The 288,358-nt window shown below is 42.0% G+C and overlaps 1 protein-coding gene and 1 long non-coding RNA gene across 2 annotated transcripts; one reads left to right on the top strand and one right to left on the bottom strand.

The window, feature by feature from the left end:
* Positions 1-182,501: 182,501 nt before the first annotated feature.
* LOC138797181 (uncharacterized) lies at positions 182,502-215,050 on the top strand. Its single transcript, XR_011363899.1, has 3 exons — positions 182,502-182,593; positions 207,844-207,956; positions 214,769-215,050. It is a non-coding gene; the product is annotated as an uncharacterized lncRNA (long non-coding RNA).
* Positions 214,442-280,971, bottom strand: CERK (ceramide kinase). The gene is made up of 14 exons (XM_069977010.1): positions 280,688-280,971; positions 255,119-255,190; positions 248,158-248,271; positions 246,410-246,532; positions 245,576-245,701; positions 239,912-239,975; positions 234,900-235,045; positions 230,996-231,070; positions 229,642-229,794; positions 226,933-227,038; positions 225,573-225,649; positions 217,196-217,401; positions 216,133-216,350; positions 214,442-214,614 (listed from the first exon to the last, which is right to left on the bottom strand). Exons 1-14 carry the CDS (start codon positions 280,914-280,916, stop codon positions 214,530-214,532), a joined length of 1,794 nt encoding a protein of 597 aa, XP_069833111.1. The 5' UTR covers positions 280,917-280,971; the 3' UTR covers positions 214,442-214,529.
* Between the last annotated feature and the right edge of the window lie 7,387 nt (positions 280,972-288,358).

The following is a 288,358-nucleotide window of genomic DNA, read 5'->3' as shown; positions in this document are numbered from 1 at the left end:
ATAGAAGCTACAAAACTGACCTTCCTTTGAGCAGATTGCGTTTCTGGAGCATCACATTTGTGGGGTCAATTAAATGCTCAAAATGGGCAGAAAAAGAGAACTTTCATCTGAAACTCGACAGTCTATTCTTGTTCTCAGAAATGAAGGCGAGAAATTGCTAATAAATTGAAGATTTCCTACAACGGTGTGTACTACTCCCTTCAGAGGACAGCACAAACAGGCTCTAACCAGAGTAGAAAAAGAAGTGGGAGGCCGCGTTGCACAACTAAGCAAGATGATAAGCACATTAGAGTCTCTAGTTTGAGAAACAGACGCCTCACAGGTCCCCAACTGGCATCTTCATTAAATAGTACCCGCAAAACACCAGTGTCAACAGTGAAGAGGCGGCTGCGGGATTTTGGGCTTCAGGGCAGAGTGGCAAAGAAAAAACCATATCTGAGACTGGCCAATAAAAGAAAAAGACTAATATGGGCAAAAGAACACAGACATCGGACAGAGGAAGACTGGAAAAAAGTGTTGTGGACGGATGAATCCAAGTTTGAGGTGTTTGGATCACAAAGAAGAACGTTTGTAAGACGCAGAACAAATGAAAAGATGCTGGAAGAATGCCTGACTCCATCTTTTAAGCATGGTGGAGGTAATGTGATGGTCTGGGGTTGCTTTGGTGCTGGTAAGGTGGGAGATTTTTTACAGGGTAAAAGGGATTCTGAATAAGAAAGGCTATCACTTAATTTTGCAACGCCATGCCATACCCAGTGGACAGCACTTGATTGGAGCCAATTTCATCCTACAACAGGGCAATGACCCTAAACACACCTCCAAATTGTGCAAGAACTATTTACAGCAGAAGCAGGCAGCTGGTATTCTTTCGGTAATGGAGTGGCCAGCGTAGTCACCAGATCTGAACCCCATTGAGCTGTTGTGGGAGCAGCTTGACCGTATGGTATGCCAGAAATGCCCATCCAACCAATTCAACTTGTGGGAGCTGCTTCTAGAAGCGTGGGGTGCAATTTCTCTAGCTTACCTCAACAGATTAATAGCTAGAATGCCAAAGGTGTGCAATGCTGTAATTGCTGCAAAAGGTGGATTCTTTGATGAAAGCAAAGTTTGATGTAAAAACAATGTTATTTCAAATACAAATCATTATTTCTAACCTTGTCAATGTCTTGACTCTATTTTCTATTCATTTCACAATGTATGGTGGTGAAGAAGGGTGACTTTTCATGGAAAACACAAAATTGTTTGGGGGACCAAAAACTTTTGAACGGTAGTGTACACACATCATATAAGCTCCAGCCGGGATCCCGTGCCATGCCGGAAAAAACTGACAGGTCAGTTTTCTGCGGCCGGAATTCAGTGAATTCCGGCCGCAGAAAGATCTGTCAGTTCACATAGTGAAGCAAGCGCACGCTGATGCTGACTTAAGTACCGGCCGAGATGATCCGGCCAGAGACTGGCCGGGGTCACGGAACGGCCGGTCTCATACCAAGTGTGCACATAGACTTACGCCGTGTGTTCTATGGAAAAACTGACATGTTATATATATCAAGTCGTTACGATTACAACAATATGTAACATGTATAACTTTTATTGTATCTGATGGCCTGTAAAAAATTCAAACCATTGTTAACAAATATATGTTCTTTAAAATCACTCTATTCCCATGCTTATAGAGTATTTATCTTTTGGTCTATGGAGCTGTGGGAGGTGTAATTTTTTGCGCCATGATGTGTTCTTTCTATCGGTACCTTGATCGCTCATATACGACTCTTTGATCACTTTTTATTACAATTTTTCTGGATTTGATGTTACCAAAAATGCGCAATTTTGCACTATGGGATTACGCGTTTAAAGCTGGATTCACACTATGTATATTTGAGGCTGTATTTGTGAGGCTGTATAGCAACCAAAACCAGGAGTGGATTGAAAACACAGAAAGGCTCTGTTCACATAATGTTGTAATTGAGTGGATGGCCATCATTTTATGGCAAATATTTGCTGTTATTTTAAAACAACGGCTGTGGTATAGAAATAATGGCCGTTATTTACTGTTATATGGCGGCCATCCACTCAATTTCAACATTGTGTGAATAGATCCTTTCTGTGTTTTCAATCCACTCCTGGTTTTGGTTGCTGTGAGGACCTGACATGAGGACCAAATACAGCCTCAAATATACATAGTGTGAACCCAGCCCCCCCGTGCGAGATCTGGAATGTGATAAATTAATATTTTGGGCGATTACGCGATTAATAATGACACTTTTTTTTTTTTACTTTTACACTTATACTAGAAGCCCCCCTGGGGGATTTCTAGTATAAACACTCTGATCTCTCATTGATCTATGCTGTATATAGTTATAAAGCATAGATCGATGAGATAGGCACTCGATTGCTTCCGGCTGCTGCAGCCGGAAGCAACCGAATGCCGAGCCGGGATCAGCACGATTACAGCACAGACCCCGGCCGGCACCACTCACGAAGATCCCTCCTCCGTGACAACGTCAGCAATCTCCTCACTAGACACCAGGGAAACGTTGCATTGAAGTCTTCAGATGCAGCTGTCAACTTTGACAGCTGCATCTGAAAACATAATAAGCGGGCACGGCAATCGGACTGTGCCCGCTAATAGCCACGGACCACGGCGGTTCACAGCGGGGTTGCCGTGCGGCCCTGCTCTGAACGCCCCCACCCGCGTGAGGACATACAGTTACGTCCTCTTGCGGGAAGGGGTTAAAGGACATAATGGCCATGTGCTGACAACAGGAATAGGATACGTACAATGTTCTGATGTCCTGTTGATATTTATAGTTTAACAAGAAGCGACTTCACTGCTGGTAAATGAGTTTGTAAGTCCCAGTAATACTTAATTAATTATGCTATCATATACCTAATTTCCTATCAGACTTACATTAACTGTAAAGAGGAAACATTGTGTTATATATTGTTTTTATCTTATGTAACCTACATAGTTTAATTTACAGGTTGTTTAACACTATTGTAGATCAGTATCTAGTTTTTATTGTAGAAGCTAAATATAGGATAGCAGGGAGAATATTTTATATATTGTAAATGGCATGCTCACCACTATTTCAGTTAATCAAATCATATAATTTGAAAAAGAATTTCAATTGAAAAGTTTAAAGCCAGGGACAATTTAATGCTTTTCAGCACTGGAATTTTTCTTTTATGCAGAATTAAAATAGTTATAGCAAAAGGTGTTTCACATATTTATTTATTGATAGATGAATAATAACTATTAGAGATGAGCGAATACGATTCGATCGAGATGGTGTTTGATCGAATATTGTGGTATTCGAAAGATTCAAATTTAATCAAGTAGTGTGACGAATACGCGGCAAGCATTCGAAAGCCCTCCCATCGCAGTTGGTGCTTTTTTTAATCCATTCACCATGCAGAGAGGGCGTGAGGGACCCTGGGAGTACACACGCAGCGCAAAAACGGCGTCTACCCTCATTGGATAGCTGAACCACATGACCTCGAATATTTAATACTTGACTTCCGCCTCTCGACCGCAGATGCTCTTTTAACCTAGTCAGGGAAAGATCTTGGAGCAGGGAGAGAGAGGTTTTAGTAGCGTTTTGGTTAGGCAGGATTACTACAGCACCCAAAAGTCCTTTTCAGGGCTAAGATCCAGCAAAAAGTCATCTCTGAATCCAAAGCACTTCTCAGTGCTAAAACATATATGATAGTAGCAGAAGCTGCAGCAGCAGGTGTGCCCTGTTTGTACAAGTGGCTTATAGTGTCTCTGGTTCAGGCCACTAAGGGCATGTTAAATATATTGTTCCAGTAGCCCATTAAGGGCACCTCATAGTTATTGTTCCAGTAGCCCAATAAAAGGCACCTGATGCATATTGTGCCAGTAGCCCAGTAATAGGCACCTCATGCATATTGTGCCAGTAGCCCAGTAAGAGCACCTCATAGTTATTGTTCCAGTGGCTCAGTAAAATGCACCTGATGCATATTGTGCCAGTAGCCCAGTAATAGGCTCCTGATGCATATTGTGCCAGTAGCCCAGTAAGGGCACCTGATCCCTATCACATTACCTCCTACTCCTTCTCAACCTCCTACTTCTTCCTTAACCCCTGACTGCACCTGTAGGGCCTACTAGACCCAATTTTTCTGAGGGCTCACTTTAAGATCCCCCAATTGATTTTCAAAAGGAAAAACCTTTTGGGCCTACTATGGGCAATGTTTTTGGGGGCACAACTCAAGCCCCCCCCTTCTAATTTTTCCAGGGCTCAACTGATGGGCCTCCATATAATTTTTTCCAGGGCTCACCTGATGGGCCTCAACCTAATTTTTCCCGTGCTCACCCAATGGGCTTCAACTTAATTTTTCCAGGGCATACCTGATGGGCCTCAACCTAATTTTTCCAGGGCTCACCCAATGGGCTTCAAGCTAATTTTTCCAGGGCTCATCTGATGGGCTTCAACCTCATTTTTCCACGACTTGCTTGATGTTCCTCAACCTAATTTTTGGAAAGCTGAGCTGAAGTGCCTGTCTGCTACCTTGTTCTTGGAAGGCTGAGGTGAAGTGCCTGCCTTTGAGCATAGTGTATTCAAAAACGAATGGAAGAAATCAATACAAACACTGCATAGAGAATTAAATGATAAATTTTAATTACAAAATTAGGAAAAACAAATAACGAAAAACAGAAATAGAAAAAGACATCAACGCCTTTGGCGCAACTTGTCAATCGGGCCCTTCAGATTTCTCAGCCCCAGCTGCACATCCCTTAGGCTGGGTTCACACACAGTATATTTCAGGCAGTATTTGGTCCTCATGTCAGGTCCTCATTGCAACCAAAACCAGGAGTGGATTGAAAACACAGAAAGGCTCTGTTCACACAATGTTGAAATTGAGTGGATGGCCGCCATATAACAGTAAATAGCTGCCATTATTTCAATACAACAACCGTTGTTTTAAAATAACAGCAAATATTTGCCATTAAATGACGGCCATCCACTCAATTTCAACATTATGGGGGAGATTTATCAAAGGGTGCAAAATTTAGACTAGTGCAAACTGCCCATAGTAACCAATCACAGAACAGCTTTAGGCTCTGCTAAAAGGAAAGAGGCGCTGTGATTGGTTGCTGTGGGCAGTTTGCACCAGTCTAAATTGTACACCCTTTGATAAATCTCCCCGCATGTGATCATAGCCTTTCTGTGTTTTCAATCCACTCCCCGAACAGTCCCCGAGGGTCGGAGCTAAAAAGATAAAAGCGCAAATTAGCCAATGTTTTTTAGAAAGAATTTCAATCTGTATCACATGTTATTTTACCTACCATTTGAAGACGAGCTCGATGCTGGAGGCGTCCTCTGGGGAGATGGGGTCCTTGCTGGCGATAGGGTCAGAGGGGCTGGGCTTCTCAGGGGTGGCGGTGTGGGAGGGTCTGTCCTCGGTGGTATTATCCAAAACAAATAAATAAATAAAAACAAAGACCTGCCACACCTCCCCCGTATCAGCGGCTCCTCCCTCCGAGCACATGTGGTGTGTAACGCACTCGGCCTGCGCAGCAATCAGGCTCAGACTGGCCCACAAAGGAGCATGTGAATCCTATGGTGGGCCGTACCTATTGGTGGGCCCCTGAGCAGGAGGTCTGTATCCCTGTTTAGCAGCTTCAGGATGACATATAATCCCCCAGTTAGTTTCATTGGACTTCACCTTTTAAGAAACTTAAGTGGACGGCTGTGCTTTTTGCATAGAGCAGGGATGGGGAACCTTCGACCCTACATCAATTGCAAAACTACAACTCCCATCATGCCTGGACAGTTCCTATACACTATAACAGGGATGGGGAACCTTCGGCCTTCCAGCTGTGGTAAAACTACAACTCCCATCATGTCTGGACAGCTCCTATACACTAGAACAGGGATGGGGAACTTTCGGCCTTCCAGCTGTGGCAAAACTACAACTCCCTTCATGCCTGTCGAGGTCCCCATCTCTGGAGTGTCTGACCAATTAGTAACAGTGAACGAGAATTGCCGGTCACATACACAGCACTGTGCAAAGTCACTATAGTAATGTGAAAGGTTTGGCGCTGGGTATATTTGGTGTATGTATAGTGGGCCCCTAGAATAAAATATTCTGTGGTGGGCCCAAGGTACCCCAGTACGACACTGGCTGCAAGTCCTGTTACATTGTGTGAACATAGCCTATATATACATGCAAATGTTTACACTTACTAGACGGTCCCAACTCTCGACTTTCATCTGCTGTGGGCCGAACAGCTGCCCTTCTGCGACGCTGCCGCCTTTGTTCTTCCGTTAGATCTTTTAAAAAAAAGAAAAAGGTATAGAAGTCATCAGCATCATCATCCTAAGCTGTTTTATTCCTAAAAAGCTCAATACTTATATTATGAGAGGAGGGCCATATGCTGATGGCTGCACATGACAGGTGGAGGGAACATATGATATATGTGGGCCTATGTGTTGGCAATCGGTTAGGGGTTCTGTGGGTACAAAGTAAAAGGGTTGTGAAAGACCCCAGTATATTACACACCCCAATAGCAGATCCCAGTATATTACATATTCCAGTCTCAGGAATCCAGTATATTACACATCCCAGTATCACAACTCCAGTATATTACACATCCCACGATCAGGCTCACAGCATATTACTCACCGTGCCGTATCTCTGTAAGTTTCCGGGGACTCTTATATTTCAGGTCCGACCATTTTTTTTGGATTTGGGCGGGGGCCCTTCTCTTGTTGAGATCCTGCTGGAGGGCACGGACAACCTTTCTTATTATTCGCCTTTTATGTGTGTTGGGGTTAGTAACAGGGACACGTTCTAGGCCATAATCTATTCGATCCGTGATTTGGACCATGAGCTTCGGCTCTTCATCGCCAAAAGGGGACGATCGCCTGGACATTTTTTTCTCTACTAATCTCTGCTCTGCTGCAGCCTAGCGTTCGTACAGCGCAATGCGTGATACGCGCAAATAACGTGATGCTCTACGGATGCACATTGTAATCATGTATGTAACGATGTGCACAAAATACGAAGGGAATGTGTGAACATTGCCGTAAACATTCGTAAAGCGTTCGCAAATATTTTTCCTTCGCAGCTGCAGAGAGTGGCATTATACTGCGATTTTGAAGTGTTGGGTGCACCCAGGCATGCTCCCTCTGATGTCACAGTGTCATTCTGGAGGTGTTGGCATCGTTTAGGGAGGTTTCATGGGGGACTTGGTGACCTCCAAGTGGTCGAATTTGGATTTCCAAGTGGCAAGCATTTTTTTACCATAGACTATAATGGGATCAAATATTTGTTCGAATAGTCGAATATCGGTGCCTATTCTATTCGAATTCTCGAAAGTCGAATATTTCACTACTCGCTCATCTCTAATAATAACTATGCTTTACTGAAGCCATAATGTGTATAAAAAGATATGGTAAGTTCTGTGTGAAATAGTGTGATTTTGAGGCATATTTTCTAAAACAGTTGCACGATATCTTACCCAAACAGAAATAAAAACCTGATGGAAAAGAACATATTGAAGTCTTAGCAAGGTTAAAAACAAATATTCTTTCAATGTATTGTTTTAACCCCTTAAGGCCTAAAATGGCCTTAAGGACTATGTCAATTTTTATTTTTGCATTTACATCTTTTCCTCCTTCCCTTCTAAGAGCTCTAACTCTTTTTTTTTTTTTATCTACAGGGCCATGCGAGGGCTTGTTTTTTTCAGGAACAAGTGTACTTTGTAACGGTTTCTTTCAATCCACCATAAAATCAATAACGTAACCCTCAAAATATCATTTATGGGGTAAATTTGGGACAAAAAATGCAATTCCGCAAATTTTGGGTGGTTTCCATGTTTACGTAATGCACTTTACGGTAAAACTGACATTTTATCTTTATTCTATAGGTCAGTCTGAACAACGATATACATATTTACAGCTTTTCCAATGTTTTACTATTGTTATGAACAGTAAACCTTTTTTGGCACAGATGCATGTTTGATATCATCATGTTTACAGGAAGGTTCAAGTTGGGCTGCAGTGCATAAAGGCAAGCAGTATGGTAAAAATAGGTAAAATGCACACATGGCAGGCAGTTTATGCAGCATCTTTGCCATGTAACCTCTGCACCAACAGGTTTTGTCGGCAAGGGGTGTGCGTCAAACTGGCTCAGCCCACTGCTGGTCAGAAATTTCGCCTGTTATAACACATTTAGAGTTTAGCGACAGCAACTGCTTCTCTGTCTGCTTTTCAACAATCTTCGGCAGCTCCGACAAGGTGTTTGGTTCATCCCCACAAAAAGATGAGTTTTGGAACAGCCTGCTGTTGCTCATCCCTTGCTGTGCTGAAGTTGGTGGTGCATCAGCTATGCTGACATGTGTGAGGAGGTGGCGGAGGAGGAAAATAGGTAGGAGATGATAACTGGAAGCAAGGACTAACGTCTGGCAATTCAGTATGCAGGTAGAACAAGTGCCAAAATGCATTATGCCTGAGCCCCAGCCCCAAGTACATGTGGACAATTAGGAAGATTTAATATTTCTGCTTGGACTTACTGGTGCATGTACTGTATTAGTGATTATGTGGAACTCTCCACTGATGTTGCACAGTGCACACCTTATTTTCTCTCCAGTCTGGGCAGGGATGGCACACCTAGAAAAGTACTGGTAGCTGAGAGTCCCATAGAATAGTAAATAGCTGTGAAATACATTGGCACTATATAAGTAAAAATAAGTACTCTTAGTACTAAGGGACATCACTCCCATTCAGAACCAGGGCTTGTGGTTGCGATTGGGTGTACTTCCGCTTTATTGACTGTGTGTTTTGGGGATGGAAAGCTCAAGGCTTCTTAGGACAGTTTGGAGATTCTTGTTGCTGATGGTGTTGCTGATACTGTCACAACAGGGCCACATTCCTTCTTTGCTGTTGTTTTCATTTTTGATATTCTAGTTTAGTTTTGGTGTTACTAATTTAACTACTTTCCCTAGCCAGTTATACCTATCTATATCTACTGGCCATTGGGCCTGGTTTTCCGCCACTTCTTCATCCATACTGTCATGGGCTTAAGTCCATGAGGGGTCTAGAACCTTGTTATCATTGTTTGGGACCAATTAACCCTTCAATGGATCTTAGAAAATCTGGTTTGTATTGTGTGTAAGCAGTGGTATTCACGCTCCCTCTGCAGAGGTTAGCAATTGTGTCTGGCAACCTTCCAAATATTGTTAATATGTGCTGCAGTTCCAGACACAAACATTGGTGGCAGCAGAGGGGGCCGTGTTGCCCCTTACTTGCTGCCAGTCAATTGAAGTGCATATATGAATATAAAAAAAAATACTTTTTGTTAATAAAGTTATCATGCAAAGTAAATAAATGCTAACAGATACCTTTACCCACAGCAAATACATTAAACTACATATTAAAAATATTTATAGGTCATCTTAGACAAAATTAGATCTATATGAGGCTTTCATCTTCTGCAAACATCAAGGAACTAAAATAAATTTCCCTAGCTAAAAATCAGTTACATGCTGTAAAATTATCTCTGAAGCAGAATGTCAGCACGTCAGAACATTGCTTTATGCTGGCATATTCCTATTGATTTTCACTTTAGAAAATGGACTTGTAAAATGCCTCAAATGTACTAGCAAATTAATTGCTTGTTGTAGTACCAACTGTGTAGATGAGGGTTTTAAGAGTAATAAATAATTCAATTAAAATGTGGAAAGTTACAACAGTTATAAAACAAATACATATTTTCAAGATCATAATTAGAGATGACCGAACCGGGTTCGGGTTTAAGTCGATCCGAACCCGAACGTTCGGTATTTGATTAGCTGGGGCTGCTGAAGTTGGATAAAGCTCTAAGGTTGTCTGAAAAACATGGATACAGCCAATAACTATATCCATGATTTCCACATAGCCTTAGGGCTTTATCCAACTTCAGTAGCCACCGCTAATCAAATGCCGAAAGTTCGGGTTTGGATGGACTCGAGCATGCTCCAGGTTCGCTCATCTCTAATCATAATACTTTTTGTTTGTACGGGGGGGATTTACGAAAACTTTGTCATTCTTAGGCTATGTCCACATCATGTTTACCTTTTGGCCACAGTATATAACGTCAACCTGCATGTAAGCTGCATCTGAGAAAATAGCTTGGAGCTTCAAAATGCCTTTCATGCTTATTTTACTTCATTTTAATAGTACATTTGGAAAAATTTACCCATATCCCCATGAATTTAAAATTGTGGCTGACTGTTTCTTTCTGCGTAACTTCTAAGGCCCCTTTCAGGCATGCTCTTATTCTATTTGTAGCTGCCGGTCCATGTCCACGGGCAGACTGTAGACCCATTAATTTCCATTGCCCCATACCAGATCGGTTCACCTTATCTTGAATGCAGGGCTCCATGCCTTTTCTCACTGGCTGCAAACAGCTGCGGATCTGTGGTCCCATAGTTGTGGGTCTGCGGCTACCTGCAGTTACCTGTGGGACATTAAGACCTTTCATGTTTTAAATTTCTTACTAGTTTTATTTTTTACCGGCCTTGATTTTACTATATAATGTATTATGAAGCCAAAAAAAAAACAGATGTGTTGCAAAATCAAAAAGAAAAATGCCACTGCACAATTTCTTGTGACATTTATTTTTTTATTTCTTATGAGTTCATTATGCAGTATGTCCCAAAACTTGCTAAATTAGTTTTATTTCACCTCACTGCTAATTTTTCTGCAGCTTTATAATTTTATGAAAAAATTAGGAATGTCATTGCATAGTACAATTGGTCCTGAAAAAAAATTCAGAAATAAAAAACAAAACCCCAAAAACATGAATTGGCATTGTGCTTAAAGGGGAAGGGTTATTCAGCTAGGGAAAACTATATATATATATATATATATATATATATATATATATATATATATATTGTGAGGGGATTAGCTCATGAGATCACCATCTCCTGGGTTAGATGGGCGCTTTTTGGCACAAAACACAGTCCACACCAGCAAGTAAGGTGCAACTGGCCGCAACCAGTTTTATTTTTCTTTGCAGCAGATAAAAGTAGCAATAATACAAAAGAAAACCTACGCCGTCTGCCGACTAACTAAACAGTTATCAACTCACTAACCAGAGCTGAGCCTACTGCACAGCTCTCAAACAAAACATGCAGCACAGTGTACTCACAATGAAGTTTTACCCAGGAGCAGAGAGAGCCATCATCTTGTGAGCTGTCTGCCCTGTTATAGCACACACAGGCTTGCACCTGAGTAACCAGAGTCACTCCCAATACCTGGAGTGGCCAAGTGGAGTAGGAGCTCACCCATCTCTCCCCTACTCCAAAGCAGCCAGGCCCTAATTTCTAGTCTTTGCCAAAACCTATAGCAAGGAAACATATTCTCCTTGCTATTCTAACTCCCTGGCTGCTTATTTAACACACATATGACAGGAACCTAGGTGAAACATACATTCCATCCACTACTTTGCCCCTGGTCCTGTCACAATATATGTGCACAAGTATATAGAAAACAATAAAGAAGCTATTGTTAACTTTAAGAGCTCCCCCGCTTTGCTTCTATCAGTCTCCAGTGTCCTCTGGTGCACAGTATCCAGTATCCACTTTCAAGACAAACTCGTCTTGGTGGTGACAGACCATTTAGTCCAGTTTCTGGACTGTCCCGTCAAAGTAAGTGATGGGCTGATTGGTGTTGTCACCATCAAGTCAATATACACAGAATTAGCTGCACATGAGTCTCTCACACACGTGTGTAACACAGAGGGCTTGTGAACCTCGAAAACAGTCCAATGAATGAAAAGTACACACAAGAATATATGCTCCAATTTTCTTTATCCAACATGCTTGACAAAGTGGAGTATATCCACGAAACGTTGCAGAATCCGGAGTCTGCCTCCGCAACGCCGATCACCTTCAAGAGGATGACAGAGCTCTGATTGAGCCCCCAAAAGACTTTATCTCTCACACAGCATCTGGACTTTGAGTACTAGTGTTGGGTGAATATACCTTTGTGCATTTGTATCCTCTAATATATTTTTTGGATAAAGAATATTGGAGCATATATTTTCTCGTTGTCACCACCAAGACCAGTCTGTCTCGGAAGTGGGATCCTCAGCAGTGGACATCGGAGACCCATGGGTAGACACTTATAGGCAAATGGTGGTAGTAACCAGATTTCATGGTTATACTAAGCTTTACACTTGTAACCAACCACAATATATCCCTCCTGCGTGTACATCATTCAAGCCCTACTTTCTTCAGGCTTGGAACAAAGAAACAATTATATGCATCAGAACATTTCTTAGATGTTAATTTACTTTTTTTAAAGCCTACATTATACAATGGAAATAACTTTCAGGCTTGTTGCAAAATGAGGATGGGAATGTATGTATTCAACAGTCGTACTCTAAACACGTTCATAATTTCACCTTTTTGCTGAATCAAAAGGAATAGTTTTTCTTATCACATAATCAGTAAATGTTCACAGTTTTCTCTATCTAAAAGTTTCCACAGATATTAATATTAATTGACCCTTTTCTACCTTATCTTCCTGCCAAACTTCTCTTGTTTTTATTTTAAGTTGTTCATTTGATTTACAACATTTACATAGTCTCATTATCTTATCATTAAGGTGAGAGGCAAAAGGTGGAAAATCAATCTTCCTTTAGAGTCCTTATTAGAAAGTAGAAGCTATGGAGGCATAGAAATAATGTGATGTTATCAGATTGCGTCCTCAATGTTTATTAGCCCAGTTCCTGAGTTGGTGCTATCATGTAAATTTATGATTACTTAGAAAATCGATCAGCTCTTACACCTCATAACATTTTTAGGCGAGTTTTACATTACATAAAACACTGGCCATTCTGTTTCCCGGCCAGGTCACAGAACGGCTGGTGTTACTAAAGATCATCCCGGCCGGTACTGCAGTACCAACCAGATGATGTTTATTTCTGCTGAATTCGGATTAAGGTGCACCTGTGTGCGCCCGCATCCGAATTCACTGCTGCACACAATGGAGCATGAGGTCGGAGCCATACGCTCCATTGTGTGAACTGACAGGTTCTCTGTGGCTGCTATTCAATGAATAGCGGCCGCTGAAAACTGACATGTCATACTATATGTATACGCTCTGGCTACTTTATTGCCATGAATTTGTTTTCATTTGAAATCTGTGGAGGTATGCATATTTTAGTTCATCTCTGACTTGAAAAATTGGGGCTGATTTACTAATGTGTTCCTGACAGCAAATTGTCTGTTTTTTGCCCATTTTTCCTTTTCGGTTTAGTGTTCTTACATGTTTACTAAAGGTGTGCAGTACATTTTTTTCCAAAAAAACACCAAATCCATCATTTTTGTCCAAAAACCTGCCGTGTCATGGGTGTGTCCCTTAAACCCCCACAACCAACAGATTTATTAAGCAAACCATCATTTTTTAATGGGTTTTCTGTTCATAAAACCAGCCACTTCTAGTATGGTAGGATGGTCAGGTTTTAGTTTTGTCCTGTAAAAAACCTTCCAGATTTACATAGGGCATGTGCCACATGTAAAAAAACACACAAATGACATCATAACGGCTTAAAATTGATACATTGTTAATAAATGTGGCCCAATGCCTCAAACATTATGTCTGACTTGGAACATGTTGATACTTTATTTTTCCTTATCTAAGTCAGTTTAAAGTATATCTTGATTTTATATGTCTTAAATTGAATCTGTACTCACTGACACACCCCCTCCCCCCCAACCCACCATTCGCTAGATGAACTGAACTCCTTTCCAGATCTGTTTTTCAAAAAGCCCTGGTGCCATCTTTGGGGTGAAAATCATCTTTTTTCTTTTCGGCAGCTGTGGTAACGAGTCCAAAGATAATTTTTCAATCCAAAGATGGCAAATGGGTGTTTTTTTGTGGCAGAAAAAAGAAAAACGCAACAAAACCATATTGCAATGCAGCATAATGTGGACTAAAACACAGAAGAAAAAAAAAATCACCAAATCTAAATGTTTCATGGTGCATTTTATGGATGACTATAGTCTTTAAAAAAACCTTTGCTCACAGATTTTTAGCCAAAAGAATAAAGGCAGCAAAACTTCTATGAAAACTCAGCCAAATGTATGAATTCAACTTCGAGGTATTAGCATAATAGAGATAGAATGACACTTCAGCATCTCATTACTCATTTCTTGTGATCATCTAAGTGTGAATTGTAATACCTTCAACCCCACTTAAACAATGGCTGTAGAAAAGATCTACCATAGCCCAAAGATGTTATTTTATTTTAAGCTCTCTTATTCTTGAACACGATATATAATTTGCTTTGTCATCATGCACTTGAGCATGTAATTGACAAGTGGATAATGATACATTCCTGGAACTTTGGTTTAATTTCATGAGAGACCCAAAAAAAAAATTGAGTCTTACACTAAAGATTTCACCACTAAAGAGTGTCATGTTGGGATTTTGTGTTTTCGAATAGATGTTCATAAGGTCATTAAGGGTCAGAAAAAGTTATATGGGCTCAGTGAACGTTTTGCATTAGACACCCTTCCCCCCCTTAAACCCTATAAAACCACTTTTTAAAACCGCATGTAAAAAGCATACATGTTTTACATTTCCGATCAATTGTTTGTCTCAGAAAGTTTTGCTGTATTCAGCCACTAGATTAATTTTTTAATCAATGGCTAATTTGGAAAAAACTATGCTATATGGCATGTTTTCTCTGTGGAGTAGTGTAAAGGTAGAGTAATTTCATCCAGCAGAAAAACACAAACTGTAAACAACCCAAACAACTGAGAGTGAGGAAGAGGGAGACAGAAACTCCTGGAGAAAACTGCCCAGTGGTGCCAGTAAAAGGAAGGGAACACTGATGATGTAGTCATGTTTGGAGAGAGGAACAGTGCAGCTACAGTCCAAGGAAAGCTGCCTGCTGTCACAGCTGCGGTGCTCCAGGTCACCACTGCACCCACTTCCCATTGTCTCCTGAAAATCAGGTTGCCACAGCCCCCATGCCAAGGCCTGGCGCCACCTCCATTTCGGCCCCACAGGACCCCTCACCTCTCCACGCTCCTGTTTATTCCTTCCATTGCCAGTGCACACGCCTCTGCCTCCTAGAGCACTCGCGCTCTGAAATTTAAAGGGGCAGTACGCCCTTAATTGGTTGTTGCACAAAAGCACTCCTCTATAAATGCCTGTCGCTGCCTTTACCCCCCCCCCCCCCATTGGAGCCTCTGCATTGCTACCCTAAGCATTGTGGTCCCAGCTCTCCTGCCCATGATTCCTGCCTGTGGTTCCTACCCGTTGTTTCTGCCCGTGGTTCCAGCCCTTGGTTCTGCGGCTTGAGTCCTGTGGTATTCCTGCCTGATGTCCTGCCTATGTGTCTCCAGCTGCACCTAACTCGCCACCACCAGGAGTAGCAACCTGTGGCCCGCCTGCCACAGCAAGTCCAACCCACCTTGTGATGGGCTTTGGTGAAGACCAGTGGCCCCTTAGACTGTTCTCACTGGTGTGGCCTATGCCCTCACTAGCGGAGGTTCAGTGGATCCATGACTTCAGTTCTTACACTTATGATGCCATGGGGAGAGCACATAGCACAGGTCATAATCAAAACTATAGAGTGGCACTCAACACTGCCACTTGCAGTGACAGCAGTAAAAACTAAGTTTTTTAAACATAATTCAGTAGAGCAGCTTAGGTTTAATCTTCTCCTATAAAATAACAGGAGAAGAGGGAAGGAGTGGAGGTCCAGGGGTCACAAACACTGTGATAAGTAATACATGTTATGGTTTGTATTAGGCTGCTTTCAAGTGCAATAAAAGCATTGTTTAAGGCAAAAATAAAAGCATTCACCACATTGCTGGGATAGCTTTTATTTCTACACTAAACCAAGGCTTCACATTTGATATGAGACCACCCGGGTCACGGAATGGCCAGTCTTAGAAAAGGTAATCACAGCCAGTACTGCAGTATCGGTCGGATGATCTTTAGCGCCACTGAGTTTTGATGCAGGCGCATCCATGCGCGCCTGCATCAGAACTCTTCAACAGCACACAGTGGAGCGTGCAGCCGGAGCCGTTTGCTCCATTGTGTGAATTCACAGGGTTTTCTGCGGACATGTCACTTTCCTACGGCGCTGCTAGGGATCCCGGCCAGAGTGTATACTATGTGTATACACTCTGGCCGGGATTTCCTCAGCCTGCAGCACTACGTAAGTAGCACAGAAATCACGACCATTGTAACAAAGGCTGCTATTTCTGCGAAACGTACGTAGTGTGAACATAGCTTAAAGGTGTATAAGATATAGGTCTGTTAACCTATGAGGTCCCCTTAACTAACAGTGATTCAGTTGCCTAAGCCTTCAGAACTACATGCCATACTTTTTAAATCAAATGTGTTAGCTTTGTACCAGGTATTGGGCTGATTTGGTTCCCTGGTGCACAGTATAAAGCTCCTGTACAGCCTGTGGCACGTATTGGCCATGGCTGCAGCAGAAGCTTTAGGCCCAGTTTACACTAAGCAAAAACAACGGAATTCCGCGGCAGAGCTCTCCGCTGTGCTCAGTGTCATGCGGTGAGTGAATGTGGGTTCTGCGCGTCCGCTCCTGCTGCTCTCCGTTCAAAGAATTCACAAGTCAATTCTTTGAGCAGAGAGGGGAGGAAGCGGACGTGCGCCCTTCCATTCACTCACTGCAGGACACTGGGCACAGCGAAATTCCACTTTTTTGCTTTGTGTGAACTGGACCTTATACGGAGAAAATGACGGTTTAACCAACCAGACAGAGGCGGGCAGGTAGTCATCTGGCCAGCTCCCCATCTTTGTCTAGTCACTGCTCTCTGCCTGTCAGCGTGCTTGGGGGGAATGATTGACAGGCCATTCCCTTTGAGCGAGCTGACAAACAGGACTAGACACAGACAGGACTAGGTGAGTAGATATAGGCAGAAAGCTGATCAGATGACTACCTGCCCGACCCTGCCTGCCACGCACTGGCGAATTAAAACTTCAGTTTCTCCAGTATAAAGCTTCTGCTGCAGCCGCGGCCAGTACGTGCCATGGGCTGCACAGTTAATACTGTGCACCAGTGAACCAAAACAGCCTAATTGTTCTGACGATCACTAACTCCTCAGCACAAATGATCCCACTGTTTTAGGCCTTTCTATCCCTGCCAACATCAGGTCTAAATCTGTGGACATTTTTCATCCCCCTCTCTTGTCTCATTGACGTTCTGACAGCCTATCTCTCCGTGCCAGGATGTGTGACTAGTGTTATTGTACAGCAGGGTCACATGTCCTGCCTGACCAATCAAAGCCATGCCCCCACAGGGCTATCAGCTCAGCAACCTTTCAACAAACTGTATTGCCGAGCATTAAATTGATTCACGAATAGACTCGTTAATGTTGATCGGTTAATGTGCATGAATACATGGCTTTGGGCACAAAACCAAACTTTGTGGTTCAAGTTCGCTTATCACTAACTGTAAGTCATTTTCCAAAAACATTTACATTTGCTTTAATTCCTTGTATTATAACTATATGTCAGGTTTAAAAATAAAGAGCTGCCATGAGACAAACCCTTTATCTAGACAGTTCCCTCTAGACACGAAGACAGCTCGTAATTCCCTTAGCTATTTCTCTTAGCAAGGAAGACATAAAGGGCTGCAGTAATTCAAGTGTCATCCTATTTTTCAAACTGATCCTTATTTTTTAATTCTAGATTACACACTGAAATGCATATGCTTGAAACATCTCTGTATCCTATCTATTTAATAATCTGCAACCCTACCCCCACCCCCCAATATCCAAAATTGTTTATTACTGTATGGTTATTAACAATATTATTGTAGTTAGCAATCTGATACTGAATTGTAAAGAAAATGCTGATTTAGAACCAGGCATATAAAAAATGGGTCAACTATTATATCTAAGGGAAAGAAAAGTTTCACCATCATATATATATGATGATATAATATGATATATATGTCACTAGATTATTGAAGATGGGTCAAGGGATCAAGGAGTTGATTCTAAATTACTTATTTATGTAATAAAATGATGGCATTGTTTTTTTTTACTCTGCATTAACACTTATAAAATGACGAAAGAAATGGGGGTTCATAGCACTCACCTATACAGTACCATTTATTGAAAAGTTGACAGATACAGTAAATCTTTATTAGTTTCATTGTTTTATTCTGATACTGGATTATATTCACAGTGGCCAATCTATATTTTTGCTGAACCTAAGGAATGAGTTGGGCATTGGTAGCTGATATTTTTGTGCCATTACAAGAATAGGTTGTCTTTTTTAAACTTAATGATTTTCTATTTAACTCAATTTCAAAAATCATTAAATAAAAAATAATCCATTTTTGTAAAAAAAGTATTCATAAGAGTGAATATTAGTTTTTCAGTAATAAAATTTATGCCATTATCCAGGGCTTTGACCTTCTAGAGCTTATGGCAAAGTGGCAAATATAAAGAAGGAGTTTTTAAAGGAAATCTGTTTCCTCTATATCATGCTGAGCTGAACACATGGGCAAATAGCTAATAGAGATAAAAAAAAAAAAAGAAGCGTGACAGCTGATGGCTGTTTGTAAAGTTATAAAATTATGTTTTTCTTCCAAGCTCAAGTGACATAGAGGGGTAGCTGAGGTCTATGTCACAAGATCTTGAAAAGAAAACATTATTTTATGTTCTACTATCAGATGAAAAGCTGTAATGGGACCAGCAATCCAATAGACCCAACTCTCAGAAATAGTCCCTCGACAATCCAAAGCTCATAGGCTTTAATCATCTTGAAGTGATTGTCTATTACATGTACATTCCTGTTGATTACATTCCTTCTCCTCATAATCATATTACACAGAAATCAAAACGGGTCAAAATGAACACCAATAAAAAAAAATATAGCGAGTCTTTTACGTTCAAGAACATACTGTAAATTTACATATTGCAATAATTGTATGGGTTTTTTTAGGGAGTATGGGTGCTTTTCAGATTACTGGCTTTATTCATAGAGCATTTATTTTAGACCCTCATAAAAAGAATCAGTCAGTGAGCGCAGGAATTTCCCAATGATCACTGGGATCACTGAACATGCTTGCAAACATGTTTGCAAAAGATTACTCGATGTTATTCTTTTTTACACACTTTCATATCTATTTGGAAATATTTATCAGTTTACTATATTACTCACTAATAATCTAATTTATAATACTGTGTATTTCATGGGTTGTCTCTACCCTTTGCACTGTTTGTTGTTGTTGTTGTTTCCTGGATAGATAACTTTCCTATCATTTAGCTGCTTTGTCAGCATTTCTGTTTCTTTCAGACACGCTGAACAGATTTGTTATGGCAGGCATGGAAACTTTCAGAAGGCCTCTGGCTGCCATGACAACAGACTGGCACATCAAGATTGCATGGTGAAAGAGCGTAGCTAATGTCTTATGGGCCCTGGGGCAAGAGGTCAACTTTGGCCCCCCGAAAAGTCCCTTCTACCCTAAAATAGTACCGATAAGTTCACAGATGAGTGCACAAGTGCGTACAGCTCAGTCCATAGAAACATACAATATTTACAGGGATCAGAGAATGGGGATGCAAGGTGATTTCTTCTTTCAAAATGTCTTTGTTTTAGACTGCTGTCACACACATTTCTGTTACAGACTGCAGTTTCAAGGGGGGGGGGGTGAGTATAATTTACCCCACAATAAAATGACTCCATAGAAGAAAAAATTGTAATGATAGACATAAATTACTTTGATGGGAAGGGATTACTGCAATGTGAATGACTGCTACACTGTGCAGTGTCAGTGTATACTGCTACCGTGTCCTTATATTCATCATTCAGGTTGAGAGGTCCCCTCCAAGACAGAGAAGTGTGTGCAGCAGGGAGGGGAATGGAGGGGACAGGGGAAAAGTGGATTCATTCTGTGAACTCACTCAGTAGTAGCAGCTGGATAGTAGTTGTAGCTACTACTGAGGAAACTCAATGTAAATGCCCCAAAAGAGCTCAGGAGCTGTGACCTCCTGCCCCTGTGTGTGTGTCTGCTCCAGTCAGTGGGAGGATAAGGACAAGTGTACAGGAGCCCCAATAGACCTGACAGTCTGACACTGCAGAAACACAGCCCCCCCCAACCAACGACCCACTCACTCTGATGATGCTTCCTCCATCCCGACAGCTGCTTGTGAGAAGGTGAGTCCGGCACATGACCAGACCCCTGCTTCAGGCTTCAGTAGAGGAGGGGAGATGTGCGATCTCTGACTTAGTCTGGTGAGGGACCTCAGCCCTGAAGACTGCCGCTGAGCATCAGACATAAAGGGGGCGGGGACCATAGTCCATATTTCCCCACCCAACCCATGATATACCTGTGCTTTATGCGTCACAAAGGTGTTGTTTGCAATTGTTTTAGTACATAGTCATAAATAATTAAGCATTTTCAGGCCTGGTTCACACTACATAAGTGTAATGTCAGGAGGGGTAGAGGGTGAGTGCAGCCCTGGAACTAAACCCCCCTGCTGTCCCTACCTACTTGACGACCACCCTAAACAGTGGCCCCCAACTGGGCGGCAGTCCCTTCCTAAGATATTGTGTGGCGATAGGGAAAAGGACAGAACTAACAAAGTCAGACTAGCCAGGTCAAACCAGGAGAACACGCCAGGAACAAAACCACAAAACAGAGACAAAGTCAGATATCAAGCCGAGGTCAGAGAATCCAGGAGAAGCACGTCAAAAACCAAATCACAGAGACAAAGGGAATTCCAAGATACAGGCAGAGGTCAGTAGAACAACAAGTATCAGCAGGTAGATAAATGCTAGTGAGGCTTTGAAACCAATTCACAGGCAACTCCCATAAGCAGCTGAAGCCTTATATAGAGCTTCTCAGGGAGACCAGATCAAGGAGATCTGGAAGTCTGGGACCGGAATTGACTGACCCGGGGCCTCAATCTCCTCACAGCATTCACACTCTGCACAGCATGTGGATAAATGGACCGGCGTTTCCCTATGCCCACTACCCTCGCAGCCCGGGGAAGCAGCGCTGATATGTCAGGCGAGGGTGGCACTGCCACGGGCGAAGGCAAGTTTGTTACAATAAGACACCGGACGTTCTTAGACACAGAACGGCTGGTGTCAGTGAAGTTCATCCAGTTCGGTACTGCAGTACCGACCAGAGGAACCTCATTACGTTTGATTTGGAATGTGGGCACGTTCCAGTGTGCCTGCATTTCAAATCACCATAGCTGACAATGAAAAGCCGGACTTCACATTGTCTGTTCTGTCAATCTTGTGTGGCCGCTATTCAATGAATATTGGCCGTATAAAACTGACATGTCAGTTTTTTGTGCGGCCGCTTGGAATCCTGGCCTCAGTGTATACAGAGTGTATACATTCCAGACAGGATTTAATTGAAATTAGTGTGATCGGCAATTTCATTAAATAACGTTCGTGGTTGAATAACTGTAACTGCGGCTGTTGTTTAATGAAATTATACAGAGGGTGAACTTAGCCTTAAATAACATTCCAATCGGGCACTAACAATTATATTTCTAATCTTTTGTATGTATACACATACATTCAGTTTCAATGGAGCTATTCGAATATACCTGACACAGAATGTGCACCGATTCACCAATGCACTTGTACATTGGCTGTCATTTAAAAATAAACCATGATGGACTACTGCCTTAGGTTACATTTATACCTTGTCTTCTAGCCTATTAAATTAAGATAAAAGGCAAAGGCAAACAGGTTAGTTTTACATATCAAAAAAAAAAAAAAAGAAAAGAAACTAACAGAAAAAAATGCATTCCTACTGCTGACAGACTGTTATGTTGTGATTTATCTGGAACGGAAAGCACTGAGCTTAAGCTTCCCCCAAAGGACTATATCACAGTAGTCATTGAATCATCGTCAGCCTCAGCTTATTAATCAAGCATGAGTTAAGGAAACCACTGGAGTGTTTAGAAAGTATACTGGACTGTGGAGATTAAAGGAGCATATCAAAGCAAAGTATTTGGACAGTGATGCAGGCTGATATCTTACTGGATGTGACCCCCACCAACTACAGCTGCAAAACTTATCATGTTCTCTCAATAACATGCTGCTACCTCATGCAATTTCTGCCATATAAAGCACAGTCTGCAGTGACAGAAAGGGGCTGTTTAGTGTGCCGCTTCTGTAACACATTGTTACACTTTGCATGTCTTGCTACATACTTGTGATGTTTCAACTGACAGGTGCATGTCCTAATAAGATCTACCGGGGAAGAAATTAGTCCACAAGAGAGCCTCAAGCAATTGAAGCATCTGGCAGGAGGAAAAAACAACTTCTTGTACTTTATATTCTGTCAAATGTAATTAGAGTTGCCAGAAGTCATTGCTATCAGCATTTAGTTAAATAAGTTTCTCTGATCCTCTCTATCTTAGGAAAGTCAAAACTAATACAGTGAATCATACGAAACATCATTACTAAACATATTAAAATTTTGATAAACTGCTTGCTGCCCAGTTTGTTAATATGTAATTTTAGAGATGTCACTATCAATTAGCAGTCTATTGGCTTTTAACACCATGGCATAAAATGTCGCATTTAGTACTTTAAATTCATGCATATTTTAGCACTCATGCATTTATATGTATTGTGTTGTAATGAAGACAGACCACTGAATGTATTTTTGTATTGTATTGTATATATTTTCATGGGGAAAAAAATCTAGTATATAGTAGTGATAGAACTTAGATTCATGATATCTATATATTTTTTTCTATATATTATACATAGTTACAATAAAATTGGAATGTTACTTTTAAAAAGGGCACACTAATGTGAATAAATAGCAATACCCCACCTCCCTGGCCACTGCTGCTGCTCCAGTGCCCACTCATCTCCACTTTCCAAAACCCTCTTAAAATGCTTTCTCAACCAATCACTGGCTGAGGTGGGTGACTACTGCTTTCTTTGATTTAAGTTTTTTTAACCAATCAGTCGATTTTTAAAATAAAATTATCTTTTTGGACAGACCCTTTAACTACATTCAGCAAGATTAGTAAGCACTGACTTAGAGATCTCAGTGACACTGAAAGTATAAGAGGAGATGTAAAGTACATGACAATTTTTGTAACTTTTTTAATTCTTTTATTGCTTTAAAAAAATAATTAATAAAAAATTAATCAAAAAATAATTCCTGTGATCTGTATGTACCATCTATGCAAACTTAGTGTGCCTTTACACCCTTAGGCCATCGGCAACAACGGCCGTACTTTTCTCGTTGTGGTACACTGCCTCTGCTTCTATGGGATCCCGGCCGGAGCATATACACATCATATACACTCCGGCCGGGATCCCGTGTGGTGCTGCAAATAACTGACATGTCAGTTTTCTGCGGCCAGAAAGGTCTCTCACAGCGTGTGAACATAGCCTTAGGGTGCTTTGGCATAGCATTCATCAGTATATGCAATTAGAGCATTGCATGTAAGTCACCTAAGGAACTTATATATGAAATACTAAATTTGTAAAAAAATAAATAAAGAAGTTATAAAACATTGAAAAAAACAACATAAGATGCCCCAATAGGCTATATTTACACAACGTCAAAAATATTGAAAAGGCGGGCGATTTTCATAATTAAAAAAAGGCTGTTTTTGACGAGATTTAACTGACTGCAATGACAATGCTTTAAAGTCAATGGGATGACAGATGTCCAATACACACAGTGTATTGAATAATGGACGTTTTTGCCGCGGGTGTCAAAATAATTAACATGATTAATTTTTCCGGACGTCTTTTGCAAACAGCAGACGTTTTTTATTAGTAGTTCACATACAGTTTTTCTTTTGTCACCGTTCTTTCTCCATTTTTACTATGAAATTTAATAGACTTTTAATTTAATAGACCCAAAGTCAAATTAGTAACCCAAACTAGAATAATGTACAAACACCAGTCATTGTACTAAGGGGAGGCCAGACAGCTAAATGACGTCTGTTATTTTAGACTCAAAATAACGAATGTCATTTTAGGGTGCCTTCACACGTACTGTATGGCTGCGTATTTATCACTGCGAGTTTCTTGCACATAAATCCATAGTGATACTGATTGCTATCAAGTCAATGTATGTTTATTCTCGCTGGGTGTTTGGTGCGAATTTGGTGCGTGTTTGGTGTGATTTTTACATGCGAGTTTTGATTTTCACATGATTTTCACAGGAGAGTTTAACACCACAAAAACGCAGCTACTTTCGTGCGAGTTTCATGCGAGTTTTGTGCGATAAATACGCAGCGATACGGTATTTGTGAAGGAAACCTTAAACAGAACTGAAAAACCGTTGTGTGAACATAGCCATAAAGATTTATATTACCCCCTTTCCTATTATACAAATAAAAATTACACAAAATGCTAGATGATTTTATATTTTATTAAAGACTATGCACATTTACTTATTTTATTTATTTTAAATTCTGTAAACACCTTTTAATAATCCTGTAAAACAACAGCTATATGAAATGCCATGGAATGAAACACACTAGTATGATGTGTTCAGATTTATTTGATGTACACTACATATCTGCTAAAAATCAGTCCTGATTTATTTATTTTTTTATAATGCAGCTATATTATATTTGCATGTTCTATGTTATAGTCTTAAAATAAAAGGAAAGAGAAAGGATGACAAAATCCATAAAATGCAATGATCCTGTGGAGATGTTCAGACAAATGAGTCTTGGTGCCCAAGTCCTCAGGGAACAGAGTTTGCAACAATTTTTACCACACTTATGAGCACCTTACGGAAATAACTTCTTGACCCTACAAGCTTTAATAGCCCAAACTGTCAGACATAACATAGAATATTATGACACTGTGAAGCAAATAAAGATGTATGTTGCTTCTAGACATATAGCAAAGCCAATTACAGTGACAAAACAAAACACTCTGTTAACACAATTGATCCATCCAAGTACAGATCTAAGTGAAAAGCCTTGATACATATATAGTACAAATTTCCTATTACATATATCCTAAGCATGAACAGATGACAAAGTTCAAGGGCTTATTACACCAAATGAGTGCTGGAGGCAAGTCGAAATGTCTGTATGGCATCAGTTGTATTACTATACTTCTATTAAAAATGTTGAACCAACATGCAGAAACGTCACAGATTTTACTTTTGTTGTAACATGGTGATCTGATTTATTACCATAAACTCCTGCGGCTTTCATTGCGGTCTGTAGTTAGACATATTGAGATATAAAATAAACATTATCATTAATATAAAAAAATGTCTGACAGAAAAAAAAAGAAATGTACTTCACATACAGTGGTTATCACTTTCCATAGAAAACGATGCGGCTAAAGCAACATAGTGTTAAAGGGGTAAATCTCAAGTCTTCCCATACTTATTAGCTACTAAATGTCCTGCAGGAAATGTTGTTTTATTTCCAGTCTGACACAGTGCTCTCTGCGGACATCTCTGGCCGAGATGTCACCAGAGAGGAGTGTCGGACTACAAAATAAAACATTTCCTGCAGGACATACAGCAGCTGATAAGTATGGGAAGACTTGAGATTTTTTAATAGATGTAAACTACAAATCTATATAAAACTTTCTGATATCAGTTGATTTGAAAGAAAAAGATTTCCGCTGGACAACCCCTTTTAATATGTGCACATACAAAACCAATATGCTCTCCTTTAACCCCTTGCCGCAAAATAACGTTTGGGAAACGTCATGTAAATCAGGTAGTTCCCGCAACATGACGTTTCCCAAACGTCATACTTTCCCTGCCTCCCCCCACTGTCCCTAAGTGAGATCGGGCAGCAGGAGGAGGCTGTGTCACACAGCATCCTCCTGCTGCCTCTGCCTGGAGGAAAGCTGTGCTCCCCCCGGGCAGTTAACCCCATAAACGCCGCGGTCAATGCGACCGCAGCGTCTATGGGGGGTTTTAAAAGAAGGCCGGCGATCGGGCGGCGGGGGGAGGCTGTGGCATGTTGCCTCCTCCCGCCGCCACTGCTGATCCTCCCCCTGGCCCTTCCGTGCCCCCTCCGGTGCCGGCGGATCGCCGCTATTACAGTTACAGCGGCGATCCGCCGGTACCGGCCACGGTGTATCCACGGTGGGGGGAGATGAAATAAGTGTAAATCAGACCCCAGATCAGCCCCCCCCCCTAGTGGCCGATCACTAACCCCCCTCCCCGGGCGGCCATCACATCCAAGATGGCCGCCCCCATCGCTGCGAACAAATGATGTTTGTTCACAGGGATGGAAATAAATAAATAATCAAAGCCCCATGCTCTCCGCCACCGGAGGTAGCGGAGAGCATGGGGCAGTGATCGGGGACAGCCATGGGGGGTCCCGGAGCAGGCAATCGGTGGTATATACTATATACCGCTGATCGCCTGTTCCCAGTGCTGCCCGGCACTTTTTATCCCCTGTCACCAGGGCCGGATTAAGGTTGGCGGCAAACCCCCCCCCCCCCCAATAAAAAAAAAAAACTATGCCACGATCTATGCAGATGGCAGCTTACTGTAGGCGACTTAGCACAGGCCCCTCCTCGCTCCTGGCTGTATTGCTTAGCATCCTCCTCTGTTGCGCACGGGATGGTCACTAGAGGCTGCAGTGCAGAGGAAGATGACAGACCCTAGAGAGAGGAGCGGGGAGGGCAAAGTATCAAAGTGTATTCCCACATTGTATTTGTGTTAATAAGGCAATGTGAGAACACAGCACTTTCTGTGCGCTGTTGCTCACTGTTCTTGGGTCCTATTACATAGCCTGATATCCTGGGTAAGCAGCACCGATCTACAAGGGTTCCTGCTGGTGGGGGCCCCTAAGTGGTGGAGGCCCCGGGGCACGTGCCCCTGGTGCCCTCCCTTTAATCCGGCCCTGCCTTTCACCATAAATCATTGGTGACAGGGGATAGAAAGTCTCAGTGTCCCCCCCCCCCAAGTCGCCCCCCACCCCCCCAGTCACCCCCGTCCCCCAGTCACCCCTCCTTCCCCATATACGTTACCTGATCCTGGAGCTCCGTCCTCCTCGACGTCCTGACTGCTTCTGATGTGTGCATGCGTGTCAGAAGCAGTTAGCTCTGAAAATTTAAAGTGACAGAGACCAATTTGGTATCTGTCACTAAACTATGATTACTGTGATAGAAAATATCACAGTAATCATAGAAATACAGTGAAAATGAATGTGTAAAAAGCACAAGTGAAAAAATGTAAATGTGAAAAAGTGAAAAACATACAAATAAAATAAAACACACTTTTTATTATAGTAATAATTGCGGTTTACACCCAGATTACAAGTAACCACCGCAGGTTGCCCGTATTCACCCTAGGTTGCACGTAACCACTGCACGTTGACCGTAACCACCCCAAATTTCCAGTGACCCCCTGCAAATTGTCCGAAATCACCCCAGTTTGCCAGTAACCGCCGCAGGTTGCCCGTAACTAATTTATGTGCTATGACTTCCTCTTTTAAAATCAGAGAATTTCAGAAGTTTATAAAATGCTAAATTTTCAAATTTTTCATGATATTTTGATGTTTTTCACAAAAAACACACAAAGTAGTGACCAAAAGTGCCATATGTGACGAAAAAACAATCTCAGAATTGCTTGCATACGTTAAAGCATCACTGAGCTATAAGAGCATAAAGTGAGACAGGTCAGATTTTGAAAAATGAGCCTGGTCATTAAGGCCAAAACAGGCTTTAGAGGCAAGGGGCTAACCCCTTCCTGACTATATATATTTGTTTATTTATTCTCCGTTTAAACGTTTCCTTTGTATTTTGGATATTTTGACACTTTTTATTGGTACCATTTTGGGATAGCTGTAATTTTTTAAAAATACTTTTGATATTTTTTTCTGGGAAGGGGATGTGAGCTCGTTTACTGACGAGGCAATGTTTTTTTTCTTAGTCTTCTATATACGTTATTCAATAAAAAGTGGCACATGGGGGCCGGGATTTAGGTTAGATTGCATATGTACATGTACATCAAAGGTAAGGAAGAGGTCATACTTTATTCTACTTCTCAATAACAGTCTTTCAAACAGCTCTGGAAATAAGGTTTCAAGGATTCAGGCACAAAAACATTAGAGAGATTAATTACTAAAGTTTGTCAATCATGCCTGGTTCAAAGGAGTTTACTGAGGTCAGGGCTCTGTCAAGTCCATGGGAAATTTTGCAGCATAGTTCTTAAGTGGTTGTTGCTTATAGTGGAACTCACAGTGAGTGCTATAGCTAAGGGCAAAAAAAAAAAAAAAAATTGCCCTTACTGCCCTAAGTGCCCTCTAGGCATTTGTGCGGTTATCCTATTTGTGCTGTTGTTCCCTACTAGGGATGATCCGAAACTGCCAAGGTTCGGGTTCGTATGAACCCGAACGCTCGTCATCAGATTCCCGCTGTCTGCCCACTCCGCGGAGCGGGTGGATACAGCGGGAGGACCGCCTGGAAAACTGGGATACAGCCTATGGCTATGGCTGTATCACAGTTTTCCAGGCAGTCCTTCCGCTGTATCCACCCTCTCCACGGAGCAGGCAGACAGCGGGAATCATTACCGAGAGTTTGGGTTCGTACGAACCCGAACCGAGCTCGGTTCGGACCATCCCTATTCCCTACCATTAGCTCTTCATAGATTTGCTTCACTATCTTTAGGGTGCCTTTACATGCACAGGATCAGATGGTGCGGAATTGATGCTTTGTTCATTTATTTAGTTACATTGATATCTGCAGCATCAAATCTGCTGCAGAGCCTGTACGTGTGAACGCACCCTTAGGAATTTTATTGGTATCTTGACACAGGAAAGAAAAAGAACAGAGCACAATTGAGATATTTAAAAGAAATTTTTTGTTAAATCTTTAGTTAAAAGAAAACATCTTTTCAACCGTAAAGCATTTACCTACAGTAACAAGTAAGATATTACAATGTATGGCATCTATACAGCCATACCCATTATTACTTAGTAGTAATAATACCTAGTACTTATTATACTTATAGTACTTTCTTTTAGCATGTGCAGTATACAAACACCTAGAAGCAAATTTTCTCTGAGATAATTATCAGAGAAGATGAGAAGTTATTTTTTTTTTCTGAAGAAATATATACTGTGTTTAATCCTACAAAAATACTTAAATATTTAACTTTAACTTTAGCCACTGAAGGCCAGTTGTTGTATTCTGCAGCTCACTTGTCAGCTTTCCTGTGTAGACTTGGTCAAGAAAAGAGAGGGTAAAGAATTTTTTTTTTTTTGACCTTTCAGTTCTGTTTATTAAGTTACAATGCTGGACAGTCTATGCAAATAATAGAAAGAGTAACCACAAACAAGATAAATAGCTACTTGAAGAACAAAACACATATTTTTTGCTTTATAACTGGGTTCACACTACGTATATTTCAGTCAGTATTGTGGTCCTCATATTGCAACCAAAACCAGGAGTGGATTAAAAACACAGAAAGGATCTGTTCACACAATGGTGAAATTGAGTGGATGGCCGCCATATAACAGTAAATAACGGCCATTATTTCAATATAACAGCCGTTGTTTTAAAATAACAGCAAATATTTGCCATTATATGGCAGCCATCCACTGAATTTCAACATTGTGTGAACAGATCCTTTCTGTGTTTTTAATCCACTCCTGGTTTTGGTTGCAATATGAGGACCACAATACTGACTGAAATATACGTAGTGTGAACCCAGCCTAAGACCTGATGATAAGACACAAGGTTTTGTAGGAGGGAAACAGGAAAAAAGCTGCTTGGTGCCATGCTACACAGTAAATGGGGTTTGTCTCTCTTCACTGTGTAGCAGTGGTGATGTGTAACTGCAGGTCAGCTCCTATTCAAGTGAAAAGAGTCAAAAACTATTCACTGTGTACTGCGGCACCCCAATAGCTGATGGTGCTCGATATTGGCACCCCACCAATCAGTGACTGATGAGCTATACTGTGGATAGCTCATCAGTCAGTTTTGTCTGGGAAAACCCCTTTAAGATGATACTGTCATGCTGGTTAAGGTATGGGCAAAATGCCCTACATTTAGTATAAGTAACCCTCTGTATCAGGTTGTTCTGGAAGCAGTAAGCACCAGCACCAGCAGTTGTCACTTGGTTAGTCCCATATGTACACAGTGTCTCTCTCTGACCTGAAGTGCCTAGTGTGGCGGCGGGGAAGGGGAACCTGGCAGGTTTTTGACAGCCTGGTGGAAAGGCTGGAAATCGCAAAAGTAAACTTTCAAAAAAGAGGGTGGGTGTGGTAGGGGAGTGGGAGACTCAACTACCCGGGAGGAGGCACATATTTCATGAAACTGAAATAAAATAGTGGATTCTTTCCTTTTAATATTCAATTTTTGTACTAATAATATCAGCCTCAGGAGGACATTTGTTATGGGATCATTAGCAATATTATAAATCATATCCCATTTGTTTGCTCTTTTGTATACACTGATGGAAGGAAACTAATTGTTCTGTCATTTCATTATTACACATAACACATTACATTTATACTATTTGGTGATCCATATTTGTCTGTTAATTGATGACATACCTAAACACTCTTCTGGGATTGCTAATGTTATCTTCAGTAACTTATTTTCAAAGCAAGCAGGGCATACATCTATAAAAGTATGCTGAGCGCAGCATTGCTAAATGCCCCCTCATATCTCTATACAGCTATATAGCTATATATATACCAGTCAGACCATTTTTAGAGCAGAGTGGTAGTCTGTAACCTAGACAATTAGCTGTAATCAATGGGAGGGAAAGAGCTACATAGAAGCAGGCAAGTTTGCAAAATGAATGTATTTGTATTAATATTTAAAGCAAATGGTATGCTGGGCTGTATAGCTAGAGGTATAACCAGTAGGAAGAGGGAAGGTTGTGATCCCACTGTATAGAGCTCTGGTGAGGCCACATCTGGAATACTGTGTCCAGTTCTGGAGAACTCACCTAAAAATGGATATTGATAAAATACAATGGGTCCAAAGATAGGCTACAAAAATGGTGGAGGGTGTCAGGCATTAAACATATCAGGAAAGACTTAAGGATTTGAATCTGTATAGTCTGGAGGAAAGAAGGGAAAGGGGGGACATGATTGAAACCTTTAGGTATGCTAAAAGACTAAATAAGGTTCAGGAGGGGGGTGTTTTTTTTTTAGTAAAAAAAAAAAATGGACATGGAGAGAAAGGATCTGCTGCACCTCCTATGGCTGTCACTAATTTACTTTTAGTAAAAAACTGAACTCAAGAACAAGAGGACACAGTGAGAGGTTAGTTGTGGGAAAGATCAGAAGCAACGTGAGAAAATATTACTTTATTGAAAAAGTAGTAGATGCTTGGAACAAACTTCCAGCAGATGTGGTTGGTAAACCTACAATACAAGAACTTAAACCTGCCTGGGATAAATATATATCTATCATAAGACAATAAGAATGGAAATACTAAAAGGGCAGACTAGATGGACCCAGTGGTCTTTTTCTGCAGACAATGTATGTTTCTAAAGGGAAACTCCAGCTAAGGAAACTCCAGATAGAAACTTGTTTTCTATTAAAAGTGCATTAAAAGTTTTATAGATATGTCTATATAATGCATTACCATACAGTTTATGTGCGGTTCTGCCACACTAATAGCTGATTGACATCCAAGAAGCGAACAAAACTGGCCTCTGTGCCAATTCACATTGTCTCCTGCTCCCACTGCTCGACCACCTTAGAAGACAAATATTTAATGCTTTTGTCTCATATTTTGTGTGTTTGCTGAGCACAGGCTGATGATGCAGACAGGGGGCAGGGTGTGATGTCCCAGGAGGCTTGGCTGGATCCCCCAATCCCCTGAGTGATTCACCATCTCCGACCGGCCAGAAGCAGGTACTGCAGCTTCACTGCTATGTTCACACATGCTGAAGCTTTATTGCAGTACTGCATCGTAAGTTTTTAATATATATACATACACAGTCCCCTCTGCTGCCACCAAGTTATATTTAACATCCATTTTTAGTCCCTGTACCGCTTTAACTATGTTAGTTGAGATGGCAATACCCCTTTAAAGTAAACAGATTTTTTTTATTCTCCAAAAATAACCTTTCATATGTCGTTGATTTCTCTCCTTTTTTTTCTAAAATGTTGATTACCTGAAGAGAGAGAGTGTAGCAAAGACCATGCACAAAATTCTTAGCTTATATTGATATGGATACCATAAAGCAGCACTTCTCAAACTTTTTCTGCTGGAGCCTCACATAAAATGTATAAGTATAAAATGAGTCAATATTAATGTTCCTAAACCAGAGATTGTTGCAGTCAGGGAAAGGACTGTGCAGTTTATAGTCACTTTTATTAAAACTACCTCACCAGTTGTGCCTCACCAACAACTAGGGGGTGCCTCACAGATTGAGAAGCACTGCTATAAAGTAATCAGATGCACCAAATTGGGTCTAACATTCACTTTATAGTTGTAATCCAACCCAATACAAAATAGCCGAGTGAATAACAAAATAACTTAACTCAAAGGAGTTAAAATGGTTTAAAAAAATTATAGCATCTCAGTACAACTCTCAACAACCCCCCCCCCCCCCCCATGTTTCAAGAAGCCATGGTGCTTGAGCCAAGAACTGCAGACTTTATAGAACTGCAGACTCTGTATTGTTGCATGTGCCCTTGCCAGCATATGCTATATTTTTCACAGGGCATCTGTTCATTAGTGTAGCTGTGTCTCATTGAGGCTCACAATCCATTTCCATTCTCTGAAACACACAGACTAGGGACAATTATGAAATAAAGATCATCAACCTGCATGGGAAATAACCAGAGTACCTCCCAGGACCAGTACCCAAGTTCTGAAAGACAACAGAATTAAAGGAGAAGTCCAGTGAAAATTTTTATTAAAGTATTGTATTGCCCCCCCAAAAGTTATACAAATTACCAATATTCACTTATTACGGAAAATGCTTAAAAAGTGCTTTTTCCCTGCACTTACTACTGCATCAAGGCTTCACTTCCTGGATAAAATGGTGATGTCACGACCCAACTCCCAGAGCTGTGCGGGCTGTGGCTGCTGGAGAGGATGATGGCAGGGGGACACTGAGGGACACAGGGCAATAGAGGGACACTGAGCATCCCTCTGCCATCATCCTCTCCAGCAGCCACAGCCCGCACAGCTCTGGGAGTCGGGTCGTAACATCACCATTTTATCCAGGAAGTGAAGCCTTGATGAAGTAGTAAGTGCAGGGAAAAATCACTTTATGTGCATTTCCCGTAATAAGTGTATATTGGTAATTTGTATAACGTTTGGGGGGTAATACAATACTTTAATAAAAAAATTTTACACAGCAAAACAATCCATATAGGGGCTGCTGAAGAGCTCACTCCATTTAAGAAATATTGCATATTCATTTGTTTTTGTTATAGAACAATCTACCTGGTGCCTAGTATATAGCAGAGCATAACACAAGTGCACAGAATTGCCTAAATTTATTGAAAACAAATTTTACATAAAAAATTATACTATATTTCTACAAAACAATGACATTTTAATATCTGCTAGGTTTCCTGTCCTGAGCAATCAGAAATAAAGAAATATTATTATACAACATTGTACTTTATCTGTAATGTTAATGAAGCTGCAATAGTCTAGAAACTCAGTGAAGACACTTATCTGAGCAGAACGATATAAAATAAATTGGCCTGTATTAGTAGATGGTGGTTGACATTTAGGAAGATGCAGCATGACCTGATTGAAGAGCATTCACAGTGTAAGTGGCAATCTCACATATTAATTGCAAATTTCAGTAATATCTTTTCAAACAGGAGAACAGAGTATGTATTAAAATGTACTGCACATTTATTCAAGATCCAGGATGTGAACTGTAGAATGCCCGAAAATAGGTCAGCATTTAGGAAAATCTAAAACTCTCATAAATAAGTTATACAGATAAAGACAGTGAAGGACTGTATCTCAGAAACTAAAAACTCTGTACTATTTGTGTGTTATAATCAACTGCAATACAATCAGTGATCAATCAGACAACATGATCAATGTGGCACTTTTATATTTAAAGGGGTTTTCCAAATCAACATATTGATGGACTATCATCAGGCTGTGGAACTTTTGAAATGTGGGATTGGCCTTTGCTTTCTCTTAGAACAACTCCAACTTCAATAAGCACAAACTATAAAATAAATGCACAAACATTCATAGGAATCAGGTGAAATGCTGGGCCACTGGATTCAGGAATGGTGTGAGATCTCCAGCTGTCTGACATATAGTCAGACTGCATTAAAGGGATGACATGTGTTAACTTGCCATTCTAGAAGAACCAGTATACTTAATGGTGCGTTTACACAGACAGATTTAACTGACAGATCTTAAAAGCCAAAGATAGGAATGGACTATAAACACGGAACAGGTCATAAAGGAAAACTGAAATCTCTCCTCTTTTCAAATCCATTCCTGGCTTTGGCTTCAAAAATCTGTCAGATAAATCTTTCTGTGTAAACGCACCATTAAGGACATCAGTAATGGTGCGTTTACACAGGCAGATTTATCTGTCAGATTTTTTAAGCCAAAGCCAGGAACAGACTATAAGCAGGGAAGGGGTCCTAAAGGAAAGGCTGAGATTTCTCCCTTTTTCAAATCCATTCCAGGGTTTGGCTTCCAAAATCTTTTAGATAAATCTGTCTGTGTAAACGCACCATAACCCTCCTGAATATTCTCACTCCTGTGCTTAACCACAGCGCAGCCCCTGGATGACATTACCATTACCTGTACTGTACATGTACCTGACTGCTAAACTGCCAAAACAAAGCTGTGATGTGTATAAAATAAGCCATTATTTCTATAAATTTTCTAGTAACACTTAACCCCTTTATTACCAAAGATCATTGATGCATGGATGTCCAGATACCCACCTTCTAAGAGCCACAACGCTTTAATTTTTCCACCCACGGGGCTGGTTGGGGTGTCATTTTTTGCACCATGATCTCTAGATTTAATTGCTATCGTATTGATGTAAAAGAAAATTTTCGATCTCTTTTTATTATTTTTTTCAGATATATGTTTTTTCCTCTTTTTGTTTACACTGTGCAGGAACAATATTATTATACTTAGATTATACTTATGTTTTTTTTTTTATTATTATTATTATTATTATTTCACATATTTTTATCTGTATAATAGGAAAGGGGTGATTTAAACTTACTGGGGGAGGGTTTTTTATATTTTTCAAAACTTTTTTAAAGACCCCCCCCCCCCAGTGTCTTATATATGCATTAATTAGATTGTATATATTGATCAATGCTATGCTAACGCATAGCATTGATCAGTATTATTGTCAATCTTCCTGATTTCAGACTCTATGAGAAGATTGTCGATCTTGCAGAAATTTGGAAAGCCATGCTGCAGGTGTCCCAATCAGTAAGTGACAGGTAATTATCTTGTTACTGTCTCCCTTTAGGGGGTTAATGACAGGCGGCTACACAATTGCAGCTGCCTGTCATTATGCCCAGCTCCTGGGACACTAATGTGTGTGGGGCTATACACACACATATATATGTCACTGGGCTTTCATAGAAATAAAGAAAGGCTGCCTAAAAAGAAAAAGAAAACCCTGAATATAATTTATAATAATTATATAATATTATATAAAATATAATTTATGTAATATTTAATGATGACACCAACATGTTGTATACAGATGTTTTACATATTGGTACATCATGTGATGATAGCACAGTGCACAATATATATGGGCTTCCATTCCTAAGCTGATTTTAATTTTTTTTTTTTTAAAGCCCTTTATTGTACAAAACTGTTTAAAAGAGGACAAGTATTTTGGCATCGGAAATCAATAAGTGTGTTGTTGCTTTTTCTTGGCTTTCTCCTTGGCATCTTGCCCACATTACCTCATTAAGCTTTTGTTAAGCAGGCTCCCTTTAGTCATTACATTTCCTGAAACAACATAATAAGGTTTATGTTATGGGATATTGTTTGCTCCAGTTGGAAGGAGAAGATATCATTATTGTGAGCTGTGCCCCACATTACAATTTGCTGGCTTAAGCTGGATATTGCTCAGGTGTTTTGAGCATTACACACTGTTCTAAACTCCTAAACAGATTAACTCTACAAGTAATGAATTTAGGACAGCTGATTTGTTCCCTTGCTTTGGATAGAAAATGATCTATCATTATTACAATATTGCAAAGTAGTGTAATGTGATATTAGTAAGCTGGCCTGGCTGTGTTTAATACTAATTAAAGCAAAAGTCAGAATCAAATCTGAACTTCCAGAAAGTATCATTATAGTGGAAGGAGATTGTTTTACATTAAAACTATGCTTACAAAAAAGAAAGGAAGCTATGCTTACAACACAACAATTAGTATTTTATAATGAGCTCCTTTCTGTACAAAGTTTACATCAAACAAGCCACAAACAAATTAAAGTTTAATTTGAGTTACAGCAAATTCAAATAAAGTAAATTCCAAATGCACACAGGTAACCAACCAAAGTACAATCGCTTTTAAATATGGTACTAGTCACTTAAAGGGAAACTGTATGTATGTGACCTGCTGATAGCTCCCTATAGGGCACAGGAGGATGAAATCTTTTTCTGAGGATGACATCTTTTTATGTTCATTCTTGGCGCTACTTTGGAGACATTCAAAGTTTAATCTTTCAGCAAATATGTTGTTTTGGTGCACTGGGGCTACCAACTCCAGTGCGCTGATCCACCACAGGAGGCCCGCTCCCAGTCAGCCTGCTCTGCTATTTAATAGCAGGGGCGGCCTGCTGGGGGCAGATCAGCGCATTGGGGGTCATAGCCCAGCCCCAGTGCACCAAAACAACCTATATATTTATAAGGATCAAACTCTGAATAACTCCAAAACTGTGCCAAGGATGTAAGAGGTAAGAAAGTAACCTTTATCCTTAGCGCCCTGTGCCCTATAGGGATCTATCATCAAGTTACATGCTTCTAACCTTTTGATAGTTTCCCTTGAATGAAAAATGTAACAAAAATACAGCAAATACAATAAATACATCAAATATAATAAAAATACAAATTAGGCCATGTTCACACAGAATGTTTGACCATTTTTTTGAACCATGAAAAAAAGTACATTTTACTCCTCAGAAGAATTGCAAAAATCTGCTTTTTTAAAAAAAAAATATTCAGTTCTTTTGAACTCAATAGTAAATCGGCTGCACACACATTAATTTTATGGCCATTGGCACAGACTTATCCATGTGTGTTAAACAAAAACTAGTAGAAGCTGCCCATAGCAACCACACAGCTCAGCTCAGTGTTTATTTTACCGGAGATGAAGGCTGGGCTGTGTCTGATGTCAGAAAAGATCATCCCGGGAGGATGATCTTTAGCGTCGCTAAGTTCTGATGCGGGCGCATCCATGCTCATATAATTCTATCTGACTGAGACCATGTAGAACTAAAAAAATTATTTATACATCCTAAGGCTATGTTCAGACACTGTAAGAGACCGGCTGTTCCATGTTCGGTGTCAGAAAAGATCATCCCAGGTGGATGTTCTTTAGCGCCACTAAGTTCTGATGCGGGCGCATCCGTGCTCGCCCCCTTTTCAGAACTCCCCACTGTACACAATGGAGCGTGCGGCTCAGACCCTGAACTGACAGGGTTTTCTGCAATGCTATTCAATGAATAGCGACCGCAGAAAACTGACATGCCAATTTTTTGCAGCGCTGCTAGGGATCCCGGTCATAGTGTTTGCTATGTGCATACATTCCGGCCGGGATATCCTCAGCCTTCAGCACAACGTAAGTTAGATACTAATCATGGCCGTTGCAACAACGGCCGTGATTACTGTGAAACATATGTTGTGTGAACATGGCCTAAGGCTGGATTTACACCCAATGGGGGAGATTTATCAAACATGGTGTAAAGTGAAACTGGCTCAGTTGCCCCTAGCAACCAATCAGATTCCACTTTTTTATTTTCCAAAGAGACTGTGAGGAATAAAAAGTGGAATCTGATTGGTTGCTAGGGGCAATTGAGCCAGTTTCACTTTACACCATGTTTGATAAATCTCCCTCAATATTTTTGTTCAGTATTTTGGTCCTCATATTGCAACCAAAACCAGAAGGGGATTGAAAACACATAAAAGCTATGTTCACACACTGTTGAGATTTAGTGGATGGCTACTATTTTTTGACAAACGGCCGAAGTTTTAAAATAACACCAATTTTTTGCCATTAAATGCCGGCCATCCACTAAATTTCAAAAGAGAGTGTGAGCATAGCCGTTCTGTGTTTTCAATCCACTCTTGGTTTTGAGTGCAATATGATGACCAAAATACTCAGCAAAAATACTGTGAACATAGCCTAAGGGTGCGTTCACACATAAAGGATCCACAGCAGATGTGCATCGGATATCCATCATCGAATCTGTACATGTACATGTTAACGCTCCCTACAGGCGTATTACAGTATGCAAAATTATATTTAAGTAAGTAAAACTATCACCCTATTACTAATATACTGTTCTCACTAATAGTACTGGCTTTTGTGTGTTTCAGCTCTGAATGTAAATCAAAAATAGAAAAACTACAAAATGTATATTGTTCAACTTCCTGCCTCCTCCCTCTCTGTCGAGGCAATGCATCATGCTCTGATGCCACAGAAGGCTTTTTTTTAGATCTTGTCTCTAAACTCTAGCCCCACTTAAAGGGGAACTACAGGTAGAGGTAAAAAATAAACTAGCTGCAGAAGCATATAGCATTGCTTACCTGTCTATCCCAGTTTTGAAACTACAAAAAAATCATTTGCTTTGGGGGTCTTAGTCTGTATTGTGTGGCTGTACTTCCTGGTTGAGCAGTTGTACATAGTACTACAGGTTCCAGAATGCAATGCTTTTCCTCAGCTGTTCATCACAGTTCTCCACCCTGCCCATTCTCCACCCAAATCTCTTGCAGAACATCTTGGCTGTGTTCACACATTGCAGTTTCATTGTATTACTGAATTAATTAGAATACTTTATCATTTAATTGTGTTCCCACCCACACAACACACTGTATTCTCTATCTGTAACACCACACCGCACGCTGTATTCTTTACCTGTAACACCACACAGCACGCTGTATTCTCTACCTGTAACACCACACAGCACGCTGTATTCTCTACCTGTAACACCACACAGCACGCTGTATTCTCTACCTGTAAGCCCACACAGCACGCTGTATTCTCTACCTGTAACACCACACAGCACACTGTTACTACTTGTAATGCTAACATTGGAATAAAGTAAAGAACTTTTTTAATTTAATTTTTTTTCTTTTCATCACCACGCACATATTATAATCAAGCATCTTTTATCTTTGAGGTTGAGCCCCACAATAAGGAGTTTATCCCATGTTATCTTACATGGGATATACTGTTTATGCCTCGTTTTTTGTCCAGGTGGGATCCTCTGATCCTCTTTGCCATTTAGCATCATTTACTTGTGTTACTGCATCATTTTTGTGAAGATGCTGCAGTACTGCAGTGAAGCTCCAGCATGTGTGAACATAGCCCTAATTTCACTGCAGACTTTCAGGCTTCTGGCTGGTCAGAGATGGTGAATCACTCAGGGGATTGGGGGATCCAGTTAAGTCTTCTTTGACATCACGCCCTGCCCCCTGTCTGCATCATCAGCCTGCGCTCAGCAAACACACACAATGTAAGACAGAAGCATGGAATATTTGTCTCCTAAGGTGAGAGAGCAGAAGGAACAGGAGACAATGTGAATTGGCTCAGAGGCCAGTTTTCTTAACTTCCTGGATGTCAATCAGCTACCAGTGTGGCAGAACCGCACAGATACGGTAATATATTGTATAGACACATCTAAATAACTTTTAATGTACTTTTACCTATGTGGAGTTCCTCTTTAAGCGAAAGAGCAGCCAGGTGCTGCAACCGAGATGTTCTGCAACAGCTTTGGGTAGGGAACTGGCAGGTGGGAGGGGAGTAGGTAGAGTTAGATGTCTGTGATGGAAAGCTGAGGGAAAGCAAGGCATTCTGGGAATTGTAGTACTGTTCAACCACAAAATACAGAAATAAGACCCTCAAAACAAAGCAATGCTATCTGCTTCTTCAGCATGTCTATTTACCTAATTAGCAGAGCGGTCAAATTCAAACAGATAACACCCGGAATCCATGTCAGAATACAACATACAGTAGTAATTATGAAGGCAATCCAACAATAGCCCATCTCACATAAATTACATGATTACAGGCTGTCTGACAGACAGAAAGGTTTCTATATCCCAGTGATGTAAAAGATTCTCTGTCTGTCAATTACCTCTGCAGAACTTGATTACAGGCAGAGAGCTGTGATTAGCTATAGCTTGGTCTCCGATTCCTGCAGTCTGGAGAAGATGGATGCAGCCCTATGGATGCCTAGAAAACATAGATACAGCCTTAGGCTATGTTCACACTACGTATATTTAAGTCAGTATATTTCAGTCAGTATTGCAACCAAAACCAGGAGTGGATTAAAAACACAGAAAGGATCAATTCACACAATGTTGAAATTGAGTGGATGGCCGCCATATAACAGTAAATAACGGCCATTATTTCAATATAACAGCCGTTGTTCTAAAATAACAGCAAATATTTGCCATTAAATGGCAGCCATCCACTCAATTTCAACATTGTGTGAACAGATCCTTTCTGTGTTTTTAATCCACTCCTGGTTTTGGTTGCAATACTGCCTGAAATATACTAACTAAAATAAACATATACTGACTGAAATATACATAGTGTGAACGCAGGTCAATGCCGCAATGATGCTGAGCCCAGCTCGGCACTAAATTACTATGGGTTCCAGCAGCCCATAGTAATCCAGGGCAGATAACATAGATCAATGCAGTGTATATGTACTGCATTAATTTATATTAACAATGAATATAGTGTATATAGAAGAGTGGGACCCATAGTGGGACTGCAAATTACTGTAAAAATAAAAATGTGTTTTAATGAATAAAATATCCCATCCCATAATAAAAGTTTAAAGCATCCCCCTTTTCCCATTGTATAAATAAAAATAAATAAATAAAATGATTTGGTATTGCCACATGCAGAATCACCTGAACTTTTAAATTATGGCATTCCTGATCTCATACGGTAAATGCTGTGAGTCCAAATAAAAATGCCAAAGTGCAGAGTTGCTGATTTTTGGTCACATAAACTCCAGAAAATTGTAATAATAAGTGATCAAAAAGTTGCACTGTACAGTATGCAAGCAACCTATAGATAGAAAGAACAGGTCATGGCAGAAAAATTAACACCTCACACAGCCCCATAGACCAAAAAAAAATAAAAGCGTTATAAGAATGGTAATAGAACAATTTTAAACACATTTAGTTTTTTTAAGAGCAGTCAGGTAAAATAAAATGTTTACAAATTGCATATCATTGTAATTGTACTGACTTGAGGAACATCGATAACATTTTAGTTTTACCATAGGGAAAATGGCGTAAACACGAACCCCCCCCCCCCCCCCCAAATAGAAAAAAAAAATGTTGTTTTTTTTTTCAATTTCACAGCACAAATAGTTTTTTGTTCTGGTTTTGAGTCATATTTTATGGAAAAATTAAGTCTGTCATTGCAAAGTACAATTAGTGCTGCAATAAATAGGGGATTGTGTGGGTCTGTAGGTGAATGGCCTTTGGCGTTTTATGTTCTTGACCAATTCACCACTTGGCTACTGCATTTCCTCTCTACAGACATTATCCATTGACACATCCCAAACAGCTGCCTCAAAACTCCTACACTAAGCTCCTCCTTTGGCCTCACGCAGTGGTCTTCTATGGTCACTTTCTAAAAGGGTCACACAATGGACCTTACTTTTACCCGCCTCTGTCCCATATCTGATCTCACTAGTACACCTCTTCACATCTCTGACCACAGCCTCCTAACAATCTCTCTTTTCCTCATCTGCCCCTCCCAATTCAGAACCTTTCCCACCCTTTCAGAAATCTTACACATTTTAACATTCAAACACTCTCTGACTCCCTCCTGACACAGCCACAACCTTTTACAATTTCACAATTACCTCAGCTCTTGCACAACAGAAAACAATGTATCAACAGACAGCCTGAACACACCAACCTAACCAAACAACTAAGGCAAGTGTCCTGGAAGAAATTCTACTTCAAGGAAGACTTCCAGACATACAGACAAGCACCACTTAACTTCAAATTTGCCCTTACCTTTGCTAAACCGGATTAATTTACATCCCTCATATCCTCTTTGTCTCACAACCCTAGGAAACTGTTTAACACCTTCAACTCTCTTCTCCGCCCCCAGCTCTCCTTCACATCTCTTATCTTGGCCAAGGACTTTGCCACATTCTCCAAACAGAAAATTGATGACATCTGAGAAAGTTTCACCTTACAGTCCCCTCAGCATACCCCTCATGCCTGTTCATTGCTTTTCCCCACTAACCTACCTATCCACCATCACTGAAGAATGCCTCTCCAAACTACTCTCCACATAATACCTGACCACTCGAGCACTGGGCCAAATCCCATCTGACCTTATGCTCAACCTTACCTTAGCATTTGTCCTAGTACTAATTTATCACCACTGACACAGCTCAGACTATTGTAACTCCCTACTAACTGGTCTTCCTTTCTCTAAACTCTTCCCTTTCCAGTCTATCCTGAACGCAGCAGCCAGACTAATCTTCCTCTCCAGCAGTTATACTGATGTCTCCGCTCTGTGTCAGTCACTGCACTGGCTACCCATTAAATCCCCAATACAGTTCAAACTCCTCACCCATAAAGCTCTCCACAACTCTGCCCCTCCATACATATCCTCCCTCATCTCCACTTACCATCCTTCCCATGCTCTGCGTTCAACTAATGATCTTACACTAACATCCTCTATAATCAAAACTTCTCGCTCCCGCCTCCTAGACTTCTCTCGTGCTGCACCAGTTCTCTGGAATGCTTTACCAAAAGACCTCAGACTTATTTACAACACTCACAGTTTCAAGCGTGCCCTGAAGACCCATCTCTTCAGGTGTGCTTATAACATTCCCTAATCTAGTCTCCCTCTCTGCTATCCCTTCTCCATCCTCTCCATAACCTCTTTGGTGCCATCTACTTTGTACTTGCTACCTGAACTCAGAAAATTGTTGTGTGACTGGCTCGCCCAATCAGCTATTGGCACTTTGAGACTTTACGTACAATGACTGAAACATCGGCAAATAAAGCACTTGTTGCCTCTCATGTCACCCCCAGTCATCCTAGTCTGTACAGTCTCGCGAGCAGGTCTCTAATTCTGTATCGTTGTTATTTAAATTTATTTATTGTACAATTTAATAGAAATATTACCTGTATTGTACTTAAACATAACAAAAAAAAAGAGATGCGGAATCTGTTGGCGTTATACTAATAAATATTATTATTATTGTTATTATCTCTTCAATCTATTTCAATCGTGTCTCTTTCACCACCTTCTTTCCTCATCCTCTGACTGTTGTTGTCCCCCAAGGCTCTGTCCTCAGGCCTCTTCTCTTCTCCATTTATACTTTTGGCCTGAGACACGTCATAGAATCCCACGGCTTCAAGTAACACCTCTATGCCAATGACACTCAGATTTACCTCTCCATTCCGAATGTCAACTCTGTGCTATCCAGAATTTCAGAGTGTCTATCGGCTATTTCTTTCCTTTTCTCTTCCCGTTTTCTTAAACTCTACATGGACAAAACAAAACTAATTATCTTTCCCTCATCTCGCTCCACCCCTCCATCGAATCTCTCAATCACAGCCAATGGCAGCACTCTCTCCCCTGTCCCCCAAGGCCGCTGCCTTGGGGTCACCTTTGACTCTGCCCTTTCTTTTAAACCACACATTCAAACCCTGACCACCTCCTGTCACCTTCACCTCAAAAACATTTCCAGAATCTGCTCTTTCCTTAAGCTCTAACAAAAGTGCTGGTACACACTCTCATTATCTCCCGCTTGGACTACTGTAACATCCTCCCCTCTGGCCTTCCATCTAACACCCTTGCTCTTCTTTAGTCTATACTGAACTCTGCTGCCTGGCTAATCCACCTTTTCTCTTATTTTGCCTCTGCCTCTCCCCTCTGTCAATGCCTTCACTGGCTCCCCATTGCCCAACGTATTCATTTTAAGTTGTTGACTATGACGTACAAGGCCATCCACAAACTTTCCCTTCCGTATATCTCTAACCTGATATCCAGCTACCATTTCACATGCAACCTTTGATCCTCCATCAACCTCCTTTTTTTCTCCCCCCCCCCCCCCCCCTTGTTCAGACCTCACACAACAGCCTCCAAGATTTTGCCCGAGCCTCCCCCATACTCTAAAACTCACTCCCCTGACACATCTGGCTTTCACCCAACATTAAGACCTTCCAGAGTAACCTGAAAACTCATCTCTTCAAACTAGGCTAGAACCTACAATAATTCTGCCCCACACAGACTGGCTGCACTTTACCTTCTGCCTCTCCCGCCTTACCTTATAAAGTGTAAGCCCTCGCGGACAGGGTCCTCTCTCCTCATGTACCAGTCTGCCATTTACCTTATTCGTGCTGTGTGTTTTTGATCTTGTAATGTTCCTGTTTGTTAACCCCTATCGCTTGTATAGTGCTTTGGACTCAACGGCGCTTTATAAATAAATAATAATAATTATGATAATTAAAAAGTCACAACCACAAGGCACAACCACAAGTGTGTTTCTTCCATATCAATCTTTGCCCACTGCGTACCCCTAGTCAACATAGGATGCAGCTAGGGCTAGTAAAACACACTTTGTACATGTCAGTAGCTTATAGGACGAATACTGGGAAATTGAGGCCCATGGGGAGATTAAATGTTTTTTTATTCAATATAATTCCACATTCTGCAACAGTTATTACAAAATCACTGAACAGAAACATTTGAGAGGAAAGAAAAGAAAAGCTGTGTCAGAGAAAAAAGAGTTTCCAGAGAAAGGCAATTCATGCTGAAACAATCTGTATGATGCCGGAGATCTTTGCAATTAACTACCATTATGGTAACATTCTTCCATCTCAATTAAATGTTATCAACAATAATGTTTGTTCTGACGACATATGCATCCTCAAATAAACTGTGGATTATAGTAAGGAAACAGTACTGTTGGTATATATTGTTGATGCTCATCATAACAAGCAGGAATATCTGGCATAACAATAAGTTAACTTGCTGATATACTACATTTTTGGTTGTCAGTATTTATAGATAGTTTGTGCTCAACCACAACTATTTTCCTTTTGGGGAAGATATATAAATATGAGAAAAGATATAGGGAGATAAATGTCTCCCCAATATGGTAATCTTTTCATGGCCAAACTGGAGGAGGAGTTCCTAATGACTTGTACCACCAAACCTCTATCATATTTTAGCTACATAGATGATCTGCTTATAATCTGGACAGGATCTGAAGAGGAGCTGCTTACTTTCTATAGAAACCTAAAAAAATTCCATCCCACCATTTAACCCACCCACAACCAGGAAATATAACAAATATACATATAAACATCTATTTACAAACCTACGGGCCACCAAGCATACCTAAAATGGAACATCTTTCATTGATCCTGTACAATCACTGATGCTTTTTCAGAATTTACACGATGCCCCACAGGAATTTACATTTGGTAAACAAAACAGAAATTGCAGACTAGAATGAATTTACATACACTATAAATGGTAGTCTCAACACCCCTGTGGGCAAACATTTTTTAGGACCGGACCATAAAATGACAGATTTAAACTTTGTGGTATTCAAAGGTCACTTCCAGAATGAAAGAAAATTTTTACTTTTATTAGAAATTTGTAGTCTCCTTTGGGGACTCCCATGAGCAACACCATGATCGCTCAAAGGGATCAATGCAGTACATATGTGTTGCATTGATCCTTAAAATCAGCACTCAATTGTTTCAGCCTGCTATAGACAGGCTGAAACAATCTCAAACAACCCGGGAGACTTCATAAAGGCCTCAGGCTTCCTAAAAAACAGATCGGTTGTCTGCAGTCTTTCATATATAAAATGGGAAAGGGGGTAATTAAAACTTTTATTGGGGGAGGGGCTATGTCATATTTTTTAAAACTTAAAAAAATATATATTTGTCCCCATGGGACTATTACATGCAATCATTACATTGCATATTTTGGTCAATGCTTACCATTGCATAGCATTGATCAGCGTTATCTGCTATCTTCATATAGAGTCTGCCTATGGCAGACTCTATTAAAAGTTTGCAGAGCTGACTGCAAGGAGGTACGTAAGAGACCTCTGGCAGTTGGGGGAAATTATTGGGACCCCTGCAGTCACACTGTATGGGGTCCCAACCAGAAAATGACAGAAGAGCAGAGCCAGCATTGAAGGGGCGAATGGCAGGCAGCAGCCAGTCCTCACCATCTATGAAGCGATCGCAGCTCCTGTGCTTGCTTTATAGAGCCCTCAGACTATCTGGCATACTGGTACGTCATAGGTCTTTAAATGACAGCCCCCCATGACGTACTGGTACATCTTTAAGGGGTTAATATATAAGATTTACATCAGATTTTTGCATTGTAGTAAAACTTATGTCTTTTTATTACGTAATTATGAGAAAAATAGGATTCCTATCCAGGACAAACTGTTACCCTAGAGTTGTTTTGCCCAGACAATAAAAGATCCCAATGGTTCATGTTGTTCAACAGGACAAACAAAAGGGATGGTCTTTGTTAGTCTGTCCTGTTGAATTTGATAGAAGCCAACGTGCACTTTTAACCATGATGCAAGCTTCAATGAAAACTTTTAGATTTATTTAAAAAAAAAAAAGTAGGTTTAGTCTGATCAGTGAAGTTTATCCCTGGCTCTGCCAGAGAACTCTACTTCCTCACTATTTTAACCATACTATGTCACTAATGGCAGTAATGTCTATGTCTTTATTATATCAAACTATAGGGAAACTGAGCACCCCCATAATGCTTTTCAACAGGGAAAAAATAATTGGTCCAATACTAATATTGTTTAATTCTTAATTAAACACTCAGGATAAGGAACCAGTTCAAATAATTTAGCAGGATTTCTAAAGCTGTATTCCCACGTTCCGTGTTCTTCCCTGAACACGGATGAGGCATGCCTGTAACAGAGTCTCCCCTGCCCAGACAGCATCTGTGATAAGATACTGGGACCGGGGGAACTGTACGCATCTTATCACAGATGCTGTCCAGGCGGGGGAGACTCCGTTACAGGCATTCCTCGTCCGTGTTCCGTGAAGAACACGAAACGTGGGAATACAGCCTAAGGGTCCATGTTAGTAGTTCCTACAGGTGCTCAGAGACAAAGGTTCCCATATTAAGGTTCAATTCAATGTAGAAAAATGTAGATGCAACACTTCAGTAAAAGTAAAAACATCTTTTTAATTTTATCTTAAAACCGCCATGTTAAAAAGCAACCACACTCCGGAGAATGTGCAAATAGGTTTTTACATTTCTAGCTAATTCTTTAGGGTGACACCTATGTTCAGAAGTCATGAGTAAGAGCTGAGGGGCATGGCTTTAAACCACCTTATTGTTACAATGCATACTTTTTTTAAGTGGAAATATATATAATACCCCAAGAGAACGATGACATCTGTAAGTGCATTTTCTGACTACAAAGGAAACAAAATATATGGCCGCTATAACTGTATAACATGGCTAGAAATGTATTGATTTTTATTTTTTTAAAATGAAGTCCAATAAGGAATGGTTACAATTCTATCTCAAGTAATCACTGAATAAAATTATTCAAACATTGTTTAATAGAACAATTAAATGGAGACAATAGAAGGCTGTTACATTCATTTCAAATGTCCCACTGAAGGTCACAAAAAACACAAGTGAATGCTGAGCCCCCTGGCTGATTTTGTGAAGAATACTTCCATTCAATGAGGAAAAGTGTGTGACTGATTAATTACATAGATCTGTTTATAAGACAAAGAACAGCTAAATAAAACAGCTGTTACATTGTTAGCGCATTGTGCTTCTTGTCCTGATAAGAAAAAGGCTAAGAGGAAAGTCATCTTGCAGGGAAAATAAGTGCAAAATACCTGTAATCGGTATCTTCATACATCAGTAAACTGAAACTGCTGTGGCCAAATGAAAATTGCTGAAGTGACCATGCATAGCCTGGACTCATGGATGACATTTAAGCTGAGCTAAAGTTTTAGTGAAATTTTAAGGAGGAAGATATTCGACCCATTTGGAAAAAAATTGACTACTCAAACTCTGACAATTTAAAAGTAAAAAACATAAATTCAGTTAAGTTAAACAGGTTGCATAGCTTAAAATAGGAGTCAGAAAACCTGTGTTCACTTTGCTCCATTGTAATGTAGATGGCTTTGCCTAATAATGCACAGATAGGATGTTGACACAACGTCAAAAATACAGAAAAGGCAGCCGATTTTGATATTTAAAAAAGCATTTGTTATTGCTGTGATTTAACTAACTGCAATGGCAATGCATTGAAATCAATGGAAAGACGGACATGCAGTGCACACAAAGAATAATGGACAATTTTCCCGCGGATGTCAAAATAATAAACATGATCATTATTTTCAGACGTATTTTGCAAACAGCGGGCATTTTTTATTAGCTGTTCACACAGTTAGTCTTTTCTCACCGTTCTTTCTCCATTTTTACTATTAAATTTATTGGACTTTTCAATTAAGCCGCACGCAAAGGGCAATTGGTAAACCCAAACTAGAATAATGTACCAACAGCTGTCATTGCACTAAGGGGAGGCCAGACAGCTAAATGATGTCCGTTATTTTAGACTCAAAATGACGGACATAATTTTAAACGGAGCAGAAAAAAATGTTTTGTGAACATACATTTGCGGTGTCTGCAAAACTGCTTTTTGAGTACAGAAAGCCAAAAACATGCAGTCTATTACATGTGGTTGACTTAGCTTAAATGTAAAAATTGTTGGTAAATTATGACTTAAAAATGCACACAATTCAGTAACTTACCTTTCCCCATGCCCACACTGAGCAGTGGTACCAGCCACAGAACTCCCGCCAGAATACATTTTCCCCCATCACAGTCCCAGCTGATGGACTGGCCACTCAGCCAATTAGTGACTGGAGCAGCATCCTGCCCCAGTTACTGACTGGCTAAGTGGCCAGTCCATCAGCCGGGTTGTGACCTGTCAGCTCCAGAGATCCCGGAGCCCAGTGGGGTCCCATGGCCTATCCGGCTTGCAATCAATTTCCCCCTGCTTTTATAATCCACCAGACATCTCCTAAATAAACCTTTTGACCTAAAGGACTATGACAGTTTTCATTTTTGCGGTTTTGTTTTTTCCTACTTGCCTTCTAAGAGTCATAGCACTTTTATTTTTCAACCTACAAGGTTGTTTCTAGTTTTTATTGGTACCATATTTGTGTAGATGGGAGGTTTAGATTTTTATTATTCTTTTTCTGATATGAAACAAAAAATCAGCAATCCTGGAGATTTTTTTGATGTTTTTCATTTAAGCCATTCACTTAAAGGGGAACTCCAGATTACGTAAAATTACATTAAAAGTTATATAGATGTGTCTATACAATGTGTTACTGTATGTGTGTGGTTCTGCCACACTGGTAGCTGATAAAAATCCAGGAAGTGAAAAAAAATGGCCTCTGTGCCAATTCACATTGTCTCCTGCTCCTTCTGCTCTCCCACCTTAGGAGACAAATCTTTCAGGCTTCTGTCTCACATTGTATGTGTCAGGCTGATGATGCAGACAGGAGGCTTGGCTGGATCCCCCAATCCCCTGAGTGATTCACCATCTCTCAATGGCCAGAAGCAGGTGCAGCACTAATTTTACTGATTGAGATGGGTGGGGGCTGTGATGGTCAGCTGAGGGAAAGCATTGCATTCTGGAACTGCTGAACCAGGAAGGACAGAAACACAATACAGAATAATCATTTTTAAAATGATTTAAGTGTAATGTGGAACACCTGACAACTATAGGAGCATGTTGAAAAACAGAGCTAGATCATCCTGGCCAGTACTGCAGTACCTCCTGGATGAACTTAATTTATGTTGAATTGCGCATCCGTGTGTGCCTGCATCCCAGTTTAACATAGCACACAATGTGTGAACTGACAGTTCTGTGCGGCCGCTATTCAATTCAATGTCAGTTTTCTCTGTGCCCGCTTGCAATCCCGGCTGGAGTGTATGCTGTGTGTATATTCAGTTAAAACACATACACATATATTTTCCTTATCCTAGTTCAAATTCCTGTTTCTATTGTCTGGGCAGTGTCACATGGAGTACTTCCTCTTCAAGAACCATCAACCACAATCCTCTTTCCATAGACACAAATATCTTAAAATATATTTCTTCTAAAATAAACTTTTGGAAAAACTACAAAATACACAATGGTGAATATAAGTTAGTAGCAAAAACTGTGTACACCTAAGGTAAAATATCTGTTATCACAATTCTGCTTCAACACACTCCAGCCGGGATTCCATTCATTTTCAATGCAAAGTATCTTTTGAATTAATCACAGCCATTGTTGCAAATTGCAACAACGCCCGTGATTAATTTAACAAATACGTGGTGTGAATGTGGCCTTAACAAAAATCAAAGAGAAGGGTAACATTTAGAGATGAGCGAACCTGGAGCATGCTCGAGTCCATCCGAACCCGAGCGTTCAGCATTTGATTAGCGGTGGCTGCTGAACTTGGATAAAGCCCTAAGGCTATGTGGAAATCATGGATATAGTCATTGGCTATATCCATGTTTTCCAGAAAACCTTAGAGCTTTATCCAACTTCAGCAGCCACCGCTAATCAAATGCCAAACGTTCGAGTTTGGATGGACTCGAGCATGCTCGAGGTTTGCTCATCTCTAGTAACATTCTAATAAGAAAAGATAAAAACATCCAATTGGCAGGCATAAGTAAACCTAAAGATTTTTGTAAGAAATACCACTAGTAAAAGAATTGCCCTAAATACATGCAGGTAAGGAAAGCATATATTCATTACAGTAAGACATAGTGTAAGATAAAGAAAGTCAGAGTGGAGATGTAAGGCATGACAATGATGAGGTAAGTCCTATAAATGAAATGGGGGAAAGGGCGGGAACTGACCATTCTGACAGTTTTCTATAGCCATAGATGGCTACTCATTGTACACAGACACATTGAAATTGCTACATTTGGGGTAAAACGGTGTATTCCATATAAGTATCTATGAATTGCCTTGCTGGCCATAATCCAATAATCCAAAGCCTGTGAGCAATTCTTGTTTGTGTACAGACATAAGCTTTCTGCTTAAACCACATAAAATACAAAATCAATACACATATTGATAAATTAGTTATAGTTAGTTGCTATCGTAGAAACATGTATGACACAGTTGATGAACAATAATGCTTGTTTATACAGTGTAAAATAGTCTGAGATCGCTACACATGATTTTTTCCCTTTGTACCTTTGTGTACACACATCCACATTCCCGTATACTGCGAATGAGTGCAGTGAGGAAAGCTGTGAACAACTCTTAGGTTGGTATAACAATTATACCTTGCAGTTTGCACTTAAGAGACAATGTTTTTTAAATGCCATTACACTGTGTATGTAAATCAGTTGTACTTTCTGCACATCATGGTCTGGAAGATTTTTCCTCCTTCTGCCAATTAGATAGTTATGCCTCCATCAATCCATCAAAAACAGTGCCTCTCTGTCATATGCTTAAACACAGTCAACAGAAAGACTGTTACTATGTACCGTAAATGTATTGCTGGGCCATGCTGAGAAATTCTGTACATTTTCACTACTGGTTCCCCCAATAAATATCAAACAGACATGGACAAATTACCCAATTACTTCCATCCCTCCAAGCTTGAATGAGACAAAATTTGAAAAATGCTTGGAAAATGTATGATTAATAGTGGTAATATTTATTGCAGATATATACTGCAGATGTTCTATACTTTTTAGTAATTAATGTTACTGTAAGAGACAATACTTCACAAGAGTTACAGTAGAATATAAAAAAGTTGTCTAGGTTATGACAGCTTCTTTCTTTCAAAATGCAAAATTAATAAAAATAGCCAACTGTGCATACCAATGTTCTATATAAGGCCGGGGCTACACAGCTATTCGCAGTCACATGGCCCAGAAACATTGCGGTGTGCAACTCTCATCAGTCATTCAAATGAATGGGGATTGCAACAGCTGTGACCCTGCAATCACAAAAACTTTATCCAAGATGGATTTTTTTTGCCACTATGAGGTCACAGTCGTGGACATTTAAGAGTTGCAAAGCAAACCCCATTCACGTGTATGTGTGATGGAGTTCAGCAACCAGGCAGTGTGTAGCCCTACTCTAAACTGATTTACTTACAGTATATACCAGTGAGGTACAAGATCATAATACAAGATCATAACACATTTGATAAGTTTACTTAAAGGGGTACTCCAGCCCGGGGGTATTTTTAAGCTATGGCCAGGTAGGGAGTGGTTATAGGCGGCGGTCACTTGCCTCCCGGGTTCCAGCACCGGGTCCCGGATCGCGCCACCCCATACAACCGTCCCTCGGGCTTCCTGGTGTGAGCTGTGGCATGAGACATGACGTCTCAAGGCAGCCATTCAACGGCCGAGACGGGACATCACGTCTCATGCCGCAGCTCACACCGGCCGTGGGACGGGTGTACGGGGCGGCGCGATCCGGGACCCGATGCTGGAACCGAGGAGGTAAGTGACCGCCGCTGTCTATAACCACCCCCTCCCCGGCCATAGCTTAAAAATACTCCCGGGCCGGAGTACCCCTTTAAATTTGACGTTCTCCTCATCTGAGAACTTTTGTGGATAAAAGAAAAACAATGAACTCTGAAGATTTTTCTGACTGTCTCTATTATTCGGTGCAGTCTGCATTTACTAATATTTATTCCTGAAAACAGTGAGTAAAATCTATGTCAGCTCCGATCTGGCATAGATTTCACTGTGTGTGCACAGAGAGGCTACAGTACACATGGGATTGATGTAGAGGCAAAGACAAAGTATTGTGTTCCCTCCATGGCTCATAAATGGCAATGAGTGGCAATATATACGCACCCACTTGATTGTCCCTATGGCTGGGGTTTAAAAAATTATTTAAAAAATACCTCTACACTATGGTAACATATTGCTACTGCAGTGACTTAATAATACCATACTGTTATTAAATAGATAGGTTTTCAGTCGATATGTAATCCCCCTATTAAGTACATGCCCCCAGTGGGTAGATGATCACCTCCATTAGGAGGAATTCTCCAGTAGGATGATAATTTTCCCTCATTTACGTAGATGCTTAGTAGGTGGAACCCCTCCCTCCAATTAGTTAGATGTCCCCAGTACATATTTAATCCCTTATTAGCTTATGCCCTTAGTACCTTCCATTAGGTAAATGCCCTACGTAACCCTTTATTAGCTTCCCACTCTTACATTCTCTCCACTCAACTACTGAGGCTGGGTCTTTTTCCTCCTGCTCTTTGATCAGTCAGCTGTTATGGAGCATACTTTTTCTGCAATTAAATGACATCATTGTGTGTGGCCACATCAGAAGCCTTGTGCTGCAGTACGGTACAGGAGCAGGGAGTCCAGACAGCACTAGAGTCCCTGCTTTTTTATGTACATTCCATTATGTGCTACGTTATTGGTGTAGGGCGCTACAGAATGCATGTACTGTATAGCAGTAGGATTTCCAGTTTACCACTGCATTCCCCGTTTCTGTGCAATAGTGAGTGGGGATGTGTGCATGTATGCATTTGTTAGTCACTCTACATACTTAGAGGTACAAAATGTAGCATCCTTAAGAATTTTACACCGAGGGCACCTCACCGCCTAGCTGCCACTATGCCACTAATTATGGATGAAGCAGTGAAAGTGAATAAATTACATTTTATATTTCAATCCTTAAAGTGTCACTGTCATTATAACTTTTGAAATCTAAATCAACAGTAGATGGGATATAAAGCAAGTTTGCAATTTACATTCATTATTTTTTAGTTATCATGAAAAACATGACATTTCCTTCTTTTCTGACTTTTTTTTTCTCAAAAAACAATGAACAGTCAGAAAACAGGAAGTCCAATGTATCCCAGGCCATCTAAGAGCTCACAGAGAAAAGGCAGTCATGTGATTGATGGACACATTGAGCTGTGACTCTCTGTAGTGGCTGGAATTCCTGTGTTTAGTAAGTTTTTTACAACCAGCACAAGTCAGAAAATCTGCCTTCAGGAGACTGGACCTGGATTTCTGGTAAGTACAGCTTTGTTTTACAACATAACAAAAAAAATGTAAATTTCAAACTTGCTTTATATCACATCTACTGTTAATTTAGATTTTGAAAGCTATAACGACAGGGACACTTTAAGGCATAATACAAATCATTCATGCATATTGGGGCCTTCTGACTCTCCCCAACCAGATGATGTTGGGGGAAAGTAAATGCAGATGTGATGAATTTCATATGCCTGAGTCTTTTGTTTTCAGGGAGATAACCTACTGCCAGAGGAATCTAACATGACCTACACCCCCACTCTTTATTCAGAGCACATGAACGTTCATGTATATTAGGAATCAGGAGTTAGCTCTCACCTCAGCTATCTTATATGTATGGCCACCTTAACTCATTCACTCACATTATCTTTAATTAATAATACATGGTTGTATGATCATGGTCCAAAGGCAAGAAGTAACACATGAGATGAGAGCTTTTGATTATTTTGTTTGGTGAAATTCAGTGACCTGTTATTAGAATTACATGGGTGTTATCTTTCTAGCCATGTTATTTGTATTTGCTAGTATAGGTCTTCCTGATTGTACAAAGAAGATTGATGAAATAGATAGTGCTTGAGGGGAATAGGTAAAAAAAACACACAATGAGATTATACCAAATATATATGCATTAATCCAGTTGATTTATGTGGTGGTGAGATAACCCAAAGGCTGTGGCTTGAAATAATCTGTAAATGCATAATATATGAACACAGATGAAAGAGGTGGGTCTTCCATACAAATCGCTTTTATCTATATTGTTGTTTTTCTATGCTCTATTGTGACTAGGGCCATTGTCAAACGAATGTGACTATTTGGAAACAGACATTAATATGCTAAGAATATTTTTCAGTAGAGACCTTGAAATCATCTTTTATGTCAGACTATCTTTATACTGTGCAATGAATAATGAAAAAACATTACAATTTATATATAACTATAGAAGATGCATTTTGTTGATGCCAAATTGGTCACATGAGATGTCTGCCAAGTAACAAAACATTTGCTGTAAATAATAACTAACTTGCTGGTCAATGGACTGCTTTTATAAACTACTGACATGGGGAATCACATTCATTTACATCTTCAGGCATCAATGCATCACAGTTTACTTTCAGAGGCTTAATTCATATTTAGAAACTGCTTAGAAGAGACTTAAATCTGTAAAGGCGGCATGTGTCTGTTTCATGGTATATCCAGAGTCATACACAAGAACCCAGTGATAGGAGTATGTCCAGCATTACATTCTGTAGGACATGTACTATTTCAAACGTTTTTACAACTGCTATGTACATTTCCAAGTTCTATGGGTCAGTACTTTAAAATAGTATAATTATTAGTATGTACGTGTGCTTTTTTTAATTATTCAGTCTGCTTCTTTTTAATAATTTAACTACAGAAATAAACTGAATTAAAAAGCTGAATTAAAAACCATTTGAGAACCAAGCCCAAACCCCAGTGGGCCGCGCAAATGTTCATTTTGTGTTTTAGTTTTTTCCTCCTCCCTTTCTAAGAGCTCTAGCACTTTCAGTTTTCTATCTACAAGCTATGTAAGGGCTTATTTGTTACAGGAATAGTTGTACTGTGTAATGGCATCTTTCATTTTACCATAACATGTATGATTGAACTCCAAAAATATTATTTATGAAGATAGAAATTGGTGAAATTGTAAAAAAAGAATGCAATATGGTAACTTTTGGGGGTTCCTGTGTCTACATAATGCACTATATGGTAAAAGCGACATGATACCATTATTCTATAGGTCAGCCCGAACACAACCATATGCAGGTTTATACAGATTCTGTAATGTTATACATATTTTTTCAATGAAATCCTTTTTTTTTCTTTTTTTTTTGCAGTTAATTATTAATAAAATGGGCCTATTGTGACGCTTATAACGGTTTTGTTATTTCACCTATGGGGCTGAATGGGGCGTCATTTTTTCTGCCATGAACTATAGTTTTTATTAATACCATATCGGACGTTTTGATCGCTTTTTATTTATTTTTTTATATATATAATGTAACAGAAAATCGGTAATCCTGAGTAAAGGGCCCAATTACTGTGAAGCCCCACCTGGATGACACTGTCCATATAAGAGAGGGGGCCTAATTGTCATAAAGCCCCGCCTAGGTGCCACTGTACACAAATAAAATGAAGCAGAAAGAAGACACAGACAAGTGTTACACAGGTATACTGTATGTTGAATGTGCAGCATCTAAGCTTGTGGATGGTGTGTAGAACCACACATTGAGTAAGAGGGGGTGACAATATCACTTTAAGGGTGCCTTCACCGTACCGTACCGTATCGCTGCGTTTTTATCGCTGCGTTTTGGTGCGTTTTTTACACGCGCATTTTGATTTTCACATGATTTTCATGTGAAAATCAAAACTCGCATGTAAAAATCGCACCAAAAACGCAGCGATAAAAACGCACCGTTAAAAACGCAGCGATACGGTACGTGTGAAGCTACCCTAAGCAAGAACATGTGAGTCTATTGTATCTTCCAAGAGGTGACCATAATGGGTTATTCTGACCAATAAACAACAAGTTTAATTTGTGAAAATTGTGCTGGATATAGGTAAATATTCTCCTTTTAGGGGTCATTAGACAATTTCTTTTCTTTGCAACATATTGCTGTTTGCAATTGTACTCTTCAACGGCAATCAGTTGGGAATTTCCTCTGTGAACTACTATGTTGTTATGCAGGAATGCTCTCTACTAAAAAAATCTAATTCTAATAACAAAAACTCTAGAAACAGTTGGATTAGATATCTATCGTTGTGTATTTGTGTAACTTTGTGCCTGTAGAATTTCTCGACATAAAAAATACCCTAATCTGTATGAGTAAGAATATTAGATGTGAAATGCTGCATTAAAGCAATGGATAGACATCTTGTTTTATTTTGGAAAGTAAAAGAAACAAAGTGGTTTGTGTGGTTGTAAATAATTGCACCTCAGCTTCTAGAGAAAAGAAAAAACACCATTGTTCTCCTGGGATGCGAACACTGCTCAGTCTAAGCCACAGGAAAATAAATGGCTTCTTTTTAAACAAAAATGTCATTCAGTGCACAGCAATCAGTCTTAAAAGGTGCCACTTGCTTGACATTGCTACAGTTGCTGTATTCTCCTCAGGATCTTGCACTATTATTTGCATAATTCTTGGAGCTCCAACAGTGTTACAGTCACAATGCAGATCAGCATTAATCATGCTTCCAGACAAAAGCAAGAGAAATATATGATAGAAATAAGAAGAATGCCAGCTAGGTTGATGCTGTGAGGAAAAATAACATTCAGGTGTTAGATATGCTGACAAAGTAAAGAAAGGAACCTGTATGCACATACATTGTATACAAACAGCAAAAGAGCAGAAATCTATGAGTCAATTGGCCTAGTTAATTGTTGCTTACAAAGCCTTCTAATGCTGTTTTTACACGGAACTATTATCATTCAAATTTTCGCATAAACGATCGGATTTGAGCGATAATCGTTCCATGTAAACACAGCAAACAATCAAACGGTGAGCGAGAAAGTGTTCATTTTGATCTTTCAACATGTTCTTAAATCGTCGTTTGCTGAAAATTCGCAGATCGCTTCGTGTAAACAGTCTTTCACCGATTTACCCTATGTAAAAGACGGGCTTAAGTGATCTTAAAAACGATCGTAATAACGATTTTTCTTACGAATTTTTAAACGATTTTTCAAACGATTTATTCGTCTAAAGGCTGATCGTTATAAAAACCAAATCATTGTTTCAAATTGTTAAACGATCGATTGGGTGAATTATCGCTCTGTGTAAATGTAGAATAAGTTGCAATGCTACAGGTGGGGCCATTACATACATAGATGTCCTTCTAAATTAGTAAAGAAGCTATAGTACCTAAATATTTCTGGGTATGAATTATTAAGATTGTTGTAGGTACAGATGTCTATACAGAGGGGTTGTGTTGGTAGCACCCGGAGCAAGGTAAAGTATTACACCCCACAAGCTCTGTGAGTGTAAATTGTTGTGTAAATCACCAATATACACTTATTACGGGAAATGCTTATAAAGTATTTTATTCCCTGTACTTACTACTGAATCAAGGCTTCACTTCCTGGATAAAATGGTGATGTCACAACCCGACTCCCAAAGCTGTGTGGGCTGTGGCTGCTGGAGAGGATGATGGCAGGGGGACACTGAGGGACACAGGGCACTGGAGGGACACTGAGCATCCCCCTGCCATCATCCCCTCCAGCAGCCACAGCCCGCACAGCTCTGGGAGTCGGGTCGTGACATCACCATGTTATCCAGGAAGTGAAGCCTTGATGGAGCAGTAAGTGAAAGGAATAAGGAACTTTATGTGCATTTCCCGTAATAAGTGTAAATTGGTGATTTGTATAACTTTTGGGGGACAATACAATACTTAAATAAAAATTTTCACCTGACTTCTCCTTTAACCTCTTAACCCCTAGACGACCCAGGGCGTATCGTTACGCCATGGAAGTCTGTCCCCAGACGACCTAGGGCGTAACTGTACGCCCTGGGTGTTTCTCCCGCTATGAAGCGTGCTCCGGAGCGGAGCGCGCTTCATAGCAGGTGGGGGCCGGCTGCAATCAGCAGCCGGGACCTCACCGGTAATGACACGCTGCAGCGACCGCGCTGCCGCGACCGCGGCGTTTAAGTGTAAGTGACAGGGGGAGTCCCCTGTCACTTACCGATCGGGACCCCCGCAGTGTGACTGCGGGGGTCCCGATCAGTAAAACGGGCTGCCGGAGGTCTCTTACCTGCCTCCGTGTGGTCCGATCGGCGATCTGCTACACTAAGCCTGCACAGGCAGGCTCAATGAGCAGATCGCCGATAACACTGATCAATGCTATGCCTATGGCATAGCATTCATCAGTGTAGAAATCAAACTAATCTATGTAAAAGTCCCCCAAAGTGACTTCAAATGTGTAAAAAAAAAAAGTTAAAAACACTAACACACTACCCCAAAACCCCTCCCCCAATAAAAGTTGAAATCACCCCCCTTTCCCATTATATAAATAAAACATATAAAAATAAATAAATAGATAAACATATAGTATACCGTAGCGTGCATAATTGTCCGATCTATTAAAATATAACAAGCGTCATTGCGAACGGTAAACGGCGTACACGAAAAGAGGGGAAAAAGTGCGCGGATTACCGATTTTATGTTACATTATATATAAAAAAAAAATTATAAAAAGTGATCAAAACGTCCGATCTTCACAAATATGGTATTAATAAAAACTAGAGATCATGGCGGAAAAAATGACACCCCAAACAGCCCCGTAGGTGAAAAAATAAAACCGTTATAAGCGTCACATTAGTCCCATTTTATTTATAATTAATTGCCAAAAAAAAGGATTTCATTTAAAAAAAATATATAACATTAGAGAATCTGCGTAAACCTGCATATGGTTGTGTTCGGGCTGACCTATAGAATAATAGTATCATGTCGCTGTTACCATATAGTGCATTACGTAGACACAGGAACCCCCCAAACGTTACCATATTGCATTCTTTTTTGCGATTTCACCAATTTATATCTTCATAAATAATATATTTGGGATTCCATCATACATGTTATGGTGAAATGAAAGACGCCATTACACAGTACAACTATTCCTGTAACAAATAAGCCCTTACATGGCTTGTAGATAAAAAACTGAAAGTGCTAGAGCTCTTAGAAGGGGAGGAGGGAAAAACGGAAACACTAAGATCAAAATTTGCGCGGTCCACTGGGTCATTTTGGGCCCGGTCCTCAAAGGGTTAAGGACAGAGCCAATTTTCGTCTTTGGGTTTTAGTTTTTTCCTTCTTGTGTTTAAAAGGCAATAGCACTTGTATTTTTTACCTAGAAACCCACATGAGCCCTTATTTTTTGCGCCACTAATTGTACTTTGCAATGGCAGACTTAATTTTTATATAAAATATCCTGCGAAACCAGAAAAAAATTATATGTGCTGTGAAATTGGAAAAAAAAAAAAACACAATTCTTTTTCTTTTTTTTTGGGTTTTACGCCGTTTGTCCTATGGAAAAACTGACATGTTATACATGTTCCTCAAGTAGGTACGATTAAAACGATAAGCAACTTGCTTAACTTTTATATTATTTGATGGCTTTTAAAAAGATAAAACCTTCTACAGAAAAAAAAAGTTCCTTAAAATTTCTCTATTCCCAGGCTTATAACGCTTTTATCCTTTGGTCTATGGGGCTGATAGAGGTGTAATTTTTTGCGCCATGATGTGTTCTTTCTATTGGTACCTTAATTGCTTATATGCAACTTTTTGATCGCTTTTCATTACAAAGTTTCTGGATTTGATGCAACCAAAAATGCACAATTTTTGCACTTTGGCGGGTCTTTGCGCTTACGCTGTTTACCGTGCGAGATCAGGATTGTGATGAATTAATAGTTCGCGCGATTACGCACGTGGCGATGCCAAACATGGTTGTTTATTTATTTATTTATTTATATTTATAAAATGGGAAAAGAGGGGTGATTCAGACTTTTATTATGGGAGGGTTATTTTTATTAATGAAAACACTTTTTTTTTTTTTGCTTATACATTAATTAGAAGTCCCCCGTGGGACTTCTAATACAACTACACTGATCTCCCATAGAGACCATTGCAATAGAATACTGATCAGATCGCGGGAGGGATTCCGCCACTAGACACCAGGAATGGGCTGCAAATAACACTGTTAGATGCAGCTGTCATGCTAGCTGTGGTCCCGTGCTGCAGATAGCAGTCGGGATCGCTGCAGTTCAGAGTGGGGACGCGGCGCGGCCCCCCTCTGAACACCTCTAGTGGACATATTCCGTACGGGTACAGCATATGTCCTTAAGAGGTTAAATAATAAAAATCCCCCTGCACTTCCAGAAGGTAGGCCAGTCTCTTTCCTCAGTTACCTGAAGAAGAGCAGGCTTTCTCCTGCAGGTAATGTGAGATGAAATGACATCATCATGGCTTCACTAGAAGCCCTGCACCACTGTACAGTAAAGCAATCCCTAACCCTTTATGTACATGTTCCGTAGCTACTTTATTGGTGTGCAGGAATGTACATACTATACAGAACCAGGGTTTGCAATTTTTTTTGCCAGATTCCATGCTTCTGTAGAGATGAGCGAACCGGGTTCAGGCTCGAGTCCATCCGAACCCGAACGTTCAGTATTTGATTAGCAGGGGCTGCTGAACTTGGATAAAGCTCTAAGGTTGTCTGGAAAACATGGATACAGCCAATGACTATATCCATGATTTCCACATAGCCTTAGGGCTTTATCCAACCTCAGCAGCCACCGCTAATCAAATGCCAAAAGTTCAGGTTCGGATGGACTCGTGTATGCTCAAGGTTCGCTCATTTCTACTTCTGTATAATACTGAGTGGTGATGCATAGGTGTGCACATTACCATATACTTTGCATACAAAATTGTGTACTCCTAAGAATCTTTTTACCTCGGGTAAATTTTTAATACAGGTAGTAATTTTTAACACAGGCAGGTGTTTGCATGCAACAAATTAGGTAGAAAAGGACCTTTGTAGAGCACAGCTTCCTTTCCTTTCAGAGTAATCATCTCCTAGCATCACTTCACCTTTGTGTTGTTAAGATTGATGTACTCCACCTGGTTCAGGAAAATAAGCATAGGAATTTACACAGCTTTTACATCATTGTGTCCCTCACCACCCTACACCATTCGTTTCCTATCGATTCTACACTTCATGAATTATTTCCCTATTTTTTAATCTCTCCTGGTTTACAAATGGAAATAACATTAAAGTAGAGCAGCAGGACTTCAATGCATAGCAAGCTTGGATATCGATTTGCAGCAGTCACTAAGAACCTTCATGAAATGTTTTGGGAAGTAAAATTTACCAATATTTTTACTTAATGGAGTCATTTTGTATTTATATTTATGATGAATCAATGTAAACAAAAGAAAAAGAAGGCAGTAAACATGTTCTTATGACACATTCACTGAACTTTAGCAGTAACATCTGTTCTTCATTATGTTATACAGTATTCTCTGTAACCTCTTACAGTAGGATGGATTTTCCCTGCTTCCAATGATTCTGTATGGGTACTCTCTCTCTCCAAAAATCAAAAATAATTTAGTATGTAAATTGCCTCATATGAAATTGGATTGATTCCTTGTCAAGGTGTTCTCCCATTTGCAGTTTTTTATGTAATTTTTGAAGCCAAAGCCAGGAATCGGTGATAACTGAATGACACATACTATATAAGGCTATGTTCACACTATGTATCTGTGCGGCTGTATTGCGGGCTGTAAATCATCGGCCGTATTTTTCAGGTTCATGCGTACGCTGGAAAGTATACGATATATGGCTGCACAGTGCACACTATGTATGAGCCTACGGCCCGATCGTAAACGGACCCGTAAAAAATGAACAAGACCATTGTTTGCGGCTGGAACTGTGCAAATTCACGGCCGTGGATTGACAGGCGGTCCGTACGGAGTACTTCAAAAATAGCCGGCAATAATGCCGAATGCCGATGCCTCTAAAAGTTAATATATTAAATTAATAAAACACATTTTCTTTGTAATAAAGTCCCTTTCGTTGTTCAATAATTTAATTCTAAGGAATCCATCATTGTGCAATTAAATATACTGTTAAAATAAATATATATATAAACAAATGTATATTTATATATATATTTATTTTTTGACAGTATATTTAATTGCACAATGATGGATTTGTGAGAAATAAATTATTGAACAACGAAACTGATTTTATTACAACGAAAATGTGTTTTATTAATTAAATATTAATTAGTACAGGAAGCTCCATTAAGCCGTTAATTCATATTCCCGGTAAATAGAGCATTCTGTACTAATCATCACTTTACTTTAATTAAAACATCAAATGTTTCTTCTAATTATGTTCTAATTATGTTATATGTCGGCTGAGCGCACATATAAAGAGCCGGTCCGCAGCAGAGTGACTTCATTGTGCTGCGGACCAGCGAAGAGGACACATCGGGGTCAGTATACAGATCTCCCCACCCCCTCCCCAGCACTGCACCCATCCCAGTAAGGAAGGGGGTCACTTAACCCCTTCCTTGTTGGGATGGGTGCAGTCTGACATCAGTCTGGCCCCCAAGGGGTTAAGGGGGATGCAATACATCCTCCCTTAACCCCTTGGGGGCCAGACTGTAAGCAGCGATCTGTAAAGATGCTGCATACTGTAAGGTGCACAACATCGCTCACAATGATGGGTGTTGTGCTCCTGTTTTTGTGTTTTTTGTGTGTTTCTCCTTTTTTGTTTTTCAGATATCGGTATCCTGCGGATTACGTCGGATTAGGTGGACTACGTTGATGACCAGCGGTTGTTTGGTGTTTTTTTTTTAATAAAATGGTCAATGAGGGGTGTGGGGGTGTTTTTATTTGAATAAAAAAAAAATTTCACTTGTGTCTTGTCTTTATTTCTTTACTTTATAGACTTAGTAGTGGAAGCCGTTTAATAGACGGAATCCATTACTAAGTCGGGGCCTAGTGTTAGCCAGTATAAAATGGCTAACACTCACCCCCCATTATTACCCCCATTTTTTTTAATTATTTATTTATTTTAAAAAAATGCATAGGGTCTCCCCTATTTTCATAACCAGCCGGGTTAAAAACCAAGCAACAGCAGCCTGGTAACACCAGGGTGGGAAGAGCCATTGGTTTAGGCCCTCCCCAGCCTAAATATTACCAGCCTGCTGCCGCCCCAGTCCAGGAGCGCCAATTTTGACGCTCCTGGACCACTGGCACCCGGCTATTCCCAGTACCCCTGGTGGCATTGGGTACTGAGGTAATAATGGGGGGTTAGTGTTAGCTGGCTAACACTAGGCCCCGACTTAGTAATGGATTCCGTCTATTAGACGGCTTCCACTACTACTTCTATAAAGTAAAGAAATAAAGACAACACACAAGTGGAAAAACATTTTTTATTCAAATAAAAACACCCCCACACCCCTCATTGACCATTTAATAAAAAAAAAAACACCAAACAACCGCTGGTCATCGACGTAGTCCACCGAATCCAACGTAATCCACAGGATACCGATATCTGAAAAACAAAAAGGGAGAAACACAAAAAAAACACACAAACAGGAGCACAACACCCATCATTGTGAGCGGTGTTGTGCACCTTACAGTATGCAGCATCTTTACAGATCGCTGCTTACAGTCTGGCCCCCAAGGGGTTAAGGGAGGATGTATTGCATCCCCCTTAACCCCTTGGGGGCCAGACTGATGTCAGACTGCACCCATCCCAGCAAGGAAAGGGTTAAGTGACCCCCCTTCCTTACTGGGATGGGTGCAGTGCTGGGGAGGGGGTGGGGAGAGCTTTATACTCACCCAGATGTGTCCTCTTCGCTGGTCCGCAGCACAATGAAGTCACTGTACTGCGGACCGGCTCTTTATATGTGCGCTGAGCCGATCAGCCAATCAGCTGAGCGCACATATAATTCAAAATGTTTCTTCTAAAAATGCTATTGTGATAACATAATTAGAAGAAACATTTGATGTTTTAATTAAAGTAAAGTGTTGATTAGTACAGAATGCTCTATTTACTGGAAATAAGAATTAACGGCTTAATGGAGCTTCCTGTACTAATTAATATTTAATTAATAAAACACATTTTTGTTGTAATAAAATCAGTTTCGTTGTTCAATAATTTAATTTAAACGAATTCATCTTTGTGCATTTAAATATACTGTCAAAAAATAAATATATATAAATATACATTTATATATATATTTATTTATTTAAACAGTATATTTAATTGCAAAATGATGGATTTGTTTAAATTTAATTATTGAACAACGAAAGGGACTTTATTACAACGAAAATGTGTTTTATTATTTAAATATATTAACCATGAGAGGCATTGGCATTACTGCAGAGGATCGCAAACCCCGGTAATAGCAATTCATGTAAACTGTGTTCCCTGCTTTCCCAGATGCATTCCAGAGGTGTTTGCATCACTTTCTAAAGATTTTATTTGTTATTTTTAGTTGAACCAGATTTCTAAGTAAATGACCGTATGTTTTTAGCCGCCAGTCTATTTTTTCCCACGGCCGTAGTTTCAGCCACACATTTCCAGCCGCGTAAAAAATACAGCCGCACAGATACATAGTGTGAACATAGCCTAAAGGAATACAATCTTCAGAGCTTGGATTTAGCTTAAAACCCTATATAAGAAAAGCATTAACAAGTCTCTTAACATTACTGATTAAATGGTCAATGTCTTTTCAACAAAACTTTGGATAAATCATTAGTGCAAGCAAATAAAAGAAACATTGTAATATATCTTGTCAGAGAAAAGTGTTTCTTTTTCCTTTTCACCAGACTCTTCTCTTGCTTCTCCTCCCTCCTCATTTTTAGATATTAAACTTTGTTTCCTGTCTGTGCTGTATGTAAATGAAGTACCTGGAGTCATTGGGGCACTGCACAGCCAAGGGGTTGTAATACATAAAACATAAATACATACATAATACATAAAATTGATAAAAAACAAAAAATATAACATGGAAAGAGACTGAGAAATCACAAAGCCAGAGGGGGAGGAAGATCTCAGTGTGGTAATTACGTAAATAAAAACTTGTGTAAACTGCCCATAGCAACCAATCACAGTTTAACTTTCATTTTACAAGAGCAGAAGGGTAAGCTATGATTGGTTGCTGTGGACAGTTTACACCAGTTTCTGTTTTATATAGTTTGATTAATCAGGTCAATAACGTCTTATTCACACATATTACACACATTTATAGAATGGATATTAAATGACCTACATCATACTGGTGTGGAGCACTATGGTTGACCGGTCACTTGCCAGATGGTACTGTGTGACGCCACTACTGAGGTGGTTGGAGTGTAGCTCAGCCGGATGGTAGGTTGTCGTGACGATGACGGTTGGGCACACAGGTATGGGGGCACACCTGCTTTTATTTTAGGAGGGCTGGCTATACCCTTTCACCTGTGGTCGGTGACCTGCTGGGCTGCTTGGATAAGTGTGCTCTGTCGGAACTTTAAAACAAGAAGAAATAGAATACTCAAGAATACTTGAAAGTAGAAGACTACTTGTGCCCGTGTTTCAAACTTTGTTGTCGCTGTACCACCTGTTGCCCTAGAGTGCTGGGTGACCCATCCTGTTAGGGTGACACAAGCCCCAGACCTTGTTACCTGAGTTGAGCAAGGTGACCAAGATTACCTGGTTACACCTGCACTGCGAGTACATAGGCTTGTAACTTTGCTCTATCCGGATCAGTTCCTCTTGTTTAAGGATACTGTCCTGCACTTTTAAAGACTTCAACGGTGTGGGTTGGGGTGATCTCTGTCTTGTCCTGTCCTGAATGGTTAAGCACTGCATAATAAGAATAAGTGTTGCTTTGAAGAAGAAAAGAGTCTCCATGTTTCCCATATATCTGTCCACTACAACACTGCCAACTAGACTACACTGGACAGGTGGGGGGACCTGGAAGAGCCAGTGCCCAGCTGAACTACAGCAGGGACTGTCTTGTTGTGCGTCCTCTTTCTACCAAGGCTTGGAAAAGACTCCCTAAGTGTGGGTGTGTACTTCCTCTCCCCATGTGACAACTTCCTACAGGGTGTTTAATACCTCCTGTGAATGGTGGAGAAGAAAGTGCAGAGAAAAGAAAGGAGAATAGAGATAGGTGGAGAACAGAAAAGAGCTCTTATTGGTGCGCAGATTACAAATAAACAATAACCCCTTGCTCACTACAGCTGTGCAATATACATGTGCATATACAAATAATAGCCACAAAACTTAGGCATAACTTCATTACCACTTTATTTGCAGTACATGCTTTTGTGAGGGGTGTATAGACTAACAACACCTGTGGTGGGACACCACACTGGCATCAGGTTCACTTTGTAATAGCTGCTGATCGCTTTAAGTGAATTTGAAATGTAATTTTAGTGTGGCCCCTTCCCCAGTTACAAAGACATTGTGTGCACTGATGCCCAACCTCTTCTGCTGGAGGATGAGGGCACATGGACAGCAGACCACTGCTGGACAGATCTGCAACAAATAACGGATCCCAGGTTCAAACTGCTGCAGCTTTCTGTAGCATAGAGAGGGACAAGTAGGGCAGTGGTAAGAAGGAAAATGATCGATGCAGGGGCGTAACTAACACTATATCAGCTATAGCGGTTGCTATGGGGCCCACCACATCAGGGGGGCCCCATTGTCTGCTCCTGCAATACACTGGGCCCCCTGAACTGTCATAATTTTCAGTACCAGGTTTACAGCTTAGGGTCAGTCGAGAAGGAAGGGGGGCCCAATCAAAGGTTTGCTATGCAGTTTAGAATTTTTTTATACCACAGAACAGATCTGCCACAAATAACAGATCCCAAATGCAAACTGCAGCAGCTTTCTTCAGCATGGATGGTTAGCAGCGAGGAGGAAGATGATGTGAGGAGTGATGACAGGGTTCTAGATCCTACATGGACTGAAGCCCATGAGAGTCCAGAGGAAGAGATGGTGGACACACAACCCCAGCTAGCCAGTGGCCCACAGCCCGTTAGTCGGCTGATACTGGCTACAGCAATCAGAGTCCAGACAAATCAAAGTCAGATTAGAGGACAGCCTGTTTCTCCACATAGGGAAGATCTGACAGTAATAGCAGCACCATCTTCAACAAGCATCTCCACACCGTCCGCAGGGAAGTGTTCTATCCCCAAAATACTGGAGATAAAGTGGAAGCATCCCCCCTTTACACCGACCAACCCTGATAAAATAAAAGATTGTTGGCCTTTGAACTGCTCCCATTCAGTCTTTTGGAAATTGCAATTGCCCAAGTCCTGGTTACCTGAGTTGAGCTAAGTGTCTGAGCATGTCCCGTTGTCACCTGCACTGCGAGATAAAGTACAGAGGCCTTGGATATGGATGCTTTGCTCTATCCGGGTCAGTTCCTCTGTCTAGGATACCGCCCTGCTTTGTATAGAGAGGTTCACCTCCTGGGTTGAGGTGTTCTCTGACTTGTCCTCCTTAAAAGTTTAGCACGGCATCTTGACTGTAAGTGTAGCTGGTAGGAAAAGAGTATCTGCGTTCTCCATACATGTGTCCACTACCACAGCTGGTCTGTCCCAGACAGGGAACTTGACAGAGCCAGGCTCCTGGCTAAGTTCAGCAGGGATGCCTGATCTGTGTGTGTCTTGCTCCACTTAGAATCAGAGAAGAACTAACTAGAAGTGATGCTACACTTCCTCTCCCCATGTGGCTACTTCATACAGGGTGTGTGTAACAGGCCCTGTGAGTGGTGGAGAAGAGAGTGTGCAGAAGAAAAGAGAATAGAGAAAGGTAGGAAGAAAAGAACCTCTCATTGGTGCACAGAATCACATAAGACATTAACCCTTGAATGACTACAAAACGATACATAGTGCCATCTAGTGGTGAAATTACATACAACTTCATCACCACTTTACTCTAAAGTACAGGGCTTTTGCGACAGGTGCCCAAACTAGAAACACCCGTAGTGGGACACCACACTTGCACCACATCTAACTCACAGATGTACTGGCCCCACAGCTTCTAACTCATAGACATACTGCTTTACAGCTCCTAACTCGCAGATATGTTGGCCACACAGCTTCTTATCCCTAAAATTAGGGATGGTCCGAACTGAGTTCGGTTCTGGTTCGTACGAACTTGAACCCTCGGACCGCCTGGAAAACTGGGATACAGCCATAGCTGTAGGCTGTATCCCAGTTTTCCAGGCGTTACTCCCGCTGGATCCGCCCGCTTCACGGAGCAGGCAGACAGTGGAAATCTGCTGCCGAGCGTTCCGGTTCATACGAACCCGAACTTCGGCAGGTTCGGACCATCCCTACCTAAAATAGCATGTTTTAGTACGTGTCTTTTGGTTGTTTTTGTTTTAGTTTTTTCTCATTATAAACCATGTGATTCCTTGATCATGTTTTATGTTTAGTTTTTTTAGGCAGGAAAAACCTAAAAAAGTCCATGGGAGAAAAACATCACAGACTAGTGAGAAAAAAATGCCACACGTAGAGCATACCGCATTTTTTTTAAATAATGCACACAAAGTAAGGCTGGTATTACACGGAGCAATTATCGTTCGAAAAATCGTCAAAATCGTTCAGATTTGAACGATAATTGCTTCATGTAATAGCAGGCAACGATTAAACGACCAACGAGAAATCGTTGATCGTTCAATAGGATCCGGACCTATTTTTATCGTTTGATCGTTCGCACATCGTTCACACATTGTTCGGTGGAATAAGAATTTGCAGTTGAAACGTACGCAATACCGACAACTAAACGACCGCAAGAACAACGATCGTTGTTCCATGTAATTGCGAACGATTTTGGGTCAATTGCCTTAGCGGTCATTTAAGATCGTTTATCGTTAATCGTTAGTCGTCGAAAAATTGCTTGGTGTAATAGTACCCTAAAATATCACAAACACTAAATCAAAAAAAGTATAGTGTTTTAAATTTCCCTTTTAGCCTATTAAAAATGTATGTTTGATTTTTGCCTTTGATGTTTGTATGTTTGATAAATATGGCTAATTGGGTTTGAAACCACCCTTATATGAAAGTAGTTGCCTTTTACTAAAAATAAAAAGTCAACAAACGTTGTTTTAACTTTATATAAACTTTTTTAAAAACTCCAGCAAAAACTTCTTTCTTTTCAATATTTCAGCTTTCTTAATGTTAAGACAGTTTTTGCTTTATCCACTCCAAAACAGTGATCTAGTTGAAAAGGAAGAAAATACTAATTATAAAAAAAAAAACAGCTCAAGAACTCAAAGGCCTAATTAAGACTGTGTGGATAATATCTCAAATGACCTCCAAGGATTTATAAGTCCAAGAAAGTTTTGCTGATGTTTCTTTGCCAATAACTTGTCCAGGCTCTCACAGATACAGACACGCATGAAAAAAATGGGAATCTTCACATCCCTAGCCAAGGGCACTGAAGAAAAATCATTTTGAAATTTAGAATTCACAGGCCACTGGCCAAACCTTTTCTGTACCTCTCAGAATACATAAAGTGTTGCTGTCTTGATTGTCAGCTTTTCCTATAATTTGTTTCTTTACTTTCTTGCCCATAGGGGCAGAGGGAAAGGTAATCTTTCATACCTTTTTTATTTCTTCTGTTCTTTCTGATCATTTTCACTATAAACCCCAGGGAGCTTTATAGTACTGAATTTAAAAATGTTTCTTGTTGAGCACAGAATACACAAATCCCTCAAAGCAGCTTAACATCTATTTTCATATTCACAGCTCATGTTCTCTGACACAATCCCGTTACAAATATTGGGATGCTCTTCAATCAAGTGTTGTGTGGTTGAGTGGCCCATTTGTAAACAAGCTTAGAGGCTGCAATAAGTGTTACCAGCATTCTTTACTGCAGCTCATTATAATCACATTTTATGCAAAATTTCCTACATGTAAAATTACACACACTACAGATATGGAATAATCCTCCTAATTCTCTGTGTGCAAGACTATAATCAATTTGTTCATGGACATTTGTTTATGGAGAGATAGCTATGCAGTATGTTATTTCCACAGGGAAAAATTAAACAATGGAGAGTAAAAAAAAAAGTCTTCACATTCAATGCAAATAAGACCATACAATGGTGCATAAAAGTTTGAGAACCCGATAGAATTTTCTATACTTGTGCATAAACTACATCAGATTTACATCAGTTTCTATATAAGTGGTTTAACCTTTGTCCGGGAAACCTTCATGGAGGTTAAGATGCACATTAGTAAGCACAAAACACTATTAGGAAGTCACTGTTGGATTTACCCATTCCAAAACATTTTCATGAGAAACATTATAACATCAGGCCAAATTAGGCCCTATTCACACAGGATAACTGTATTGCAATGGCCCCATTCACACATCAGTAGTTGTATACAGGGCTGTGATACATGGTCCTGTTACATTCAGGGGGTACAGTATACATGGTCCTGTTACATTCAGGGGGTACAGTATATATGGTCCTGTTAGAGTCAGGGGGTACAGTATACACGGTCCTGTTACATTCAGGGGGAACAGTATACATGGTCCTGTTACATTCAGGGGGTACAGTATATATGGTCCTGTTAGAGTCAGGGGGTACAGTATACACGGTCCTTTTACATTCAGGGGGTACAGTATACATGGTCCTGTTACATTCAGAGGGTACAGTATACATGGTCCTGTTACATTCAGGGGGTACAGTATACATGGTCCTGTTACATTCAGGGGGTACAGTATACATGGTCCTGTTACATTCAGAGGGTACAGTATACATGGTCCTGTTACATTCAGGGGGTACAGTATACATGGTCCTGTTACATTCAGGGGGTACAGTATACACGGTCCTGTAACATTCAGGGGGAACAGTATACATGGTCCTGTTACATTCAGAGGGTACAGTATACATGGTCCTGTTACATTCAGGGGGTACAGTACACATACTGGACTCTCCCATATCGTCCGCAGTGTAGTAATACTCTGCAGAGCCTGTGATGACCAAGTATCAGAACACACTATGGTCACTCTGTGGCAGTATTGATTATATTGGTGCTTGCTTAGCGGTAGCATACACTTGTCCCTTACTCTAAGGCTAGGTTCAAATTAAAAGCTATATACGTCCGTATACGAACATATTTCACCTCAAAAAATGTTGTGTACATGGCCTAGGAGTTTGTTTTACTTTCTTCCTTGAGTTGCAGGTGAGAGTTACATAGTGGGGTAGAGGGTAGTATTATATAGTGGCCTTCAGTGCAGTTCAGGAAAGGCTAGCTACACCTCTGAGAGGGTGTATAGAGACTGTACATTATGTGTGTGTGGGAGGGGGCAGCCAGGAGGCTATACTGTACAGTACACAGTATACCCTTCTGGCTGCCCCCGCATAGCGTACAGTCTCCACCCCCCACCCACCCACACACACACACATAGTATAGCCCCCACAGTGTATAGCCCCGGGATATACACTGAGGGGGCTATACTAAGGTAGTGGTGGAGTGGGGGGATGAAGACTACACACTATGTGAAAGCAGCCAGGAGGCTTCACTGTGGGGGCTACACTATGTGAGGGGGTGTATGGAGACTGTAAATTATGTGGGGGAAGTAAGGAGGCAATACTGTATGTGGGGGCTAATAGCCCCCACATACAGTATAGCCTCCTGGCTGCCCCGTATAGTGTATAGGGTACATTTGGGGGGGGGGGGAGGCTTCTCTGCCTAGGGCACCAAAACTCCTTGTCCCAGCCCTGGTGATCCGTACAACAAAAAAGGACAGGCACCAGTGCGGACTCAAAATCCTCCACAGACACAAGAATAGAACCCTATGGGATCCATATTCTTGCAGATGCAGTCTGCAAAAATACTGATCCGCAATTCACAAATAGTGACTAGATTATTATTAACCACAATTTTTAATTTTTGCGTATCAGCAACAAAATATAGATGCAGTATGGATGGAAATTTGTGGATTGCTAATGAAAAATAGCGGACTCAAATTTACGGAGTGAAAAATATACTGACGTGTGAATAGACTCTGAATCGGGTCACTGTGATCTTCCTCTAAAATGGGTTGGCGACGGAAACTTCCCTTAAACACCTGTGGGCTTCATATATTCACTATACCCCTATACCCCTAGATGGGAGTAGATTCATTCCTAGTGGGGTTCATATATTTACTATACTCCTTTGAGGGGATTAGATTCCAAACACACATGGGGTACTGCTGTACCCCATAAGAAATTGTGTAACAAATTTGGTTGCTTATTCCTCTGTGTTCTTTGTAAAAATCGGAAATTATAAATGAAAACAACATTATATAGGGAAAAAAAATTCCATTTCAAAGAACTAATAACACATGCTGTGAAACATTTGTTGGGGGTCGAAAGCATACTACCCAACCCCCAACCCCGATATAAATTCCTTGAGGGGTATGGTTTTCAAGATGTTGTCTCCTAGGGTGATTTGCTATGGTGTGATACTTCAACTTCTTTGCAAACACAATATGGTGCACTAAAAATACCCTAACAAAAAGAGGACAAAATCTAGAGGGTGTTTCTTTATCTCTAAGGCCTTATTCACATGTCAGTATATTGTTGCAGACTATATAATGTGTCCCCATTTTGGCATCAGTAATCTGCGAAAAAGCATTCATGGTGCATATCCATAGCATCCATGTTTTTTTGCGGATAACTAGAAATTGTACAGTGTAGTCAGTGCTTAGTTAACTCTAATAGACTCTAATAAATTTCTATGGGAGAAACGTGCTGCAATTGCAATCCGCAATACAACCTGGCTTTTTTTTTTTCTTTTTTGCATCATGCAAATGCAGAGCCAAAACATGCTGATGTGTTAAAAACAATGTGTTTTAAATTTGGCCACAATTGCAGATCCGTGGATTGCGGACACGTTTTGTGGGTGTACCTAAGGATTAAGGTCCCACAGGATATAAAAAAAAAAAGATTCGAGGTAATAAATATTATGTTTTATTATGTAAGAAAAGAATAAAAAAAATTGCAACAGTAGAAAATTTTACAATTCACTTTTCTTTAATTCTTATGAACCACCTCAATGGTTCTTTGAGGCATTCAGTTTTTAATATAGGGTACTTATTGGGGGTTTCTAACATACAGGGCCCTCAAATACACTTCAGAAATAAAGTAAAATGACATTTACCAAATGACTTTGACATAAAGTAGACATATTATAAATGTCAATTATTAGCTTGTTTATGTGTCATTATTATCTCAAAAGCTAAGAAAGTAAATTTTTTAAATGTTGGCAAATTCTTGAGGTTTTTAACAAATTTTAGCGAAATATCGACTAATATTTATCACTAACATAAAGTACAATGTGTCATGAAAGAATATTTTCAGATTCCCTTAAATAAGTTAAAGAATCATAAAGTTATTAGCGCAAAAGAGACAGGTCAGATTTGATCATTCATCTTTGAGGCCAAAATTAGCTTGGTGCTTAGAGGTTTAGGAATTATTTTACTGTTATATAAGCAAATGATTTAGTAGAAGCCAAGCTAAAATGAGATATACACAGTGTCAGACTGGCCCACTAGGAGACTGGAGAATCCTCGGGTGGGCCCCCAGCCTAAGAACCTGCACTAATACTGACTGACATTTCATTTTCCACTGGTTCTTCATTAGTGGGCCCCCAGGATCATTTCCTCTGGCGGGCCCCAGATACCCCAGCCCGACACTGGATATACAGTACATGTTCCTTTTGGGATTGAAACTGGAGAACACTAAACCAAATTTTATACATACCAATCTGATTAAAAATATATATATATCATGTCTCCTACTAAATTTGTCTCATTTTGAGCTGTTCTTAAAATGGAGACTACCCCCATTATGAGCAGATTTATATCTGAGCCTTTTTATAGTTTTAATTTGAGTAAATCTGCATAAAAAATTGCAGTGTTAATGCACGCAATTATTTGTAACAATTTTGCCCACAACTGGCACTAATACAGTAATTCTTCCCATATTGTTAGACATTTCTCAATGACTAACATGTCTAGACTGCCAAAAGCCTTTTATACAGTGACCTGCATAATAAAGATTGATATGATCTGCACTGCCAAAAGTATGTGGACATGCCTTTCAATAAGTTGCTTCAGAAATTTCAGCCCAGTGAAATTGAAGGGCAATGCATAAAATCACCCATTCATCCATAGAATCACCGTGGATAAACACTAGCGGTAAAATGGATTCATCTGAAGAGCTTGATTGATTTATATATGACACTGCTATAGAATGCTACATTTCCAATGAATTAGTCTGACAAATGTCTGTTACTCCAGGGCAGAAAGATCACACACAAAGCAATGGTTCAAACAACATTATGTGGGATATTACTGTATAGTAATAAAGCTTACAAGATGTCTGCATAGGATGTTTCATAGATTCCACGGTTGAAGAGGTATAAAGAACATTGCCACTGCATTCTTAGGGGATTCAAGTGCATTATCACAAAGTGATATGGAAGAAATGAGCGGGTCTTCACATGGTACTGGCTTCAACCAAATGGAACATCATAGGAAGAAATTGGAATTCTTATTTGTAGACAGGTTCTAACACGAATTATCAGTCCTCAACCTTGCTCAATAATGGGTTTAAATGGATGTAAATCTCTGCAATCATGAGATACTTAACAAACACATAAAGATATTATCATTTATCAATCCACAGAATATATGTTTAAAAGAACTGTGGCTGTTCTATTCTGAATATGTAATTTATCTACTTTAACCCCTTAAGGACCGGGCCAATTTCGATTTTTGACTTCCGTTTTTTTCTTCCTTGTGCTTAAAAGGCCATAGCACTTGCATTTTTTAACCTAGAAACCCACATGAGCCCTTATTTTTTGCGCCACTAATTGTACTTTGCAATGACAGGCTGAATTTTTTCATAAAGTACACTGCAAAACCAGAAAAAAAATTAATGTATGGTGAAATTAAAAAAAAAACAACATTCTGTTTATTTGGGGGGTATTTGTTTTTACGCCGTTCGCCCTGGGGTAAAACAGACTTCTGGTATATGTTCCTCAATTCATTATGATTACAACGATATGTAACATGTATAACTTTTCTTTTATCTGATGGCTTGTAAAAAAATTCAAACCATATTTAAGAAATATATGTTTCTTAAAATTGCTCCATTCCCAGGCTTATAACGCTTTTATCCTTTGGTCTATGGGGCTATGTGAGGTGGCATTTTTTGCGCCATGATGTGTTCTTGATTGTGCATATACGACTTTTTGATCGCTTTTTATTACAATTTTTCTGGATTTGATGCGACCAATTTGCGCAATTTTCCACTTTGGGATTTTTTTATGCTTATGCCATTTACCGTGTGAGATCAGGAATGTGATAAATTAATAGTTTGGGCGATTATGCACGCGGCGATACCAAACATGTTTATTTATTGATTTTTATTCATAACATGGGAAAAGGGGGGTGATTTAAACTTTTATTAGGGGAGGGGGCTTTTTATTAATATTAACCCTTTTTTTTTCTTTTACACTTATACTAGAAGCCCCCCTGGGGGACTTCTAGTATAAGTACACTGATCTCTCATTAAGATCTATACTATAGATATAGAGCATAGATCAATGAGATAGGCACTGGATTGCTTTCGGCTGCTGCAGCCGGAAGTAATTGAGTGCCGAGCCGGGATCAGCACCATTACGGCGCAGACCCCGTCCCGAGCCGTGTGTGGACCACTACTCCGGGACAACGTCCCAGAGGAGCGATCCACCCACTAGACAACAGGGAATCGGCTGCATAAAGGATTCAGATGCAGCTGCCAACTTTGAAAGTTGCACCTGAATCCTTAATTAGTGGGCACGGCGATAGGGCCGTGCCCGCTAATAGCCGCGGTCCCGGGCTACATGCGCCACCCGGGACCACGGCGGTTCAGAGCGCGGACGCCGCACGGCCCCGTTCCGAACTCCCTGAGGCGCCCGATGGGCATAAATATACGCCTGTGGTCATTAAGGAGTTAAAAGTCCGGTGAAAATTTTTATTAAAGTATTGTATTGCTCCTTAAAAGTTATACAAATCACTAATATACACTTATTACAGGAAATGCTTATAAAGTGCTTTTTTACCTGCACTTACTTCTGCATTAACACTTCACTTCCTAGATAAAATGGTGATATCACAACCAAACTCCCAGAGCTGTGCGGGCTGTGGCTGCTGGAGAGGATGATGGCAGAGGGACACTGAGGGACACAGGGCACTGGAGGGACACTTAGCATACCCCTGCCATCATCCTCTCCAGCAGCCACAGCCCGCACAGCTCTGGGAGTCGGGTCGTGACATCACCATTTTATCCAGGAAGTGAAGCCTTGATGCAGTAGTAAGTGCAGGGAAAAAAGCACTTTATAAACACTTCCCATAATACCTGTATATTAGTGATTTGTATAACTTTTGGAAGGCAATACAATACTTTCATCTGACTTCTCCTTTAATGTAAGAGGCGTTGTAATATTCCACTGAAATGGCACAGACACTTGTTGGAGCAAGTAGTGATGATCAAATCTTTTGAAATTCATTTCCGGTCTGATTCTATCAAACAGAAATGCCTTAATTGCCCCAAAAACTTGTGCATGACATCACCTAGGATAAGTTGTGTATGACATCTGAGGTCACCTAAGACTGCATCCAAACCTTTCAAATCCCCTTAACTCTGAGCTAACATTAATAAGGTCTGTGACAGTCGGCATTGCTAAGAAGTTTTACAGAATTTGCACTACCATTATCCTACGCCATCTACTGCCAGAAAATTCTTTGGTGATCAGCTTGATTTGAAGAATTGGGAGACCTAGCAGAACATAACAGCAGTGATACACCCTGACAATTTAATAACTGCTGAGCTCCATCAACCTCAATACATATTTAAAAGGAATACAACAGTTTTCAGTATTACCTAGCACCATATAACATCACAAAAAAACACTCGGCTGTCGGAAAGGGAGATTCAACTTTTCATTTTTCGAAGAATCTGCGAGGAATAAAAAGTTGAATATGAAGACAATTCTTCTTTACACCCTTTTGATAAATCTCCCCCCATGTGCCCAAAAATGGTTTCTATAAAAACTACAACTCGTCCTGCAAAATACAAGGCTTCTTACAGTGACGCATAAGAAAAAACAGAAAGGTTGTTATGACCGATGGAAAAATTATTTACCCTTTTTTCTAAACTAAATTTGGTCCTGTCACTAAAATGGGGGGCATCCACTAAATTTCAGCAGTGTGTGAACATAGCCTTTCTGTGTTTTCAATCCACTCCTGGTTTTAGTTGCAAAATACTGACCAAAATACTGGGCAAAAATACTGTGTGAACAATGCTGGAAATGCATGGGGGACAGTCGTAGCTGCAGTATCAATAGAGGCAGTAGTACAGTATTGAACATGGGTGGAAGTATGACTCTATAAAGGGTTAGTAGTAGGGGAATGCTCTAAGCGCTGCACACCAATCACTTAAAATTAATCTGTCACCCCCTGACCACCTACCAAGCTGGCGGCACTGCTGAATAGATATACTGTGTTTCCTGTGTCTATGTTTTTTATTTTTCATAAAATAAAATAAAAACTTTATTTGAGCTGGGAATAATGTAAGAGGTTCCCTTGTACCACTATGCCTCAGCATGCATTAAAATTGCACAACATACTCCCAACAACGATAGCTGCTATCATCCATATCCTCCTACCCTGCACATTTAGGATGAGCAGACTACAATTAATCAATAAGCAGTACACATTAGGTAAGACTGTTCTATACTTTATATACGTATGATACTTGCATGACAATATGTGATAGCTTATTATAATGTTTACCCTCGATTCACACGTTGTAAGAGTGCGGCTGTATTTGCGGCTGTAATTGTGCGGCGGTATTTTTGGTGGTTCGTGTGTATGCTGGGAAGTATAGGATATGCGGCTGCACAGTGCACACTATGTATGAATCTACGGCCCTATCGTAAACGGACCCGTAAAAAATGAACAAGACCATTATTTGCGGCTGGACATGCGGCCGAGGATTGACAGGCGGTCCGTACGGAGTACTTCAAAAATAGCCGGCAATGATGCCGAATGCCGATGCCTCTAATAGTTACTATATTAAATTAATCAAAGACATTTTATTTGTAATCAAGACACTTTCGTTGATCAATAATTTATTTCTAACGAATCCATCATTTTGCAATTAAATATACTGTTAAAAAAAATAGATATATAAATAAATGTATATTTATCTATATATTTATTTTTTGACAGTATATTTAATTGCACAATGATGGATTCGTTAGAATTAAATTATTGACAAACGAAACTGAATTTATTTCCAAGAAAATGTGTTTTATTCATTAAATATTAATTAGTACAGGAAGCTCTATAAGCCGGTAATTCATATGCCGGCAATAGAGCATTCTGTACTAATCATCACTTTACTTTAATGAAAACATCAAATGTTTCTTCTAATTATGTTATGACAATAACATTATTAGAAGAAACATTTAGAATTATATGTGCGCTCAGCTGATTGGCTGATCGGCTGAGCGCACATATAATGAGCCGGTCCGCAGCACAGTGACTTCATTGTGCTGCGGACCAGCGAAGAGACAACATCGGGGTGAGTATAGAGCTCTCCCCACCCCCTCCCCGGCACTGCACCCCTCCCAGCAAGGAAGGGGGGGTCACTTAACCCCTTCCTTGCTGGGATGGGTGCAGTCTGACATCAGTCTGGCCCCCAGGGGGTTAAGGGGGATGCAATACATCCTCCCTTAACCCCTTGGGGGTCAGACTGTAAGCAGCGATCTGTAAAGATGCTGCATACTGTAAGGTGCACAACACCGCTCACAATGATGGGTGTTGTGCTCCTGTTTGTGTGTTTTTTGTGTGTTTCTCCCTTTTTGTTTTTCAGATATCGGTATCCTGGGGATTACGTCGGATTCCGTGGACTACGTCGATGACCAGCGGTTGTTCTTTGAATTTTTTAAATAAAATGGTCAATGAGGGGTGTGGGGGTGTTTTTATTTGAATAAAAAAATTTGTAAACTTGTGTCTTGTCTTTATTTCTTTACTTTTTAGACTTAGTAGTGGAAGCCGTCTAATAGACGGAATCCATTACTAAGTTGGGGCCTAGTGTTAGCCGGTATAAAATGGCTAACACTAACCCCCTATTATTACCCCAGTACCCAATGCCACCAGGGGTACTGGGAAGAGCCGGGTGCCAGTGGTCCCGGAGCGTCAATATTGGCGCTCCTGGACCGGGCGGCAGCAGGCTGGTAAGATTTAGGCTGGGGAGGGCCTAAACCAATGGCTCTTCCCACCCTGGTGTTACCAGGCTGCTGTCGTTTGGTTTTTAACCCGGCTGGTTATAAAAATAGGGGGGACCCTATGCGTTTTTTTTTTAATTATTTATTTATTTAAAAAAAAATTCGCATAGGGTCCCCCCTATTTTTATAACCAGCCGGGTTAAAAACCAAACGACAGCAGCCTGGTAACACCAGGGTGGGAAGAGCCATTGGTTTAGGCCCTCCCCAGCCTAAATCTTACCAGCCTGCTGCCGCCCGGTCCAGGAGCGCCAATATTGACGCTCCGGGACCACTGGCACCCGGCTCTTCCCAGTACCCCTGGTGGCATTGGGTACTGGGGTAATAATAGGGGGTTAGTGTTAGCCATTTTATACCGGCTAACACTAGGCCCCAACTTAGTAATGGATTCCGTCTATTAGACGGCTTCCACTACTAAGTCTAAAAAGTAAAGAAATAAAGACAAGACACAAGTTTACAAATTTTTTTATTCAAATAAAAACACCCCCACACCCCTCATTGACCATTTTATTTAAAAAATTCAAAGAACAACCGCTGGTCATCGACGTAGTCCACGGAATCCGACGTAATCCCCAGGATACCGATATCTGAAAAACAAAAAGGGAGAAACACACAAAAAACACACAAACAGGAGCACAACACCCATCATTGTGAGCGGTGTTGTGCACCTTACAGTATGCAGCATCTTTACAGATCGCTGCTTACAGTCTGACCCCCAAGGGGTTAAGGGAGGATGTATTGCATCCCCCTTAACCCCCTGGGGGCCAGACTGATGTCAGACTGCACCCATCCCAGCAAGGAAGGGGTTAAGTGACCCCCCCTTCCTTGCTGGGTGGGGTGCAGTGCCGGGGAGGGGGTGGGGAGAGCTCTATACTCACCCCGATGTATCCTCTTCGCTGGTCCGCAGCACAATGAAGTCACTGTACTGCGGACCGGCTCTTTATATGTGCGCTGAGCCGATCAGCCAATCAGCTGAGCGCACATATAATTCTAAATGTTTCTTCTAATAATGTTATTGTCATAACATAATTAGAAGAAACATTTGATGTTTTCATTAAAGTAAAGTGATGATTAGTACAGAATGCTCTATTGCCGGCATATGAATTACCGGCTAATAGAGCTTTCTGTACTAATTAATATTTCATGAATAAAACACATTTTCGTTTAAATAAATACAGTTTCTTTGTTCAATAATTTAATTCTAACGAATCCATCATTGTGCAATTAAATATACTGTCAAAAAATAAATATATATATAAATATACATTTATTTATATATATATTTATTTTAACAGTATATTTAATTGCAAAATGATGGAATCGTTTACATTTAATTATTGAACAATAAAAGGGACTTTATTAGACAGAAAATGTGTTTTATTAATTCAATATATTAACCATGAGAGACATCGGCTATACTGCAGAGGATCGCAAACCCCGGTAATAGCGATTCATGTAAACTGTGTTCCCTGCTTTCCCAGATGCATCCAGAGGTGTTTCCATCACTTTCTTAACATTTTATTTGTTATTTTTAGTTGAACCAGATTTCCAAGTAAATGACCGTATGTTTTGAGCCGCATGTCTATTTTTTCCCACGGCCGGAGTTTCACCCGCACATTTACAGCCGCATAAAAAATACAGCCGCACAGTTACAGCGTGTGAATCCAGTTAATGTGGGGATACCTTTTCTGTAAGTTATTGGTAATTGTGATTACAGTCATATCATATATGTATGTTTTAACTATTTATAAAAAAAATAAAAAAAAGTCTGTTAAAAAAAAAATTTTATTTGTTTTTATAGGGGGTATTTTATTAAATTTTATTGACATCAATTTCACTTTTCTTTTTTGTCCCACTAACAGAAAAAAAGTTTGATGTTTTGAACTTGTGGACACAGTGGCAATGTTGTGACTGTGATACAGTAAGTGACTAAGACATATATCTATTACAGACCAATAACTAAGGAATTCAAGGACCCTATTGAGCGTGAAGCTGTAGGCCCTCATCAAGAACCTGTTCAAATGTCCCGCTACTGTACTGTGGTGTACCCCCGGAGGTTTAATATCGGAGGGACAGCCGGTCACTTGCTAGGTGTTGTAGTGTGACACCACTCCGGTGGTGGATGGCCGAGATACAGCCGGACCTTATTTTGTTGTCACGAGGCGCCAGTGCCTTGTGGGTACACAGGTGTGATGGCACTCCTGCTTTTAAGGTGTAAAGCCGGTTGTACCCTTTTTCCCTGTGGTCAGTGTCCTGCCGGGCTGCTACCAGGCCCCATGGGATAGTGTCACAGATAATGTAGTCACTGATGGCTAGAGCGGTGTAAAGACCCTCCCGGATAGTAGGACCCACCACCCACAGAAAGGGGAAGTGTCCCAAGGTTGCTGTATATATGCTGTGCAGGTGGTGATGAATGATCACAGACTCTTGAGATAGCATTGAGCTTGTTTACTACTTGTAAATCTGCAGCAGGTAATGCAGAAGATCTTTGATATACACTTGACAAAGTTCCAATAAAAGGCTTGAACATAGGACAACCAGATCTGTAGGATAAGTGCAGTGTAGGAGGTAGTTGTGTCGATAGAGTTGTGCTAAGGTAGAGGAGCAGAGAGGAGGATGCCATGAGAGTCTCAACCCATGTAGTAGTGTGCTCTGCCGGAATGTTGGAGGATACAATAGAATACTTGTAGAAGAAGAACACCTGTGCCTGTGTATTGACCTTTACTCTAGTCTTCACACCACCTTATCCCCACTAGCGTTGGCCGAACCGTACTAATGGGTGACACAGGTCTCAGACCTTGTTACCTGGGTTGAGGGGAAAGCTGAGGGTTCCCTGCTGACACCCGTGCTGCGAGATGGAGTTCATAGGCTTACTGCAACTTTGCTCAAACGAGACCAGTTCCTAGCTCTTTGGCTCTATAGTGGATACTGTCCTGCTCTGTGACTTCTCCTAATCCATGGCATGGGTTGAGGTTGTCTGTAGGCTAGTCCTCTCCTAAGAGATTTAACACTGCAAAGTGCTTTGTGTGGGTACTTGTAAGAAGGCTGGTAACAGTGTGCTGTCTTGTGTCCTACCCATGCAGGGCACTGGCTAAGACTAAACTTTGGGGACCTTGCAGAGGGCCAGGGCCCAGGCAAGACCGCTGTGGAGAGCTATCTAGCTTGCGTCCTTTCTCCACACCGTCCCAAACAGAAAGCTCTTGCTCCTCCCCCACCCATGGGACTAACTTCCTCTACAGCAGGGGTGGGGAACCCTTTTCCATGTCGAGGGCCAGTCAGGCATTAATAAAATCATTCGAGGGCCGCATACCGTTCGCGGCAGTTAGTAGCGTGGGTTTGCAGCACCCGGGGGAAGGCAAAGTATTGTTCCCCTAGTGCTCCTGCAATTTTAGTTAACCCCCAGTGATGTCCCTTGTAGTCTAGTTAACCCCCAATTCATGCCCCTTGTAGTCTAGTTAACCCCAACCCCCCCCCCCCCCCCGTGATGCCTCAGGAAGGCCTAGTTAACCTCCCCATTGACGCTTCTGGTAGGCCTCGTCAACCTCCCCAGTGATGTCCCTGGTAGCCTAATTAACCCCCCCAGTCATGTCCCTGGTAGCCTAGTTAACCCCCTCAGTCATGTCCCTGGTAGCCTAGTTAACCCGCCAGTCATGTCCCTGGTAGCCTAATTAACTCCCCCCAGTCATGTCCCTGGTAGCCTAGTTAACTCCTCCAGTCATGTCCCTGGTAGCCTAGTTAACCCCCCCCAGTCATGTCCCTGGTACCCTAATTGCCCCCCCCCCCATTCATGTGCCTGGTAGCCTAGATAACACACCAGTCATGTCCCTGGTAGCCTAGTAAAACCCCCCAGTCATGTCCCTGGTAGCCTAGTTACCCCCCCCCCCCCCAGTTATGTCCCTGGTAGCCTAGTTAACCCCAAGTGCCTGTCCCAAATAACAAAAATAAACATCTCACTCACCTTTCCTCCGCTCCCATGCTGCCCAGGTCCTCTTCTCTCCCCTCTAGTTTGTGCCAGTCTTCTACTGCAGGCGGCGCACAATGAAATTACGTCATGCGCAGCCCACAGGAGAAGGAGACCTCCGGCCCACAGGCCGCATCTGGCCCCTGAGACCTCCTGATGCGGCCTGCGGCTCCCCTGTGATGTGCGCACCGCTCTGGTGGGGAAGGGGCCGGCACTCACAGCATCCTCCTGTGTCACAGACACAGTAAGATGCTGTGAATGCCGGCTCCTGCCCCACCAGAGCAGCGCGCACATCACAGGGGAGCCGCAGGCCGCATCAGGAGGTCTCAGGGGCCGGATGCGGCCTGCGGGCCGGAGGTTTCCCACTGCTGCTCTACAGCATGTATGGGGTGCTGTGATTGGGTGAACAGAGTGCAATAGGAGAGGTGATAGGAAAGAAGAAAGCAGAAATCCTACTGGTCTACAGATTCTGGAACACAAATAACCCTTTGCGATCCTTTAGCTGTGCAGCTTCCATATACCAATATATAATACAATGACATCTAGTGGTCAACTTTTAGTACTACTTTCACCATAATAAGACCACAAAAAGTACAGACGTTTGTGAAGGGTGTATGCAATAGTAACACCCCTAATGGGACACCACAGTACTAACACAGCCATGCCCTGTAAACTGTGGTGTAAACAGCCACAAGCAAAGTGCTGGATGGCAGATACATGCCACTGAAACTCCCATCATGGTACTAGAGAGTTCTAGATGATTAAAGTTGTTTGAGCAGAGCCTGGATTACACTTCAGATTTTCCTTCCTCTCTGATTTGGAGTCCAGATGGAGCTCCTTGATGTTTAACCCCATCATGACTAAGGTTGTTGATGCCTACAGGGCCGGTTGGGGTGTAATTTTTTTGCACCATGACCTTTAGTTTTTATTAATATCATATTGGTGTAAAAGAAACATTTTGATTGCTTTTTATAAAAAAGAAATTCTGATATATAATTTTTAAAAATCAGCAATCCTGGTTTGTTTGTTTTGTTTTGTTTTGTTTGTTTACGCTGGTCACCGTGCAGGAACAATAATGTTATATTTTAAAAGACTAAACAATTCCACACACTAAGATATCTAGTAGTAGCGATCTGAGCAGGACCAGCACCAAGGATTCCCTTTAAAGGGAACCTGTCACCCCCCCGTGCCAGGGTGACAGGCTCCCGACCCCCCGCTACAGCCAACGCTCATAGAGAATGACGGAGAGTCCAGCGCTCTGTCATTCTCTATGAGCGTTGGACTCATCTCTCAGTGCGCGCGCCGGGCTGCAGCGGCTGAGATCTCTGTGACCCGACCGGATCCAGAAGCGGGACCCGGCGGGATCAGGTGAGTATAGGGGGCTGTAGCGGGGGGTCGGGAGCCTGTCACCCCGGCACGGGGGGTGACAGGTTCCCTTTAAGCACCGCTGCAGGTGTGATGATTGCAGTAGTATTCAGCGTGCATGTATCACATGTATCAGGTATCATGCTACAAGGATCTTTACAAAGTGGTGAGTTTATTTGCAACGCGTTTCGGCCAATCTGTATGTTAAGATGGCCTTTATCAAGCATAAACTCTAATGATAGTGAGGCTCCTTTTAAGTGTTACAGTTTCAGAAGACGGTTGATCACTTCCGGGTTACCTGATGCGAACTCGTTCGCAAAAAAATATAAAAAATCTAAGAGTTCAATAAAAAATATATGCAGGCCATCCCAGCAAATTCAGACCAATATAAAGTAGCTCAATGTGGAAGGCGTGACTGGGAAAAATGTTTACTATCCAAAAAAAAGAACAAAGTAAAATTCTAAATTAATGCAAGCAAATATTAACATCCTTGAAGAAACATTAACCTCTTTAGGACCTGTGATGTACCTGATACGTCATAAAATCCCACACAAATCCCGGCACAAATAGGAGAGACCCAGGAGTGTTATGGGGGCCAGACTCCGCGACCAGTGTCACCAGATCCGGTTGCAGGACAGACACCACCACCCCGGGTTTTAAAATCGTATCAAACTGATTCTCGGGGGTGTCTTCGACACCGAAACTGCGAAAGAGGGCGTCAGCTTTGATATTACGAGAACCAGGTCGATACGTAATTTCAAAGTCAAATCTAGTAAAAAAATAAGGCCCACTTGGCCTGACGTGGAGAAAGATGTTTGGCAGATTTGAGATAAACCAGATTCTTATGGTCTGTCAGTACAGTCACCTTATGCTTGGCCCCCTCCAAGAAGTGCCGCCACTCATCGAACGCCATCTTAATAGCCAACAGTTCTCTGTTCCCAATGTCATAATTGCGTTCAGCTTGAGAGAACTTTCTCGAGAAGTACGCAATAGGCCGAAGGTGGGTAAGAGTGTCTGACCCCTGGGATAGGACCGCTCACACCCCTACCTCGGATGTGTCAACCTCCACTACAAAGTGGCGCTCGAAGTCTGGTTGTGCCAGTACTGGAGCCTCTGAGAAACAGTGCCGAAGTGTGTCAAATGCCCTGATCGCGTCAGTGGACCAGTTTACCAGATCCGCCCCCCTCTTGGTCAAATCCGTGAGGGGTTTGGCTATGATTGAAAACCCTTTAATGAATTTTATATAATAATTAGCAAAGCCTAAAAACCTTTGTTAGGCCTTCAGGTTGTTGGGACGTTCACATTTTTCGATGGCTGCTACTTTGAGCGGATCCATACTAAAGGAATTGGGGGTAATGTTATAACCCAAAAATGATACCTCCTGTATACCCAACTGACATTTTGACAACTTGGCACAAAGACTGTTTTGTCTCAGAAGCTCAGGTGAGACGACCAATCTGGGGAAAAATCTAAATATCATCAAGATAGACAACAAGAAAATGTCCAAGATGTTCACGAAAGATGTCATTTACAAAGTGTTGGAAGACCGCCAATGCATTACACTACACAAAGGGCATTACAAGGTATTCGAAGTGTCCCTCTGGGGTATTGAAGGCGGTCTTCCACTCGTCACCTTCTCTAATTCTGACTAAATTATATGCCCCCCGCAAGTCAACCTTGGAAAACCATTTGGCTCCCACAATTTGGTTTAACAGGTCAGGAATTAAAGGCAACGGGTGCTGATTTTTAACAGTGATCTTGTTCAGTTCCCGATAATCAATGCAGGGCCGGAGACCCCCGCCTTTTTGCCCCCAAAAAAGAACCCCGCCCCCATAGGAGAAGAGGACGGACGAATGTGGCCCTTACGCAGACTGTCCTTTATATAGTCCCGCATGGCTTCCCTCTCAGGACAGGATAAATTAAATATACGACCTCGAGGGTATTTGGCACCAGGAACTAGATCAATGGCACAGTCATACGGCCTATGGGGTGGTAACCCGTCCACCACTCTTTCGTCGAATACATCAGCATAATCCAACAAAAACTCAGGAATCTCGTGATCCCTGGAAGAGCTTTCTACAAGAGACACGGAAATGCAATGGCGAACACATTCAGATCCCCATCTTACCAGTTCCCTGTTGGCCCAGTCGAAGACGGGATTATGTGTCTCCAACCAGGGAAGTCCCAAAATCACATTAGACGACAAATTATGCATAAGGAGAAATTATGCATAAGGAGAGATTTTCAACATGGACAGACCCCACCTTGACTTCCAGATGAGGGGTTATATATTGTACGTCCCCTTGAGCAGAATCGGCCCCAGTGACATTCTTTGGGCACCTGAGCCGAAGGGGACATACCTCCAGACCAGACAAAAACATAGGATTAATAAAGTTTGCGGATGACCCAGAATCTACCTAGGCATACCCATAAATACTTTTATCCCCCAAAACCAAAGAAATTGGCAACAACAGTTTATTTTTGAAGGTTACCTGTGCGCCTGAGAGACCCCCTCGACAATCTCTCAGGCACTGAAGTTTTCAGACGGTGATCCCGGTTTAGAAGGGCATTGCCGAACCTGATGTCTAGTCTTCACGCAGTAGAAACATAGATTACTTTGCAGGCGATGGGCTCGTCAGGCTTTGGCATCAGTGGCGCCTACCTGCATAGGCTCATCGGGTGTGGGTAAGACAGGAAGGGAAGGTTTAGGGAATAAGACAGATGAAATAGAGGTTCTAGGACGGTCTGGGGTACCCCTCTCCTGTTGTCTGTCCCTCAGTCGTCTGTCGACTCGGATGGCCAGTGTCATACTCTCCTCAAGAGAGTCAGGAGTAGGATACGCCACCAACATGTCCTTGAGTCTGTCAATAAGGCCCCCCCGAAACTGAAATCTGAGGGCAGAGTCGTTCCATTGAGAGAGACCACTCCACTGCCTAAACTCCGAGCAGTACTCCTCCACTGGACGTCTGCCTTGTCTCAACCCCGTCAGCTGGCGTTCAGCATTAGCCGCACTATCCGGATCATCATATAGCAACCCTAATGCTGTAAAAAATCGGTCAGTGGTCTGAAGGTCAGGGGAGTATGGTGACAGGGAGAATGCCCATTCCTGTGGTGGCCCTTAAAGAAGGGACATGATAATGCCCACTCTCTGAATCTCATCTCCTGAGGAGCGGGGACATAACCTAAAAAACAACTTGCATCCCTCTCGGAAGGCTTGGAATTTCCTCCTGTCTCCCGTGAACTTATCTGGAAGCTGAACGGGTGGTTCGGGGGGTGCTGAGGAGGTCACAGTGAGTTGTCGGGGTGACGTCTCCTGATCCTGGACCCTTACAGCGAGCTCTTGAACCCTGGTATTGAGTCGCTGCATCAGGTCCACAATATTAGACATGGCGGTTCGGTTGTCCATGAGATAAACGGCAGTTTTTGGGCTGGCTATTCTGTCAGAATGGGACACACACAACCAGAGAGTGGGCCCTGAACTGAAACCACCCACTGTCCCTGCCTAATTGCCTCAATCGACCCTAGGCGGTCGCGGACAACCACGGTGACGTTTCCTACACTAGGTACGTGTAACACAAAACAGACGGACAGATAAACACAATAAAGCGAAGTGAACAAGCCAGGTCAAACCACACGGACAACGCAGTACAAAATCAATAATACAAAGAGTATTCACAGGTCAGGCGGAAGGTCAGAATAACGAGTCGAGCAGTCAGAAGGGATTAGGACGGGGAAACGCGGGAATAAACAAGGGAGAGCTGGGACCAGGAAATGAATCTAATAGCCAGCAATCAGTAAATGACCGCTGGCTCTTTAAGTACTAGACCAGGAGCCCAGACCAGAACATCATTGGTCCGGACTCCTAAGTGTTCATTTAGTACACTTGTAGCACTGCAGAGCGAGTGGCAGCGGCGTCTGCCACTCACTCTGAGTGCTAAACACTGCTCAGCTGAACCAAATTAGCCATAATAATAGCACAAAAAGAATGAGAACTGTGCCCCTAAATTTTAGTCAAAAGTGGCCATTTGGACTTTGAAATGATTACCAATGAAAAACATACACTCTTGATAGAGCTTTGAGGCTGATTAAAAATATCAAGTGCGAACCCCGTAGCCTATCAGATCATGTTCCTGTGAGGGTAGACATTGATACAACAGTAGAGAGGGGTGGGCGTGTTCAATCATTTAGATGTAATTCTCACTGGCTGAATCTGATTGATATGAACAGGATTGTAGAAGAGATGGATAAATTTTTTGATGTTAATAAGGGCTCTGCAGACCTTCATGTTGTTTGGGATACCTCTAAAGCCTACTTAAGGGGACTTCTGATTGGGCAAGTTAGTGGGGTTAGGAAAAAACTCTCTTAGGCACGAGGTACTAAAAGCAGAAAAATTATATATAGAATCAGAGACGACAGAAGCTAAATCCAGATGGAAGGGTGCTACGCAAGAACTTACTCAGTTTATCAGGGAGAAAGTCCTGAATCAGCTTAGATTTAAGGGTGCGTATTGTTACTCGCAAGGGGGGAAACCGGGAAAACTACTGGCCTCCCTGGTAAAAGGGAAAGATTCCAAGAAAATAGTGGTAGAAATTAAAAACCAAGAAGGATCAGCGGTGAGAGATCTTGAAGGAATATTAGAGGTCTTTGCGGGATTTTATAAGGAGCTCTATAGATCTAGGTGGCAGGAAGGATTGGGCCTGGACGATTATTTTTCTACTTTAGAAATGCCCAAATTATTGGAAGAGCAGAAACAATGGTTAGATCGTCCCATTGAAATAGAGGAACTGCAAGAAACACTTAGAGGTATGCCATTAGGGAAAACTCCAGGACCAGATGGGCTCCCGACAGAAGTTTTAAAGGCAACGGATAAAGTTATGTTGGCTCAGTTTCAAGAGATGCTATGTAATGCGTATGTTAGAGGTTACCTCCCTGAGTCTATGTATGATTCAGATATTGTTTTAATCCCTAAACCGGATAAGGATTTGACTGAGCCAGAATCGTATAGACCCATAGCATTGATAAATGCAGATATGAAGTTATTGTCGAAAATCCTGGCTAATAGGTTGATGAGGGTTCTTACTTCTTTAGTTGGGAGGGATCAATCGGGATTTATTCCGGGAAGGTCCACCCACGATAATATCAGGAGAACATTTGTGAAAATACAGGTGGGTCGAGAGGGGGGGGGCCACTCCATACTGTCACTAGACGCCGCAAAAGCGTTTGACAGTGTGGAGTGGCCCTTCCTATGGAGGACACTAAAAGAATTCGGGTTTGGGGAAGTATTTCTCAGATGGTTGCAAATAATATATTGTAGACCAAGAGCTAGGGTTATGGTAAATGGGTGTTCGTCGGAGAGTTTTCATTTGGCCAGGGGGACTAGGTAGGGTTGTCCCCTTTCCCCCCTGCTCTTTGCACTGGTAATGGAGCCAATCGCTAGAAGTATAAACAACAATGGAAGGATAGAGGGCTTTGGGGCCGGGGGGAAGGGGGACAAAATAGCCCTATTTGCTGATGATCTTTTGTTGTTTTGGGGGAATACTGTTACAGGCTTGGAAGAGGCGATGGGTGAACTATGCAGATTTGGTCAACTATCTGGTTTAACTATTAACTGGGGGAAATCAGTTTTGCTCCCCTTGGATGCTAAATTAAGGGTGAAGTCTTACACAGATCTTAAAATACTGAGCTCAGATGGGGTGTTTAAATACCTTGGGGTGTGGATTGCGGCAGATCCAAGTAGATTTAAACATTTAAATGTGTTACCTAGGCTAAAAAAGATGAAACAGCAGATTGACATATGGAGTAAGCTATCCCTGTCCAGGGCAGATAAGGTGGGTTTAATAAAGATGATTTGGCTTCCACAGCTGAATTATGTATTAGGGGGGTCTCCCGTCTGGATAGATAGAAAAATTTTTAAGAAAATAGACGGGTTGTTAAACGAGCTCATATGGAACAGAAAAAGGGTGCGACTAAAACTGGAGTTTCTTGAACTGCCTGAGGAGAAGGGCGGGTTGGCAGTGCCGGACTTTTTTGTGTATTTTATTGCCTCCAACTTAGCCTGGTTGGTAAATTGGAGGGGGGTAGAATTTTTGGAAAGATGGGTAGCTGAGCAAAAAGGCTGTGCAGATGATATTTTTGAAGTTCTAGAGATGAAGATGATAGAAAGATATCCAAGGTACTCGACGTATAAATTGGCTATTAAAGTGTGGGAAGTGGTGAAAAAAGGTGATAAAAGAAGGGATATACTCATTTACCCCGATGTGGTGTAATAGCCAGTTTCCAGAATTCGCAAAAATACCAGATCCGGAATACTGGATTAAAAAAGGATTAAAATATGCTTATCAGTTTTTCACAAATGGGAGCTTTAAGTCATATGATGAGTTAAATGTCAATTTTTCGGCACCGTTATGTTACTTAAGGTTTTTGCAGGTGAAGCACGCAGCTAGAAACTCAGATCCAAGTGTGTGTTGGAATGTGATTATCTCTGAAGGTATAGCACAAATATTAGAAACAAGCAGTAGAGTTAAGGGTAAGATTACTAAGTTGTATAAGGTATATGGGAATTGTATCAAGATAAAGCGGGATATAGCTTCACAAAAGAAGTGGGCAAGGGTAATTGGGGATAGAGACCAGGTCTTCTGGTCAAAGGTATATGGTAATGCGCGAAATTATATCACTGATAAGAAAAATATGGTGCTGCAATTTTTTTGTATTCATAGACTGTATTATTCACCAAAAGATATTAATAAATGGAAAAAAGGAAGTTTGGTCAGTTGTTGTAAATGTGGAGCTGACAATGTATCACTAGAACACTGTTGGTGGGAATGTGAAGTTGTAAATAAATTTTGGTTAGAGGTTTTTTTAATACTATCACGTTTATTTGATTTGGTAATTAATGATGAGTATATTTGCGCAATCCTAGGAGTGTTTGAAGACCAGCATTTGTCTAAATGTACCAAAAAGATAATCTATAACTTCATCTTGGCAGCCCGAGTGATTATCCTCCGTAATTGGATCTCACCTAAGCCCTTAATGGTTACAGAATGGCAAGAACTGAGTAACACAATCTTAAAGAATGAGTTATGGCATAACAACTATATAACGAAAAAAGGAGATGGGAAGCTAAGGGAGATTGTTGAGCATTGGGAGAAATATTGGAGTGGTAGTAATATTTAGTAATATGTTTTTTTTTTTTGTTTTTTTTTTCTTTTCTTTTCTCTCCGGCCTGCTGAGGGGGTTTGGGGTGGGTATAGGGAGGGAGGTATATTGAGTTATGGTAAAGATAATTATATTCTGTTTTTTGTTCTGGTGGCCCAATTTAAGACTGAGGGAATTTAGGGGTTTAAGGATTAAGAATTGTAACCTGTGGGGTACTCTTGGGACGCCCATGTGGTAACTATAATAAAGTTGGGTTGAATGGTGATTGGATGAATGGGGCGGCGGCGTGGCCGCGTCCGCGCTTGTCCTCGGGGCCGGGTGGGGTGGGGGGGGATGGGTGGACCCCTTATACGGTTATCTTATAAAAAATCAGGTGATAGCTTGGCAGAAGTGGAGCTATAAGTGGATACCTTAATACCCGTTTAATGACTCAAGCGTGTAGTTTAGCTTAAGCCTCGTGTGTGGTTGTTTGTATGATAAAATCTGTCTGTCGGGAGGCTTCTGGCTGTCCATAATATATGGGCAGTGGGGGGGGCTCCGGGGATAGAGTGGAGGTTGAGACCAGAGGTACAGGTAATACCGGGTCCTGGTCTCTAATATGAAAGTGGTTATGCTCATCGGAGGCCTGGGGTGCCCAGCAATGGGTACGCCCGGCTCAAAGATGAGCAAGCATGAAAGTGAGAGGAGGCCTGCTATTTTTGTAATAAAGTGATAGTATAAGCTGTTGTGGGGTCTAGTTTTGTCCCCCGCCGTCCCGCTGGGGTCCTGGGGGTGGTGTGGGCGGGGCCGCGCTGATGCCCAAATGTATGTTGGATAGTTAATTCTATTACTCTAGGAGTGGTGGTGGAGGATAGATATTAAAGAATTAAATTTTAAAGTAAAGTTTAGGTTGGGCGTCCTTGGGGTTTAACCTCACAGGATAGTAATATTATTGTTTGTATTTGTATTTAAGGGTATTTGGGTAGCTAGAACAATAGGCATTTTTTGGGGGGAAGGGGTATTTGTGTTTAGGGATGGCTTGTAGTTAAGGTAAAGGATTTATTATGTGAATTATATATGGAAAATAAAAAATTTTTGGAATTAAAAAAAAAAACATACACTCACCACCATGGCTCTAGCAGTAAATGGAGCTGCATGGGCTCAGGTGCTTTCCAGACAGTTGAAAGGATAATGATCTATAACAAACAATAGATCAAAACTATTGACATCATGTCCGAGTAGTGAAGCCCTAACGCTGACACCCTCCCCGCTGTTGCTTACTTTTGGAGTGATCAGGGAAGACAGTGACAAGGCAAAACAAACACAATAGTAGCAGGGTCAGCTTGCCGGTTCATGATCTATCTGTCATCGCAGTACAAAATCAGAAATCAGAGGTATTAGTCCAAGTCACCGGCAGTGCTGGGAGACGAGCATAATGGGAGAATCCTGACACATCCATAGTATAATGGCATAAAAATTTCCATAGCGCAAAGCTCAGCCATAACACAAAACTCAGCCTCCACCACATGAAATATACAAATAGGGGAGGGGAAATCAAACTACATATAAAAGTTTCATAAACAATGTGTATACAAACTACGAGTTAATGAGTTACTATGTTAAAAACAGAATAGTGATACAAATATAAAATCAAGAGGAGAGCCATTTTAATAATGATACATTAGTTTCTTGCAAACACTAAGGGGGAGATTTATCAAACTGGTGTAAAGTAGAATTGTCTTAGCACCCAATCAGATTCCACTTTTTATTCCTCACAGATCCTTTGGAAAATAGAAGATGGAATCTGATTGGTTGCTAGGTGCAACTGAGCCAGTTTCACTTTACACCATGTTTGATAAATCTCCTCCTAAGTCCTACAGCAGCTCAAGTATCCAAGCTAAATTTCATGGTTAAATAGTTAGTACGGTTGAAAACAGACACATGTCCAAGTTACACCAAGGAGGGGATGGATGGATGGATGGAGGGAAGGGGGAGGGATGATGCGTAGATTGTATACATATGCATTTATCCTAGTTTGTTCTAAGAACTTGTTTAAACCTGTTTTGAAGCCCTCTACTGTTTTTGCTGTGACCAGATCCTGTGGTAGACTGTTCCACAGATTCACAGTTCTCATTGTAAAGAAGGCTTCTCGCCTCCGGAGATTGAACCTTCTTTTCTCGAGGCGGAGGCAGTGCCCCCTTGTCTTTTGAGGGGATTTTACCTGGAACATCTTTTCCTCATATTTCTTGTAGGGACCATTTATACATTTAAATAAATTAATCATATCCCACCCATAACATCTCTTCTCATGACTAAACAAATTTAATTTTTTTAATCTCTCCTCATAACTACTGTAAGATGCTCCATTCCCCTTATTAGTTTAGTTGCCCATCTTTGTATCTTTACAGCTCTAGAACATCCTTTCAATGAATCGGTGCCCAGAAATTAACAGCATACTCCAGATGAGGCCGCACCAAAGCTTTATAGAGCGGTAATATTATATCCCTGTCCTGACAGCCCATGCTGATTTTAATGCATGACAATATCCTGCTGGCCTTAGAAGCCGCTGACTGACATTGTGTGCTGTTCTGTAGTCTATTATCTACAAGTACACCCATATCCTTCTCCATCAGCAACTCTCCCAGAGTAACTCCCCCCAGGACATATGATGGATGCGGGTTATTAGTACCCAGGTGCATAACTTTACATTTATCCACATTGAACCTCATTTGCCAAGTGGACACCCAAACACTCAATGTGTATAAGTCAGCCCGTAACATCTGCACATCTTCCATAGACTGTACTGTACTACAAAGCTTGGTATCATCTGCAAAGATAGAAACATTGCTATTGATTCCATCTTTAATATAATTAATAAAGAGGTTAAACAAAAGGGGGCCCAGTACTGACCCTTAGGGTACACCACTTATTACCAGGGACCAATCAGAGTAGGAATCATTGACCACCACTCTCTGGGTACGATTATTAAGCCAGTTTTTTAAACTTGTTACAGACTAAACTTTCCAAACCGTGCTGGTAATCATTTATAATACTAATACCCCCTATATATTCCTGGATGTAGTCCCTTTTAAGCCTCTCAAATAGTTTCCCGGCAATGGATGTTAGGCTTACGGGTCTATACCTGGGGAAGACCTAGAGCCCTCGGCACAATACCAGTCACCAAAAAAATCACTAAATATTTCATGCAAATTTAGTATTTCACACATGTTAGCAGCCCTGGCCCTGCCTACCTCAGCACTGGCCCTACCTCAGCTCCATAATCTTCTTTTGCCACAACACCTCCCTATCCAGAAGCTTGCATCTTATATCTCACAATCTCTGTGGTTTGAGGATTTTCTCTATGGCATAAATACGCAGAGTGTGAACAGAGCCCAGATATTCTGACACAAAGTATCTGGAAGCACCAGGGGTACTTCTTGTACTTGGGTTAATTAGAACAGAGATGCAGTGCCCCAGAGCAGGTGTTCCACTGCTGAAAAGCCAGTGTGTATGTCTATACTACATATATGCTCTGGAATGAAGATCATAGTTTTCACTCCCACCACCAGATGTCACAATATACTTTAGCCACTATCTGGCATAGCTGAAGGGAAGCTTAAAGTGACACTGTCACCCCTTTTTGCATTATGACTTCTCTTTAAAGGTTTTGCAGTTTTCATACCTTATTTTCTATCATACTTCATGGTGCTTGTTTCAGTAAAAAAGTGATCTTTTATCATCTGCAGATTGTGCTACCTGGGCGGGGCTTCGAGGCCGATGTCATGACTATATAAGCCCCATCCCCTCAGGGGCCATTGGAAGGGCCGGCCTTAAGATCTATACACAGATGAAGTCACAGAGTGGGGGGTCAACGGTGGCAATGTGGGTGGGGCTAAGTGGTGCCATCTGTGTAGAGAAGTCATAATGCAAAAAGGGGGTGACAGTGTCACTTTAACTATGGGCCCCCAGCCAGTATAGTGCAGGGGGGGACACAAGATCAGGACACATAGTTTTGTAATGCTGCAGCTGTGAAAGCTGTTCCACGGACTAGAGCTAGAGATGAGTAAATCTACAGTAGAAACCAAGCAAAGTGCAGCGTTCCTATTGGGATTCTACTCATCAGGCTGCAGGGATGTGAAGTCTGCTTCGCTCCGTGCCACTTCTCCCAGTTTCCCAGGACTGGATCCAGCTTTTTTCCACAAGGATATGGACTCCCAAAATACACTTACGCTTAAAGCAAAGTCAAGAACATAACCAGGGGCCAAAAATGCAGGAGCAGTAGGAATAAAGCAAGCCAGAGGGTTACCTAAGCATTGTCGGGAGACAAGCCAGGCATTATTATCAGCATCAGATCTACAGAAACAAGATAGGCAAACAGAAGAATAATCCAAGAACAAGGCCAAGCTGAGGAGCCAATAATCAATAATACAGGAAGCCACCCAAGTGGCCTAACTGTTTGGATGAGTAGCTGGGGACCCTTTTAAATAGACTGCTAGAACAGATATCATGTGAGTTCACCAGTTACCCTGATACTGCCAGTAATATACGAAAGGAGAGCAATGAGCTGAATCAGCAAGGCTATGGCTGAAGTGAGGAACAGGATAGGAGATGTCCAGTTGCCTAGCAACTGAAAGTTGCCGACAGCCGGAGCAGCAACAGTTTAAGAGAACATGCCGCTCAACCAGGCAGGGTGAGAAACCTGCGATTAACTATTCACACATCCACATCCATTCATGGGGTACCTTTCATGTTTTCCCATTAATATAAATGACAATTAAAAAGTCATCTTCATTTGCAACTGGTGCTAGATAAAAAATTTCACTCAGACCATTGTCAGTACATGCTTTCTAAAGCAAAGAAAATTGGTTTGGTTTGGTTTGGTTATTTGTTGTTTTTAGGAAGCCTTAGGCTGAGTGTTCTATGGATAAATTGTTTTAAGATGACTCTATTCAGAAGACAGAGTTCCCACATCTGCTGCTGATGTATGCTGCTATATATACGCAGCTAAAGGCAGGTCAGCATAATGGCACAAGCCAGAAATGTGTGTACTTTACAGACTGTAAAGATGCAGAACACAACTTACCAGCACAACTGTAATTCCTTATTAGGATGACTGTCATTGCCTGACCTCAATAAGGTACAATGCTGATGTCAGTGATGTATCAGATAATGCTCTCATTTGTTACCTGTGATGTTATTAATGTTAGTTCTGTAAAATAACAGATTACTCTGTCTCTACAGTTGTTTATGTGATACTATTAATACTTCTCTTAACAGTGATGCTTGTAATATTCTAACTAATATGAATGAGCATTCAGCATCACAGATACATGTTCAGCATGATAGTGGTGATTTACTATGAGGCAATTATCCACCCATGAGACACTGTTCTTTCTTCTCCACAAATGGATCAATTACTCTTATTCAGATTAATGCACATGTATGCTTTAGTCAGCTGTCTTTTCCCTTTCAAAAAAGAATTGTACATGGAATATTTGCTTGATGTCACATTTTATTTTACGCTCATTACAGCTTAGACTACCATGAAGGATTAACGCCTCCCCTATTAAATTTCTAAAGAAAATTTCTAATGAAGGATTACAGTTACCATCTTCACATTTGACACGCTCTCATAGAAACATGGAAACGTAGAAGGTTGTCAACAGAAAAAGACCACTTGGTCCATCTAGTCTGCCCTTTAAGTAATTCCTTTCTTATTATCTTATATAAAAAAAAAAATTATTAAATGTATCTATCAGACACCAAAGATTCTATTCAATCAGGGTAATCACTCTTAGAGGGGAGTATAGACACACTCCCTCCCCTCGCCATGAATGCTTGTCCTAGATCCTCCTTAGACCCGCTAGCTACACTGTCCGTCTGGGGGCTAGTGATCTGCTGTCCTCCACTGTGGACCCTCATTCAAGGAGAGAAAACAGGTACTGGTGTGCATTGTCACAAAGTTTAACATGTATTGCACAGGCTTAGTTATCGGTACATGTTTCTGTTCTTGAGTGAGGGTCCACAGTGGAGGACAGCAGACCCCAGACAGATGGTGTAACTGGCGGATCTGAGGAGAGGGAGTGTGTCTGAACTGTCCTCCAAGATGTATTCTCACTAGAGCTTTAAACAGCGGGATCACAATCTCCCTCTTCCTACTGGTTATACCTCTATCCATACAGCCCAACATACAATTTCCTTTCCCTACCGCCTGGTTGCACTGGTGACTCATTTTAAGGATGTCAGAAATCACTACCCCTAAATACTTCTGTTCTAAAGTCTTTGCCAACACAGAACTGCCGATAAATTACTCGAATAAAATATTCCTTCTCCCGAAATGCATTATTTTAAAATTGGAAACATTGAACTGCTGATTCCATTGTTTGGACTGCATATTTAGTCATTCTAAATAATTTTCCATATTACTGATACCTCCAGGAATATCAACCCTATTGCACACTTTTGTGTCATCAGTAAACGGACAAACCTTGCCTATCAAACCTTATCCTAAGTCCCTGACAAACACATGAAAAAGAACAGGACCCAGAACAGACCTTTGTGGCAGGGGCGTAACTACCACTGTAGCAGTCATAGCAGGTGCTGATGGGCCCGCTGCATCAGGGGGCCCCATTACCCACTCCTGCAATACACTGGGCCCCCTGAGCGGTAATCATTTGCAGAATCGGGTGGCCAAACGAGCCTTCCGGGATCTGCAAATTTCTCTTTAATTGCAAGCACTCCGGGCCAACGCTTGCAGTTATGACTATACTTGACGCCTTAGTGTAAGTCGGGAAGTGGGGGGGGACCCAATCAAAAGTTTACTATGGGGCCCATATATTTCTAGTTACGCCCCTGCCTTGTGGCACACCACTTGTAACCAGTCTCTGCTTGGAATATACACCATTAACAACAACCCTCTGATATCTATCCTTCAGCCAACCACAAATCCACTGAACTATCAAGGGATTAAGTGCAATTTCCCCTAACTTCTCTTTCAGCTCTTTTTTTTTTTTTTTTTTTTTTTTAAACATATTTTTATTATTTTTCAATCAGAACAATAGACATGCAGTGGCAAATTAGCCACCAAAGAGGAACAATAAAAATGATACATGAATTACAGTAATTACTCCGCTCCAAGGCATAAAGCATTATCAACAACAGAATAGTAACAGAGCGAGAAGGTCATAAAATAACACCGTAACAAGAACCCAAAGCCCATCCCTCCCTACCCACCCAGGTCTACCCTGCTCACGGTCTCTCACAACTCACCAGATCAACCAGGTACTACTGCATTTTTGTTTTTAAACTCCAACACACTAAAGTCACCCGTCAGGGATTCTTAATTTCCCCAATGATCCCGCTACATCCTTCCTGAGGTACCAAAGGGTATCTTTGAAGGGGAGCATTATTTGTTTTATTTCCAAGTCCGACATAAAGGCACAAATAAAGGTCTTCCACTTCTTAAAGAAACCCTTGGTCGATTTCTCCTTTGTCCTAAGTACTTCCAGTTGGTCATAATGCATGTATCTCTTGACCTGTGACACAACCTCCTCCGGTGTTGGCATTTGCGCCACCAGCCATTTGTTCAAAAGACAGCGCTTTGCCACTAGAATAAAAACATGTGCAAGCTGAGGGAGTTTAACTTCAGCCTCTGATTGTGTGGCATGGAATAGGAGTAACATATTATCAAGCCGTATCGTAAGCTTTAGTCTAGCCGCCAGTAATTGTTTAAGCTTAACCCAGAATAAACGTGTCACAGGGCAAGAGACCAGCCCATGAACTAAATCCGTTCCCCTAGCTTGACAATTCGGACAAGCCTCGATGCGATCTGGATATTCCGGTGTTTTAGGGAGGGTAAATCCGTACGTAGCGTGATGTGCTATTCTAAATTGTGTCTCTCTCCAAACCTCACCTGAGACTGCTTTGCGGACCAGTAGCCAGCCATCTATAATGGATTTGGATATGCTATTATCGCGGAAATATCTTTCCCAGTATTTAAACACCGGAATAGGCGAGAGCCCCGAGACCCGTCTCCGGAGTGCCCATGACAAGTAGGAAAGTGAATGGACAGGTGAGGTAAGTGTGATCGTCTCATCAAGAAAGCTGGCCTGGTAAAGAGGAGAAAGGTTTCTCAGTCTAGGTTGTAAAAAGGCCATGATCTGTTTATATACTAATACATGTCCCGGGTCCAACCCATACTTTTCTCGCAGTTCCATGAATGAGAGATACCTGTGTTCAGTATCGTGTAACAAATGGCCTACATTTTCTATTCCCTTCTCCTTCCATCGTGAGTGCAAGCTACTCCTAGAGTCCCTAGGTAACTCCGGGTGTTGCCATATGGGCATATATTTCCCTATCGCGTAAGGCAATTTCAACTCCTTCAAGGTCGTTTTCCAAGCTATGATGGTATCTCTGAGAAGAAGACTACGCTTTATGTGGGATGGAATGGCTGGGAGTTTTGTGAAAAGAAGGGTCGACAACGGCCAAGGCCGTGCCATAGCTCCCTCCAATCTCACATTGGAAAACGCCCCCCCCCCCCCCTCATCCAGTCCACACCGTGCCTCAGTAAGCAGGCAAGGTTATACTTTCTGATATCAGGGAAATTAAGGCCCCCTTGATCTCTGAATAACATTAACTTTCTCAGCGCTATGCGCGGCCTCTTACCCCTCCATATAAATTTCACAAAGCTAGAATTCAATTGTCTCACGTCAGCGTGTTTTAATAGTACCGGCAATGTTTGCATAGGATAAAGGAGACGGGAAAAAGCCATCATTTTTAAGAGGTAGCATCTGGCCGTAAATGGTAAAGGTAAGGTTTTCCATCTCTCCAAATCTCTTAATATGGACTGAACGATAGGGGGGAAATTCATCCCGTATAAGGATCCCGGATCCCTTCCAACCATTATCCCTAAATAACGTATATGTTGTCGTGTGACCGTCACCGGAATTCCCAGTTTATCTTCATGTAACGTTTTCTTACCAGGAGCCAAGTCCAGTAAAATACTTTTGTCAATATTGACCTTAAAGCCCGATCTAATCCCAAAATCCGCCATACACTCGAATACCCGTTTTACGTCCCTTTCTGGATTGGCTAAAAAAATTAAGATATCGTCTGCGAATAATGTCACTTTGACAGGAATGCCCCCCACCCCTATCCCCTCCATTGGAAGGTGGCAATCAAGAACTCGAGAGAGAGGTTCGATGGCCAGGTTGAACAATAAGGGGGATAGGGGGCATCCCTGTCTTGTTCCCTTCTCAGGCTCAAAGGGGGCCGATAAAAACCCCGGGGTACCCACCCTCGCTCTTGGAGAAGAATATAGGCCCTGCAGGTACGTCAAAAAAGCCCCGTCAAAACCCATCCGGGTTAGTACCGCCCACACCCACTCCCACCGCACATTATCGAAAGCTTTCTCAGCATCTATGGATAAAATGGCGGGGGAGGGGTGTAGGTCGGGATGAAGATGAACATCATCTAGGACACTAAGAACTTTCCTGAGATTTGTCACCGCAGATCTACCCTGTACGAAGCCCACCTGGCTGTGTGAGATCAGTTTAGGCAACAGAGTCGCTAGGCGATCTGCCAAAATTTTAGATACAATTTTGAGATCAATATTTATTAGAGAGATCGGCCGATAACCGTCCGGTCTAGAAAGATCTTTACCCGGTTTCGGGAGTACTTTTATAATAGCTGTATTGATATCTGTGGAGGGGATAGAGCCAGTTAAGTAGGAATTGTACAGGGAGAGTAATGCAGGACTCACCTCCTCTGACAGAAGTTTAAAAAAATCCCCTGTGTAACCATCGGGACCCGGGGCTTTATTAGGCTTTAGTCCTTTGATTGTTTGCTTTATGACCTCTAGTGTGATAGGCGCATTGATCATTGCCCTATCCTCGTCCGTCACTTTGGGGAGGTCAACCCCGTCCAACCAATTCCTAGCAGGTGTAACTGTCAACGGCCTCTCTGCATACAAAGAGCAGAAAAACTGTTGCAGAATAGCGTTTACTTTCTCTGGATGAGTGTGGAAAGTCCCGTCTGCATCCCTCAGGCGCTGTATATGGTGTATTTTATACGGACCTTTTGCTAGATTAGCAAGGAGCTTACCCGGCTTATTCCCATGTTTAAACAAAGTGGCCTCAAAATTTGTCCTATAGATGTTATCTCTTTTCTCCAGCCACTGTTCGTATGACAACTTCACTGCCTGCCAGGTTTCTTTATTTAGCTGTGATGGAGACGTTACAAAATTGGTATAGGCCGCTCTCAACTGGGAACTAAGTGAGCTGAGATGCTGCGAAGCCTTCCTCTTAAAAGCTGCCACATAAGCCATAATCTTACCCCTGAGAACCGCCTTCGCAGCATCCCAAAACAGCTGTGGGCTGGAAGAATGAATATTATTATGTGAAACATATTCCATCCACCAACCTCTCAGCAGGTCCTTAAAATTATCATCTCGTGCCAGACCTGTTGGGAACCTCCACAAGAAATCTTTCCCTCTTGGCATGGCATCGTGCATGGTGATAGACACCGGTGCGTGATCTGAAATAACTAAATCTTCAATACGTATCTGCTGAATACGGGATAACAAAGAAGAAGAAATAAACATATAATCCAACCTTGACCATGAGTCATGCGGGAACGAATAATGGGTGAATTCCCTGGCGTCAGGGTTCGACCATCTCCAGGCATCAGTCAGGTTAAGTGTGGAAGCCCAGCCGGGAAGAGCCCTATCCCTAGCCCTAGGGGGTATAACAGTATGCTTGTTGGATTTTCTATCCTCCAAATGATCCATCACGGCATTGAAATCGCCACCGACAATTATGTTAGGGACCGAGAGCTTAAGGAGCCCTGCAGATAGGTCAGAGAAAAATTCCGCATTAGAATCACTTGGAGCATAGACATTCACCAGCACCAACTCCTCCGCCGGGGTCTTAACATGTACATAGCATGCCCTACCATCTTCATCGGCCCATGAATTCACCACTTCATGGCTAAAGGATTTATGGAGCAAGATAAGAACGCCGGCTTTGTGGTTCACCGCCGGTGAGCCATAAACCTCACCTACCCATTGTTTGCGCATCCTAAAGAAGTCGACCTGGGTAAGATGTGTTTCTTGGGCAAACACTATATCAGGAGCCAACTTCCTCAGGTGGCGCAACACCATGTTCCTTTTATGGGGTGACTTCAACCCCTTCACATTCCATGTTATACAACGTACCATTGTAATCTTATCAGGGGCTTAGTGGACATACTACCCCATGAGCTGGTGTATAGAGACCGTGAGCTTTCCACCCCCCCACCCCCCACCCCTAACCCAAACATTAACGTATTCCAAAACAACATAACATACAATAGCATCATACAACCTAACCATAAACCCCACCAGAGGCTACACCAAATGTTGCAGTCTCTGATTATAAAAGGGTTACGAACTTCTCTTTTTTCCATGCAAAAGAAGTGACAAATCTCAGTCGTAAAATATGACCACCTAACGTGGCCTCAGCACCAGTACCCCTCAGCATCCTCCTTTATATATACAGTGGGTGAAAGGGACCACCACTAAAATATTAAGCTGCCCTAAAGGCTGAGGACACAAGATCTTTTAGTGTATGACATCCAAGGGGGGAGCGGGAGGGGAGGGTGGAAGGAGGAGGGGAAAGAGTAGGAAAAGAGGAAGGGAAACTAGGTGAAGCAGATAGAGGGAGAGATTCAGGAAGGAGGGGCCCAGTAACAAAAACATGGAGGGGTGGAGAATGCAAATAAACGGACATAGCCACCCCATTATAATTCGGCTATCACCGGTCTGTGTAAAGCCTGCAGAATAAAGGCCCTAGAATCACACAAAAATGCAACCCACCACCGTATTCTCCAGACCGCTGAGTCCTATTTGCAGCAAGTGATTACCCACCACCCGGCATTCTCTCAATCCCCTGACACAGCAGTCTTAAGGAGAAAATCATCCTACTTCTCTTCCTCCAGGACCCTCACGAATACTCAGTCCTATCAGTTTTTCGCCACCACACTGCTCCATTGCCGCTGTTCCTTCGGGGATCCGGCTGCCGGAAGGAGCGCTTGAGACATCTGGGTAGGCGATCCTCTCACCTCCCGTGAGGAACTGCTACTGCCATTCTCCGCTCCAGGAGGTCTCCGACTGAGGAATCCCTCCGCCAACTGTCGTGGTGAGGCTGCAGGAAAGTACTCCTTGAGTGCCACTATCGCCTCCTCCGCCCTCAAAAAGGTGGAGAATGACCCATCTTCATGGAATACCTTAAGGATTGCCGGGTAAAGGAGAGCAAACCGAACTTGACGGTGGAATAGGGCCGTACAGATCGGGGAGAAAAGTTTGCGGCGCCTTGTCACCTCTGCCGAAAAGTCGCCAAAAATTAAGATCCGGCTGCCTTCCACCTCCAGCCCCTCTTTTCTATTTCGGAAAGCTCTCTGTAATGCCACCTTGTCGGTGAAGTCCAAGTATTTAACGATAACTTGTCGGGGTCGCTCTCTTTGTGCCAGTCCCTGAGGGATTCCTCTGTCACCTCCCTGCCGCAGGTCGGGACCCAGGCGATGCGCACGTTCCACCTTGCACTGTACGTTTATACCCAACAGCCGTGGTATAGTCGACTCGCACAACTGCAGCAAATCCCGTTGTCTAATGGATTCTGGCACCCCCACAATTCGGAGGTTGTTCCTCCTGGAACGATTCTCCAGGTCATCTACTTTGTCGCTCAAGCGCCGGCATTCATTCTCCACCTGGTCAAATCGCGAGGAGAGCGCATCCGACATGTCCTCTGTCACTCGCACCCTCTCCTCCACCGCCGTCAATCGAGTGCCCTGAGCCGATATCTCCTGCTGTACCTGTTTCAAGGCACCCACCACTGCTGCAGTCACCAAGTCTTGTAATCCCGGGTTGATGCGCTTTGCTACCTCCGTAGCTATCATAGCGTAGTCCATTACCAGGGATTCACTCTCTTCCTCCCCGCCAGACGATCCCCTCTCTGATCTGTCCTGCGATGCAGCTCTGGAGGAAGCAGGAGACGCCGCCATACCAAGGTCTCCCCCCTCTAGCCTTCGCGATTTCCGTGCCCTAGATTGGGTTTGTTTGCCCTTTTTTTGAACAAACCGGTCCATGGTGACTGCCAGGGGCTACTGAGACCCGGTGAGCCAGTTTATGCCACTGCGGGTGTGCGGACACTTGGTTTGGAGGAGCTGAGGTACGGAGCCGAGGCAACTCGCGACCCTCTCACATGGCGCCGGAACCGGAAGTGCCTCTTTCAGCTCTTTATGGGGAACTGTATTAAAGGCTTTGCTGAAGTCCAGATAGGTGATATCCATTCCGCTTCATCCAGCACTTTAGTAACATAATCAAAGAATTTAAATCTGCCCTCAGTAAAGCCATGCTGGCTTGGATCCATCAAATTGTTGATTCTTAAGTGATAGATAGATAGATAGATCGATAGATAGATAGATCTATCGATCTATCTATCCATTACAGGTGTCAAGGTAACTGGCCTGTAGTTACTGGGCTCTTCTCTACTCCCCTTCTTGTGCATGGGTATAACATTGACCATTCTCTAATCATCAGGAACATCATCTGTTGGCAGGGATTGGTTATACAGATCTATCAGGGGCAAAAATCACAGATTCGAGAACCCTGGGGTGAACACCATCTGGACCCATTGCCTTATTCAACTTTAAAGAGGCGAGTTCCTGTGAAACATCGGCTTCTGAAAACACTGGAGCTGAAGCCTTACATCTGGAGCCAATGCTGTATCCAACCATTCTGTGATTGTGAAAGCTTCCTTCTTAAAACATTGAGCAGAAGTAGCTATTCAAATGGTCAATGTCTGCCTGATCTCTATCAATAAATGGATTGTCCCCATAACCTATTTTAGTTACGCTGCAGTTTTTCTTCTCCTTTCTGTCACTAATATATCTGAAGAAAGTTTTATTTCCTGGGCAAGCTTACTGTGGACGGAACTCAGCCATTGGAAGTCTCACATCACAGCACGGCTGCGCTCCAGTGAGGCCATTCTGTGGCTTAACATCAACTGAAGAGGGTGTCTCTTGCTTTAGGCTGTGTCGCCCTCCTCTTTAGACACAGCGTTGTGCCGTAATTTGGCACAGCCTCAAGCAAGAGATGCTCTCTGCAAGTGGTGACAGGGAGAGAAGGGGAGGACGTTTGCTTTAGAAAAACAAACTATATGGGGACACAAGAGGGGGCCACCTATAATAGGGGAAGTACACAGGAGGAGCCATCTATAATCAGACTACACAGGAGGTGGCCATCTATAATTGGGGGAATACACAGGAGAGGCCCTTCTATAATAGGGAGAATACACAGGAGGGGGACACCTATTATAGTGGGGGCTACACAGGAGTGGGGGCATCTACATCAGGGGGGCTACACAGGAGGAGGTCATCTACAATAGGGAGGCCTACACAAGAGCGGGCCATCTATAATAGGGGAAGTACACAGGAGGAGCCATCTATAATAGGACTACACTGGAGGTGGCCATTAGAGATGAGCGAACCGGCCGAGGTTCGGGTTCGTATGAACCTAAACTCTTGGTTTCTGATTCCCGCTGTCTGCCCGCTCCGTGGAGAGGGTGGATACAACCTGATGACCACCTGGAAAACTGGGATACAGCCATAGCCATAGGCTGTGTCCCAGTTTTCCAGGCGGTCATCAGGTTGTATCCACCCTCTACATGGAGAGGGCAGACAGTGGGAATCAGAAGCTGAGAGTTTAGGTTCATACGAACCCGAACCTCGGCCGGTTTGCTCTAATGGCCATCTATAATTGGAAAATACAGAGGAGGGGCCCTCCTATAATAGGGGAAATACACAGGAGGGGGCCATCTATTATAGGGGGCTACACAGGAGGGGGGCATGTACTATAGGGGGCTACACAGAAGGAGGCTATCTAAAATAGGGAGGACTACAGGGGGGCATCTACTTGCCCTAGTAAGCCAGGTGTTTATACTAGCCCTGATCTTTGATTCTTCTTGTATTTTCACCTAATCCTGTGAGAGGAAGGAGGGAGCTGACTAGCTGAGAGCACACAGTTCTGAAATCATACTGGGATCATCCTGCCCGCTCAGCACATTTATAGACAGACTATGAATAGTTACAGAAATCATATATAGGAGAGAGAAAATAAACAAAATGTACAAACATTTCACATTTCTCTCTGCACTTCATCTAGCATACAGTACATCTACAACTTCTCATATTTTTGGGAATTAATATGTATTTTTTTTGTTTAGTTACCAGCCATTGTTTTATTAAAGTATATACTTTGGTGAGCTGAGTAGAGGGGTGTCACTGCTGGGAGCCACATAATTGGTTGTATGCAGCAGGGGGGGGGGGGGCACAATGTCTATGCGGTATTTGCAAAGAAAACAAGGTATGACAGATTGTCTAAATGTAATCCATTGACTATTTTGTCTCTAGGGTGAGGGATTGGGTAAACCTTCCCTAAAAAAGTACTTGATAAGAGACTGTTTGTAAGTAGACAAGAACAATAATGACGAAACACCTTATCAGTAACCTCAGTACTTTCATATACTCATTGCTTGGGAATATTATGAAAACCAACATAGGCATATAATTTCACTCTGTGATCCGTAAAAAATGGTCTGTAATTGCATCCGTAGGGCAATTGCATCCACAAAAATGTTGAACTGCTAAATATTTTTTTACTAGTTTGCTAGTTAGATTTGATCTGCATTTTTCACAGACATCACGGATGTGACATCCGTGACATCTGCAAAAAACATGGATCCTACCTCAATCACAATCCGCACTAGGAACTGTCCTATTTTTTTGCAGTATGGATTGCGGATCCACATTAGAATAGACTGTGTTAATAGTCCAACAAAACTCAATGGACAGTAAGTTGATTTACAATCAGACAACTTTGCAGTATGTGTGAATAAGGCTTAAAGTGACACTGTCACCCCCTTTTTGCATTTTGACTGCTCTCCACAGGCGTAAAGGGTAAATGTTACAGCTTTTATTACTTATTTTATATCACACCTCATGGTGCTTGTTCTGGTAAAAAGCCGTTTTATCACCTGTGGATTGGTATATGTGGGCGGGGCCTCGGGGCCTGTGCCCCACCCCCCTAGATTGTCCCACAACAATGGCTGCTGAGGGGGCGGGCCTATGTGTCAATAATGTCACAGGTGATATCCCAATATCCCACCCACATATACCAATCCACAGATGATCAAAACAACTTTTTACCAGAACAAGCGCCATGAGGTATAATATAAAATAAGTAATGAAAGCTGTAACATTTACCCTTTACACCTGTGGAGAGCCATCAAAATGCAAAAAGGGGGTGACAGTTTCACTTTAAATGTGAATATATTATTCACACCTGTTATTTATATAGCACCAGTATACACCTCTGAAATGTTTTCCTTGAAGTTTGTGGAGCTCATCCAATTTCCCTGTGTGAAGATAGTATACATTGAAGAGGGAGGATCCTATAGCAAAAAGGCATACCAGACTCCAAGCTGGCACTGGCTCATAGTACACTATTTTGACAGAGCAGCATTAATTTACCCTCCTTTTCACATGGCCCAGTCATTCAAACACTCTCTGTATCATTCTAAGGGTGCCTTTACACAGACAAAATTTTCTGACAAATTTTTGAATACAAAGCCAGGAATGGATTTGAAAAGAGAAGAAATCTCAGTCTTTTTTTATGACCTGTTCTCTGTTTATAGTCTGTTCCAGGCTTTGGCTTCAAAAATCTGTCACACAAATCTCTCTGTGTAAAGGCACCCTTATAGCCTACAAATTTCATCATAGTCAGCAGCACATTTCCTTTTACACAGAAAGACGTGTGACCAGTAGTGATGAGCGAATAGTGAGATATTCGAATATTCGATATTCGTACGAATATCCCGCAAATACTCGATCGAATATTCGATCCCATTATTCGATCCCAAGTCTATGGGAACAAGTATTCGATTAGTGAAAAATATCTATTTGACCATTTGGAGGGTGAAACCGGAAGCTGGGGGACTTGAACGCTTATCGAATATTTATCGAATATTCGAATATCTCACTATTCGATCGAATATCTATTCGATCGAACAGTATTCGCTCATCACTAGTGACCAGCTAAGGGCCCTATTACACCAACAGATATTTTACAGATTATCTGACAGATTTTTGCAGATAAGACAGGAACAGACTATAAACAGAGAACAGGTCATAAAAGACTGAGATTTCTCCTCTTTTCAAATCCATTCTGGGTTTTGGCTTCAAAAATCTGTCAGACAATCTTTCCAATATCTGTTGGTGTAATAGGGCCCTTACAGTTATTTAAATAGCCGCACAAAAGATGCAATCAACCAACTTTTCATTCATTGATCCCTGGCTCTTTTACACAGGTTAATTATCAGCAGAACGTTCCAACTAGATGACAATTGACCCGTGTAAGGTTCATTTTACACACAGAATTGCCCGTTTAGTGAACGACAAGTGATTATTTTCTCTTTCAATTCGCTGTTGTTAATGCGATTGTAATTGCGATCACAATTGCATTTGTGTATATTCTGTGAATGAACAATGAAAGACTTGAGAACGCTTATCAATGATTTTTAGGTCAGCTCAAAAGATGCGATCAACGACATACAAACAAATTTTTGGTCAGGAAAGATGAAGAAAGAGAGTGTTACCATAATTAAAAATAAATAAATAAACATTTTAAGGGTGTGTTGGTAAGTCATTTAGTATATCTTATTTGGTAACAGCAGGATTGTGATGGTATGAGGGGTGTGACTATAGGGGGGGCAGAGGTAACAGTCACACCAGACCCCCTGTGTGTAATGTCTCTGTGACATAAGAAGTGAACAGTTGGTGGAAGCTCTTTATAAATTTTGCGCTGAATATCATAAGATTCATGTTATGCCTTTGCACAATGTGGCCTTATTATCCAGTCACGATATACTGTATATCCAGTAATGCTGTATGTTGGTAATATTCAGTCACATTATTTATTACTATTTAGGGTGATGAGCTAATATAGTTACACGTTTACATTCCAGATTCTGGTACAGCATAGTGTTCTCTGTATGTTCCTTATTATTTGATATTTGGGGAGTGCAGTCGCTACTACTAATAACAGGATCAGAGCAGCCGGCAGGCATTTATCATTTACAACCATGCCACTGGTATTAATTATGTAATCACAGTTTATGATCATTGATCATAGAGTATCGTCTTTGTAAGGGTGTGTTCACGCAAAATAAACCATGGCCCCATTTAGTTACCAATAGGTTATCCAGGATCAGAAAAATCTACTTTCTGGCAAAAGGGGTTATTGATGTGTACTGATCTTGTCACCAATACCTTTACACATTGCAATTGCAAGTGGGCCTGTGTTCTTTGAAATGCCAGGGCTGATTTCCAGCCCCAGTCCGGCCCTGATCACAGATATACTAGAAACTTGTCCAAAATCAATAATTGCCCAAATCAACAATTTTATATATTCTTAAAAAGAAGCTCTGACAAGCTTACCGACTGTGAGAAAACCACACGGGACTTCCCTTCAGCGAGAGCAGTTTTCAAAGTACTAAAGAAGTAGTAAATGAACTAACACTAATGACCAAGGTTTCACTCTGCTTTCTGGTGACATATGCACCCTGAGACTATGGGGGAGATTTATCAAACATGGCCCCTAGCAACCAATCAGATTCCACCTTTATTTTCCAAAGAGTCTGTGAGGAATGAAAAGTGGAATCTGATTGGTTGCTAGGGGCAACTGAGCCAGTTTCACTTTACACCATGTTTGATAAATCTCTTCCTATGTTTTTATTGGACAGACATCATTTAACCACCAATAAGGGCTGTTATTTTACACGAGGCTGTATTTCCTAATAATGGCCGTTGATATAAAAAAAATCAGTCATTATTTAAACATAGCCTACCCGCTACTATGGGACAGGGTTCAAGTTACCATATAATTATGTTTTTAATAAAAAAATTTTTTATTAAGTATATTTATATACTATGTGTTCGGTTCTCTTTTTTAATGATTTATTAACCTCTTCCTGCATGAGGGTGTAACTGTACATCCTAATAAGGGTGGGGGAGTTCAGAGGGGGGGCCGCGCGGCAACCCTGCTCTGAACCGCCGCAATCCTGGGTGCTATCTGCAGCGGGACCCCGGCAATTAGCGGGCACGGTCCGATCTGTGCCCGCTAATTAGCATTTTAAATGCAGCTGTCAAAACTGACAAAAGCATTTAAAATGCTCCTTTGGCACTTCTCTGGTGTCTAGTGCAAAATTGTGCATTTTTGTTCGCATAAAATAAAAAAAATTATAATGTAATTGTTATGATCAAAAAGTCGCATATGCGCAATCAAGGTACTGATAGAAATTACAGATCATGGTGCAACAAATGACACCTCACACAGACCCATAGACTAAAGGATAAAAGCGCTGGTAATAGACCGATTTTAAAGGAACATTAATTTATTAAAGAGGGTTTTAATTTTTTAGAAGCCATCAAATAAAATCAAAGTTATACATATCGTTGTAATCATAATAACTTGAGGAACATGCATAACAAGTCATTTTTACCCTAGGGCAAACGGCGTAAATACAAATACTCCCCAAATTTAAAAGATGCGTTTTGTTTTTTTATTTCATCACACATTTAATTTTTTTCTGATTTTGCAGCGTACTTTATGCAAAAATTAAGCCTGCCATTGCAAAGTAAAATTAGTGGGGCAAAAAATAAGGGTTCATGTGGGTATGTAGGTGAAAATATGTAAGCGCTATGGCCTTTTAAACACAGGGAGGAAAAAACAAAAGGGCAAAAAAAAAAAATAGTCCAGTCCTAATATTGATATTTTGGCTGACACTGCATTTATAACTCACAGAAGACAACTAAAGTAGAAATATTTCCTGCTTCACAACATGTGGCCAAATGAAGAACATTCTTATGGCATGTTTAGACAGATTTATCTGACAGATTTTTGAAGCCAAAGCCAGGAAAAAAACTATGAACAGGGAATAGGTCATAAAGGAAAGACTGAGATTTCTCCTGGCTTTGGCTTCAAAAATCTGTCAGATAAATCTATGTCTAAACACACCATTAAGGATGTAGGCATATCTTTATCTAGGTCTGCAATCTAGGGAATTCTTCACGATTGTAAATACAGAGTCTACATCAAGATGCAAACTGATGGTAACATTTAAGAACAGAACAGCCAGAAAAATATTAGAAAATAGGGATTTTTCTGTTACTAGGCAGGGGAATGTACTTGCTTGGGGTGCCAACTAAAACAGGGGTAGAGTGCCAGGTACTTCCCCTTTTATGGGACACTATCCTCATCCTAGAACGGCAGAAGAAATTTTAAATTGTGCCCAATGAACAAAAACAGACCAATCTAGTGTCCATCGGAAGCATCTCCTCCTACTTTCCCACTTTGGTGGAGGTGTACTTGATAAGGTCACACATGTGTTCTCCACAAGTATGGGGAGAGGGGGAGAAGAGACAAAAGCATTGCACTGGAGCCACAAGGAGTTTAGATGATTATTGTATTTTTTCTGTTTGTTTTGTAAATGTTAGTGAGGGGGATCAAGGGGGACCAGGCTTCTGGAGAAGACTACCTACAGGGGACCTGACTACTGGGGAGGACTACCTACAGGGGACCTCGCTGCTGGAGAAGACTACCTTCAGGGCGATCTGGCTGCTGGGGAAATGACATACGGGGGCACCTGGCTACTGGGGAAATGGCTTAAAGGGGGTACTATTCATGACTATCTTTAGGGGAACATGGCTACTGGGGCAACCTGCCTAATGGGGTAAATTACATACTGGTGGGGCTTGTCTAGAGGGGGAAATAACATACTGGGAAGACTTGGCAATGAGATGAAATGACATACTGGGGGACCAAGGGGGGAAGTTACATATGAAGGGGGCCTACGTTTGAGGGTATCTCTCTACAGAAAGCAACATTGTCTGTCTACCTACTGCAATGATCTACCTAATAGGTGATAAAAGGTGAAGAGGGTACTGTAAGAACACAAAAATTAAGATGTTTGCCTAGTAGGTTCTGCAAAGATGAGTTTGGGCTGGAAGAAATCACCCTGGCAGCCTGGGCAGGATGAAGAAGAAAGGTGGATGTGAATGACTCAATTGAGTGCTGCCCCCTCTTCATTATATACAGTATGTAGGATTTCACCCCACTTTGTACTTGCACACTTTACTTTTCACAGTAGCTGTGCTTAGATTTTGTAACTTTGTACCACTAGGGCCCAGATGCAAATCCATGACTGCTGCTAAAAAAATTAAAGTGTGTGCACGTGTATATTATAGCAAATTTTTAAGAGGGCATTGTGTACAATGCTCAAAAAAAAGGGAATACCTAAACAACACAATGTAACTCCAAGTCAATTACACTTTTGTGAACTCAACCAGTTCAGTTATGAAGCAACACTAATTGTGAATCAATTTCTCCTGCTATTGTGCCAATGGAACAGAGAACAGGTAGAAATTATAGGCAGTTAGCAAGACAACCCCTATAAAGGAGTAGTATCTGTTCTCATCCTTTTGGGCTGTTTTGATAACTTTTACATTTTGTCATGGCCCTCAACTCTAGAGGTAGCATGAGGCGGTGTCTACAACCCACAGAAGTTACTCAGGTTCTGCATCTCATCCAGGATGGCATATTATTGCGAGCTGTGGCAAAATGATTAACAGTGTCTGAAGCACAGGGTCCAGAGTATGGAGCAGATACCAGGAGACATCATGTCTCCTTCCAGCCACTAACACCACGAGGCATGAAAAACTGTCCAGGAGTTGACTGATGCTTTAATCCTGGTCTGGGAAGAGATCCCTCAGGAGACCATCCGCTGCCTCATTAGGAGAATGCCTAGGCATACAGGTCATACAGGCATGAAGAGGCCACACATTCTCCTTGTCTTGAGGCATTTCCACCAAAGTTGGATCAGCCTGTAATTGGATTTTCCACTTTGATTTAAAGCATTATTCCAAATCCAGACCTCCATGGGATATTCATTTTGATTTACATTTACACTTTTATTTTAGCAGTCCACTATATAATCAATAAAAACTTGCAACTGGAACATTTCAATCATTGAGATGTAGGATGTGGTCTTTAAATGTTCCCTTTACTTTTTTAAGCATTGCACATTTTAATGATTTTCGGAAGCACAATGTATATACTAATCAATTTCAGGGGGTACAATGTGAAATATGAAGTTTGATATGTAATATAATGATTTGATGGTTTTTGTTTTTTTTTTTTAGATTTGACCTGGCTAAAAATTACCTAGAAACTGCCCTACTAAAAAATTTTTAAAAATTGTTCAATTGTAGAAATACATTCTTTAGACATATAAAACTAAGAGTAGCCTGTGTAAGAATGGTCAGAAGAGAACATTATGAAGAAGGAAAGGACAGACATATAATCTGAAGCATATCACATCATCTGTCAACCATGAATGGTTGCCAATGGAACTAGGTCACTGGTGTTTATTGATGATGTGACTGCAGATAGATGTAGCAGGATCATTCTGAAGTACGTGCAGCTATACCTTTTGCTCACATTCAATCAACTCAAATCAAAAAATTATATGACAGTGCTTCACAGTAGTCATGGATACCACAAAATCAAAGAGCTTTTTAAGGCAAAGAAAAAGAATATTTATTAATTGCTGTCTTAGTTAACTGACCAATATCTCATTGAGTATGCTTTTCGTTTGCTGAAGACAAAGCTAAAGGCAGAAGGATCCACAGAGATGAGTCCAATGTCCATAGGAAATCACTGCTCAATGATTTCCTTTGGACATCAGACTCATCTCGGCTCATTAGCATATTGAGCACAAAGAGGAGTGGTGGCGATTTCGCAGCAACGGGATAAGCAGGAGGAGGTAGGTATTGGGGGCTCTACTAAGGTGGAGGGTGGGTTCAGCCCTGCTCTCCCGGGTGACAGGTTCTCTTTAGGGCAGGGATGGGGAACCTTTTCCCGTCGAGGGCCATTTGAGCATTAATAAAATCATTCAAGGGCCACTGCACTCAAAGTTATACTGTGCGCAACAGTGGGGTAGCGTGGGTTTGCAGCACCCAGGACAAAGCAAAGTATTGTTCCCCCAATGCCCCTGCTATTGTATTTAATCCTCTGTGATGCCTGTGGTATCTGATGTGAATCCTTAATGATGCCGGGTAGCCAGAGTTAACCCCCAGTGATGCCCCTAATAGCTATAGTTAACCCCTTATCGATGTCTCTGGTAGTCTAGTTGTAACCCCCAGTGATTCCCCTTGTAGTCTAGTTAACCAGCCAGTGATGCCCCTTGTAGTCTAGTTAACCCCCAGTGATGCCCCTGGTAGTCCTAGTTAACCTTCCAGTGATGCCTCTGGTAGTCCTAGTTAACCCCCAGTGATGCCCCTGGTAGTCCTAGTTAAGCCCCTAGAGAGGCATCTGGAAGTCTAGTTAACCCCCAGTGATGTCCCCGGTAGTCTAGTTAACCCCCCCCCCCCCCCAGTGATTTCCTGGTAGTCTAGTTACCCCCCCCCCCCGTCATGTCCTTGGTAGGCCTAGTTAAACACCCCCCCCAGTCACGTCACTGGTAGGCCTAATTAACCCCCCAGTCATGTCCTTGGTAGGCCTAATTCATTCCCTCTGTCATGTCTCTGGTAGGCCTAATTCATCCCCCCATTCAAGTCCCTGGTAGGCCTAGTGAACGCCCCCCCATGTCTTTCAACAAAAAAACATCCCACTCACCTTTCCTCCACTACCACGCTGCCCAGGTCCTCTTCTCTCTTCTCTAGTTTGTGCCGGTGCTCTCCTGCAGGCGGCACACGATGAAATTACGTCATCGCGCGCGGCCCGTAGGAGAAAGAAGACGTACGTTGCTCTGGTGTGGAAGGGGACGGCACTCACAGCATCCTCTTGTATCTGGAAGCTGTCACAGACACAGGAGGATGCTGTGTATGCCGTCTCTTGCCCCACCAGATCGGCGCACGTCACAGGAGAGACGCAGGCCATGGGCCGCATCAGGAGGTCTCAGGGGCCAGATGTTTCCCACCCCTGCTTTAGAGCATGGAAAAGTATCTCAATGGAGAAAACTGCTGCATCTGGAAAAACACAGATGTCATGTACGTTAACTGGATGAATTAATGCACCAAGTCTGTTAATTGTGTTGCATTAGTATTCACATAGACTTCCATAGGAATGGAGAAAAGTCAACATTTCTAATAAGGCTGCTTCATGGGATCAGTAAGTGTATAGGTCTTGGTCATTGACAATAGAGGTTTTCTGCCTTTGTGGCTCAGTGGTTAGCACTGTAGCCTTGCAGCGCTGGGGTCCTGGGTTCAAATCCCACCAAGTGCAACATCTGCAAAGAGTTTGTATGTTCTCTCCGTGTTTGCGTGGGTTTCCTCCGGGTACTCCGGTTTCCTCCCACACCCAAAAACATACAGATATGTGAATTTAGATTGTGAGCCCTAATGGGGACAGGGAGCAATAATTGGCAAAACTATGTGAAGTGCTGCGGAATCTGTGTTCGCTATACAAACAAAAGCATTATTATTATTATTATTATTATTATAACCTCATGACAGAGTAGTTTTTTCTATGCCTCCACTCAGTACAGCAAATGTCCGCTCAGCATTATAGCTGTAATCAACATTATGGCTGCAAGTGTGTGGGAAGGCTGCAGCATGAGATTAAGTCTCCAGTAATGTAGCGTGCTGGAAAAGATGTCTAATTGTGCCCCAGCAGATGTGTGATATGGATTAATGTAGCTGTAATCACCAAATATAATTCTGCAGTGACGTCACTCTGGCACTCATCATTACAAAGTGCTGCATTAATATATATATTAGTAAGGGCAGGCAGGCCAGGACTAATTGGAGTACTGAGGGCAGTGGTCCCACCCCCCGTGCACTAAACTGAATAATTTACATATGGAATAAACTACAAAGTACACAAAAACAGCACTGAGGTCAAGGTAGGAAAATTACCTTCATCCTCAGCACCCTGTGTGTTATAGAGACATATCAGCATTTCCCTTTAGATAAGTTAGTACACTTAAAGAAAACCCATTTAAATGAAAATCACGTAGAAAGGAGGATGCAGATGAAGAGACTTTTGTAATAGAGACATGTAATGGATAGATCTTCATTTTATTTTTTTCTGCCACTCCACCAGTTATTCTTGTACTATTCTTGTACTACATTATACAGTATAATGATATAATAATTAGTTTGGCTGCAATTATAGTAGTAGGTAGTAATTATAGGACTATAAAGGTCCCCATACATTGTAAGACTTTAAAAGTCTGTAACAGCTAAAATATTTGCTGCTGAACTGACACAGCTGTAACAATACAGTAAAAGGGAGCTTTAACTGTTTCAGGGCTAACAGCATCATAACAAAGTATGATGCAGATATTTCCTTAAGGGTTCAGTCCATAATATAGAGTAAGCTTACGGACTGTATGTCACGAACATTTAAATGTTGCTTTACACTTTAGTAACCAAAACACCAATTATAATGAATATGGGCCTCAATCTAAGGTGTGTGGGCCTCTTCCGATCACCCACTGACAAATGATGTAGGGGGCAATAGGGATCGGCGTGATGAAAAATCACGCCTGACTCCTTTGTTTTGGGACAGAAAAGTCGCAGAGAGAGCGCTCTGGCTGCAGCTTACCCCTCCCCATAGAGAATACAGGAACACTCCCCGTATCAAACGTTCCTGTGTATGGGGAGGACAAGCTGCAGACATTAGAGATAACTGACAGACAAACGATCATTTGGCCATCAGTCACCTTAATACTGTTGCAGTTGATGCAAAGTGTCTGGCTGGGGTGTAACTGTGTAGGGAAACACATCTCCAGAGGATGATGTGCATTATCTTGTACTAGGAGAATCAGTGGAGGTCTCAATGAGAGGCTAGGTCACACTATTTAAAAATGACGGCCACCTTTAAAAAAAAATTACCATGATTGCACAAATAATATTTGTGGAATAGTATGGTGTAGAATGATGACAAGGTAACTTTTTGGCCCCTCCCTGCTGTTATTAAACACCTAACAGCTCCCTCCATATTGCACAGCCATTTCTCATTCTATCTTTTTTAGAGGCAGGACTGGTAGAAGTACTCAAACCTGGTCTTCCTTTCCCTTGTTTCTCTGGCTAATCACAGGACAGCACATACAGTCCGTACTTCCCTCTGCTATGCCATAACATAGTGCTAAAAAAAGCACACTGGGCTAAACGGGGAAATTAACACATCACAGCAAGGCAGGGATTAAATCATGTAAGCAGCTCTGCTTAAAGCGTAACTGTCATATTTTTTTTTATTGCAGAAATCAGTAGTATAAGCGATTTTAAGAAACTCTGTAATAGGTTTTATCAGCCAAAAAAGCCTTTCTCTGTACTCAAGAAGCAATCTCCCAGCCTCCCCCCCTGACTTCTTATCTGTGCATTATCAGGCAAACACGTCTTCATTACAGAGAAGCCAGTGAAGACGGGCTCTGCTCTCTCCATTCTATCCTTATGGAGGGGGGAAGGGCCGAGGGAGATAAGGGAGCAGGAAGAGGTGACATGAAGGTTAGCTGTTTGTAGACTGTCTGGGCACCTAAAACGCAGGATTATGGGGTCAGAAAGGTCAGTGCTTATCTATGAACTTACTGAGAGAAGATTGCAGGTTGTTGTGCTTTGCAAGACTGCTCCGTGCTCAGTCACTCCTAACAGACCCTCCCCTCTCCATAGCCACATAATGGAGACAGAAATCCTGCTTCTTCTGAAGTGAGGGGGGAGGCTGGGAGATTGCTTTTTCAGTCCAGAAGGAAACTCTTTTAGTACATAAAACCTATTATAGAGTTTCTTAAAATCGCTTGTACTGTTGATATTTAATGTTTTCAGAAAAATGACCCTGAAATGACACTTACGCTTTAAGCACTGCTGCTGGTTTAAGAACTGAAGATAATGATAAGGTAAATTAAGGGGAGCGAGGGGATAACAGCAAGGAAGACATTACAACATAAAAGCAGTCTTGGTCTAAGCAGTGAAATACTGCTGCAACTTCTGACCAGCTACACAAGAAACAGCTGCTTAAAACTCTCTAGATGGTCAGAGATAAGAAGTAAGCCATGATTTTATCTTTTGGGCACAGTGCCGACCCTCTTGAGGAGTCAGACAAATTAGCTTGTATTTACATACTTTGGACTTTCTCCTGCACATAGAACTAGCTAAACCTTGCCCTCACTTACTGTGTTCTATATTTTCAGAGTCTAATAACAGGCTATGGACTGCAAATACAGTTTAAGGGTGCCTTCACGCCTACCGGATCCGCAGCGGATTTTCATGCTGCGAGTTTGCAGCGAAATGAGCTGCAGATCCTGTACTGTGAAGCTCAATGGGTCTAATACACGCAGCGGATCTGCTGCCTGCATGGGACCCGGCCCCTTTAACCCCTGCGCCACCGCCGGCCACCCGCAGCTTACAGCCCCGGCCCCCTTAAACCCCCACATCGCCTGCACGCCCAATCGCCGCCCCGACCCCCCACACGCCCGATCGCAGCCCTGCAGCCCCATACATCACCTGCTCGGGCCGTAGCTGTGTGATGCTCCCGGCTCTCCTGCACGGCAGCACTGATGCTGATGGGCAGCGAGGGGAGTCGGGAGCATCACACAGCCATGGCCGAGCAGGTGATGTATGCTTCAGGCCGGGGCTGCAGGCGGTGGGGGTTAAAGAGGCAGGCTTACATATCCGCAGTGGAATGAAAATGCAAACTCGCAGCATGAAATCCGCTGCTGATCCGGTATGTGTGAAGATACCCTTAAAGTGGATGTCTGCGGCCAAGTCCTCCTCCTGCATAACATTCCGAGAGAAACAGTATAAACTATTGTTTCACTGGTACCATACACCGGATTTACTCCACCGTCTCTATCCGAGCGCATCCCCGATGTGTTGGCGCTGTTCTAAAATGACTGGCACTCTACCGCACATATTCTGGGACTGTGAGACACTTAGGCCTTACTGGGGGGGCATACAGGGCTTAGTGGCGACAGTGTTGGGGAAATTGATCCCCCTTGACCCATTGACGTATCTCCTGAACCTACCACCCAAAACATTACCGAAATATTCAGCCAGACTGTTCCTCCACATACTGACTGCTGCCAAGACCTTGTTAGCAAAATACTGGAGGCAGACTCTAATTCCCTCAGCGATGGAGCTGATCAATAGAGTTCAGGAGGTTCGAAGGATGGAGTCCTTGACGGCCTCGCAAGAGAACAGAATGGAACACTTTCGGAAAATTTGGGATCGGTGGGACCACTATTATGAGGTGACTGTGGCTAGTTCGACCTCTCCTCCGTAACTCTTCCCTTCTGCCTAACTCCCTCGTGTCCCTTTTGTTTCCAGTGTCTAGTCCTAATCTTTGTCTTGTCTCCCTGGTTTCTTTTTGTCGTTTCAATGGCTGAGACCATATTTCTGTTTTTGCTCATTACTGGTTTGATGTGTATGTACAGATATGGACATGTTTTCTTATGCTTCGGGTGTAATGATACCATGCTTTGTTTTTAGGCGCCACTTCTGGCGTGGATATAATCTTTTTGTTACCTGATTCATACATCCATGATTCTATGTTCATGTTTATTTGGAAAAACAAAAACTGATAAATAAACAATTGAATAAAAAAAAGTGGATGTCTGGGCATTTTAATAAAAAATGTGCTCCGGAAGGCTGTAAACATTAAAACGCTACCATTACCTTCCTCACTCCCTGCCTCTGCTATCACAGATCCCTGCTCCAAATGCACAACACTTCCTGTGTTTGAAGTCGGCACAAGGCATTGCCCACTGACGCAAGCAGTGTCTGCAGTCATGTCCCACCTTGACAATGACATGTGCTGACCTTGACCTTGGAAGTGCTATGCTTTGGGGTCATGGTTTTGTGGCAGCAGAGGTTGTAAGCATCATTGATATCACGAATGTATGTTTACTACCTGCCTGAGCACATTTTAGAAAATCCCTTAACTGATTATATCACTGCACTTAGTGCCAAACACAAAAAAACAAGTGCACAGAATTCATAATCCCACATAGCCCTGTTACTGTGGCCAAATAACAGATCATTTTACTAGCAGGTATGATTAACAGTGATTGACTTGTGACAGTGATTAAATATAACATGACATTTCCTAAGCCTTAAAAACTGATTCAGGGCAGCTTCAGACATACCAGATTTGCAGCGGATTTCACACTGCGAGTTTGCAGCGAAATCCGCTGCGGATCCTGGTAGTGTGAAGGTCTATGGGGTTTACATAACCCTGCAGGCCGCAGCCCCTGGCCCAGTGCATTCATTACCTGCTCAGCGCTGCGGCTGTGTGTGAATCTCCCGGCACACACAGCCACGGCGCTGAGCAGGTAATGTATGCATCAGACGGGGGGGGCGGGGGTTTAAAGGGGCCGGGTCACATACTGGCAGCGGAAAGCGGCAGCGTGAGCTGAGAAGAAGCGTTCTATACGTGAAACGGCCGTCGCTCTTTAATTTTTGTGGAAAGCACCTTTTGCTGATGCCTTTACTGTCTCAATAAAGCATCTTTTAACCGATACTGGTGAGTGCCGCCTTCGCTATATTCTCTATTGCCAAGATATTGTTGAACTTGTTTAAGCAGAGCACCACAGTGGTGGACTGTTATTACATATGGGAGTGTCGCGCTGAGGTCTTCGTGTGGCTTCCTGTGCCGAGACGGTGCAGACAGTTTGCCTTTTGTAACTATATGGAATGAAAATTCCGCTGCAGTTATGTGACCCATTCAATTTCACACTACCAGGATCCACAGCGGATTTCACTGCAAACTCGAAGGTACCCCAAAGAGCTGTGCATGCATCATTCAGACAATTAGTTATGTTTGATTCCACAGAGGCCATTGAGCTTTTATTGGGAATGTGGCTTAGTGGACAATACTGGCAATAACTAAGCTCTACAGCAAAAAATAAAATAAAAAATTATATAGAGAGAGAGAGAGAGAGAGAGAGAGAAAAGCCATTTTGAAATTCAATTCTGTTCCCCCCTCCTCTACTATAGTGCATCAACCACTCTAGAACTTGCTACCCAATACATATTAAATCAATTCTGTTGGATAATTCATTGTATACATATAAATACATACAGCAGCAACCTGTATTTCATGGCTTATTTAGAACTTATTTGCAGGGACCAAAGAGAACAGTAGGGGGAGCTGGAGCACTGCATCTAAATTGCAGATATGGAGGAGACTGCACCTATATTACCACAATGCTCTAGAATTACTGTCCTGTCTGTGTTATTTTCTTTTCAAATTTTGTGCTGTTTTTATGGACACCTAAAAATCAAGGGAACATTTCAAAATATGTAATTGAAAATAAAGAAATTGCTTTCAACAGACCGGCACATGTAAGTGTTAAGAGTCACTTTACAATCTTTGGTTTATTGCAGATATGTCATTTAGAAAGTATGCTCTTACTTATCTTTCCTTTGTGTACAACCTGAGCCTCATCTATGAACGTGTGTGCAAAGGATTTAAAGCCAAGCAAACCACAAACAGGCTACATCTGTGTTTGTAAAATATCCCAGTGGATTAGGGACGGTTAATAGGATGCAGCCAAAGTAAAATTCCTGTTGTTTCCCTAATATTGCAAGAACTATCTATAAATACACTTCTCAAGTTTTTCGTCTGCCTGCAATCTATTCCTACATACATTCCCAAATGGCTAACATGATCTGGTAATATTTCATTTTGCTAAGGCTAGGTTCACACTGCGTTTTCAGCATCCGTTTAACGGATCCGTTTTTTTTTTAACGTCCAGAAAAATAGGGTCAGCAACGTTTTTTGGTCCGTTTTGGTCCGCCAAAAAAAACGGATCCGTTTTTTTTATAATGGAATTCAATGGAAAAACGGATGCACACAAATGAATCCATTTTTTGCAATCCGTTTTTCATGCGTTTTTTGCAAAAAACGGATGCGTTAAACGGATGCTGAAAACGCAGTGTGAACCTAGCCTAAGCCTGCAAGTAGGGATGTGAGAACTTCCTATTCTTCCCTTGAGGTCATGTTAACCAATTATCGTACACCTGTATAAAGCCTACCAGTTTTTGCTGTGGATGTTTTGTGCTGTTGTGATGTAGCATGGCCAAATGGAAAAAAGAGCAGTATCAGACAGGGGCGTAACTAGGATTCATGGATGGGGCCCCATAGCAAAAAACTGCATGGGGCCCCCCACTCCCACCCCCTGCCAGACAAACACTCACCTGTCCTGCATATTACTGTGCCATTGCCGCCCCCCCATACTGAGTAATCCTCTAATCCTCTAATCTATTGCAGAATTACAACTCCCATTATGTACTGCCAATGGGGCTTGATGGGGGTTGTAGTTCTGCAACAGTGAGAGCAACAGGTTACAAAACTACAACTCCTACCATGCACTATTAGCAGGACATGGTGGGGGTTATAGTTCTCTGTGGGTAATCTTACCTTGACCTGGTTCCTGCTCTGGTCTCCTATTCTGTTCCTGTGCTGTCTGGTAGGGAGAGCTCTCGTCTAAGAGGAGGGGGAGAACGGGGGTCTCGAGCAGCCCTGAAACACCATGGGGGGGGGGGGGCTCCAGGAAACTGCTCCAGTATTGGGGGGTGGCAGAGGGACGGCAGGGACCGCGACCTGTGGCAGCATGCGAAAGGGGGGGGTTGTCAGAAGTGGGCCGCTCCTGCAGCCATGCCAGATGGGGCGGGGTGATGGCTGTGGGAAGGGAGCAGCACTGGGGCCGGTCCTATATACCGCCAGCTTGGCAATGGGCGAGAGAAAGCACCGGGAGCGTGAAACGATCGTAGCCTTTCTTGTTTGTATCCTCAACCATGTGATGGAATAAAAGCACCGATTTGCAGTTACTTTATGAGTGCCGCAACATTCTTTTTCTACACTTCATATATGTGAATACTGGTCTATGGCGTGCAGAGCACCACGACACGAGTAACCAGGTGTGTTGAATTTCAATTGCCTTCAGGTGTTGCTGAGATTAGTAGTGCAAGGACTGACTCTCTCATATGTGCTTACATAGACCTATGGGAGATTTATCAAACTGGTGTAAAGTGAAACTGGTTCAGTTGCCCCTAGCAACCAATCAGATCCCACTTTTCTTTCCTCACAGACTCTTTGGAAAATGAAAGGTGGAATCTGATTGGTTGCTAGGGGAAACTGAGCCAGTTTCACTTTACACCAGTATGATAAATCTCCCCCCTAGTTTTCATTGTGACTCAACCCCTTTAAGGAATGCTCAGTCTAATTAAAATTGGCCTCTACTAACGAGGTCCTGCACAGCTTGGCTTGCTGTGCATTGAGAGATCATACTCGCAGTGATCTCTGCTAATACTGTCACACAATAACTGGAAGGACCTATGCAGGAGCATGACTATCAACATGGAAGATGTTCTTTATAGTCAGTGACCAGAGGTCTGAAGCAAGAATGCAATTCTCTAAACCTGGACAAAAACATAAAGAGGCAATGTGATGTGGGACCTTAAAGCATGGGTTGACAAGCTTGGAGGTAGTCATTCTCTTAGTGTTTTGTGAAGGTGGCCATGAAGGGGTTAGGAGAGGAATGCTGGCAGCATGCCGATGAGAAAAGCACCATGAACCTACATCATAGCCATAACATAACATATAACATAAGAACAAGACTGTTAAATAAATATATATATATATATATATATATATATATATATATATATGGTAAACATCACGTTGTGCCAGCCTGACTGCGCAGGACAGGAAGCCACTGACCATCTATGGACAGACCAATCAGAGTGTGACATGTATGTGTCTTGTGACTTGAAACCCCGCCTGTGATGAAAGTTTATATATATTTCATGTGAAACTAAATAAAGTGTTGAGTGCGCACTCCTAACTCAAGCCGAGAGAGGAGGTTATACCGTCTTTTTGCCTGGTGTCATGTCCTCGTCGCTAGCGCTGAGCTTATTCAATTTGGGCAGGGATAGTCACTAGGGAATAAGGCAGATGAAAAGCAAATCTCACCTTGACAATTAGAGCTGCATAGCTCACAGGAACACAGGAGCTTTTCTGACTAGAACACGTACTGACATGAGCCCTGGCCAGGGGAAAGGCTCCCAGACCAAACATTACAGACCTGAGTCCATCTTTTATATGCTACAAGCAGGCTTCCCACTGGCGGAGAGAGGCCAGGTGATAGTTGGATTAGAAAAGAAAAAAAGGAATAGGGGAGTGCTTTATGGTGTAGTATATCAGAAGAAATTGAGGGTGAGCAGTAAATTGGAAACTACTCACTTGATTGTGTTGTGCAGGTATAGGCACAACACTATAAAAGCACTTGTAACTGTGGGCTAACAGCAACATATAGTCAGTGTGCCAAGGAATCCTCAGAAAATCCCCAGATACAAATTGGCATAGGACACAGATAGGACATAAATCACGCAACCATGTCGTATAGAAATGACTAGCGGCAATAATGCACATAAATTCTATAAAGAATTTATTTCTTTGCCTTAGGTGATACTTGGAACTAAGTTTTTGAAGCTTAGCTACTGGGGTGGTGACCAAACTGTCTCTTAGGCAAGTGACAGTGATCTAGCAGAAAACCTGGTTAACCCATGCATATGAGACTTTAGTACATGCTTGCTGTTCTTAATTAGAAATACAACATGAACACATGTTTACACATAGTTATGGGGACTAGGACAATGCAGGATAGTTTTCTAGGCATGATCTGTGACCTGTGCAGTGGTCAATGTGAAGGGGGACTGAACCCTGGGTATTATCAACTACTATAAATAGCCTGATCCTGTTTGTTGCTACCTTTTACTGTAATTCTGCAGTGATTATAGTGAGAAGACTGCTAAAAGGTTTCCTCTAAATAACAGAGGGTATTAGCTAGGCAGGTCAGCAGAAAAAGACAAGAGAGCTGAGCTCTGGTAACTAAGGAGTTATCAAGGGCCAAACTGCACAGTGCACTGGTCACGTTGGGCACACTGGTACCCCTCACAGAGAGTGAAAAAATACAGAGCGGCGGATTTGACACTGCGAGTTTGCAGCGAAATCCGCTGTGAATCCTGATACAGTGAAGTTGAGTGGGTCACATACCCGCAGCGGAATTTTCATTCCGCTGCCAGTATGTGACCCAGCCCCTTTAACACCCCGCAGCCCTGCTGCATGTGAGGCTCCTGTCGGTCCCCATCAGCCAATCAGTGCTGCCTGTGCACTGATTGGCTGATGGGGAGTGAGGTGAGCCGGGAGCCTCACACACAGCCACAGCGCCGAGCAGGTAATGTATGCTCCGGGCCGGGGCTGCGGGCAACGGGCTGCAGGGGGTTAAAGGGGCCAGGTCACATACTGGCAGCGGAATGAAAATACTGCTGCGGGTATGTAATCCATTCAACTTCACTGTACCAGGATTAGCAACGGATTTCGCTGCAAACTTGCAGCATGAAATCCGCTGTGAATTCGGTACATGTGAAGCTACCCTAAATTAGAGAAAATACCTGAACATAAACTATTGGATGTGCAGCTATTCAACAACTGTTTGTTTGCCCTTAAAATGGAATTAATATTTTGACAATTATCCCAACTCACCTATGTAGTAGCTACAGCAACAAATCAACAACCGACTGTGATCAATAATATACAAATGAGTCTATAAAATAGCATGCCCAGCATGTTTGCACTTTGTAACTAAGCTTCACAATCTCAAGAATTCTACCTGGGCATATGTCAAACACTTACGATATGATAAATAGATCAGTAAAGCTTTTTAGTGAGGTGTCCAATTAACAGAGAGAACAGAATGTGTTTAGAATCCTCTATGATATCCTTGATTCTGAAAGGAGACTGATTTGGTTTCAACATTAAGCTTTATGGGAAATTTGGACAAGTCACTTTATTTCTTTGTGTTCCAGGTGCCAGAGTAAGATTGAGATCATAGACTTAGTGCTTAGAAAGGCACACAATGTTAATAAAAACAGCTTCATTCAATCACCATGGCCTCAAGGCTGTGGTGCTGGAAGTAATGTTAAATAATAGCACTGCATAAGGTACTTAGAAAGCCTAATGACCTGAATGTTTTCAGACCATGGCACAAGAAAACTGACATTACTTAAATCCTTTACAACCAACTATAGGGCCAATTACAGTAGTAACCTTGTAATGTGAAGATGAGACTTTCATGCCCTTCACCCTATTTATATGACCCATGTTTAAACCATCAGGCACACTGAATAACTTCATACCTAAGGAAGCTACATAAAGAAAGACTTTCACATACATTCATGAAAATAACTCCTGCAGACTGCATAAAGAAGCATAAATGATCAGAATCAGGAAATATGTACTGTGCTTCATAATGTTAAGAAATGATTACAGACTTGCATTACATTAATAGATTATTATTATGTACTTTGTATGCTTCTTGCAGTGAGTAACAGTATATAGAACCTTAAAATTCAAAGCTCATATTTAGAGACATATATTTCCTGTAAATGCTCCAGATTAGATTTATCTTATTTCTTGCTTTTAGTTTTGTTATACTGCATATATTCTGCTGTACATGGATGCTAATATACATTTTCTTTTCAATCAAACCCATAAATGAATTTCATATTAGATATAACAGCTAATATCACTGTCATTATACAGTGCTTAGCTTACATATAGGTTGGCTGTACTATGGATGAATGTGGTACAATCTCATATTATGGCACCCAAAGCCTTCGACATGCAGAAACAAAAAATAACATAGAAGGACGTTTCTAATGATAAAATAAAATTATTCATTCAACTGAGAGTAAAAGAACTGGTGTGATGATGGGGTACCTTTCCTAGTAAGCGAGTTGCACTGTTCAGTACAAAATATAATGATAACTAGTGGATGTACATTCAGCACATTGCAGTAGTCCAATGGAAAAAAAAAGTAAGCATTGGTACATCTTCAATGAGAATAGGGTGTGTGATAGATTTTATGTTCCTTGGATGGAATAATGGAGATGTTAGAAGATTAGTGCTCTGTTTTCCTAATATTATGCTTCCATTCATCAGTACTCTCATTTTAGGGAGGTGTTCTCCTCTAGAACCATCGTGGAGGCATCATGTCTCAACAAAAGGATTTCCAAAGAGTTTATAATACAGACTTACAGTTTCACAATACAGCTTTGGTGAATGCATAATCATCTTAAGAAAATTCAGAACAATATGCTGGAATTTTACACATCCTATGACTTGTGAGAACTTCCGGCCAGTATGGTTTTCACACCACATAATGTGCATAAGAGCAGAATACAGTACAACTTTTCATGGAGGTAAGGCTCAATAAAGGCACTGCATGCATCAAAATAATATCTACACACAAGGATAACATTATGTTCTTCATGTCGTTACACCTCAAAGGAGTTTACTCAACTGACAATGGAGCATTTCTGTAAGGTAATCCATGATGTAAAGGTATGCCACATAAAGGTTTTGCTCACTAACAACTTGCCTATACGTCATGGAGCTTTTAGGTAAGACAAACCTTGATGTACAGTACAGGTATGCCACAGTGATTTAGAAGGGCTTTTCTCACTAACAACATCCTGCGGATAAGTAATAATGTGTGACTGCAGGGGGTTCAATTGCTGGGACTTCCACCGATCATGGGAACAGCAGTTTCTGAGTCCCCTGTGTGAATGGAATTTAAGTGTGCCAGAAAGTTCCGTTTATGTGCCTTGGATTGCAGTAACTGTAATTGTGAATTCAAACATATTTTTATTGTGCAGAAATACTAAAGCATAAAAAACATTGAACTTTGGTATAAAGTTTATTTTTGTATAACTAATTGTGGAAGACTTGCTGTTATTTTTTGGGCTTTTTGCATGCCCCCCCCCCCCCCTCAAAAAAAGTTATAAGACCCCTATTTGTGCTACCCTAAGCATATCTCTACAATGAGCCTTTGTTCTACTTCTCTTCAAGTATGGAACCCACTTTTTGGTGTCAACTTCCAATTGTTTGGAAAGCAAATCACCAAAAGACAATCAATAGTCCAGGCGATTTTAAGAAACTTTGTAACTGGGGGTATTAGGCAAATATGCCATTATCTGCATTTAAAAAGCATTTTCCCAGCCCCCCCTCTACTTTCTGTCATCCACTGTTTAGAATCAGGAAATCTCAATCAGACGCATCCTGTCTGTGCTATGGAGAGGGGAGGGGAGAAAAGAGACGGAGGAGAAGTGTCGGCAGCAGAGAGCAGAGAACAAAGGATTACTCAGCGGGGGAGCTATTCAGAGCGCTATTCAGAGGTTAGAGAGGTCAGTAGTGATACAGAGGAGAGAGGACAGAGGGTAATGTAGCTTTTAATTAACTCTTTGTTGTCCTGTTTTGGTTTCTCTTTTCCCTATTTCCATAGGAGAACAATGAAGACAGGGGGGAGAGCTTCAAACTGCTTTTTCATGATAAAAATAAATTTTTCGGCTAATAAGCCCAATTACAAAGTTTCTTAAAATCACCTGGACTATTGATTTCTGCAAAAAAAAAAAAAAATTCACGACAGTGACTCTTTAACCTCTTGAGGACCCATGACGTACGCGCACGTCATGGATCATCGTCACTTAAAGACCCATGACGTACGCGTACGCCGGTCCTTTAAGCGGCCGCCCCGGGCCGCCGGTTCGCGATCGCTGGAAGATGCCTGCTGTTTCCTACAGCAGGCATCTTACTGTGTCACGCAGGGGGCATCATCACGCCCCCCCGTGACGGCGATCGTTGTGATTGGCCGTTCAATTCTGAATGGCCATTCACAGCAATATTCCGGTATACGGGGCGGGTATACCGGAAATGAGCGGTGATTGGTGCTGTACGAGACAGCACCAATCACCGCAGTCCCTGGGCATCATGTGCCTAGGTATCATGTGCCCCGATCGCCCGTGATTGGCCGGTAACCACCGGCCGGACAATCACGGGCGAATCTTCTTCTCTGCTCGCCGAGAATCGGCGAGCAGAGAAGAATCGTGTGCTTTACCTGCCGCCGCTGCCAGCGTGTTCCCACGCTGCCCCTGCATCTTCTGTTATGCCGCCTCCTTCCCCTGTGTGTCTTCATGCTGCCTCCGCCTCCTACATGACCCGCTGCTGCCCGTTATGCCGGCCACCTGCGTCCCCGCCTCCCTGCTTCTGTTATTGCCGCCGCTGCTGCCTCCTTCCCTGTGTTCCCCCGCCTCCTCCATTACTGCCGCCTGCTCCCCCATGTGCCCCCCTGCTGCTTCTTCACCCCCCGTGCTGCTGCCCCCCCACACCCCGTGCTGCTGCCGCCTCCTCCTCCTCCCTCTCCCTCCTGCCACCCTCCTCCTCCTTCCATTCTCTCTGCTGGCACCCTGCCACCCTCTCCCTCTTGCCACCCTGTCTCCCTCCCCCTCCTGCTACCCTCCCTGCTGACACCCTCCCCCTCCTGGCACCTTCCCCTCCTGGCACCCTCCCCTGCTGGCATACTCCCCTGCTGGCACCCTCCCCCTCCTGCCACCCTTCTGCTGGCACCCTCCCCCTCCTGCCACCCTCCCTGCTGGCACCCTAACCCTCCTGCCACCCTCCCTGCTGGCACCCTCTATCTCCTGCCACCCTTTCCCCTGCCACCCTCAACGCTGCCACTCTCCCCTCTTCTGCCACCCTCTGTCCTGCCACCTTCTCTTCTCTTACCCTATATCCCCTCCTGCCACCCTTTCCCCTCTTCTCTTACCCTCTCCTGCCACCCTTTTCTTTTTCCTGCCACCCCTCTCCTCTTACCCTCTCCCGTCACCCTCCCTGCTGGCACCCTCCCCCTGCTTACACCCTCCCTTCTGGAACCCTCTCCCTCCTGCCACCCTTTCCCCTGCCACCCTCTCCTCTTACCACCCTCTTCTCTCTTCTTCCACCCTCTGCCCTCTCGTGTCACCCCCTCTCCTGACACCCTCCGTCTTGCCACCATCTCCCCTGCCAACCTCTCCTCTTACCCTCTCCTGCCACCCTTCCTTCCTTTTTTCTTTTTTAGTAAAAAAATCCTCCCCCCCCCCCCCCCGTGTGCCCCCCAAGTAAAAAAAAAAAAGTCAAAAACACACAAAATGTAAAAACAGTACATAAAACACACACTAACACTTACACGTGTAAAAGCATAACACTTACACTACACACCCCTCTAAGGCTTCACACACACCGGATCCGCAGCGGATTTGCAGCGAAATCTGCTGCAGATCCAGTGTCAGTGCATCCCTATGAGAATACATACAGCGGGAATGACATCCCACTGTATGTATGTAAGTTAACCCCCCGCTGGCCGGAACATACATCACTTGCTCCCCACTCCAGCTTGCTTCGTGGGTTCTCAGCAGGACGTCTCGCTCAGCCAATCAGTGGCTGCGGCGGGACAGCACACTGATTGGCTGTGCGCAATGAGCAGACACTGGGAGCTCCGAAGCAAGCCAGGGCAGGGAGGAGGTGTTGTATGCTCCGGCCAGCGGGCGTTAACTTACACGCAGCGAGATGTCAATCATAGGGATGCACTGACATTGGATCCGCAGTGTGCGGATCTGGTGTGTGTGAAGGCACCCTAAAGAAAAAAACAGAAATATGGCCACAGGTTGTTCTCGGCTGAGGAGGCATTCGCCTGGAATGCCTCCGATACTGAGACAACCAGTGAGGGAGAAGAGGAAGATCCCTTGTTCCTTCTTCCTTCCTCTTCTTCCTCATCGTTATCACCATTTAGTGATGACAAGCCCCCAAGGCCCTGCCCCAGGACTAGGCCCCTGGAAGCCCCACAAGCCCCCTCAAGTGACCCCACCCCGTATGAACCACAGATTCCTGAGTTCGTTGGGGTCACTTGTGGGGGGGTTCCTCTGTTTTGGCAGCACGGGGGCTCTGCGAACCCCTCGTCCTCCATTCTGGCCAAATCCAGCTTTCAAAATCCAAATTGCGCTCCTTCCCTTTGGAGGCTTTCCGTGCACCGGCTTTGCACTTTGTGTCCACATGTGGTACTCCTGTAATCGGGGGAAATTGCTCTACATGATTAGGGTTAATTTTTTCTTTTAACCCCTTGTGAATAAGAAAAATTCAAAGTTACACCAACGTTTTAGTGTAAAAAATTAAATTTTTCATTTTCACAGCACATTGTGCCTGTCACCAGTGGGGTCCATATGCCCACAATACTCTTGTTACATTCTTTTAAGGGTGTAGTTTCCATAATGGGGTCACTTTTGGGGGGTTTTAAATTTTTTGACATAACGGGGGCTCTGCGAACCCGGCATGGCCTCCATTCTGGCGAAATCCAGCTTCCAAAATCCAAATTGCGCTCCTTCCCTTTGGAGGCTTTCCGTGCACCAGCTTTGCACTTTGTGTCCACATGTGGGGTACTTCTGTTATCGGGGGAAATTGCTCTACATGATTAGTGGTTTATTTTTTCTTTTAACCCCTTGTGAACATGAAAAATTCAAAGTTACTCCAACGTTTTAGTGTAAAAAAATTTAATTTTTCATTTTCACGGCACATTGTTCCACATTTGTGTCTGTCATTAGTGGGATCCATATGCCCAATATACTTCTTATTACTTTCCTTGAGGGGTGTAGTTTCCATAATGGGGTCACTTGTGGGGGGTTTACAATGTTTTGGCAACACAGGGGCTTTGTAAACCCGACATGGCCTCTGTCCTCCTTTCTGGCCAAATTCAGCTTCCAAAAGCCAAATTGTGCTCCTTCCTTTTGGAGGTGTGTCCTGCGCCGCATGATACACTATGTCTCCATGTGGGGTATTTTTGTACTCGGGGGAAATTTCTCTACAAGTTTGATTTTTTTTTTCCTTTTAACCGTTGTCAACCTGAAAAATTTAAGGCTAGACCAAGTTTTAGTGTAAAAAAATAATTTTTTTTCAATTTCACGGCACATTGTGTCTGTCACCAGTGGGGTCCATGTGCTCACTATACCCCTTGTTACATTCCTTAAGGGGTCTAGTTTCCTAAATGGTGTCCCTTTAGGGGTGTTTGTTAGGTTTTGGCACCCCAGAACCTCTGCCAACCAGTAGTGGTACTTTGAAAATTGGCCAATTGTAAGGAGGCTTCAAAATTCACTAGGCGCTCCTTTACATCTGAGGCTTGTGGTTGCGTCAAATACCGCAATAGGGCCACATATCATATATTTCTATAAACTGCAGAAACGGGGCAATAAATTGGGGTGCACTTCTCTGGAAATAGGTTTTCTATTATGAGAGATATTGGATCACAATATAATTTCTACAAAGAAAATTAAATTTTCAATTTTCTCACACTCTTGGCTTTTATTTCTGTGACTCACCTAAAGGGTTAAAAAACTTTCTGGAATTGATTTTGAACAGTTTGGGGGGTGCAGTGTCTGAAATGGGGTGCTTTGTGGGGCTCCATAATATACAGCCCCCTCAAATACACTTCAAACGTGAACTGGTCCCTTGAAAAATCAGATTTTGAAATTCTTGTGAAAATTTGAAAAATGCTGCTAAACTTTGAAGCTTTCTATTGTCTTAAACAATTGAACGAAGGTTTAATAAAAGCTGCCAACATAAAGTAGACATATTGCTAATGCTATTTCATATATAATTTATGTGGCATAACCATTTTCCTTACAAAAACAAAATTTCAAAGTTAGAAAAATGCAATTTTTCTCAATTTTTCATATTATTTTGGGGTTTTTCATAAAGATAGGCTGTAAGTATCGACTCAATTTTCCAGAAATATAAAATATAACATGTCACGAGAAAACAATCTCAGAATCAGCAGGATAGGTAAAAGCATCCCGAAGTTATTAATGGATAAAGTGACACAGGTCATATTCCTGAAATTTGCTCCGGTCCTTAAGGCCATTTTGGGCTCCGTCCTTAAGGGGTTAAACATTAGAGTTGCGTTGTGTCTATCTTGGTATAACCCATACATTTGAACACTCAGACACCTTTGTAAGACATATTTTTTCTTTCCAGTGCATATCCATACTAACTTAGGCCGGGTTTAAATGCTGTAAAACACCGGACGTTCTGTGACCCAGCCAAGTCACAGAACTGCCCGTGTCAGTAAAGATCATCCCAGCCGGTACTGCAGTACCGGCTGGATGAACTTCATTTATGTTAAATTGGGATGCGGGTGCACCCATGTGCGCCCACATCCCAATTCACTATACCAGACAATGGGAAGTGTGGCTGGAGCCGCACTTTCCATTGTGTGAGCTGTTGGTTCTGTGCGTCCACTATTCAATGAATAGCGTCAGCAGAAAACTGACATGTCAGTTTTTCCTGCGGCAGCAAGGAGTCCCGGCTGGAGTGTATACTATGTGTATACACTCCGGCTGGGATTCCATTGACTGCAGTGCAACGTAAATTTTCTATTAATCGATTGATAAAAAATGTATGTTGTGTGTACTTAGCCTTAGAGCGTTCCCTCTTCTTTTCATCATTTTCTTACATAGCACATATTTAATATGTAATAACAGGGCTTTACAGTGGCACATTTGGTAGTTTCCCAGACATCAGCAACAGATACAATTGACATATGGTAACATACAGCAGCTCCATATGGAGTACCCCTTTAAATAGTAACTTCAATATGGCAGGCTGTGATAAGTATGTAATCTTGGAAGCAGTGTACAGTATTCACCTAGTGCCAATGTTTAACATATTTGTTTGTTACAAGGCTGATTAATTTACCTTAACCATAGCTACAGCAAGGGAATTCCTGGTAGGAATTTCTCAGTCACTGTATAAATAATTACCTAACTATAATTATTTTGAAGGATCTTTTAGAAAACAGCTCTAGCTTGTTTCAGCCTACAAAGTAACCTTCAAAATCAAATTGCGCAAACGCTACTAAATGTTCAGATACAGCGCACAGTATTTCTTTTTTTATTTTACCATCACTCTCCAAATTATGTGTCCCCTGGTTTGGGAAGATGAAGCAAAGTCTGTCACCACTTAAATGCCAAATGCATTACTTTCTTTTGTTTCAATAGACTTTGATCATTATTTTCCTTCCTATTATTCATCTCACATCATTCTTCTCCTTTTTCATGTTTAATAGAAAATCATTGCTATGAAGACATTATATATGTAGGACTTTTCCACTGAAATGTGTACTCTCAGATTCATACCCTTAAAGTCCTAATGATTCAAGTATTCATAGCGACCCTATTTAATTCCCTTGGATAATTAGTGTAGGAAGTGACAGGTAATCATAGTAGGACACCTCACTGAGCTGCACACAATTACTACACAAGCATTAAAACACTGGTCTGGACATTTCATTTGATAATACTGTGTTTCCAGACATTCACAATATAGATAACAAGTATGCTATAAGAATGTTATTGAACACCCTTAAAGTTTATGAAAAGTTTTCTTTATATATGTGAACTGTTCAGATAGAAAATTATTGAAATATTGCAAGTGCCACTATACTAAGATTTGTACTATATGGAAAGAACTATTTTACACTGGACTGATATCTATTGTAGATGTATATACAGTACATATATATATATATATATATATATATATATATATATATATATATACCAGCCAGCCCACTGCTTTTAGAGCAGAGTGGTGGTTGGTAACCTAGACAACGAGCTGTCAAGGATAGGAAAAAAACAGATATATCAGGAGAAGGAGGGGAGTTTGCTAAATAAATGTATTGACAAAAATATTTAAGTTGACGTGCCATTAAAGGGGTATTCCCCCAAAATCTTTTTGACACTATGTAAAAGCCCACCCACAGCTTCACATATTGGCTAATACAAGTTATTATGTGTTCCGTGTCCTTTTGCTGCTTTTCCTGTCTCCTCACCCCACGTGAATGCAGAGAATTAGCTCAGTCCAGTCCACCCCGACAAGCTCCCTCCTCCTGGCCCTCACCCTCGGAGTCGGCTGTCACGTGTCCTCTCTCTTGTCAATAGGCTGAAGTGAGGACTCCTGACAGCCCCTGCTGCCGAACTTGGATGGCCATCATTTAATGGCAAATATTTGCTGTTATTTTAAAACAACGGCTGTTATATTGAAATAATGGCAGTTATTAACTGTTATATGGCGGCCATCCACTCAATTTCAACATTGTGTGAACAGATCCTTTCTGTGTTTTTAATCCACTCCTGGTTTTGGTTGCAATATGAGGACCACAATACTGACTGAAATATACGTAGTGTGAACCCAGCCTTAAAGATTAACTATGTTAGGGGAGATGGGAATACCCCTTTAGCCTACGTTCACACATAGTAAAATAAAAGCCAAATATGACCATATTATTGAGTGGAAATAAAACAATGTACACGGGCAGATAAAAAAACAGATGTATTTTGAAAAGGCGTGTAGTAAATAATAAAGTGGCAATATTTTTGCTGAGTATTTCGGTCAGTATTTTGCGACCAAAACCAAGAGTGTATTAAACACAGAGAAAGGATATGTTCCCACACTGGTAAAATGGAAGGAAGCCGCCATTTAATGGCAAATAATTGCCATTATTTTAAAGTATTTGCCAGTTTTTTAAAATAATGGTAATTATTTGCCAGTGAATGATGGCCATTCACTCAATTTCAATAGTGTCCAAATAAAGTCTTTCTGTGTGTTCAATCCACTCCCAGTTTTGCTTGCAAAATACTGACCAAATTACTGAGCAAAAATACTCTGTGTGAACATAGCCCTATACTGAATTTGTATTTTATATTTATCTTATGGTGTGTGAACATAGCCGTGATGTCTATATAGTTATAGACTGCAAACAAACCTTTGTAGTCTCTGGCTATGTTTGCACACAGTATTTCGCTCAGTCTTTGGTCAATTTTTGTGTAACCATCCTTTAACCAACCAGCCTTACCAGTTTGTATTTTGTGTGCCTGGTCCAATTATGTGCTGGCCCGGGTCTCTGGTCTTCTATATTGTGTTTGGTTGTTCTTTAATCCATGCTTACTATTAAGTCTCACTTGAGCAATCTAAGCGTACCCTGTGTTTCATATCTCTGTGTCTCTTTATCTGGTTACTCTGATCTCGGCTTTTGTACCTCTGACTACTCTTTTGGACTCTGATTCTGTACTGCACTTTCTGTTAGGTTTGACCTGGGCCTGTAAGCCCATCCTTTGGTGTTTGTCTGTCTTATTCTCGTTTCATCTTTACACCTCAACCTTGGACAAGGGACCATTGCCAAGTTTCCCGCAGTCACCTAGGGCTGTCTTGAAGCAAGTAGGCAGGGACAACTGTGTGGGACTAGTCCAAGGCTTACTGTCTATATTCTTGCTATACCCTTAATCAGCCCAACACCCTCAGTAGATTCCAAGATAAAAAGTTCAATCCAGCACTTAACATTGCATAGCTTTTTTGATTCAAGTAAAAATAGTAACACAATCAAGATGCATTCGAAGCGCTTATGGGTCCTTTGTCACAGAAACTGTTCATGGTAAACAGCATGTGCCCTCCTAACACATGATGATTGTGAGTGAGAGCACATTAGTGTGGAGTTCATGTTACTATATTTACTTGGATTAAGTAACGCTACGCAGTTTTAAGTGCTAAATTAAATCTTTTGTCTGTGGGAAAACACGTGATTTTGGGATCAGAATATACTGTAGTCTGTAGTGGTGAAAAGGCGGCATCGTTCAGACAAATATTGACACGATATTGGCCATTACTAAAATCGGATCGCTCATCTAATCCCAGAATACCCACAAATTACGTACAGAAGGGGAAAAAATCTAAGAGACAGGCTTGTGCTTAGCCATCTGCCGATCAATAAGTCACCTGCAAAGGAGAAACCAAAAGGCACCTTTACTTGCGGATATTGCACAATGTGCAAGTATATCAAACATTCACATGTCTCAGTACAGAGAAACCTTTGAAACATGAACATTTTTGAACTGTTAAACTACAGGGATTGTTTATTTACTCATGTGTCCATGTCCAAAATGATATGTGGGAAAAACATTAAGAACTCTGCGGAAAAGATTGAGTGAGCATATTGGTGATATAAAAAAAAAGAGAGACACCGGTAGCACTGCACTTCACCGAGTAGCATGAAAGAAAAAGTGGCGGACTTAAATGTCAAGTACTAGAGGTGATTGAGCGATCGAAGCGCCAGGGCTATAACAACAGAATGTTGTTGCAAAAAGAAGCTCAATGGATGTTTAGACTTAAAGCGACATTGTACCCACAATCTGACCCCCCCAAACCACTTGTACCTTGGGATAGCTGCTTTCAATCCAAGATCTGTCCTAGGGTCTGTTCTGCAGGGGATGCAGTTATTGTCCTAAAGAACAAATTTTAAACTTGCAGCCCCGTGCCCAACGGCTGGGGCTTAGAGTATCTGTGCCCTAACTTTGCACCACCCCTCTGTCCCTCCTCCCCACCCTCTTCATCATTAGGAATGCCACTGGAACATTTTCTCTTGTCTGAACATTGCACAGGTGCATTAACGATCCAGCCCATGTGCTGTGCTGACACAGGTGAGGAAAAGAAGACAATCTGCCTGGAACATTCCTTATGATGAAGAGGGCGGGAGGAGGGACAGAGAAGGTGTGCAAGCCTAATGCACACACAATCTAGGCCACGCCTGTTGAGCACAGGGCTGCCAGTTTAAAAGTTGTTTTTAGGACAATAACTGCATCACCTGCCAAACAGATCCCAGGACAGATCTTGGATTAAAAGCAGCTATCGGAAGGTACAAGTGGTTTGGGGGGGCAGATTGTGGGTACAGAGTCACTTTAATACCATGAGACGGGTGTTAATATGTGCTTTAAATAAATCATATAAAAACACAGAAACATAGTACAAGAAGGGGACATACCACCATAGCTCTCTCCACCAATCATTTTATAAGAAACTTGAAGTAAGATGAGTCGAAAGCGAGACCTGGAACGCAAATGTGTTCCAGGTGACTAAGCAACATGACGTACTGGAGTCACGTGACTACGATCGCGGACAAAGAAACTGATTACCGCTCAGGTGCAACTGTGGGAAGTTGCTGAGTGGTGGAAGCAAGTGTCTATCAAAGGGAAAGGCACAGACTATATTTAAAGAAACCAGGTAGGAGAAATAAGTGTGCGGCCGTCATCAGTGCTGACCACATGGATATCCTGCATTGAAGTCCCAACACCACAAGCGGAACAGGCCCCTGAAGATTTATTGCACAAGAAACGCGTTTGGATACAAAAGTGTGTCTGAATTGACTCCTATGGAAACAAAGGGAAGTAATTTATGTTTATAATTTTCCTAAAAAACGCATATGTGGAATAAGACATTATGCATGATTGAAACAAGGGACTATGCAAAAAAATCATTATTAAAGGACATTGTTGCAATAAAAAGTTATGTAAAATAGAATAAACTAATGAGTGCAATAGTTACTGTATATTGATGCAATAGAGGAACATTGGTGCAATATTAGTGCAAAAAATAGCAACTATTTGCAATAACCATAATTAAGAATAATGCAAGCAGGAATATGAACTAATTACAAAAATGGACAGGTTACCTAATGATGGCCATGAAGAGTTATATGTGTTATATACTAATCTAATTGGCTTCTATTTTTTTTTTTTTTTTTTTTGTTTTTTTCAGTGAAAATAAAAGTTAAATTTTTAATTTTCTTATCAATGTGTTATCAATTTACATATATATATATATATATATATATATATATATATATAACCATATTACAGTCACTGGTGCTGTGCCATCAACATTTTGGCGCACATGTTTTTTATTTTATAAATATATTATTCATCCTCTTGAAATCTTTTTTTTTTACCTGTTTTTCCTTTAATGAACATCCAATCACTCACTAACACAGGCAATTCCTTCCTCCACACTGGATATTTACCTGCAGGATGTCTCACTGTTAGATTTGACACATGCCTTCCCTTTCAACTCCTGCTACAGCTCCGTCTAAGTCTCCACTTTCATGTCCATTCTTGGATCTTAAGCTTTTTCTACACAACTAATGGTAATGTATGCTGTCAATCCTTATTCCTCTTGACTCTTGCAGAATCCTTTTTAATTTGGCTCATTAAGACCATTCCTGGAAAATAGATTTTATCCGTTTTCTATATCCTCAGTTCACATTGCTACTACTTCATTAAATCTTCAATGAAGCCAAATTCTTTAGTAGAATAATCCATTGTGATGTAACTGTAACCACTAAGTACCATGCAGCTGGTCTGTTCTCTCACCCACAGGGGAAAGTTTGCTAGAATTAAAAAGGTTAAATACATTTGGCAGATTTATGGACATACGTACATAGGGCTTAAAAAAATCTTTTATATGCATAACGCATCTCAATCTTCATTTATTTTGCTGTATTTGCAAATGTATTTTGGTTTTGTAGTTGGCCATGATTGATGGGATTGGCTGTGATTAACCCCTAGACGACCCTGGACGTACAGTTACACCATGGAAGTCTGTCCCCAGACGACCCTGGATGTAACTGTACGTCCTGGGTGTTTCTCCTGCTATGAAGCGTGCGGCAGTGGCGTTTAAGTGTAAGTGACAGGGGGAGTCCCCTGTCACTTACCAATCAGGACCCCCGCAGTGTGACTGCAGGGGTCCCGATCGTTGTATAGGACCGCCTGAGGTCTCTTACCTTCCTCCGTGCGGTCCGATCGGCGATCTGCTCACTGAGCTTGCACAGGCAGGCTCAATGAGCAGATAGGCGATCTGCTCAATGGCCTATGGCATAGCAGTGATCAGTGTAATTAATCACACTAATGTATGTAAAAGTCCCCCAAAGGGACTTCAAATGTGTAAAAAAAAAAAGTTAAAAACACCAATACACTACCCCAAAGCCCCTCCCCCAATAAAAGCTTAAATCACTCCTCTTTACTATTATATAAATAAAACATATAAAAATAAATAAATAAATAAACATATATATAGTAGTTTCAGCCGCACATGTACGGCGGCGTACGATCTACGGACGGATTCATACGCAGTGTGAACGTAGCCTAAACCTGCATATGGTTGTGTTTGGACTGACCTATAGAATAATGGTATCATGACGCTTTTACCATATAGTGCATTACGTAGACACAGGAACCCCCCAAACTTTGATGTAATATCTAGCAATGTAGAATAATTCAGTGGCACTCACCAGAATAAGTTGCAAGATCAGTGAATAACTTTATTTCATTTTCTGGTCACTGGGATGGGTGCAGACGGGTGACGATCGTTTCGCGTGCTCAGCTGACGCACGCTTTGTCTCAGCCTACTACGTCACTCCGTTGCCCCTCCCTTTATAGTGCAAACAATTAAAATTGTGAAACAAGTAAATACATAAATTACATAAACATTACTTACACAAGTGACAACGAACACATTAAAATTCTCTACCTAAGTGTTATACAATAACATGAGCAAACAACCTATCTTGTCATGTTGTACATTTCCAAACGGTCATTTAGACCTAGGGGCCTAACGCTTGCATTCTTAGAATTAAATCCGTTTCTTTCTTCATTAATGCAGCCTGTCTATCACCCCCCATTGGGGAATTTGTTACTACGCATAAACCCAGAAAACGCATCTGTAACGCATCTCCATTATGAGCAGTGTGTATGTGCTCTATTAGCTTAGGACAACCTTTTTTCGCGCGTATGGATCTCACATGCTCAGCAAATCTTACTCGTAGCGGTCAGATTGTTTTACCTATGTAGTAATAACCGCAGCTGCACATCACCGCATACACCACATATTTAGTCTGGCACGTGATAAAATCTCTAATGTGCCAGTCATGGCCCCCCAACTTTACACTAGCCGTGTTCTGCAGCTGCGGGCACCATCTACAAGAGCCACATTTATGGTTACCCGATGGTAAGCCAATTGTTCTCTAATTTTTGTGTTACACTGTATCTACCATGTACCAGCTCGTCCCGTAAATTTTTACTTCTTTTGAAGGCTACAATAGGGCGTTGTGTTGCTACAACTTTGAGTCCTTCTTCATCTCCTAGAAAATGCCAATTATTATTCACCATAGATCTTATTACATCATTCATGGGTCCATTTTTAAAGGTAAGTACACACCTCCTCAGGTTCTCATCAGTCTCATTGCGTCTTTTTTTATTATTTTTATGTATCAGAGTAAACCGATCTAATTTACGTACCTTCTCTAATGATTTTTGTACCTCTTTTTAGGATACCCCCTTGTGTATAATCTTTGGGCTAAGTCATCTGCCTGTTGTTCAAAAATGTCATCATTATTGTTTATCCGACGTAAACGCACAAACTGTCCATATGGGACAGATTTCTTGATGTGAACAGGGTGGTAACTATCGTACCTTAATAGAGAGTTGGTGGCCGTGGGTTTGCGATATCCACTGGTCACCAGCTCCCCATCACTCACTCACTCACAAGTGCACATCCAAGAAATCCAGACTTTTCCCCCCAAAGACAAAAGTAAATGACATATTAAATTCATTGTTATTCATATATTCTGTGAATTGCCGAAATTCTTCCTCTGTCCCAGACCATATGATCAATATATCATTTATGTAACGTGAAAAAAGGGCAATCTTTGAAGCAAACAGATTTTCTAAATTAAACACCTTCTTGTCCTCCAATTCAGCTAAAAATAAATTTGCAAAAGTTGGGGCGACAGGGGTCCCCATCGCCGTTCCAGCTCGCTAACGATACCATTGGTCAGCGAACTGGAAGGCGTTATGCCGAGACCATTTCTAATTTCTAAACTTTACCATATTGCATTCTTTTTTACGATTTCACCTATTTATATCTTCATAAATAATATATTTGGGATTCCGTCATACATGTGATGGTAAAATGAAAGATGCCATTACAAAGTACAACTATTCCTGTAAAAAACAAGCCCTTACATGGCTTGTAGATAGAAAACTGAAAGTGCTAGAGCTCTTAGAAGGGGAGGAGGGGAAAACGAAAACACTAAGATCAAAATTTGTGCGGTCCACTGGGTCATTTTGGGCCTGGTCCTCAAAGGGTTAAAGGGATTTTCTGCTATATAAGGTGATTCTGGGAATTTTTATATGTGATAGACTTAATTCCTAATGTTCCTATAGTGATATCATACCAATGGTAAGAGAGCTAAAGTGCACACTTAACCCCTAGACGGCCTAGGACGTACATGTACGCCCTGACCGCCTGTCACCAGACGACACTGGGCGTACATGTACGTCCTGGGTGTCTAATGTGCAATGAAGCGCAAAAAGTGAGGCCCCATACAGCCCCATAGGTAAAAAGATAAAACTGTTATAAGAGTCACAGGAACCCCCCAAAATTTACAATATTGCATTCTTTTTTCCAATTTCACCAATTTATATTTTCATAAATAATATTTTTGGGGTTCTGTCATACATGTTATAGTAGAATGAAAGGCGCGATTAAAAAGTACACTTTTTTCTGAGAAAAAAAAAAACAAGCCCACACATGGCCCTTTAGATAGAATAGTGAAAGTGCTATAGCTCTTAGATGGGAAGGAGGAAAAACAAAAATGTAAAAATGAAAATTGGTGTGGTCCACTGGGTCATTTTGGGCTTGGTCCTCAAGTGGTTAAAGTGTAACTGTCATTTACTTTTTGATTTTTGCAGAAATCAATAGTTCAAACAATTTTAAGAAATTCTGTAAGGAGACAAACAGCTTGTGTATAGCAGAGAGCACAACACAACCTCCTGCAATTCTATCTTACCAACTTCCCAGAAAGGCAGTGCCCAGGCACACAATCTCCAAACTGCACAAACTGTTTCTCTCCTCTTGCTGCTCACTCATCCCCCTCACCCCTTCCCCTCTCCATAGGTTATATTGGACACTGCAGAACCCATCTTCACTCTGTAATGCGATGACATTAATATCAAGCAGAAAAGAAGTTAAGAATAAAGTTAAGAATAAAAGCATTTTTCTATGTTTTGGAAGCACAGATATATGTATGGAAGGTACCATGTGTTTCCTTGCTCTAACAGGTGTCCAACAGTGTCAGCAGTTTGAATTGTGAATTGAAGCCGACAAATTCACTTTAAGTCATTTGATAGTTCTTTTACTTCTAGACAGGGCTTTATTTGCCATTAGGCACTCATGGTCCTGTGCCTAGGACAGTTCTATTTCCTGTCAGTGGTGAAGCAAGCAAAAGGCATACTGAAGCCAGTACTATTAATGATTACACTATATTAGTAATATATATCTTGGAGTTTTATTTAAATACAAGATTCTGATACCAGGGCACTCCTTTAAGCTTTAGGCACATGAGACAGGACAAACACGTAACACTTGCATAAAAAATAAAATAACCTTGACTTTTTTGTAGCTTTTAAAGAGGATGTACTATCAGGTACACGCTCTTTAAAATTACACATGACCCGAATGGCGCCAGCCCAGGGAAGCCGGTGCCGCGGTCCTTTTTCTGAACCGCGGGCTGGTTCCCGCATACGGCGCAGATCTATTTATGGTTACTGGGCCTAAGTGAAGCACTGGAGACGGGCCGGCCCCAGTGGGAGGAAACCCCTGCCCCTCCATGACGCGGCTCCATTGATTCTAATGGCGGGCGGAGGGGTGGGGGTTTCCTCCCACTGGGGGCGAGACGGCCCACCTCCAGTGCTTCCCCACGGCCCGGTAACCATGAATAGAGCAGCGCCATATGCAGTAAACTGGCCGCGGTTCGAAAAAATGTGTAATTTTAAAGAGAGTGTACCTGATGGTACATCCTCTTTAAATATTTAGTATGTCTCAAGTAAATTTAGCTTGCCTGAAGTTTATTTGATCCCCTAACTGATTTAAGCTTTAAAGATGGGTAAAATATTAAATGTGTGGCAATATAAGGGCCCTTGCACACTGAGCAATTCTCGAGGAATTGTAGCTGAAAGTTTTCAGGCAGAATACAAGCAGAATTTAAGCCCCCCATTGACTTCTATAGGATTCCTCTAGCAGATCTACAGCAGAAAATTCTGCTCGGAAATTCTGCAGTGTGAACGACAGAGCAGAAAACCCATTGAACACAATGGGACTTTGCTCTGTACATTTTTTACGGGAGGAATTTCAAGCTGAATTTCAAGCTGAATTCCTCGCCTTTTCCTCAGTGTGCACATAGCCTAAGACCTTATATTTTGTGGGATGAGTGTGAAAAGATTGCAGATGATGAATTTTCCCCATCACATTTCTAAAAAAAAAAATATTTTTCTTCCTAGATGTGTGATGGGTTTTGTTGAAAGATGAGTTGTAGTTTTTATATGTACAATCTTAGGCTTCATTTTTGTAGTGTCCCACTAGGACACTTAGGGATGAGCGAAGCGGCTGAGGTTCGGGTTCGTATGAACCTGAACTATCGGTTTCTGATTCCCGCTGTCTGCCCGCTCCCTGGAGAGGGTGGATACAGCCTGAGGACTGCCTAGAAAACTGGGATACAGCCTATGGATATGGCTGTATCCCAGTTTTCCCGGCGGTCCTCAAGGTTGTATCCACCCTCTCCACGGAGCGGGCAGACAGCGGGAATCAGAAGCCGATAGTTCAGGTTCATACGTACCCGAACCTCAGCCAGTTCGCTCATCCCTACCCACTATATGTTTCTTTGTTTTTTTTGTTTGTTTTTTTTCTGTCAGGTGTCACAATTAGTACAGTTAGCTGCTGTGCTCTACTCCAACCACTAGCTGTCTCACTCCCCCTTGTGCACAGCTGCAGTTATGTAGGAAGGTTTAGCCAACTTTACACTCTCACACAACATACTTCCTAAAGTTAGAGAGTTAAAGCCTAGCTCTAGACCAGTGAGGAGGTGTTCTAGGCTAGCTTAAGGCCAGTCAAGTGTGTTCCTGTTTTCTATCGTCAGAGACTATGGCAGTAATACACTGCTGAACTTAGCAGTGGGGAACCAGAGTTAAAAGAGCAACCCCCTTGCAGTGGCGGAACTACCGCCGTAGCAGCCGTAGCCGCTGCTACGGGGCCCGCCACATCAAGGGGCCCGGCGAGCTAGTCAGGTGTGTTCTGGCTGGGCCCTTACCTACCCGCATGGGGCCGGCCCTGCCTCTCAAGTTCACCACCTCCTGGGTCCTGCTGGTGCTATAAGAAGCACTGTATGCTGCAGCAGCTGCCATATTGTCTCCTCCCCCCACGTAAGTGTACGCCCGAACGCATGCTCTGCCGCGCACTTACCGGGGGCGGAGTCATAGTCCCAGGAGGATGTTGGAGCACCTGAGCTGGGCCACATCCTCTGCTCATTCTGTGAGGGTGCCCCCAGTGTCAGAGTGTCCCTGAGTCGCCTGTGCTCCACCTCCTCTGCCCATCCGCCAAACAGTAGCCCTGGGCTGCTGCCCGCAACAGTGTCAGAGCAGCCGGAACGCAACTTCCCGCCCCCCCCCCCCCAGTAGCCCCGGCCGTCCCGCACGTAGTGTCAGAGCAGGTACCCCTCACTATAATCCAGGCCTCCCGCACACTCCTCCCTTTCCCTGCACGCAGTGCCAGAGCATGTACCCCTCCCCCATCCTCCGCAAAATGTGCCAGGACCGCCATACACCCCCTCTAGTGGCGATGCCCGCACCCCCCTCATCACCTTCACTTCCCTCCTGGACCAGAGAGAAGATCAAGAGAAGGAAGCCACAGCAACCAGCAAAGAACAGAGCTGGAACCAGGGCAGGTATGAGTACCCCCAGAGTACTACAGCCCCCACCATGTCCTGCTAATAGTTCATGGTGGGAGTTGTAGTTTTGCAGCTACAACTACAACCCCCATCAAGCCCTCTTAGCAGGTAATAATGAGAGTTGTAGTTCTGCAACAGGATGACACAGTATAGGACGGGGGAAGCTGTGGCAGTAGAACCACATCTCCCAGTAGGGTGTGTGGTAATATGCCGGACTACATCTCCCAGTAGGCTGTGTGGTAATATGCTGGACTACATCTCCCAGCATGGTGTGGGGGTAATATACAGGACTACATCTCCCAGCATGGTGTGTGTGGTAATATACAGGACTACATCTCCCAGCATGGTGTGTGGTAATATACAGGACTACATCTCCCAGCATGGTGTGTGATAATATACAGGACTACATCTCCCAGCATGGTGTGTGTGGTAATATACAGGACTACATCTCCCAGCATGGTGTGGGGGTAATATACAGGACTACATCTCCCAGCATGCTGTGTAGTAATATACAGGACTACACCTCCCAGCATGGTGTGTGTGGTAATATACAGGACTACATCTCCCAGCATGGTGTGGGGGTAATATACAGGACTACATCTCCCAGCATGGTGTGTGTGGTAATATACAGGACTACATCTCCCAGCATGGTGTGTGGGTATATACTGGACTACATCTCCCAGCATGGTGTGTGATAATATACAGGACTACATCTCCCAGCATGGTGTGTGTGGTAATATACAGGACTACATCTCCCAGCATGGTGTGGGGGTAATATACAGGACTACATCTCCCAGCATGCTGTGTACTAATATACAGGACTACACCTCCCAGCATGGTGTGTGTGGTAATATACAGGACTACACCTCCCAGCATGGTGTGTGTGGTAATATACAGGACTACATCTCCCAGCATGGTGTGGGGGTAATATACAGGACTACATCTCCCAGCATAGTGTGTGGGGTAATATACAGGACTACATCTCCCAGCATGGTGTGTGGGGTAATATACAGGACTACATCTCCCAGCATAGTGTGTGGTAATATACAGGACTACATCTCCCAGCATGGTGTGTGGTAATATACAGGACTACATCTCCCAGCATGGTGTGTGTGGTAATATACAGGACTACATCTCCCAGCATGGTGTGGGGGTAATATACAGGACTACATCTCCCAGCATGCTGTGTGTGGTAATATACAGGACTACATCTCCCAGCATGGTGTGTGGGGTAATATACAGGACTACATCACCCAGCATGCTGTGTGTGGTAATATACAGGACTACATCTCCCAGCATGGTGTGTGGTAATATACAGGACTACATCTCCCAGCATGGTGTGTGTGGGGTAATATACAGGACTACATCTCCCAGCATGGTGTGTGGGGTAATATACAGGACTACATCTCCCAGCATAGTGTGTGGTAATATACAGGACTACATCTCCCAGCATGGTGTGTGGTAATATACAGGACTACATCTCCCAGCATGGTGTGTGTGGTAATATACAGGACTACATCTCCCAGCATGGTGTGGGGGTAATATACAGGACTACATCTCCCAGCATGCTGTGTGTGGTAATATACAGGACTACATCTCCCAGCATGGTGTGTGGGGTAATATACAGGACTACATCACCCAGCATGCTGTGTGTGGTAATATACAGGACTACATCTCCCAGCATGGTGTGTGGTAATATACAGGACTACATCTCCCAGCATGGTGTGTGTGGGGTAATATACAGGACTACATCTCCCAGCATGGTGTGTGGGGTAATATACAGGACTACATCTCCCAGCATAGTGTGTGGTAATATACAGGACTACATCTCCCAGCATGGTGTGTGGTAATATACAGGACTACATCTCCCAGCATGGTGTGTGTGGTAATATACAGGACTACATCTCCCAGCATGGTGTGGGGGTAATATACAGGACTACATCTCCCAGCATGCTGTGTGTGGTAATATACAGGACTACATCTCCCAGCATGGTGTGTGGGGTAATATACAGGACTACATCACCCAGCATGCTGTGTGTGGTAATATACAGGACTACATCTCCCAGCATGGTGTGTGGTAATATACAGGACTACATCTCCCAGCATGGTGTGTGGTAATATACAGGACTACATCTCCCAGCATGGTGTGTGGTAATATACAGGACTACATTTTCCAGCATGGGGTACAGAGTAAGCTGTAGAACTACATCCCCCAGCATGTTGTGTGGGATAACATGCATGACTACATCATATAACAATGGGAGTTGTAGTTCTGCAACACATAAAACAATGACACAGTACATGAAGAGGAGATGGTAGCATGGTACACTAGTGCCATGTGGGTACTGGCTAGGAATTTATGTTGGGATACTAGACCATATTGAAAACATGTGTGAAGGGAGCCTTAACCTTTATTTTTGCACATTGTGTCATAGTGGCCAGCCACAGCGTTTTTGAGCTGCCCGCATCAGCAGGGGAACAGCACCACTGCGCCACTCCCCCTTGCCAGCACCATAGCATCTCAGAGCGAAGCGAAGTCCCCCCCCCCCCAACCACCCACCCGACCTTCCGGGGGACATTGTCTCACAGCAGAGGAGCTACATCAAATATCTACAGGTAAAGCTACCAGCTTGCACAAATACTATAGATTTAATATATATATAGCTGTGCACCTCCAGTCGCAAGAACCTTTCCCATACTTTCCCAAGGCCCATGCAGTTTTTTCGCTATGGGGCCCCATGGTTCCTAGTTACGCCCCTGCCCCCTTGCCTATTTATGTTCCAATACTCGCAAGGGGCTATGAATCAGGGTGGTTTGGTGATCTCCCCACTGGGAGTCACCCCCCTGGCAGCAGGTTTTCCTTCCCTGGAGGGATATCTGGCTATTCCCGTGCTTTAAGACTCGCAACTGAGGCTCCACGGACCCCTATTTTTTTGCATCTTTAAATTGAAAGGGAGCAATGTTTCAATGGAGACTCTTAAGTGAGTACTTCATTGGATTTTTTTTGCTGATTTCCATGAGCTCAGTGATTGCTGTATTTTGTTAATCTTTGCCTCTTTCATCCACACTCTGCACCTTACATCAGTTCTACCTAAGGTCCGGTGGGTGTTAACACTACTGGCCACTGTGACAAGAAGCCCCAAAACACCAAAGCCCACCAGCTGGCTCAATACCAGTACCCAGCGTCCTGGGCCACGGTATTTGCACATCAGTTTTTCTTTGGGACATCATAAATAAGGATCAGTGATGTCCTGGAAAACCATCAGTGTGGTATCTGTGATTTACCTGTTTTGTGGATCCACAAAAAGGGATATTAATTAATAAATAGCCACTAGGAGGAGACCCCTTGTTAGATTCCTTGAGGGGTGTAGTTTCCAGAATGGGGTCACTTGTGGGGGGTTTCCAGTGTTTTGGCAGCACGAGGGCTCTGTAAATGCGACATGGCGTTCATCATCCATTCTGGCCAAATCCAGCCTTCAAAATCCAAATGGCGCTCCTTCCCTTCGGAGGCTTGCCCTGCACCCACATGGCGCTTTATGTCCACATGTGGGGTATTTACGGACTCAGGGGGAATTGCTCTACACATTTTGTGTGTTTATTTCTCTTTTAACCCCTTGTGAAAACGAAAAATTTAAGGCTAAACCAACATTATAGTGTAAAAAATTTAATATTTCATTTTCACGCCATATTGTTCCACATTTGTGCCCGTCACCAGTGGGGTCCATATGCTCACTACACCCCTTGTTACATTCCCTGAGGGGTGTAGTTTCCATAATGGGGTCTCTTGTGGGGGGTTCAACTGTCTTGGCAACACAGGGGCCTTTTAAATGCAACATGGCCCCTCGAAATCCATTCCAGCCAAATCCAGCCTCAAAAAGCCAAATGGCGCTCCTTCCCTTTGGAGGCTTATCCTGCACCCGCATGGCGCTTTATGTCCACATGTGGGGTATTTCCGTACTCAGGGGAAATTGCTCTACACATTTAGTGTTTTTTTTATCTTTTAACCCCTTGTGAAAATGAAAAAATCAAGACAAGATCAATGATTTAGTGTAAAAATTAAACATTTTTTACACTAAATGTTGGTCTAGCCTTGATTTTTTTCTTTTCCACAAGGGGTTAAAAAAGAAAGTGAACACAAAACGTGTAGGGTAATTTCCCCTGAGTACGAAAATACCCCACATAAGGGCATAATGTGCCATATGGGCACAGGGCAAGCCACCAAAGGGACAGAGCGCCTTTTAGAGGCTGGAATGCAGGATGGAGGCCATGTCACAATTACAAAGCTCCTGTGCTGCCAGGACAGAAGAAACCCCCCACAAGTAACCCCCTTCTGGAAACTACACCCCATAAGGAATCCAACAAGGGGTGCAGTGAGCATATGGACCCCACTGGTGACGTGCACATAAGTGGAACATGTGCCATGAAAATAAAAAATACTATTTTTTCATTTTCACTGCCCAAATGTGGCCGTCACCAGGGGGCCATATCCCCACTGCCCCCCTCAATAGATTCCTTATGGGGTGTAGTTTCCAGAATGGGGTCACTTGTGGGGGGTTTCTACTGTCCTGGCCGCACAGAGGCTTTGTAATTGCATCATGGTATCCTCTAATGGGAATGGCGGCCATACCTATTTAGCTGGGGAAAAGGGACCATTCTAATTTATTTGTGGGTATTAGGCCAATTATTAGTTTATAAGGTTGAAAATGACAGGTGTCCATCAAATTCAACCTGTGTTGATCCAGAGGAAGGCAAAAAAAAACCCTCGTAAGGCAGACGACAGTAGCCTAATCACAGGGGAAAAATTCCTTCCCGACTCCATAATGGCGATCAGAATAATCCCTGGATCAACGTGACCCCTGAAATAGGAATAAGGGACAGAATTTAGACAATGTAGAACCCCAATGACGTGTGGTGCGCCTTGAAGCGATCCAGTATGCAGAGGCCGGGGGGATCAGGACAGGCGTCACACTGGAAAATGGCGTCCTTCCTGATCCCCCTGTTACACCACACTCTGCACTTCTTCTGGGGTCTCCCGTTCTCCAGTGTGGGGGACGTCACCTGGAAAATGTTGTCCTGGTGCGATCCGGGGTCCTTCCTATCCAGAAGCGCTGGGTCCACTCCATGGCTGCTAAATATTAGGGCTTTATTACTACTATTTACGGATCGTGCCGCAAGCTACAGTAGCTCAGGCAGCGAGGGACCGGAAGAGGAGGGTGCTGATATAAACGTTATCCCCGTACAGGTGGTAACCTTTATCCAGCAGTGAGAAGATCAGTTCCCGAACGATCTCCCCACTAACTCGGAGGATGGGGGTGGGCATCTGGGGGCTGGATTTGGGTGTCCCTTCCTTCATACACTCTAAGGGTACGTGCACACTGTGGAATGGCGAAGGATAACCCTTTGTGCATTCCGCAGCTGGCACCCACCGGCGGACTGATGGAGGCGCACGTCTCCGCTCGTGTCACACTCCATTCTATGCACGGGCGGATTCTGCCCTCTGTCCAATGTGTTCATTCTTTGGACGGACAACGGAATCCGCCCATGCATAGAATGGAGTCTATGACACGGGTGGAGACGCTCGCCTCCATCAGTCCGCCGGTGGGTGCCAGCTGCGGAATGCACAAAGGGTTATCCTTCGCCATTCCGCAGTGTGCACGTACCCTGGATCTGTAAGTGTACCCTGAGGTACTCTCACAGAGTGTGTAGAATTTCCCGCCATACCGTCATCTCTTATTGGGACGGTACTGGCGGAAAAGACGTGTCTGGGGGGCAGCATACGCTACGCTACCCCCAGACACGTCACTGGATGATGAGGATGAGGATGAATGGAGGAAAGAAGGATCCCCCCATTCATCCTCACTGGCTGTTTCGGTGTCGGAGGCAATGATAACGTATGCGTCCGACACCGAAAACACCTTTGGGGCCACTTTTATATAGGGATTGGTATATGGGGTATGTGTGTAGTGGTGTAGTGTAAAACTTTATTTCATGTAGTGTAGTGTAGTGTTTTTTACGTGTTTTTTTGACAGTAAGAAAAAATATCCCTTCGCCAAGAAAGGAGCTGCTGATAAATGCCGCACTTATGTGCGTCACTTATCAGCAGCCAGTGGCGGTAGGATATAGGGGGGAAAAACGCTCCTACGCCAAAAAGGAGGAGTTGCTGATCAGCGGCGCACTTACGTGCAATGCTGATCAGCACTAAGCGGCGTTAGGGCGCAAAAAAAAAAAAGAAAAAAAATTTAAAAAAAAAAAAAAATCTTTTTAACCCAAAGCAACTGATCAGTGAATAATATTCACTGATCAGCTGCTAGGGGGCGGTAGAGCGACGCTGCCGGAGATTGCGGAGACCCGCCGAACCCGAGCGTTTCCGAAGATTTCCGACGCTGGACGACCGAACCCGGAAGTGAAGCGAAGAAGACGCGAGGACGGCGCGGAAAGCAGATCGTCGCTCCGGACGCCCAGATCAGGTGAGTATGGTACACCTGCACCACACACACCTGTTCTGCACCCCTCAGCTACCTAGCTGAGGGGTGCAGAATGCGACAAAACTGTTTTTTTTACACGGCGATCGTGGGGGTGGCATCGGCGCCATCTTTGGTGGGGACACTAATGGCGATTGGTGCTGTCTCGGACAGCACCAATCACCATTGCTTTCCGGGTCACCGGGTCACGGATGACCCGGAAAGCTGTTTTCAGCTGCTATATGCTGATCTGTATAGATCAGCATATAGCAGCGATCGTCGGCACGGGAGGGGTTAATCACCCCTCGTGCTGATGAGCAGAGATGGCCTGCTATACATTATAGCAGGCCATCTTCCCCGACCGCTGTGTGTGAACACACAGCGATCGGGGAAACATCGGGCGTAAGTATACGCCCGTTTGCGTTGAAGCCCACCCTGCGGGGGCGTATACTTACGCCCGATGTCGTTAAGGGGTTAATTGAAAAGTCTGGTGAAAGAAAGGTAAAAAAAAGAAAAACTCTGTGTGAACAACTAATAAATAACATCTGTTGTTTGCAAAAGACGTCCGAAAATAATTGACATGATCATTATTTTTACATCCCTGCAGATAACATCCGTCGTTGTATACATTGTGTGCGTTTGACGTCCGTCATTCTATTGACTTCAATGCATTGCATTACAGTCAATTAAATTGCGGCAATAATGGACATCTTTTTTTTAACGTTGTGTGAACATAGCCTTACACTGACAGTCAATGTATTAGTGCCTTTAGTGTAGTGTAGTAGTGTATTTGTGCCATTAGAATGGCCTAATAGGTAAACAGTTGATATGAACATGCTCAAGTCAGATCATTAGGCATTTTTATACTGGTGGTTGAAGTTGTATGCAGCCCTATGGAGTCTGGGAAAACATCTGGTAAAAAAGCCTATTGTACCCATGTTTTCCCAGACTCCCTAGGGCTGTATCCAACTTCTTCAGCCACCGGTAAATTTACGCTCTGATGCCGGTAAGGGAGTTCAGAGCGGGGCCGCGCGGCGACCCCGCTCTGAACCGCGGCGGTCCCGGGTGCCACATGTAGCCCGGGACCGCTGGAATTAGCGGGCACGGTTTGATCGCCGTGCCCGCTAATACAGTAATCAGATGCAGCTGTCAAACATGACAGCTGCATCCGATTACCGGACGCAGCGTCATCCCTGGTGTCTAGTGGGGAGATCGCTCCTCCGGGATGTTATCACGGAGGAGCGATCTCCGTAACTGAAGCCGGACGGGGACCGCTCCAAGATGGCGCCGTCCCCGACTCGGCACTCGTGTGTTTCCGGCTGCAGCAGCCGAAAGCAAACGAGTGCCGATCTCATGGATCTCTGCAGCATATCTATGCTGCAGAGATCTCAATGAGAGATCAAAGCACTTATACTAGAAGTCCCCCAGGGGGGCTTCTAGTATAAGTGTAAAAGAAAAAAAAAGAGTGTCATTATTAGTAAAAAGCCCCCTCCCCTAATAAAAGTCTGAATCACCCCCCTTTTCCCAGGTTATAAATAAAAGTAAATAAATAAATAAACATGTTTGCTATCGCCGCATGCGTAATCACCCAAACTATTAATTAATCAGATTCCTGATCTCGCATGGTAAACAGCGTCAGCGCAAAAAAATCCCAAAGTGCAAAATTGCGCATTTTTGGTTGCATCAAATCCAGAAAAATTGTAATAAAAAGCGATCAAAAAGTCGTATATGCGCAATCAAGGTACCGATAGAAAGAACATATCATGGCGCAAAAAATTACACCTCACACAGCCCCATAGACCAAAGGATAAAAGCGCTATAAGCCTGGGAATGGAGCGGTTTTAAGTGACGTATATTTGTTGACAATGGTTTAAATTTTTTACAGGCCATCCGATACAATATAAGTTATACATGTTGCATATCGTTTTAATCGTCACGACTTGAGGAACATATATAACAAGTAAGTTTTACCCCAGGGCGAATGGCGTAAAAACACATTTCCCAAAATAAACAAAATGCGTTTTTTTTTTTTCAATTTCACCACACTTTGAATTTTTTTCTGTTTTCACAGTGTACTTTATGCAAAAATTCAGCCTGTCATTGCAAAGTACAATTAGTGACGCAAAAATAAGGGCTCATGTGGGTCTCTAGGTGGAAAAATGCAAGTGCTATGGCCTTTTAAGCACAAGGAGGAAAAACCGAAAACACAAAAATCGAAATTGGCTCTGTCCTTAAGGGGTTAATGACTAACGAGATTGTTTATCGTTAACCTGAAATCATACACCATATTACACAGAATGATAGTCATTAGTTACGATCATTACTACGATTGGTTACTCCATCTGATCCTATTCCCCATGACTATTTTCCGGAGCACAAAACTGTTAGGGAGTTACAGCACATGGCCATAAACAAACCCTGTTGCCTCCTACAAGTTTGATTGATGAAAGGATAATACCACTGTTGAATGAATGATTGAATGAAAGCATAATGAATGATTGATTGATTGAATGAAAGAATAATACCCACTGTACTACTTAGTGCTCTGTAATTAAGGCCACTTTAAAAATAAAAAATAACAATACAATACCGCTAACTTCGAAACAGTTCAACTGTATGTATTTTGCTTAGTCCCATTTGCAATTGATTTACATAAATTTTAAGTCAATATGTCATCTAAGTTATCTACATTGGATTGCTCGGCTGTTGTTATGTAAAACAGACAAGTGACAAAAATACTGCACGGCAGGTATTCTCTAGAGGTGTGAGACCTCATAATTCAAACATTTCGATTAAAGCCAAGATGTTCCTGATAAATATTCCAACAGAAACAGAGCATTGACCCACTATTAGACACTGAAACTCATGTGAATTCATGATGCACTTTACTTGCTGCAGAGGTGCGGGCAGCACATTCACTTTGATTGAAGGTGTTAGACTTGACAAGGCTATATTGGGATTAGTGGAGTGCATATGATCGCACCAACATAATTGTTATAGTCAAGGCCAGTGGCTGATGGGTACAATGGAACAAACTGTCAAGCCAATGCACAAGGTTGTTCAGACAGAATTCATTCAGGGAGAAGTCAGTCTTCTTTCCCTTAGTCTGGGTTAAGACATAGATCATCTTGGCAGTGATGTTCAAAAAAATCAAATATAGTATCTCCAGCTGTAGTGGCATATTTCTTTCAGACCTTGCGTGTAGTCTTGCAAGCTTTTATTGCACATAATTGTATTTTAAATGAATTAGCCAAATTTGTCCCATTGATAATTGAAAATGTAAGGAACATAATAAGCATATTAATCCCATTTATAGTCACAGGGGAGAGGAACAGCAGGGAGTGCCTTCTATCTTGGCCATTTATTTGCATGTTATTGTCACACTGTGCTTTCGACTCTGTACAGCACAATAACGCTGACATATTTAATTGCTTGTTTTCAGTTCTCATTCCCGTAGTATTATTCCTGCTCCATGAGAGGTATAGCTTATACCGAGATCTCAATAAACAGAGAGCTTTAATATGGATATGCCACTTTTCCATTTTTTAATTTATTAAAATGTCATGGTGTGTTGAACAGTTTTTTAAGAACTACGCCAAGGGTCAATTTCTCTAGAAAATAAAATGAAATAGGAAGGTAAAGGAGAGTAAAACTATTATAGCACAAAAGGAATATTTGGCTTCAAGCAAAGCTGAAGAGAATTTTTAGACTCGAGGAGAATAGACTAGAAGATTCAATTAACCCACTCTGAAGTGGAAAAGGTGAATCCACTAAAGAAATTCAGAAAATACCTGTGCAGCTTTTATATAAGCATAGTGTGAATATAACTGGTAACTCTTGTCATCAATCTAGACCAGGGGAAAAGTGATTACTTTGTTGCAGATTTTAATATTTACTACAGTGTATGCCTTTTTATGTTCTGATGAAAACTATGCTGTCATGTCTTAAAGGGGTTGTCTCATGTCCATATGTCCTATTAAGGCATATAGTCATCATAGTGAGGTTTGCCAATTGGCAATGCCTTTATTAGCCATAGAGATCAGCTCTTATTCTGGTTTACTAGGCACATCTGTAATGCTTTGGGGAGCACAGTGGGAGTTAGAGTTCAGGGACACCCATGGTTGTGGTTCTTACTTAGGTTACACGTGGCTAGAGTAGATACAGAGACCCCAGAGATATTTTCAAAAACTAAGAAAGTTGTCAAAGAAAAGTTTCACTAGTGTAGTGGTACAAGTCTGACATCACTCCAGTCTATAACAACTGTCCCCCCTGTTTTCCCCTATCTGTTGAAGAGTCTCCACCCGTTTGTTGTTCACTTGATATTGTGCTCCCTTACTGCTGCACCATTCACATTAGTTCCTAGTTTCCAATCTCTCGTCTTTCACCCTACCTCCCAGTGCTGGAGCTGAGCATACCCGAACAAGAAGTTGTAGTTCACCTATGGGTTGTAACACAAGGCAGTAAGCAATGCACATTGAGTCGAAAAGTGTTGAGTGACTATGTGTGAAATCACTTTAATGAATAAATATTGAGGGCACACTAGATGGACCCGGTGGTCTTCTTCTGCCAACAATCTTCTATGTTTCTATGAGGATTTTTTTTTTCTTGCAACACATATTTTCAAATTAAGCCAAGTTTTGTATACCCATTAGTCTACAGCATGTTCTTATTTGCAGGAGTATGGCCTATGTTAGGCGTATGGCCTATGTGTCAGGATTGTACCTGATAAAACCTTGGTGTCGAGCTCTGGCTGCCAGTTACAACCATTGCAGCAAAATGTACGTGCTTGCAAGTCATTCTCATGTCTGTATTTCACTAGTGTGAACATGGTTTGTTTCTACACCAGCCAAAAAGACAGAAATGGCTGCACATCGGTCAGCGAACACAATCCCCGCAAAGCGTGCGCAAGCAGAGAAGGGGGGCGATGGAATGGTCTGCAACCCCAATATCACAGGACCAAACCTCAAAGGTCCCCCCCAACCCCGCAGGCACCACCGGCGGAGAGAGTGGGCGCCAAACAACACAAGTTTGGACAAGCTCTTACCTCTTACCATTACTCCTGCAGGTACAGTAGAATGGGAGAATCAAAGAAGGTATTTACCATATGTACACAGGTGCTTCCTGCTAATTTGGATCACATGAGTCTTACAAAGGAGAAGTGCCAGCCAAAATGAAAAAAGGGACAGAATACATAAAATTTGCACAAGCCAAAAAGACAGAAATGGCTGCACATCACACCCATGGTTGACATGAAAGCTTGTTCAACTACATTAAAAACCAACATCAGAAGTTAGTATATAATTTGATCAAACCATATTGCCTCATGTACCAACGTGCAGGTCTCTGATACACGAGTCCCTAACCAAAAAACATCATTGTGCCCGTCAACGAACACAATCCCCGCAAAGTGTGCGCAAGCAGAGAAGTGGGGCGACGGAATGGAGTGCAACCCCAATGTCACAGGACCAAACCCCAAAGGGCCCCCGCGAACCCCGCAGGCACCGCCGGCGGAGAGAGTGGGCGCAAAACACCACAAGTGGGAACAAGCTCTTACCTCTCACCATTACTCCTGCAGGTAGAATGAGAGAATCAAAGGAGGTATTTACCATATGTACACAGGTGCTTCCTGCTAATTTGGATCACATGGGTCTTACAAAGGAGGAGTGCCAGCCAAAATGAAAAAAGGGACAGAATACATAAAATATGCACAAGCCAAAAAGACAGAAATGGCTGCACATCGCACCCATGGTTGACACGAAAGCTTGTTCAGCTACATTAAAAACCAACATCAGAAGTTAGTATATAATTTAATTAAACCATAGTGCCTCATGTACCAATGTGCAGGTCTCTGATACACATGAATCCCTAACCAAAAAACATCACTGTGCCTGTCAGCGAACTCAATCCTCGCAAAACATGCACAAGCAGAGAAGGGGGCCACGGAATGGCCTGCAACCCCAATGTCACAGGACCAAACCCCAAAGAGCCCCCCCGAACCCCGCAGGCACCACCGGCGGAGAGAGTGGCCTTGTGTTGCTTGGTGGCAGCTTTCTCCGCCGGCGGTGCCTGCTGGGTTTGTGACATTGGGGTTGCAGGACTGTTCTATGGCCTCCCTTCCCTGTTTGTGCTCGCTTTGCGGTGTTAGCGGTTGCTGACTGACAGTGGTGAGTTAGCGTAGGAACTCATGTGAACCAGGGGACCTGCACATGGTACATGGGGCAATATGGTTTAATGAAATTATAAACCAACATCCTGGCGTTGGTTTTTAAATGTAGCCGAAAGGCATTAGAGTCAGCCATAGGTGTGAGGTGCAGCGCTTCTTTCTCTCCTTGTTGGTATTTTACGTTTCTCTCTTTTCTGAGTGTTTGCACTCCTCCTGGTAAGACCCACGTGACCGCAATCAGCATGAGGCACCTGTGCACACATGACTAGTACCTCCTATCTTTCCCATTCTACCTGCAGGAGCAATGGTGAATTATTTGATCATGTTCACACTTGTGTTGCTTGTTGGCAGCTTTATCCGCCGGCGGTGCCTGCTGGGTTTTGGGGGGCCCTTGGGGATTGGTCCTATGACATTGGTGTAGGGACTCATGTGAACCAGGGGACCTGCATCTGGTGCATGGGGAAATATGGTTTGATCAAATTATATACCAACATCCTGGCGTTGGTTTTTAATTGTAGCCGAGAGGCATTAGTGTCAGCCATAGGTGTGAGGTGCAGCGCTCCTTTCTCTCCTTGTCCATATTATGGGTTGTTTCTGCTTTGCCATAATTGATTAAGGTTACTCCTCTTCATGCTCTGGGAAGAGGTCTTCCAGTATTTCGTTAACATGCTGCCCTACATAGTGACTGACAATCTGTTCCTCCTCCCTGGGTCCTTGTTTCTCTGCTCCAATCACCTCTGTGACCGGGACCTTTTATCATTTTAAATACTGCCATTTCCTATGCCTGACACCTGCTACAGGGTTTTACTTTCTGTCCCTATATCTCACTCCTTATTCCTGCTAGACCTGTACTCCTCTTTTTCTTGACCTCGGCTTGTTTCTGACTACTCTTTGGCCCTTTGATTTGGTCTGTATTTTGATTCTCCTGGGCTGACCTGTTTGTTGCCAACTATCCTCCAGTGTGTTTGTTCGTCTTTGTCCTGTCTTTTGTCTTGTCATCTGTGCCACCTTATTCCAGAGCAGGGAACATCTCCAAGTTGTCTGCCATCATTTAGGGTGGTCTTGAGACAAGTAGGCAGGGACACTGGGTGTGGAACAGTGTCAGGGCTTCACCTGTCTGTGTGCGCCCTGACCTGTCCTTTTATGTAAAAAAGTCAATCGCACTATATGCCTACAGGCAAAACACTCACTGTTGGAACTCCACAGATCCCTTAAGTCTCGGCGGACAAGCTCCTCCTTCCTCATTGGTGCATGAGGAAGAAGGAGCTTGTCCTCCGAAACATCCGCAGGACACCAGGTGGACGCTTGGGTGTGTGAACAGCCTGTGAGCTGAATTGTCCCGAATATCCTGGAATAAAGTATATTTTGGATAGCATCCAGAGTTCGTGGATTCCCTTCATCACGGGTATCCAGCTCAGAAAGAGGATTACAACCTTGGGATATGCAGGTACAGGTGTATTTAACACCAGTTTACCCTCCCTGACCTGTCCTGACACTATACCAGAAGTTTTATGGTATTTAAGATAAAGCAATGACCTTACTGGCCGTACAGTATGTATAGTGTCTGATGTGAGTCACTGATGACTTTAACATAAATTAAGCGCTTTAATGACCTCAGTTGATAATGTATGAATATTAGAATGACTTACTCTGTCTGGGAGATAGACAACCTGTATCTAATCCTCCTCCAAGAATGCCTGTCAACCAAGTTTCCCAAATCCAAGGCAGTTTTCCCATACCATAGTTAAGATCCATTCTGATGCATTCCATGGTGGAGGGCAAATGACATGGTGGAGTGAAATGCACGCTACATGAGCCCATTGTGGCGTGCGTTCCAAGGTGGAAAGCAGGCGCATCTTGCTTCCGGGAACGAATGGGTGCTACTCCAGTTGTTACTGATGATTTTAAAGGAATATAAACATCTGATATATTCCTTCTCTTTTTATATATTATAGTAAATGGAAACAAAATAAGATATATGTTAGTTTCCTGTTTTTGTTTTAATTCTGCTTACAACTTTTCTTTTACTTTGTTATTTTTCTGCAGAAACAGATCGCTTGATGCAAATTTTAAAGTAAAACAGGTAAGCAGAAAGTGTGTGACTATGAGTCCTACAGCAGCAGCAGCAAAGCCCAATTTGTAAGAAGAGTCTCTACATGGGATTAGCAATTTGGGGGCTTAATTAAGAACTGTGCAAATACCAATCAATCTTGTATTTACGTTAATTAAGTTTAATTGGTCTAACTTGAACGAAGTTGGTCAATGTTAATATTTGCCTGGTTCATCATTACAGCCCATTTGTTGTACCATATCATTAAATAAAACATTATGTAGCCAATTATCTTGTCAAGCAAAACTTTCCTTTTCTGTTACTTTTTGAAAGTTGTCGTTTGCCATTACCAATGTCTGTGAAATTATAGGGCCGGCATTTACATAAGGGACATAACCTACTGTGCTGGTGTGGGCTGAAGTTACCATTAAGTCTACTTTGTCACTATAACTAAAGCTTAGTGGTGAGTAAAAAGTTATGAATTGTACAATGTTTTCTGATTCTTAACAACTAATGTAATTGGCGGAACCATAGCGTACAATTGGGTAAACTGGATACAATCAATCATTCAGCTGGTAGCAACATTACATGACCTTTTGTCTCTAAATTGTGAACCTTCAGGAATCCACGTTGTGAGTGTCACTGCTGACACCTTTAAAAGGTAAAGTTGCTAAATCTACCTTTTTTTAAAAGGGCAACAGAATTATGTTAGACAATTACAACTTTCCAAAAAAGCAATTCACATCCACATGATTGGCATCAAGTAAAAAAGTAACTGATTTTAATGAATAGGCTGCCCAATACTGGCATGGACTGCATAAATGTATGCCACCAGAATATAAAAATATAAAATTGTGTTTATCACAGTATGATGGCACATTCCTAGTTTTTTACAAAGATGCTGATGTATATAACCAGGGGCTTAACTAATGTCTTATGGGCTTGGTGCCAGAGGTCAACTTAGGCCCCCCCCAAAAAGTCCCCTCTACACTAAAATAGTACTGATAAGTACAGATCAGCACACAACAAAGCGCCTCACACAGCTCAGTCCACAGAAACATACAATATTTACAAGGCAATGGGGATACAAGGTGATTTCTTCTTTCAAGTTGTCTTTGTTTTAGGCTGCTGTCACACAATGCAGTTTTAAGGGGGTGGATTATAATTTGCCCCACAATAAAGTGACCCCATAGAAGAAAAAATTGTAATGAAGGACACAAATTACTATGATAGGAAGGGATTACGGTCATGTGCAGTGTCAGTGTATACTGCTGCCGTGTCCTTATATTCATCATCCAGGTTGAGAAGTCCTCTCCAAGACAGAGAAGTGTGTGCAGCAGGGAGGAAAAAGGGGAAAAGTGGATTCATTCTTTGAACTCACTCAGTAGCAGCTGGATAGTAGTTGAGGAAACGTTCAATAAATCCCTTTAAGGGTATATTCACACGAACGGGCTCGCAGAGAGATTCTCGCTGCAAGCCCGGCAGGTCCTGGCAGTTCCCATACACTACATACTTGTTGCGGTCTAAACGACCGCAGCGAGTATGTAATTCTGCCGCCCTTAACCCCTTCTGCTCCCGGCCGGCTCCCCCGGCGTCCTGCTCTCCCGTCCGGCCAATCAGTGGCTGCAGCTGGGCAACACACTGATTGGCCGGACGGGAGAGCAGGACACTGGACCCGTGCAGCAAGGACAGGTAAAGTATGCTTACAGCGGGGGAGCCGGGAGGGAGCAGAAGGGGTTAAGGGCGGCAGAATTACATACTCGCTGCTGTCGTTTAGACCGCAGCAAGTATGTAGTGTATGGGAACTGCCAGGACCTGCCGGGCTCGCAGCGAGAATCTCGCTGCGAGCCTGTTCGTGTGAATATACCCTAAAGAGCTCCAAAGCTGTGACCTCCTGCCCCTGAGTGTGTCTGCTCCAGTCAGGGGGAGGAAGCCTGATAAGGACAGTGTGCAGGAGCCGGGACAGACCTAAAAGCCTGACACTGCAGAAACACAACCCCCCATCAAAGCCCCCCACCCACTTATTCTGATGATGCTTCCTCCGTCCCGACAGATGCTTGTTAGGAGGTGAGTCCTACATATGACCATTCCCCTGCTTCAGGCTTCAGTGGACGAGAGACGAGAGGAAGGGGGATGTGCGATCTCTGATTTAACTCCAGCGCTTCCTGTGTAACAGCAGCAGCCTGCATCGGTGGGTCTGTGGGCTGCAAGCAGTTGCACAAATCAAGCTGGAAAGATAGTGAAATGGCAAGGGGGCCAGGCAGGCCCCTCTGACTGGCGGGCCAGGTCGCAACTGCGACCCCTGTGACCACAGTAGCTACGCCACTGTGTACAACATACATATTAATCTAAGAATCTATTGTAGAGGGTAAGGGAAGAAGTGAGTTAGTTACAAGTAAGTCTGAAGCCAGAAGATAAATGCTAATGTTAAGTGTCCATAAGATTGGCACACAATAGAAATCGCAGGATCCTCAAGCTGTTACAAAATCTTGCATGTTCTTTAATAGAACACCAGCATTTTATAAAGAGGCGTGGGTTTACCAAAATACAATTGTATATGTTGGTTTAGAGTAAGTTTGACAGATGTCAGTTTTAGAAAAAAGAAAATGCTTCCCAACTCCAAATGGCAGCCAGAATAAATCCCTGGATGAATATCCCATCTCCAGAAATCTAGTACCCTTAGGCCATGTTCACACTATGTAGGAGACCGTCCGTTCCGTGACCCGGCCGGCTCACGGAACGGCCAGTCTCTGTAAAGATCATCCCGGATGGTACTGCAGTACCAGCCGGATGATCTTTATGATTGTTGTTCTGATGATAGTGTTCTGATGCGGGCGCATCATCGCGTGCCCGCATCAGATCTTTCCCCAGGACACAATGAAGCAAGCGGTCAGAGCCGCTCGCTTCATTGTGTGAACTGACAGGGTTTCCTACGGCCACAATTCACTGAACTGCGGCTGCAGAAAACTGACATGTCAGTTCTTTGCGGCGCCGCACGGGATCCCAGCTGGAGCGTATGCAATGTGTATACGCTCTGGCTGTGATCCCATTGAACTAGAGGCAATATTCCACACTGCATTAAGTACGGCCGTTGTTGTGAATGGCAACAACGGCTGTACTTTTACCTAGTGTGAACAAAGCCTAAGTTTGTATTATATATTTAAAGTAAGAAAAACAAGCCCTTCTTGACCTTGTTCAAGGAAATCATCATTACAATTTCTTGTAGCACAGAATTTCATAGTCTCATTGGGAGATATTTATAAGGACCAGCGTATTTGTGCACCGGTCTTAAATAATGCCCTGCCCCCATTTACCCTGCTTGATGTACTAAGAAAAGCATGCCATGTGGCAGGGGCAGATATCTACACCTGCTAGCAGGCGTAAGTCCTGGTAAATTAAGTGTGGGAGGGGGCCACACCTCCTCCCCGCCTTTCCATGCCACCCATCAGGCGAGCAGGCTGTACACCACAGAAAATCCACAGATCTTTGCACAAACTCAGTGGTTTGCACAAATGTGTGTCTGCTCCAGTCAGGGGGAGGAAGCCTGATAAGGACAGTGTGCAAGAGCCCGGACAGACATAAAAGCCTGACATTGTAATAACACAGTCCCCCACCAATGCCCCCAGCCCACTCATTCTGATGGTGCTTCCTCCATCCCGACAGCTGTTTCTGAGGAGGTGAGTCCTGCATATTACCAGCCAGCTGCTTCAGGCTTCAGTGGACGAGAGACGAGAGGAGGGGGTATGTGCGATCTCTCACTTGGCCTGGTAAAGGGTCCTTAGGACTGCAGACTGCTACTGGGGTGTCCTGGCAGAAAGTCAGACATACCAAGGGGCAGGGACCTCAGGCCCTCACTTGGCTCCAGCTCTTTCTGTGTAACAGCAGCATGGCAAATTAAATGTGGGAGAAGGCCACACCTCCTCTCCACGCCACCCATCAGGCGAGCGTACTGTATACCACAGAAAAGCCACAGACCTTTGCACAAACTCAGAATTCTGCAATGGTTTTTCAAGTTTGTTTTTTTTTTAGCATTTTTTAGCACCATTTCAATCATTATGGTCATTTTGTTGCCCAGATCATTATGATCACAATATCAGTGTGTGTTGGGGGGGGGGGTTGATTTTTTAACAATCCTACGTAATAAACTTTAAAGGGGTACTCCAGTGAAAAGCATATTACCAGAAATTGAAACACATTACAAAGTTATATAGCTTCATAATATGCTCCAATCACCTATCTGCCCCCTTATCCATCTCCCCCATCCCCCCAACCCCTCACCAGGAAGTAAAGTAAACTCATTCTTACCTAACGACTGTTGACCCCAGACTGTTCTGTGGCAGCCATTTTGTGACAATGACATAATCAAGAGAGAGGCGGATCTAAGCCCTGTTAGGCCAGCCTCTCTTTGTCAGATGACTCAGGTTGCAGCTCTGATTCATTGAGCAAGCTGTAAGCCAACAGTTCTACAGAGTCAGTAAGACATCACAGGTGACAAAGTGCATCATGGGAAAGCCCAAACCAGGAAGCACAGTAAAAATTAAGACACCAACTGGAGCTTCAGGGACCTGCAAACCGCAGGAAATTCAAACGAAGACAGACTCAGAAGGGATGGTAAGTGGAAAAACTATGGGGGACATTTATTAAGTCCGGTGATTTTAAGCCGGGCTTAAAAATGTCCCCGCAGCTCCAGAGCTCTGAGGATTTATGTAGAGGCACACTGCCTCTACATAAATCCTGTGTGCACGGAGCCCGTCCATGCGAATTGAAACCTAGGCCAGCTCCAAGCGGGGGTAGGTTTCACTATCATTTTTCCCTGGAAAATGGTAAAGTCTGGGCCAATATGTTTTAAGATGTAAAGATCCTTTAACAAATGTTCATAATTTGTATAACAAGTGTTTGTCACTGTCGTATGTGTTGTAGGAGACTGAGTGTTAAAGACGACTGCATCAAGAGAAAGATTTTGAAAATGTAAAGATTCTAAGTCTAGGGTCCATCTGGCTGTCACATATATAGGAAGTCTTATATGAAATATGTCACAAATGGTAGTTTTCCTCTCTGAAGACATATTTTCCTTAAGCTGATGTCAGAGTATCTATATTGCTTGCTCCAGAGGGAGAAAATGACAGTGAAATATGGCCTAGCACAGACATACATCAATGTTAGCACCAATATATAATAGTCATATGCCTGAGATCACATAAGGGAAGGCTATAATTTATTGCTTCTAGATATCACACAGAGATAGGACCCTGATATGCATTTAAATATTAGCTGCTTATGCTTACTGTCTTTTTCAATATAGATTACAAGTAGAAAGGTTACACAAATAAGAAACCTTACTGGGTCATAATAAAAGTCATAATAAAACTACACAGTGTGCAGGGCTGGCCTCAGTTGGGCTAAATGGCAGGCTATCCCACTCCTAAGCCCCCATCTCCAAGAGCAAGCAAGCACAACCTGTTAGGTAAGTGCTCTCTGGCTTCTTGTTCCCAGCTCACTGCTGGCGCTATTATATGCACCGACAGCAAGTGAGTAAGAGTGGGGGGGGGGGGACACGGGACGGGCGGGGGGCAGGGGGCGGGATCTTTAGATCATCCAGGGAGCCCATAGGAGACAGTGGTCTGCTGCCGCTGCTCCTGTTGTGCAGAGAGATGGCAGCAGATCATTGCTCTTCACGTCATTTGTGCTTCAACATGTTAAAAGACAATAAAAGACAACAATCAGCCGCTATTGTTCATGTCAGCTGATTGTTGCCTTTTATTACACTAAGCTATTATTAGCCATAAAGGCCGATAATCAGCCAAATACTGCCGACAATCGATTCATGTAATAGGGCCTTTAGGGTCCTATTAGACGCCCTGAACTCAAAGTTGTAAACGAGTGCCAATCTGCTAGATGGGCGCTCATTTACTGAGCTATTACACAGGCCATCAGGCAGCAAGGGCTGCACGGAAATTGTTAGCGATGTCTGTGCAACCTTTGCCTTTAGTGTAAAATAATAAAGTATTGACTCACCTTACCACATTCCCTGGGGTCTTTGGAGGCCTTCCCTGGTGTCTGCAGCTCTGCCTTCTGTTCTGGTCTCTACACTGACAGGCTGCGGCTGCTGAGCCAATCACTGGCCGAGGCAGGCCTGTAAGTGCAAAGACTGGACCAGAAAGCAGAGCTGCAGACGGGCAGGGAAGGCCTCCTAGGACACCCGGGAATATGGCAAGGTTAGGTAATATTTTATTATTTTATACTACAATCATTAGCCGTTGGCCGCGCTTTCCTATTACAAGTAATGATGCACGTCTGATGATTTTAGGTCTGGACTAGGGATGAGCGAACTTTTGAAAAGTTCTCTTCTGGCAAACTTTCGTAAGTTCGGATTCGTACGAACCGAACCTAAAACGAACCTTGCTATAACGGCTGAATAATTGCAGCTACAATAGTGGGAGTGTGATAGGGTATAGTTTCGTTTAGTTGCAGTTGCTATTACAATGAAAAAATCAAAGTGCAAAAATAGTGAAAAACAATTAGCCAAGGTGTAAGTCATTACACGGGACATAGGACACAAAGTTCCTTGGACCCAGTAGGGTGGAAAACAGACATTTGACAGTGGAACCAGCAGCAATAATAGTACTGTATTGGACCCAGTGTGGTGGAGAACAGACAATTGACAGAGGAGGAGGAGGCAGCAGCACTTGACTGCACCCAGCCCAGTATGGTTGAGAAGAGACTATTGGAGGAGGCGGCACCACTTGATTGCACCCAGCCCAGTATGATTGAGAACAGACTATTTGAGAAGGAGGAGGAGGAGGCAGTACCTGATTGCACCCAGGCCAGCCTTGGAGTGGTGGCCTGGAAATCCTCGCTTATGATGTTGCTTACCGCACTTTCAAGAACGACGAGTGGGATGATGTCAATGATTCCATAGTCATGCCTGCTCACAAACAGTCGCGTCCTCAAAAGGGATCAACAATTGGCAGGACATGTTCGTAGAAACCTGTGCACTATGAGGTTTATCACATGTGCCATACAAGGTGTATGACTCCCTGCTGCACTGCAGAGACAATGTTCCTCCCTTTGTGTGCTACAACACTTCCCACCATTAGTTGACCTTCGGTCAGCAATTCATATATCTCCTTCTCCTCCCTGATGGTCCGGAGGAGCTCCTGCCCACCGTGGCTTCGTTCACTCAGGCTCACAAAATGGAGGAAAGCCTGAGAGCGCCGGGCCTGACATTGTTGGTAAGACACTGGGGCAGGTTGGACTGCAGTCAAAGCGGTGGATGATTGCAAGCTGGTGGAGGCAGAACTGGCCCGCTAAAGCACCAGGGAGGTGACAGTGGCAAGAATGGTTCTGATGTTGCTAGATGAACACAGTACTTAGTAACTGCGGTTCTCTGTTATCAGCCATTATCACAACCTGTCATGTATAGGCATAAAAAACCCTTAACCATTTGGGCACATTGGTCCTATAATAATAATAATGTCTTTGTTGCCTATAGCAAGAGCAAGAGCAATGTGAGAAATAAAAGCTGAGCTCTGACTGGTTGCTATAGGCATTAAAGAGAATCTTACTATAAGAAAGCTTAATACATTTCCCCTATTGGTCCCAAATTTGGCATTTAAGTGCATCAGGTGTCCGTGAAAGTTTAAGTAAAAGTTTCAACCTTTCCACTCATTCAACATTATTCTCTGTTATCAGCCATTATCATTGTTTGTCCTCTATATAAATTCAGGAAATCCATCCAGTTCCACTATATCTGCAGTTAACCTGCTAACTGCTCTGGAAAAGTCACAATAAGGGTCTGTCCACATGTACAGACTCGCAGCGTAAATCTCGCTGCGAGTCTGTCAGGTCCTGGCAGGTCCCTGTCATTACATACTCGCAGCGGTCTGAACGACCGCTGCGTGTATGTAATTCTGCCGGCCCCTTAACCCCTTCGGCTCCCGCCCCGCTGTGTCTGTATATACATTACCTGTCCTCGCTGCACGGGGTCCCGCTGTCCTGCTCTCCCGTCCAGCCAATCAGTGGCTGTGGCTGGGCAACTGCCAGGACCTGCCAGACTCACAGCGAGATTTATGCTGCGAGTCTGTACGTGTGGACAGACCCTAAATATGGGGACGTTTGTTCTTAGGCATTATAGCAACTGTATGTTGAGCAAAGCATAAGTTTTGGGACAGGATTATATAGCATTTTGTTTTTAAGTTAAAAGGGTTATCTAGGATTAGAAAAACATGTCCATGCAAACTAGAAATAATACAATACCTTATCAGTTAGCATAACCAGTCCCGCAGATATTATCCAAAACTCTGCTGCTTATCACTTTTTCAGAAATTATATTCACGGTACTTTTTCTTAAAGGGGTATTCTAATCTTCAATAGTTAACTCCTATCCTAAGGGTAGGGAATAACATGCTGATCATGGGGATCCAACCATTGGGACACCAACTGGTGTCTATAATTTAAAATTTTGATCATAGGAGGAGAAGAAAGATCATTTTTGGACACCTTCTATCATGGCTTGTATGTGTGCGTTTTTGTTTTTTTTTTAATTACCAGTCTCATCGTTATTTCTTTGTCCTGTTATTAAAAAAGTTTACACTCTAATTTATATCGGGCCTTCCAAATTGTCTACGTACAGCATAAGTTGGAAAAATAAGATGAGATATGTTGAACTTTGACAGGTCTAGTACATTCCAGTCAAGGAAGTTTATGATCGTGTTGTTAAAAATAGCTGTCAGTGGAATGAGCGTTCATATGATGTGACACCTGTTGCAGCGTCAGATAATAGTCACAGTCTCTGATTGCTGCTCCTGCTATCTGTCCTGCTGTACAATATATCCCAATATATATATATATATATATATATATATATATATACATACATACACCTACTGATGTGCCCTGATCAGCAGCCCCAAGTGGTCGAGGGTCCCTACTGTCACTAGAATGGGACACTGGCACCATTTCTGATTGGCCTGACATTCTCACTCTCCAGGGGAACCTGGTTTCATTCCTGTCGACTGCGGACCTGCGTGGTGTACATTGAGGAAGCGTGTAATGTAGATATATAACAATATATATCTTGGTGCTTGTAAATATACAGAACTGGAAAAAGTACAAAAATGTAAACTTAGTTTGTGTTACATTGCTCAAACAAGGAAGAAAGTGCACCTCAAAGCCATGGCTATAAGTATACACTATTTTCTGAAATCATGCTTTTAGTTTTCAAGTAAACCTTGTTATTCAGTATATACCCATAGATTTACTAGATTTATTTGTCCATAGCTTTCTAGCTTAAGAGCATGACCTCCTGTCCATGCACTTTATTTTGTGTATATGTCTATCCTTCAGTTTTGTGCCTTTCATCTGTCTGAACAGCTCTTCCATATCATTACTCTCTACTCACTCTTTTAAGTTAATATATATGACTTATGAAAATTAGGTTCATACTTGTGTTTGTTCCACCACGGATCCCCAAGGGATGCAGTAACATTGATTGTTTTGTCAGATCATTTTGGTCTACATTTAAAGTATATTGAAATCAATTACATACAATGTATGCAGCTTACACTTGGGGAGGTAGTGGTACATTGGTTTTATAAATCTTCAATGGCTGTTTGTACCCTGTTACTTACATTTTGCCATGAATCTGGAATAGTGTTTATTGCAATTTATTCCATTTTATTTTATATGTTTAACTGAATGTTGTAGAATAGAAAATATGGGATACCTATCAATTTAAATGTATTTACACCTTAATGTACCATTTTGAAGCTTTTTAGTCGGAAAACAAACAAGGCAAAAGAAATTAGGATTTTTTGGTGTGTAATTGCAGTCATTTCTAGTGGAAGGAAGCCCTGACTCCATTGTACGGTTTGTACATGTGGAGTATGGATTTTAATTCTACAAACCTCACTTCCAAAAATATTGATAAGATAAAGCAGATTCAAAGCCAAGCATGAACAAGGTCTAAACCATAAAACATCACAGTAACTTGACATAATAAAAATATATACTTTTGAGTATAGACAGGTAAGGGTGACACGACTGACAGTTTATATGTTAGTGAGTGAATAACATTCAATATTATAATATTCCAAATGAAAAAAGAACATGGTGTTGAAAAGTAACACAAAGTTGTATATAAAGGCCCCCTTAAGGCTACAATACAAACCTGCGTTGGAGCTCTGTTTAGGGCCTCTATTACATATTATATTAAGAAGAAATAAATGGAGTGAGATGATCTACAACATGAGAAACATCAATGGATTCAAAGAGATACATAGATTTTAATGGGTTTCCGTCTTGTGTCCATCATTTTGCAGGATCCTAGCAGGACCAGAAAATGTTATTTGACCAGCATCAGCAATAGAGGTCCTGAATGTAGCTTTGACGGAGATGTGAACCAAAGTTGGATAAATCCGTCTATGTGAGCAGGATCAGACAACTTTTTTTGTGTATGGAAGCTACACGACCCCTGACCGATGATAGTGTAGAAGATAATGATCAATATTAAGATTCCATGCCGAAACCTTTTCTTCTGCCAAGACATAAACCCTAGCCAGAGGTGTTTGAGAGAGGCTTTCTCTCCTCACTAACAGCATGTGTAGGAAGGAAGCAGGAGGAATAACTTTCAGCTGAACAAGCATTTGGCTGACAGGTATTAAAGGAAAATGGGTACTCTTAGATGTACATCCATCTTAGGCTGGATGGCTTTGGATAGCTCTTTCTATCATCACAAATCTATGTGAATTTCTAGGTAGGTGTGGAAAAATTCTGCAAGTAAGATGCCTCCTATTAGGGAAGTGTCTGCTTGGCTCCAAACTTTTATTCTGCAACAGGACAACACTCCAAATATACAGCCATTGTACAGTACTGTATGAATACCTCCCAACTTTTACTGGCAGCAAAGAGGGACATTCAACAAAATATGCCGCGCACCCATAGCCACGTGCCATAGCACACCACGCCTTATAGCTATGCCCAAACACTATTCCCATTGCTGTTCACACAATCATAGAATAGGACCATACACTCCTCAAGCAGAAAATGTGGCAAAAGCCAGAAATGGATGCATAACGTCATGATAACGTCATGATAGATGATAACGTTACACTGTTACTGACCAAATTCAGTAAACCAAAATCATTAATACCAATAAACAGTATAAAAACATATATTATACCTATACACACCCCTTTACCACATACTGACTAATACCACCATACCATTACTAAATTCCAGTATACCAAAACCAATAATACCAGTATATAAGAATCACATTTTTGCCCCACCATGACCACCACAATTACCACTATGTAATGATGTACCATTATACTATTACTATATAACATGCATTATACAAAGCCAAACATCTCTTCACACATACAAACTCCCTATTGTTATATTGCTCCGCACTGAAACATTGTCCATTTTGTGCCCTTTAGTAGATATCATTGCCAGTTTAGGTACCACCATATAGGTAACAACACTGGTGGTTAATGCCCCCAGTATGTAGTAGTATAACCCAATACAGGTGGCATCCCACTATAGGTAATTTCCCCCTGTTAGTTACCCTCTCCACCCCCATGTAGCCATCCCTGTTACTTAGCCCCTCTTCCCCCCTATGCAGCTACCCCCCTAATTACTTAGCCCATCTCTCCCTATGTAGTTACCTTCTCTAGTATTTAGCTCCCTTCCCCCCTCCTCCATGTAAGCTTCTCCCCTGGTAGATTGCCCACCCCACCACTACTAATCTCCTTCATTCCACTGATGTAGCTGAGATAGGAATCCCCCTTTATCTTTTTGTCTACAAACATATTTTGCCCAAGCAAATTAATTCAATGTTATTTTGGATTGAATCTGCTACATTAGCAGATTCAATCCAATGCTATCTGGACTGTTTGCAATATACCACATGGTGCTGAATGTTTACAGGAAACATGATCTTTTTCCACGAATACTTTTATTGTAGAAAAACACTGAATGCACATTTATGTGAGAAATGAAAACTGACAGCATTGGATCCCTGTATGATTTGTTTAGCAATATACAAATAGGCAGGCTGGGGCTTACTTATAAAAATGAGTGCAAATAAGGGAAGTGTTGGCAAGCTGTCATATTTCTGGTATGGTTATTAATGAACGCATGATGGACAACACTCTGTCTAGCATTGTTAGACACGGAAGAATGTACATTGTTTTGAATCTCATGATATGCTATAGAACACCTACAGTAAAATTCCAAGTCTCTTTCTTATTATTACAATTGTGACTGTCTCCATAATAATAATAATAATAATAATAATAATAATAACTTATTTGTAGATCACCAACAGATTTCACAGTCCTTATATACTGGCATTGGGTTCCTTCATATGACATGCTTTTCTACATGACTATGCATAATTGTATATGATTTTGACCTGCATTGCCTGTCCAATACCTCACATTCATGTTTTTATTCCTTGCCAAGGCTCCTGCTGCTGAGATATATATATATATATATATATATATATATATATATATATATATATATATATATATATTTCTATCCATTGGCCTTCAGTCCATTTTGACTTTAGATTGCACCACTCTTCTGTGGTGCGTAAAGGAAGAATGGGTGGTGTAGCTGAGGGTACTGGGTCCCTGTGTAGATCCTCCAGTAGAACCATGCAACCTTTATAAATGGAGGGTCCACAGAAATGTAGGTCCTTTACCCTGGGTACGCTAGAGTAAGGTGTCTGGGGATGTACCCATAGTGATGTGTGGGCAATTGAGTCCAAACACACTAGCAACTTGCGAGCAGTGGTAAAATTTATTTAATGCCACTGTAGAGAATTCAGACAATGAATTCATTTACTGCACAAGGTTACAAAGTAACAGTACTTTAAAATGGATAAATAGAATTTAGTCAGAGTTCCCTTGATAGCTGCTCTCTAAGCAGCTGTATTTACTGAAAGTCTTATTATGGTTTAAACACTTTGGGGGACCTTCACGAAGGCCGGCATACTTGTATGTCGGTCTTGAATTACTAAGAGTGGCACACCTCTTAGTAATCCTGGCCAACCCTGCATCTGGCACGGGCTCTGCACAGCAAATCTACACCTAAATTAGGAAAAATAATTTGGTAGAACGGCACTGTGCTGACTTAAAGTCAATGGCTTCCAGACGGTGGGTGCCCGTCCTTGGCAGTCAACCCCCGATTCCACAGAATGCAAAATAAAGCAGGTAGACGGCACTCCAGTAAAGTAAATAGGTGCAGGTTTATTCACCCGTATACATAAAGCGACGTTTCGACTCAAAACTGAGTCTTTTAAAAAAAAAAAGACTCAGTTTTGAGTCGAAACGTCGCTATACGTATACGGGTGAATAAACCTGAACCTATTTACTTTACTGGAGTGCCATCTACCTGCTTTATTTTACACCTAAATTAGGTGCAGGATGAGGCGCAGCCTTGCCACATCCCCACTTACCCATACGGCTGGTGTATGACATGGAAAAGGGGTGAAACTGCCCCTTTTCCGGGGCTACGCCAGGGGCGCACATAAATAAATGTGCCATAGCGGCCGCACAAGACTGACAGAGCAGACAATGTAAAGTGTGGCTAACAATGCAACAGGACACTAGGGGAGTATGGACAGGTAAGTATAATGTTTATTTTCTATTTAAAGGGCTACACAGACATCACTAACAACATCTATGCAGCACTTGGTGCATGATTCTCAAGCCGTGTTATAGGCTAAATAAGTGAGCGCCAATCTAGTAGATCGGCGCTTGCTTAAAATCATTAAACTGTGTAATATCACTCAGTGTCCATGGTCTTATGGGTCTTGGAATAAAGAAATTCTGATTCACTTGCAAACACTGGTTCCATGTATCTTGTTGTAATAGCACCCTAAGTCTGCAGCATTTAATTGTCTTTTAACCCCGGATCATTTAGACATCAATCTATTTATCTTCTTACAGGAAAAAACTATGTACCATAATTCAAAGAAATTTATATGATCATTTACCTACATACTTTTGCCTTCCAACAATGTCAACAACATTTTTAGACTAGCATTAGCTTTCCTAAGATTGGACATGCAGCCTTCCTTTGAGAATTTGCAAGGCATGAGACCTGTGGGATGCAAAATATGAATCTGAAGGCTGCAGTGTAAGGCAGATTATTCTCTGCATAACCATGCTCAGTACTGTGAACAGATGAGCTGGCATGCATTTGCCTATTGGCATGTGATCATTGAGGCAGTCTGTCACATCGTCTTATTTAGGATGTTGGAACTGCCATGACATGTTTGTCGTACATGCCAAGGAACAGCTGGCACAAAAAATTAATAATCCCTGTTTATCCCTTTCTTAATGTAGTACTTTACAGCCTAATTAACCCTCTCTACACAGTGTTCAGCAGATCTAAAATGCCAGTCTTCTCCCAAACTATAACATTTCAGCACAATATTACATGTATATGTCCATTACAATATTACACATAAATATACAGCATCCGGCTATTTTTTGAGTTTGTCACTGTACATTGTCCTGCATCCTTTGTTTTATCGCCAAACCATTCTTTAAGTGATTTCAATTATGAAGAACTGTCCACACTCCATTGTAATAATTATCACAGGATACAAAACAAAAGAAATTTAAGGTGATGCAGATTCTTTGTTCTATCTCCTTAATTAGGAAATGTAACAATGCGTACAAAGTACCATTTTAACATCACAATGGCCACCTTGTCAGTCAAATGACGAATTCAGTATAACAATGAAACAGATGGTCTTGATGGGAATACTCTTTTTACCTCCGCTTAAAAATATGCTTAGATACAGAAGACAAAAAAAGGCATTGTTATGCCACCATTCCCAAGTAAGTGCGGAGAATTGGGAATTGTAACCATGGTAACTGTGACTTGCTTAGATTACTGAATTTAGGCAAATGAAGTTTAGACTACTGGGTAGCAGTTTGCCCTAGGAAAGAAATAAAACAAAGACACTTGAATATCTTCAAAAACAAAATAAAAAAAAAGCACAAAAAAAAAAAATCACAATCTTTCTGCGGCAGACAAACAGACTCTGATACGTTTTCTGGAGTGGAACGCAGACATTTCATTTTGGTTAAAACGTGTGTTTACCTATTTTATAAGCAATAAAAAAGAGTGAATTATACTTTCATGCATAATTAAATTATAATTACCCACTGGTGGTTTGAGCGAACATACAGAACCTTGAATAGAAGCTGTAAAATAAACACTGCAGTATACAAAAACAGGGTGATAATGATATGATAAATGAAATACTGTACATGAGCAAATGTCCACAATGTGCATTTCACAGTTAGGTAAATGCGTAAAACAGCATATGTAATCGTTACTGAGGACACAGAGAACATATACAGCCAAAACAGATTTGGAAAGAGATTTACATGACTAGTTTAGCTCATTGGGCTGAAAACACACTTAGACATCAAACAGAAAACTGAACAATATTCACAGCAGTGTGCAGTGCTATACTTTATCTACTAGACAGTGACGTTCAGTCATAAGCAATATGTCATGGTAAAATTGCAACATTTTAAGTCCTAGCCATATCAATTCATAAATGTAAATCATGTAGAGACCTGCTTGCAAGTTTATACTGTAAAAATATATTTTGTCTGGAACCTGAAATCCAGATTGTCCATCATGCATCCAAAATATTCCAGCGCAAGGTTGGAAAAGCAATCGCCTTTGTCTTTGAAACACATCAGAATTTTATTGCAGCACTGTTGAGGTACAGCAGTATTATTAATTGATAGAGTACCACAATTATACCAATCCGTAAGAGATGACCTAGTAATCTACAGGGTCTAGAATGCAATACGTATATTCTTTATATTCCGGTAGATTTATACTAATGTAATTATACAAATTTCCTTATACATTCTTTGCATTAAAACTAATAATTTTATTTCAGAATTACATATGTTTGAAGGCCTGGCAACACTTTTGCCAGCATATTCAATTTGTGTTGATATATTGGGTGCCACTTTTTTTTTTCTTTTAAAGAATCGTGCAGTATTCTTCAACAAGCCTGTGCCTTTTTCAATATTACAATGAACAACTCTAGATGGTATCTAGACAGTAAATATGAAAGTATTAGGAAACCTTCAGTATTGTTTCACACACATTCATTAGATACCTTGGTACTGAAATTGGGAACGGAGGTGCTTAAAGCATAACTCTATTATTGGGCATCTAAAATATACCAAATATTAGTATTACTAATAGGCTATTTGTACACGTAGTGGAGCAGATTTACTAACGTGTTCCCAGCTGCAAATTGTCAAGCTTTTGTCCATTTTTCCTGTCGATTCTAACATATTTGCTAAAGGTGGGCAACAATTTTTTTTCCACAAACCTGATAAACCCTTAATTTTTGTTTAAAAACCCGGCAAGTGGGCGTGTCCTTTAAAACCAGCCACAACAACATATTTACTAAGCAAATAGTCATTTTTTTTTATTATGGGTTTTTATAATTCTAAAAACCATTTACTTCTAGAGTGGCGGGATGGTCAAGTTTTAGTTTTGTCCTATGAAAAAACTTACAAATTTACTAAGGGCATGCGCCACATTAATGAATTTGATGCGAAAAAAAACAGACACAATCGACAACATAATGGTTTAAAATTGATGCATTGTAATAAATAAATGAGGCCCAGTATTTCCGTCAGTCTTTTGGTTAGTTGGAGGAGTAGGTTGAAAAAAAACAGAAACTGTGCAAATCTTTTCATTATAATTTTGCCCTGTCAGTACCACTCCTGGTTAGGGTTGAAAAAAGACAGACAGAAATACTATGTGTGAACATAGCAATAATTTGGTGTATCTACAGGCACAATAATAAAAGCTATGTTTTAAGCACCCCCCACTTTTCCCAACTTCAGTATCTTATGCTGGGGACTTTGGTCTACTGTTCAGTATACTATAGAAACACTAATTCCCAACAATTTAAAGTGACTCTGTACCCACAATTTGACCCCCCCCAAACCACTTGTACCTTTAGATAGCTGCTTTTAATCCAAGATCTGTCCTGCAGTCCGTTCGGCAGATGATGCAGTTATTGACCTAAAAACAACTTTTAATCTTGCAGCCCTGTGCCCAACGGGAGTATATGTGCCCTAACTTTGCACCACCCCTCTGTCCCTCCTCCCCACCCTCCTGATCATTAGGAATGCTCCAGGTAGATTGTCTCCTATTCCCCACCTGTGGTAGCCCGGAACATGGGCTGGATAGTTAATTAGCTGTGCAATGTTCAGCATGAAGGAAATGTTCCAGTGGCATTCCTAATGATGAAGAGGGTAGGGAGGAGGGACGGAGGGGTGGTGCAAAGTTAGGGCACAGATACTCACATTTGGCACGGGGCTTCAAGTTTAAAAGTTGTTTTTTTGGACAATAACTGCATCACCTGCCGAACGGACCACAGGACAGATCTTGGATTAAAAGCAGCTATCCTTGTACATATACAGCAATACTTTACCTTTTATGATTATCCATATCACTGTTTACTCCTTATTAGGAAAACCACTCCAAGTAAACCTGGTGCCATTTAGTAGGTGTACAGTTTTGGAAACTATGAGTTAAAATAAAGGATTTTAAATAAACACAGAGAAGCATGTAGAATCTGTGAACATTTGCTTCTTCCAGTTGCAGGCTTGAATATTTTCCCAATAGTATTAGTCTGCAATACTATTAAAATCCAAAATATTCAGCCATCCATAAATTATGATATAATACATATTACAAATTGAGTTGAATCCAAAACAAAATGAGTCTCACCACACTCAAATAGAAAATATGTCAAGATGATCAATGTGTGTTTAAAATTTCAATAATAGCGAAAAGAAGCAATTATGGAAGCTGGTTACCTTCCTGATAGGGAGAGATTTGATTGCTTGTCCTGGCTAAGAGGTGCAGACCTCAAGACGTCAACATATTATTTTATATTATTGCATTTATTTTGCTTTAGATGTTTGTTTTGCACTGGAAGCTGTAGCTAAAGCACATAATGCAATGTTTTTCTTTACTAATGTTTTCTAATGTTGTTAGAAACTAATGAAAAATGTAAAGAAAAAAAAAAAAAAACACCAAACCACTTTATGAAACTCAGCCTCAGAACTATTTACAAGTAACACCTGGTTTATTATACAGGTACTGAAGGCTAACAGTTTAATACAAATTAACAGGAAACTTAACTATTAGCTGAAATCAAGTAGAGCACAAACTATTACACAGACCAACAAATAAATAAAAAATTGCTCACTGTATAGTATTAGGCTATGTTCCCACAACATAAGTTTTATATTTATCACGGCCGTTGTTGCCGATTTGCAACAACGGCCGTGATTAATACAAAACTTATGTTGCATTGCAGTCAATGGGATCCTGGCCAGAATGTATACACATAATATACGCTCTTGCTGGGATCCCTAGCGGCCACAGTGAAAACTGACATGTCAGTTTTGTGCGGCCGCTATTCATTGACTAGCGGCCACGCAACCCTGCCAGGTCACACAATGGAGAGTGCAGCTCTGGCTGCACTCTCCATTGTGTTCAATGGTAATTTGGGAATGCAGGCACACACTGATGCGCCCACATCCAAATTCAACAGAAATGAAGATCATCGGCCGATGATCTTCACTGACACCGGCCGTTCTGTGACATGGCCGGGTCACAGAATGGCCGGTGTCTTACATAGTGTGAACCCAGCCTTAGTAAGTGTACTCACAGCAATTAAAAGGATACATGCAGCACCCTAAAGGCTTGCTCAGCCACCGGGTGCTACAAATGATGACGGCACAGGCTGCCCAATGAATTGCAGGAGTGGGCCACTGGTTACTTGATGCAGCGGTCCCCATAGCAGTCGCTATGGCTGCTATGGTGTTAGTTACACCCCTGATAGAAAGGCTTTAATTGAAATTTTTACATTCATAAAAAATAATTAAGAAATTTACAAAAGTTATACCAGATGTTACAGCTTCTGCCTGGTTCAGGAATATTTTAGTTGTCAAGAACCAGACTATTATGAAGAACTGGCACAAAATATGCTCCTAACCTTTTGGTGCTAGTATAACAGGTTTCCTTACCTGGAGGGATATCTGGCTATTTACATGACTCGCAACTGAGGCTCCACTGACCCCTTTTTTTGCATAATCAAATTTATAGGGAGGCAATTTATCAATGGAGATTCTAACATGAGTACTCCATTGGATTTTTTTGTCGCTGGTCTCCCTGAGCTCAGTGATTGTGGTTTTGTTAATCTATTTTTCATTGCCCTCGTTAGCCAGAATCCACACTGACTGAAATACCCCAAAACAGCTGTCTGTGGATGGATGTCTGGATTTGTTAATCCCTTGTCATGTTGCAATACTCGGAACGGAGTTAGACTTTGATGCAAAAGGGGCCACCCCAGTATTTCTTTAAAGGGGCATCTAACATGCTGATAAGTCCCTATTGCAAAGATGAAGGCGAGGAGGAAGGTATGTCTCTTACCTTCCTGCTCTTTACCGTTTAGTTAGTTATGTGCTTCACAGTATGGTGAGACCATTAGGAGCACTAGGGTACCTGTAAGGAGTACTGCCCTCCCCCATAGTGCCAATCCAGCCTGTCTCCGGCCAGCCCACTTTATTCATTATCATTAGAAAGGAGCAGGCCATCCGGGGGCGGATTGGCGCTATGGGGACAGGCAGTGCTCCTAACTGGTGTCCCAATGCTCTTAATGGACTGTGGAGCACACGACTAACTGCACTGGAATGGTTCAGAGGAAGAAGGTAAGAGACATGCCTTCTTTCTTGGCATCTCCTGTGCAATAGGGGGCTATCAGCAGGTTAGATTTGTCTAACATGCTGATACTTCCCCTATAATGGTATATAGAGCTGCATTCTGTAATTGTGCAGCTTAGCATAACCACAGGGTCAGCCACTATGGTTCTATACTGTATTTGTATTTCCATGTACCATTCATATTGTATTAAAAACTGGTATCTTTCCTATTACTTTACAGCCTGACTTTGTACATGTTATTTTTCCATAAATTATTCATACTTGTACTTTATCACATATATATTGCGCCTCTGTTCTGTAATGCTGCAGTATAATAGCATGCATCGTCCTATTTGTTCCTCGGCTTCACCATAATCCTACGCCTAGTTAATAAAGCAACAAACTTCTACCCAGTTTCTTATATTGGCTAGCAGGAATTTGTTTAACTGCCTGTCAAGCTCCACATAGACCCAAGTGGTACGTGAAATTGAGGTAAGACAACAGATAATACAGAAAGAGACAACATTTTATGTTCTCTCACTATTAAGGCCACTGATAGTGACAAGTAAGAAAATGAGCACATGGCAACACTTTAAAGTGATATTGTCACACACCCGTATGTGTGGTTTCCCGCACCATCTACAAGCTTAGATGCTGCACATTTAAAGGACAACTCCAGCGCTGATTAAAAAATAAATAAATAAATAAATTGTAAACATAGTTTTCACATTTGCCATCCCTCCTAAATCTGTCTCTGTTTCAATTTCCAGCTGTTTGCAGGTCCCTGAAGCTCTAGTCGGTGTCTTCATTTTTTCTTCACTTCCTGATTTGGGCTTTCCCATGATGCACTTTGTCTCCTGTGATGTCTAACTGACTCTGTAGAACTGTTAGACCAGCTTCCCTATTGATGATGTCATTGTCCCAAAAATGGCTGCCACAGAAAAGCCTGGGGTTAACAGTCATTAGGTAAGAATGAGTTTACTTTACTTTCTGGTGGGGGGTTGAGGGGGGGGGGAAAGATGGGGAAGAGGGGCAGATAGGTGATTGAAGCATATTACAAAGTTATATAACTTTTTAATGTGTTTCGATTACTGGAGAAAAGATTTTCACTGGAGTTGTCCTTTAATATATACCTGTATAACACTCGTCTGTGTCTTCTTTCTGTTCTAAAATCACTTCATTTTTTGATGGACAGTGGCACCTAGACAGGGCTTCATGGCAGTTGGGCCCCCTCTCCTATATGAACAGTGTCATCCAGACGAGGCTTCATGGCAGTTAGACTCCATCACCTGGTTTTATAGAGTGCCCAGTTGCCATGAAGCCCCACCTAGGTGCCACTGTCCATGAAAAAATTAAGCAATTTTAAAGCAGAAAGAGGACACAGCAGGGGCGTAGCTAGGGGTTCAGCCTAGGGGGGGCGAGTGAGCCTCAGTGGGCCCCCAACCAATTACAGTATGTTACCCATAAGGAACCTCAGCAGATGACAATGCTTTCCGAATAATATAGGGTATTTTCTACAACATTATTCGTAGTGAACAGAGACTGAGAACAGTGGAAAAGACTTTCTACATCTCATATATGTAACCATGTAAAAAATAAAGGGGTTATCCAGCATTGCTAAAACATAGCTGCTTTTTTTCCAGAAACAGCGCCACTCTCCTCCAAAGCTTCGATGTGGTAGTGCAGCTCAGTTCCACTAAAAGAGATTACAACAAGTTGTAATACCACAAACAACATAGAGGAAGCTGTGGTGCTGTTTCTGTTTTCTATCTAGCCGTCCATCCATTCTTCTATCTCTTTTTTTCATATCTACCTGTCTAATATCTATTGGGCAGCATGAGGACTACACCATAGCTGATGGTCAATGACCAAATTAGCAACATCCGCAGGGTATACCCGCAGTATTAATAGAGTAAATGTATAGTATAAATGCTGGGTAATAATAAATAGTCCCATGCAGTTCAAGGCAACTATTTTAAATAACCTGTATACAAAAAAGCCAGACTGCAACATAACTAAAAGGAATAATTAATATAAATCCATAGAAACAATACATGAAAAATGTAGGAGAAATCAGCCCAGATAATCATGGTGTACAGGGTATATGAGAGCAGCCAATTTATGCCTCCATGTAGTATTTAGACCCAATTTTAGCCCTCATATAGTTTGCAGGGTCCCTCTATGCTCTCAAATTGTAAAAAGCCCACCATCTATATCCTAACATAGTAGATTATCCCCCCTTGTTCATCCATATAAAAGATAGACCCTTCCTGTGCTTCCCCATATAGTATTGAGGTCCCTCTGTAGTTAGGCCTTCTGTGCCCCAATATAGTTATTATTTTCCTCTGTTTCCATGTAGTACTAGTTAGGGCCCTCTGTGCCCTCATATAGAAGTTAGCTACCCCTTTGCGCATCTATCTAGTATTTAGACCTCCATGTAGTATCCTCCATGTAGGCATTCCCTCCAGCACTATCTCATCTAGGTAATCCCCCTGGTATGTATTCCCCATGTGGCCACCCCCTTTCCCAGCAGTAATCTACCTGGTAATGCTCCTGGTGGTTAGACACCCCCACCACCACCACTGTAAGTAGACTGTACTGTACCTCCAAATTAGGTATCTCCTTTTAAGTTAGCCAGGACATCCCATACCCCAACCCCCATATATGAAATCCTTCCTAGGAGTTAGCCCCACCCACCCACATAGGTCTCCTCCTCTATAACTAAGGGGAAAAAAGCCATACTTACCTGCTGTGCGGTTGCAGTACTGTAGTCTTCTGATGTCAACTCTCTCCCTGCTCTGTGAGCACACAAGTGACATCATCTATGTCCCACAGCTGTAAGAGAGGGAACGGCCTCTTGTGGCCACAACAGTGATTGGCAGGGTGGAGAGCCAATGCTCTCCTCTCCTTGTCAATCACCCTGCTGTATTCAACTGTATCTTCTCCTCGCATACAAGCGCATACAGCTAAATAGTCAGACAAAACATTCGGTAGCCGTGTGGGCCTCCCTGGAGCACTAAATGATGGCCAGGGGCCACCTACAGCCAATAAACATTTGTTAAGTCTGTCTGCAAAAGCAATAGCTTTTGCGGTCAGCATTAACTGGCGAAATCTTCAGTGGGCCCCCTGCCTGTGTGGGCCCAGGAGCATCCGCCCCCTCTGCCCCCACCAAATTACGCTACTGGGACACAGACAAGTGTTATACATGTATATGCTGTGGCCAACCGCACATAGAGTAAGAGGGGTGACAATATCACTTTAAGGCATACAGTGGGAGACAGAGAAAATCATCTTCTAGGAGAATTGCCACTGAAAATGGCTAGTGATAGCATGGATACAGCTGTTATTTTTTTTTTAGAGTGTGTCTGCTCTGCAATTCTTTTCCACTAGATAAGTCAGGAGAAAGCAAATCAGGAGAGATGTGCCCATCATGCTTGTTTCTATATTCTTATGTTCTATATTCTCATGATGGTGAAATTCTTTTCATACGTGAAGTTGGTCACAAGATATATGACACTCTCAAACTCATCTCATCATTCCTATAAGGTATGCTTCCACACCAGGTTTTGGCCATATTTTTGGATCCCAGTCATTTTAAGGCAGTGTATGCAGTGTATTCACACAACTACCACTATAAAGAAAAATATTGACCAAAATACAGATGGTAGTATCACATGCCGTGGCGAGCACAAGACACATCTGTGGTGTCCTACCACAGGTGTTGCTATTGGTTACACCCTTCGTAAAAGCCTGTACTTATTGTTAATCAGTGGTGATGAAGGTAGTGATAAAGTTTTGCCACTAGATGTCGCTATTGTGAGTATGTGTACTTAGATTCTGCATGGCTGAAGTATGTAAAGGGTTATTGTTTATTTGTGTGTCACATGGTTCTATGAACCTATAGGAGTCTTTTCTTCTACTATCCTATCACCTCTCACTTTACTTCTTCTAATGCACTCTTTACCCACTCAAAGCGCTCTTTAGATATGCTGGGGAAGGAAGTCACATGGGTAAAGGAAGTGTATGAGTCTTTTGTGTTGGACGTTGTAGAGGAAGGATGCAAGCTAGCAAGCTCTCTACAGTGGTCCTTCTGGGCCCTGGCCCTCTGCCAGGTCCCCTGCCTTTAGTGTAGTCTTAGTCAGATCCCCATATGGCTCGGAAGCAAGACAAGACACAGCTAACAGTTTCTCCTCAGCTTATGCTACAAAACACTATGCAGTGTTAAACTCCTACAGGAGAGAACAAGTTAGAGATCATCTGAACCCATGTTGTGGACTAGGAGAGTCACAGTGCAGGACAGTATCCACAGACAGCAGTAAGCTAGGAACTGATCCAGATAGAGTTCCTAGGCTCTTAGCAACTTTGCTCTATCTCGCAGCACAGTTGTCAGCAGGGAACCCTCAGCATTCTGCTTATCCAAGGTAACAAGGTCTGGGGCCTTGTGTCACCCTCAGAGGACGGTACAGCTGACACTGGTGGGCATTAGATGGTACGAAAACCCAAAGGACAAAACACGGGCACAAGGTATTCTCTTCTTCTTCTAAGTATTCTTCTAACTCATCCTCCAACATCCTGGCAGAGCACAGTACTTCTTGGGTCGGGACTCTCACAACATCCTCCTCTCTGCTCCTCTGATTCTCTGTATGTTTTCTACAAACTACTCAATCAGCACGACTGTACTCTCCACTATACTCCCCTATAATCACAGAACTGGATCCTGTATTATCAAGTGTTCTACCGTGCGTACTATCAAGTGTCTTATCAAGTGCTTTCTCAAGAGAAACGTACCCTATCAAGGGAAAGCTGTATATTTTGTTGTACACCAGAACTTTTCAAGTAAACAACAGATTATTTATGGTAAAGAGACTCTGTGATTCGTCTCCCCACACCGACATATTATACACTACAGCCTTTCTGTGGGTGGCGATACCGATAGTCCAGGAGGGTCACTACACCACTCTGGCCCACTGTGATAACATCCCAAGGAACCCCGAAGCAACCCAGCAGGTCACTGTCCACAGGGGAACAAGGTGTAACCGGCCCTTTAAAACAAAAGCAGGTGTGCCACCATACCTGTGTGCCCAATCGGCACTGGCGTCACAACACAACATCTCAGGGACCAGCTACATCTCAGCCAACCATCACAGGAATGGCGTCACACTCTACCACCTAGCAAGTGTCCGGCCGTTCCTCCAACATAACTCCTCGGGGGCACACCACACATCACTTGGTGCAAAACATTACAGACAAATGTGAAACCCCCCTGCACAAACCCATTCCTGATCGTGAGTAAAAGCAGGCTTTGGGAGGTTACACTGCAATGGCTTCCCCAGCATCCGTGTGTTGTAATGCGCAAGCGCCAATTACGCCACTTACGTGTCACACACATCATGCAATGTGTCAAAGAGTAATCCATATCACCAGCTAAAAGTAAGCGCACAAGCACTACAACCCATACGTTATTTAAAGGGCCATACTAATTATCTAATCAAGATCCCAAAAAATTTTTAGAAACAGTGATTGGTACTATTGTCTTGCTTATGACTGCAGAGTCTTATTTCATATTGTGCTGATTTCATGCCATTAGTCTTATAACAGGTGCTCACTCATAGAATGGTGCTGGCTCACGTCCGTTATATTGTAATGGATTTTTAATGAAGTTAAATAAAATTCAAGTTTTACTGTGAGTGCCCTACCAAATATCTCTTGTTGTTAACTTGTATACTAGTCAAGATCAAAGTAGACATCTAAAAGCCAGCACTATAAAACGATCGCATAGTATAGAAGGATCCACAATGTACAACAGCCTGTGCATTCGCATTATTAATTATTATTAAAAACATACACAATGATCAAACCCATTATTATGCACATGTGCAGTTCAGACACATCAAAACGCGATATGAAGCAATGTATAGATGGACCAAAAAGCTTAACCCTAAAGGTTGTTTGACAGTAGGAGTTGCAGTGCTGGCATATATATAAAACATACAACAATACCTAGACATTGCATATCAAACAGCCTATTTAGGCACAGCCAGCATGAGGATTATCACATCTCCCATACAGAGGTTGCCACATCACCCCATACAACACATAGTACAATGCCACCGGAAAAAAAATTGCATGGCAAAAACCTACAGCATGTGAACATGTACTTGCTATATTATGCTGAAACGATACAAAAAGTATAATGAGAAATAAGGAGGTAGATGCAACTAGTGCATAGGTAAATAAGATCAAGTAAATAGGTTAAAGGTTCCTATACAAAAACCAGGGACACAGTGCCAAATGCCTCTCCTCCGGCCAGAAATATCAGGGAGAGACAGCATAGACAGGCAGGGCCGAAAATTCAAAATCTATATATACCATAAAATTATTTACACATTTTTTTAATTATATATAGTTGTAACCATCCAGTCCATATATGTGAACTGGAGTCAAAAGTAGGGAGATATTAATTCAACAAGTTCTTTTTAAAGACATATGAGGCAAAAAGTCAAAGAGAAATCCAATTCTTCCACTTCTCATTTTCTAGAGTGTTCAAGGGAAAAAAAACCTAGTTCTTCTAGTCTTATTAAAGCAATGAGGAGAGGGACCAAGGTAGCAGGGGGACACTTTGAACATGTAACCAGATGCAATATTCCGCTGCTTGCTTTTACTCCTGATCGGGAACAGGCCAGGGCGGCATCCTGAGGATACAGTAGGACAGGAGAGCCAGAGAGTACAATGTTGGATAACTGATCTGAAAACTGACAGCACTGATATATGCATGTCTGTGCTGCCAGTTTTTATGGAAGCACAAAGGAAACAAGGATCATTGTGTTGTGTAAACGAGTGCTGATCTCGCTTATCGTCACTCATTTTCATCCTTGCATGGCCCTATGATGGGCCATCTAAAAAGACTACAGACAAGGCACCTGTCATTTCACCATTTTAATTTTTGGACTGCTATCGATCACAACTATTAAAGGATTACATGACCAACACCAGCGTGAACACTGATGTCAGTTATTAGCAGTGAGTGTTAGCTGCTAATAGCAGCTGGACCTCACTAGGTATGCTATGTGCTTCTTTCCTGACCACATGTCATCCCTGAGGAAGCCGCTGGGCGGCGGAACGCGCGGGGTGACTCTTGCCTATCTGACCTACTTTCCATATCTTTTAGGACTGTATATGGTGATCGTTTTCATTTTCTCATTTCATGTATACACCATTATGGTGATGTTATATGTCACAGGGATCCTGCTTAGGCAGTTTTGTTAGACTTAAACATAGTTCATACAGTCCAGGGTCAGTGTGGTTGATTAGACCTTGCTGGAACACCGGCAGGTCTCATGTTGACATTTTAAGTGTTTTTAATGTAGGGTAGTGTTTGGGGTTTGTCTCCCTTATTCCTTTACTCCTGCATAATTGATTGGATGGCATCTTTTGTATATTTTGTATTCTCGATAATGTTATAATAAAGTATTTTTGTGATGTGCTACCTTTTTGTGCATATGCTTTTGTCTCTTTGGGGGGTTACGTGTTATTTATATGCATCGGTTTAGCACTCCTTAATTATAGCGGTGCCCACTAATTTTGTATATATACCATTGGACAGAGGAAGACTGGAAAAAAGTGTTGTGGACGGATGAATCCAAGTTTGAGGTGTTTGGATCACAAAGAAGAACGTTTGTGAGACGCAGAACAAATGAAAAGATGCTGGAAGAATGCCTGACGCCATCTGTTAAGCATGGTGGAGGTAATGTGATGGTCTGAGGTTGCTTTGGTGCTGGTAAGGTGGGACATTTGTACAGGGTTAGGCTGGGTTCACACTACGTATATTTCAGTCAGTATTGTGGTCCTCATATTGCAACCAAAACCAGGAGTGGATTAAAAACACAGAAAGGATCTGTCCACACAATGTTGAAATTGAGTAGATGGCCGCCATATAACTGTAAATAACTGCCATTATTTCAATATAACAGCCGTTGTTTTAAAATAACAGCATATGTTTGCCATTAAATGGCGGCCATCCACTCAATTTCAACATTGTGCGAACAGATACTTTCTGTGTTTTCAATCCACTCCTGGTTTTGGTTGCAATATGAGGACCACAATACTGACTGAAATATACGTAGTGTGAACCCAGCCTAAAAGGGATTCTGAATAAGGCTATCACTCAATTTTGCAACGCCATGCCATACCCAGTGGACAGCGCTTGATTGGAGCCAATTTCATCCTACAACAGGACAATGACCCTAAACACACCTCCAAATTGTGCAAGAACTATTTACAGCAGAAGCAGCAGCTGGTATTCTATCGGTAATGGAGTGGCCAGAGCAGTCACCAGATCTGAACCCCATTGAGCTGTTGAGGGAGCAGCATGACCGTATGGTACGCCAGAAGTGCCCATCCAACCAATCCAACCAATCCAACTTGTGGGAGCTGCTTCTAGAAGCGTGGGGTGCAATTTCTCCAGCTTACCTCAACAGATTAATAGCTAGAATGCCAAAGGTGTGCAATGCTGTAATTACTGCAAAAGGTGGATTCTTTGACGAAAGAAAAGTTTGATGTAAAAACAATGTTATTTCAAATACAAATCATTATTTCCAACCTTGTCAATGTCTTGACTCTATTTTCTATTCATTTCACAACGTATGGTGGTGAATAAGTGTGACTTTTCATGGAAAACACAAAATTGGGTGACCCCAAACTTTTGAACGGTAGTGTGCATGTGTGTATATATATATATATATATATATATATATATATATATATATATATATATATATATGAGATATATATATGAATGTTAGAATCATGAAAAGTAAGTGAGTGGCTTCTTTCAAAACTTGTATTTAACAATACTCAGACTGGATAATGACTAAACTCAAAAGAGCCAATAAAAGTGCCATAAAAAGTTTAAACCATTTCAAGTAGTTAAACAATATTTTACTGTTCACACACCAATAATGCCCACAACTCATCTCCATATGCAGCAAACTTTAATTTAAAAAATTTAAAATCACATCTATCAAATTCTGTTTCATGCCATCTTTCTAGCATTCATTTGTATATCAGTGGCAGGCAAATGATAATACCAAAGCCTCGTAATAAACAAAAGAGAGCCAAACGCAACTCAGTAAAATATAGGAATAAAACACAAAATCTTCCCAAATAAGACAATGTATGGAGATTAAAGTGTACCTACAGTGATTTTTGATAAATGGCTATCATGCAGCACTGTGCACGGAAGTCATTTTTGTATTCCCTAGACGACCCCTGACTTAAATGTACGTTCTTGCCGCCTGTCACCAGACAACCCTGGACATACATTTATGTCCTGGGTGTCTAAGGTGCTTCGAAGCGTGCTCCGGAGCGTAGCACGCTTCATAGCAGGTAGCAATCAGTAGGCAGGCCCTCACCATTAATTAAAGGCTGCACCAATCGGGCTGCATCCTGTCATTAACCCCTTAAACACCGCAATGACTTACAGATCGGAACCCCTGCAGTGCCACAGGCAGGCTCAATGAGCAGAGCGCCTATTACACTGATCAATGCTATGCCTATGTCATAGCAATGATCAGTGTATGCAATCTAAATAAAAGTTAAAAGCACCTCCCTATCCCATTATACAAATAAAACCTATAAAAATAAATAAATAAACATATTATATACTGTGGCGTGCATAATTGTCCGATCTATTAAAATATAATAATCGTCATCCCGTATGGCGAACGGCGTAAACGAAAAGAGCGGGAAAAAAGCGCCAGAATTAACATTTTTTTGTTACATTATATATAAAAAAAATTATTAAAAGTGATCAAAATGTCCGATCTACACAAATATGGTATTAATGAAAAGTAGAGATCACAATAGGGCCAATTTCTTAATAATAGCAAAAAAAAAAAAAAAACATTAGAAAATCTGTGTAAACCTGCATATGGTTTTGTTCGGATTGACCTATAGAATAATGGTATCATGTCGCTTTTACTGCATTACATAGACACAGGAACCCCCCAAAAGTTACCATATTGCATTTAAATTACCTATTTATATTTTCTTAAATAATATTTTGGGGGTTCTGTCATATATGTTATGGTAGAATGAAGTACACCTGTTCCTGAAAAAACAAGCCCTTGCATGACCCTGTAGATGGAAAAATAAAAGTGCTGAAGCTCTTAGAAGGGGAGGAGGAAAAAATGCAAAAATGAAAATTGGCACAGTCCTTTTTGTCATTTTGGGCTTGGTCCTCAAAGGGTTAATATACATCTATTTGAATTTGGCAACAGAATAGGTTTCCAATTAGCCAATCTCCCTGCTCCCTGCCACATCCAACCAGATGAAACAAGCACCACACTGTCTTCATAACTCCAGTTTCTAGCACAACATGGATTAAAGGTGCTGGGTCTCAGGCTTGACACAAAAGCTATGGGGACACATCAGGAACCTCATTTTGTGAGGTATAGCTGGCTGCACCAGAGAGAAAAGATGCTTAGAAACCTATTCCAGTGCCTAATTTTTCACAAAACTACCCATTATTTAAGATGAAAGTACATTACATCAAACAGTTCAGTTGTATAATGTTTGCAGAGTTCCTCATGTTAGTCACTATCCATTAAAACCAACAAAATATTACAATACATTACATTTGAGATTTTTATACCTTTCATTACTATGGCACATTCTCCTTCAGTACACTGTAAGGCTATGTTCACACTTTGTTCACACGGCCGTAGTTTTGAGGGGTGCAACATAGCCTTATTTTCAATGGGATCCCGGCCGGAGCGTACACACATCGTATACGCTCCGGCCGGGATCACATGCGGCGGCGGAAAAAACTGACATGTCAGTTTTCTGCGGCCGGAATTCAGTGAATTCCGGCCGCAGAAAGACCTGTCAGTTCACACAGTGAAGCGAGCGGCTCCGGTCGCTTGCTTTACTGTGTGCTATGGGAAGCTCTGATACTATCAGAGCTCCGCAGCCGGAAAGATCACCCGGTCGGTACTTAAGTACTGGCCGGGATGATCCGGGCTGAGACCGGCCATTCTGTGACCCGGCCGGCGTCACGGAACGGCCAGGTGTTCACGTTGTGTGAACATAGCCTAATAGTGGACAATAGACAGATTAGGGTACAGATAACGTAGTTAGGACAAGTTAGTCAGAACAAATCGATGCAATTAAATGAACAAAGAACATCGCCATAATTAACCAGAAGGAGAATGAAGTTAAAAGTCGCCTTAAACATGCACAAAGGCTCAGCTACAGGGTGACTACTATTTCACTAACACCTATATCCCCACCAAAATTAATCCATATAGACTATTTTAATTAATCTAATATACTTTATTGAAAACCTATCCACATAAAAACATTTAAAATATACACCCCTAAAAACAACAGATGCCAGGCCATTCTTATCCACATATAAATAGTCAATACATGGGGTAAAACAGCAAGCAAGTATATAACATTAACGAAAAACAATCACTACTATGATATAAATAAAGTACATATAGTGCCAGACAGAAAAGTCACCAAAGATTTTTTCACTATACAGTGTGTGCAGAATTATTAGGCAAGTTGTATTTGAGAGGATTCTTTTTATTACTGAACAACAACTATGTTATTAATCAACCCAAAAGACTTATAAATATCAATGCTTAATATTTTGGGAAGTTGGAGTGTTTTTTTTAAAGATTTGGATCTTAAGGCCGAAACGATATCGGTCGTATTGAGCCGTTACGGACGATAATTGTCTTGTGTAATAGAAGGCAACGATCAGCCGACATGAATGATGTCGGCTGATCGTTGCAGTCATTCGTCTTTCAACATGTTGAAAGACAAACAATTAATATAGCAACAATCTGCTGCCATTGCTGCATGAAATAGGAGCGGCAGCAGCAGTCCGCTGCTATCGCCTATAGGCTGCCCTGGAGATCAAGCAATCACTCAGGCAGCCCCCTCTGTACTCACCCGCTCGCTGCCATCGCGTGTAATAGCGCCGGCAGCAAGCGGGTAACGAGGAGCAAGTGCTATTTGCTACTCTCCGTCCCCCTGTGTAATAGGGGCTTTACACACTGCAGTACATAAGGGGTTAAGCAAAAGGTAGTCTGCTCCTGCACCCATGTATTTAACCTTAAGGGCTCCTAATGGCCCCTTATAGGTAAAAACAGTGGACTGTGATAGCAAGCATAGCAAGGGGAATTGCTTTGCCAGTCACTCTTGTGGCTGTAGCCAGGATATATACGCGCAGTGCTTTGTGTTGTGCGTAGGGGAGGGGGGCCTCTTACAGTTTTTTTGCTATGGGTCCCCATGAATCCTAGCTACACGCCTGCCCAGGTGCATAGAAACTTAGTGGCACACCTGTGCTGGGACACTACATTTGGATTTGCACATTCATGTCTCTATAGCTCTAGCTGAGGCTAATTCCCTCACCTGTGCATTGCTGGGGAGACTTCCCTTTCCTCTCCTGTAAATCTGGCAAGGACGGGACCTTCGCTCTAACCTTCCTGGGCACCTAATGTATCTGCAAGCCAAATTTGGGGTCAAACAGTTTAGGCATTCGGAAGTCTATAGAGGACAGACGGACATTCATTTTTATTATATAGATGATAAGAAAATTCATGTCTCTATAGCTCTAGCTGAGGCTAATTCCCTCACCTGTGCATTGCTGGGGAGACTTCCCTTTCCTCTCCTGTAAATCTGGCAAGGACAGGACCTTCGCTCTAACCTTCCTGGGCACCTAATGTATCTGCAAGCCAAATTTGGGGTCAAACAGTTTAGGCATTCGGAAGTCTATAGAGGACAGACGGACATTCATTTTTATTATATAGATGATAAGAAAATTGCCCTAACTCAAGGAGTATTCCCAATGCACAAACAATATACAGTCCAAAACTAATTAAGCTCGGCTACATTTATCTACTTTTGTGTGATATTTAGCATTTCACCAGATCTTGCAGTTTGCAATAAATTATGCATACATATTATAAACATTGATGTTACATTTGCAGTTGTGCAAATGTTTCCTCTTTCCAAATGTTATATGAAATGTCAGAGTTTTTTTTCCTTCTGAACATAGCTGCGTAGGTTGACGCTTCTATTTCTGAATCTTCTTGTAAAGGGCCCTGACCTCTAATTAGCAAGCATCCCACTACCAACACAAATGAGTCTCACTTTGGCTTCTGAACAAAGGACACTGGGAAGTAAATGTAGCTCTATGCTACATCTGGTGTATAAATGTATATGGATTATTATGAATTACATTTCTGCTATATTTACTTCACATGTAAAATTGAGGATCAAGGGTACCTTCTGTACCCCAATGTAGGGTCCATGCATATGGAATTGCTGCATTAATGGACCCCAAATTAATAAAAATTCAAAAATTCAACTGTCACAGTAAGGCTATGTTCACACAATGACAAAAAAGAGAACGAGCGTCTGCCTTTTCTACTTAAAAAGTACGTTGTCCAGTATTGTCCCAATTTAATGCATTAAAGTTAACGGAATGACGGACATCCAAAATACACAGTGTAAAAAATGACAGACATTGTCTGTGCAGACGTCAAAATAATGATCATAATTATTTTTGGACGTCTTTTGCAAACAGTGCACGTTATTTTTTAGTTGTTCCCACACAGTTTTTTTATTCACCGTCCTTTAACCATTTTTACTATTAAATTCAATGGACTTTTCAATTAAAGTCACACCCAAAGTCCAAACTAGAATAATGTGCCAACAGCCATCATTACACTGACAGGCGGTCAAACAGCAAAATGATGTCTGTTATTTCAACCTCAAAATGACAGATGCCATTTCAAACAGACAGGAATAACCAGTGTCTGAACATAGCCTAATGCAGATCTGAAGTCAAACAAAAAACATCAAAGCAGCAATATAAATATATTTGACCCACAAGGTTCGAGTTATGTAGTCCATGGGGAAGTCAAAGGCAGAAATAGGCCATCATCACATATGTAAAATATTTATAGAGACCGTCACCAGCATTGTCTTGAGGACCTATTATTTCACAGGGCAAAAGGAATCATATGATAACCCAATTTTCTAGAAAAAAAAAATGTCCTGACAAGTTGTGCCAGCCATAACTCAGTACACTAAAAACTGTACATGAGGACCTTCCCAAATAATACTAAAAGAAGAAAGCCTACTCTATAAAACTCTAACTGCACAAGGAACCCAATATCTTTATCAGGGCCATATACAGCCCTAAGCACTTGGACTCAATATAATCCATTAGGGCATTTCCACAAATGTTTTTTTTTTTTTTTTGCATGCAGATTTGTCACACATACACAGTATCACAAGTTAAGTGCAGATTTTGATTTTAGATTCACCTTGGATCTCATCACTATACACAGAAACAGTAAAACAAATTACAAATCTATAACACAATCAAGGGCTGTGGCTGCAAATCTGCAGGTAAATTTTCCATTAGTTCTGATTCATGTGGATTAAAAATGAGTAAGCATGTTTATCCGAGCTTACAACTCGCTCGAGCTTTGGGCTAATCAAGAGGGGTCTATCTTTGAGTGAGTACCGCGTAGTGCTTGAGTAATATGCTAAGTCTCCTCCCTGCAAGTTTCACAACTTAAAGCGACTCTGTACCCACAATCTGACCCCCCCAAACCGCTTGTACCTTCGGATAGCTGCTTTTAATCCAAGATCTGTCCTGGGGTCCGTTTGGCAGGTGATGCAGTTATTGTCCTAAAAAACAACTTTTAAACTTGTGGCCCCATGCCCAACGAGCGTGGCCTAGATTGTGTATGCATTAGGCTGGCACACCCTCTCCGCCCCTCCTCCCCACCCTCTTCCTCATTAGAAATGCTACAGGCAGATTGTCTCCTGTGTAAACACTGCACAGGTGCCTTAACGATCCAGCCCATGTTCAGTATTCACACAGCTGACGAATAGTAGGCAAACTGCCTGGAGCATTCCTAATGATGAGGAGGGCAGGGAGGAGGGACAGAGAGGTTGTGCCAGCCTAATGCATACACAATCTAGGCCCCAGCCATAGGGCACGAAGCTGCAAGTTTAAAAGTTGTTTTTTATGACATTAACTGCATCACCTGCCAAACGGACCACAATCTTGGATTAAAAGTAGCTATCTGAAGGTACAAGCAGTTTGGGGGGTCAGATTGTGGGTACAGAGTTGGTTTAAGGGTAGCTTCACACATACAGGATTTGCAGCAGATTTGATGGTGCAAATTTGATGCTGTGTTCAGTTATTTAGATCAAATCTGCTGCGGATCCGCACCATCAAATCCGCTGCGATACGGTATGTGTGAAGCTACCCTAATAAAAAAACAAATACATATACAGGGAAGGGGCAGGAAAACCATGCTAGGCTGCAGAGATGTTGGCTGGTGGAAAGGCAGTGATTGGCTGGCCACATCAGGTGACCTGGATGCATTTTTTTAGCTGACAGGAAGAGATTGTGGAGTAGGGAGAGAGCTAGTGTAGGGGGTTGGGGTGCCTTTACACAGAGAAATTTATCTGACAGATTTTTGAAGCCAAAGCCAGGAACAGACTATAACCAGAGAAGAGGTCATAAAGGAAAGACAGAGATTTCTCCTCTTTTCAAATCTATTTCTGGCTTTGGCTTTAAAAATCTGTCAAATAAATCTCTCTGTGTAAAGGCAGCCTTAGTTGTACTAATTAGTTAGGTGAGTAGCTTATAAAGACCCAAAAGTTCTTTTCAGGACTACTACTCTCAAAGTGGGACCCCCGGAAAACAATTTGTCATACAGTAAACCAGTGTGATACAGTATACTATTAGTGGTATAATAATAATCATACACACTTCTAAAAGCCAGTTCCCTAGTGCTGGTGTTAAGACAACATATATCCGTTTTATATACTACCTTGATTTGGACTTTATTATAGTATGTTTTTTATCAGTTCCCTTATTCCGTGGCAAAACCAGCGTGTATATGGTGTATATACTACACTAAATTGTGCTTTAATGTAGTGCGCTTTTCTAAGCAAGCCAGTTCCCTTTTTCCAGTTTAAAAACTGCAATATATATATATATATATATATATATATATATATATATATATATTGCTAATTTGGGCTTTATTATAGTATTTTTTTGTAAACAGGCCAGTTCCCTTGTTCCAGTTTGTATATATCATGCTGAGTTGTGCTTTATTATATTACACTTTTACAAACAAGGCAGTTCCTTGTTCTGGTGTAAAACCAGCAATATATACAGTGCATATACTAAGCTGAATTGTGCTTTATTATACACTAAACAAGCCAGTGCCCTTGTTCCGGTTAGAAAAAACTATGTGTATGCAGTGGATATACTATGCTGAACTGTGCTTTAATATAGTATGCTTTTACAAATAAACCAGTCCCCATGCACTCCCGATGCAGGCACGCGTCGGAAAACGGGTTTCTTCCAGCAGCGCAGTTGATTGCATTTGCAATCAACTGCACTGCTGGAAGAAATCTCGCATGTGCCTGTCAGCGTTTTTTAAGGGTGCCTTCACACCTACCGGATCTGCGGCGGATTTTCTGCTGCGGATCCGCAGCGGATCCGCAGCAAATTTGACGAAATGAATGAACACAGCATTAAATCCGCACTGTAAAATCCGCTGCGGATACGGTGTGTGTGAAAGCACCCTTACAGCGTATCCTGCCTCCCACTAAAGATTATAGTTACCCTTTAAACAGTCTGGTCATACCATGCAACATGGGCAAGAATAGCGGTAAGAGACAATGACATGGATGGCGGATAACGCATTAAGTAATTTTTAACCGCCCAGTCTTCTGCACTGTCCAGTCTCCTTAGCCAAGGGGCTGGAAGTGTCAATCCTCCATCTGATTATCCCAACTGGCCCACTCAGGTCTCTTGTCTGATTCAAAAGCAATGCTTTAGTTGCACCAGAGGAGTTTGTATGCACTGATGCCCAAAGCTATCAGCTTCCTCTGTCTTAGGGTGAGGAGGAGTATGATGACAATAAGACACAGTTGTCAATCAGTAAGGCAGGTGGCATTAAGCAAGGTGGACAAGCAGAGTAAGGAATTGGAAGAGGAGAGGATGGATGACAAAAAGACTGCCCCGACCAGGGTAGCTGGCTAGCCAACCCGACACAGTCGTTCAGAGGGAGAGGGATCTGCAGCACCGCTACAGGCTGGCAGTGATGTGGCCAGAGGGAGAAGGTGGGCTAAACCAAGTGGCCCTGCAATTGCTCCCTGTAGCAGCCCTTGTCAGAAAGCTTCCATGTAGAGGGGTCAGTCATTCTTGGTCTGGAGTTTTTTAAAAGAAAGTGCCGAGGACAGATGCATTGTGTTTTAATGTGTGCCTTTGCAAGATCAGCAGGGGAACCACCACTAGCACTCTGACCACCACCAGAATGATCCAGCACATGTAAGTTAAGCATGTGACTAGGTGAAACGATAGGGCACAGATACTCCAGTTTGGCACAGGTTGCAAGTTTAAAAGTAGTTTTTTAGGACAATAACTGCATCCCCTGCCAAACAGACCCCAGGACAGATCTTGGATTAAAAGCAGCTATCCGATGGTACAAGTGGTTTGGGGGGTCAGATTGTGGGTACAGACTCGCTTTAATTGCCTTCTAGAACCAGTTACCAGTGATATACCAGGATGTGAATCATTGTTGAAGTTATTTAAAAATAAGTGACATTTTACCGCAAAACTCAATATAGATTTAAAATCAGTGCCTTTGATTTAATAAAGATAACCATAATTGGCCACTGTTTTTTTCCAAAGTTAAAATTCGCTTTACAGTGTAAAAGTGACAGCAATCGGCTGAGAATCGGGAAAATGCCTGATCCTCGGCTAATCGTCTGTTTAGAGCAGTCTTTAAAAACTTAATGTTGTTGGCCACACGTTGTCCAGTTTAAACAGGGTAATGTGTGGCCGATAATGATGAAGGGAAACGGACGGGTATCAGTGTGCTGTAAAATGCCAGCTATTCCTGAATCTTATAGTTCCCAGAGTGTTTTGTGCGCTGCTGTATTACACAGGGAATACCTTTGAGAATCGCCTATACCACTGGAGCTCTGGGGAGCTCAGCACAACCACAATAGTCAACACACAGAAATTTTAAAGAAGCATTTTCTGTCAATTGTTCATGGACTATTAAAAGGGTTATTCAGGCTTAGAAAAATTGTCAAAAACAGCATCACTCTTGTCTTCAGTTTGGGTGTGGTTTTGCAGTTCAGTTCCATTGACGTGAAAGTTGCTGAATTGTAACACCACAATGCAACCCAAGGACAGGGATGGTGCTGTTTTTCTAATAAAGTAGCTGTGTTTTTCTAATCCTGGACACCCCCTTTAAGGAATTTAACAAGAATTAAAAAATAAACAACATATGACCTTACTTCTAATCCAAGGGTCTTCCTTAGACAGTGTTCACATCTTTGTTGGAGGCTCTGTTTGGAGCATCCATAACATATTCTGTCAAATTCTTCCCAACAAAACAAAAGGCACTAAAATGTAACCCAAAAAACCTCATTATTAGTCAATGGGATTTATCAGGTGCAGTTGGTGACCGTGATGGGACCGATCCGTCACAGGTCTAATAACAGTTTTGTAATCCTATACTAAACCAGAAAAAAACTAAATACACAATGCAGATGTGTACAAAGTTGTCACAGTACTAGGCCATAATAACAAACCGAGAAGCACATATGCAAATGATATGGACATAAGGTTAGCCGCTATTCCTCTTTCACTAAGGCTCTATACTGAACGTAATTATTAGCAAATTGATATAAATTGCATATAATGAGCTGTGAGCTCCGGTAACGTGCAAAAAATATTACTCTACAAATAATAAAATTGTTAATCTATATCAGCTACAGTGATTATCCAGCCCTCATTAGTATAACCTAATGAACAAGATTATACAAGAAAGCAGATGGTTCCTCCAAGGGAGAATTTCAAGACTTGTGCTCTCAGTATGTTTTCTACTCCATGGAATTAAACTATTGGACAAAAAGTTTTTAGCTTTCAATGTTGCAGAACCCAGCACTCATACAATGGTAAAGCAAAGTTTTTTTATTGTTCTATAAACCAAAAGTAATTCATAAGAATATGTTTTTCTGTGTTATGAGTTATATTCAGTCCTCTTTAAGGTTACTTAAAAAGAATGTTAGTGCTGATCAAGAATAAAACTGGGTCGAACAACTGTCTGTTAATTTCTGTCTGTTATTGGCAAAACATACATCTTAACAGGGACTGCATATAAAATATATATCCAGGGCATCTGTTTTTAGTGGCCAATTGAGAACTTTGCGTGTTCCTTTCTTCAATGTATATTTTTATTTGTTCTTAACCCCTTCAAGACCAAGCCTATTTGCACCTAAAAGACCAGCCTCATTTTTCAAAATCTGACCTGTCTAACTTTATGCGCTTATAGCTCAGTGATGCTTTAACATATGCTAGCGATTCTGAGACTGTTTTTTCATCACATATTGCACTTTAAATAAGCGGCCAAATTTGGTCACTACTTTGTGTGTTTTTTGTGAAAAACATCAAAATATCATGAAAAATTAAAAAAATTAGCATTTTATGAACTTTGAAATTCTCTGCTTCTAAAAAGAAAGTCGTATCACATAAATTAGTTACTAAGTCACATTACCGATATGTCCTTTATTCTGGCTTCATTTCATAAACATATTTTACTTTTTTAGGGTGTTACAGGACTTAGAAAATTTTTTTAGGGACCAGTTCTTTTTTTAAGATGATTTAGGAGGTTTGTATACTGAAGACCCGCATAAGTGACCCCATTTTGGAAACTACACACCTTAAGAATTAATCTAGGGGTATAATGAACATTTTAACCCTACAGGGGCTAGAGGAAAGTATTCACAATTAGGCCGTAAAAAATTGAAAAATTAAAATTTTCCAATAATATATACATTTAGATTAAAGTTTCTCATTTTTAAAAGGAACATAAGAGAAAAAGCACCCCAAAATTTGTAATGCTGGTTCTCTTGAGTACAACGGTACCCCATATGTGGGTGTAAACCACTGTATGGGCACACAGCAGGGCTCAGAAGGAAGGGAGCGCCAATTAGCTTTTCCATTGCAGATTTTGCTGAAGAAGTTTCCGAGCGCCAGGTGCATTTGCAGAGCCCCTGTAGTGTCAGCAGAGAGAAAAAACCCCCATGAGTCACCCCATTTTGGAAAGTACACCCCTCAAAGAATTCATCTTGGGGTAGGATGAGCATTTTGACCGCACAGGTGTTAGAGGAAAGTATTCAAAATTAGACAGTAAAAATGAAAAACTCGAATTTTTCCAATAATATGTTTGTTTAGTTTGAAATTTCTCAATTTCACGAGGAACAAGAGAAAAAAAGTACCCCAAAATTTGTAACGCAGGTTCTCCTGAGTAAAAAGGTACCTCATATGTGGGCATAAACCACTGCATGGGCACACAGCGGGGCTCAGAAGGAAAGGAGCGCCAATTAGCTTTTTCAATGCAGATTTTGCTTAAGAAGTTTCTGAGCGCCAGGTGCGTTTGCAGTGCCCCTGTAGTGCCAGCAGAGTAAAATCTCGCTATAAGTCACCCCATTTTGGAAAGTGCACCCCTCAAGGAATTCATTTTGGGGTGTGGTGAGCATTTTGACCCCACAGGTATTAGAGGAAAGTATTCAAAAGTAGACAGTAAAAATGAAAACTCTAATTTTTCCAATAATATGTTCCTTTAGTTTTAAATTTCTCAATTTCACAAGGAAAAGGAGAGAAAATTCACCCCAAAATCTGTAACGCATGTTCTCCTGAGTAGAACGGTACTCCATATGTGGGCATAAACCACTGTATGGGCACACAGCTGGGCTCAGAAGGGAAGAAGCGCCAATTAACATTTTCCGTGCAGATTTTTCTGAAGAAGTTTCTGAGCTCCAAGTGCATTTGCAGTGCCCCTGTAGTGTCTACAGAATAAAACCCCCCAAAAGTCACCCCATTTTGGAAAGTACACCCCTCAAAGAATTCATCTTGGGGTAGGATGAGCATTTTGACCCCACAGGTATTAGAGAAAAGTATTCAAAATTGGCCAGTAATAATGAAAAACTCGATTTTTTTTTTCCAATAATATGTTGGTTTAGTTTGAAATTTCTAAATTTCACAAGGTTAGAGGCAACCTGGGGTGGTTACAAGAAACTTGGGTTAGTTACAGGCAACCTGGGGTGGTTAGAGGCAACCTGGGCTGGTTACGGGCAACGTGGGGTGGATACGGACAACCTGCTGTGGTTACAGACAATCAAGGGTGGTTACAGGCAACCTGCTGTGGTTATGGGAAGCATGGGGTGGTTACGGGCAACATGGGGTGGATACAGACAACCTGCTGTGGTTAGAGACAATCTGGGGTGGTTACGGATAAACTGAAGTCCTTATAGGTAATCTGCGGTGGGTACCTGTAATCTGGCGTGGTTTCGGGCAATTTGGGGTGGTTAGAGGCAAGGTGCGGTGGTCAGAGGCGACGTGCGGTGGTCAGAGGCAAGGTGCTTTGGTCAGAGGCGACGTGCGGTGGTTAGAGGCAACCTGCGGTGGTCAGAGGCAACCTGCGGTGGTTGCGTGCAATCTGGGGGGTTACATGTAATCTGGCATGATTACGGTCAAGCTGGGGTGGTTATGCGCAACCTGCGGTGGTTACAGGCAACCTGGGGGGGGGGGGTTACAGACAATCTAGGATTGTTACGGATAAACTGAAGTGCTTATAGGTAATCTGGGGTGGGTACATGTAATTTGGGGTGGTTACAGGCGATCTGGAAGGGGTCACTGGAAACGTGCGGTGGTTGCGGTCAACGTGCGGTGGTTACGGGTAATCTGGGGAGGGGTTAGGGGTAATTTGGGAGTAAAATGCAATTATTACTATAATAAAAAGTGTGTGTTTAATTTTTTTGTATGTTTGTCACTTTTTGTACTTTGCACATTCATTTTCACTGTATTACTATGATTACTGTGATATTTTCTATCACATTAATCATAGTTCAGTGACAGAGACCAAATTGGTCTCTGTCACTTAAAATTTTCAGAGTTGGCTGGTTGTGGAGCGCATGCGCACTTCATAACCAGCCAGGACGCCGAGGAGGAAGGACCTACCAGGATCAGGTGAGTATATGGGGTAGGGGGGGGGGTGACTAGGGGGGTGGGGGGCAACTTGGGGGACGGACACATCACTTTTTATCCCCTGTCACCAATCATTTATGATCATTTAGGTCTGTTCACAGTGATGGCGGTGGCCATCTTGGATCAGATGGCCGCCGCGGGGAGGGGGGTTAGTGACTGGGGCACTAGGGGGGCTGATCTGGGGTCTGATTTTACTTATTTAATCTCCCCCCACCATGGATTCACCGTGGGGGGAGATGAAATACAGCGGCGGCACCGGCCCATTAGTGACCGCCGTATCGGCGGTCACTAAGGGGTTAATGAGGGTCGGCTGCGGGATCGCAGCTGATTCTCATTACCTCCAGTGCTGCAGTCAGATGAGAGCGGGATCGCTATTCTTGCAGCGATCCTGCTCTCATCATTAACCCAGTCAGAGCAGGAACGTATATATACATTCCTACTGCACGGGGTATGTGCAATAGGAACGTATATATACATGTTACTGACGTGAAGGGGTTAAGAATACACAATGGGGGAGATTTATCAAACATGGTGTAAAGTGAAACTGGCTCAGTTGCCCCTAGCAACCAGATTCCACCTTTCATTCCTCACAGACTCTTTGGAAAATGAAAGGAGGAATCTGATTGGTTGCTAGGGGCAACTGAGCCAGTTTCACTTTACACCATATTTGATACATCTCCCTCAATGCCTTTATTGGTAACTAGAGATGATCGAGTAGGTATTTGATCAAATACTACGCTATTCGAAATACTCGTTTTTGATTGAGCATCGGTCCGAATACTCAGTAAAAATTACATTTCCCTCCCAGCTTTTTCCGACCAATAACTATGCAGGGGGGATGTTAAAGGCCCTAGGAGCACGCTGACATCGCAAGAACAGCGTCTACATTCATTGGCTGGCTTACTCATGTGACCTCCGAAGTAAAAACACTTGGGACTTCCTGCTCTTTGTCAGATGCCATGTTGGACCTAAACAGAGAGAGAGGCTGCTGCAGGGAAAGGGAGGTTTTGGCTGATTTTAGTCAGGAAAGACCCCACAAGCCCTTGTTAGGGCTACTAGAAGACACAGCACAGTATATTCCGTTTGGGAATCGTCCGGCATCCTGCACAGCAGCTGCTGCATTCAGACAGACAGGCAGCTGGTGTGTATTCTGAATGAGCTGCAATGGGTTTAGTTTCTCCTACAGTCTAACTGTTACAGGACAATCTAAGGGATAATTTTTTTGGAGTAGGTAGAGTGTGAATTTAACTGATTGTAACAAGGCAAGACCCCACAAGCCTTTAAAGCGGTACTAAAATACACAGCATAGTGTTACATCTGGATATACAGTGAATAGGCTACCTGTACAACATATATCTATATTCATACAAAAGGGAAAAAAGGCTACTGTATACGCCAGTGTTTGCTTAGCTGCTGTTAGCTACAAATTTTCCCAGTGCAGTACATAGCGCTCTGCGAACAATAAAAAACAAAAAAAAAAAGAAAGAAAAGAAAGAAAGAAAGGGCTACGTATCTGCCGGCATTATACGTCCACTTTTCTACCTATACTGTATACGCCAGTTTTTGCTTAGCTGCTGTTAGCTACAAATTGTCCCAGTGCAGTACATAGCGCTCTGTGAACAATAAAAAAACAAAACCGCAATCAATATTGTTACACCGTGTACACTACAGAACTCTTAAAGTTGCAATACATAAAACTTCAGTCAAATCTGTAATAAAAGTGCCATAAAAAAGTGATATGGTGTATGACAGGGCTGAGCTAGTGATATGGTGTGTGACGGGGCTGGGCTAAGGAGGAATTCACATGGGGCAGATTACATGCAAAAATTTCAAGGGAAGGGGAAAAAATTACTGTGGATACTGTATCCAAGTTAATCAGAACAAACCGCACAAGGAGTAATTTGTGGAGAAGCAGTGAGAGTCACATGATGCTGGGATTGTTACCCTCAAATTCAAAAAGTAGACAGAGGCCACAAAGTATCTGGCATACAATACTCCAAACAGTACAGAGACAGGCCTTAAAACTTCCAGAACAAGGTAATTTGGAGAGATGAGACCAAAATCTAACTTTTTGGCCACAACTATAAATGTTACATTTAGAAAGGTGTCAACAAGGACTATGATGAAAGGAACCCCATTCTTACTGTAAAGCACGGAGGTGGATCACTGGTGTTTTGGGGATGTGTGAGCTACAAAGGCACAGGAAAGTTTAAGGAAAGATGACTGCAGCATGTTATCAGCAAATTCTGGAGGTAAATTTGCACTCATCAGCCCAGAAGCTGAGCATGGGACGTACTTGGACGTTCCAACATCATAACAATCCAAAACACAAGGCCAAGTCAACTTGTCACTACAGAAGAACAAAGTGACAGTTCTAGAGAGGCTCTCAGTATCCTGACCTCAATATCAGTGTGCAGTTCATGCAGCCCAGGAATCTACAGTTACTAGAAGCTTTTTGCTAAGAACAATGGGCAGCTTTACCATATGAGAAAATGCAGAGCCTCACCCACAACTACCACAAGAGACATCAAGCTATCATTGACATTAAAGGGGGCAATAAACGGTATTAAGAACTGGGCTATGTAAACTTTTGATCAGGGTCATTGGGATGTTTTTGGTTGTCTTTATGATTTAAAAAAGAATACATAGCAGTTTGACAATAAATGGCTTCACCCTACCACTAACCATGAGTGGAAAAAAAAATAAGATCATTCATGTTCTATGAACAAAGGACAAGAAAGTAAAAATTCTACCAGGGTATGTAAACTTTTGAGCACAACTGTATATATACATACATATATAATCTTTACATGTAATAGGGCCCCTAAGGAGTATTACAGAGGACCTGTGGTCAGTCCAAAAATTGAGGTTTTTATGACTATGTAGCCTCAGGTTCCACAATTTCATTTTCTTGCTAGCCTCCCCAGCCCCAACCCCTCCCACTCTTGCTACACTAGATTTAAAACAGGACTTTGCATACAAAAAAAAAATTACAATTCAACTACTATTTATACCTACCAGTTAGTGACAAGCCTTTATTCCCTGATGGAGATGTAACTTCCTACCAATTGTCAGACAGATCTTTTATAATGGTTGTGGAATTGTGAAGAAAAAGAAAAAAAAAAAAAAGAGAAAACCTTTTCCTGCCTGCTGTTCCATTTTATTTAGCCTGTCATTCACATAGGTTTCCCAATTTAGACATCAAGTTGTGAAATTGCAGAACCTTCTAAAACAAATGGCACAACAAAAGATACAGTATATACTATATAATCTAAGTGGATAAGATCTGCTGCTCTAAACATAGCAGCAGAGGTCCTGAAAAATATTTCTGAAAATCAAAGTACCTGGTAAAAGAAAAAGAAAGAAAAAATGACTATTACTTCACTTCTATTTTAAAGTAAACAATAGAAAATAATGCCCCTCCCCCATGTTTGTTTTAACTTCCCTTAAAAATGTCATTTTGAAAGCAATTTTGAGTTTTTTAGTTCTCCCACCAATGTGAAGATTCTAAGAATATCAACTAGGACAATACCTTTTTAAAGCGGTGTTGTCAGCCATCTGTACAACTATCTTGAGACCTTAGCAAAGGAGAATTCAAATATTCGTCAGTTACATTTGAACCATTCAGCATGTTAAATGGCATGCTGAGTGGCATCTTTGAATTGACAGTGAAGGCCACAGAAGACATTTTCTCAGATCACTGAAGAATAACATTTATATACAGCTAAAGTGAACAAACTGGGTTCTTCACAAGGGTATATCTTCAATGTTCTGAGAATAGAACAATACACATCTCCTGCCTAAACTAAAAGAGTAAAATCAGACCCACAATCTGTTACTTTATTTCCATGAACCATGCTGTTTAGGTCATCCTTCCATGATCTTTAAAACTACATATTGTCATTTCATAAATGTATTGCCATTGTGCCTTGGCTATTTATTTGAATGCTCACTACAACTCATTAGAATCTATCATTTTAGTACCTTGTTCACACTTAATTTTGCCATAAATAGTTTGAACAAATAGTCTGTTGGCTGATCAATTTGTTTGTTTGGAGTCTGTTGTGATTTAATGTCATCCAATTTCTTTCTTTCACAGAGAACAAAGGTTAACGGATTGCTATAAGGTCAACATAAAACAAATGATCTTAATGGATCCAAACTACTGATAAGAACAAGTGAAAACGGATGAAATAGATGGCACTTTAGTAGGTAATGGCCATAGAATCTGTAATAAATATATATGGTGCTTAAGATTATAAAAGACTCTTAAACAAAAGCAAGACTGTCCATAAGAAATAATTGAAATGAAGATAATTGGTTCCACCCCAAAAATATTTTTTCTTCTGAATAACATGTAAAACAAATTAAACAAACATTTATAGCTGAATATGTGAAATTATATGTTACTGTACAGTATAGCAATCAGCATGTGGTGTGTGATGTATAGTAAGTGCATGTACCTGAAAAAACAGCAGCAGTTTGTAGATACAGGATGGAACTGCAGATCCCCATAATGCAGGAGCGTAGTACAACAGGCTATAACAGAGAAGCAGGGCTGCTGTCAGAGGTCTGTGTGGTCACATGACAGCAATGGGAAAGGGGAGAGTGTTCAGCATGGACCAATCAGGAAGTTAAAATCACAGAGCTGTGCAGTAGGACAGTGACAAAAACGGTTCTATACGGCAGTGTGAATGGTGAGTGTAGGTGCAGGCACATTAAAGCAGCAGTGTGTTTAGCTGAGTGTAGGTGCAGGCACATTATAGCAGCAGTGTGCATAGCTGAGTGTAAGTGCAGGCCTATTATAACAAGAATGGAGAGGATGGGAAACACAAGGGCTGACAGACTGCAGGGAGCATAAAGGAATGAGCAGGGCAGATGTGGGGACATAAATGCAGCACTCTCTACAGACAAAAAAGTATAAAATGACTCACAGACTGTAATCACAGACTGTATTACTCAGCAAGTAATATTAATAAATGCAATAGGGGGGAACTGGCTAGATGTTGTAAATGTGGGGTTGATAATGCTAAGTTAGAACACCATTGGTGGATATGTGAGGGCGTGAAAAATTTTGGATAGATATTTTTATAGTAATTACACATTTATGTAATTTGGGATTAAAAGATGAATATATATGTGCAATATTGGGTGTTTTTGTGGACCAACATCTAGTGGGAAGTACAAAAAAGGTAGTTTACCAGTTATTTTTAGTAGCGTGGGTGATTATTCAGCAGAACTGGATTATGCCCAAAGCACCTACGATTAAGGAATGGAGAGAACTAGGTTTTATAATGTTAAGAAATGAACTCTGGCATAACACTCATATAAAGAAGAATAAGGACAAGAAATTAATAGAACATGTCGCTCGGTGGGAAGAGTATTGGAGTGATAAGTTAAATTAAGAGTATAGTTATAGATATGGTTTTTTTTTGTTTGTTTTTGTCCCTGCCAGTAGAGGGGTGGGGTGGGGTGGGGGACGGGTATATGTTGGAGTAATTAAGATGAGGATCTCTGGCGGTTAAATGTAACTATAAAAGATAAGTAAAGAAATTGTAACCTGTGGGGTGCTTGTGGGAAGCCCGTAGAATTATACTTATATGGCATTAATGTTGCTGACTGGGGTAGGGGTGGCGGTGGGGTCGGGTCCCGGGTGTGCTGAGGGGAGGGGGGGTGGCGGGGGTTGGCCCATATCACCATGTATAATCAACAGATAAGTTAATAGTCTTATGGTGCGTTTACACAGAAAGATTTATCTGACAGATTTTGGAAGCCAAAGCCAGGAATGGATTTGAAAAGAGGATAGATCCCAGTCTTTCCTTTATGACCTGATCCCTCTTTATAGTCTGTACTTGGTTTTGGCTTCCAAGATCTGTCAGATAAATCTGTCTGTGTAAACGCACCATAAAGGTGGATAATGGAGATTGTGGTTAAATTGGCAGATAAATAAGACTGGAAAACTAGAGGGATATGGAAGAATGTATGTTAAGGATGTTAACCGGCCTGCCCGGAGAGATGTGACTGCCCTTGATATTTGGGTGGCGGAAACCTTTGGACAAGGCTGGGTCGGGGAGCATGGGCGCTGTGAAGCGGCGTCCTGCTCACTGATAAGAGTGAGCATGAACTAGTCTCCTATCAGGGTTGCCCATGGTTGGGTATGTCTGGTATGGGGGGGGGGGGAGATTGGGTGTTGGATGGGACCATGTACCCTCGAATAGACTATATTGGTAGTTTGTAATATTTTGATTTAAGAACTAATAAGATCCTAGTGATGGTGGGTTGGTCCTGGTCCTGTTTCGCCCTTCCCCCTCTCTGCGGTGGGGCTCCACCGCTGCCTGAATGACTAATGGAAGGATTTTAGGGTAGTGGAATATGGAGGAAACTTGAGTTGGAATATGGACGGGTAGTTTATATATAGACTATATAAGTTTATATATATAGGGCGCCCTTAAAGTTTTACCCCACAGGGAAATATTTATGATAGGTAATGATTGTATTTTGAATCAGAATGAATGCCAAGATGATTCTGCGCTATTCTAGGAGGATGGGGGATAAATTGTGCAGCATCCCCTCCCCTGGGAGCTAAGGCAAAGGTATCCTTCTAACTAGTAAACTGTCACTTTATGCACAGTGTCAGCACCTGGGGTTGGGTTCAGGTGTTAACAGATTCCCTTTAAGGAAGCCTAAGGGCAGTTTTTCTTGTTTATAACCATATTCTCCTTACATTTTAAGAACACATTCGGTATAAACTGCATTGTTTTTATTGTTCTTAGATGATGTAATGGAAATTGATCCATATTCACCATCTATGTTTCCCTGTGGGGACTATTGCTGATGAGTCATTTAGCGGGAAGTATCAGAGCTGAACTGTTTACATCTTCCCACTACTGTTCGGACACAGTTCTAGAGACCCCACCTACAAGACAAAACTAATAAAATAGCACAAGTCCAAAACAGATTCTAAACAAAAAATTATTAATTGAGGCAGCACTCTGCAGTGATGTCACTCCAGCATTCATCCCTGTAGAGCGTCAGATAATTATTCATGAGGGGAAGATTGGTGCACTGAAGGTAGTAGGCCTGTCCCCAGAAAAAGAACAGTAGAGATACAGTATTAAGCGGTTTAACCTATTTAAAAAAAAAAAAGAAGCACATTTTGTACTCCTTTACTTTATCAGATTTATCAACTTTACCACTGTGTAATGCAAAACAACGGGTCAGGAAAAATTTTTAAGAAGAAGTGTGTGTCAGTGTAGAACTGTAAGATGGCCTCTTAGCCATTCCAAATTCTTCTTATTACTCAGTTGTTCGGGATGAAAGGGAAGCGCTATATAAAGCACTCTAAGGGTATAAACCCACACACCGTATATGCAGCAGATATGCAACAAATACGCAGCAGATTTGTTGGTACAGATTTGATGCTGTGTTCAGTTATTTAGATCTAATCTGCTGCGATTTTGCTGCGAGTTTGCTGCGAGTTTGCTGTGTATCGCAGCAGTAAATACGCTGCATATACGGTGTGTGGGTTTATACCCTAATGGTGTGTTTACAGAGATTTATCTGACAGATTTTTGAAGCCATAGCCAGGAATGGATGTGAGAAGAGGAGTCTTTCCTTAATGACCTGTTCCCTGTGTATAGTCTGTTCCTGGCTTTGGCTTCAAAAAACTGTCCAGTAAATATCTCTCTGTGTAAACACACCAGTAGTCCTGCCAGCAGCGCGATGCTCCTCCTGCTGTGTCAAGCAAGGTTCTGCAGCAGCTCCAGGCAGGGAAATGGTAAAAGTACTCTGGGAGGGGAGTGACGAACAGCTGGGAGAAAACAAAGCATTTTAGGATCTGTAATACTTCACATAAACAGACCCACAAATGCACGAATCGATTTCATAACTGGGACAGACGGGTAAGCAATGTTTTAGACTTTTAGGCTTTTGAAAAAAAAAAAAAAATAAGTAAATATATATATGTGTGTGTATATAAATAAATTTTATTGCATATGTAGAAATATAGATTCACATCCCCTCACCTTTATACACCCATACACTTTCCCTTCCTTTCTCGCCTTCACGAGTGAACTTTGACTATATATATTATTTATTTTTTTATTATTTTTTATTTTATTTATTTTTTATTTATATTTATTTATTTTTTACTATGCAAGTTACAAATACCCAATGTAAAAGATAAATAAACTTTGATAATGGGCTGAATCATTTAGTTACACTAACACAACTTATGCGTCTAGAATATTTTTAGGCAGATATTTACTTTTACATACATAGTTACAAGGTCAATAAGGTTTGGGGATATAAATAATAAAAAAAAGACCATCAAGTTCAACTCTTCTGTGTTGATCAGGAGAAAAAACCCTTATGAAGTAGAGGCCAGTTGCCCTATTAAAGCAAGAAATATATGACATGACAAATAATTGTAAAACCAATTAATTTTTTGCATACTAAAATATTTATTTTATGATTCAAAAATAGCAGGAATGTTCTTGTTTGCATTGCTGAGTTGCACAGTAAAACTGAAATGCCAAGGAACATGCATTTACACATCACCAAATACATTCTTACATTACATCATGTGTATGTACTTTGGAAATATTCACAATACAAACCAATGATCAAGGCAGCCTTAGCCAGCTGTTTATATGGTCAATCATAATGGATAATAGGCAAACATCCTCTGAAAATGAGTACATTGGGGTAGAGCATGATATTTGCTGCTCTTAAATGAGTCTTCATAAAAATTAGCAATAAACTACTATTTACTGTAACCCATACTGTGCAAATCACATAAGGTTCAATATACACAGCTACCTCACTCTCTAACATAGTACCTCTTAAATGTACTCTGCATAACCAGGCAATCGCATCTAACTAAAGAACACTATGATCAACATAGTGTGAAAAACAAATCTTTAGTTGGTCTCCAGCACCAAACTAGTATGACCTTAATTCAGGGTCATCACCATAAAGAAAAAATTCTTATTTTTATATATGGCTGCATTCAAGAGTATACCTGGGGGAAATTATACTTCTTACAGTCTGAAAATGTAGACCTAATCTTTTGGAACAGTTTGCAGAAAAAACACATTGACATTTGTGGAAAAGAAAGCCCCTTTACATGGAAAGAGATTTAAAAAACAAAAGTTTTGGTTTGAAATTCTTTTTTAATGAACTGGACATTTCCATTGTAATGTTCCTGACAGTCTACTAAAGGAATTTGTTCCCAGCAGGTCAATTGTTGCCTAGTGCCAATTCTTACAACGGCCATCAATAGGCAGCAATGTTATATGTATATATTTCTTGAGTAGTATTTACATATACAGACAGTGGCAGTGCTAACATTAGTTCTAACTGCAGCATGATTGATCACAATAAATGATAGATTTATTTTCCTGCTTATGCTAGTGCATCCTTTGACCCATATGAATTGCTAAAGCATGTGATCATTTCAAAAAGTTACTAAGCACACCAATATATTAAAGGAAACTGTTTTCGTGGACAAATACCGCAATATTTTTTTTGTGTCAAAATGTCAAGTTGAAAGCATGCACTTTGAAATGCCTATATAATATGCCACATACTTTTACTTCATTTGATATTTTATTGCATTTACCTTCACATTTTTGATAATTCTTCTGATGTAACCAGCATTAGCAATCAGATTATCACTTTCAATCACTTAAATCAATGTACTGACCAACCTTGAAAAGCCTCATAATAAAAAAAGACACCCAAACTATATTTTAGGTGAAAAGTAGCTTGGTTTGCTGGTAAGCTTGGACTGGTAGACAACTATTTAATAATTAAAAAAATTATATTATAATTATATATATATATATATATATTACACACACACACACACATTTTTTTTTCCTTCCCTTTCTTCATATAATATATATATAAATATATATATATATATATGTATATATATATATATATAGATATATATAGATATATATTATATATATATATATATATATATATATATATATATATATATATATATATATTATATATAAGAAAGGGAGGAAAAATATATTTATTTTTTTTTCTCCATAAAATTATTCCATAATTTTTCCATAAAAAGCTCTTGATGTCTTTCGTCAGAGCTGCTAATGTCATTATATATTAGCAGCTCTGACAAAAGACATCAAGAGCTTTCTATGGAACATAACAAAAGCCAGGATCACTTCCTATGGTTTTGTTGAATTTATGTGGAAAGTCCCATTGTAAATCACTTTATTAACTACTAAAAGGGTCCATAACAGTAAAGATGATAATTCATGTTTTCAGGTTCTAGACCTAATGAATCGATAGAAAATGTACTTTTTGACAAAATGTTGCAAAAACTTTTAAATGATCCATCATAATGAAAATGTTTCACTGCAACGCATTCTAAGTAGATCATATCAAATTATATCTACTACTATTAAATTCAGAATTTCTATATAGCAGTCATGAAAACAGTCTATGCTTATACATAAACATAAGCAATCTGAAACAAACCTAGAAGATAAGCAAAAAGTTAGGAAACACATTTCAATGCCTCAGAGCAAACTAAGAGCAATATTAAGGCTACAAAATGTGTGCTGTAACTGTGTCACAAAATGAGAATGTGTTAATAAATCACTATAAATTACATCAACTATAAACTTAAAATACATTATAGATTTTTTTCTTTTTTTAAATTACTTTCCACAATATTCTTTCAAAGTGGATTACATCCAAATGTAAAATAAATAAACACCGTTGCTGGCAAAAACACCTAATGTCCAACTAAACCCTGCTTGGGTTTTTATCATCTTCTTTTTGGGATTCTTCAATGCCGCGTGCAAATAATTTAATCAATTGACAGTGAACCCTGAAAGAAATTACAAAATTAGTCAATTACAGAGAAGAAATTAATATATATGCAAATTTTCTTGCAACATGAAAATAACAGGCCATAACCTAATGTGAAGTAATATCATTTCAATTTAATGCCTTCCAATAAGACTTTTTTTATCCTTATTTAGGAATATCCATATGACAAACCTGCAAGTAATGTTATACAGCATGAACATATTCTACAGTACAGAGAATGTCATCACTCACATTGGTTTATGCCCCCAATGGGGCTAACAATCGAAGTTCTGTTTTTGAGTGTGGGAGGAAAACCACAGAACACAAAGTCTGGATGATGCTAGATAGGTAACTTGGAGCCATGGTAGATCAGCTTGAGAATAAAAGGTCCCAAAACACCTCGTAAATTTTGTCTGCCATACATGTCAGGGTCAGGCATGAAGGAAAATCACTGCCTGACTGCTTTGATTTTTTTTATTTTGACAAGATAAAAACCACAGAGCTCTGACTGCACCCCTCCCCCCAGGTACATGAACACTCCACCATGCTGAACATTCCTGTGTATGGGGAGGAAGGGAGGGATAACTGATGGTCAAACGATCAGCTGTCAGTTGTTGAAGGTGTATGGCCACCTTTAGCCTTCCCTTACTGTCTTTCAGCAAGACTAATCTTTATTGTTAGACAATTTAGACAAAACATTTACATGGGGGGGTTGTTTCACCTCATGTAAAATTAGGTTTTCACCTTAAACTTCTTTACCTGCTACCGTGTAATCGTGGAAACAACAAGCAACTGGAAATTAAAAGTGGCGCACAGCTGCCAATGCACCAAAATGTTGTGTGGGTGTATTGTGGAAGTACTTGCAATGCCTCAAAATTTCACACATTCCATTCGCCTTAAAGTGCCAAAATGGTAATGTGTATTTGGTTATGCCTCAGATTAGAGCGTTATTATTTAGAGTAACTTCTGAAATGTTACCAGACATGTCAAAATCTAGTGAGAGCCACTGCAATCCTAGGATACACCCAGGAAAGTGTGCAGCAGTGCCAGTCTCTCCCTGGTTGTCAATCATATCTGACTCAGTTGGATGTTTGGCCGGCTGCGTACTCCCCCTGCCGGCTGCATTTCGGGATAGCAGTGGGTCTTACTCCAGATGTCTGATGACATGTCAAACATTACATCAAATAACAGTAAAATTAAGTTTATGCAAAAAAACATGCCCCTTTTGCCTACAAGTTGAGTCTGTCATGAAAAATATTATTATACTGGTGAAAGCTTCTCACTTGTATGCTAGAAGTGAAACTCATTGATTTTGTAGGGGATTTTCACCTGTTTTCATGAGGGAAGCTTCTTTACTTCTCCCACACAGACAGTGTTATACGCGGTGTAGACTCTTTGTGGAGTCACTGTAGTGGGAGTAGTAGTATCAGGAGTGGGAGAAGCTGCCAACTAAGGCTCAGATTTATCAGTTGTTCATAGCAACCAATCACAGCTCAGCTTTTTTTTCTTAGGGAGATTATTGATCTATAAAACGTACCTCATTTCAATGGCAGTTTGCTCCAGAGTTTCCCCATCGCAGTTCCACACACTGTTCAGCTGGTTGCACCCACATGAGGGGTGGTCTGTGCAAATCTGAGCAAAGTTCTTTTTGCCAACATTCCCTAGATCAGCACTTTCTGCATCTTCCTCCTCAAAATGTTTTGGAGTAAACTGAAAACTCTTTATCCGATAAACATCAACAAACGGGAAATCAAACTATAAAAACACCACAGAAAAAGAGGTTGTCAGCAATTTTTAGTTAGGAGATATTAACTACAGAATCCACATTTACAAAACATTTACTAGGGCTATATGCAGGTACATTTACAGAGTATGTCATAAGTGCTTTGTCTCCTTTTAACTAAAGATTTTTCTGATCAGGAAATAATTTTTCCCATGCGACTATACATCCTTTACATGTGACACAAATAATTCCCTAGGCTGGAAGGTAAAACCAGACCAAATTCTTGTCTGTTGTATGAAGTACCAGAAAATGTGGCAGGTATAGGCTTTGGACCTCTTCCCTCACCACTTAACTAACTACAGGACTATATGATTTAGCAAGAATTCTATCCAATCTGGCCATAAATAAGAATGTCCGTCAGCATATAAATATTTACATTTGAACAATAGGTATAGGGGATGATTGTGGAGTCTGATTCCCTTTAAGGTGTCATTTTCATGCACAAGACTGACTTGGGCATTATAGCACTTAGTACTTATGGTAAATAATAATCCTAAACAAAAATAAGTGCCAAATCATAAACACCGTTCTCTCTATGGGATATTGATGGGCTCTATAATGGAAGTATATGATGGAATTTCTGTTTTAGCAGTTCTCCAATTACTACTGAAGAGAGTAGCTCCAAGGCTACACTGTTAGTAGGCCATATAATAAATTAAATGACATTTTCTATTTGGCATCCTGACAACATAAGAATTATTATGGCAACATTTGTTAGAGCACAGAAGGAAGCAGATGGTCTTCAGCCACTGGCTGGTTTCAATGGCCTAGCCTAAAGTGTGAAAGTACAAAAGGATTTCCCTTTATCAATGAATACCTGATCACTGTTGCTGGTTGTATGTCTGATAAGGTGCCGAAGAAAATCCAATCTGGAACATTTACGAACTAAAATAAGATCAGCTGTTCCGTCTGCCAAGTGAGCTGCTGGTGACAGGCCTCTTGGACTGCGTGGACAGGCACAGCTCATGTTGGCAGCGTTAATCGCCATGAATTTTCCTTTAATTGTTGTCCAGTCTTCTTGTTCTAAAAGAACATCAATCCATGTTATTTATGAACAGAAAATAAATTTTAGAGAAAAAAAATCATTGCCAGGTTGCCGATTCATCCATGGCAACATTAGTAACATAAAAGTTATATTCACGTGTTCTCAATCACCTATAAAATATTTTACTCAGCGCACCAATGTTGCAATATCTTACGATATGTTATAGATATAGTTGAGGGTCCCATTCGAATTCTAAAAGGAGTATAAAAGAAGAAGGTGACAACCTATGTGCTCCTTTAAATTCTATGTATCTCCTTTAAATTCTATTTAAAGGGAACCTATAGTTATGCACTGCGCAAATGTGGCATGGATCAGGGAAAAGATCCTTTAGGCTATGTTCATACATGGTGGTTTGTTAATATTTTTGCAAAAATTTTGGCAAAATTGCTGAAAAAATGGCATGATATTAAGGCAACTGCACAATCCGCAGTAAAATAGTGCATTAAAAATGCCATGTGCAAACAAAGCCTCACTACAAATGGCTATGGTTCACTCTAAAAGGCTACTGCAGTGTAGAACAACTGATCCCTCAGTAAGCTATTGACCCATGTTGCAACCAAAGATGGATTTTAACTGTAAATTGAGAAAAAAAACAATCAATGCAGAATTAAGATATTTTACAATGTATACAGTACAAGATTTATTAAAAATTATTATAACAAAACATTGAAATGGCACTGACCACTTAGCCCAACCAGTAGTCTGTGATTTGCTTTACATGAAGGTCAGATTGGTTCATTAAAAAAAAACTTTTTTAGTTCTGATATTTTTTGTATTCCTTTATTTGTAAGGCATAATGTGTACTGTAGGACCCACTGTGGTCAAGCTTATTTTGGATAAAGTCTCTAAAGTGTGAGGTGGGAGTGAATTCCAGGAGCAGCACACATTTCATTGCTATCTACACCGCAGATGAGCTAATTAACTCCCTTACTGAAGCACTGACTCAGAGTAATCACTACAGTGCAAAAATAGGTTTCTGCTTGTTTTCTGCTTACCTAAAACAAAAAGATAATGACAAGGAAAAAAATAGTCAGTCAGGCAAAAGAATGACATTCACAGCTGATTGAATCCTGTTCACAGCTGATTTGGTTGGCTGAAAGAGTACAGAACCATGTCCAGTCAAAGGTACTACATTCATGTCCACCCGGAGGTCACTGGAAACTTGTCATTGTGCAACATGTGTTTACAGAATATGTTGCTGCAAATCACTGGAAAGTACAACTGCTAGAATAAACCCAACCAACTAACGGGCAAAACTTCTGATTTACTACAACAGCAGAAAGTTACAAATAAAATAAAACATTTTTATGCACACCTACACTGGAGCTGGTATTGACTAATTCTGTAGGCTTTTATTTGGAATTTTTTTCAGATGTTTTTATTCTCTCAAAGAGGACTTGTCATCTGTAATTCACTTCCAAACTGCTGACACTGTTTGAAGGCTGTTAGGTCAAGGAGACACATTGTACTTTTCATATATCCAGCTCCGCTTCCAGGACTTAGAGAAATGTTTTTATTCTCTGGTACAAGGACTCAAAGAGGCTTTTCCAAGCTCTTGAGTAGCTGCAAGCTGTAATACCTCCTTAACTACCCCTCACTGCTTGACTGTCGCCTGTAAGCTAAATCCCAAGCAAGGTCGGAATGGGAGAGGGAGTAAAGAGGGTTTACAGCTTGGTGCACTTCAGGAGCCCAGGAAAGCCTCAGAGTGTTTTTACTATATAATAAAAGCATTTTTCTACATTTTATAGACCCCCAGCAGTTTGGAATATGGATTCCCTTTAACCCCTTTCAGCACTAGAATGTATATTTTTTGGTGCCGGTAACAGGGTATAGGAGGGGGCGGGTGGGGGGGGGGGGTCACAACATGACCCCTTCTCTATACCGGGCACCTTCCTGTTGCTATCGGTAGCTGGGGGCAGCCTTTAATAGTTGTCACAGAGCAACCCACCATGCCTGCTACCTAACCATTTAATGCCGCTGTCAAAACTGACAGAACTTTTATGGCCTGAATTATCTTCCTCTGGTGGAAGGAGATTGTGAGGATCTGATCTATCCTTCAGGCAGCCTAGGTCTCCTCTTTTATGCCTCCCAAGCTGCCTGCATTCCCAAGCTGCCTTCAGCGGCCCCTAACAATTGAGTGCAGATTAAATGGATCATGGTTTTGCTCATAGCAGTCCCCTAGAGGGGCTACAAAACTATGTAAAAAAAATTAAATGAATAAAAGTTTTTTGTAAATATATAAATCCATCCCATTATAAAAGTTTAAAGTTTCACTGTCGTTATAACTTTCAAAATCTAAATTAACAGTAGATGTGAAATAAAGCAAGTTTGCAACATGCATTCATTATTATTTTTTTTTTTGTTATCATGCTTTATCCAGGCCCAGTCTCCTGAAGGCAGATTTTCTGACTTGTGCTGGTTGTAAAAAAACAGACTAAACACAGGAATTCCGGCTAGTACAGAGAGTCACAGCTCAGTGTGTCATCAATCACATGACTGCCTTCTCTCTGTGAGCGCTCAGATGGCCTGAGACACACAGGACTTCCTGTTTTCTGACTGTTTCCTGTTTTTTTGAGGAGAAAAAAAAAAAAAAGACAAAACAGGAAGTGCTGTGTTTTCCATGATAACTAAAAAATAATAATAATAATGAATGTAAATTGCAAACTTGCTTTAATATCACATCTACTGTTGATTTAGATTTTGAAAGTTCATTAGCAACTTGACCTCAGAATAACTCTCCCAGCATTACAAAGAAGCTACAGTGTTGCAGTAAAACTAGTCAGGGACTTGCTTACATCAGCCATCTCAGAAGGGACAGCGGAGGTAGGCGAGACAGAGAAAAAAAGCTCACACTTAGCTTTTTGTGTGTTCAGCAGCTCAGAACTGGGAGAAAGACACTAAATAGGTGATAACAGATTATGGAATGAATTGTTAGCCTCGCCATGAGCAGCAACATATCAAAAGTTATGTTTGAGTGGAATACTCCTTTAAGTATTACTAAGTATTATTAAGTATTCGTAAAATAAAATCATTTTATGTGTTACCATATTCTAAGAGCCAGAACTGTGTAAGGGTTGTGTGACATCTATTCTGGCATTATTTCTTTTTATTTTTAGTGTTCTCTAAGTAAGATAAATGGTGTATTAATTGTATAGTTTGGGTCAATATACATGCAATGAAATCGGTTTAGTGTAAACTTTCTATACTTTCTTTCTTGATTTTCGTTAAGAGACTTTATCCATTTAAACTGCCTTTACATGGCTTTATCACGATGGGCGAGTTTGGCTGACTGTGGCACATAAGGACTTAATCGTTAATGTCTGGAGCTAGCCAATCTGTATATTACTGCCAGCTCCAGATGCAAATGGTGCGGGTTAAGTTGCAGAGCCATGTGGATGCTGTACACAACACACTGTGCTAATGACCTGAAAAATAAAAAATATAAAATTGCATGGACATAAAAAGCTTTAATTTTACATCAAAAGGTAAAGAAGGGATAAATATACTGTATGTATAATACAGTAGTATGGTGATATTACTTGGTACTGTAGTAAAAACCTACCAGTTCCCACCCTCTATAAGCCCTCATTTAACAGCTCTTTTCTCCTCCATAAAAACACCATATATTTCAAAAAATTCTCATTATAGTGCTTGAAAAGCACTATATTGTAATCCGTATTCTTCTTCTTCTTCTTCCGTTTCTTCTTATTCTTCTTTCAGCTATTTTTCTGCACGTAATACAGCCCGAACCGCTTTGCGCACACACTCCGTTCAAACTGCGTTTCGAAGGCCTCGGCGGTGTGTGGTGTGCTATTTTTCGTTTCGATCGGATTTGTCGTTTTTAAGAAATTTACGTTTAAAGACCCCGAATTTCCCATAGAAAATAGTGGCCCATTGCAAATAATGGCCACACTCTAACCGCTAACCGCCAATCACAGCACATATGCAAATAGCTGAAATATAGCAGCCAATAGGAATTCTAAGGTCTCGTAAGGCAATGTATCACACCATCCACAGTCACATGTCCACTATTGGCCAATAGAAGATGTAATACATGGAAGGTCCTTAAAGGGAACCTGTCACCCCCCGTGCCGGGGTGACAGGCTCCCGACCCCCGTTAGAGCTCCCTATACTCACCTAATCCAGCCGGGTCCCGCTTCTGGAGGTGGTCGGGTGATGAAGATCTCAGCCGCTGCAGTCCGGCGCGCGCGCTGAGAGATGAGTCCAACACCCATAGAGAATGACAGGAGAGTCCAGCGCTCCGTCATTCTCTATGAGTGTTGGACTCATCTCTCACCTCGCGCGCCGGGCTGCAGCGGCTGAGATCTTCATCTCCCGACCACCTCCAGAAGCGGTACCCGGTGGGATTAGGTGAGTATAGGGGGCTCTAACGGGGGGTCGGGAGCCTGTCACCCCGGCACGGGGGGTGACAGGTTCCCTTTAACGATTTTGTCTCACTGACATGAGTAAGATTGTCATGGTAACCGAGCAATGATCTTTACCATTATAAGTACCCAGATCGCTCTTAAAGGGACCCAAGTCGCTCTTAAAGGGGCGGGACCCAAGTCGCTCTTAAATGGTCCCATGTAGCTCTTTAAGAGATCCAAGTCGCTCTTAAAGGGACGGGACCCAAGTTGCTCTTAAACGGACGGGACGCATGTTGCTCTTAAAGGGACCCAAGTCCCTCCAAAAGGTATGGGACCCATGTCGCTAGAGCGACCTGGGTCCCTTTAAGAGCGACCTGGGTCCCTTTAAGAGCGACCTGGGTCCCTTTAAGAGCGACCTGGGTCCCTTTAAGAGCGACCTGGGTCCCTTTAAGAGCGACCTGGGTCCCTTTAAGAGCGACCTGGGTCCCTTTAAGAGCGACCTGGGTCCCTTTAAGAGCGACCTGGGTCCCTTTAAGAGCGACCTGGGTCCCTTTAAGAGCGACCTGGGTCCCTTTAAGAGCGAAGGGACCCAGGTCGCTCTTAAAGCGACCCAGGTCGCTCCTAAAGGGACCTATGTCGCTCTTAAAGGAACAGGAGCCAAGTTGCTCTTAAAGGGATGCGACCCAAGTCGCTCTTAAAGAGACGTCTCCCAGGATTAAAGTTTCTCTTAAAAGGAAGTCACTGGTAAAGGGGCGCTCTGGAAGTCACTGGTAAAGGGGTGCTCTTTTCAAGCACTATGTATTTCCCTGGAAATGCAAATCTAGTTATATTTTATTATTTGGGTGTTTTTTTTTCCATCTTTTTGTTTTAATAAATTAAAAACATGCACTTTTTTCCCCTAACAAGTTTTAGGTGCTATACATGCAGAACAGGTTGATTCTCTCTGGAATTGTAAATACAGTGGTGCCTTGGTTTACGAGCATTATTCGTTCCTGGACCGTGCTTGTAATCCAATCCAAAGCACATTTTCCCATAGGAAATAATTGAAATGCTGACAATTCCAAACCCCCAAAATAATCATTTTTTTTATTCAGGACAGTACTAGTGCTGGCTTTCTGGAGTTGCCATAGTTGCATGGGTTATATTATCAGTGCAACAACAGGCAAATGGCACAAATGAGAGGATGCAGAGTAAAGAGAAAGTCACTATGTACAGTAACTGGGTAGTTTGTGCTTTGTGTGGACTGTAACCGCAAACAGTACAGTATTGCAAGGGTTAACCTAGGTTACTGTATAGGCAGGTGAAACTGGCCAGAGGATGCAGGACAGATAATCACTGCATTTGAGCCTCTCAAAGCACTTTCAGTATTGTCCTGGGGCAGAGAAGGGGAACTACAGTTACTGTATGGAGTGGAGGGGGCGGAACTCCTGTAACCTCTACAGTCCGACCCCCCCATACAAACATACAGCAGCAGGATTCCCCAGCTGCTATTGAGGTGAGGATTGTGGCCTCCAGAATAGCTTATTGTACTAGGGCAGAAAAGGCACAGTACTACAGCACTGTATGGAGTGGAGGGGCGGAGCTCTGGTTACCTTAACAGTTGGGTCCCACTACAAGCAGAGCAGAGCCCCCCGGCACAGCTGATTGTGGCCAGGCTGACAGGGATCTGTCTCCTCCTCTGTGCAGTCCGGTCTACGAATGACGCAGCAGCTGTGCACACATCTCCTGCACAGCTAATATGGATCCGGTCCCCCGATGCATGATGTGTACGTCACCCGATTCCTGTCCTGAAGTGGATGCACTGTGATTCGGAAGGTGAGGCTTCCAGGATCACACAATCCACAATAAGGACATAGCCTATAGAAAGCTTTTCCACATGCTGATTCTGGCTATTAGTTCAGATTTAAGTTGCTGTGGGCAAAAGCCCTAAATGTCATCCATGCCAAACACTGAACAACAAGACTATCTGCCAATCCCATAATAGTTTTTTGCTTTCTAAGACATCTGGATAAATTACCTGAACAAATGGGCCAAATATGATAAACCTATTAGTCTTTGTTCCTATTAACCTTGTCAGCGGCAGTAGAAAATGGGGTTGATAATCAGCTCAGCATTTCCCAATAAATGGTCACACAGTACACCAACAGTTGATAACATGACATCACAGAGGTGAATAAACAAGCAGAAAACCAATATTTTGTCCTTGCTTCCAGATGAGCCAATTATGTGACTTCCACCTGAGCTATAATAGGAGAATTCAGACAATAATACAAGTCATTTACTGTCCATCTGTTATACAGAAGGGCTAACACTCTGCTGTTACCAATAACACAGCGGCTATTAAAACTTTTCTTCCAGCACCTAATTCACAAGAACATATGGATGGGGTTTGGCTTTATTAGAGACAAAAATTTTATTGCAAAAATTAAAAAGTAGTCTGTATGGGCCTTCAAACGGCAAAAAAAAAAAACAAAAAAAAAAAAAAACACCCCAAAGACTAAGCATTATCCTAGCTCAATATACAATAGGCGAGCCTACTCTTTGATGACATGAGTTATTACAACACAAGATGTAACTGTTGTGTTCCCAGTGACAAACTGCTGCTAACAAAAGGTCACAGACTAAATGACTTTGCTCTTACTTGCCAACATGTGTATGAAAGCCACGTACATGGAGACCATGTGGTGGCACACAGTGCCCATATTACAGACATGGAGACCTTGAATATTAGAAGAAATTACCTCAGTAATAGGCAATGAAGCATGCCACAGGTTATTTTTCCCCCTCTCATCTCACGCCTGTTAAGCCATTTTTCTGCGACATTGTTTGGATCCAAACATTCCAGAGATGCATTTTAGACACATTAACCCTTTCACGTCCACAATCGGTGTATATATAGATATATATATATATATATATATATATATTCCTATTGCACGTGCCCGTGCAGTGGGAACGTGTATAGAGATTATAATAATATATATATATATATATATATATATATATATATATATATATATTATACATATGTGTGTGCTTTTAATGTGTGCGAGGCGGCTCCAATGCTAGCGGTCGCGCACACATCAGTGTCGCCAGCAGCAGAGGTACCCCTTAAACGCTGCGATCGTGATCATGGCGTTTAAGGAAGTCAGTGACAAGATAAGCACCTGTCACTGACTGATTGGGATCCATCACTTTCCCTGACAAGTAGAGGAGAAACACCTCTGTCTTGTCAATTCGGCGATCTTCTGATCAATACTATGCTATGATTGCATACAATTTAATGATTGCATATGTAAATGTAAAATAAAATAAATAAATTAAAATATTTAAAAATATTTAAAAATTTAAAAATACTTAAAACAAACCTTTATAAACCCTTAAAAGTTTAAATTACCTCCTTTCCCATTATAAAAATATGTTAAAAAAATAAAATGAAAATAAACATATTACATATCGTAGTGTGCGCATTGTCCGATATATTAAACTATAATATTGCTATATTTTATGGTCACAGAGAATTACATAGTCAAACCTTTCATAATTTTCTTGCATGCCAAGTAGGCATGTGTATTGGGTAGAATAACTTTAGGTCAAACTAGTGCTTCACTATCACAAGTCTCAAAAAAGCAGCACCACATGTGCTTGACTATCATTCCATTTAAACAGACCATTTTCTTGGGATCAGTGGGAGCCCCAAGTGACCACTTTTTATTGATCCTGTGGTAACTTAACTGATGAGTGTTAATAAAGGAAAACCTTTTTTCATTAACATGCCTCACCATTATTTTCTAACCCACGGGTCTTCATTCTCTGCTGCTCCTCCAGCTGCTTGCTACTTTGCCTGCAAATGTAGCACCTGGAACATAAAAATCTCTTATTAGGAAGAAATAAAAACGAAAAACACATAACTTATTCTGACAGTTTTTTTTTTCCACCATTGGCAGAAGTTGATCCAGCAGGATTCTAAAGGAATGGAGAATTTATAATGGAAAGATATGTACCGTAGCCAAAAAATAAACCAAATGTCACATAAAGCCCATTTGCAATGTTTTCTGTGTAATAAGCCTAAAAAAAAAAACCTAAAAACTTGAAGAAAAAAAAAGTCACTGCTAAGACCCCACTAATCAGGAGATCTGGGAGGAAAGTAGAATATTGCTCAGTGTAATAGAGACAACGATAAAACGATCATCAGCTGATCGATTCTTTAGGCCCAGACCTAAAATCATTGGGCGCCAACCACGCGTCACTACGTGTAATACCTGTGTGTGGCCATCAGGTGATTAGTCTAAAAATCCAGGGCTTTTCCTGTGCTCTGCTTCCTCCCCGATCCCGTGCACTGCAGCTTCTGAGCTGACAGCCAATCACTGGCCAGGACAGCTGTGGTGGGGCTGCATAATTGGCCCAGTAGCAGATTGGTGGTGGTTTACAGTATTCATCAGGCCCCCATCGGCCCAAATAACAGGACCCTAACTGATGAAAACTTTCCACATGTCCCTGTATTGTGTCAAAGGTTTTTCTTGCTTATGTCCCTGTGGTATGTCATAAGTTTTACTTGCTCTAGGGCTAGAAACTGGGAAAAACCTTCCATAAATCATTACATACAAAGTAAAAATAATTGTCACAGCACAGCAATAAGTAAGCAGTGTTCTTCATTGCATTCACCAGTTTGTTGCCTTTATCAAGCATATGGTACTCCATATGATCGCTTCCTTTAGTGATGGTCTCCAGTGCTAACACTCACTCCTTCTCTAACTATATGTATTGCAGTTAGATTTTACAGTGGATTTCAACTCTCACAACAGAGATGGAAAAAAGTGTAACAAATCTAAAACAATTCTGCGGATTAAAATAACTGCACCCCTCTGCTTTTTTTTCAGAAAGAAAACTAATTTTAAACACTTGGGACAATATTTGGTGTGCCATTTGGCAAGCAGTAGAAGCGAATGGTCTCTGGAATATGCTGTCCTAAATAGAGTAGCATATTTAGGTGAACAATCCACTAAAAGTGATTATTGGTAAACTACCCTTTTAGCAAGCCACAAAACCAACAACTGTAGAACTGTTTCAGTAAACTATATTAGCACCATCAATACTGTACTGTGGATGTAAAATATGAGCTAATTTAATAAAGCAACTTGCCCAGATGTGCAACAGGTTTTGTCCCTTGGAGAACCCACAGCCCACTCTGCTGGTTGAAAGGAGACCGTTCCTTCATAGTAATGATGCGACAAAAAGGTCTTGAATCCTAACATAACAGAAAAGATTATTAGCATCACTTTTTCCGTACTTCAATGCTGATGATAAAGAGCAGAACTGCACAATTGTGGAAATGTTTATTGGACTGTAAATGCCAGCAGCAATAAAAATGTGAACCAGATACATTGTAAATGTTCAGCCATATGCACCGTTTGGAGGAAATGACTATTTACCAATGAAGTGAATCTGTCAGCTGCAATTCATGATCCAAACTGCTAGAAACATTGTACCATTCATATATCCATCTGTGCTTGCATAGCATAGGAAAAACAAGCTCCTCATCTTCTGAGGGCTGTAACACATCATGCCCTGCCATCCCTTACCCTGCTTGGAACTCAGCTTGCAAGTGACTGTCAATCAAACAGGGTCAGGGAGGGGTGAGGTGGTGTTATTTCATTTGTTTTGGGTGTCTTTGTTCCCTGCTTCCCAGTTCAGCAGTTTCTAAGTAGTACTATTACCAGGATGCATTACTTTCCCTCAGCTCTTTTTCACAATTCTCCCGCCCTGCCTACTCTTCTCCCACAGCACTCCTGACAGTTCCCTGCCCAAAGCAGACCGCTACAACAGGGATGGAGAACCTCCGGCCCTCCAGCTGTTGCACAACTTTCAGCTTTGGCTGTCCAGGCATGATGGGAATTGTAGTTTTGCAACAGCTGGTGGGCAGAAGGTTCCCCATCCCTGCACTACAAAGTCAGTGAGGTCGCAATCACTTGCTGTCTGCTCCTTCTAAAGCATAATACAGCACAAGGCAGCATGCTGTAAATATAAATATATTGTGGACATGTGATTAGAAGTATACTGGAGTTGGTATACATCTCAGCCAGGCTGCAAGCCTGGATGAGATGGTAAATTCCAGGAAAGCTATGAGGTTCAGCAGAGCTATGCTGCAGAACTGTTTAATATTTCTGGGCCTGGACTTTATTGGAATGGCAGATAGGTTTGGTAGTGGACCCTGCCATTCCCTTCCCACTCCTTGTGTTCAGGTGTAATCCTGAGGTAATTACTACTATATATAAGGCAGCTCAGAAGGCTGGATGTTGCTGAGAGCCTGGAAGCCACAGACCTGTTCAGACACTGTTGACACTGGCGCTGATACCAGAGTACCCATTTAACTTAAAGAGGATGTACCATCAGGTACATCCTCTTTAATTTGACCCACCGATATAACGGCGCAGTCACGGGGAAGCCGGTGCCACAGTCCGTTTTTCAATCTGCGGCCCGATTCCCGTGTACGGCGCCGTTGTATCCATGGGTACCGGGCAGCTGCTGAAGCACTGGAGGCCGGCCGGCCAGCCCCCAGTGGGAGGGAATTCCCTCCCATCTATGACGCGGCTCCATGCTTGAGCACCGGCCCGGTACCAGTGCATAGAACAGCACCGTACACGGGAAACGGGCCGTGGATCGAAAAACAGACTGCGGCACCGGCTTCCCCGTGACGGCGCCGTTCTATCGGTGGGTTAAATGAAAAAGGATGTACCTGATGGTACATCCTCTTTAACATGAATCTGTCAGTCCATCTGCATTCCATGAGCCGCAAACATAGACTGATAGATCATGATGCAACACAAAGGCAGATGGCCTTTGAAGAAGTTATAAAATATGGTTTTTGTTCTTGGCTAAAGTGTTAGAGCTGCCAAAGTGCCTTGAGTATCTCAGAGACTTACACTTCAGTCTACAATATAACCCTTAATCTATAGCTTCTCCAAAGGCCATCAGCTTCATAAAAACAAAAATGTTATGTTTTTGCATCATTATTTGCCTGCCCTAAGTGTGCAAATGGGTTAACAGATTCACTTTCCTATGGCCCTGACATTTTGCATGACCAGTCCTTGCCATCATAACTATATGCAGGTTTCTGAAACAAAAAAAAGCTTTTTTTTAACATACAAATGTTTGTATTTTTACCGTAACTGTATAGTTGCAACAACAAGTGTGGGCTGAGCTGGAAGTGAAGCAAGTGTAGTCATTTAAATATAAAAAAAACAGCACCATTCAATGACTGCAGGCTATAATTTGCTTTGAGTCTAATTTTGATATAAGAGTAAAGGGAATTTTACTGAAGTAAATTGATGAGATTTATAGCATTTGGAAGCACAGAGACATAAAAAAAAAACAACAATAAATACAATTTCCATAATTCTATTTCAGGATGCTGGAGTTTCAGAGACATTTAGCAGAGTGAAATGATAGATCGCTGTTGCTCAGCAAAAGAACTTTTAAACTCACAAATTACATTTAAATTTTTAATTGCATATCACAGCTTCGATGACTTTTGTGCAAATTTATTTTTAATTTTCCTACTGGGACATCACATTCTAAACATTACTCTTTAGGAAGAGAGAGATTTGATGGATGGCAACTGGATAGAGATCTGAATTACTGCTCATGATGAATGATTAAACTTTTATCAGTAGATATGACAAAATCTTTACAGAGATTAAAAGATGTAAGAAAGAAGAGACTTGTGTTCAGGCTTTATTATACTGTCATGGCTCAGAGAACCCAACTGTCCAGAATTTACTAATTGTTCTGAGGAAAATGCTAAAGCAAGCGGCAAATCTATTATAGAAAACACACGTTATGTTATTTTACCTGAAAAGTTGTATCTAGCCGGACCCAGCCAGCAATTCTTTTCACTGCCTTTCAACACATCACCATAGAAACCGTAGCCCAATAATGACACAGAGTATTTAAGAAACATTTTTTTGTGGTGAACAGCGCTCACATCTAGCGGCTGACAATCACCTGCAGAAAAAGCACAAAAAAATGTTATGTTCTGATGGAGATGAATGCCCAGAACCTATATAAACTATACAAACCTCTTAACATATACGGATAATAAAAATTATAATATATTATATATATATATATATATATATATTTTTTTTTATTTTTTTTTTAAAGAGAGATAATTGCCCATATGCCCCCTTGCTTTGTGGTAGTCACTAGAATTTGACTATGCAGCAATCCCAGATACAGTTCATGGACCAGATGTATGGAGAGATATGGAGTGCTTCTGATACCCTACAGCACTGAATATCATACACAGAGATGTAAGGTCTCTTAGAAAATAACTCCATTTATGACTTTGGAGAGAATCATTGCCCACTATAGGGCCAAGGGCAGTTCTGAGAAACTGTGTCTTATCACAGTCCCCCATGATTGGAAAATATCATTAAGTATGATAACGATTTTTAACACTTCTACTTTTGCTGTATATTTCTTTCATTATCACCAACATATCAGAATAAACCAGGTGGCTGTATACATCAGCCAAGAAATATTTGTCACCAATCTTTGTTCCTAATTAAAACCAATAATGATATCATCATATTGTGTGTTGCTATGCTTTTCTTTTATTCTATTTTCAGCACCTGATTATGGGTTACTTTTAGTGGCATTTAGAGAAATGCTTTACAAAAAACCACATAGACCACAGGAAACAATAATCTGGGCTTTGACTTGTTTAGAGGCTAGTGTGAAAAATGTAGGATTTAATTTTTTTAAATATTTTTTTTTGTACATAGGTAATGTGGAAACTTAAAATGTGCTTAACAAAAACCATAGGTTAAACCATAGGTTCTTCCCTGAAAATCTAATTAATACTACAGATTTGGGGACAGCATATCATGACTGGTACTAGCACTGTTCAGATTAGGCTTTGATCTGTAAAGCTGAACTACGGCAGACAGGCTGACTGCTACAAGATGCCTTGCCTAAGGGCTTAAACGCACAGCCATATTCAGGATCCCAGTGACACAATCCTGGATATGGTGTCACTACAAAGATATGTATTCTGCATAGGCTATCCATGCTGCACAATAATGTACTATTCAAAGTTCTGTAGATTTTTCTTTTTACATATCGTATAGTTCAGACTTGTGGAGCAGAGAAAACAGGCAGAATCAATTCTAAAGTGCATACCTAACCAATTCTAAGTACATACCTAAAATGATGTGAAGCGCTGAAGTAACTGGATCACTAATGCCTACAGTAGCATAGCAAACACAGTCGGTAGAACCTGAGGAAACATATGATTATTTTATACATAAAAGAATCCAATATAACAAAAACTATAACACTATCAAGATTTAAAAACCAGATACATGTTTGTCTTATAAGGTACAGTATATTACAATGTTTCTTATGTTACAAAGCAGTAGAAAACAAAACAGCAGTGGAGTTAACAGTCCCAAAATACTGGAGGAGACATCTGACAAATAAACCACAAGCAGCGATGATATCCCTTAATGTAGCCAGTGACAGCTGGGTGGTGCAACACTGAAACACTAAGTATTAATTCACATGAAGAAAGAGAAGCATGCGCTTACCCCAGAGCTGCTGTCTGTGTATTAAGGCCCTATTCCACGGAACGATTATCGTTTGTATGCGGCCGATATCGGCCGCTACGGACGATAATCGTCCCGTGGAATAGAGTGCAACGATCAGCCGACAACGTTCATGTCGGCTGATCGTTGCAGTCGCTTGTTTTTCAACATGTTGAAAAACAAGCGACTGATATAGCAGCGATCTGCTGCCGTCGCTCCGTTGAATAGGAGCGTCGGCAGCAGATGCTGCTATATCCTATGGGCTGCCCGGACGATCTAGCGATCCCCCGGGCAGCCCCCCCCCCCCCCCCGCAGCTCCCCGCCGCCCCTCCCGCACTCACCCGCTTGCTGCAGCCGCGCTGAATAGCGGTGGCAGCGAGCGGGGAACGAGGAGCAAACGAGCGCTGAGAGCGCTCGTTTGCTCCTCTGACGACCAGTGGAATAGGGGCATTAGGCTTTACTTGCTTCCAATGGTAATCATGGGAAGGGAGGGATGGAAGGAGCAGGCATACACCTGGATGCAACAGTTGTTTCAGACAGCTAGTCCAAGCTAGCTGTCCGAAACGGCTGTTGCATCCAGGTGTATGCCTGCACCTTCCATCCCTCCCTTCCCATGATTACCATTGGAAGCAAGTAAAGCCTAATACACAGACAGCAGCTCAGGGGTGAGTGGATGCTTCTCTTTCTTCATGTGAATCAAGTTTCTTATATTAGTTTGTCCCATTCATCTATGCACAGTTTGTTAAAATGACAGTACCAATTTAAAAACCCCTAAGGTAGCATTAACCCCACTGTGCTCTACTTTGATGGTGGCTGACTGATGCTTGTGTGATGTGCAGCAAGGCAATTTAATTAGAAGACTCCTATTACCTCTTATATACACTAGTAACATTATGGGAAATAATATTCTTCAATCGTTCTTGAATCTACAGTAAGTCGCAAGGAGTTAAATGGAGTCTTCCCCTCTTTCCAATATGTGATGTAACCAGTAACATGTAAAGGTGGTCTGTCAAAATCATTAACCAAGTTAAATAGAAAACACAGGAAAAAGATGGCAAATAGAAATGACTGGAATAAAATATGCCTTCTGAAAATCAAAACGAAAACGTGATAGTTCAGTTGGTTATAAGATTAGCTTTTACATCCCTGAAATGGACAGAAAATTGGTGAGTTTCATTTATTTCTTCTTTCCGTGGCGAAGAGCTGGAACCTTGCCCAGCTCCAGCTACTGTACTGTATGTTAAATCCAGTTTTACTAAGCTTGTAGTAAAAGCCGCAATGGATCAAACCGCTGTGCAGAAGCGGCCCTATTTCTATCACTGCCCACATAAAAAGTTTAATGTAATTCCAAGGGCATATGCTTCTCAAGAAAGGATTAGTCTTTGCAGCTCTTAGGGAAAAAAATGGTGCTTCAATAGAACTATACGCTCAAGTCAACACATCAGATAAATCTCAGTCTTTGACATATTACTAATAAAACCTCTGCCTTACAGAGCAGTAGGATTTCAGAGGTATTTATTATATTTGGAGTTTGTTGCAATAAGTCAAGACCTCAGGAAAGAAATTGCGCTGTGTATGAAAGTAAAAGGGGGTGGGGAAGCTGACTAATAAGGGATAGCTGTGTAACCAGTCCAAAGAACATTCATAAGAGTGAGGCAATGCACAAGAGAGTACACTTCATCATTACAAGGATGAGCACAGCGCTGCTAAAGGCTCTCATTTATTACCAAGCCTTGGGCTACATTTAAACACTTATTGTCAAGACACTACAAAAAGGCAGCACAATAGCCACAAAAAATATACAGACAACATACAAAAGAGAAAAGAAACTCTTAAAGGATCTATGATAGCAATTTGTTCACCCTCTAAAAATGTCAAGTAGGTTAAAATTGCTGTAGCTTCTATCATATGACGCTAGGCTTAAAACGAACACCATTTTATAGCTGTAAAGTAAACTTCACAGCTACATGCTATACATTTTACTCTTCTGTGTACATCTAATGCTCCTATTCCACTGGTCGTCAGAGGAGCAAACGAGCGCTCTCAGCGCTCGTTTGCTCCTCGTTCCCCGCTCACTGCCGCCGCTATTCAGCGCGGCTGCAGCGAGTGGGTGAGTGTAGGAGGGGCGGCGGGGAGCTGCGGGGGGGATGCGCAGGGGATCGCTAGATCGTCCGGGCAGCCCATAGGATATAGCAGCATCTGCTGCCGACGCTCCTATTCAACGGAGCGACGGCAGCAGATCACTGCTATATCAGTCGCTTGTTTTTCAACATGTTGAAAAACAAGCGACTGCAACAATCAGCCGACATGAACGATGTCGGCTGATCGTTGCACTCTATTCCACGGGACGATTATCGTCCATAGCGGCCGATATCGGCCGAATACGAACGATAATCGTTCCGTGGAATAGGGCCTTAAGAGGCTGATCATACAGAGATTAGACAATCTGCTGATAATCCATCATGAAATGTGCATAATCCCAGGGTAATGCTCTAAGTGACTGGAGCCCTTGTTGTGGGAATTCCCTTTTTAGCCAGCCGCAAAGCCTTGTACTTCATAATGAGGACTTTACAGGGTCACAGACGACGTTGCCAGCTGGATCGTTCCCATTAGTAGTCGTTGAGTTCTAGTTACTGATATTTGTAGAGAGGAAACATTACAAATGAGAACATTTGGCTCGCTGTCATTTATTGAAGGACCACAGATGTACTTCACTATATAATGGCTCAGAACATACTATTATTATAGAAGCTACTGTCCTTCATACTGAAATAAGGATTGTTATTGGGTAGACAGCACCTAAATAGGTTGTGACTGATGCACAGCAACAGATGCAGGTGGTAGTCTCAGCAGTTAGGAAACTGGGAGTAGTTTTCCAGGACTGGATCTATCTTTTTCCAGCACATGGGGAGGAGCGCCAGGAGGCAGAGTACACTACAAAGCCCTGCAGACTGATGAGCAGAACGCTGGTAGGAACAAAGCGCTTTGCTTCGTTCCTACTGTAAATCCGCTTATCACTAGTTTCTACTGAAGGCTATTTAGAATTTTGTTTATTTTTGCATTCAGAAAACTAATAAAAAAAGATGATTGTAAAAGGTATCCATAGCCTTCTACATTTTAAATCAGTTGTTTAGTTAGTACAATGCATTTCATGTATAAAACGCTAAATCTGATGCACTGCTTAAAGTAAATGTCTTTAAGCAATGAAAAAGCGTCATAAGTGTATAAAATGATTGACTGAAGTATGAAAGATGATGACATAAGTGACCCTGCCCAGAAGCAGAGAAGCCTAACGAGTATATGCACTCGGTTTCATCCTCACTGACGCTAGCATGAACCAGAATGTATAATCAGTTTGATATGCTCACTCTGTACCATACTTAAAATAGCTTTGAGAGCAGTGCAAGGTCACATATGGAATATTAAAATGAGCTGCATCACTGAGCAGAAAAGTCAATGTCACAAAATCACAAACCAAGCAGAACAATGTGAGGTCAGCATGAACATAATGAGCGCCCTTACCAGCAGGAATAATGCCAATCCTCAGATTGCAACGAGATAATGGTACGTTGGGATTGTTATGATCAACATCAGAATCCTTTTGTACCCGGCCTATGAGGCCATGAAGCACTTCACTGAACATTCCATCGCCACCAACACAAACAATGCTGCAAGTGATGAGAGATAACAGTAAGAAGACATAGAGCTCCTGTCATAGTCCAGTAAATACATAGCATGAGGTGTTGACTCTGCTTGTGCTCCAATATGTTACTGTAAACATGAAATACGTACCCATTTACTATCATCATATCTTTCTGCCCTACAGCAATCAGAGCTCATATTTTTAGATATTAAGGCCATGACTCCAATACAGCTTAAGCCTTTTCCTGCTTACCACTGAGTAAGTCTATCAATGGTCATCTGCACTGACTGACAGAAAAAACATCAGGCTCTATGCAACCCAAGCTTTTTCCAGTCTTAGACTGCGTTCACACTACGTATATTTCAGTCAGTATATGTATATTTCAGTCAGTATTGCAACCAAAACCACGAGTGGATTAAAAACACAGAAAGGCTCTGTTCACACAATGTTGAAATTGAGTGGATAGCCGTCATTTAATGGCAAATATTTGCTGTTATTTTAGAACAACGGCTGTTATATTGAAATAATGGCAGTTATTTACTGTTATATGGCAGCCATCCACTCAATTTCAACATTGTGTGAACAGATCCTTTCTGTGTTTTCAATCCACTCCTGGTTTTGGTTGCAATATGAGGACCACAATACTGACTGAAATATACTGACTGAAATATACGTAGTGTGAACGCAGCCTCAGGCTGGGTTCACACTACGTATATTTCAGTCAGTATTGTGGTCCTCATATTGCAACCAAAACCAGGAGTGGATTAAAAACACAGAAAGGATCTGTTCACACAATGGTGAAATTGAGTGGATGGCCGCCATATAACAGTAAATAACTGCCATTATTTCAATATAACAGCCGTTGTTTTAAAATAACAGCAAATATTTGCCATTAAATGGTGGCCATCCACTCAATTTCAACATTGTGTGAACAGAGGCTTTCTGTGTTTTCAATCCACTCCTGGTTTTGGTAGCAATATGAGGACCACAATACTGACTTAAATATACGTAGTGTGAACCCAGCCTTAAACTGCTTAAGTAAGATTAAAAACACTGTATTGAACAGATAAAGAAAAAAAAATTATATATATATATTTCAGCCTCTAGTCTAGACTAGCAGCTCTCTACTCAGAACACAGTGGACTGACAGCAATTTGTTGCACCAGCTGCTTTTAAAAAGGGAGGCCTTTCAGTGTCAATAATAAAAAAAGAAGTTTAAGGCCTGGTTCAAATCATGACCATGCTTGTATACGTTGGCAACCTGTAAAAATGGGAAGCCAAGAAATACGAGCATGGACAGACAAGTCTACAATGACTTATTGGCAATACTCATTTCATTTCTCAAAGTGTTTTGCACTAGGACACAAATGCATGGGGTGCTGCAGTAAAGTCCAAATAGTGTACATGTTCAGGAGATGATCCAAACAAGTTAAGAAGGTTCATGCCTGTCTGTGCATTTATCTGTTGGGAGCACATTTTGACAGGTTGCCATGTATAGTGTGTTGTAAACCCATCCTTATTACCCAACAGCAAGTTCTGATTGAAGGAAATGCTGGGCATTTTTCGCACTGAATTTGTGCGAGAAATTATGCAGTCTTTTCACAGGTAATTCCACAGTGGCATATCTTACAGATTTTGACGAGAATTTGTAGCAGTTGATCTGCGTTAGGTAATTAAGTTCTCTCAACACACACAGAAAGCAGAACCTACCGAGTGCAAAAAGAGCTTTTACTCATATGAGTGCATGCCTTACAGTGATACAAACTGGCAGCAATTCTTACGGATTTAACAAAAAAAGTTTTACTGTCCCCAAATAATCCCTTCATATTTTCTTTTAAATACCTTAAAAAGGAATATTCCCATCTTGTGTATTCAGTTTCCCAGGATCTCCAGCAGTCAATTTTACGGCCACTTTAGGAACCCAAAAAGCAATTTGCATGGCTATCCTTGACTTCAATGGGGACTTTGGTTAAAAATAAATAAATAAATGTTTTTGAATCAACGGGAGCCATAAAGCTATACAGATAAAATGACTTCTATTTAAAAATCTCAATACCTCCAGTATTTATTAGCTGCTGTATGTCCTGCAGTAATAGTGTATTCTTTCCAATCTGACTGGGTGCTCTCTATTGCTACCTCTGTCCATGACACGAACTGTCCAGAGCAAGTTTTCTATGGGGATCTGCTACTGCTGTGCAGTTTCTGTCAGTACTGGAGGGCTTTAGATTTTCAAAATGAAATACTTTATGTCTGTATACCTTTTCTGGAACCAGCTGATTTGAAAACAATTTTTTTTCACCAAAGTACCCCTTTAATAGGAGTTTGCGCACATAGCATAGCACCACAAGCTACACTGTAAGTATCTCCCAGAGTCATAGAGCAGACTGTGGTGGCTACACATTTTCATAACACCCATAAAGCAAATGCATATGGGAATTGTCTAACTCCCCCACCTGGGTTGCTTTTGTCTTTCCAATTATTTAACAGTGGCTGGAAACAGGCTGGAGTGGGCCAGGCAGCCCAAAACACGAGATAGGAATACCCCTTTACATAAACGTGCATTTGTACAAAGCAGTAGCGAAATTTAGTAGGGGGCAAGGGGGGCGGTCGCCCCCGGGCCCACTCAGGCAGGGGCCCACTGAGGTCTCAGACCATGACAGGACTGATAATCTGGCACAGCAGGCAAATGCCGGCCGGCCAGATTATCAGTCCGAGGGCCGCCTGCCATGCTGCCAGGGCCCCCTGAAACATTCCCCAAGTCCGCGACCCCGGCCGCCACGGCCTCACAGACTCCGCCCCCCACTTCCCTGCGGCCGCCGGCGCTTTCTGCGGCCTCTCTGCCTCTTTGAAAGCACGGCTGACAGGCAGCGTGATGCACTCTGCCATGGAGGCTTACAGCTCCACTCCGGCAGCGCCAGTGCTTCTCTCCTCTCTTGTTCGGCTGCAGCCCTGTTCGTTGTGAGCCCTGTTCGTCGTGAGCCGTTACCCGTCTCATCCGAGCAGTAGAGGAGAGAAGTGCTGGCGCTGCCGGAGTGGAGCTGTAAGCCTCCGTGGCAGAGTGCATCACGCTGCCTGTCTCTTACAAGCCCTGTCCCGGAACGTGTAAGAGCAGCTGATGGACCAGAGAGAAGCAGCGACCAGAGGGGAACAGAGAGACGCTGCTGGATCCACCAGAGGTGAGTATACTTTTTTTTTTCTTCACAGTGCGAGCTACACATGGGGCCTAAACTATGTTGGGGTTACAGAGGGAGTGGGGCAAAGGGGGACAATACTATGTGGGGGCTGCACAGGGCCATTTTCTGTGTGGACTACACTGGGGCTATACAGGGGGCCTATATTATGTGGACTACAGAGGGCAGGCTATACTATGTGGGGCTATATTAAGTTGAGCTACAGAGGGGGGCTTTTAATATGTAGGGGCTGCTATTCTATTTGGGAGCTACACAGAGGGGGGCCTAAAATATGTGGGGCTACACTATGGGGGACTGCACAGGAAATCTATATTATGCAGGGCTGCTTGGGGGGCTATAGTATTTGCAGGCTGCTCAGGCACTGCTGCACAGTGGGACCTATAGTAAACGGGACTTCTGCACAGGGGAGCCTACTATAGGGGAGCATGGAAGAGTGGCCTAATACTACATGGTGACCCAGCATAGAGTGGGTCTAATTCTATATTGGCACACTACTTTTTCTACTATTTGGTGGCACATATTGGGTCCTTACTGCTCATATGGGGGCACAGAGGGGACACTATTACTGTGTGAAGCAGTACACATGGGGAATATAAGGTTATGATGACGAATAAGTTTAAGATGATTGTAGAGCAAGGAGCCTAACATGTTTGTCTGGCAGATCCTGTGGAGACAGAAGTCATGGCTGAAGAAATCTGCATGATGGGCTGAGCCAGATGGAAAGGAAAGAAGAAAAGGGAAAACAGACAGCTTCGGACACCAAAAACATCACTTATGATTTATGTAGAGAAGACACCCGCGGTGAGTTACTGGATGTAACTGCACTATAATCACTTATAAGGTTTGTAGATCCTTTGTATAGCTGGATCTCTACCTTTATTTGGTCACTGCTAAAGGTGAGCAAACTTACAGTAAGTTCAGGTTCACATGAACCCAAACACTCTATATTTGAATCCCAGTGGCTGGAGAAAATGGATGTAACCTATGCATCCATTTCATCCAACCATCAGGGTTTAAATATGTGTGAACCACAACTTACTGTACGTTAAATCATCACTGTAGTTCGCTTAGTTCTAGATCAGTCAATGCTAGATAGATAGATAGATAGCTCATCACATATCTTGAATTGTACATACATGGATGATTACAACCAGTTGACCCCTTTTAATGTCTAAAAGCTCATTACTTCTACCGCTATTATTTATAGGCAAAGATAATCTGGTTAAAAGGGTTCTCCAGAATAAATAAAAATAAAAAAAGCACAGTTGCTTTCTTCCAAAATCATTGCTACCCCTGCCCTTAGGTTGTGTGTGGTATTACAACTTGGCTTCATTCACTTCAGTGGAACTGAGTGGCAATACCACACCCAAACTGAGGACAAAAGTACTGTTTCTGAAAGAAGGCAGCTATATTTTCCTAATCTTTGATAAGCCCTTTAATTGTTTTGTGGTTCTATATGTGAAATTTGAGAAGCCTTTTACACTGCTCTTTATCCTTATTCACTATAAGTAATGTAAAAGAATATACCCTTTATTCAGAAAGCCTTGTCACCTGCTGAGGTTCCCTATGGGTAAGGTTGGTTGGGGGCCCACTCAGACTCACTCGCCCCCCCTAGGCTGAACCCCTAGCTACGCCCCTGGTACAAAGGATAGTAGCACGCTGAAATGTGCAGCACAATAGGTGTAAGGTGGAACACTTACCCATCATACTTATCTAAATTTACTTCATAGAGGTTTTCTCTAGCGTGGTTTGCATATTCTGTCACTGTCAAATGTAAAAGTTGAAAGAAAATGATGAATCTAAAAGTAAATTACATTACTTAGACATACTTCAATTCATTTAGCCCCCTGCATTACTATGTAATCGCTGACACTACTCAAAATTGACACTTTTAGTTGTATGAAAGCGGAAATGCATGAGAAGAGTCCCTGGACTCACTAGTTATTTTCTTCCAGGCTTGCTGCTTAGCTACACCTTAGCTCTGTTTCATCAGGACAGAAGCTCTTTAGAATGGTCAAGTACTGGCAGCGTTTCTCCAGAATAATATAGGGAAGGCAGATTTACAGCAGAGATAGAATAAATGAAAGCTATAGGCAACTAAACATCCAGGGAAAAATGATGTAGCATGCATCCATATGATTGCTATGTTTGGGTCTGTTGCAAAATACAGGACTACTGCATATGCTGTGAAACAATCTTACGTATCACAGTACTTGCAACTAAAGGAGTCGATTATAGTAGTAACAAACTATGGCATCCACTATTAACGGAGACCACTAGAGCCTCTTATTTCTCTGTGTTAACAACTAAATGTATCCCCCCACGAGATGACAATTCTACAACATCTTTTCCTATTGCTCTTTGTTATGACATTCACATTTTCTTACTAGAAATGGATGCCTAAATAGACATCTGGGCGTTACCAGAAAAAGGGTGTGTCCCTGCACTTTTTGGTAGGGTCATCTTTTATTGCATAGTCTCAGAGTGTGTAGGGACATTCCCACAACTGGTAACCCCAGCTGGTTATTTATTCATTTATTTCTAGCAAGGATTACAGATAATTGGCACAACACAGGCACACACAGTGAGAAATCAAAACCATACGCCTCTGTTCACATGAGCACTCTGGCTTCAGTAACTTTATACATCTGCTTAACTTTATGAGCACCAGGCCCAAAATGACCCAGTGGACCACGCAAATTTTCATTTTTTCCTCCTCCCCTTCTAAGAGCTCTAGCACTTTCAGTTTCCTATCTACAGGGCCATGTAAGTGCTTGTTTTTTACAAGAATAGTTGTACTTTGTAATGGCATCTTTCATTTTACCATAACATGTATGATGGAATCCCAAATATATCATTTTTGAAGATATAAATTGGAGAAATTGTAAAAAAGAATGCAATATGGTAACGTTTGTGTGGTTCCTGTGTCTACGTAATACGTATATGGTAAAAGCGACATGATGGTAAAAGCGACATGATACCATTATTCTTTATGTCAGCCCAAACACAACCATATGAAGGTTTACAGAGATTCTCTAATATATATATATATATATATATATATATATATATATATATATATATATACACACACACACACATATATATATATATATATATACACACACATATAAATACATACACACACACATATTATATATATATATATATATATATATACACACACACACATATAAATACATACACACACACATATTATATATATATATATATATATATATATACACACACACATATAAATACATACACACACACATATTATATATATATATATATATATATATATATATACATACACACACATATATATACACACACACAAATATAAAATATATATATATATATATTTCTTTTTTCTTTTCTTATGAAATCCTTTTTTTTGCAATTAATTAATAAATATATTAATATATATATATATATATGTATATATATATATATATATATATATATATATATAAATAATGTAACAAAAAAAAAAAAACTGTAATCCTCGAACTTTTTTCGCTCTTTTCGTTTACACCGTCTGCTGTTAGTGATGACGCTTGTAATATTTTAATAGATCAGACAATTACGCACGCTACGGTATATTATATGTTTATTTATTTTATGTTTTATTTATATAATGGGAAAGGGGGGTGATTTCAACTTTTATTGGGGGAGGGGCTTTGGGGTAGTGTAATAATGATTTTTAGTTTTTTTTTTTTTTTACACATTTTAAGCCCCTTTGGGGACCTTTACATACAATTATTACATTACTCACACTGATCATTGCTATGCCATAGGCATAACATTGATCAGTGTGATAGGCGATCTGCTCATTGAGCCTGCCTGTGCAGACTCAGTGAGCAGATCGACGATCACTCCGCACGAAGGCAGGTGAGAGACCTCCGGCGGTCCGTTACAACGATCGGGACCCCCGCAGTCGTTTAAGTGGTTAATGACACACTGCAGTACGATCGCTGCAGCCTGTCATTAACAGTGAGGGCCGGGGCGTACAGGTACGCCCAGGGTTGCCTGGGCACAGACTTCCAGGGTGTACCGGTACGCACTTGGTCGTCTAGGGGTTAAACCAACATGCTCCCAAAGCACAAACTGTGTGGTCAACCTAACCTGAGGCATGCATAGGTTCCAAAAATCTCAAAATAGGGTTAGTAATCACATAACTACAGGCCCCATTCAATATTCTACAAGCATTAAAGGGATTATCCAGTGAAAAACTTTTTCTTTCAAATCAGCTATCAGAAAGTTATATAGATTTGTAATTTACTTTTAAATTACTATTAAAAAATCTCAAGTCTTCCCATACTTATCAGCTGCTGTATGTCCTGCAGGAAATGTTTTCTTTTCAATCTGACACTGCTCTCTGCTGACATCTCTGGCCGAGACAGGAACTCTCGGTTTTCTCTGAATTCCCATAGAAAACCTCTCCTGCTCTGGACAGTTCCTGTCTCGGCCAGAGATGTCAGCAGAGAGCACTGTGTCAGACTGAAAATAAATCATTTCCTGCGGGACATACAGCAGCTGATGGGAAGACTTGAGATTTTTTAAAGGGGTTGTCCGGCGAAAAAAATTATTCACAGAATAACACACATTAAAAAGTTATACAACTTTGTAATGTATGTTATGTCTGTGAATGGCCCCCTTCCCCGTGTTTCCCCCCACCCACGCTAGACCCGGAAGTGTGGTGCATTATACTCACCGCATGTCGTGTCGTCCACGGTCTCCGATCGTCAGCAGTGACGTCTTCTTCGTAAGTTCGGCGGATCTTCCCGAGTGCCGGCCGCCCTCTGCAGCGTCATCCGAAGCTCAGCCGCGATTGGCTGAGCATAACTGTGCTCAGCCAATCGCGGCTGAGCAGCTGATGACGTGGCCGCGTCATCAGCCGCTCAGCCGCGATTGGCTGAGCACAGTGATGCTCAGCCAATCGCGGCTGAGCGGCTGATGACGCGGCCACGTCATCAGCTGCTCAGCCGCGATTGGCTGAGCACAGTTATGCTCAGCCAATCGCGGCTGAGCTTCGGATGACGCTGCAGAGGGCGGCCAGCACTCGGGAAGATCCGCTGGCCTCCCGAAGAAGACGTCACTACTGAAGATCGGAGACCGTGGTCGGCACGTGACAGGTAATGTATAGCGCACCACACTTCCGGGTACACGGGTGGGGGTGGTGGGACACGGGGAAGGGGGCCATTCACAGACATAACATACATTACAAAGTTGTATAACTTTGTAATGTGTGTTATTCTGTGAATAATTTTTTTCGCCGGACAACCCCTTTAATAGAAGTAAATTACAAATCTGTATGACTTTCTGATTTTCGCTGGACAACCCCTTTAAGCTAATAACTGCGTTAAGATAATCTGGAGTCTATAGATGTTTTGGCTAGGATTAAAACCAAAGCCCATATATGCTCTGAAAATTAACCAAATATTGTTGCTAAATGACTATATTTGGACCATTGAAATGAATGGAGTCTGTTGCTATACAAGCACAGGTATATCCATATCAGGAAATATCCAGAGAAGAAGAGGTTTTCTAGTCTGGACATTTACTGGACAGAGATGGCAGCAGACAGCTCCATGTCTGACTGGAAAGAATACCCACTTCCTGCAGAACATGCAGCATCTGATAAGTATTGGAAGAACATTTTTTCCCTACGGAGGAGTACCCCTTTAGTATAAAAGGTAAAAAAAAAAAAAGTGAAGAAAACCTAGAAATGTAGCTCACAGAGGCTGCTGCTTTTATGTACTTTTATTGGTATTTTGCACACTTACCACTAAAGATCAACCAACATATTACTTTACACTATAATGTAAGCATTTTCCTCAAAAGAAGAATTCTAATCATGAACTAAGTAATATAATCAAGGAAACTATCACGTAGTGCTGGAGTAAATAAACCAAGTAGCACTGACCTGAAAGGCATCAATTTATATATTCTCTCAATTAACGCAGCTATGGTAATTACCCTGAAATCCCTGGTGCCAGCTGAGCAGGCTGAGGAAGCTAAAAAAAATCCCTTTAAATTAAAGTGAATTGAAAGAAAGCAGATGAAATATGGGAATACTGACAGACCTGATAATTACTACAGTTCCAGATTTCTAAGAAGTAGCTGCAATTATAAAGATAAAAATAAAACAGCAATGCACAATTTATTTGACACTGTACCATTAGTGGTGACAACTGCAGAATGTGCCTGGGCTGTGAATGGCATTTCGTCATCATGTTCCAATAGCAACTTCACTAATGATTCGCCGATGAGCAATAACCTTCTACCAATGCCCCCAGAAGTACAATAGGAAATTAAGTAGCATATTCCCTACAATAAAATACTGTGCTACTTTCATATAAACATAGAACAATAACTTACCAAAACACAAACATATAATATCACATATACCAAATTACCCACCCTATCAAGAGAGGAAAGAAAAACTAGAAATTCAATACAGCCATGAGTATTCTATTCCACATTTAACACATGCACTGCAATGCTTAATGACTACCTAAGTAGATGCTTCCTTGTATCATGACCAACACCAGTGCACAACAGTGGGACAATAGAGGGTAAGTGCAAGTTAGCTTTTGTTTCTCCACAAGCTGGAGTATATACACTTTTTTTTTTAAATATACTCCCTGGACTACCTCTTTAATCCTTTTTCCTGCCAAGGACATTTGTGATACATCATGGATACTAGGGATTAAATATCTGGCTTTAAAACAAGACCAGGACTGTGTAACCACAATCTTACTACTGTCCCAGCGATAACTTTATCTTCTAGAGGAATTAAGGAATATAGGTGCCTTTTCTCACCAGTACTATGGCCATAACAACCGGACCTCTCATGGTCCATCAGAACTGAAGTTATTGTACGGGTGCAATAAAGAACCCATAATAACTTTCAGGAAATATATGGGTGTGGAGGTTAGTAGGACATAGGCTGTCATTTTTGTTTTATTGGTGCATGTCAGAAGTGTGAAAATTGTCCTGGCTATTAGCGATACAACATTTTAAAAAATGGTCGGCAAAAGGGTTAAACTTCAGCTGGTGAAGACTACAAGCATTCTAGGACTGTAATACTAGGGGGGACATTTATTAAGTCGGGCGTTTTTTACGCCGGACTAAAAAATGTCCCCGCATCTCCAGCGCTACGGGGATTTATGTAGAGGCAGACAAAGATTTGGGCACAAACTAAGATTTCCATACATTTCATCCAAACATTGGTGAATTGAAAACATCTATCTGGAAGAAATACAATACTTAGATGTTGAAACAATGGTGAAGGAACCCTTTGTATTACAGTGTCCCTTACAAACGCATATGAGAATCCAGATTTTACTTCTTACCTATGACTTCTGTAGATATAGAGGCCAGGCTGAACAATGGAGCTACTTTCTTCTCATATATTTGTTTTCCTTTCTTCTTCCCACCATATGGGTTTATATAGACTAGTAAGTGCTTTGGTCTCCACACTATGAAGAAGAAAATAAAACATTCTCTTAAGACTGACAGCGAAGTGAGAACCGACAGTCAAAATGTATGTTATCTTGTCTCCCTCTTGCTTTACATTTTTAGCCTCTTTGGGCATTCAGGATCCGGAGAGTAATACAGCAGCAATAGATCATGCAGGAAAAGGGACAGAATGTTTTATTGATGGGAATCAGCAAAACAGGAAAACTGCCGTAAGGTAGAAGTACCCTTGTCTTCAATGACGCTACCTTGCAGCATAATTAAGACTTATAAAAAGTATTCTTAAAACCTAATGACTTTACAGTCATTAGACACTTTTCTGACATTTATTAATGCTGACACAATCATAAATCTTTACTCAATGTGTTCTCATTTTCTCGAATAGGCACTGACAACAGAATTTTTTGGAGAGAAAGGTTGATGGCTTCCTGATGAAGAAGTTGAAAAGCAGCATTGGCTTTCTTGCACAAATATATTCTATGTTAGGTTTTGGTCTCTAAAAATGATCCCCTACTGTCTCCAAGACCCTGGAGGTTTTATTTCTGATTTTTTTCTAATTTACACTAGATGAGACAGGTGTGTCTTGCCAAGGTCAAAGTCAACCAGTCTTGTCATGTACGCATCATAGCAAGCTAACTTTTTAGAGTAGGATTTGCTAGTTAACTGCAATGAAGGTGTAAATGATAAAATAATAATAACAAATTACTTACTTTGTTGTTCAAGTAGATCATTAAGCGCTTGTAACCAGTGGCAACACAGAAGTTCGTCACTGCACCAGAACGTCACTGCTTTGCACCGCCAGCGGTGTGTCTTCATTCTCTGTACATAGTGCACTAAAGGGAAGTTAAAAGCACAACTAAATAAACTGGTTTACATATTGTCACTATATACACACCAACTCTGCTACATTATGCCCCTTGGCTATGACATTCTAGAGATACTCATTTGACATCCTAGCCATCCATCATATAGCCATTAGTAGTTCTCTTTCTGCATTAGCATGCAATACATGCCTGATTTGTGGGCTCACAACTGAGTAATGGAAATAATAGAAATACAAGCTACGGATTCAGAATCAGTATTAATATTTAAGGCAGTATGTGGAGGTGACAGAATCTACTGGCACATAAATATTTTAGTGTAAAACTCTACACTGATACACTGGCATTGTGCAGTGGTGAAGATGTGTTTGTAATCTGTACATGTCTACATACAGCTGGGGGGCACCAGTCACATTTGGCTCTGGTGTCACTTACTAGCGACCACTGCCATAAGGGGGTTCCACACACAGCTTTTAAAGTTTTAAAGCAGTATCTTAAATTAGAGCCAGAAGTGGCTAATAACAAAAAAAAAAACTGAATTAAAAACTGCCACAAGCTGTGTGCGTTAAAAAGTGCGGCTTTTGAGGCTGCTATCTTCTTTTAAAGCTCCTACATAAAAGTCTAGGTGTAGCCCCAGACAAAGGAAGAGACACTAGTAATAGATATTAGAAAACGGACAAAAGAAAACTTGTGAACACATAAATCAATAATATAAAATATAACATTGCCCTCTCTTAACAAATCCCTTTTATGGGTGCGTTCACACCTACAGGATCTGCAGCAGATCTGCAGCAGATTTGATGCTGTGTTCAGTTATTTAAATGAAATCTGCTGCAGATCCTGTAGGTGTGAACGCACCATAAAACTGGAACTGCACAGAAAAACATGATTTGCCAACAATATTATAACAATCTGACGAGCCTGGTAATACTGATCACATAACAACCCAGGCATATAATACAGGTTCTGATCATGTACTCAAAGAAAGGGAACACAGCCGCACATGTGGAGACCCAAGCACCAGTCCTTATGGTCCTTTAACACGGAGTGATTATTGTTCAAATTTTTGCTATCACAATCGCATTTGCGTGATAATCGTCTTGTGTAAACACAGATCAAACAAGATTCAGCAACGAGCGAGAAATCGTTCATCATGGTCTTTCACCTTGTTTTCAAATCATCGTTGGTCGTTTGCTGAAAATTCGCGGATCGCTTCGTCTAAACAGTCTTTCAAAGATTCATCCTAGTGTGTGAGATGGCCTTAGGCGATCTTAAAACAATTGCAAAAACTATTTTTTTTTTTTAACCATTTATCACTTTGTCTAAATGCTGACCGGCAAAAAAACAAAATAGTTGCTTCAAAATCGTCGAACGATCGCTTGGGCGATTGATCTCGCCGTCTAAACGGACCATTACATTTACCTCATGATCTAAGATTTAAAGTTACAATTACTATGTTTTTAACTAGACAACTAAGTAATAAGTAAGGCTTCAATATAGTGAAGCATCCGTATAAATAAACACTGCCAACTGTTGGTCACGGAAGAGGAGAACAATAAATCCTTTGCCAACTATAGCATGAACATAAAGTATTTTCTAGTCTGTGCATTTTTGCGATGCTGAGAACATACATCTACCTGTAAATGCATGAGGTTTGCACATGTGTTTCCACTGCATGCCTTGATAGTATTTCTCATCAATCTCAGCTTCTCCAACTGAAACAATCTCAGATACAGGGACAATGTGACCACCTGCAAAATAGAAAATGGAAATGGGAAAAACCTAGATGTTAGAAGTCATGACAATGACGAAGTACAAGCCTCTTGTATGGCAAGTAGCCTAGTAAAGCATGAAGGGAAGATGTGTTCTGCTCGAGGTGACAAGCAGTTTTGTTCAATGAAAACATTTGGCTTAGAATACTCAGAAAATGATTTGTGCAAGTTCATACTAAGTAATACAGGATTCCTTAACATGTCTGGAGCTATATAATGGGCATATATGATATCTAAAAAAAATGTTTCCTTTAACTGGCTCACAGAGATAGCTAGCATATATTGCTCTCATTGCTTTGTACTTATATTCCATACATCTCAAATATACAAGGTGGCAGAAGGACAGAGATTGGGGTCAGCATTATCCATAAAAATTCCCAATTTAGGAAACTTTAATAATTCATATGTGTTAAAATAATAATAAAGTAGATTATTAAAGGAGAAGTCCGGCCAAAATTAATTTTTGATATGTTGTTACTTATGAAAAGTTATACAAATTTCTAATGTACATTAATTATGGGAAATGCTCATATACTGCTATTTCCCTTAATTTAGTAGATCAGGAAGTGTTAGAAATATCTCTGAAGAAGTGACGTCACGACCCAGGGTGTAATTCCTATGGAGTGTCCAGCAGGGGGCGCTCTCTATATAGAAGTCTATGGGACTTTATTGTTTCTATGGGTTTCTATGTAATGTAATGTAATGTAATGTAGTGTACAGTGCTTTATTGAATGAATACATCTATGGAATACTTTGGGGAGCAAGTGTCCTTGCTCCCCAAAGTATTGCATAAATGTATTCATTCAATACATTCAATACACAGTAAGCCCGCCGATCCGCCGCATTTCCGCCGATCCGCCACACGCTGATCCGCCGCATTCCCGCCGATCCGGACCATATACATTGAACTACAGCTCCCATCATCTGCTTCTAGTATGAACAGGTGATGGGAGCTGTAGCTGGGTAAGGGATATGACATGCCGCTGGGCGCAGGGGGGAGCCGCTCAGTACACAGGAGCGCTCCCCCCTCCTCCTCCTCCTTCCGGGATAACTTCCGCCTATACCAATGCTGACTCCCTGCCTGGCCGCCGCTCTCCGCTCTCCCCCCCATACATACCGGCTCCCGATGCATCCTGGTGTCCGCGCTGATGCCGGGAGCCGGTATATGTGAGCGGAGAGCGGCGGCCAGGCAGGGACTCAGCATTGGTATAGGCGGAAGTTATCCCGGAAGGAGGAGGGGGGAGCGCTCCTGTGTACTGAGCGGCTCCCCCCTGCGCCCGGCGGCATGTCATATCCCTTACCCAGCTACAGCTCCCATCACCTGTTCATACTAGAAGCAGATGATGGGAGCTGTAGTTCAATGTATATGGTCCGGATCGGCGGGAATGCGGCGGATCAGCGTGTGGCGGATCGGCGGAAATTCGGCGGAAATGCGGCGGATCGGCGGGCTTACTGTGTATTGAATGTATTGAATGAATACATTTATGCAATACTTTGGGGAGCAAGGACACTTGCTCCCCAAAGTATTCCATAGATGTATTCATTCAATAAAGCACTGTACACTACATTACATTACATTACATAGAAACCCATAGAAACAATAAAGTCCCATAGACTTCTATATAGAGAGCGCCCCCTGCTGGACACTCCATAGGAATTACACCCTGGGTCGTGACGTCACTTCTTCAGAGATATTTCTAACACTTCCTGATCTACTAAATTAAGGGAAATAGCAGTATATGTGCATTTCCCATAATTAATGTACATTAGAAATTTGTATAACTTTTCATAAGTAACAACATATCAAAAATTAATTTTGGCCGGACTTCTCCTTTAATTTTACTGGAAATGCAATAGGAGTTTCTACTGAGCAATGGCAAGAAAAATCTTTGTACTACACTATATATTCTGATTAGAAGTCTGTCTGCAGGCCAAATGGTGTTGTGCCCAGACACGGCACCAGTAGGTGAGCACATCACCAAAATATATTTGTGCGTTAATATTAGTATATGATGGGTATATGGGTTAATGTAAGTACTGTATATGATGACCTGCTGTATGTGGTGTCCCATCTTTTTCCTTCTGAAGTACATTACACAGGTCTAAGGGCTTGTGCACACAGAGCGGTGCGGACACCGCTTAAAATTCTGCCTGTTCCATTAATTCAATAGGATTTCTCGTGCGCCTCCACTCATAAAATTGACATGTTAATTCTTTGAGTGAAGATCAGAGGCACACAAGAAATCCTACTGAATCAACAGGCAGAATTTCATGTGGCGTCCACGGCACAGCCTTCGCTTGAAATTTCCGACTCTCTTGCTCTGTGTTCAATAACTGAAAGCCAAATGATCGTCTGACCATCAGTTAAGGGCCCTATTACACCAAATGATTATAGGACATATTTGGCCGCCTACCAATCATTCCAGCCGATAATCGTTTGATGTAATACAGCCTTAAGTCTCCTGTCTGCCATCCGTCCTCCCCACACACAGGAATGTTCAGCACAACTGAACGTTCCTATATTTTCAATGGGAAGAATTAAGCTGCAGCAAGAGTGCTTTCACTGTGGCTTATGTCTTTTTAAACATTGGCTGTTCAGAACGTCCACTTACAACTTAGATCGATGGGGAAATCCACTGCAAATGGCAGGTTTGGCCCTCTAAAGTCTAAAGCATATGGTGGCCTTTAAGGTAGCCATACACTTTCAAAAACCAAAAATGATCATTTGGCCAACAGTTCTCTCTCCTGTCCTCTCTCTCTCCTCTTTATACTCAGCCAAGTATTCCTGTGTTCTCTATAAAGAGCAGGGCATTAAGCTGCAGGCAGGCAGCTCTGGCAGCGGCTTATATCTCTGAGAAGAAAGGGTTTGGGCAATTATTTTCCATTCTCCCCAACCTCTATCTCTACCATGAGTGAAGGTATGGCTGAACAAAGTATAAAATAAGGGGAACTTTAAAGTGAACCTGCGTGTCTGGATGTGGTTGCATCCCCTTCTCAGTGAATACATACCCCTACTTAGCATACAAGCATTTTTTAATTAAAAAAAATTGGGCATTTGTTTGTACATACATAGCCTCTCCAAGTTACTAAGGGGCTAAGCCAAGTTGTCAGTTTAAATAACACATTGTTAGGAACACTGAAAAACATTAAGAATCCTCTATACACGTTCCAAAAAAATCAGCCATTATATCCTCTCTAGAAGTTTCAAATTGCTCAAAAAATACATTTACATAAAAAGTCCCCAGGATCGGAGCTTGCAGAATAAATATAGATCCTAATAATCAGGAGGGCAGAGATCCTTTAAAGACAGCCTGGCTTCACCCGGTGTCCTGAATATAATCCCATAGTTCTTTTAATAAGTGTTTTCTAATAGTTTAAACGCTAAAAATAATTAATTAACTGTGATTTTTCTAATTCAATTATCTTTACTGAGGATGACAAAAGTCTACCCGTTGTGAGAACAAAATCAAATAAGCATCCATAATTAAATCATACAATGTGATTACGTTTGTTAAGTAAATCTAAATTTACAAGCTCTGGGCAGAAAAAGTCCAAGGAGTTATTATAAACCTAAAGAACAAATTATGGGGGGAAAAAAATCAAAGCTTTTAAGTAAACAGTCGAAGCCAACTATAGGAACTGCACAAAAATCTATTAGGTCTGAGAAGCCTTACAATGAATGCTACAGCACAGATAGCAGGTCGTCACTATGGATTGGAAAGGCCTGGTCTGCCAGAACAGTGACAAGACACAACAGGGGGATTAGCCTAGAATTGCCCACAGCCTAAACGTTCTCTGAACCATAAGTAGAATTGATAGCTTAAATGTTAAAAATTATTTTTAAAAAGTTACCTTTTCCTATATTATTGTACACAGGCTTTTTTTTTTTTTTTTTTTTAAACACTATTGTCAAACTGCAGTACACGGCACAGAATCTCCTATAAAATGGTAATAGTATGATAAGCCAGAAGGGTAAAAGGGTAAACTCATACAGGGCTGTGGAGTCGGTAAGCCGCAGCTCCGACTCCTGAATTTTATCAGGACCGACTCCTTCAAAAATGACCAGTCAAATACCAGGGGAGTTATTTATCACACTGGCTCAGCAGCTTCTCCCTAATAACCTACATGATCCTGGGGCAATTTCTGAGGGAATGAGGAAAGATATAAAGCAGCTTCTCCTGTGTGCGCAGTGGATGCAGCCAGCCTCCATGTCCTGAACTACTCACAACTAGACTAGATGGAGCAGGAGGTCTTTTCCTTCTGACAATCTTCTATGCTTCTAACTAACTAAATATTCACCATACACACAGAAACACTGCTAACAATGCCAGATAACTGTAATATAGATGTCAGCCATAGTGATATAGAGGGGTCACACATAGTGATATAGAGGGGGTCACACATAGTGATATAGAGGGGTCACTGTGGGTGTGGGGGCACGCCATAGCAAACACAGCCTGCTGCAGCCATAGCGCAAACACACAGCCTGCTGCAGCCATAGCGCACACACACAGCCTGCTGCAGCCATAGCGCACACACACAGCCTGCTGCAGCCATAGCGCACACACACAGCCTGCTGCAGCCATAGCGCACACACACAGCCTGCTGCAGCCATAGCGCACACACACAGCCTGCTGCAGCCATAGCGCACACACACAGCCTGCTGCAGCCATAGCACACACACAGACTGCTGCAGCCATAGCACACACACACACAGCCTGCTGCAGTCATAGCACACACACACAGCCTGCTGCAGCCATAGCACACACACACAGCCTGCTGCAGCCATAGCACACACACACAGCCTGCTGCAGCCATAGCACACACACACACAGCCTGCTGCAGCCATAGCACACACACACACAGCCTGCTGCAGCCATAGCGCACACACAGCCTGCTGCAGCCATAGCGCACACACAGCCTGCTGCAGCCATAGCGCACACACAGCCTGCTGCAGCCATAGCGCACACACAGCCTGCTGCAGCCATAGCGCACACACAGCCTGCTGCAGCCATAGCGCACACACAGCCTGCTGCAGCCATAGCGCACACACAGCCTGCTGCAGCCATAGCGCACACACAGCCTGCTGCAGCCATAGCGCACACACAGCCTGCTGCAGCCATAGCGCACACACAGCCTGCTGCAGCCATAGCGTACACACAGCCTGCTGCAGCCATAGCACGCACACACAGCCTACTGCAGCCATAGCGCACACACAGCCTGCTGCAGCCATAGAATACTGAAGAAAAACACCACATTGAGGACAGAGGTTACTGCTTCCCTACTTATGTCTTCTCCTCCTCCTCTATATTACACAGGATATCTTCATATTACACTGCTGCTCATATACAGTCATCCAGCATCCAGGAAGAGAACAGCACAGATCTCCCCCCACACAATGGACTCTTCCAGCTCAGAAACAAACTGCCAAATAGTGACCAACAACTTTCCCCCGACCACCCTTATCTAATAGGGCCAGTGTTCTATTAGAATGTCGCTCATAATATATATTGATGAGCAAAACTTATAAAATTCATATCAAAACTCAATTGTAAATTGTTCTAAGATTTTTTTTAAAGCTCCAGGTGTGTCCACAGCCCTGGTCTCATAGACACACGTCCCCACTGTAAACCAATACAGAGAGACCCTAACAAGCAGGGCTGCCAGCAGAGGAACGAGAATCTGAATGCAACAACATCAGTTGTTGTTTTGAGAACTGGACCCGCAAAAAGACAAAGTATTTCAACCAATATCTAGTAAAAGGCACTGCACCAGGTCCCAACATACATCTGATAGAAACACTGATTGAACTACAGAAAGCTCAGTTCCATATAACTTCCATAAAAAAAGACTTGCAATATGGCTAGATTTCAGTATGACTTCAAATCACACAGGTTAAGGTCAAACTGGCTCTGACCCGAGGGCAGGGAAGGGGAGTCTTCACAGCACTTAACTCTGACTTTTTACTTCATCATCATAATAACCAGATAATAAAAAAGGGAAATACTTAAAGGGAATCTGTCACTAGGTTTATGCTGCCAGTGTATTACTTGTATAATTCTGTTCAGCCATTCTTCTAATATGCAGGAGAATGTGATTCTGGACACACCCCTACCCCCCTGCTGCTGATGGACAGGTGACTGCCTATAGACAGCATGGATAGATAACAGCCAACCAGCAGCTGGTGGGCGGAGTTTCTGACTTCTCATGAATAATGAGGACTACTGGGCTCATGCACATAATGGAGAGGATTAATTACTGTCCATGTTATTCAGTAGGATATCTGCGAATCAGCTGCACAGGGGCAAAGTGATACTTCATTCTGTTCAGCTTCTCTGTCAATAGTTTATGCTACCCTGAGATATGACAGCAAAAACCTACTGACAGTCTCTTAAATAACGTAAAAGAGAACTTTCTAATTTGCATAGATCTATGTTGAAAATGGGAAGGACCCTTAAACTAAGGGCAATGGTCTCTAAATAGGGACAATATAAAACTGGGAACACCAAAGGACATCCGCACTTCTATATTAACCCTTCACAGAGAGTGGACAGCTGAATCGGATGGCAGTGTTGTTTACCAAACAGCCCATTTCTGTTATAGGGTTTACTAGTTTTTAGCCTACGTTTGTGTAAGTCTTAGCTTCTTGTCAAGTTCAAGATGTCAGTAGGCATCCCCCCCACCTCAATGTGTGCAATAGCATACAATGAGCACAAAACTGTAAATGGATCAGAGTGTTTCCACTCATGATTTTCACGAATTATATTTTAAATACTTTTTAGGGTTGGAAATATTTACTTTCTAATATATAAAATCAGCTCCTTACCTGCATACAAGCGATGAGTAAAAGTGCCTGTTAGACCTTGTGCTCTGTGGAGGACTCGTGTGAAGCATGCACCTATTAAAAGAAACAAAAAACGAACAATAAATCAACCACATATATAACTCATATGGTACCCAATTCAAGGCTATGCTCACACTTGCATTGGGGCTCAGTCAAAGTTCTGTTTAATATGCAAGATCTGTGTGGACAAGAAAAAAAAAAAAAAAAAAAAAGCAGTAATTTTTTTTGTCTGCTCTAATCCTGAAAAATAAATGGACACCAGACAGAAACCTTGATGTACACCATTGGTGTAAATGGGATCTCTCAGGTATTTGTCTGCATTAGTTAATGTGACTCTGTACCCACAATCTGCCCCCCCCCCCCCCCAAATCCACTTGTACCTTCGGGTAGCTGCTTTTAATCCAAGATCTGCCGTGGGGTCCGTTCGGCAGGTGATGCAGTTATTATCCTAAAATAATACTTTTAAACTTGCAGCCCCATGCCCAACGGCCGGGGCTTACAGTATCTGTGCCCTAACTTTGCACGACCTCTCTGTCCCTCCTCCCCAACCTCTTCATCATTAAGAATGCCACTGGAACATTTTCTCCCTGTCTGAACACCGCACAAGTGCCTTAACGATCGAGCTCGAGCCCATGTTCAGCATTTACATAGGTGATGAATAGAAGACAATCTGCAGGTAGCATTCCTAATGATGAAGAGGGCGGAGAGGAGGGACGGAGCCTAATGCATAGACAATCTAGGCCACGCCAGTTTGACATAGGGCTGCAAGTTTAAAAGTTGCTTTTTAGGACAATAACTGCCTCACCTGCCGAATGGAACCCAGGACTGATCTTGGATTAAAAGCAGCTATCTGATGGTACAAGTGGTTTAGGGGGGGTCAGATTGTGGTTACAGAGTCGCTTTAAAGTCCATTATTGAATGGCAGAAATGTGAACTTAACCTTACTGATGAGACATATGACAAAGACAGTAAGTAAAAGGGAGAATGCAAAACCGCAAAAGAAAAGCACGGTACCAAGTACAATCATACCGATCGATCAACTCATTCTCAGGAAAGTCTGGCTTACTGTATGGCACCCTACAAACTGAAGGGATAGAGAACACATTGAATAGATGCAGAGTTGTTGTTTTTTTTGTTTTGTTTTTTTCATTATGTTAAAATCAATGAGAAATTCCGTAAATGTCATTAAATGTATATAAACCAAGAAAATGTGCATTTCAAGGGAAAAAAACATAGTGCTTGAAAAGAGTGAGGCTGAGGGGCGCTCGGACAGCATCTGTAATTAGACTCTGGGAGAGGGGGAATTGTACAGATATGTGCCGCGCTGTAATGAATCAGTCGCGCGGCTGCTTCATTCCAGCGTGGCGCATATTAGTGCAGTTACCCCGCTCCCAGCATCTTATCACAGATGCTGCCCGGGCAGGGAAGACTCCGTTACAGGCATTCCACGTCAGTGTTCAGTGAGGAACAGGGAAAGTGAGAATGCAGCCTAAGCGTCTTCCAGATGAGAAAGCAACACTCACCTGGTAGAATTGTGCTACAGTATAGGCACAACACTATGACACACTTTATGGCAAAGGCACAGCAGCCCGTGGAGGATCACCGGAGACTTTCAAGGCATAGTCAGAGAAGCAGAGTTAACTCAGACCAGGTGAAGAAGTGCAGGTGATCATATAGCACAGCTCATTTGGGATCGCACAATTATAGGCATGATGCCTGAGGAAGGGTCAGTTTTATCTATTTATTCACCTGCGCTCGACCTAAGGAGTGCGTCTTAACCTTGTCTAGGTTATCATTTGAGTTTCTAAACATTTCGCCATTCATTTCTATGGGGGATTTTTGTTCTTTTAAGGGAATGTACCATCAGACCCAGGCTGAAGCACTGGAGGTAGGCCTACCCACCCCCAGTGGGTGGAAACCCCCACTCCTCTATGATGTGGCTCCATTGATTCTAAAGGAGCTGCATCATAGAGGAGCAGGGGTTTCCTCCCACTGGGGGTGAGTCGGCCTGCCTCCAGTGCTTCAGCCCGGGCCTGATGGTACATTCCCTTTAAACGTAAATTTCTTAATAAAAGACAAATATGATGAAATCCAAAAATAGTACACCTGTCATTACAAAGGGCCTAAAAACGCAGTTTGAATGGCATCTGTATGCAAAGTGGTTTTCGCTGTATTAATTGCAGAAACTCAGAAGAACAAGAATAAAGAAAAGGGATTGCAGTATTTTGCTTTTCCAAGCACAATAATAAATAAAATCAGAACTCTATTATACAAGCTCAGCTGTGTTCATTGAGAAAATCTCCTGAAAAGTAGTTGACTACCCTTATTAGGACAGTTAACCCCTTAATGACCAAGCAATTTTCTTTTACATTGTCGCCCATGATTAAGCGTGCTTACGCGCAAAATGTGTAGATCATTTGCAGCAACATAAGCTTTTTTTAATTGTTATTTTTAAAAGTAATTACCTTTTATGAATTTTTGGAGTGCTGGGACCATCACCTTTCTTTACTCTATAACAAAGGACTGGCTTTTGTTGAACTCTGCACCCTCTTTGATGAACTATGGTTATCTAATCAACAGGAGGTGAAATATCCTGCTTAAATTTTTATTTTTATAGTAGCTATACTGATTAATTTATGGTAAACTTAGCCATATCGCCAAGTCATATCGCTATTTCTCCGTTACCAATAAATGTGTCCAAGAAGTGTTCCCAATCTCCTTAGATTTCCTCTTTCATATAGTTCCCATGCACATATTTCACTAGCCTTAGCAACTATGTCTTCCAACAGCAAGTAGCACCATTCTGTAGAAAGTGTATTGCCGACAGTCAGATGCCATCCCTAAATACACTCAGGTCAATTCTCATACAAAGTTTGTTTACTGCTATACATCTTGCTCATCTTTCCTTCCAATCTGTCAACCTTCCAACAAATCTTGATCAACCCACTGCCAAACTACGATAACCCCTCTGTCAAAACCCATAAATCTTAGGTGGCTCGGTTGCTTTCTGTTGTATATGTCAAATGCTTCAAACAAACAGAATATTGGCAACAATTGGACACGTGGCTCTCCTAGATTAATCTCATCACTACTTGGAGAGTATTTGTATTAGTCTATTAAATATGACAAGTCACAAAATATGCTACAGGCATTAAGGGGGGAATGGAAAACATCTAAAAGTGGAGAGAAAAAATCTATAAACTAAACTGTTAAAGGGAATTTGCTATGTAAATCTTGTTATGTTAAAAAGAGTTTAGCAGACAAGACTAGGGGGGAAATTTATCAAGAGTTTTGTGCCAATTTAGGTAAATAATTTATTAGGTAAATAAGGCAAACTAGCTTTATTTCTTCCATAGCTTTCAGTTTTTGTGCCAGGAGGGGGCGTGATTTCAGATTAGCTACCTCTCCCCCCTGACTTTGAAATTTTTTACACAAGAAATTGTGCAGCAGTACTACCCTACCGTACTTTAGCCAGTCTATTTTAGGGTGCGTTCACACGTACAGGATCTGTAGCAGATCTGCAGGTGGTTTGAAGCTGAAGATTTGCTTTGAATCTGCAACTACCAATCTGTGCCATCAAATCTGCTGCAGATTCTGTACGTGTGAACGGACCCTGAGGCTATGTTCACACTACGTAAAAAAACAACGGCCATTATTTGTGAAATTACGGCTGTTGTTATGAAATACGGCCGTGTTTTTTAAGTAGTGTAAACCCGGCCATTCACATGTTCCGTGTTCTGCACGGAACACGAACGTGGAATGCCTGTAACGGACTCTCCCCTACCCGGACAGCATCTGTAAATAGACCCTGGGAGAGGGGGAACTGTACAGATATGCACCGCGCTGTGATTGATCAGTCGTGTAGCTGCTTCATTACAGCGTGCATCCTGTATGTGCAAGTGGCCCTAAAGGGGTTAAGATAAAACAATTGATTACCTATCCTGTAGTTCATTGGTGGGGTGCTGACACCAGACTCCACTGCCGATCAGCTGTTTGGTGCCCGCACTACAGTGAAAGCCCTTATACAAAGGCCGATTGACAACAAGCCTTCCTAAAAAATGCTCATTCAGTCAATAGTCAGCTCCATGTCAGTGATCAGTCGACAAATGGAGGGGGGCACCTGCTCACCAGCTGATTGGATCTTTTGACTGTCAAAAAAATCTACTAAAATCAGCCACCGATGATGTGTGGCCGCTAACAATGAATGTTAATGGCCGCACTAATGATACATGGATTGGTTGTGTGGCCTGGCCACGCGATTCATCATGCCTTGTAAAAGGCACTGCGAATGAGTGCCGATCCTGTCAATCAGTCCGTTTGCAGCAGCAGGCAGCTGAAAATCTTGTAACGTAAAACAACCCTAAGAGCGGACCTGGAAGCAGCAGGCTTAATTCCCTGTGTAGCGGCGGTGCCAGAGTACTAAGACAAGCCAGGGCTACAGTATACAGGTGCTACCGCTACACAGGTGTCAGAGCTAACTCCACCTACTAACTAGACTGAAAAATTACAATTACAATACATACAATGGCCAGAAACAGAGCTACTCTTTATGTAAACATGACCGTTTTACCTAAAATGACAGGTATGCCTTAAAAGGGGTATCCCCATCTGACCGCTGGAACCTCACCGTTCCTGAGAAATTGGAAACAATGGTCCATGCAATGAATGAACATGTATTGGAATTAGAGATGAGCGAACCTCGAGCATGCTCGAGTCCATCCGAACCTGAACTTTCGGCATTTGATTAGCGGTGGCTGCTAAACTTGGGTAAAGCCCTAGGGCTATGTGGAAATCATGGATATAGTCATTGGCTGTATCCATGTTTGCCAGACAACCTTAGAGCTTTTTCCAGGTTCAGCAGCCCCAGCTAATCAAATACCGAACGTTCGGGTTCGGATAGACTCGAACCCGAACCTGGTTCACTTATCTCTACTAAACATCTCTTTTCTTGTCAATCACTCCAGCAGAGCGCGCTGACAGGCAAAGTCTTGACTAGTCACAGCCCAGTCTCCACCCCAGTGCCTAGTTAACATACCCCGCACGCCAGAATAATAGTCTGCTTTCCTGCACCTAATGTTACCATAGCAGTTGACAAAGATATGGTATGGTCAGTACAAGTATCGGCCACTGCATGTACCTTTATCTGTAATATCATTGTAATCCTTTCCCTTTAATACAGCCTTCTACCCCACCATTTTAGAAAGACGGCACAAACATTAGCAGTGTTCAGTATTTGCTTGTGTGTCTCCACCCAGAGACTTCTGTATCCCATTTTGTTCTTTGTAAATAAGATGCCAGTAATACGAGGGTCCCAAAACTGCCAAGCAAGTTCCATAAAGAGTGTAAAGAGAAAGCAAACTGCACAATACTCTTTGCAGACTGAAAGAGCACAGCAAAAAAACAAGAGACGTTTGAAAAGGTCACAACTCATTTTTATAAAGAAGCTGCTTCCCGATTGAGGATGTCATTTTAAATCGGAAAGACAAAATCACCCAATAACCAGGGAATGTGCAAATGTGAGGAATATAAATACCACGTAAACTAAAATGTGGACTCTTCCTTTCGGGAAATGTTGGATATGTCACCCAGAGCGCGGCACATTTCTGCTACATTGCTCAATTACTGCTCATTATTGGTCTCACTCTAATTACCGGGCTGTCAAATTAATGGATGAAACACTAATTATGCTTCATTTTTCCGGACTATTCATCTGCACTAGGGTATACACATCTACTGAGCATTTCTGTTTCTTCCAGGCAACTCAAGTGCTAGTCAAGGATAAAAGATCAAGTAATTTTGGTCGTGATAAAGGGATGACCTGATTTAAAAAAAAAAAAAAAAAGTTTAGAAAAAAGAATTTACAAGAAAAACACATTTTCTTTTAAACAGAACAGGAAATAATTGTATGAAGAATTGTGCAAAAGCCAGAACCCCAGTCAAAGTCAAAACACCATGTCTGTCCAAAGGCTGTGCCTGGTATTGCAGATCATTCTCATTCCTCAGTCAGGTGAAAGGTGAAATACCAAGCACCTGACTAATGACTCTTTCTGGAAAAAGCCAGATCATTTTATCTCTTTCTGTTCCATACTTTTAAAAGATACTGCAATAGTTTCTTTTCCTAATCTGTTCCTATTTTTCTGATTGTAAATTTTTAAATTCATTTTGTAGAAATGAGCAATTCTTAAAAGAATTTAGAGATATTCTTAACAGCAAGTTTCATGGACACAGACAATATATGTAAGCTGGCTTTATACTACTGCATTGGAGGCTTTCCTAGGCATGCCCTGTGACCCATGCAAAGGTGAATGAGCGCTGACCATCATTTATTGTGAATGGTTTGATTCTGTTATATCTGGCATCACTTTAATCCTGCCTTAGATAATTAAAAGGACACTGCTTATCTTTAAGCTTAGTGACTAGAATAAAAGCTTCAATATTGTAGGATTTTATGGCAAAAAAAAGAAAAAATAAATAAACTAAAATTTACAAAAATTGTAACCTAACATAAACATAAAAACTTGATTTAAATTACATGTAATTTTCTGATAACACATTCCCTTTAAATACATTTAAGGGAAAACCCTAATCATTTACATAGGAAACATTAAAAACTGTTCTATGATATTCTGTGTCTACCCTTCACTTTTATTACAGATTTAATTCTTTTCTGAAGACTTGCATTAAAATGGGTTATCCAGAAAAAGAAAGCTCATGTTAATTCTTTGGGTGGATGGCAGAATGAGCTTCAGAATATCATTGAGTCTATAGGACAGGCAGAACCGCTGTGCTGACTGCTAAAAATTTCCACCCAAATTCCGTACTGTGCACATATTTGTCTCCTAAGGTGGAAGAGCAGAGGGAGTAGGAGACAATGTGAATTAGCACAGAGGCGATTTTTTTCACTTCCTGGATTTCTATCAGCTACCAGTGTGGCAGAACCGCATACTGTAATACATTGTATAGACTCATCTATATAACTTTTAATGTACTTTTAGGGTGCCTTCACACCTACCGTATCGCAGTAGAAAATGCGCTGCGGATCCGCAGCAGATTTAACTAACATGTTCATTCTTCAGCGCGGACAGGGCAGGAGCGCGCGCCTCCCATAGACTCCCATTATGAGCGGGAGACTAACGGCATTCCGCGGCGGACAATTCCGTCGCGGAATTCCGCTACCTTTCCTCAGTGGGAACGGAGCCTTAATGTGGAATTCCCCTTTAAGCATAGAAAAATCTGAGATTACAAATAATAAAATGACAAGGTATACATTATCTTTCCCCACAAAGATATATATACATTCTGCAACCTCCTGCCGTATAACATGATGCCAATAGATTATATAGGGTTGTCGCGACAACAGGTTTCCTTTAAGTATTGTAAAAGCCACCAAAATTCAGTCTTGGGCTTCAAGCACACAGAACGGAGCTGTTATGAAGAAACATAGAGCTCCTTACTATGGGTCTGTAGGGCACTCCATATGGTTCTCCAAACAGATATTAATACCTGGGAAGAAATACCTAAACATCCTATGGAGCTTGCCACACACAAATGTCTTCATATTAAACTGAGGTATACTTTAGCACCATGTTGTCATCTATGTGTACACTACGGGGGAAATTTATCAAGGGCCTCATGGCAGTCTATGGGGGGCTCGCGAGTCTTCCCTCTCAGATTGGTAGAATTGACACATGTCCATTCTTCTGCGCGAAGAGAGGAGGTGCGCGAGCTTCTCATAGACTGCCAGTATGACACAGAGGCAGGTGGGATTCAGCGGATGAGAATTCCACCGCGGAATTTCACCAGTTTTATTCCGTGTGAACTGGCCCTAAGTGTCAAGACTGACAGCAGTACCTACTGAATAGGAGGAACCATAAATAAGAAAAATGCCCAAATCTGTGGACAGCTATAACATAGAAGATGACGACTTTTGGAAGAACCCTTTAAGTCCTCTTTAAAAGGGTTATCCAGGACTAGAAAGAACACAGCTGCTTTTTTGCAAAAACTGCACCACCCCTGTCCTCAGGTTTTGTGTAGTATTACAATTCAGCTCCACTCATTTCAATGGAACTGAGCTTTAAAACTGAACCCACACAGGACAAAAGTGGTTCTGTTTCTGGAAGAAAGCAGGCATGTCTTTGTAAGCCTGGATAACCTCTTTAACATTCAGGTCTTTCGATATAAATGTGATTCATGAGAACCCATTTACCCATTAGGAAATAGTGCACTGCAAGTATTTTACAATACACCAGCTGTGAGATTTCTTAGCCTTAGCAGGTGAATATACAACCCATGTACTAAACCAGAAACATTTACAGCCTTCTTTTTTTTATTTTTTCTTTACAGACATAATATACCCAGAGGATATTAAAAACTACTACTGTACAGTAATATTTGACACACAGTAAAAGCTGAAGTTTTAATTGCTATGCAACGTAAGATTTATCACTGTCTCTGCTGTAAATTATTCATTAATCATTACCATAATGTATGAATACTGCATAACAATACCGTCCTCCAGAGACAGATAGAGTTAATGAGGCCGCTCCTCCTCCTCCAATCTAGCTTCAAAATGAAAGGAAAAACCGTACACACAGAAATAACCCAGACAGTGGTTTCAGTGAACATGTGAATCACCTTCTAACCCTTCTACATTACACAGAACTTAAATAGTAACTCAACCCTGTGAGCTAAAATGCTAAATATAATAGGGAATTTCTCATTAACGATTAACTTCTCTACAGAGAAGACCAATACAGCAAGGTAGGTGGGGAATTTACATCCTGCACAGCTGCCCAGAGAATATGCTACACTGTATACCAGCGGTTCCCTACCAGGGTGCTCCGGGATTCCAGTGGGAATGACACTGCGACTTTAAGCATGTTTAGCCCGCTCACCCTGCATTACAGCACATCAAAGTGAGCTAAGCATCCCCAGAAGGCGCGCAGCCGCAGTTTCTAGGGATTAGCGGCCCACTTTGATGTTCACTGTAACACGGAATTAATACACATTGGGATCCTATAGGAGGGGAAAACGGAAGGAAGTTGCTGGAAAGTGCAGAGCCTAAGATGTCTGTATGGCAGGTTCTGAAAGAGCTGCAAGAAACCATTGTGGTGACATGGAGGCCTGGGCCAGATGGAGAGGAAAAGTCAAAGTGGAAGCTTCAGATCAAAGGAGATGTCAGTGAATCAACGAATTATGTGTTTTTTTTTTAGTTGGAAGTGGAAAACTCCCCTATGGTATATAGACTAGTATAAGGGCTAATGCACACATCTGCACGAAATGTGTCCTGCGGAGTGGTCCTCGGAGCTTTTAGCATCGCCATTAATTATGATGTCACGAGGTCCGATACTATTAAAAAGTTTGCCATGCTATACACAAAAAAAAAAAAAAAAAAAACTGTTTTCTGGTGGATCTGCATTCATGGTGTCCACTGTATCCTTTTTCTGCAGTATCAGACACTGGCAGATGCAGTGGTTTGCTACGTGCTTAGCTAACAGGCTGGCTGGTGGAGAGTCTCTAGGCCTCCAGGAGCTAAGGAAGGCTACTAGAAGCATACTCACGGTTCCCCTCAGGCTTTTGAAACTCCTGGGCAAAAATCCAAAAGTGAAGAAGCCCGGCATCGCGCACAGGTGCCTGCATGACGTCACAACGTGCGTGCGCGCATGCCCATAGGTAATCTGAGCCAGAGAGAGGCAGGACATGTCTCCCCTGCTCCACCATGCCCCCTCAACACGCTGCCGCAAGCAGAACGCAGCAGCAAGGGAGAACCACAGTAGGCCCGACCGCCACCAGGCTACAGGATGCTGTCTGTGGACAGGCTTATTCCTTTAGGGAGCCCCACTTGGCTGAGCCATCTAAAAAAACTTTCATCCACACTACAAAGGCTCCTATCCGCAGGACAGGAAACCAGAACTGAGGTGTGTAGAGGTGTGTCAAGCTTGGACTCAATGACTGCACCCCTGGGTCCTCTCTAGGGGTGCAGTCATTGGGCGCTAAAGGTCAAAATCTTTCCTGGTGTCTCACACTGTAGTAGAGGAAAAGGGGCACGGAAAGTGTGTCCTTTCTGCTAGGTGCAGACTACCGTTGCCTTTTGGGGTACCACCAAAGTGGCGGTCCCTTGGTGAACTACGAGATCAACCACCATTACTTCCTGGAGACTGCAGTTGTGCTGAACATGCCCGCCCCACATTAGCAGGTCGTAACCAAGGGCAATAGGTTATCAAAGCAACGCAGGCCTGTGGGGGAAAAATTAGTATCTATTGCTGTTCACATTTGTTTCGGATGTTCTGTTAGGAGCTTCCATTGCATATTCCCTTAAAGATGGCAGACAAAACAGCACAGCTGCCCGCATTATATTGTGCAGTAAAATGGACACCATGACAGAAACTGCAATGGTGCCTAGCCCAAGATGAATTCTGTTCTATTACCACTATTCTGCTCGAAGTTATGAACATAGTCTTACTTCTATAAGCTGCTGACCTCTGTCTTAATGGTCCTTTCGGCTGGAATCACGTGTAGTTGTTGGGACAGTTTTCTGAGCTAAAGCCAGCAAGTGGAATGAATAGGAATGAGAAATATAAAAAGGAAGGCTTTATTTCTTCCTTCTGCCACTTCTGTCTTGGGGCATGTATGTTTCTAGCAGTCACATCACACAGTGAGATCCTATAGATTTCTGCTCAGTGTTTACAGGTAGACAAAAATTAAAAAAAAGAATGCGTCCACATGAGCCTGGCTAGACGAGCGGTATTACAAAAGCTGCATTGTTCTTCCGATGTTTATTTGATTTAACATGTGCAGGATATTGTTTGTTTTTGGCAGGGGATTAGTTCATGGAACAGCCCTTTAAATGGCTCAATGAATGTCAGTGCGGTAGCACCTGAGTTTCTAGCATGAAGATACAAATTAACAACACAAAGCCACTCATAGCTGGAACTGTGTGCACTGCATGTGACCAGATGGCTTTCTTATTACTTTGCAGAATTATCCAGCATAGGGCTTTCATTCTTGATCCCAGCAGATAGGAACTGGGTAAATGTGTTTGTTTTTTGCCTTTTTGTAGTTTTTTTAAACAGATTTCAACAAAAAAAGAATGCAAGCAAGTATGTGAATGCTAATTTAGAAACATTTAGCCTCCCTAGGAGGCCCAAGCCGAGCTCATGTGAAGAACGCTACGGTACTTCCTAAGCATCTCCAGAGACCTGTTGCTATGGGAACACGCAATACTGATGGGAAGAATTAAAAATATAGACATGCAGTATGTACATAGTACCAGGGACCTCTCTGTACAGACCGCTGATCTGTTCCCCAACCAATGCACTGAAGGAACAAACTCACAACATCTGCAAGGCCTTCCAGGCTGTGCATGCACCACAGTAACCCCTTCCATCCAGGAAAATGATACCATACAGATAGAGAATTTTACATTTTGTTGTATTTTTACTGGGATCATAAAATGGAAATGAAATGCTAATGTGTTTGTCATTAATAGAGCTATGTTCAACCTCTGGGATATTGATTTCCAAGGACCTCCAAGACCCTTTATACTCATCTGACACTAGGGACATTTTACTGGGATTTCTCTAGACAGTCAGTTGATTTAACAGAATACTTGTAAGAAAATTATACATCCGACCGGCTATCAATCAGCCTAATCGATATGAGTTCAAGCTAAGTTCAGAGTTTACAGGAGAGAGAAATCATCCCGCTATATGCACGGCAGTGGAGAACAGACGGCTTATAAAGATGGCTAGTGCTGTTATTCTCAGCAAACAGACCTCAAAGGAAAGACAGGAAGACGTATACATAATTTAGGAAAACATTACCTTGCAAAGTCCTGTCACAGTCCTGCCAGGGTTGCTCTGGGAAATACATGTATTTTTAAATCGCTGTATACACATTACATTTTTTGTCATATTTTCTTTAATATTTTCTTGTTATTAAATGTTTTAACCAAGTAAGGACATATGCCATTGTATACATTATATGGGAAAAAAGGTTATATATGTTTCAAAAGGTTATTCCATAATGACACCCTGTGCGATAGGGTGGGGTGGGTCCAGAGCACTTAGCTACCTCTGCCATACCCAAAGAGATGAACAGGGAGGGTCAGCATGCAAGTGTGACTGCCACTCCAGTCATGGAAAAGCAAGAGGTGGTGGTCCTTGCTATTGAACCCCCACCAACCAGACACCCATCATTTAGCTAGCTGGCATGGAAAACTAATCTGTAGATTTCTGCCACAGATGTAATTCAGTGAGAATTTGTGTTTTTCCCTAAGGACCCTATTACAGAAGACGATTATCGTGTGAATGCAGGCAATGATAGAGAAACCGTTCGTGTGTTGTTGATCTCATTTTTTTGAGCTGAACCTAAAACCATTGTTAATCGTATAGTGTAATGCCACATCGTTCATTCATTTGCCGAGATATGATGGCATAAACAATCGTAGTAATGATCGTAACTAATGACTATCGTTCTGCGTAATATGGTGTACGATATGGGGTAGCTCTCATTCACTATTTGTTTATTGTTCATCAGTAAAAATTGTTTCATCTAATAGAACCCTAAGCAATTTCCCATGTTTATTATGCAGATCTTTTCCTGGAGTGTGGAAATGCAGTTTAAAATCCCCCTTTTATTTGTATTACTGACGGAATATCAGCAGATTCTTCGGACCCAGGTGGTATATCGGTGCCTAAATTTTCATAGAATCCATGATGTGTGAACATGGCCTCATTGGTTTAAAAATCTGTATTCTTCTTACAAACAAGAGAACATCCAAAAGTCTTTATCAGCACTGTTCTACTTATCATATAAATACAGAAGGTCTTTTGAAAGAGACCATAACAAATAAAGATGAAGGCTAGCATAACGTATTACCACTGTACCTTAAGTATATCCTTCCAAGGGTGGCAAAATGAACCAAATGCACCTAAAAATGGACGGTTTCATGATGGACTGTGCCTCCCATTAGATTTAGTAATTATAATTGTCTTGCTTCCCAGAATTCAAGAGAAAAATGTTGCTTCCTTCTCGATCTTAAAGAAAACCCAAGCATTTTCTCAAGGTTACAACTCTGTACACTGAATACAGATCCTCAATATGTCCATAATTACGGATCATAGAGCACTCTTATTATGTCATAAGTGTTGTATCTATTACAGATCCATAATACTGAAGGGCTGTCTAGAGGGAGGAAGAAACACATAAAACAGCCTCTTACAGATGCAATACTGATGACACAGAGATGAATTTGTATTCTCAACGCTCTCCATAGACTTCGATAAGCATATTGTACCACAAAAACTGGATACAAGTAACACACTTTTATGCTCATAAGAAAAACCCAAAGATTAACATTTTCTCTATGATAAAGACTGTCTTTTGACAATGCAGAGCAACATCCATAATGTACACAGCTTAATGGAGGCCTAAATAGGGCCCACTTGACACCAAGTTTCTGGAGCCTGTTCAAAAGGTACTGCTTTTTCTATAACTGTAACTATTATATAAATTCAAGGGAGGCCTGGATGCTTTTCTTGAAAAATATGATATTACAAGTTATAAACATTAGATCTCTGATGATACATTGATCCGGGGATCCGGGGATTCTGATTGCCATTGGAGTCGGGAAGGAATTTTCTCCCTGTTATGGGGCAATTGTTATCTGCCTCATGGTGGTTTTTGCCTTTCTCTAGATCAACACAGTCTAGGCTGAACCTGATGGACTCGTCTTCTTTCATCTTATTAAGTATGTTACTATTAGCCATATTACACCAAGCGATTATCGTCCGTATTTGGCCGATTATCAGCTATTAGTGTCGATAATCGTTTGGCGGAATAGGTAATGTTAAAAGACAATATGCATGGTCAGCTGGCTGTCGCTTTGAGCATTAGGAGCAGCAGCAGACCGCTGCTGTCTTCTATGGGCCACTTCTATGGAGGCGTGTGTAAGCTCAGTGAGGCAGAGTTGGTTCAGGGCTGCTGAACTGAATTTAGGGGACATGGGAAAACCCATTAAAGTCTAAAGATTTCTGTATACAGTAACATCTGCTATTTTAGCTGTGTTAATCATTTCTAAACTACATGCATCACAAATATCTTTCTGTCTCTTTTCCCTTTGGTTCAGCGGTAGTTGGACACCTTAAGGGTGCGTTCACACGTACAGGATCTACAGCAGATTTGAATCTGCAGCAGATCTGCAGCAGATTTGATGGCCTAGAGTTACTTTGCATTGAAACTGCAACTTCAAATCTGCGCTGTCAAATCTGCTGCAGATCTTGTACGTGTGAACACACCCCAACTGTACCAATCCTTAGAAGCACTAACATATGAACCATTTATAACAGATGCTGGTGCAAAACTGACCAAATAAGCCCTAAGGGTGCGTTCACACCTACAGGATCCGCAGCAGATTTGATGCTGTGTTCAGTTATTCAAATGAAATCTGCTGTGGAGGGGGGTGATTCACACTTATTAGGGGAGGGGGCTTTGTGTTATTAAAAATAAATTTTTCTTTGACTTTACACATATACTAGAAGCCCCCCTGGGGGACTTCTAGTATATGCACTCTGATTTCTAATAGAGATCCATGCAGTTTAGTTATACTGCATGAATCCATGAGATCAGTGTTCTATTGCTTTCGGCTGCTGCAGCCGAAGGCAATAGAATGCAGAGCCGGGATCAGTGCCATTACGGCGCAGACCCCGGCCCGGGCTGGATGCGGGGATCCCCCCGCTAGACCACCAGGTATGGAGATGAGCAAGTATTTAGAAGCAGCTGTCAACTTTGACAGCTGCTTCTAAGTACTTAATTAGCTGCGGTCCCGGGCTACATGCGGCACCCGGGATCGCGGCAGTGAACTCCCATAGCGGCACCAAGACGTTCAGTAACGTCCTGGTGCAGCTATGGGTTAAACCTGTAACCTAATTTCACAATTTAACTGTGGCATGTAAGGGATCTGTGAGGCTCTCACATGCTGCGTTTACACGGAACGATTATCGTTCGAATTATCGCATAATCGATTGCATTTGGGCGATAATCGTACCGTGTAAACACAGCAAAAGATCAAACGACGAGTGAGAAATCGTTCATTTTGATCTTTCAACATGTTCTTAAATCGTCGTTCGCTGAAAATTTGTAGATCGCTTCGCGTAAACAGTCTTTCACTGATTTACCCTATGTAAAAGAAGGGCTTAAAAAGAAGGATCTTAAAAAGGATCGCAATAACGATTTTCTTACGAATTTTCAAACGGTTATTTTAACGATTTATTCATCTAAACACTGATCGTCATAAAAACAAAATTGTTGCTTCAAAATCGTTAAACGATCGATTGGGCGAAATATCACTCTGTGTAAACGTAGCATTACCCTATCAGCAGTCTGGCAACATGATCTCCAGGTTCAGATGGGTGCCGACACTAGAGCAGATGAATTGACTATTGTTAGACCTTATTTACACGTTCCCTGCAGGGGGGGGGGGGGGGTATATTATATATATATATACATACATACATATACACAAAAATGGTGTGCAACAGAACAGAGTTTGAGGTTTCCGGCATCATGCATCATTGTGATGCTGGGAGCTGTGTACCTGTTTGGTAAATCTCCGTGGAACTGTACTGACAAATGCGTGCGACTGTCAGTACTGTACCGCAGAACTCAGAATTCTTAACATCATAAGGATACATGATGTCGACAGGACAGGGATTCCGGTCCACAGCACCTGCTTATTGCACGGACCATGTAAATAAAGCCTTACTCAAATAAAAGGAGGTAAGTGGGCACATATGTGTTTGCTCTCGAACAGCAGAACTAAGGGCCATGTCTTAAATTTAGGGGCATTTAACCTTGAGTAAGGTGGCTGTGAATAATTACATCTTTGTATGTGTGTATTGTGTATATGTAGGTCTGTATGTGAGCACTATGTATTCGTAGGTCTGTATGTGTAAACTCTTAAGTGAATTATAGAAATGCTGTGGAGACAGGAATAATTCATCTCTACTGATATTCAAGCATTTATAATACGGTCTTCTAAATCTCTTGCGAAGTCTCCTCTTTAATGGGTAATGTAAGGTATAATTTAAGATTTTACTTTTACTATGCAAGCAATTTTGTCCCAAGTGACAGGAATGGAGCAGAGTGTCTGGCTTTTCTCTAAGCCTAATCTCTGAGAGCCACAATAAGCAACATATTAATATTATACAAAATACATTACAAGCCTGTATATTACAGTTCTGTCCTAATTCAGAGAGACCTATTTTTCGGGAGAAAAAAAAACAATTAAATCCTTCTATAATCCAGTTAGCAGGCTATTTACAGGAGGTACTTACTTGATAAATATGGAGAGCCTTATGGCAGTGAGTCATGTGTTTTATACAATCTGTTTGTGGGTATACATATGCATATCTATTAGGTCTGCTTTGTCTCGCCATTTTACTTAAAAATTTAGAAAGAAAATACACAAACTGATACACAGCGAGTCATTCATAACCAGTTATAGGCTCGGTTCACACGTTGTAAGAGTGCGGCTGTATTTGCGGCTGTAATTGTGCGGCGGTATTTTTGGTGGTTCGTGTGTATGCTTGGAAGTATAGGATATACGGCTGCACAGTGCACACTATGTATGAATCTACGGCCCTATCGTAAACGGACCCGTAAAAAATGAACAAGACCATTGTTTGCGGCTGAATATGCGGCCGTGGATTGACAGGCGGTCCGTACGGAGTACTTCAAAAATAGCCGGCAATGATGCCGAATGCCGATGCCTCTAATAGTTAATATATTAAATTAATCAAACACATTTTCTTTGTAATCAAGACACTTTCCTTGATCAATAATTTATTTCTAACGAATCCATCATTTTGCAATTAAATATACTGGTAAAAAAAATAGATATATAAATAAATGTATATTTATCTATATATTTATTTTTTGACAGTATATTGAATTGCACAATGATGGATTCGTTAGAAATAAATTATTGACCAACGAAACTGTATTTATTTCAACGAAAATGTGTTTTTTTAATTAAATATTAATTAGTACAGGAAGCTCTATAAGCCGTTAATTCATATGCCGGCAATAGAGCATTCTGTACTAATCATCACTTTACTTTAATGAAAACATCAAATGTTTCTTCTAATTATGTTGTGACAATAACATTATTAGAAGAAACATTTAGAATTATATGTGCGCTCAGCTGATTGGCTGATCGGCTGAGCGCACATATAATAAGCCGGTCCGCAGTACAGTGACTTCATTGTGCTGCGGACCAGCGAAGAGGACGCATCGGGGTGAGTATAGAGCTCTCCCCACCCCCTCCCCAGCACTGCACCCCTCCCAGCAAGGAAGGGGGGTCACTTAACCCCTTCCTTGCTGGGATGGGTGCAGTCTGACATCAGTCTGGCCCCCAGGGGGTTAAGGGGGATGCAATACATCCTCCCTTAACCCCTTGGGGGCCAGACTGTAAGCAGCGATCTGTAAAGATGCTGCATACTGTAAGGAGCACAACACCGCTCACAATGATGGGTGTTGTGCTCCTGTTTGTGTGTTTCTCCCTTTTTGTTTTTCAGATATCGGTATCCTGGGGATTACGTCGGATTCCGTGGACTACGTCGATGACCAGCGTTTTTTTAATGTTTTTTTTAATAAAATGGTCAATGAGGGGTGTGGGGGTGTTTTTATTTGAATAAAAAAATTTGTAAACTTGTGTCTTGTCTTTATTTCTTTACTTTATAGACTTAGTAGTGGAAGCAGTCTAATAGAAGGAATCCATTACTAAGTCGGGGCCTAGTGTTAGCCGGTATAAAATGGCTAACACTAACCCCCCATTATTACCCCAGTACCCAATGCCACCAGGGGTACTGGGAAGAGCCGGGTGCCAGTGGTCCCGGAGCGTCAAAATTGGCGCTCCTGGACCGGGCGGCAGCAGGCTGGTAAGATTTAGGCTGGGAAGGGCCTAAACCAATGGCTCTTCCCACCCTGGTGTTACCAGGCTGCTGTCGCTTGGTTTTTAACCCGGCTGGTTATAAAAATAGGGGGGACCCTATGCGTTTTTTTTTAAATAAATAAATAATTAAAAAAAAACGCATAGGGTCCCCCCTATTTTTATAACCAGCCGGGTTAAAAACCAAACGACAGCAGCCTGGTAACACCAGGGTGGGAAGAGCCATTGGTTTAGGCCCTCCCCAGCCTAAATCTTACCAGCCTGCTGCCGCCCGGTCCAGGAGCGCCAATTTTGACGCTCCGGGACCACTGGCACCCGGCTCTTCCCAGTACCCCTGGTGGCATTGGGTACTGGGGTAATAATAGGGGGTTAGTGTTAGCCATTTTATACCGGCTAACACTAGGCCCCGACTTAGTAATGGATTCCGTCTATTAGACGGCTTCCACTACTAAGTCTATAAAGTAAAGAAATAAAGACAAGACACAAGTTTACAAATTTTTTTATTCAAATAAAAACACCCCCACACCCCTCATTGACCATTTTATTAAAAAAAAACATTAAAAAAACGCTGGTCATCGACGTAGTCCACGGAATCCGACGTAATCCCCAGGATACCGATATCTGAAAAACAAAAAGGGAGAAACACACAAAAAACACACAAACAGGAGCACAACACCCATCATTGTGAGCGGTGTTGTGCTCCTTACAGTATGCAGCATCTTTACAGATCGCTGCTTACAGTCTGACCCCCAAGGGGTTAAGGGAGGATGTATTGCATCCCCCTTAACCCCCTGGGGGCCAGACTGATGTCAGACTGCACCCATCCCAGCAAGGAAGGGGTTAAGTGACCCCCCCTTCCTTGCTGGGAGGGGTGCAGTGCTGGGGAGGGGGTGGGGAGAGCTCTATACTCACCCCGATGTGTCCTCTTCGCTGGTCCGCAGCACAATGAAGTCACTGTGCTGCGGACCGGCTCATTATATGTGCGCTCAGCCGAACAGCCAATCAGCTGAGCGCACATATAATTCTAAATGTTTCTTCTAATAATGCTATTGTCATAACATAATTAGAAGAAACATTTGATGTTTTCATTAAAGTTAAGTGATGATTAGTACAGAATGCTCTATTGCCGGCATATGAATTACCGGCTTATGGAGTTTCCTGTACTAATTAATATTTAATTAAGAAAACAAATTTTCGTTTAAATAAATTCAGTTTCGTTGGTCAATAATTTAATTCTAACGAATCCATCATTGTGCAATTAAATATACTGTCAAAAAATATATATATAAATATACATTTATTTATATATATATTTATTTTAACAGTATATTTAATTGCAAAATGATGGAATCGTTTACATTTAATTATTGAACAATAAAAGGGACTTTATTAGACAGAAAATGTGTTTTATTAATTCAATATATTAACCATGAGACACATCGGCTATAGTGCAGAGGATCGCAAACCCCGGTAATAGCGATTCATGTAAACTGTGTTCCCTGCTTTCCCAGATGCATCCAGAGGTGTTTCCATCACTTTCTTAACATTTTATTTGTTATTTTTAGTTGAACCAGATTTCCAAGTAAATGACCGTATGTTTTGAGCCGCATGTCTATTTTTTCCCACGGCCGGAGTTTCACCCGCACATTTACAGCCGCATAAAAAATACAGCCGCACAGTTACAGCGTGTGAATCCAGCCATAATTTGGATACTACTGACCTGAACTAACAGCATCAGCAGACTCTACAGTATGGTACTGTTAGGTCACTAGACCCACCAAGGCCCTTACTTGGGTGCAATAATGTGACAATGTTAGTTAAGTACCTTATTGGAGTGTAATATGACTTTATAAATATTTAGCCACACCATATACGAAGAGGAAATGGCTCCTCCAAAGCAACTAAAAGACAGCTCATACTTTGTGAATGTGTCAGCAGATATCAGGTATTGCATCTACAGAAGGTGGTGTTCCCACATACCTGTTTTTGCTGCGTTTTTTCCTTTACTAGAACCTAGACTGTCTGTGTAGGCTGTACATGTGATTGGCATTGCCAGGCTTAATCAGATCATTGATGACAAGAAGGACTGGTGTAACATCATGTTTTGCCAGCTGCTGCCCATAAGCGCACATCTAAACAAATGCATCTGTTTTTTCAGTGCGTTTTACCTGCTGTTCTAAAACATAAATATGAGAACATAGCGTCTCGGCAGGCAGAAGTGGGTCAGGTAAAAGGGCCTGTGATCAAGCTGATCACATCTTTTGTGAAGGTATTCAAATCATTGATAGTCGGCAGCACATCTTCCCACTGTTAATGGGAATGTACAACGGACTATAAAGAAGTTAACACACCGCAGAATGATCCGGCCTTGCATACAACGGCTCTGCATACAATCTCACTGATCTGCACTCAGTTACAGCACTGCCTCAGGTTGTGATTATTAACAGTTTTAAAAGTACCTCCATGTATAGTCCCAGAGTCTGCCTGTCTCTTGGGGCCGGTATTCAGGGTAAACAGTTATTTCGGCGACGTAAAAAGTTTTGTTCCAGTGTGTATAGTTAAAGTGCCATTGCTCACATAGGGTTATATGGGCATCTGTGCCAGAATTCAGGACAATTATAGGACATGTTCTATAATTTCTGGACCTATTTTCCGGCATGGACACCCTTCAAAAAATCCTGAAGGATACCTGTGCCCAAAAGAACCCCATGGGTCAGATAAGAAATTTAGATAGATTATTGAGACGTGTGAAAAGGGCCCGAGTATGCAGTTTTTCCCGACTGGCCACCAGAAGATCGGGTAACCATAAATACATCCATTTTGATTCAATATTCAAATGGTGTAAATGTATCCATGGTTACCCCATCTTCTGGAAAAGATGTATAAAGACAGGTACAAATTTACAACTGGGGAGTAAATTTGGAAAAAGTGTACGTCTGGTTGTTTAAAGAAGGCATACTTACCCTGATGCCCTAAATTATTGCCTAACAAGTACCACACAGCTAGCCACTGAACCATGAACTAGCTGAAAGGTCCAGATACCAGGAACAACTGGTATGATGGAACGAAGTAGGGGAATGTAGGCTTGTTTTTTATTTTTACCCCACCCATAGCCACTTAGACTGGTGGTTTTTGCAGGTATCTAATGTCCAATCATTTTTTGCACAATGTCAACATGGGGATTCATATAGCTTTACAGCGGGCAATGTACAGTAATTGAGAGTTACACAATAGATACACATTGGGGGAGATTCATCAAATCTTGTTCAAAGGAAGAGTGGAGCAGTTTCCTATAACAACCAATCAGATTCCAGCTTTCATTATAACCTCTTAACCACAGATAGAGTGGTCATTAAAGGGAATCTGTCACTAGGTTTATGCCACTTCAAATGAAGAAAGCATAAATAAGTGACGGAAATGCTGAACAGATTTCTGTATAATTCTGTTCAGCCATTCCCCTAATATGCAGGAGAATAGGATTCTTGCCCACACCCCACACCCCGCCCTCCAGCTGCTGATTGACAGCTGACTGCCTATAAACAGCATGGATAGATAACTGCCAATCAGCAGCTGGTGGGTAGAGTTTTCTGCTTCTCATGAATATCCAGGACTACTGGGCTCATGCTCATAATGGAGAAGACTACGTATTGTCCATGTTATCCGTGAAGATATCTCAGAATCAGCTGTACAGCACAATGTAAGTGATACATCATTCTGTTCAGCTTCTCTGTCACTAGTTTATGCTACCCTGAGATAGGACAGCATAAACCTACTGACAGAGTCTCTTTAAAGGTCCTTACTGTAGCCCACCATAGACATTTTTTACAGTAGGACTAAAATAAAGTAATAATCTTGCCAGGACTGCAGGGGACATGACAGGGATGTATACTTTCTGTCCCTGACCTCCACTCTCCATGTGCCACTCCCACCGAAAATGGTCGCTTAGCATAGATTCCATACTGAGCAGCCATATCTGGAGGGAGCAGCATGTCAGCAGATGTTGCTGAAATGCTAACAGCAGCTAAAAGTGGGCAGTCCGGGACTGGCAGCCAGAGCAGGATTGCTAATCAATTTTTACAGGACAACTTCTTTAAAAAGTACAACTTGCCAAAAAAAAGTAAGCCCTCATGTTATTGTAATAGAAAAAAAAGTTACACAGCTGGGAAGGCAATGACAGAAAAACAAAAATATTAATTGGGCATTCTGGAGAAGTCCATTGAAAAATTTTTATTAGAGCATTGTATTGGCCCCCAAAAAATTATACAAATCCCCAATATACACTTATTACAGGAAATGCTTATAAAGGAATTTTTTCCCTGCACTTACTACTGCATCAAGGTTTCACTTCCTGGATAAAATGGTGATGTCACAACCCGACTCCCAGGAGCTGTGCGGGCTGTGGCTGCTGGAGAGGATGATGGCAGAGGGATACTGAGGGACACAGGGCACTGGAGGGACACTGAGCATCCCCCTGCCATCATCCTCTCAGTCACAGCCCGCACAGCTCTGGGAGTCAGGTTGTGACATCACCATGTTATACAGGAAGTGAAGCCTTGATGCAGTAGTAAGTGCAGGGAAAAAAGAACTTTATAAGCATTTCCCGTAATAAGTGTATATTGGTGATTTGTATAACTTTTGGGAGGCAATACAATACTTTAATAAAAATTTTCACCTAACTTCTCTTTTAAGGTCCAGAATGCATGCTGGGGGAAGGGGTCAAAAAGTCCTCTGAAACATTAAAGGGGTAGTGCGGCACTAAACAATTATTCACTAAATAACACACATTACAAAGTTATACAACTTTGTAATGTATGTTATGTTAGTGAATGGCCCCCTTCCCCGTGTTTCCCCCCACCCACGCTAGACCCAGAAGTGTAGTGCTCCATACTCACCCGATTCGTGTTGACCCCGGCCGCCATCTTGGGGACAATTATGTCATCTTCGGGAGGCCAGCTGAACGGCTCTAACCTTTCCTCATGCCGGCCCCCTCTGCGGAGTCTTCAGCTGCTCAGCTGCAATTGGCTAAGCATAACTGTGCTCAGCCAATCGCGGCTGAGCAGCTGTTGACGCCGCAGAGGGGGGCCGGCATGAGGGCCAGAGCAGGATGCGTAATCTATTGTTAAACTAAAACTTAACCTAAATTTATATATATATATATATATATATATATATATATATATATATATATAAATTTGGGTTACGTTTTAGTTTACCAATAGAATACGCATCCTGCTCTGGCCCAAGAAGTGTGTTCTGCTTTCATTAGCACATGCAGGAAGCACCTGCTCAGCCAATCACTAGCCAAGACCGGTCACCGCTATAGCCAGAGACTGGCTGCATGCCAAAAAACAAAAGCAGGAAGTGGTACTCAGTCCAGACAATGCACCATGGGGGATCAGGGCAAGCAAGTAGATTTTCTTTGTTGTTGTTTTCTTCCCCAGTTTTTTTTTTTTTTTTTTTTGCACACCCTGAGCCCAGACACACAATTTATGTTACAACCCCTTTCAGTCAGTGCAGTAACAACTCAGCTAATAAAAAGCATTACTCCAAAGTAACAAAAATAAACCAGCTCAGCAAAAATACTAAATAAGAGTATCTGTCTGCGAACAAGTCTATGCCCCGAGGTAGTTATGTGGCACAGCTGCATCCTTCTCCCTTCAGCTTGCTGAATCCCACTCCTGCTATGAGATGGGCAGAACAGTATGTAAGTGAGGGAAGCGCCCACTTGGGCACTTCTCCTATCTCTATCGATTAATATTAATCTGAATACCCAGACCGATGGTAACTTTTAACATGTCTGTGTGACAGTATATAGCAATCTGCACATCTAGCTACTGGTGGGCTCACCTGCTCAGTCCCTGTCCCCACAGCCAGGCTTCTATATAGGGACCCTTTGTTCTCAGAACAAGGAGTAAGAAAAGGCTATGTAGTAGTAAGAAAAGGCTATGTAGTAGTAGTAGTAAGAAAAGGCAATGTAGTAGTAGTAAGAAAAGGCAATGTAGTAGTAGTAAGAAAAGGCTATGTAGTAGTAAGAAAAGGCTATGTAGTAGTAGTAGTAAGAAAAGGCAATGTAGTAGTAGTAAGAAAAGGCAATGTAGTAGTAGTAAGAAAAGGCTATGTAGTAGTAAGAAAAGGCTATGTAGTAGTAAGAAAAGGCTATGTAGTAGTAAGAAAAGGCTATGTAGTAGTAAGAAAAGGCTATGTAGTAGTAGTAGTAGTAAGAAAAGGCAATGTAGTAGTAGTAAGAAAAGGCAATGTAGTAGTAGTAAGAAAAGGCTATGTAGTAGTAAGAAAAGGCTATGTAGTAGTAAGAAAAAGCTATGTAGTAGTAAGAAAAGGCTATGTAGTAGTAAGAAAAGGCTATGTAGTAGTAAGAAAAGGCTATGTAGTAGTAAGAAAAGGCTATGTAGTAGTAAGAAAAGGCTATGTAGTAGTAAGAAAAGGCTATGTAGTAGTAAGAAAAGGCTATGTAGTAGTAAGAAAAGGCTATGTAGTAGTAAGAAAAGGCTATGTAGTAGTAAGAAATGGCTATGTAGTAGTAAGAAATGGCTATGTAGTAGTAAGAAATGGCTATGTAGTAGTAAGAAATGGCTATGTAGTAGTAGGAAATGGCTATGTAGTAGTAAGAAAAGGCTATGCTGTCAGCTGCCAGGAGTACAGACACAAATCATGCAACAATTCCTAGAAAGGACCTAAGACACAATCCACAATATTCAGCCTTGTGAAGTTACTAAACATTTCTACAGACCAAGTAGCAGTCATTTATAACCGACTAGTGTGAACAAATCCAACCACCAGGCAGCTGTCAGTGTGATGGGAAGTGTGGTGTCATGGTAAGGAAGTCCCCATGGTTGTTTAGAATCTAAACCTAGCAGCAGTGCCAGTACTATGGCTGTCCTCGGTGCCGGCTCTGTGGCTGCCCTCCCCTCGGTGCCGGCTCTGTGGCTGCCCTCCCCTCGGTGCCGGCTGTGTGGCTGCCCTCGCTGCCCGCTCTGTGGCTGCCCACGGTGCCGGCTCTGTGGCTGCCCTCCCCTCGGTGCCGGCTCTGTGGCTGCCCTCCCCTCGGTGCCGGCTCTGTGGCTGCCCTCCCCTCGGTGCCGGCTCTGTGGCTGCCCACGGTGCCCGCTCTGTGGCTGCCCTCAGTGTAGATTAGAAAAAGGATGCCACACAGCCTATGATACTACTTTGATCTCCACAACATCGCTATAATAATATTAGGGCAGACAGGAAAAGTATGGAAAGTTCTACCAAGTTATATAAAGGGGGGGGTGCCTATAGAGGCGGGCCAGTCACACAGGTGCAGCAGACTGAGGGCACCAACCTGCGGCTCTCCAGCTGTTGCATTGCTGTCAGGGAATGCTGGGAGTTGTAGTGTGGCAGCAGCTGGAGAGATCCACAGCTTGGGGGATAGTGACCTGGTAACAAGCACACAGCACTGGTGGCAGCACATCAGTGTGGAGGGCCCGGGAGCCGCTTCCCTATATCACACATCTATACACTATGCAGCAGCCTGGCACACTGTACATGAGCAGCGGGCCCAGCACCAGTGTCACATCTCCCCCAGCTGCCTCTCCTGGCACTGCCCATAAGATGCCACTCACCCGCTCGGCCGCTGTCCCTTCCCCGCCGGGCCCTCACTTCTCTCCACGACAGCAGCGCCCGGCCGGGGTCCAGGGTCACCTCGCAGCTGTGACTTCTCACGGCCAGCACGGAGCACAGCACTGGAGGTGAGGGCGGCTGCACGGCCTCCATGACGTCTGTCTGCGGGGACAGGGAACAATGACATAACCCGCCGGTGTCCCCGCCGCTGCGCGCAGACCCCGATGACATGGACGGTCCCCCAGCTAGCGGTCCACCACTGCCATTGTCTGCTACAGTAGCTTCACTAACCACGCCCCCTCCTCGCGTCAACGCGTATGCAAATTACCCACGTGTGGGAGGAGCTGTAGACTGGCAAAGCGAAAGAACTGCAAGGAGGGGGTGAGGAGCGCGCACAGGTGGGAGGTGCGGGGCGGTCCTAGAGCCCGTGCTGTATATGCTATGAGCGAGAAGCACTGGACACGGAGGACTTTGCGGACCAACAATAGTTGCTGGTCTCCCTTAAAACTGGGTATGGCGCGCATGAACAACCTTCACCACAGGATTCTTTATCAGAGTTATAAACAAAGGACAACTATGGAGCTGTACCTTAGCATGATTTGTAAGTTCTATATATGTGTCCCCCTCACACCTTGTCATTGTGCGGCCTGCTCTAGTATTATGGGAACCATACCTGTACAAGCTTCAGCAGACACCGGCAGATAGATGGCAGGAGGATAAAGCCAACTATACCTGTATTTGTTGGCCATTTCTAAAGTTATATAATGGTTGTATTCCATTGTTGCTAAAGTGTCCTGGAGGCGGCACTAAGCACCTGCTCACCTCACCTCTGCAGCTGTAGCTTGGCTCCGCCTCTAGGACACTTTAGCTACAATGGAATACAACCATTATATATCGTCAGAAATAGCCAGGAGAGAAACAGTGTTGGAGTGCGAGGCCATGTGTAGCCAGCCCCCACATAGTATAACAGCAACCTATTATTCCCGCCCCCTGTAGCCCCCCACATAGTATAGGTCCGTGTGTAGTCAGCCCCCACATAGTATAGCCCCCAACATATTATCCCCCCCTCCGTGTAGCCCCCCACATAGTATAGGTCCCTGTGTAGTCAGCCCCCACATAGTATAGCCCCCAACATATTATACCCCCCATGCAGCCCCCCACATAGTATAGGTCCCTGTGTAGTCAGCCCCCACATAGTATAGCCCCCAACATATTATCCCCCCCATGCAGCCCCCCACATAGTATAGGTCCCTGTGTAGCCAGCCCCCACATAGTATATCCCCCAACATATTATTACCCCCCTGTAGCCCCCCACATAGTATAGGTCCCTGTGTAGTCAGCCCCCACATAGTATAGCCCCAAAATATTACCCCCCCCATGTGGCCCCCCACATAGTATAGGTCCCTGTGTAGTCAGCCCCCACATAGTATAGCCCCCAACATATTATCCCCCCCCTGTAGCCCCCCACATAGTATAGGTCCCTGTGTAGTCAGCCCCCACATAGTATAGCCCCAAAATATTACCCCCCCATGTGGCCCCCCACATAGTATAGGTCCCTGTGTAGTCAGCCCCCACATAGTATAGCCCCCAACATATTATTACCCCCCCATGTAGCCCCCCACATAGTATAGGTCCCTGTGTAGTCAGCCCCCACATAGTATAGCCCCAAAATATTACCCCCCATGTGGCCCCCCACATAGTATAGGTCCCTATGTAGTCAGCCCCCACATAGTATAACATATTATCCCCCCCATGCAGCCCCCCACATAGTAAATGTGGCCCTCTGTAGCCCCCACATGGCATTTCCCCCTGTACAGCCCCCACATTGTAAAAAAACAAAAACAAAAGTATACTCACCTCGGATCCAGCAGATTCTTTCCGGTCCTCTCTGGTCCGCTGCTGTTATCTGCTTACATCTTCCGTCATCAGCAGCCCGATGCAGACCGGCCCCGGAGTCTCATAGCTCCAGCCCCGCGGTGCCTGCACCTCTCTCATCTACTGCACGTCGGCAGACGTGTGACGTCATCCGTTACTGCCGGCCACAGAGCAGTAGATGAGAGAGATGCAGGCGCCGCGGGGCTGGAGCTGTGAGACTCCGGGGCCGGTCTGCATCGGGCTGCTGATGACGGAAAATGTAAGCAGATAACAGCAGCAGATGCAGAGCGGCGGCGGCCGGTAGGGCTAGCGGAGGGGGGTTGGTCGGCGGCCCTCGGACTGATAATCTGAGCAGCCCGGCAGGCATTTGCCCGGCCTGCCAGATTATCAGTCCGGGCCTGGTTTGTAGCCTTAGAATAACTTGGCCACATTTTTCCTGAAATGGCACAATTCTTGTCCTGAGTTTGCCTGTAGTTTTGCAGCTCAATAATATTAAAATGAATGGGGCTGAACTGTAATACCAAACACAACCTGGGGGACTGGTGTGTTGCAGTTTGCAAAAAAACTGCTTTAACACTTACGCTCTATCACGTCTTAAGGAACACGGTATCTCAGTGTTCTCTGTGTTTGTATGGGTTTCCTCCCCAAAAATACAGATAGGTGAATTTAGATTGTGAGCCCTAATGGGCACAGGGACCACAATTGACAAAGTATATACTGTGCTGCGGAATCAGTTGGCGCTATACAAATAAAAGCATTATTATTGTTATTATTATTATTATTATCATTATTATTATCATTATTGACGATATGTGTGAGAATCGCACAATTTTATTGCAACACCTCAACTAGAAGTCACTATGAAGCCCTAGCCTTGTTAAAGGGGTACTCCGGGCTCGGGTTATTTTTATTCTGCGGCCGGGAAGGGATAGATATAGAGGCCACCAGTCACTTACCTCCCCAGTTCCAGCGCCGGGTTCCGGATTGCGCCGCCATGTTCTCCCATCCAGCTGCCGCTTCCTGGTCTTAGCTGCAGCTTGAGACGTGATGTCTCAAGGCAGCTCAGCCATTCAGCGGCCGAGGCTGGACCCTATGCTACGACCGCTGAATGGCTATACCTCTTTAAACAAACTATGGGCGCTGAATAAGTTAAAGCCTCTGTGATTTATATAACAAGACCTCACTAAGCCCCTAAATGGGGGACTTGCAACTCTCTTGAGATCAAGGACCTACCGTATTTTCTGGCATATAAGACGACCCCTGACTTTTAAAAGGTTGTCAGGGGTTCGCCTTATACGCCGGAAAATGTTAACCCCCGCCTGACTGCAGCCCTGCTGCTGTCAGGTAGGGGTTAACTGCAGCTAAATTTAAAAAAAATATTAATTTACCTGGGGCCCATTCCTGGCATCCGCGATCCTCCCGTACACTACCTGCGCCGGAGACAGAGATCGCCGAACCTCTTGCGGGCAGCCGAGAGTCTCCGAGCCTCTCCGATGAGGCGCTTGGCTGCGCTTGGAGAGGTTCAAGAACGGGCCCTCAGGTGAGTTAAATATTTTTTTTAATATAGTGGTAGCCCCATACGGTGGGGTTGGGGCCATTCTTAAGCGACCATACCCGACGTATAAGACGACCCACAACTTCTAAGAAGATTTTTCGGGGTTAAAAAATCGTCTTATACGCCAAAAAATACGGTATTTGCTCTATTCAGATGAACAGTCACAAAACGTTCCACAAAAAAAATCTGCCCAGTGTTAATATACTGTAATGGTTATGGTAGGAAGAGTATAGTCACTTTTTCATTATTAGTTTTTTGTTTTTGTTTTTTTAAATATGACTCTTGTGAAATCTGGTGGAGGTGGTTGTTATTGTGACTAAAAGGTTCATTGTAGAAAGACTAATTATGTAGGCTGAGATAAATATAAATGGGCCGCTGAAGGAAGGAGTACTTTGTTTGTCCCATGACTGCATTTAGCAGGGTACATGACCTTAATTCTCAGCTGCCCCTGCTGGGAATGGATTTCCCTGATGATACTAGAATTTAGCACTCTCAGCTGAAAGAAAAGGAATTCTCTCTTCACTTCTACTACAGGGCAGCGTGGGCACAACAATCCAGACACTTGTCTTCTAGCTATTTAACAGAATACTGTGGGTGTTGGAATCTTGTAGAAGTGTAAAAGTTTCTGTTCCACAAGCATGCACAGTAAAATAAAGAGCAGAATTATTACATCTAAAGAAGCCTACATACCATATCTGTCTTTTTACACTTGCTGAGACAAACTCAGTAATTCACATTGATCCAATGATGTTATCTTGCACTTGCTTCATCATGTTCTTTTGGCCATAACACAAATGATTTTACATAACCACATAGTTCACCTTAGAGATGCAGTTTTAGGCTATGCTCACACTACGTATGAGACCGGCCGTTCCGTGACTCTGGCCGGGTCACGGAACGGCCGGTCTCAGCCCGGATCATCACGGCCGGTACTTAAGTACCGGCCGGATGATCTTTCCTCCCTGGAGCTCTGATGCGGGCGCATTAGCACGCGCCCGCATCAGAGCTTCCCATAGCACAGAGTGAAGCAAGCGGCCGAAGCCGCCCGCTTCACTGTGTCAACTGACAGGTCCTTCTGCGGGCGGAATTCATTGAATTCCGTCCGCAAATAATGGACCTGTCAGTTGTTTGCAGCACCGTATGGGAACCGGCTGGAGCGTAGACAATAAGTGTACGCTCCGGCCGGGATCCCATAGCAAATAATGCTATGTTCCACCCCGCAAATCTACGGCTGTAGTTCTGCGGCGAGAACTACGGCCGTAGATTTACGTAGTGTGAACATAGCCTTAAAGTACAGAATGTACACAGCTAGAACACATTATACATTTGTTTTCTGTTTTCTATACAGAGACAATAGTTAGGGTGCATGTTGAGAATGTCCTGTCCAGGGATCACTTCTGATGAAGCTAGCAAACCCAACGTGAAACCCATGCTTTGACACACTCACAGACCTGCGCAGTCTGATTGTATGACATATACCAGGCAGGTCAAGATCAGTCCTAGGTCCGCTGGGTAATTACTAAATTTATGTTTTTACAGTTTTTCATTATAATCTGCATATAAAAAACAAGATGTACAATGCACCAGCACTCCTGACAAAGTCACCAGAGGGTAACAATACGCGTTGAGTCTGGTCCAGACTCCAGCGTTATTCCATGATCGTTGGATTGGTTTGAATCCATCTTTGTATAGTGGAACTTTTACATTTTTCTTTATTTGCTTATTCAGTATGTTTTTATTTTTTTTTGTATTTTGGCACTAGTCACTTTATATTCAGATGTATTTTCAAGGTGTTTACTTGTCATTAGCATATTGCAGTTATACTTCACACACACTATTGGTATTGTATTTTTTACTAATTATACAATTTATTTGCACTTAATGTAGGCATACCCCTAGTTACATCACATTACAGCACTTTATGATATTTAAATATACAGTGGTGCCTTGGATTGCGAGTATAATTTGCTCCAGGACCGTGCTTTTAATCCAAATCCACTCTTAGGGTGCCTTCACACCTACCGTATCGCAGCAGAAAATCCGCTGCGGATCCGCAGCAGATTTAACTAAATGAATGAACACAGCATTAAATACGCACTGTCAAATCCGCTGCGGATCCGCAGCAGATTTGTAAGTGAGGATTTGATGCTGTGTTCATTGATTTAGTTAAATCTGCTGCGGATCCGCAGCGGATTTTCTGCTGCGATACGGTAGGTGTGAAGGCACCCTTAAGCATCTGCTGCATTCATGGCATGGCCTGTCTGCTCTTCTGCCTGTAGCATTGTTCAGAGCAAGGTAGCATGCTGTAAAATCATCTTACACAGGATGGGGGGGGGTGCACTGGGGTTGGGCATATGCTGTAAATCTCTAAGGTGGACACTCTAAGTGTATGACAAATCTTTGTTGTAACATAGTCACATTTTGTCACGGCCGCGGCGGCGTCCCGTGTTCCGGGCCGCCGCCGCGACCTCCTCCTGCCCCATGCAGCCGCCGGGGTCCTTGTGCAGGGACCCGGCGCTGCTGCTAGTTCGGCCCCTGGGGGCGCCTCACCTCTCCTCCGCTCCTGTCTCCGTCTGTGCCGGCCGGCGCGTGCGTCCCCGCCTCCTAGGGCGCGCGCGCGCCGGCTGTCTCAGGTTTAAAGGGCCAGTCCGCCCTTAATTGGTTAGTTGCACCAATCACTCCCTATAAATCCCAGCATGCCCTGTCCCTTGTGTTGGAGCCTCTACATGCTTCCCATAGCGTTTGGCCCAGCCCCCTGTTGTTCCTGTTTCCTATCCGCTACCTGGTCCCAAGTCCTTGTTCCTGATTTCTGTCCGCTACCTGGTCCCTAGTCCTTGTTCCTGATTCCTATCCGCTACCTGGTCCCTAGTCCTTGTTCCTGGTTCCTGCTCCCCTGTCACTTCGTTGCTCCTGTGTTCAGCCTGTCACCTGCGGTTACGCCTACAGACCTCTGCCAGCACCATCTCCTGCCTTCTGCTCCTGCCACGCCTCGCCTGCCGTCACTAGCAACCAAGCCAGGGGTAGCGACCTGGGGGTCGCCTGCCGCAGCAAGTCCATCCCGCCTTGCGGCGGGCTCTGGTGAAAACCAGCGGCCCCTTAGACTCCGCTCCCTGGTGAGGTTAGTGCCATCGCTGGTGACGGTCCAGTGAATCCACTACTCCAGGCGTGACAGTGCGGCGGTTCGGATCACTTTCGGCTGAGATGTCCCCAACGTCCTCAAGCGTCCGGGAAACTCCAGCACCTAGGTCCGGTGGGAGAGGTCTCCCTGAGTGTGAATGCCACCTCTCCAAGTTTGTCTGTGCCAGTTTCCATCCAGACACCCTCAGGACAAACTCACCAGACTACTGCCTGTCTCGATTCTGGGTCAGCAGGCAATTTTATTGCAGCTACATTGGTCCAGAGATGGCGGCTACCCGTGACCCCACTAGCCAGACCCCTGACTATCTCCTCGGTCACGGGCGAGATTCTTACCGACCATGTGCACTACCAGACCGCACCTCTAGTCCTCCAGGTGGGCACTTCACATCTGGAAAAGATCTCCTTCTACGTCCTGCCCCATTCTTCTTCTTCCACCATCCTCCTGGGACTCCCTTGGCTGCAATTACATGTCCCTAAACTGGACTGGAGAACCGGGAAGATTCTCAGTTGGGGTCAGAACTGTTCCAACCAGTGTCTGAGGTCACCTCAGCCCAAGCATTCTATGTTGTCACCCGAGCCCGCCAAGCCTTTGTCCGGCCTACCGGCAGAATACCAAAGTTTGCCTGATGCCTCCATCTGCAGGCAAGAAAGAGGGGGAGGCCAAAGGGGGGGTACTGTCACGGCCGCGGCGGCGTCCCGTGTTCCGGGCCGCCGCCGTGACCTCCTCCTGCCCCATGCAGCCGCCGGGGTCCTTGTGCAGGGACCCGGCGCTGCTGCTAGTTCGGCCCCTGGGGGCGCCTCACCTCTCCTCCGCTCCTGTCTCCGTCTGTGCCGGCCGGCGCGCGTGTCCCCGCCTCCTAGGGCGCGCGCGCGCGCCGGCTGTCTCAGATTTAAAGGGCCAGTCCGCCCTTAATTGGTTAGTTGCACCAATCACTCCCTATAAATCCCAGCATGCCCTGTCCCTTGTGTTGGAGCCTCTACATGCTTCCCATAGCGTTTGGCCCAGCCCCCTGTTGTTCCTGTTTCCTATCCGCTACCTGGTCCCAAGTCCTTGTTCCTGATTCCTGTCCGCTACCTGGTCCCTAGTCCTTGTTCCTGATTCCTA

The sequence above is a fragment of the Dendropsophus ebraccatus genome, chromosome 1 (assembly GCF_027789765.1).
Source record: "Dendropsophus ebraccatus isolate aDenEbr1 chromosome 1, aDenEbr1.pat, whole genome shotgun sequence".
Classification (NCBI taxonomy): domain Eukaryota; kingdom Metazoa; phylum Chordata; class Amphibia; order Anura; family Hylidae; genus Dendropsophus; species Dendropsophus ebraccatus.
This window is presented reverse-complemented; position numbering and strand designations above follow the sequence as displayed.

Excerpts from the sequence above, each read along its gene's own strand:
- CERK (XM_069977010.1), bottom strand. The coding sequence starts at position 280,916 with ATGTCATCGGGGTCTGCGCGCAGCGGCGGGGACACCGGCGGGTTATGT. Across the intron at positions 229,795-230,995 it reads AGCGCTTCACATCATTTTAG|GTGATTGTCAGCCGCTAGAT; the intron begins GTATGTACTTAG and ends CTTTTTCTGCAG. Across the intron at positions 225,650-226,932 it reads AAAACCTGTTGCACATCTGG|GTGCTACATTTGCAGGCAAA; the intron begins GCAAGTTGCTTT and ends TTTATGTTCCAG.